The sequence below is a fragment of the Polistes fuscatus genome, unplaced genomic scaffold (assembly GCF_010416935.1).
Source record: "Polistes fuscatus isolate 324 unplaced genomic scaffold, CU_Pfus_HIC Scaffold2, whole genome shotgun sequence".
NCBI classification, from domain to species: domain Eukaryota; kingdom Metazoa; phylum Arthropoda; class Insecta; order Hymenoptera; family Vespidae; genus Polistes; species Polistes fuscatus.
Window position 1 is genome coordinate 7167254 of NW_025113096.1, and position 288358 is coordinate 7455611.

General features: G+C 31.7%; 18 protein-coding genes and 1 long non-coding RNA gene across 41 annotated transcripts; 13 read left to right on the top strand and 6 right to left on the bottom strand.

The window, feature by feature from the left end:
- Positions 1 to 535: 535 nt before the first annotated feature.
- On the bottom strand, positions 536 to 3576 carry LOC122516752 (nuclear receptor-binding factor 2-like). Its single transcript, XM_043634835.1, has 3 exons — positions 3471 to 3576; positions 1545 to 1801; positions 536 to 1413 (listed from the first exon to the last, which is right to left on the bottom strand). The coding sequence occupies exons 1-3, from the start codon at positions 3492 to 3494 to the stop codon at positions 936 to 938; spliced, it is 759 nt and encodes a 252-aa protein (XP_043490770.1). The 5' UTR covers positions 3495 to 3576; the 3' UTR covers positions 536 to 935.
- Positions 3577 to 55944: 52368 nt separating this feature from the next.
- LOC122516724 (E3 SUMO-protein ligase EGR2-like) lies at positions 55945 to 83449 on the top strand. Of its 2 annotated transcripts, XM_043634775.1 has the most exons (3): positions 55946 to 57509; positions 78465 to 79250; positions 80684 to 83449. In XM_043634775.1, the coding sequence occupies exons 1-3, from the start codon at positions 57008 to 57010 to the stop codon at positions 82027 to 82029; spliced, it is 2634 nt and encodes an 877-aa protein (XP_043490710.1). In that variant the 5' UTR covers positions 55946 to 57007; the 3' UTR covers positions 82030 to 83449. The 2 variants fall into 2 exon arrangements, with proteins under 2 accessions (XP_043490711.1, XP_043490710.1); XM_043634776.1 differs by lacking the exon at positions 78465 to 79250 and having other exon boundaries at positions 55945 to 57509.
- A 16465-nt stretch (positions 83450 to 99914) lies between these two features.
- LOC122516725 (xaa-Pro aminopeptidase ApepP) lies at positions 99915 to 103574 on the bottom strand. The gene is made up of 6 exons (XM_043634777.1): positions 102544 to 103574; positions 101197 to 102315; positions 100780 to 101106; positions 100572 to 100702; positions 100313 to 100488; positions 99915 to 100210 (listed from the first exon to the last, which is right to left on the bottom strand). The coding sequence occupies exons 2-6, from the start codon at positions 102303 to 102305 to the stop codon at positions 100088 to 100090; spliced, it is 1866 nt and encodes a 621-aa protein (XP_043490712.1). The 5' UTR covers positions 102306 to 102315; positions 102544 to 103574; the 3' UTR covers positions 99915 to 100087.
- A 66-nt stretch (positions 103575 to 103640) lies between these two features.
- LOC122516726 (cytochrome c oxidase assembly protein COX15 homolog) lies at positions 103641 to 105713 on the top strand. Its single transcript, XM_043634778.1, has 5 exons — positions 103641 to 103938; positions 104021 to 104147; positions 104400 to 104532; positions 104610 to 105237; positions 105322 to 105713. The coding sequence occupies exons 1-5, from the start codon at positions 103777 to 103779 to the stop codon at positions 105583 to 105585; spliced, it is 1314 nt and encodes a 437-aa protein (XP_043490713.1). The 5' UTR covers positions 103641 to 103776; the 3' UTR covers positions 105586 to 105713.
- A 1077-nt stretch (positions 105714 to 106790) lies between these two features.
- On the top strand, positions 106791 to 114330 carry LOC122516727 (rab GTPase-activating protein 1-like). Of its 2 annotated transcripts, none has more exons than XM_043634779.1 (17): positions 106791 to 107190; positions 107683 to 107861; positions 107936 to 108098; positions 108176 to 108389; positions 108538 to 108721; positions 108789 to 109154; positions 109262 to 109534; positions 109626 to 109794; positions 109892 to 110133; positions 110256 to 110444; positions 110559 to 110684; positions 110768 to 110953; positions 111040 to 111214; positions 112890 to 113080; positions 113139 to 113198; positions 113273 to 113464; positions 113594 to 114330. In XM_043634779.1, the coding sequence occupies exons 2-17, from the start codon at positions 107691 to 107693 to the stop codon at positions 113828 to 113830; spliced, it is 3138 nt and encodes a 1045-aa protein (XP_043490714.1). In that variant the 5' UTR covers positions 106791 to 107190; positions 107683 to 107690; the 3' UTR covers positions 113831 to 114330. The 2 variants fall into 2 exon arrangements, with proteins under 2 accessions (XP_043490714.1, XP_043490715.1); XM_043634780.1 differs by having other exon boundaries at positions 108191 to 108389.
- A 4544-nt stretch (positions 114331 to 118874) lies between these two features.
- LOC122516730 lies at positions 118875 to 122843 on the bottom strand. The gene is made up of 5 exons (XM_043634787.1): positions 122490 to 122843; positions 122094 to 122341; positions 121840 to 122022; positions 119260 to 121733; positions 118875 to 119178 (listed from the first exon to the last, which is right to left on the bottom strand). The coding sequence occupies exons 1-5, from the start codon at positions 122736 to 122738 to the stop codon at positions 118934 to 118936; spliced, it is 3399 nt and encodes a 1132-aa protein (XP_043490722.1). The 5' UTR covers positions 122739 to 122843; the 3' UTR covers positions 118875 to 118933.
- Positions 122844 to 122949: 106 nt separating this feature from the next.
- LOC122516728 (DENN domain-containing protein Crag) lies at positions 122950 to 132850 on the top strand. 6 transcript variants are annotated; one of them, XM_043634784.1, is made up of 21 exons: positions 122950 to 123252; positions 124321 to 124485; positions 124571 to 124935; positions 125021 to 125620; positions 125810 to 126396; positions 126482 to 126722; positions 126815 to 127085; positions 127191 to 127282; positions 127410 to 127660; positions 127742 to 127912; positions 127981 to 128109; positions 128194 to 128443; positions 128542 to 128692; positions 128860 to 129063; positions 129257 to 129478; positions 129794 to 129889; positions 130060 to 130307; positions 130487 to 130742; positions 130816 to 131220; positions 132395 to 132567; positions 132714 to 132850. In XM_043634784.1, the coding sequence occupies exons 3-21, from the start codon at positions 124608 to 124610 to the stop codon at positions 132848 to 132850; spliced, it is 4812 nt and encodes a 1603-aa protein (XP_043490719.1). In that variant the 5' UTR covers positions 122950 to 123252; positions 124321 to 124485; positions 124571 to 124607. The 6 variants fall into 6 exon arrangements, 5 of the variants coding, with proteins under 5 accessions (XP_043490719.1, XP_043490718.1, XP_043490716.1 ...); XR_006303654.1 differs by lacking the exon at positions 132714 to 132850 and adding an exon at positions 132135 to 132319 and having other exon boundaries at positions 122962 to 124203; positions 132395 to 132467; XM_043634783.1 differs by having other exon boundaries at positions 122962 to 124203; positions 124321 to 124493.
- A 3109-nt stretch (positions 132851 to 135959) lies between these two features.
- On the bottom strand, positions 135960 to 139108 carry LOC122516731 (glutamate receptor ionotropic, delta-2). Of its 2 annotated transcripts, none has more exons than XM_043634789.1 (9): positions 138735 to 139108; positions 138450 to 138517; positions 138164 to 138340; positions 137854 to 138080; positions 137524 to 137633; positions 137167 to 137360; positions 136953 to 137058; positions 136668 to 136857; positions 135960 to 136546 (listed from the first exon to the last, which is right to left on the bottom strand). In XM_043634789.1, exons 1-9 carry the CDS (start codon positions 138817 to 138819, stop codon positions 136012 to 136014), a joined length of 1692 nt encoding a protein of 563 aa, XP_043490724.1. In that variant the 5' UTR covers positions 138820 to 139108; the 3' UTR covers positions 135960 to 136011. The 2 variants fall into 2 exon arrangements, with proteins under 2 accessions (XP_043490724.1, XP_043490723.1); XM_043634788.1 differs by having other exon boundaries at positions 138450 to 138526.
- A 770-nt stretch (positions 139109 to 139878) lies between these two features.
- LOC122516177 (microtubule-associated protein RP/EB family member 1) lies at positions 139879 to 147360 on the top strand. Of its 8 annotated transcripts, none has more exons than XM_043633783.1 (8): positions 139879 to 140016; positions 140086 to 140225; positions 140711 to 140987; positions 142736 to 142967; positions 143367 to 143420; positions 143982 to 144070; positions 144161 to 144316; positions 144535 to 145158. In XM_043633783.1, exons 3-8 carry the CDS (start codon positions 140721 to 140723, stop codon positions 144571 to 144573), a joined length of 837 nt encoding a protein of 278 aa, XP_043489718.1. In that variant the 5' UTR covers positions 139879 to 140016; positions 140086 to 140225; positions 140711 to 140720; the 3' UTR covers positions 144574 to 145158. The 8 variants fall into 8 exon arrangements, with proteins under 8 accessions (XP_043489718.1, XP_043489713.1, XP_043489714.1 ...); XM_043633778.1 differs by having other exon boundaries at positions 139880 to 139989; positions 145074 to 147360; XM_043633779.1 differs by having other exon boundaries at positions 139882 to 140029; positions 145074 to 147360.
- A 99-nt stretch (positions 147361 to 147459) lies between these two features.
- LOC122516176 lies at positions 147460 to 150279 on the top strand. Its single transcript, XM_043633776.1, has 2 exons — positions 147460 to 148970; positions 149041 to 150279. The coding sequence occupies exons 1-2, from the start codon at positions 148627 to 148629 to the stop codon at positions 150131 to 150133; spliced, it is 1437 nt and encodes a 478-aa protein (XP_043489711.1). The 5' UTR covers positions 147460 to 148626; the 3' UTR covers positions 150134 to 150279.
- Positions 150280 to 150414: 135 nt separating this feature from the next.
- On the top strand, positions 150415 to 151289 carry LOC122516179 (39S ribosomal protein L14, mitochondrial). Of its 2 annotated transcripts, none has more exons than XM_043633786.1 (3): positions 150415 to 150553; positions 150638 to 150882; positions 150960 to 151289. In XM_043633786.1, the coding sequence occupies exons 2-3, from the start codon at positions 150693 to 150695 to the stop codon at positions 151211 to 151213; spliced, it is 444 nt and encodes a 147-aa protein (XP_043489721.1). In that variant the 5' UTR covers positions 150415 to 150553; positions 150638 to 150692; the 3' UTR covers positions 151214 to 151289. The 2 variants fall into 2 exon arrangements, with proteins under 2 accessions (XP_043489721.1, XP_043489720.1); XM_043633785.1 differs by having other exon boundaries at positions 150419 to 150553; positions 150674 to 150882.
- Positions 151290 to 151398: 109 nt separating this feature from the next.
- LOC122516180 (mitochondrial import receptor subunit TOM40 homolog 1) lies at positions 151399 to 153953 on the top strand. 2 transcript variants are annotated; one of them, XM_043633789.1, is made up of 7 exons: positions 151399 to 151857; positions 151925 to 152154; positions 152437 to 152551; positions 152633 to 152886; positions 152976 to 153137; positions 153363 to 153512; positions 153583 to 153953. In XM_043633789.1, the coding sequence occupies exons 2-7, from the start codon at positions 151977 to 151979 to the stop codon at positions 153720 to 153722; spliced, it is 999 nt and encodes a 332-aa protein (XP_043489724.1). In that variant the 5' UTR covers positions 151399 to 151857; positions 151925 to 151976; the 3' UTR covers positions 153723 to 153953. The 2 variants fall into 2 exon arrangements, with proteins under 2 accessions (XP_043489724.1, XP_043489723.1); XM_043633788.1 differs by having other exon boundaries at positions 151400 to 151857; positions 151918 to 152154.
- Positions 153954 to 155492: 1539 nt separating this feature from the next.
- On the top strand, positions 155493 to 158049 carry LOC122516501. Its single transcript, XR_006303582.1, has 2 exons — positions 155493 to 156054; positions 157817 to 158049. It is a non-coding gene; the product is annotated as an uncharacterized LOC122516501 (long non-coding RNA).
- A 410-nt stretch (positions 158050 to 158459) lies between these two features.
- Positions 158460 to 209749, top strand: LOC122516502 (box A-binding factor-like). Of its 2 annotated transcripts, none has more exons than XM_043634364.1 (8): positions 158460 to 158932; positions 185212 to 185575; positions 186149 to 187324; positions 196163 to 196296; positions 196516 to 196857; positions 204671 to 204846; positions 207108 to 207375; positions 207738 to 209749. In XM_043634364.1, the coding sequence occupies exons 2-8, from the start codon at positions 185232 to 185234 to the stop codon at positions 208139 to 208141; spliced, it is 2844 nt and encodes a 947-aa protein (XP_043490299.1). In that variant the 5' UTR covers positions 158460 to 158932; positions 185212 to 185231; the 3' UTR covers positions 208142 to 209749. The 2 variants fall into 2 exon arrangements, with proteins under 2 accessions (XP_043490299.1, XP_043490300.1); XM_043634365.1 differs by lacking the exon at positions 158460 to 158932 and adding an exon at positions 167528 to 167605.
- Positions 209750 to 221392: 11643 nt separating this feature from the next.
- Positions 221393 to 228562, top strand: LOC122516566 (mediator of RNA polymerase II transcription subunit 15-like). The gene is made up of 7 exons (XM_043634477.1): positions 221393 to 221883; positions 221979 to 222612; positions 222698 to 223252; positions 224188 to 224313; positions 226873 to 227005; positions 228031 to 228193; positions 228469 to 228562. The coding sequence occupies exons 1-7, from the start codon at positions 221393 to 221395 to the stop codon at positions 228560 to 228562; spliced, it is 2196 nt and encodes a 731-aa protein (XP_043490412.1).
- A 2916-nt stretch (positions 228563 to 231478) lies between these two features.
- LOC122517192 (fatty acid synthase-like) lies at positions 231479 to 234842 on the bottom strand. Its single transcript, XM_043635619.1, has 5 exons — positions 234836 to 234842; positions 234368 to 234757; positions 232465 to 234296; positions 231674 to 232387; positions 231479 to 231574 (listed from the first exon to the last, which is right to left on the bottom strand). Exons 1-5 carry the CDS (start codon positions 234840 to 234842, stop codon positions 231479 to 231481), a joined length of 3039 nt encoding a protein of 1012 aa, XP_043491554.1.
- A 339-nt stretch (positions 234843 to 235181) lies between these two features.
- Positions 235182 to 238681, bottom strand: LOC122517202 (fatty acid synthase-like). Its single transcript, XM_043635639.1, has 10 exons — positions 238534 to 238681; positions 238199 to 238449; positions 237891 to 238122; positions 237420 to 237790; positions 236990 to 237280; positions 236498 to 236714; positions 236261 to 236421; positions 235858 to 236175; positions 235479 to 235784; positions 235182 to 235406 (listed from the first exon to the last, which is right to left on the bottom strand). The coding sequence occupies exons 1-10, from the start codon at positions 238679 to 238681 to the stop codon at positions 235182 to 235184; spliced, it is 2520 nt and encodes an 839-aa protein (XP_043491574.1).
- A 7331-nt stretch (positions 238682 to 246012) lies between these two features.
- Positions 246013 to 248901, top strand: LOC122516582 (leucine-rich repeat protein SHOC-2-like). 3 transcript variants are annotated; one of them, XM_043634519.1, is made up of 6 exons: positions 246022 to 246225; positions 246451 to 247048; positions 247610 to 248026; positions 248126 to 248271; positions 248350 to 248435; positions 248518 to 248901. In XM_043634519.1, the coding sequence occupies exons 2-6, from the start codon at positions 246686 to 246688 to the stop codon at positions 248703 to 248705; spliced, it is 1200 nt and encodes a 399-aa protein (XP_043490454.1). In that variant the 5' UTR covers positions 246022 to 246225; positions 246451 to 246685; the 3' UTR covers positions 248706 to 248901. The 3 variants fall into 3 exon arrangements, with proteins under 3 accessions (XP_043490453.1, XP_043490452.1, XP_043490454.1); XM_043634518.1 differs by having other exon boundaries at positions 246013 to 246225; positions 246451 to 248026; positions 248126 to 248267; positions 248518 to 248568; XM_043634517.1 differs by having other exon boundaries at positions 246017 to 246225; positions 246451 to 248026.
- A 6385-nt stretch (positions 248902 to 255286) lies between these two features.
- LOC122516424 (ankyrin repeat domain-containing protein 13C) lies at positions 255287 to 260392 on the top strand. 3 transcript variants are annotated; one of them, XM_043634212.1, is made up of 11 exons: positions 255287 to 255712; positions 255785 to 255996; positions 256080 to 256209; positions 256358 to 256399; positions 256501 to 256605; positions 256682 to 256813; positions 256922 to 257133; positions 257211 to 257342; positions 257434 to 257595; positions 257671 to 258071; positions 259325 to 260392. In XM_043634212.1, exons 2-11 carry the CDS (start codon positions 255982 to 255984, stop codon positions 259338 to 259340), a joined length of 1347 nt encoding a protein of 448 aa, XP_043490147.1. In that variant the 5' UTR covers positions 255287 to 255712; positions 255785 to 255981; the 3' UTR covers positions 259341 to 260392. The 3 variants fall into 3 exon arrangements, with proteins under 3 accessions (XP_043490147.1, XP_043490146.1, XP_043490149.1); XM_043634211.1 differs by lacking the exon at positions 259325 to 260392 and adding an exon at positions 258141 to 258489; XM_043634214.1 differs by lacking the exons at positions 255785 to 255996; positions 259325 to 260392 and adding an exon at positions 258141 to 258489 and having other exon boundaries at positions 255288 to 255712.
- Positions 260393 to 288358: the final 27966 nt, after the last annotated feature.

Consider the following 288358-nt stretch of genomic DNA (forward strand, 5'->3'; position numbering starts at 1 on the left):
TTGTTCAAGTTCATGTAACATTTATTTATATGATATTATATTACACAACATCCTTAAAGACACTTTCATTACTTAAAATAATATAGCATTATCTATTGTACAAACAAAACTGCGCATAAGTATTGCTACATGGCAGTTTGTTTTTTATTTATTATTGTTGTCCTATCACATTAAGAAGAAGACAAAACTGAACATTTTGTAATCGTATTTATATGTGTTCTAGCTTGTATTAGGGAAGAAATCATTCGTCTAAGTTGATATGTATTTTATTCCCTGCGAATACCATTAATTACTGATAAATTAGAATACAATTCTTTCGATATTATTAATAATATTAAAAATGTCTTTGTTCGCACATTTCTTCATTTTAATGTGTTTTTGTAAATAAGATTCATATAAAATAGAAGAATTTTTTTTTTTCTTAATAGATATGACCTTTCTTGTTAATTATGTTAAATATTAATATTATTATTAAATGGAATAATGTTAAATAAATCTACAAGTGACATATATATACGTATATATAAATAGTTAGTTATCAAATAATATTAGTAAAATATAAGACTGATATAAGATAGTGACGTAATAAATTTCTTACTATGAAAAGCTTGTACGATAAAACTTAATCAAAGTTAATATAACTCTACTTTTATATAATAAATAAATGAAAAGTAATAAGAATAACATAATAAATATACAATTGTTTTTAAATATTTAAATTTGTTTCATTATTCTGATGATGATGATATCGATGATGTTATTGTGCAAATCATTTGTTGCTGTATTATCTCTTTCTTAAGTCTATATGAATTTTTAAGATGAACTATTTTCATACTATTGTCACGATAAAATTGTAAGTACGATGAACACCACATTATTTTCAAGAAAAAGAGAAAGAGAGAGAGCAGTTAATACTTAATGAGGTAGAAAATTAGTTAAGATGCTGTAAAATCAAAAAGTGGCATTTCAAGTGGCGTTAATGGTGGCAAGGGTGGTAGATTTAGCGAATGCGTATCTCCTGACCTGATTTCATCATTAGGACTTACAGATACAGTGCGCAAACGTTCTTTTAATTGTGTTACTTCTTTTTCTTTAATTTCTAGTTGAGCTACCAAGCTTTCAACGAGGCTACGTAAATGAGAATTAACAGTTTTTAATTCTTCTATTACCGTGGTGGTATCTTTAGGGTATTTCGATGAATTACTATTTTCTGTTTCTGGTACTAAAATTAAGCTTATCAAACTATCCTGTTCTTGGATAGTTTTAAATATAGCTTGTCGCAATGAACTATCATTTTTATCCGATGTAGATTCTGCGGAATTTCCTCTTTCGTTTTGTTTAGATATTTGTTTAGAATTTCTTTTTCGAATTTCTAAATCAATCTTATATTCTTCGTATTGTGCATGCTTCATCCTGAGACATAAGAAGAAAAGAAATGAAAAATTGAAATCGCAATTTCATTTTCCTCTTCGCAAATTCTTTTTCCTCTTTTTCTCAGCATTTATAAATATCGACAAAGATTATAATAGAAATAATTTATTTACCTAACAATAGCTGCTTGTCTTTTGTGATAATCTCGTTGAAGTGCAAGAGATTCCAAAGTTACAGCTGTATGCATAGATCCGGAGAAAGGTATATAACTTTGACTATTTACAATTGAAGGTTCAGATTTATTAAGGCTGGTTTGAAGTTTTATAAATGCCTTTGTTAGAAGATTAGCAACAGCTTCGTGACACTCCGCTGCTTCCTCAAAACGTCCTTCTCTTAGATATGCATCGGCCCTCCTTTGCCGTACGTGTGCCTTTAAAATTAAATTAATAAAAGTTTATAGGAATGTCAAGCAAAACAAGAGAGAAAAAAAAAGAAAAAAAACTTAATATATTAAAAACTTTATCTACAAGTTTATCACTTTAAAAATTTACTTCTAAGATGGAAGTATTTAGTTGTGTAATATTTGTATAATTTTTACTTATTAAGAGCAGTATTAAAATCATTATACAATCAAAGAGTATAAAGAAGTTTTACAAATTTAATTCTACATAAAACATTTTTAAAAATAATCTACTTTTATTTACTTGTATCACACACACACACACACACAAAATTTAAAAATTCAAATGGATGGTAATATATGAACTTAATAATTAACACTGAAAATCACTTATGTATTTATAGGTTTAAATTGTTCAATTTGATTGAATTCCTTCATATGTTATAAGTAAAAACATGGTAAAATATTGAACTGATAGTCATGGTTATTCTGATTGATACTGTTCTATCTTATTGTTGGTAAAAAATATATATTAAAGAGTATGAATAGACCTTCAGATAATTTTCAGTTAGATATGAATATATATATATATATATATATATATATATATATGATATTATTTCTAAGGTTGTCTCCTCAACTTACATTGCTTTATTTCAAAACATTACAGTTCTTATCGTCTTTAATGAATTTTTATCTACGCGTATACATATATATATATATATATTTTAACGATAATAATATAGAAAGTAATATGAGAAGAATATAGGAATTTTATTTCTTGTTGATATTTCTATTGTTTTAAATTGTAATTTAAATTATTTTTCCAAGTTCATGTTATATAATTAAACAAAATTATAATTAATAAAAATAAATAATTGCAAACAAAGTAAAGGTATTGGTGACGATAGAAAATATTTGATTACAAAATTTCTTTTATTAAAATGAATCCGTATAAGATCTTCCAGTCATTAACTTTCAAAATGTTTGGATAAACAAAAATAATATAGATTTTTTCATCGGAATAATTATTTTGAAGAAAAATATATTTGTCGGTCACTGTTATCTCTTAAGTAACAATCCTCCAAATTTCTTTCTAATTATAAACAAAATATCAATGCACTATATTCATTTGACAGTAATTGTTCTTAATTAACATTTGTCGCTTATATCATATCTTTTGTTTCACTTTGCCATCGTCAACTGGGAAATTGATTAGAGTTTTTAACGATAGATAATAAGAATTATGCTAGCGATGTAAATATCTCCTCTTAATTTTAAATGCATCATATTGAAAAAAGTTAAGAAAAGAAAAGAAAAGAAAAGAAATGAAATGAAAAGGAAATAATTTCAAAAGAAAATAAGAGGAAGTCAAAATTTAATAAAATAAAAAAAGTATTATTTATGAACTTAGAAACATTTAAATAATACATTCAACTAGCCCTACTAAATAAAACACAAGTAATAAACAAATGTGGTAATTAAAAAAAAATAAAAATCAAAAATAAGAAAAAATAGAAGGGAAGAAAAAATGTCATTAAAAATTATTTACAAATAAGTATAAAAACGTAATGATGAAAAGAGAGATTAAGGGAAAAAAGCAATATATGAATGATTTCTCCGTGTGCAATAGGAGAAGACGTAAATCAAAAACGAAGAAAACATAAACTCCAATAATAAAGCGTCTGTTGGTACTCACCAGGTTCAAGGCAGAACCCTCCATGACTGATCAGCTGATCGAACGATAGGAAGAAAACAGAACAAAACACGTGCCTAGTTATCAACCGCAGGAGGTTTTCGTAAAAGCTTATTCTAGTTATATCAATTGAGCATTGCTCTAGTAAAGTATGTTTTGATATAGTTACTCGGATTCGTCGCAAGATGGTGGTAGTTGTACACCTTAAATGAATAGGGTTAACTGACGCGTATCATATTCTTGTTATTGTCTATAATTTTTACCTAATATCTTTGTTAATTACGCAGTGCATTTTAATTCTTTTACATCTAAATCATTTTGAATCGTCGAGATTAATTATGATACGTTTTATATTTAAATATAATCTTAAATAGTTTTATATATTATATATATATAATACTAACCTAATCGCATTTATATAAATTCGATTTGAAAAAATTATTAACCACGTTGTAACCTAATACATAATTTTATATTAATCTAATACGAAGAAACTATTTGCATAAACGATTATTTATATTCTTTTTCCTTTTTTTTCATTTTTTATTGGATTTATTTCCTCGTATTAGGCTAATTACTTCGATCGCGTGTCATCCGCTCGTTAAGGGATATACATACATGTGCGGTATGTATGTATATGTGGTAAGTATGTTTTTATGAAATTCTTGTTTTTTTTTTATTTTTTTATTTTTAATAAAAATTTTGTATGAACTTGGATTTTTTTAAATAAATTTGTAATTAGAATAATAATATAGGTTTACACAAGCGCACACACAAACACACATACATATACGCAACAAATATTTTGATTACAATAATATTATACTGATAGCACAGTATAATGATAATGCATTATATATTACAATACTATTTTTACTTTACAATACTATTAGGATAAGATTATAATATTATATTATTATATATTATTAGTATAGTATATATATAATATAATATATTTCATACATATATACTAATACTAAAATATATATAATAAAAATAAATATCAGTATAATAAGAAAATATATAATATTAATTAATATATAGAAACTGTATATATATAATGTATGTGTTGTGTAAAGTATGAGTAAATAAATATAAGTAAAGTATAGATTCAATCAAGTTATTACAGAGCCGATTACAGTCACATACATTATCATGATTCACACTTCGATGTTACTACGTTGTAAGGCAACTTTACGGTCGTTGGGACTTCTGCCTTGCACATAAAAGGCGAGAAGAAATTAAGCGCGGACGATCATAATGACTAAGTCCAATGGAAATATTATAATGAAGAAGAATTATTAGAAGTATTGTAATATTTATATATATTTCTATATGCTAAACTTATTTCAACTTTATTATTATACATATATGAATAATTTATACTTGTAATTATTATATTTATATATTTTTTTAATTTCAGAGAGAGAGAGAGAGAGAGAGAGATGTATAAATAAGTTTATATTTCAATATAGATTTATGAATTTTATTATTATTATTATTTATTAATAGCCATTTCTGCCCAAAGGCTTAAAAATTAATTTCAAAAGAATAACATATATAGCTAAAATTAGGCGCTCCATATATTATACAGAAAAAATAATTTCTTGGAATCCTTCATATTGTACTAATTAAATTTCATTATTATATTATAAATTATTCATAAGAATTTTTCATATTGTATATGATATCATGTATTATGTTACACGAGGGTGGGGTTGACAAGTTTCGAGTCTTAATAAAAAAAAACTAAACAGAAAGTGAGCTCGACCAATAAAAAATATTGTCCCTATGATAGGCTCATAACTTTTCAACACATTCACGTATATTACATTGTTAATAAGAATAATTTTTAAAGTAGTTAATTAATATACAATATATAATAAATAATTAACCGAAATTTTTTTATTATTTTTTATTGATAAAATTAAATTATAACGAAAATTTATAAATAAATGAATGATTTTATTATATTATTAAAATATAATATTGCATAGTAGATTAAATAATAATAATAATAATAATCATTATCATTGTACGTTATGGATAACTTTACCGAAATTTTTCAGGTTCCTGGTAAAATTTGAGAAAAAGTAAAAGACAAAAGGAAAATAATGTAGATACGAAAATTAGAGAACAAATGAGTGAGTTGATTTTGTCTTCGGTATACCGTAAACGTGTTAGCGCACTCAATGAACGACCAAATCTTTTAGCCTGAGAAGACGAAAAGATTCTCACGGTTCAACACTTATGTATATCGTTCGCATGAACATTCTTGGAAAAAGGTGGGGGCGAAGAACGCCGGAGGGTTCAGTTACTCACTGGAAACGCAACCTTTCATACGTGTGAAAAACTTTTTCCTTACGCTATCTATAATAGTAATCGTCGTTACATGATTTAGGGTATTAATTCATCATTTTTTTTTTTTCGTGTGAGAGAGAGTTTCTTTGAAGTATTTAGGTATTTATAAGACAATGATTTATCATTGAAAGAAAATGTTTATCGAACAAACTTAACTTATTTATTTTTATTTCTTAATATTTTTATTTATTTATGTTTCAAAAAATAATTTTTTTATAATAGAGAAGTTGCACTGATTTATATTATACAGGGTGTCTGTCCTGCAACTGGTGGTATAAACGAGCAGGAGATGATTCTACATGATAAACTAAGTCGATAATGTATAAAATAATTTATTCATACGAGGCTTTGTTTTTTTGAACAATAAATTTGAAAATTTGTATGTAGAATCATCCCCTTTTTGTTTAAACCATCAATTATAGGATACCCTGTATACTTCTAATTACATATTAGAATTGTTACAAAATAATTCAGCATTTTGAATTAAGAAGTAAAAAAAAAACCATTTAAAACAACCGTAAGAAAAATTGAAATCCAACAATTCGATCGGATTAAAGTCGAAATGAAATTCATTGAAATAGAATGAAAAAGTAATGGTGTAATGGTGTATACGTAAGATGTAAGACTTGTAAGAAAGTAAATAAGTGGGAGAAGGACAAGTTGGTGTGTGTGCGGTCGCACGCGCTTGCACTCTCGTGAATGGGCACGGCTCGTGGACCAAGCACGGCGGCAACAGCAACAGCAACAGTAACAGCGCTGGTGGTGGTGGTGGTGGTGGTGGTGGCGGCGGCGGCCGTATGAATGAAATAGTAAATATAATTGACAGAAGGGCAGGCGTGGGCAGGCCAGTCGGGCGTTCAGTCAGAACGCTCGAGCAGAAACAGGCGGAACGAGCTGGAAGACGGAGGGGAATGGCGTTATGTATGAGTCGGACGTAGGATCGAGGTCATCACCTTTCTATCATCCAAAACCAGACATTTTCCTCATTTTATTTTATTAACCTTTTCAGCTTTCTTCCTGCCCTTCCTAATTTTAATCTTCCTAGTGCTATCTTTCGAATTTCATTTATTAGGCTTGTTTGTTTGAGTTTTTTCATATTTTGATAAATATTTTTGGTTTACCTCGTCTAACTTTCTAATTTTCTTATGTCGTAATGGAAATTTCAATGGTTTATGCGATACGAAAGCAGACACTTATATCGTATCATTTTTTTATCCCTTTTAGGTTTCTGTCCTTGAAGTTTTAATCTTGCTAATGTTATAATATCTTTTGAATCATTTATCAGATTCGTTTATTATGTTTTTCCTTGGCTTTGAATTTCATTTATCAAAATAATTTATGTAGATAGTTGTTTTCCGATAAGTAAAATTATTTACCTACATAAAATTCTATTTTTTTTCTGTTTTCATGAACGACATTTGAAAAATTCAATAATTATTATCATTTAAAAGTAAATATTTTTATAATTTCTTTGCTCTTTTTTTTCAGTCACAGCTCTTAGTATCATTCTAATTAAATGTTAACTTATTAAATGTAAAAATAATTAATACAAATATCTGCTAATATTGAAGTAGAATCTATAACCAAAAAGTAAAGTTCATTTATCTATCATTATCTTCATATATTTTCATAATATTCGATAAATTCTTGTATAATTTTGAAATTCTTTTGTATCGTTAGAGAAAGTGAGATGATTTTAAGCGATAAGAGCAACCCTTGAAGTGGATCGTATCTTCGATTCTTTTCAAAGGAAATATCCGTCTATAAGTGGGACATGAAATTTAGGTCATCTTCTTTCTATTATTCAAAAGTATACATTTTTTAATCATTACCTTTAAATCGAATTTATTATAATATACGATCCTTATCCGATCAATTTAGTATAAATGAAAATATATTTTCATTAATTTCAATGAAATAGTTCAATAAATTATAGAACTTTCTTATACAATTTCGCGCAATAAAAATAATCTGCGACGAAGACAACCCCGATTGAAGTTAATCATTTCTAAAGATGGATAGATCGGCATCTTTTGGATACACCAAAATGATGGTGTTTCGATCTTCATCGATCGAACTACTACCTACGCGTTTACGTCATGGTTTCTGTCTCTTGAAAGAAAGAGAAAGAGAGAGAGGAGCAAGAAGATGATTGGCCAGGAAAGTTCGCGTCGGAGACCGGTGAAGGAGAGCACAGAGAGCCAGCTTCTTGGCCACTCTCGGTCTTACCAAGTATCCCCTCTTCTTTTACAGAACCACCAAGTGACAACCAAAGACGGTAGGAAGGTACGGCTTCCGGTCGCCCACGCGACTATCTAGCCGGCCCTCGAATCGACTCGAATCGCTGCTGTTGCCGCTTGTGAAAATCCACTCAGGTGCCTAGTCAGACACCTTCTTTCCTTCCTTCCTTCCTTCCTTCCTTCCTTACTTACTTACTTACTTACTTACTTACTTACTCACTCACTTACTTACTTTCATAATCTTTAGGCTCGTGTCATATGCTCTCTTCAAAGATAACTAATTTCAGAATTAGCTTCAAGAATTTTGTCTTACCTATTTTTATTATCGTCGTAGAGAAAGCTTTTCCGGTTTCGTTCATGATTTTCATAATCAAAAATAATGGTTTAGCGTATTATATTTGAAGGTAGCCTAAATGAGAGCTTAGTCTGTTGTTGTCGTAAATCATTTTTCTGGTTTTATTCGTAATTTGTTGATTGGAGTCAGGTGTAATATGTTTGAAGTTGGCCTAATTGAGAGCTTAGTTTGTCGCTGTATAGAAAACTTTTTAGATGTCGTTCATTATATTCGTAATTTGTTGATTGCGGTTAGGTGTAATATGTTTGGAGTTATTCTAATCGAGAGTTTAGTCTGTTGTTGTTGCAGAGAAAGTTATTCTGCTTTCTTTGATGATTTTCTTAATCTGTTATTTGAGGTCAGGTAAAATTGAAGTAAACCTAATTGAATACATTGATAGATAATACGATCCTTTCCTATTTATCTCAATTTTCTTCTTACCTTTCTTTCCAAATTTTTTCTTCCAACGTCACAGATGGTTAGTCTAATCAAATTCCCCGATAATGCTTTTTAGCTACTTCAAATAAACATTAAATATCAATTCGAAGAATTTTGATAACCATCCTGTACGAAATAGCAAATTAAAACGAAGAGTCGAAAAAATAAAAACAAACAAAATGAGAGAAGGAAAAAAGTAAGCGATGGGAATTGATCAATGAAATTACGATTGGAAGGTAGCCGTAATTCAGGAGCAATCAATTCACGAAGAATTTTGATAAACCCTGTACGAAATAGCAAATTAAAACGAAGAGTCGAAAATAAAACAACAAAATGAGAGAAGGAAAAAAGTAAGCCGATGGGAATTGATCAATGAAATTACGATTGGAAGGTAGCCGTAATTCAGGAGCAAGCGATAAAAGAGTCACGAAAGGTCCTCTTCTACCGTTTCCTCCGTGACTCCTGCGTGGTGGAGAACGCAAAGGTTCTTGCTTGCGTCTACTCTCTCGAAGTTTTGCCCCCTCCTTTCAAAGTCTTCCCCCTCCTCACACATCAACATCAGCATCCTCAACCCGTCCTCTCTCTTTTCTCCCTGAGAAAGAGAGAGGTAGTGCATCTGAATGCGGGAGGGATAGTTTCCGGTCGCCCACGCGCTTCCACAACGACAACCACGACGACCACTATGACGACGACGACAACCACGACGACGACGACGACGACGACGACGACGACGACGACGACGACGACGACGACGACAAGCACTTCGCTCGAGGCGTCCTGGACGAAACACACTCGCACGCGGATACCTCATCTGCGAAAGTGAAAAAGTCAGCGCTCGGCCGTTGCGCAAGTACGTTCGAACCCCCTTTTACGGTTCGGACTGTTCCTTCATTGCGGACTTGCGTTAGCTTATTTATGATTTTACTCGACGTAGACGTTATGCTTGATGTGTGACTAGTATATATTGTTTTATACTTTCATATTGATGTTATACTTTCAATATTCAAATATTTCGACATTGTTTATATTCCTTCGGTTTCCATCTTTGAATCCTTTCGATTTTTATGTTCAATATCTTTTCTTTTCTTTCTTTTTTAAATCAAATTAGCTACAAATTTGTAAGAACTGTTTTATGAGGTTGGAATTACGAACTTTTTTTTCCTTTTTTTTTTATCAATTTTTGGATTACTATAAGCGCATTTACATGAGTATGTTGGAAAGTTTTCAGCCTAACAGAAACGATTTTTTTTGGCGTAAATTGTTTTTTTTTGCAAAATAGTTTCAAGACTTACGTTAGAAAAAAACAAGTACGAAAATTTTTAATTCAACTTTACTTTCTTCATTAAAATTAATCAAACGCATTTTTCTCTAATTACGGTTATTATTAAAAATATTTTGTAAGGAGAGAAAAAATTTGTTTGATGTTGTTATACTTAAAGAAAATATTTGGAAGATAATAAGGATTTTCTTGTTAGTCCCACGCCACTGGGAGGCCAACTAGTCTCGCGTTCCTACTCGCTCGCCAGCTCATTGCGACAAATAATCAGCATCACGTGCGCTTTTGTAACGAGCAGCATGGCTACGTGGGTAAAGCATAGTACCGGTATGAAGTACTAAGTATCTAGTACCTTAGATGCTAAGGTATGAAGTTTAAAACTCTATGCCAAGTCTATGTGCTTCGATGTTACCACAAATGTTTTACGAATATCCCTTACATTTACGTTTTCTTTCTTTCTTTCTCTCTTTTTCTCTTTCTCTCTTTTCTATGCTCAATGCTAACGAAGACATTTCAATTTCTTATTTTTCTCTTCGTTAACTTTGCATTTAATCCTCGATCTCGTTTATTCGCGTTTCTCTATTCGATAGAAAATCGACATACGATATGTCGCGTTTTTTTATTTACGATTACTGAATTTTAATAAATTTGAGATGCACGTAAGAATTGCGAAAGAGGAGAGAGAGAGAAAGCCCCTGAAATTTTAATATTATTTAGAAATTTAATTAATTCTTTTATTTTATTATCATAATGTAGGTGTTAACCTGTATTAAATATTTATGTCACCTATATCCACTATTTAAAAAAATAATTTTTGTATTTAATGTCGCTTATATGTGTCATAAACATTTAACAGGCTAATCAATTTCAAATTTTTTAATTATATCGTCACAAAAAATTATATATGACTATCACTCATTCAAACTCTGTTAAATAATTAATAAAGTAAAAATATGAATTTAGTAGGTGAAAAAAATGCACGGGGAATTCAAATTTTATCCACAGAAACTTAATATTAGTTTATACTTTGCTTAAGTTACATAAAAAAATGAATAAAAATAAGCTCATACTTGAGAATTATTTATTAAAAATTTATTTATAATTATTAAACTGAAGATATGTATCTACGAATTTTAAAATGATAATAGAAAAAAATATGGAAAATTGAAGTTGTTGATATTCCCATAGCTAATTATATTTTTCACGTTTTAAGACTATTGTTATGCTTTCCTAACAATAAAATAAATCGATTTTATCGCGGAGCGGATTAAGCTCTCGACAACTTGTTAGAATTTTGCACTAGGTATTGTAGAAAGGTGGTCCCGATCGTAAGGATTAAAAATAGCGATGACGACTTATTCGTCTACGCATAAACGCCGATAAACTTAGCGAGACTCGTTCGAGAAGTCGTAACTTTCATTGATTTCAACTAGAGGTAGGTCACGGAAGGTTGGTCGCCATTAAACTCACCCTTTAGAGAATTCTTCTCCTAAGTATACTCGAGATTAGATTTAAGATCGTTTTAACTTTACTACTTGCCGTTTAAAAAATGATAGAAATTTTGAAATTTATTATTTTGATATTTATAAATTTTATTCGCGTGGAATTTTTGTACCTTTTTCTTTTAATACAAATTAAACTAAACGATAAACTTGAAAACAGTTTATTTGGTAAAATGTATTTTATTAATATTAATATCTTTTTTACGTACGTGTTTTTACTACTTGCTATTTATAAAACGAAAGATAATACGCGATAACCGATTAATTACTGACAAATATAATTATTATAAATAAAATGTATTTTATTTATATAGACGTATCGATCTAAAATGCATAATCAAAATCATAAACATAGTTTGTTGCGTGTACATAAGTATTATAAGGTAAATTAGAAGATAGGTCAGTGTTTCGGGCGAGGTCGTAGAAGCCGGACGTATTCCAAAATTGTTCCAACACATTTCAAAGTAATTATTTTAATATATTATTTTCTGATATAAACAAAAATACATATTTTTAAAAATATGATTTAGACAGATAAGTAAAAAATAAATTAATAATATTTATAATTGTTTGAAAATGTTTTCAATGTTCTCGTTAGAACATGAGCGAGCTAAGCTCGAGAAGAGGTTAAACTTGGGATAATCATCGATGACACATTTTGAGGATCAAATAACAGATCTCTCCTTCTAAGATAGCGCCTTGGTTACCTCTCATTATACCAAGTCACAGAGATATCACGGTTACACGTTCTCTCTCAGAATTATCTTAATAGCGACGACAATACTTAATTTCGTGTATAGTGCCGGTTTATGATAGCCTGAGTGTATCGTATACTCTTTCCAACTTACAAATATGCTTGTATACGTTTAAGAGGGAACACGAGATTCACGTATTCTTTCTACCACATACACATACGAGTATACACGCACACATTGATACGTGCGTGCATACACTACCGACCAAAAGTTTGGAATCCCTGCGTAAATTCAGAGAAACAGGATGTTTGTAAAGAAAAAATGAATGCTTTTCAAGTAACTCGGGTATTATTTTTCAAAAACTTACGAGTAACGCGTTTAACATTTTCTATTATTTTTTTTTTTCATCAACGAAAGAGTAGTTTTCTTCAAATTATTCTTTCGTCAAAAAAACTGCATTTATTTTTAACGACATCCCGACATATTTTGGTCATCTTAGTAATTACGTTTTCGAGTTTTTTTAATATACCAACCGCTAGCCGATTAATCGGCTTTCCGTATTTCATTTTACTTTCTTTTTTCGGAAATACATATTTATTTTACAATATAGGTATAACATATTTGATTTGAGTTTAGACTTTTACATAATCAGGCCGGTATTTGATGAAAATCAAATTCTATCATGAACTGTGGATGAAGCGTTTGCGTTTTCATCAATTCCATGTTTCTTGTAGAAATTGACAAAGTTCATTCTGAAGATTGCCTTAAATTGAACGAAGAAACTGTACAAATGGATTAAAAACATAAGAAAGTGCTGAAATCTCTTATAAAATTATTCAATTCGTTAAATGTTTGAAAATTTACCGGTATATTCGATTTTTATGAAAATCGGCAAATGATTTCAAACTTTTGGCGCGTAGTTCATGCATAATTTTTGTATTTTTCTTTTTCCGAACGTGGCGCTGAGTAATAAAATCTTTGTTTGGAATGTTACTGATTCTAGCAGTGTATTGGAACCACTTTAATAAAAAGAAGAAAGAAAGAATAAGAAAGAGAATGAGAGACAGAGAGAGAGAGAGAGAGAGCTCTCACCTTGTGTATACAAACCACCCACCACGAGAAGCACGAGACACAGATTGTTCATATTTCATAGAGAATTCGTTGTTAGTGCGACGATATAACTCTCTCTTTTTCTTTATTTCTTTTTCACTTACTTTTTTCTTCACGACTTTCATCATTCGTTGACGAGAAGATCATTGAATAATAGAGAATACATCTTACTCTCTCACTTTTCCGGATATTAGAAAACTCGTAATAACTTTGTATCGATTACACATTTTTCGAAATTCTAATCATTTATTTGATATTTCTTTATGTTCAAAAATTGAAATCAATCGATTAGAGAATTTGATGAAATTGAAGATTGAATTTATTATAATTGTCACGATTAAGAAGAAGATAAAGTATTGAAAATATTGGATAAATAATTAAACGGTAACAATAATCACAATACGTTAAATAATTTACCACCACCACCACCACCCGAGTAATATACTATTCAATTTTATTTTAAAACTGATACAATAACGATCGATAAATAATAATAAAAAAAGATTACAATTTTATCATAAATCTCGAAAATTAAGAATAACAGTGACAAGATAGTAAGTATGAGGTAAAATAAGGATAATAAAGAAAAGAAAAAGGTCAAAAAGAGGTAAAAATTTAATGTTCTATCGCGCGTGGACCAGCCAAAGAGAGAAAGAGAGAGAAAGAGAGAGAGAGAGAGAGAGAAAAGAGAAAAGTAAAAAACAAGGTAAAAAAAAGAAGAAGAGGAATAATAATAATAATAAAAAAAAAGGAAGAAGAAGAAGAAGAAGAAGAAGGAAAAAGAAAGAAGCGGGTAAATAAAGATCGAGCCGTCTCCCACGCCCGTGACCATTGTTATTATATATCCCGTGGGGTATTGTTCCCATGGGAAAAGTGGACAAGGCTGGTCCAGCGGCTAGGCGGTCATATGAACAAGTAAGAGAAAGAAAGAAAATAAGAGAGAACATATAAGAGAAAGAGAGAGAGAAAGAGAGAGAGAAAGAGAGAGAAAAAGGGAAAATAAGAGAAAGAAAGAGAGAGAGAGGGGGGAGAGAGAGATAGGCATAGAGAAAGATTAGGAGGGACGGAGAGAGACTAGGAATGAAAGAAAGAGAGAGAGAGAGAGACAGATAAAAGGGTCCAGGTAAGAAGAGACGCGTGCGTACACGCGCGTTCGCGCTCGTGCGGGCACTCACACGGGCTTAGGCATTTAAGATATCGCGAGGGCCGTTCACCTCGCGTCGAGAGTTACTCTCCGTCCTCGTCCATGGACGAGCTTGCGTTCGCGCGCGCGCGCGCGCGCGTCAGCGAACGAGCGAACGAGCGAGTGAGTACGGACACCTACGTATACTCTCTTCTCACTCCCACTCTTTTTATTCGTCTCTTTCTATCCATCTATCTTTCCTGCTCTCTCTCTCTCTCTCTATTCCTCCCTCTCTCTCTCACTCTCTCTCTCCCTTTCTCTTGTTTCTGCAGGCTGGTGGATGCTCGAGGAACAGGGTGCGGCCCAACCCACCTCGCTTGAGTTACCTACCCATATTACCGTCTAGCTGGGTATATATTCAGGCGCGAGCCACGCACGGCCCAGGATACTATGCCATATTTGCATCCATGATCCAGGACACGTGTGTACCACCAGAGAGCGATAAAGAGAGAAAGAGAGAGAGAGAGGGAAAGAGGGAGAAGGAAAGAGAACGCGTGTGCGTCCTTTTTTTTGTTTCTTCTCGGTCTTCGTTTTATTTTTCTCTTCACTTCCCCCACCCCTTTTTTAGCTTAACCACCAATACCAACACCTTCCTCACCTTTTACTCCACCTTTCGTGTCTCTCTCTTTCTCTTTAGCATCATCGTCATCATCACCGTTTCTTCGACACTCGATCGTATAGAGAAAATCGGAAAGAGATAAAGAGGGAGAGGTGAAAGAGAAATGGAATATGATTCTTAGGGATGCGCGAGATCTTTTTATTTTTCTTCTTTATTTTTTTCTTTTATTTTTGTTTTGTCTTTTTTTTTTCTTTTCTTTTCGTTGTTTTCTCGAAGCACAGAGAGACGGTCTACGAGGGATTATAAATCGTACGAAGGATCGAGGATATCGATGCCAAGCTGCTCCTATCCTGAAAGCCAGTATTGCGAATCAGCAAGCCAGCAAGCAAACCAGCAAGTAAGAAAGCAAGAAAGCCAGTCAGCCAGCAAACCAGCGATCGTGACCGAGCCCGAGAGATGGTAATGCAGTTGAGATAGCGCGCGAGCGCGCGTAACACGGCAGCCAAAACTTTCCCCGGCGCCAAAGAACGCCAAGCAAAGTCGTCGACGAGAGGAGCAGCCGGGTATATCTCATCGCTACGGCATGCTGCTGTTTTCCTGTCTACTTCGTCCTTCGAAGGTATCTCAACCTCCCCTGTAGGGTTCGCTTATTTTCTTTTCTTTTATTTTTTCGCTTCTAGGGTTTTACATTTTTCTTTTTGCTTTTGATTTACCTAGATCTATTACAAATTTATGCTATTGTTCTATCGATTTGTTCTAAATTAATCTGAAAGATTTTTATTAAATTTTTTTTTATTGATTTGTTTTACATTTATTTGCAATATTTATGCTATTTTATTATTGGTTTGTTCTATATCGATCTGAAACATTTTTACTATCGTTTTACCTCGATTTGCAGAATTTTTATTATTTTTTATTATTAATTGTTTCATGATTTTTTTTTTCAATGGTAATACTCATTTTCTAAATAAAATTTCCGAGTTGTGTTCTTCGTCGATAAACTGGATTATTGCTGTTGAATATTTTTCATTGTTAAAAGCTATTTTCAAATTTGTTGCTTGAATTTTCTTTTTGCATTCTTTAGCTTTAGAAAATCACGGGAAATTTGTTGTTTTTATTTTTACCGATTTATTGGTTTACTTACTTAAGGTAAGTGAGTATATTTCTTGCTTTTGGATTTGTCGTTTTCATTTTTTTATTCACTGAATAATTACTTAATAAAATTAGTGTAAAATGGTATATCTTAAATTAGATTTACGTAGATACATATGAGAGGGTTTTATTCCGAGTATAATGAAAATATTAAGAAAAATTAAAATAATTTGAATACCTTGCATTAGGTTTATTAATTATATCGAATATACGAAGCTATACAATAATAAATGTAATTTATATTATAATATATTAATAAAAAAATAATAAATTTGTCTTTTTTTAAATCAATTTAGTTATTTAATTTTCTTTCTCTCCGTTTCTCTCTTTTTTTTCTCTCTCATTCTTTACACTACAGATTCTCGTCCCATTTTAAAAACGATAAGAAGGCACGTTTTGGAGATTCGAAGGAACGTCGTGAATCACAAGATTAGCGCGAGATTATGGTCGTGTGTTCACGGTGGACACTCGATACGTACGTTCACGTAACCGGGAAATAAACCTCGGGAATGGTCAAATTTATCACAGCTCTAAAAGCTAAGAATGTGTGCGTGTTTCTACTATAAACGATCGGCGTTCCTTCGATCGACACGCGCGCGCGCACACACACAACAACATACATACATACTTTAACATACTCGAACGTATATCCGATATTCACCCGTCAAAATATCTGTCAAAGCGGTCCTACGAATATCATCAAAGATTATTATAGCTCGTGCATTTGTGCGTACCAGCAAGTTGAGCTGTAAATTTTGAAGCGACGTAAACTTTCTCTATAGTGATTTCCGATCTTCTGAAAATCCTAAGGTAAAGTCTCTCTTCTTTCTTCCGGTTTCGATAATCATCTTCTGTAAATAATCGTAAAAAAAGAGAGACGGAGAAACAGAGATAGATGAATCATTCATAGACGAAAACGATTCATTCAATTTTTGGAATTCTCCAAATTTTAATATCAAAGTATTTAATAATTTAAATTGATACAATTAAATGTACCAAAATTTATATAACCAATAATACACTCGATAATAATTAACCAAATTTTATTTTCTATTATAATTATTAAATTAATTAAAAATTATAAATAAATTAAATAACAAATAAAGCTAATATTTATTAGTATTAAAATTATTTATATTATGAAGTAAATCGTAATATGAATTTTTTGTAATTTTTAAAACTTAGGCTATTGTCACAATTATTTTGGCATATTAGTTTAATGAATTTAATCCTGTAATTTGACAAACGAGTAGTACAGATAGAGACAAAGCGAAGAAATCATGTCTATTAGTGCTAACAGAAAAGCAATAATAGTCAAACCAACAAAAATAATAACAGAACTAACGGAAAAGAAGAGAGGTTGCTTGTGGATCCGGATCGACGAAGATCGATGAGCAAGAAAGTGGTCGTTTGGTGTGTATCACAGTAGCACGCTCGTTATACGAATTCCTAAGATAGCTGAGTCGTCCCATTCGGAGGATGTTGGCTCGAGTTTGACTCGAGTTCTCCGATCGTAGTTATTACTGCTGTTTCCACGAGTGTTTCTCTCGATGGAGAAGACTAGATGCAAATTTTGATCAAACGAATAAGAAAACTATTACCTTGGGGACAAAGTTTCTTCGTATTTTCATGTTAAATTTCAACTAAATTGTTTTTTTTTTATTGAAACTTTTTTTGGGACGGTACAGATAATTTTCTAGCGAATGGAAGGAAGGTTTTTAGGGGAACGATTTATTTGAACGGAGCCAGAAAAATGGGGAAATATCGATCGGACAAGACTTGCTGAAGACGGCAGGGGAGATACGAGATAGCAACGTATCAAGCACAAACAATCTAAAGGGCGACACGAATAATGCAACAATTTCATTGATAAAAAAGATTGAAATAATAGTTTATTAGCACTAGAAGAGAGAGTAAGATAATCAAATTAACAGAAAGTATCACCTAACTGAGCATCTAGATTTATCAGGTGGTTCTTATGATAGAATTTTACTAATCAAATCATGTGAATGTGTCTCTATTAAATCAATAATTCCCAATAAAATAATTATTTGCCTTGGCGTATTATTTATAAATATACTATCTCATGTAAAAAATAATTTATTTATGTAACAGGAATGAATTTAAAACATTTTCTATATGCTCGACGTATTCTAGACTCTTAGGAGTAGTAGGATTATTTTTAAAATTATTTCAATAGAAAAACTAATATGAACATACAAACATACAGATACTTATAAATCAGTTAAAATATTAATAAATAAATGAGAATCTATCTTTAGAAATACAAAAGATACATTAATAAAATAGTAGCTTTCAATTTCAATTGATGTTTTTTATTTCTAAGATCTTATTTTATAACACGTGTAAAAATAATTCATAAAGTTGAATGTATATATATAGAAAAAGAGAGAGAAAGTGAGAGAGAGAGAGAGATTGGCAAAGGTAAAGGCCAAAGTCCAATGAGATAAGCATCGACTACGTTCATATCTCTCGACAAATACCGGGAAATTCGAACTTTATCAAGTACACGTAGAAAAATATTCATGAGCGACCGGCTAAGGTTTTTGGGAGGGAAGATGTGACTCGTTTATATATATATATATGTGTGTGTGTGTACACATATACATCTTATTTTGATTTTGAACGACGATGTAGAGAAAAGCCGAACGTGTTCACTCTCCATGTAAGAATTTATTCTTAAATAATTGAATAATAATTTATTACAAAATTTGATATCTAATTAAATCTCATACGATTTACAGGCTTATGCAGTAATTATCGATGGTTTGAATGTCTGAAATTAGATAGGAAGGTCTGTATCCAGAATTACAGAATCTTATATTTTTTGATGGTTTCAGAAAGACGTTGAAGATCATCCCGTTCTCTCTATGGTTTCAAAAAAAACATTGAAAATCCATCATTCTATTGAAGTCATAATAATCAATAGTATTCTTTAATTTTAGACATTTGTTCATTAATTTCTTAATGGATCTTGGAAAAGTGAAATGATTTATTTAATTAATTATTTAATAATTTGTTATGTGTTTGTTAAAATCGTTGTTTATTAATGCGATTGTGTCATTAAAATTCTATTGATTTTTTCTATTTTTTTCTCCAACTGCGCGTGTATTTCTCTTTTTGTTGGAATGGATCGTGCGATTAATCGGTGGAACGATCACGAGTCGTCGCTCTTAATTTCCTCGCGAGAGAACCGTGCAATCGTAAATGCGCTACCGACGAACCTACTCCGATTTCTCTCCTCCGAGTAGTTCGCGTGCCAAGCCTAACCAAAAAAGATTCTAACTTTTATTTCTCTTTATTTCTTTTTTATACCAATGTCAAATAAAAAAAGTAAAAAGGTATTAAAGATCTAACAGTAAGTATCTTCGTACACATAGATTGATTGATGATCTTATGTTAATTAAGAAATTGGAGATCAAGGGAATACATTTTTATGAACACATTGTTGATAAATTATTGCGTACAAAAATTGATTGCGTTTCATAGCGATTATTTTAATACTTTAGTGAAAAATAAATAATATTTGAATATACGTAATTAAAAAAATTCTAAGAGTAATGATAAAAATGAAATGAAATCAACCGTGCAAAGATGCAAGAAATGTAATAGCGAAACAGCAAGGTAAAACCAGAAGTTATATCTAGGATATTATCTAGATCTAAGCAAACATGATTACAACATAATAAATAATTCTATAACAAATTATGTACATAATTTTATATCCTAATAATTACATCAATTTCTCGCATTTGCGACAAACGAATGTAACACCTTTGGTTTTCTTTTTTAATTAAATTCACATTATGTGAAATTGAATTTTTGTAATTTAACGTTATCGAGCGTTGATAGATGTGACATAACTTGATCTAAATTATAATTGGAGTATCTAGGAGATATTACGAGTTGACGGAAATGTGGTAGAAAATGTGTTAGTATCATCGGTTACGTTTCGTCAAGGTTATCACCATTCGACTACCATAATCCGCCTCGTAGATTATTATCAAACGAGAGAGGAAACTTGCGACATCGGCCGGTCGTGGCCTCTCTCTACCTACTTCTCTCTCTTTCTCTCTCTCTCTCTCTCTCCCTCTCTGTCTTTCCGTCTCTCTTTCCCTATCTGCCTAAGACTTTCACCTCGGCGGTCTGGCGTTCATTCATAAATTGATTATTAAAGGCTCTCTCAGCTCGGTTTGGCCACGACCACTGGTGTCCGTGATATATATGCGTTTGCCGTGGCACGAGCTCGTACCTTCACATGTACACGCTTATACCCATGTACACACATATACCGGGTGAATCATTTTAAACAGGCCATCCGAATAACTCGATTGCTATTAACGATAGAAATAAATGCGTCGAACGAAATTTGCCTGCTTTCGAGCCTGCTGTAGTCTTTGTTACATTACCTATAATTTATTATATCACCTGTTACGTTCTTATTTTGTATGTAACAAAAAAAAAATAAAAAAAACCTACGCGAAATTCATCGCACGTATCTTGAAACGTTCTATTGGATAGTCCATAGAAAAATGTATCTACTTAAAAAAAGGAACTTGACCAAAGCGTATACTCTACGGACTTATCTAAAAAGAAATTATTAATGTAGAATTGTGCTATTTTTAATACTGAGAAAGTTTTGTTGGACACATTTTTTGGGATCAATTATAGCAATCGAGTTATTCGGAAGACCTATTTTAAATGCTTCACCTGGTACACACAATGGTACACGTACACATATATACATATATGTAGGTAGCAAGTACACATATACATATTCACAAATACATTGTTTGCGGTGTCTGTTGAATGGACGTACGGGTCCGTGCAATCGTACTCGTTTCACTTTGAAATCCAAGCTTGCACGGATTCAACTCTCTCGGAAAGTTACGAGGAATGCGTGCTTTTACTTGTTGTAAGCTTTCCCTCTCGAAATTGCTACGATATTTTTTTGCTCTTATTATTATTATTATTATTATTATTATGAGAAATTATATAATGTGAAATTTAAATGATACGATTTGTACTTGGAACAAACTTATTTTTTTAATCCGATTGTGAAATAAACAATTATTTTTTAATGAAGAAAATGAAATCATATTTATGAGAGAGTTTGTTACTTTAAAGTTACGCGACTTCATAGAGAGTTAATTTACTCCAATTACGATATCTCTTACTTTCATTCACAAATTATTTCTCATACTTTTATCCGTAATTATATAAAATATATAATTTCAATATAAATGAGATAAAAAATGTTTAAATCTATTTTTTCTCGAATAAGTAAACATAATTTTATACATACATTTAAATAAAAAAAATATTTACACATATACACACACACAAGTATGTATAATGTATATCATTGAAACACATATATACAAACCATTTCATTAAGAACACCTGAATATCTCGATTGCTCACACGTAGGTGTCTAATAATACCTTTCCAACTAAAATGATAGTTTTTCTCTCTTCTCTCTCTATCTCTCTCTCTCTCTCTTTCTGTATGAAAAGATAACTAGTACGATAAATAAAATTTTCTTCTAGAGGTTATTTCTAACATGGAACCGGTATCATTCTTTTTACAAATACAATAAAACGTTTGGGTGTAACCGTGTTTCAATGCTCCACCCTGTATAAAAATAAACAGACACATACAACCCCCCTCCCCACTCCCCTCCGAACACACATCCACATTTAGCACACGTATCTTTCGATATCCACGCGAATACATAGGAACACAAACTTACTCGTATGGGCATAACACAGGACAACAAATATATTTTATAAACATATACATTTAAACTCGTCATCCTATTTACATCCATCTATCCCTCCTCCCCCCAGCCCACAAACACACTCTCTTAAACACGGATGCATGCATCCATGCACGCGTACAAGCCAACAAGCATCTCTCGTATTGTATCGAATTTCGATCTATCTGTGCGATATCACCGATCGATATTTATATCCACCGAGAAGAGGATCCTTCTCGCGTTCCGCAGGGGCGTCCTTCCCTCACTCGGAACGAACAAGAAGAAGAAGAAGAAGAAGAAGAAAAAAAAGAGGAGAAGGAGGAGGAGGAAGATCTTAGGTAGAAACGGTGCGAGCTATAGGTACGAAGTAAATCCTATGGGGCGCATAAAGACGCGACGAAATACGAGCGAAGGCATCAGGCCGATAGCTCGTCGTGAAGGCAACCGCTACGAGCTGCAAGCGAGAGAGAGAGAGAGAGAGAACGAAAGAAAAAAGAAAGAAAAGAAAGAAAGAAAGAAAGAAAGAGAGAAAGAGGAAAGCGCGGGAGGATAGGCCGTCGGAGGAGAGACGGTCTCTTGGAGTGTCGAGGATGAAGAAGTGGCGTGAGGAAGGGGGTGTAAGAGGAGGAGGTGGAGGATGAAGGGGGATATGGAGGAGGGAGGCCGCAAGGGCGCGCCGAGGGCCCGAGATGGAAAAGAAGAAGGAAGAAAAGAGGTGTGGCACGAACCTCTCTCCTGCATTGTCTGGCTCGTACCTCTCTTTCTCTCTCTCTCTCTCTCTCACACACTTATTCTCTTTCTCTGTTACTCTTAGGAGAGCGTAGCCAGACTGGTCCACGCAGCATCCGAATCTATCTACATACGGCATACCATAGGCCGCATGAGTCTGCTGTTGGATTTAAGTGTGAGTGGTTAGCGCGACGAAGACGACTAAGACGCAAAAGAGGACTTAGACGATGTCGACGACGAGGATACATACGACTACTACTACTAATACTAATACTAATACTAATACTAACTAATACTATGATACATACATAACATACACACACACACAAAAGCGTAAACGCAACGCAACGCAACGCAACAGGCGCGCGACAGACCCGACCGGTATTCAAAGTTGCTGAACTGACAATGAGAGAAAGAAAGAGAGAAAGAGAAAGATAGAGAAGGATAGGAGAGGGAGATGGAGCGAGTGAAGAAGAGGGGGAGTAGGCACGAGCCTAACTGCAAGCAGCATCCCACGCGCCTCTGAACCAACGTTTAGAATACCTCAACCTCCTCCCTTCCCCTTCTTCTTCTTCTTCTTCTTTTTCTTCTTCTTCTTCTATAACTCTTTTTCTCTCTCTTTCTCTCTCTCTCTCTTTCTAACTTTATCTTCCTCTTCCTCTATCTATCTATCTTCACATATCTTTCTCTCTTTCTCTCTCTCTCTCTCGTACTTTCTTTCTAATTTTGTTGTTCTCTCAAATTGTCTCGTTCTCTCCTTCTCTTTCATACTTTATTTCTAATTTCTTTTTCCTTCTAATTGTTTAATCCTCTCTATCTCTCTCCCTTTCTTTTTAATTTCTTTTTTTATTCCTTGGTTATCTAATTGTATCTCTCTCTCTCTCTCTCTCTCGCTTTCTCTCTTCTTTAAAATTCGTCCGGTCTTCCTCGAGATGCGCTTGCAAGAAAATTCAAGCGAGTTATACGCGTTATATACCATTAGACGTGCGTACTTCTAAATGTCCGCTTCTCTTCCTCCCCTTTCCTTCTTCTTCTCTTCTCGATTTCCTTTTGTATTATTTGATTTTATTTTCGTTGCGTTTTCTTGATCCTCGTCCTCGTCCTCTTCGGTACCCTCGAATTAATTTCTTCCGAGTCGTTAGCCGAATTATGTCCACAAACGGAGCCAATGTCTCGTTCGAAAAATATTTCGATGTCCCTTGATCGAATCCTTAGGATTGAGAGAGAGATTCGGAAAAGGAGGGAGGAGGATAGGGAACGAGTTTCGAAGGTTGTTTTTCGAAACACACGATATCATCTCTTACGAGCAATTCGTTATTTTCATCTCACGCAAGACACGATCGAGTTTAAAGATCCGAGGATTTTACACGAGCGTGTTAGAGAATCTCATTTTTGAGAGAGAGAGAGAGAGAGAGAGAGAGAGTTTTTGGGAAATGGATAAATTGAGTCGTAGTTGTAAGTGTGTTACGAGAGTTCAGGAATTAGTTTATTATCTTTTATTTTTTCTTTTAATCGTGTATATAAGAAATAAAAGAATTTAATTAATTCGAAATATTTTTGGAGAACGTTTGGAACGTTATATTTTTATTATTTTGAAAAAAGATATAGAATATTAGAATATCTCTTTTAATATACAATAAAATAGTATCTATATTATTTATCGAAATATAAAATATTATAATAAATTCAATACACAAACTACCGAAAGAAATTCTAAAATAATATTATATTTATTAGCCTATCCAATATAATATTTTCATATTCTATTCCAATAGTATTAATTATCTCCAAAAAAAAATCTTCAAACTCGTTACTATTCGTTAATAACTTAAATATAAAAAAAATCACGGTACTTTAATATAATTAAATATAAATAAATAAATGAAATAATCGCTATTCCATTATAAATTTGTATTAAAACAACACAGGAAATTCCGACATTGTGGGAAGTATTGACGCAACCCAATATAATTACTTCATCTCCCATTCCAATCTCGTACTTAAAATTCTGAAAAACATCCGTAAAGAACGTTAGGAAATCTGATCACCGTAATAGCTTCTTCCGCTCTTTTCGTAGTAGCCGTTTCTTTCTCTCTCTTTCTCTCTGTTTACTCCCACTCCTTTATACACCAAGAAAGCCGAAAATCTTCGGCCGTGGCCGTATAGGTACACGGAACCGTTCGCCATTCATAAAGCGGCCGCGAACCTAACGTACGAAGATGTCCGCTATATAACGTCAAGAAAATTAATGGACGTCGTTATTCGGCCCGTTCTCGGGTTCATCCAAAGACAACAACGAAGAATACAAGCATACTGACGGTGGGTGGGGTGAAGGAAGGGGGAGTATGAAAAGGGAATATGAACGAGGAGTCAGAGGGGGTCAAAGAAGCTTTAAGGGGACTTCGGGGGACTTTGAGGAGGTTCGGATGGGAAGGAAAGACTATGGCGAGGGTGGCAAAGTATCTTTACAACGACACGCTATACACACTCCTATATACACTGCTATATAAATTCTACCTAATATATCTACCCAAGGTTGTTGAAAAAAGCGAGCACGCGCGTCGAATTCCAGTTCGTTCGGAACGATGATGTATCGATCTTCTATTTATTCGATTATTTTGTAGATTTATTTTATCTAATTTGCTTTTTCTTCCTTCTTTCGTTTTAAGTTTATATTATCGGTGGGATGGAATTTTGGAAAAGTTTTCGAACATTTTGTACGTTCGTGTGCGAGAGAAAAAAATTGAAATGTTTGAATAGTTAAAAATATCGACAGGATTATGGAGGAGGATATTAGATGACGTTTGTCAGGCATGTAACAGAATTTAATTTAATATCCTCTGTTGAAATTAGTTTGAATATTGTTATATAAATAAATATCCCGATTAATGACGTATTTAAACCCTGCCTTGGTTTGCCTTGGACGATTTTTATATTTAACAAATTTTAAGAGACACACACGAAAGAAAGTTCGTAATAAATTATTTTTATATATAATATAATGCAATTATTTTGAAGCATCTATAATTAATTAACTTGTTTAAAAATACAAAATAATATAAAAATTATTTATGGTAGATTCGAATCGAATCGAAAATCTTACGAAAATACTTGCCACATAGCAGCGGGTATTTCGACCAGGAGGAATAAAATAAGAATAAAAATAAAAATAAAAAAAAAAGAAGAACAGGAAGGAAAGATCCGAGTATCCGATCCGATATCGGAAATTAAATGTGGAACCGGATCTTTACGAGCCATCGATAGTTAAGGGTTGATTCGCGAGGTCCGATTAAACTGAAAGAAGGTAAATTTAGCGATAAAAGAAAGAAGAGCTTCGCGTGTCGAATTGTCCATTCTTATCGTTGATACTTCGATCCACGTATAAAAGTTTTCACAGATGAAGCTTGATATAATTGATTATTTCAATAAAAAAAAAGAAGAAAAATTGACGTTAAATGATCTTAAAATATATATAATAGTAAATAATAATAAGTTACATATAATTAAATAACTATAATTAGACAAGTATATACGTTTAGTGGAAATATACTAATCAACGATATAGTTGTATCGATAAGATTAAACCCTTGCAAAAGTTGTTATAATTATGAAACAAAATCAAATAGGATACTTTGCTCATTGTTTTTGTGTTCTGTGTCCACTCTTGAAATTGATACCACGCGTATTGGTAGGCACTTTGTAAATAAAACTTTAACAACGCAAAAATGATATAATATAAATCTCACACACACACACACACGCGCGCGCTCGCGTGTGTGTATATACGTAACACGAATACTTTCCCCTGAAAAATACAAAAAATACGAACTTACCGTTCTAATGTCAGAAAAGTGTATCGGAAGAGGTGAGGATTATGCCACACACGTACAAACACAAATACAGAGATCACTGGTATATACATATAAAGTATTGCCCCCTCTTCTCTTTTGGTTTTCTTAGCTCTCCGTGTAAGGGGAGAGACAGAAACGAGGTGTATCCGGTTCGATAAAAAGCCGAGTGGACGTTCCCTCGTGCCCAAATACGATTTCGTTCTGGCCATTATACCCTCCCTCGCGTCCTCTCGTACTCTCTTTTACTCTCTTTCTCTTTCTCTTTCTTTTTTCTCTTTCTTTCTCTTGATAGCTCTCCTGAGATGCCTCCCGATACCTCCTGAGATCCTTTGGTTCGGTTCTTTGCTCGCTCGCTTGCTCGCTGAGTTCCACCAGGTTGCTTATCGCGTCACGCCGCCGTACGACAAGCTCTCGTTTCTCGTTTGTCCAGGACAAGAAGACAACGTGTGCCTTCTTCCACCGAGATTGAGAATCGAACCATTTTCGAGTTTCGATCGGATCTTTAACGTACGACTCCAAATTATCTTTATTACGTATGCGTATACTTGAGTCAATACGTTCTACAAAGGAGTCATTTAAATTCTACTTCTTTTTTTTTTCCCCTTTTTTGTTTTATTTTAGTATTATAATTTCATTATTAGAATAAATTTTCATCTTATTACAATCTCGTATATAATTTATATCAAATTTTATTCTACTCCAAATTATTTGTATTACTTATGCATATACTTAGGTCAATACGCTGTACAAAATAAATTTTACTTGATTTTCCCTTTTTTTTTAGTATTATATAATTTTATTATTAGAATGAATTTAAATCTTATAATAATCTCATATAATTTATGCAAGATCTTATTAATTAATTCCTTCCATTTACTCGTACACACTATAAGACATAAACAATGTTTTGTTTGGCACGTTAGTCGCTATCGGGTCATAGGAAAGTGAACATCGTACGAATTTTCCTCAAACTTTTAAATATTTTCTAACAATAAGTTATATCATTAATAATTTAAATTTGTTATCATCGACAAGAGCTAATTAGTAGAATATGAGGTATCGTTGTTTTCGTTTATGTTAGAGCTTCGTTTGTTGTTATTAATGAAAACATTTCATTTGGTAGAAGAAACTTGATTCGATGAAAATAGTTTCAGTTTGCTTAGTCATCTTTCTTTTAACGGCTGCCAATCGAACGACATTCACGCATACATCCATGCACACATATGCGTGCATAATACATACGCTTTCCTATTATTATCTATGCGCGTATATTTTATTTAAATCTTTAATTTATGTGAAACAACTTCGTGTCGATACCCATATACGATTAAGAAATAATAATAAAATAAATAATAATCTAGAGGAAAATGAAGAAAAAAGGTTCGATCGAGTAGTCGAAAATGTTAACTGGTTCATTTGAAGATAATTGCAATAAATGCAAACCGAGAGTAGAAATTTCTAGAGTACAACTTTCAAGCACTTTCTATGATGATAAACTGTCGTGGATTATTCAAACACAAAAGTGGCCTTAGCTTCGAAACGTATTCAAATAGAACATATGTTTGTACGAATGTTTTTCGTTATTTTTGTTTCCCCTTGTTCACTTTTAGTGTTCCACGTATTACAAAACACGTTGTATATTATAAATAAAATAAATCAAAATGGAAAGGAAAAAAAAAGGTTCGATCGAGTAGTCGAAAATGTTAGCTGTTTCGATTACATATATATATATATATTTTAATTTGAGATTTGTGCGTGCTACCGTCGAAAATAATTTATTAGAACGTTTAATCTAGAATCTTCGTTGGTTCTTCTTTTCAATGACTAAGCATGCAATTATGAAATCGAGACGGTAAATGATAGGGCTCGGTTGAGAGTCCCAATAAGGCAGGACGAGATCGAATCGAGGAATAGTAATAACGGGTTTCATTACGCCGTCCTCGTAGTTTTTATCTTAATGTTTAACGCATCGATTATACATTGATGTGAGTTGTCTATCGTTGTTGAAATCGACAAATAATTAAACGGAAAATTGATCGCTCGGTGGAAACCTTGAATCTTTACGAGAACAGTTTCTACTAACTCGCAGTTTATCTATTCTCTTAATTTATTTTTTAATCTTTTGTTTTTATTCATTAATTTATTTTATTTCTATTAAAATGTATCGTCCTATTAGAATACTTTTATTTATATATATATATATGAATATAATTATGAAATATTTATTTCATTTATAAAAACTTATGGTATAAATTATAAAAAATTGATATAAAAATCTAGGAATTATATAGATACACAAAATATTATTTATTTTATTTATTATTTGAATTATTTATTAATATCTAATTATTATAATATTATTTTATTATTAATATTAAATTATTTCTTATCTAATATATATCAAAAATAATATAAAAAATACGTATAATAATTTAATACATATTATATATAAAAAAAAAAAAGAATACAAATGTTTGAGTAAACATTGATAAAGAAAATGATAATGATAAATAAATAAAACTTGATAAAAGAAAATGATTATAATAAATTAGAAGATCACTTAACGATAACGTAAACGATATCATACAAACTCGTAATTTCGATTAAGCGTGTGAACGTCAGTTAAAGATATTATAATCGGAACTAAAAGCTGACTTGTAGATTGTTGTGGGAGTAGTTACACCCTAACTTATATTCGGCCAACGAACCGTGAAACGTAGTCATCGTTGTCGTCACGAAACCTTTCGAGAGCCTACGAGGTGGTTCTGCTACGGTCGTTAGAGCTCTGTCCGTTCTTCTTCTTCTTATTTCTCAGGACGATTGGAGGATTCGAAAGGAGCGTGGAATATCAATTAAAATCGCGGCTCGCACGCGAACCTACGTGGCTGAGAAGAAGAAAAAGAGAAAAGGAAGGAGGTTTTCGATCGAACGATTCCCAGGAAAACGGGAGTCACGATAAAAAACGCATCTCAAGGTTAAATATCGAACGATCTTTAGATCCTTATCGGTTTGAAACATTTTTTATATTTTACTGAAAAAAGGATTCTCCGTAAATAAATGGAAGATTATTTGTGCCGGTAATATTTATGATAGTGGCCTAAGCACAAAAATTGAAATAATTCATTTTATATTAAAATTATATTTCTATTATCGAATAAATCATTCAATAAATTTGTATACGTTGTTGACATAGTCCACTGTCGTAATTATCGCCACATTTGTTAATTATTACTTTTGTTTTTTCATTCTTTTGTAACTGTGTCTCAATTGGAAGGGGGTGGTTTCGCATGGAACATGATTTATTATTTATAAAAAATTATTTTAAGATATTCTGGGATAATAATTTCGTAATAATTATTTATATTTACATATTTTTGCCTGGATGAATGAGATATTTAATTTTTTTAAATATGTTTTGTAATTGGAAAATTAATTTTTCTTTATTGCATACAATCTTAAAAATAATCTTATAGTTGGAATAATATAATTAATTATTAGCATTGACTTGATTAATTTTTAAAATAATATTACTCATATTTATTGAAAGAATGAAATAAAAAACATTTATTTTTTTTTCTCTCTCTTTCTCTCGTTCTTTACAGTAATAAATATTTGTTTTTCTTGTCGCTTTTTTGCTATAAAAAGAATGAAGTAACATGAGTGATCTTGTACGAAGAACGAAAATACAGATTTTATGATTGTAAAGTGTGTTAGGAAAGTGTCGCGATGATATTTCTGAGAAACGTAGTATAACGCACTCTCTCTGTCTCTCTCTCTCTCTCTCTCTCTCTCTGCGTTTCTGTGGACGTTAATAATAATGATCCAGATGTAACGTCTGGCGTTTAGTTCAGGAATGAAGAGGAGATCGAGTAAGAACGATGACTCTTAAAATCTAACTTTAAGGTCGTTTCGAACTGTTTCTTCATCGTAGTGTAAGTATTCTCGGTGAGAAAATCGCTCGAATTAAATTCTACGTCGTCGTTTAATCGGTACATGGAAAATAGACGAAATAAACGGAATCGTTCTTGCTTACGTAATATTTTCAAAGCTCATTATTATACTCAACTATGATTCTACACACATTTCCAATTAATCTTATATATTATTTTTTATTTTTTTATTATTATCCTCGTTATTGTTAGATTTAAATAAAAATTTATTCATTCAATTTTAGGTATAACAATTGTCACATCTTATTTGATTATCTTTAATATTTTTATTTTTGTATTTTTTATACAGAAATATGTTTCATAAAAATACCAAATAAAAAAGATATATTTTCAGTTAGAAATTACTTCAAATTCATTTATTATACCATACTGCGTTGCAACGCTGAAAATATATCTTACATATTGTTTCTATTCTATTATCATCGTCATAAGTATTATTATTATTACTATTACTTAATTTATATGTCATAGATAAATAAGAACAAAAATAATGTTAAATTTATTTAGTTGATTAAATTAAATGTAACTACCAGATAAAATCACAGTCTCTTTCTCTTTCTCTCACTCTCCGTTTCTCTTTATCGTTCTTCATTGATAAAAAAATAAGAAAAAAAAGAATCTCCATAGATAAGAAAAACAAAGATACTTTGCTGGTTTCCTCTTATGTTATACTTATATGGACCAATCGGAAAATCTTGGAAGACACTTCGTTTATCTTTCTCTCAGTCTTCGCTTTCTCGTTTATGTCGATAGCTTTTCGATAAGGAACGTCCCGACGAGGTTTATAATTAACTTACTCGTGCAATAATCTTTCCCGCTTATAATTTCTACTTTACTACGATGGCTATCCAGCATTCATCGTTTCGTCCTCTTCCGATAAGTAGAAAATTTCCAACGTTTAACGCTTTGCTTATCTTTAAAACGTTCTTTCGCGTCGTTAAGCGATTTATTTTATAATTTATGAAGCATTAAATAATTTCGTTGACAGTGTAACTTCAAATTTAACACCTACGACTAACCCTTTCTCATATTACGTTTATCTTGAAATCAAAAGTTTCTTTCCTGTCGATATTAAATAATCAATATCAAGTAATTCGATTGAAATTCTTGATCAACTTTATGTGGAAAATTTACTATCGAATGGAAAGTATAAATTAAATCTATGTTGCATATTATTTTTATTTGTTTTCGTTCGTTTTCATAGTTTTTGTTTTCTGTTTAATCGTAAAAATCCTTTTTTTTTAATTATAATTATATGAATTTACAATAAATTCTCAGCGAGAATTATGAGTAATATAAGATGACGCGATACATTGACATGAATTGTAAATATAGAAAACATTACAATGATTAGCTTAAATATATGTAGCTATTACTAATTAACGTCGTCAGATGTTAACCGAATCTTATTGTAAGATCCGAAGGGTAGAATCTTTTCAACCTACGAGTTAGATTCGAGATTTCCAGCAAATTATTTGCTAGCGGATTCGGGTGTTTAGATAAACGAATGTTGTAGCGTTCGATGAAGTTTGCAATTTCTGATTGAATTTGCTCAATTGTTGCATGGTGTTTTCGAAATCCGAACCGATGATCGGAGAGTACTTTAAAGTCTAGCGAATAATCAGCATTTTTTCGAATAGCTTAGACAGAGCAAATAAAAGACTAATTGGTCGGTATGACGTAACTTCGCTTGCTGCTTTCCCTGGTTTATGGATGAGCGTTATCACAGCTATTTTCCAGGTGGAAGGAACGTATCCTAGTCGTAGAATGCCATTAAATATGGAAGCTATTGATGCGATTCCTTTGTTCGGCAAATTTTTAATCATCTTCCCGCTGATTAGATCAAGGCCTTTCTTGGATTCATGTAATCTGCGATTGCTTCTTTGACCTCTGCCGAGGTAAAGGGTCTGATTTGTGGTGACAGTTGGAAAGGTGAGCAGAGAAAGCTCTAATTAACAAGTAGATATTTTAATCCTTTGCACTATGAAGTCATATACCTCGACAAAACTACTTATACTTGTAAACAGATGCAAACAATAATAAACGAAATATTTGAATTTTCATAGTATGAACTTTTTGTAAACAATCCATTTGTTAATAAAAAGCTAATCTTTGAAATAAGACACCTAAACCAAAAAAAATGAAATCAAAATTGGCAGAGAAGAAACTAGAAAACACATTAAAGTGCAAAATTGTTAATTATGATAAAAATATACATATATCTTTATCGCAAAGAGAAATTTGATTTTTATAAGAAGCTGTTAGAAAAGAGAAAGAGAGATAAAGGAGAACAATACGTAGGAAAAAAAAAAAAGAAAAATAACATTTGCAATGTAAGATATCTAAAGTGTATCTTAAAGCTTGTTCGAAACTCGTGTCGCGTTCGAAAGAAGCAAGGAAGAATAAGAAGAATAAAAATCAAAATAAAAATAAGAATAAGAATAAGAAGAGTGTGTTATTCAGCTAAGAAGGACGACGTAACCGATAAAGGAAGTTGGTGGACCATTAGCAAGGCATGATTAAACGGAACATGTAATGGTGTAATACGCACTGCATTAAGTCCTCGGCGGTGTCCCGCAAGAGGTGGTTCTGTTGGATTCCACTGCGGTCGGTTAATGTTGTTGAAACGCCTCGAGGATCCCCTGAATGGATTAAAACGTTCGCTTCATTCGCGGTCCCATAAAATCTTACAGCCGATGGAATTTGTCGTTTGGACAGCTTCCTACGATCGACACTTACTTTTTCCTTATTCTATCTCCATTAATGTATATTTATATTTATAAATCCATACACTACCGGCTGAAAGTTTCAAATCTTTGCGTAAATTCTGAGAAATTCGATATTTGTAAGGAAAAAATGAACGCCTTAGAAATAATCGAGGTAGATTTATTCGTCAACGAAATCTATGAGTAATATGTATTTTTTGTATGATCATCTTGTATTATTTTTTTACCAAGCAATGAGTATTTCTGTTCAATTTTCCCTTACGACAAAAATCACGTTCTTTATTTTTTATTACAGTTTAACATATTTCAACCATCCTATCAATTAGATTTTCGAATTTTTCATAATTCGACCATTAAATGCGCGTGATTCCTCGTTCATTTGTATTAATTGTTTTACATTACTACCAACATTTTTCTATTTTTTTCCTGTTCATATACTAGGTGTTTCAGCAATAATGAAATAAAATAAATTTAAAGTGTAGAGTAAAGTTTTCACGTCGGTGGCACCGTTTTCTAGAAAAACAATTTTGAAAATGACCAAATTTACGAATCCTCTTGAAATTTTTTTTACAGGAATTGCTCAAATCTAATGTAAAACATTTTATGAAGAAAATAGGACTGTTGATGAATTAAAAGCTAACATTATTTGAATATTTTAAGAAGTACAAAATTATTATATTATAAATTTAACAAAGTGTATAATATTAATAATTATAATTGAAAGAGTACAATTATCTATACACCGTATCACGTTGGATATTATAAATTATTTCAGCATTACTCTATTTATCTCTAGGACAAATATAATATTAAGGAGACTCGGACGACCTAATAAAAATGAAGAATAATATCCAACGAATGAAAAAAAAAATATGCAAAATAGAAAATAGTCGTGACGAAAAAAAAAGAAAAATAATATAAAGATTATCCCGTTAGAGTTGTTAGTCACGTGAAGCTGAAGAAGATGAGAATTTCATTGGCGGATCTTCGAAAACGATTAGCACGAAAGATCGGAATGAAAGAGTAAGAGGGAGGGAGAGAGAGAGGGCAATGCTCGGTAAGAGCAAGAAGACGATTAGGATTAAACGCGTAATCCCTGACGGATTCGTTCGCCGAATAAGGTAGGAGGCGAATGAGACGAGAGTATATACACACATTCGTCACTCAGCAAGCCTCCCGCGATACACGCCGGCATGTTCCTCACCTCTTCCCTTCTCTTCACCTCCTACTCCTCTTCTCTTTCATGTCTACCCCACCAGACCCTTTGCCACCCCCCACCTACGAAACTCTCCCTACGAATCGAGCACGGAAGCCCAAATATGGGGAAATGCACGGCGAATTATATCCCCCTTTTCCCCCTTCTTCTCCTCCTCATCCTCCTCTTTCCCTTCCCCTCCCCCTTCCATCTCCCTCTACCCCCTCTCACTCTCTCTCTCTCTCTTTTTCTCTCTGCCTTTTTCTTTCATTCCGTTTTTCTCTTTTTTACTCGCATCAGCGTCCGTCTTTCTTATTCTTTCTCGCTTTGGTTGAGTTTATGGCGCCAACATATTCGAGTGTTAGGCGCCAATGCGGAATTACGAATAATTTCCCAACAAATAACGACCAATGTGTCTTCTCGGTGTCTTTCTCTTGAGAATGTATTTTTTTTCTTTTTTTTTTTTTCTTTCTTTCTTACCTTTGCGATCGGTTAATAGGTAGGAGTTCGTTTCCTATCGGAGTGATTTAATTTATGTGTAAGCATATATATTTAGATATGTTCCGACTGTAATATATTTTGTTTATTTTTAGAAATAATTTTAATTCTAATTAGGTTTCCGCGCCCACGTACATAAATTTATTTTTATATTTTATTTTACGTTGTTATTTATGTGATTCTTTACTGCATTTATATTATTTCTATAATTAATATCTGTATTGTTTTATATTTTGTATTTATTCAAATTAATCGTTTATTCGTATATTTTTCATATGCTTCGTTAAATTTCTTTTGACGGGTTCTTATATTTTTATATTATCTTTATTATTAATAGTTTTCCTCTTTTTATTCGTATTCTAATTATTATATTTTTTATACGAAATTGTAGTTTATATCGAAGGCGGTAGAAATGATTAATAAGAAACCAGAAATGATAATATTTGATTACCTTAATACATTTATGTTCATATAATATATTTTTCTTATTTAACGACCCACGTGATTTATATAAAAAAAAAAAAAATAGATAAAAATGAAAACGATCCGTTAAAAGAAATCAATATGTTATTATATACTAACGTTAATCTAACCGATGAAATAATTTATTATCCTGTCGGATTAAAGCGTTTTTAGTTTATTCTTTTTGGATGTCTAATCGTGAAATCGAAATGGCAAACGATCAGAAACGTTAATGAAATCCTAATTAGGTAATGGCAGATGGAGAACTGACTAATAACTATAAGCACTCACGTTCGGACTACTGTTTCTTCTTTTTTCCTTTTTATCTTATTTTTATTTTATTTATTTCCCCCTCTCTCCAATCCAATAGGCAATTTCATCCAATCGTCATTTCTAAAATCATTCGCGTCTCTCATTATCATAAAAAGATATACAGATCTTTCTATATCAATTAGGAACATGTTAGAAATCTGATTTGATTTAATACGATCAAAAATAATTCGGTAAAAAGAAAAGATAATTCATAATAAAAAAAAAAAATAAAAATTAATCGAAAGATCTAACACGATTTTGAAATAGTTTTCTCTTCCAAAATAATTGAAGAAAAAAAAATTAATTGAAAAATCTAATTCCATTCCTAACATTGTTTTTATCTTCCAAAAAAAGAAAAAATAATTCAATAAAAGAAAATCATAGATAATTTATAATAAAATAAATCAATCGAAAAATTTGTTACGATCGTAATTATCGTTTCTTCTTCCAAAATAATTAAAAAAAAAATAATTTATCGAAAAATCTAATACGATCTTCAAAATATTTTTTCTTTTTCCAAAATAATTCGATTTAAAGGAAGAAACATACAAAAGATTTTCGCAGCGAGAAGAAAAAATAAAGGAAAAGGAAAGAGAAAAATGGCGATAACCAAGAAATATATTGAAAGAGAGAGAGAGAGAGAGAGAAAGAGAGATGAATTCGGAAGAGGAGTATCGTCGAAGGCGGCAATATGGCGTCGAAGGAAGGTGTCGAAGAGTGTGTCCAAGTAGCCAGCCGGACATATTTACATCCATACATAGGAACATGTAGCGTGAGTGAGTATATAAATGAGAAAAAGAAAAAACTTTAAGAAAAAATAAAAATAAATTTAAAACAATATATAACCAGAAAGAGAGAGAGAGAGAGAGAGAGAGAGACAGAGATAAGAAAATAGATGAATGGAAGGATTAATAGAAAAGGATAGAAATAGCATAATGCATAACCCATATGTTTCGATCCTTCTTACGGAAAGTCAGGAAAGAGGTGTACTCAACATCTCTCTGTCTCTCTCTTTCTTTCTTAAGATGGGAGGAGCTCAACGGAGTTGGATTTTAATGGCGGATTTTTGCGACTCGCCAATCGCACTCAGCAAAGATACATCTCCTCTTCCGTCCAACCTCTCTCTTTATCTTTATCTTTCTCTCTCTGTCTCTCTCTCTCTCTCTCTCTAAATCCCATTCTCTCTGTTCTTCTTTCTTTGTTGGATTCACCGATTTCACTCGCAGCTAAGAGACGCGCTGAGATATACATCGCCGGCATGCTTACGTGAGATTTGATTTGAGGAGGAGTGCTCCTCGAAGCGAGCACGCGTGGGACACACGCTACCTTGTCGCGTGCCTAACATCAGCCAAGCGCGAGCAAACTCGAACAGTGACTCTCAACTTTTTATATTTTAACTTGCATTCTCTGTAGCTATGCAATGTGTTTTTTTTTTTTCAATGACATTGGTACGATTCGATATAGGGAATGGTTCTTTGCGAAAAAGTATTTTGGAAATGTAGAATAAAACTTGTACCTATGAAACACTGTTTTTAAGGAAAATACAAAATTGTTGGTACCAACGCTCGAGTATTTAAATTTTCAACAATTTCTGGCTGATTAATTTAAAGATTTAAGTTCGATAGTATTAAAGAGTAGAAACAAGAATATAGGCACCAAACAATAGTATGAATTTTAATATTTAAAATGGCATATTATTATAAATGACCTTAACTAACTAAAATGATATCAAATTTAAAATAATATATTATTTCTAATAATTATATATTCCTCTAATCTAATATTTCGAAATTCTAAATAATAATAATTCTCAATTATAAAGCTCAACGCATTTTTCTCTTTGAAAATTTCTTCTAAAATGGTTTAAATTCTCTACAAACAAATCCTGATACAATCCTTGTTCCGATCAATTCAGTACGTTTTCTTACTTACTCTTCTATACTTTTCTCTACTCTCTCTCTCTCTCTCTCTCTCTCTGTCTTGTCAGTTCCAAATAATAAGAGATAAAGAGATAAATAGAGAAAGAGAAAGAAAGATAGAATGAAAGAGCGGTTTAACGGCGTTATTAAAGACAAGACGATGATCTCCTTGCGTTTAATAAGAGGCCGACACGAGCAACTCCTTGTTCCTCCTTACTTCGAAACGTTTTAACGCGGAATTATACCTTCGGATCTTCTTTCTCTTTCTTTCTTACTTTCTATCTTTATTTTTCTTTTTTAGTCTTTACTCTAACATCTCATTAAACCGTCATTTCGGATCTACTATTCTTTATTACCCATATACCTCTACCTCTTCATTTATTTTTACCAACATCTTTTTATCCATCAATTCAACGTGCCAATACTTGAATCAATACGCTTTTCTTTCATTTCTTTTATTCTTTTGTTATTATTATTATTATTATTATTATTATTATTATTCTGAGTATGTTTCGCAGAAATAAGAACTTGAAAAACAACATTTTCCGTAGTTTATTTTATTTTTCTTCTTATATTGGTGTAATTTGGTTAATATTCTGAATATGTTCTCGTAAAAATAAAAACTCGACAAACAGGATTTTCTTTTATATATTTCTTTTCTCTCTTTTAAATTATTTTTCTATTATTTTTTTTTTTATAGAAATAAGAACTTGATATGTTTTTTCTTTATTTATACATAGAATTCAATCAAATTTATATCTTTCGAATCACCATATACAAAAATCTTTTCTTTATTTTTCTTATTTTTTATTTATTCTATTTTTTGTATTATTCTACGTTTCAGAACTTGAGGGATATCCTTATTAGTTCATAAATTTATCCTTGTTCACATTTGAAAAATGTGATGTTTATTAAATATTAAAATACGCGAGACAAAGTAGAGGATTATGCGAAGTGGAAGAGAAAACGACATTTTCTAGATCACTTAATCTTTTGATTAAGTAACATACTGATCTTGTTTATAAATTTATTCTGGTTCACTTTGTAGAAATGATTTTTATTAAATATTGAAATAAACGAGACAAGGGGGCGGGGTTGAGAATTGTATTAGGTAGAAGGGGAAAAGTCTGTCGTAACGTTTTCGTAAACAAATTTTCTAGATCACTCGATCTTCTAATTAACTAAGATACATACTTACTAATCTTTTCTATGACCATTCAGTCATGAAAGTCCGTTTGAACGTTTCGACACTCTCTGAGTGATATCATCGCTAGCAGGAGCGGATTCAGTCATTCGCTGGACGTATATTATACACCCAACACTTCTCTCGATGTTGTCATTTCCATATACTTGAGTATGTATGCAAGTATATATATGCGATTCTGCGCGTGTATGAGTTTAGTTCAGACATATAGTGGTCAGCGGTCATCTTCTTCTTCTTCTTCTTCTTCTTCTTCTTTACAAACTCTTCTCTCGATAGAAGTGAAAAAAATATGCGCGTAGGTATATTTATGAAATAAATATAATACGAACGCTGACGAAAGATGTTGCTAACTTCTTCAAAATGGTCTCTATCGGCCTAATCTTACGAAATTTTATTTATCTAATCTATTCAGATGATTCTTGATTTTTCAACTTCCATATTTTTGTTTCTAATTATCACGTGTATAAGTGTATTTGTTTTCCCATAGTAATTATAATTGATTAAAGTATAGTTTATGGTAGTTAGATATTATCAGTAATCAATCATAGTAATCATTTGATTTCTATAATCGGCTTAACTCAAACATTGTCTTCTTTAATTATCACCTATATATATATACATGTGTGTGTGTGTGTGTGCATTCATATTTATTTCTATATGTTTATCAGTTTTTTCGATTTTTAAGCTTATATATAATTTTGTATAATTATTATATGCGTACGAGTGTATTTCTTTGTCCATAATTATTATAATTGAAAAAAGGATTAATTAGCGCTTATTTTATCGATACTATTATGTAATCAATCAATCATCGCGATCATTTTATTCATATACATATATTTATAAGCTGATAAATTATTCAAACGACATGGATATAAATGTTGTAATAAAAGAAAAAAAAAAAAATGGAAAGATGCAAAAAATGTTCTTCGTATTTCTTCGAGAGATCAAATAATTTAATTGAAAGAGAAAATAAGATACAATGTAAAATAAGAAATGGAATAAAGAACAAACGAAAATCATTTATTCTAATAGGAAGAAACTGTTAGGTGTGTTATCAGGTAGAGTGTAATTCGCGACTAATCGAGTCATAAAACGATATTAGCGAGCACGTCGAAGTTAAGATAAGGCGGTACAACAAAGAGAAAGGTGTACGTAGAAACTGCCCCTGCCGTTTATGTTAGAGTCAATCGAGAACAGCATAATTACCGTGTACTTACATATACGCACACTCATACAAACACATTAGATACGTGATACGTAACGAAACGGTATCGCTTTATCGTATTGGACAAATTGCACGAGTAAGAGATTACAAATGGTGGATAAGGTGATTTTTATCTTTTTAACATTTCTTCGTTAATTTATGTTCCACGTACCTACGTGTATGTACATTTGTCATTTTTTTATCTATATATATATTATATATATTTTTTGTTCGTTTACTCGTTTTATGCAACACTTAAATTTCTTCTTAATTTATCTTACGCATACGTGCGTGTATACTTGTAATTGTTGTTATCGTATAAATGTACGTATACGCATTTATGTTCTTTCTTTTTTGTTTTTATTATATCGTTTTATATAAATAATTAGTTACATGTTAATTGTGGTAACTATCTTAGATATTTCAGATAATTCAGAGATCTTAGAGGTGTATTTGAAAAAGTACAGCACCGTTTTCTCGCGGATTAATTTTAACGAGAAAGGGATGGATGGTCTTTAAAAGCATATGGACAAGCGATCGTTTGACCGTACGTGTAAAATAACGACGTTCTTCGGGCTACCGTCTTAAGCGAGCTCTTTAATTAAGGATAGAAATTTATGGCTTATTTACCATAACGAGCCCGATGATCCGTGGTAGGTACCTACATATATATATATACATATATATACATATATATATACAAAATTTTACGTGCAAAGTATTATGAAATGCACGCTAACGCACACGCGCGTGTGCGTGAGAAATAAATTTTTCATGTTTTATTTATATTTTCTATTATTATTTTTATTCATATATATATATATTATTACTGTTATTTATTTATTATTATTATATTTTTGTATTTATTATAATAATTGTTTTTCTTTTTGGAAGTTAGAACGATCGAGATATTATATTCGTGTCACGCGTAACTATGGTTACAAGTGGTGTAAACTCAAGCTAATTTGTACAAGCCATCATTAAAATTCATTCCCCTTTTAAAAGAGAAATATAAGATGCCAAAACGAGTGCTAACGAACGATCCGAACCGACGTTCGTTTCTGTGCGGCCGTAAAACATTTCGAAATTGGATTTTGATTTATTTACGGGATTTGTTTTTTCTTCTTTTTTTTCTTCTTCTTCTTCTTCTTATTATTATTATTATTAAAATAATTTTTTTTTTTCTCCAAGACCAGAATTGTGGATGAACGCTCGATCTGAGAAGTTTACGGGTGTATTGATCAAAAAATAATCTGAAAATTTTTATTCTCAAATCATCTCTCTTCTATTTATACTGTTTTTAAATTATAAAGAAGTTTTTATAATAAAATTATTAACGAAATAAAAATTATTTATAATTTGAGAAGTCACGTGTAATTTAAACTTTTCTCATATATTTATGAGCTTTGTTATAGATGATCTAACAATTGTAAAGTATTGAAGGGAAACATCAAAAGAAAATACAATGTAAAATAAAAATATAAAAAATTGAATAAATAAAAAGGAACGATAATTTGAAATATAAAATTTCGAAATCGAGCCCGAACTCGAAAACATCTGTACAGGTTTAAATGTACTATTACTAATACTACTACACTTACATTGGCTACTACCGTTCGACACTCCCAGTTTCTAATCTCGTCTAATCGTTAAGCGTTTACCTGCACTATCTTATGATACACTGACTAACTTAACATACATACATACATACATGGACGCATTCACGCACTTATATATACTTACGACGCTCATCCTGTCGAGTGATTTAAGAGTAAACGATGAATCGATCCGCTGCGAAACGAATCGATTCGCCTGGTACGATTAACTGTTCTTAAACTCGAAAGATATATCGCGGGAAGAACGGTTACACTTTCAAGGCACTCTTCTAACCCTTATATATATATATATGAGTGTGAGTGTGCGCGTGTGCACGTGTGTATCTACATCTGTATTGACGTATGTGCATGCGTTATGTGTGCTTTGTTTATGTATGCGTAATTATATTAGTGTTTGTATAAGATTTTGTTGTTCGTTTTATGTACATTTATTTGTGCGTTAATCTTTTTTTTTTTAAGCACAGGTGTTTGTGTTTTTGTTTTCATATTTGTGTTTGTGTTTACGTATGCGCATGTGCATCGTGTGTTTTGTTTTTGTTATGTTTGGGCTTACAATTAGATTTTTGTTTGGGTTTATGTTTGAGTTTGTGTTTCGGCCTTTATTTGTATTTGTATATATGATTGCCCCTTGAAAAGGCACGAGCTTCTTTCAAGCTTCCAGTCACGCGTCTGCTCGAAAACCGATCGCATACCGATTAACTCTCTTGGAGTCAATTATCATTCGTCGGTTCGTCACGTCTGTCACTTGCCCTTTAAAATATATTTCATAGAGAATACGAATATTCTTCTAGTTTTATATGTATACATATGCGTTAGTTTGTATTTTGATTTGTACGAATTTTTCAATATTCTTATAAATGTATCATTGTATGTACGAATGCATATATAAATATTATATAATAAAATAATAATAATAATATAATAATATATATATATATATATTGTATATTATATAATTATATAATTTTATTTATATTATAAAGTATATGCCCGTACATATGTACGCAAACTCAAAGATATTTTCTAAACATATTCCTTATAATTTATTTAAGCACGTATAATATTTTTGCACGTACATATTTTTATTTCAGTCTTCCTAAAATCAAATCTCCGATTAATCGCAAAATCGTATTTTAAAAAACAAAACGATCGAAGAAATAAACTAAATATGAAAATTCCTAAACCTAATCTTTTCCCATGAAATATTTTCTTGAATCTAAATTTTTACGAGAACCACCATATCTCCCACCCTCTCCCTCCCGCCCCTCTCTCACGCTTTCTTTCTCTCTCTCTCTCTTACTCTAAACACTGTAATTTCTACTCAGTGCAACTCAGAATTAATCGAGTGGATCGTTCTAAATCAATCGTCGGTGGACGTGCCTTATAATTCGTAGTCGTACTCAAACGCGGACATAGTCTTGAGTAAATGGGATGCGTACAGTATACCATACGTACTTACTTACCTACCTACCTACCTACAATATATACACAAGAATACACACACATATTAATGCACAGTAGAAAGATACACACACACACACACAAACAGACGCGCACGCATTGTATAGTTACAGTAAAGATATATATATATTATATATGTATATACACAAAATATACACAAAAACACACACACATACGCACACATTGTAGTATACAGTAGAGAGAAGAAGTTGTAGGTACTTTAGGAAAGAAAGGGAAGCGAGGGAAGAGGAAGAAGAAGAAGAAGAAGAAGAAGAAGAAGAAAATATCCGTACGTTCGATGCCTTGAGCCAGCGTCAAAGATGCTTTACGAGGAGAGATGCAGCTACAAAATTGAGTGTGGTGGGGGTGGAGGTGGGGGAGGGACGAAACGAATGAAAGAGAGAGAGAGAGAGAGAGAGAGTTAAAGAAGAGAAGAGTGAAGGTTTTTCCCATCTCATCTCATCTCAACTCATCTCGGCTCAACTTCGTCTCGTATCGTCCAGTACACTCAAATACAATTTGTACGCTTGGTTTTTCTTTCTATCACTCTTTCTTTCTAACTTGTACTGTGAATCACAGGAGTATTCTTCGTATACTTGATATTTGCTCGTAATGCACAGTTTCAAATTTCTTATACAAGGAGATCAAATTATACGCGAAAAGGATTATTTAACTTTCAAATTGATATGAATTTTATTGTATAAGAACATTTCGTTATTAGAAAAATAAGGATTTTTATCAAATAATGAAAAAATGTCAATTTATTTTGTTTTCTAAATTAATACTCGATTGATCCCTTCCTTTGCATCATATAATAAAATAATTTCAAATGTTAATAATCTTCCTAAAAAATGTTTCTTCGTATAAGAATTTAGAACTATTATATTACAAGAAAATATCGATTGTTTGAAATTGACAGTAGGCGTAGGAATACTCCTGCGTTTCACTCTATATGTAGAATATTTGCGGTTAATTATTATTTCTCTTGCGATGTATGGTAGATCCGGTCATTAAGATCTTACGACGCATGTAAAATGGAATAATAGAATTGTCGTGTGTGTTTAAATATACGCGTTATCGTTTCACGTTAACGACCACGATCCTCTCCTCTATTCGAATTATACAGCGAGTTGTATCGAGAATCGACTCGGTGCGTTACGCGTAACTGTGCGTTGTTCGATATAATACCAGATCCTGTTTTTAAAAGGATCTATATGCGATTTGTCGTGTTATCGGTTTCTCTTCTACCTTCTTCGATATTGTATACTCTTGCTTAAGAGAAGATATCGTGTAATTTATCGGTTTTTTTCTTTTTTCTTCTTTTTGCCTTATTCCTATCGTTCTTACAGTCGTTTTATTATTGATGTATGCATATGTATGCGTATGTATTGGATTTCTTTGGTATCATTCACATGTATCTTATTATTTTTATTTTCTAGGTATCTCGTGTGTTTATCTAGTTTTTATTTTTAGATTAAAATCTTTTTTGATTAGTATTATAATAGTAAATATATTTACCAGGGAATTATATTTGTTACAGTCAAATATGTACAAAATATTTAATTTAATTAAATGAATATTAGAAATAGTTTTGAATTAGGCCCGTCCCTTCTGTCACTCAAAACGGTTTTGAAATGATATTAGTAGTTAGAGGGGGGAGAACTTACACAAGAACCTACCGATCTAAAGACTGTTCTTTAACGGTACGTAGCTGAAGGGACAATTTTCATGCTTCAAATTTGTTCTTCGAGACACGTGGTCGAACTCTCGAAACTAATAATTTATTTCATTCTAGTAAAAACTTGTCACTCATTATACTTGATTAGTAAAAAATCAATTTTTTTTTTATTTTCTTTCTTAACCCAATTAGACTTCGAACTGATTCCGTTAGAATTTTACCAAATCTTTACTATAAATATTATTTTAAATATATAAAAATCAATAGAAACATTTTCAAAAAATATATTTTCACATGTATGTATATACTGAAAAAAATAATTTTGGATAGATGTGCATAAACAATATTTATTCGCTGACATGATTTGAAAATATTCAATTTTTTCTTGATAATTTAAGGTTAATCGTCTTATCAAAGATTAACAATTTAACTTATAAAAATAAATTACAAGAAATATATTCGTATCGATTAAAAAAAAATATATTCTTAAATCCAATATAGAAATTCATGGATAATAAATAAAAAATTATATTATCGAAGATCGCAATCATATTTCAAACAAATACAAGTACTGACAAACTCATCCTTGAACTATTCCGAATCTTCTTACATCCAAATTAGATTTCCGACAAACGGGTTAGAATTTGAAAATAAGAAAACAAAAGAAACATATAAAGGAAATACAATATAATAATATACAAATCGTAAGTAAAAATGTTGTTCTATGGAGTAACTCATTCTCTTCATATCGAAGTTAAAGCAGACGGGCTAATAAATTGGGGAATGGTCGGACGTTTTAACAAGTTTCCTTAATTAAGTCACGGGACGGTTAATGAAAATACAATGCGGAGGAACACGTTCAAGAACCGGAGTTATAAATAAGGACTGGCCTATCTCCGTGCATAAACGCGAAACGTCTCTCGTCCTATCTCTTTCTTTCTTTCTCTCTCTCTCTCTCTCTTTCTCTCTCTTTCTCTCATTCTGACGCGTCTTTACTTACTCGCGAGTTCGATGCATGCATACATTTTAAGAAGAGTATAACCTATTCGTATACAAACTTGAATATATATATATACATACGTGTACACACATATATACATATAAATAAATATGCGTGGGTACTTATACATGTGTATATAAACACATATACATGCTTAAATCGACTCTATCCGCATTATCCAAAGCCATTGTTCCGAGGAACGATCGAGCGATCGTGGGATCGTCGAATCATCGCCAAGATGATCATTTTTCTCCGCGGAAGTACATGATCGTTCTGTAAGCATTCATATCTATATTGTTAATCCCACTTTGTTCTCTTTCTCTCTCTTTCCTTCAACCCTTTCTCTCTCTTTCTCCGTACCTGTTTTCCTCTTTCTCTCTCTTTCTCTCTTTCTCTTTTTCTTTTTACGTATTTTTATTTTTTTATCTCTCTCTCTCTTTCTCTTTTTCTTTTTCTTTCCTTATCCCTGATTTTTTCCTCTACTTTCCTTTTCCCGATTTTTATTCTTCGATTTTTCTTCTGGTACTATTTTTCTATTTCTAAAAGCTCGAAATGCTTTTTATTATCCACAAACGGTGGTTGGCTCTTTAGTCCATGGCTTCCTTGCGAGTTTTCGAGCACGCGAGCTTTCTCCAGAACTAATGGGCGATTACGTTTTCTGAGGTAGGTACACATACGTAGAAGAGAGTGTAAATGGATTATAAGTAGGTAAGATTTTATGGACTCTTAGAACTCTCATCGCGAATGATTTTTTATTTCCTATTTTATATAATATACGATCCTATGGAAACATTGATTTATTTCGAAAGATTAAAGGTCGAATATTATTTGATTCTGACATAGATCTATGGACGTGTATAGATTCTTATATATTGTATATATATATGTAGATGATTAATATCAATTGAATTTAAACAATTATTATTTATTCATTTATTACTTGTTATTTATTTCATACGTAATTGTAGAAAACGTTAACCGTGTAGATTTGAATATATTATCATAAATAACTATTTTATTCCATTCGATCTAAAGTACGAGTGACATGTATTAAGGAATATCGAAAGACTTTCTATTCTAAATACAAAATATTTAAATACATTTGCGTAGCTATTTTTTATTTACGCAAAATTATCTACAAATATAGGCAGATCTTTTTTTTTCTTCTTTCTTTTTTTTCTCTTTTTTTCTCCGTTTTTCTATTTTACTCTATCTCTCTCTCCCTTTCTTTATGCTTTAATCCATTCTCTTTTTCTATATTTATTTTTCCCTGACTTAAACTAGGTGTAGACCCTGTACGAGAGTATTACGAACGTAAGAAAATGATGAAAATTTCTTAAAACGTCATTCAACTTGTTAATATTTGATATAATATCGATAGTTTGTTTGAAAATTAATCGGTAAATTCGATTACTTTAAGAAATCAGTAAACGATTTCAAACATTCAACCGATATCGTATATCGTTTATATTCAATCAAAAGTTACTAACATTTATTCTTATTTGAAATTCGAAACGATATAAGTTGCATGAGTAATTTAGGTGCTAAAAGCGTAATTATATATATATAAGTGTGAGTTTTGACCGAACATATATATGTACGATATATATAAAAATAATGATTAAAGAAGAAGGAACTATTCGGTTGTCGGTTGTGTTCTGTTAGCCGAATCGGGCGTATTGAAAAAAGGAAAATAAGAGGACCGTCGTCCCGCGAGGAACACAGCTTAAAGATTTCTCTCTTTCTTTCTTCCTCTCTCTCTCTGTCTGTCCAACGTTGCCGTAGCAAGAAGAGAAGACGCGTTCTCCGAGACTTCGTATACGAAAGGAACGAAAGACTTGCGACCCAGGTGTCTTCCTTCTTGGCCGGCGCTCTCTCGTCGTCGTACTGTAACTCGTTCTCTCCACCCGCAAAGCCGACCAACGGTTCTGGAACCTGTTCCGAACCGTTTGAGAGTCTCTGCCTTCCTCTCTCCTCTCTTTCTCTTTCTCTCTTTTACCTTCTTCGTCTCCTCCCTCACCTTCCATATTCCTCCTCCTCCTCCTCCTCCTCCTCCTCCTCCTCCTGCTCTTTCTTCTCTTCTTCTACTTCTTCTTCTTTACTGGCCTGTTCGTGGTTGTGCGCGCGAGTCAAGTCTCGCTGAGCGTAATATCGCGCACATCATCGTCGTCACGGAGAAAGAGAGAAAGAAAGAGAAAGAAAATGAGAGAGAGAGAGAGAGAGACGTGTATACGTTGCTTTTCTTCTCCCTTTCTCTCTATCTCTCTCTTTCTCTGTTTCCAAAGACAGAAATGGTGCTGCTGTTGTTGCAGTTGCGATGGTTGCTATTGTTGCTATTGTTGCTGAAAAACAAGAGAGAGAGAGAGAGAGAGACGTATATATGTCGATTATCTTCTCTTTTCCTCTTACCAAAAAAAGAAGTTAGAGTTGTCGAGAGAGACAATGAAAAAGAATTTGCGTAGCATTATCTATTTTTCTACTTAATTTTCTCTTTCTGTATTTTTTCGTTCTCTTTCTCTTTGGTTCATTTCCTCTATTTAGCCTTTTTTTGTTTCTTTCTTTAAGCGTTGAGACGAAGCAAGGAGTAAAAGAGAGGCGCCCGCAGCGAGCTACGAGCCAGCGCAAGACAAGCCAAGTCAGGGCGAATGGGGTACGGCACACGCCACACGCCATCATAATGGAATAATGAGGCTAAGACGATAGCAATCGCCGTACGGGTTCCTCTCTCTCTCTCTCTCTCTCTTTCTCTCTTTCTCTCTCTCGTTCTCGTAAGCGCGCGCTCGAGCAACTTCTACAGCAGCCGCGAACGTGGAACGTCGTGGACGAATTGAGCAAATCAGAGCCACATCCGATGAGGTCACTGCGAACAGCCGCGGGCCTTTAGGGACGCTTCCAATGTCTCTTCTTCTTATTCTCATTCTTCTTATTCTTCTTGAAATTATTCCTTCTTATTACCTCAGATTTGTACATTTTACTTACTATACTTGTGACCTTCCACCTGGTGTACAAGAACTTCTCGGGAATCCTTAAACCGACACTTACTTATTCCCTTCTTTTTTACTTTTCTTGTTTTTTTTCTCGTTGTTCGTTGAGTGTTTTTAAAAAATGAAGAAGAGGAAGATTAAGGATAAAGAAGAAACTACCGTGGTAGCAGCAACAGCAGCAGCAGCAACGGCGGCAGCTACAGCAGCAGCAGCAGCAGCAGCAGCCGTGGCACGTGACCCCAAAGAGCGGTAGAGTCAACTCGCTCAAGTAGCCGGGCCCTGCCCTTTGACCCAGCCGACAATTTCGAATTATGTCTCCCCGAGAGAACGGATATACTCCCGTCAGAGACGCCTCCTTCCACAAGGTGCTCTCTCCTTTACGTTATCCTACTTGTTCAGTTCATTTACTCTTTTCTTCCTTCCTTCATAATGTTGATAAATTTGATTATGCGTGCTGGTAATCTTCTACGAAGTATACCGGATGTTCACTTTCTTCAACGATTTTTAACAAATCATTTTTTCTTTTGCTCCAAAATTTTATTCTATTTCGTTTCTTGTATTCATTTTATTTGATCTTTTTAATTATTGTTGTTGTATTTTATTAATAATGTCTGGTTAATAAAGAATTGATATATTTTAGGATATAGAATCTGTTTATTGGTTATAAGATTTTGGAAGATGTTAAATATTTTATAAAATTATGAATGTAATTTTTATTAATATGAATGGAAAATATTCATAGACACACATTTATGTTTTTTATTTAAACTTTAAAATATAAATTTAAATAGCATAGCTGGGCTATATCACAAATTAAATTTAGTGGCTCGCAAAAATTAGCATCGATCGTATTTTCTACAAGTTTCTACAAATTTGTATAGCAAGCACAGAAGAGATATAACCTATAAATTTTTGGAGATCATATATATATTTATTAATAAAAATAAAAAATGCATACAATTTACATATATAAATTGTATCAATAATTATGGTGAATATGCGATGAATTTATAAGCAGTATAAAACAAACAAAGTCTAATATTTAAAAACAGAAAATATAACTTCTTTCTCATAATCGTAGCAAAATATCTGAGAGATCAAATAGCCGCCATTATTTGTTTAACTAATTAACGATACAAAATAAGTAAGCAAAATTTTTGTTTACTAATTTTTATAGTAAAAATCGGATAAATACCTTAATAAAGAAAAATAGCTGAATATCTTTGTCGAGATCATTTTATTTATTTACTCTTTGTATTTTCTCCTATTCATATGTCGACGAAGTCAGGCGTGGTATTGATGCACGAACGAGCATTCGATGATAAATATCGATTTATCTATGCCGGTGATCACCTTGTCGTCGCTTTCTGACGAATCCCACGTCAGACTTTTATTACTTTCTTCGACGACGACTTGCGACGGCTAAGTCTTCTTATCGAAACCATCGGCTTCTGTTCGACTTTACCTTTGTGTTCACCTTCCACTCATCCTTTGCTAACTTTACGGTAGACTCATGGATATTATTGAATGATGGAATATCTCTTTAACTTGTCTTTCTTTTATTTTTCAAGAAATATTATGAGAATTTGTAAGACGCGAATAATCGTTGTTTTGTTAATTAGTTGGACAGATAATGGCGGTTATTTTATTTCGCAGATGTTCTGCTGCGAGAAAGTGGCCAAAGTTATTATATTCTGTTTTCGAATATTACGTTTTGTTGTTATGATAGATTTCGTTTGATAATAAATTAATACTGTTCAATATTTTTATGAATTAATATACAAAATTTGACCATGAGATGTTACATGCGTGACTAATTTTTTTAAAAATGATTGAAAAAATTGAACGAAACTGCATCGACAGCTGTAATATCGGTAAGAAATTAAATATCAAGCCCGAAATATTTAGAAACTATTTGAAGAAGATTGGATTTAAAATGTAAAGAAAGAAACTTGTTTTAATATCATTAAAATACGAAGAAAGTTTTTCCCCAAGCCAATATATATCCACATAACCATCACCGTTGATGGTGGTCGTTGGTTTCTTATTGTTAGTGGTAATCACAGCGAGATACCTTCGTCAAGCTCATCAGGAACGCTTAGCTCGACTGGAAGGATATGTCGAAAGGAACGATCTCTCAAAGGTGGCTCGTGCCACGGCTATGAAGAATCTTCTTGGACACCGGTGATGTTCGCGTCATTGTTCTTCCCTGAAGAAGACAAATGATCCAGCTGGATACGAAACAGTTAGCGGGATCCTGGCTATGGGATTGGATGCTGTAGATGGATTCACCAAGGAGGAAAGAAGAAGCGCTTCTTGTGCCTTGTAAATCGCAAGATAACTTATTAGTCCTCCCGTGACTTCGAATCGTTTTCTTCTAGTCCAGTAAGGGTTTTAAACTTTTCCGCTATTAGAAAGAAACCATCTTATGACTTATAGTTCTTCTTGCTGAATCGTATTTTACGATCTACGTAGAGTTTGTATGGCATTTTTGCGTTTGTTTGTGAATGTATTTCATTTTTAAATACAATTTTTAACGATTAATTATTATACGTTAAAATGTTAATGAGAAAGTTATGTTATATTGAAATCTTAAGGGAGAGTTAAAATACTCGTGAGAAAGTTAAACGGCAACTGGTAATCTCATACGTGCACGTATATTTTACAATACATGTGAATGTTCGGAAATTAATTACGTTTTTTCGATACATTCGACTTGTCATCTATTTGCATCGAATTATTACCCTTACTATAATGAAAAAACCGAAATATAATGAAAACACTCATTTTGCTAACTTCTTCCATTTCTGATGCGATAGCAACAAAAATTACTTGACAAATCGAAACGCAACAAAGTTCTAAATCACATTTGAAGTATCTCTTGCTAGAATGTTACAATCATTTAGGGATTTAGAATAAAATTAGGTATCAGTAAATGCGACTAACGAAATCTTTGTAAAAAATAAAAAAATAAATAAACAAAATGACTTTCCGAACAACCTAATATATAAACATGCACATATATTTTATATATGAGTCTCAAAGGATTCGTTCTCTGTCTCTTCCTCTCTCTCTCTCTCTCTCTCTCTATTCCTTTTTCTTTTTGTTTCTTTTTCTCTCTCCCGATCCCATGTCATTACGATATTAATGTAATGCTGCTAAAAAGGTGTGTTTGCTTGGTTGAACAGCAGGCGGAGGGAGGGAGGTTCGGGAGGTAGGTTAGGGGGGTGGAGGGGGAGGAGGAGGGTAGGCAAGGTTTGAGCCCACGTAGGATAGTCTCTCCAGATATGGCGAGCGCCCGTGGCTGCGCCTCCACTTCCACGATCTCAGTTCTCTCGTCGTTTTTGTCGTTGTTGTTGTCGTTGTCGTTGTTGTATTCTTCACCCTTCTCCTTCTCCTTCAGCTCCTCCTGCTCCTTCTCCTCCTCTTTCTCCTCCTTCTCTTCCTTCCACCTCTTCTTCTTCCTTTTCCGTCACCATTTCGATCTCAAACCAAATCTCAATTATCATCTTCTCATCTAATTGATCTGCTTTCTTTCTTTCGAATGGATTTATTTTGCTCGTACCTTATTTTATTTGAACATTTAACATCAGTATTGTTTATTTCATTTGATTCTATCCTTTCACGCTTGCAATAACATAGTTACGACCTCGTAGCTTTATTCGGTCATGTTCAAGCAAGAGTGCGAAGAGAACGTCTGACAATATCACACTCGACAACACCACACCCCACACCCCTTCTTTCAATTACTATTCATTGATCACTTTTATTTACTTATAATGTTGAAGAGGAAAAAAAAATAGAGGAGGCGTACTCTTTCGAAAGGTGTTCTTACTTACTCGCTTAATTATTTATTATATATACTACTAACCTTTACATGCTTTATCTTTAGATATTATCAATGCGGTTTCTTCACTGGAAAATCTTACCTAGGGAAGACAACTGGCCCAGTTATCTGTGTGTATATGTGTGCGTGTGTTTGCGTTTGATATAATTGGGTTCAGTGGGACGATCGAGTATGGATAGATACGTAAAAATAAAAAACATGTTTATCGATTCATTTTTCCTATCTGGAACGTCAACTTAGGATATTATTGCGCTGTAGCTGGGTTGAAATCATTTTGAATCATAATACGTTCAGAGATTATATTCAGAGGATGCTAAAAAATAAAAATAAGAAACATTGTTTCCGTCATCCGGATTTTGGATTCTTACAAAACTGGGTCAGTAATGGCTACGAGTTCTCGATCAACTATAACGATAAACCGATACTTGACGAGGGTCAAATTTTATCACGAACGGTGGATAAAGTGTTCATATTTTTCCACGTTTCTTGTAGAATTTGGCAAAGAAGTCCCCGATGAATAATTTATTCCGAACATCGTCCTAAACCGAATGTGGATGAACTCAAGAAAATATCGAGAATCTCTTAAAACGTAATACGCAACGTTCATATATCATTTAAAGATTTTTAACAAAAATCAGCCAGTTGATTGGAAATATTTTTGGCCGATAATTTAGACATAGATTTTAGAATTATCATCTACTACTATATTTCTACTCGTTCTTACTCTTTTTCGTACTATATCTGGCGAATCTCACGGATGATCCGTTACACGATCGTTTAAACTGTAACAGACTCGTGGCATGTGCCGAACCCTGCAGTTAAGGAGCCAATTATACCCCTTATAATACGTACGGTGAAAGAAGAGGTATGTGTGTATATACTCGGCCACTTAAATATAGTGTTTACGCGATAAGGAGCACTTCTCGGGGCCATATAGACGCTCCACTTGCGATCGGAGGAAACGCCACTTTACTCGCCAGTCCGAAATGTTCTCTTATACGTCTGTATGCGTCTATCTATGTGTGTATGCGAGAGAAAGATGATAGAGAAAGAGAAATAGAACTCGATGCACACAGTTAAATATTTTTTTCTATTCGTATGACGACTGTATACTACGTACATATATATATATCGGTGTGTATGTGCGATAATAATAGAAAGAGAAATAAAATTCGACGCACACATTCGAACATTTTTCTTATTCGTAAGATGACCTACCGTACATTTTCATTTCTATGTTTCGAGAAAATTCGTCCACAGAGATAGATACATAAATATAATATAATATAAAGCGAGCCGAAAGTTATTCCTACTCTCTGGCAGTTGTTGCATTTAATGTCGCTAAACTCGTTTTGAATTTTTCTCTCACCGACACGTTCTTATCGTTATCGACGGTGACCAGCGTCCGAGTATCTATATTTAGATACGTACACTTCGATCATTTTCTCAAGAAAATCCTATATGTACATACAATGTTTCTCTTCTATGGAAAACTACATACAACTCTATATAACAAACGGTTCACCCTAATTGTAATTAAAAATCAATTAACCGAGTCTCATCCGCGATCCATTGATTTTCTTTTCGATAAAATGAAAAAGAAAAAAATACGGAGTGTAAAGGTGCGGATAAACACACACACACAGACACGCACACTGGGTGGGTCGTTGATCTCAAAGAGAATTTTCGGTACGGAACCAGCGCGTTCTTGTGTCGTTCTGGTTCAAGGTCAACCCGAGAAGTTGCTTCGAAGCGAGGGTGGAGCGGAAAAGAGAGATACTCTTGGAAAAAAAATACAAGAGAACAAGAGAGAGAGAGAGAGAGAGAAAGAGAAAAGAGAAAAACCAAAAGAAGAAGAGAAGAAGAAAAAGGAGGGAAAAAAAGATTTGACGAGTTTCAAGGAGTGGACTCTCTCTCTCTTTCCCTCTCTTCCGTAGTCGATTCGTCGATCCCTCTCTGCAGTGTATGCGTGCACACCAAGAAAGGAGATAACTCAAGATAGAGAGACAAAAAGAGTGGGATGAATGTAGACGCTTCTAAAGAGCAAGAAAGAGAGAGAGAGAAATGGTGGGAGGGAGGGAGGGAGAAAGTGGCAAAGGAAAGAGAGAGAGAGAGAGATGATGATGAGGAGAGAAGAAAAAGAGTAGAGAGGAGAGGAGAAGCGTGCTCTCTCGCGTGGAAGTGCGCCCACGCGGATGACGTCATCCGGCGAACGTTGGCTGCGCGTTGGACCGGCGATGGACGCGTTGGTGTTCGAACGAACGCGCGAGTCGTACAAACGTACGAGAAAGAAGAAAAGAAATAAATAAATAAATAAATAAAGGAAGAAAGAAAGAAAGAAAGAAAGAAATAAGGATAGAGAAGAAAAGAGAACGAAAGACAGATAGACTATTGGGAGGGAGCGGCTGGGCATCGTGCGTGAAAGAGGGGCCGTGCCATCGTAAGAAGAGACCCTCGCGGATAGAAAGAAAGAGAAATATATAGAAAGAAAGCTGAGAGAGAGAGAGAGAGTGAGAGAAGTTGAAAAGGAAGGGAGGAGTTTAAGGAGTAAAGAAGACGGAGAGTAGGTAAGAATGAATGGAGATTGCGAAGCGTGCTGTTCGGGTAGAAGAGACAAAGTGTGCGTCCATGGGAGGGAGAGAGAACGAGAGAAGGTAGAAGAGGAGGGGGAGAAAGGAAGAAAGATAAGGGAGGAAAGGCGGAGATAGGACAGGAAGGAAGGAAGGAAGGAAGAAGGAAGGAAGGAAGGAAGGAAGGAAGTTATTAAAGCGAGAAAGAGGAAGACATAGGCAGAGAGGAGGATCGGGAGGCACGCGACGAGCACGATGGTCGCTCGCGACACTCGCGCCGCGCGACAGCTTCGCGCGCGTTCTCGACGCTCTCTTTATTAGTCTAGCGCGGACCATCGCGAACCCCTTTGCCTCCGCGTGCGCGGATTCGCGCGCGCGCCAACGATCCGTACCGAACGCGCAACCTATATACCGCTCGCTCACGTACACATGTACTTGCATGCGCAACGAGAGACACAAAGCGAGCGAGCGAGCGAGAGCGAGAGCTTTAGTCCTCGTCGAGGAGCTGCCGGTGGAAGGGGGAGGGAGAGAGGAGGCGGAGCGCGTTCGCGCTCCCAACCGAAAGAGGAGGTGGAGGTGGAGGAGGAGGAGGTGAACGTGGCGGAGGAGGAGGAGGACGCGAAGAGAGCAGGATCCTCCAGTGATACGGGCTACGAGGAGCACGCGCGCCGATTCATCGGCCGATCTTGCCACGAAACTCGCTCGCTCGCTCGCTCGCTCGCTCGTTCGACCCTCGCGGCTCGGTTGCTCGTCGTCTCCTCCTTGGTCCGCGCGCGCAAGCCTGCCGGAAGCGGAGCCGTTTTGCCACCGCCGAGCACCGGCTTAAACAGAAAAAGAGAGAGACAGAGAGAGAGAGAGAGAGAAAGAGTCCCGCGATTTACCATTGCAAACCTTCTCTTCACTTGTCTTCTCTTCTCTTGTCTTGTCTTGTCTTGTCTTGCCTTGTCTTCTCTTGACTTGGCTTGGCTTGACTCGAGCTTGCCTTGACTTGACTTGGCTTCGCTTGTCCTGTCATGTCTTGAGTTATATTCGCGCGTAGTTTACCAGAAGTATTTTAGTCTCTTCGTACCGGCGAACCATTAGGTGTCCCTTTCTCTTTCCGCTTTTTTCTTTTACATTTTCTGCCATACTTTCCTCGAGATATTTTCATTTCTCTTTTACGACCAAGTTCGGTATTTGTCTTGCGAGATGAGACGAGACTAAACGCGCGTTATTTTGTATTTTTCTTCGCGAACAGTGCGTCGATTAGTGAATTTTTGGATAGTATCGGTAGAGGAGCAGAAATTGCCGGAGGAGAAGCTGGAAAAAGAAGAAAAAGATATAATATAAGAGTGTGATCGTTGGTTGTTTCATTGGTTGGTGCGTCGTAGGTAAGTGCCGACGCGACGTGGACACGAGGAATCCGACGGCGTGCGTGACATGTGCGATCGTTCCTCCCGAAAGTGGTCCTCCTCTTCTTCAACGTCGTCTTCGTCTTCCTCGTCGTCTTCCTTCTCGTCTTCGTCTTCGTTGCTACCGTCTTATCTGGGTCTTAGGAGAAGAGGCAAACGAAGAAGAAGAGGTGTAGAAGAGAGTCGCTTCGGGGAATCGAAGAAGCAGGAAGCGGGAGGAGAAGAAGAAGAAGAAGAAGAAGAAGAAGAAGGTGGTGTGTGGAGGAAGGGCACGATAAGGATAACATCCGGCGGCGCGACAGGTTGAAAAGATGCTGGCACTCGCGATGCGCCGCGAACATACGACCGGCCGCAGCAATTACGAGCCCGCGAATCCGCTGGCGGCATTTGAACACCTGCAGCACGCGGCACCGACCGGCAACCCCTTCGAGGGCCGGGTGCGCGAAGTCGTACCCCCACCTCCACCCCCAACCGACTCCGAGGGTGAACTGCAAGAGTTCGTCGACATCGCGCAGGTCCAACAACTTCTCCAACAACAACAGCAGCAGCAGCAGCAACAACAACATCATCAACATCATCAACATCAACAACACCAGCAACAACAACAGCAGCAGCAACAGCAGCAGCAGCAACAACATCAACAGCACAATCATCAGCAACAGGCTGCCGCGGCCGCGGCTGCCGCTGCCGCCGCCGCCGCTGCTGCCGCCAGTGCTACTTCCTGTATTTGGGGTGCCGTTTATCCGCCACCACCGCCATCCCTCAGCTACCATCATCATCACCATCATCATCATCATCCGCCACCGACTTCGGGTAAATATTCCAACTATCTACTCTTTTTCTTCTTATTATTTTTCTTCTTCTTCTTCTTCTGTTTCTTCTTTTTCCGTTTCTTGTTCTTCTTCTTGACTTTCCTCGTTAGCATTCTTCCTGTTCTTCTCGGCAAAGGCGAAAGACGCGTCTCGTAGCGATCCGTGAACCGTAACCGCCACGTCGGTGGTGCCAAGAGAAACGTGATTTGTCGTGGCAAGCTCGTGAAATATGTCGACTCGCCGATGTATCCCTGACTCTCTTAAAACGTTTGCTCTTACTATCCTTATCTCCTACGACGACGACGACGACGACAGCAACAACAACGGGAAAACGAAAAAAAGACTTTATGGATCGCGAGAACTCCAACGACAAAGTAGAGAGAAACATTTATTTGTATATGTACATATATATGTAAAAGATATTGGTATATGTATCATGGGCGGTACGCGCCCCAAGATTTGTCCGCTTTCGCTCAAGGGAAGCTGTTTGCTTGCCTGCTTGCTTGCTTGCTTGCTTGCTTGCTTGGTCTGCGATACACGCGCGGCGGCTACCGGTATTAGCGCCGATTTAAACACTCCTCGGCTAAGGTAATCGATCTTTACGACCGCTACGTTCAAACCTGTATTTCTAGACCGGCTATTAAGTTTCTTGTCACCACTCGAACGTGCCTCGCGAGTACGTGCCTCCGCCTTGCCACTTGGGAAGCCTGAAAATCCTCAAGGGTTCTTTGCCTTCGCTTTCCATATCTTTTCTTTAACTCTTTCCAATCGATATCTTAGCATCTTTTCTATCTCTTCATCTTCTTCCCGAAGATTCATTCCTGATCGGATTTCATGCGAATTCGATATTTGGCAAAAGTTTCCTATCGTATTGCGCATTTTCTTTCAAGAATTGTTCTTTCATTGTTGGTAGCGTAATTCGATGACACGGTGCCAAATCTTGCAAATCTGTTTTCTTTATCCTTTTCAAGACCGTCCACGATAAACGAGTTCCTATTTTTCAAAATTTTTACAAGTTTGACTAAAATTTCTAATCGGAAACTCAATCTCTCGGTCATAAGAGATGAAATAATACGTGGGTAGGTTGAAAGGTTTAGAGCCAAACATGGAAACCATTTTTTCGATCAAACTTGCTTTCAATTTTCGACTTACATTAGTCTTTTTTCAACTTTAAAGTAAAAAAATAGACTTGCAAATTTGCATTCTATCCTCGTATTTTCACCGCACGCGAACAGTACGAAATAAAGTTTCCTCGTTATCGCTGAAAATAAAAAATTTATCTTTGAAAAGATAAAGGGAAACTTATAGTTATTATCACAAAAACAGTGATGTATGTGGACAAATATTTCGAAATTTGTAGAGTGAAGTACGGTGAATGTTTTATTTTTAAATTATGAGGAATATAGTTTTATAATTTTCATAGTTTTTCGATGACTTTCACGAATGAAACTTCTAATTTCTTTCTTTCTCTCTTTCTCTCTGTCTTTCTCTCTTTCTGTTTCTTTTTTTAGCGAATATTATGTATGTATTATTTACGATCTCGCGTTAAGCGGCATTCCTCTTGAAACATGGCTCCATTGCAATTGATACGACACTATAAAAGTAATCATGCGCTTGATGCCGGGCTACTTCGCTTTTGGTACCTTTTATGAATGTTTCGCTTGGCTAAGCTTCCTTGACGTTTCTGATCACAAGCATGTTTTCTAATACTTCGTACATATGTATACACAGGGCCGTATTCATATTTTTTGATACCTCTAATCGTAAAATAATTGTGGCAAGGTTTTCATTTATTTAATAATTTATCGAGCTCATTAAACATATTTTTGTAGTAAATAAGTTAGTTTTTATATTTTTCATTGTGCCGATAACTAGGAAAATAAGCCAAGCCTTCAACAAATTGATTTTATAATTTCAATCAATTAAAATGTAAATCATTTTAATCAAAAAACAAATCGCAAAATGGTTTTTAATTTGTTTTTTAATTAATAAACAAATCGTAAATAGGTTGGCCTATAAGTCCATGCAGTTTTGGCCGTTTATTTACCTAAGAAAAATGCATGGATTTATTAACAAATCTAATGAATTCTTTTACTTAGATAGCTCTTATAAACAAAAAAATTACTTGATCTTATTGGTCAATATAATACATTTCTTTTCACTTTTCTTACTCAGTCAGCTTTTATAAAAGGTAAAAATACAAGGACTTATTGTTCAACTTAGTTAATAAATCTTTGCAATTTCGTCACTTTCATAATTACCGGTACAATTGTGATTAGATACAATTTTCAAATATGAACCCCCATGGAAAGATCCGGTTTGGGTTTGATTCGTGGTGTCGCGAATATACGACCCTGTATTTATATTTAATATTTACACATGATTTGTGTTAGGTTATGCGTATACTTAAGTTTTAACGCGTTCATACGTATAAGATATGCGTGTAATATACAGAGACCGATAGAAAATAAGACAGATGAAGGAATATATTATAAGATAAAAAGGGAAAGTAGATATACGATAATAACGACAGCAATGAAAATTCGATCTCAATCGTAAATAGGAAAGATCGTGAATCTTATAGATCGTAATCATTATTTTTCATTAAATCTACTTTGAAAGATCTTTTCTGCTTCGATCCTTTGCAATTATATACGTCTAATCCTATTAGATATTTCCTTTCAAGACTGTAAAATTTTTTTATGACTTACAACTAACAACTAAATTATGTTGGATATCAAGATCGTTGATATATCGATCGGGTTTGAAATTTGACTTTGAATATGATTGAAAATCATTTACAGATAAATATTACGATCGATGAAAGATCCATTGAATTATCTATTATATATATTATTAGGTATAGCAATTAATTCGGTGCCATTTTACTTAATTTATTATTTATTTATAAAGTAATTATACATCTGTTATTTTTCGAAATAATCTTTCTATTATTTTCAATTACTTTGGTCCATCTTTCTGGCAACTGCCGAATTCCTCGACGACAAAAATATGCCGATTTTTATGCGATTAATTTAATATCATGGCACCGAATTAATTGCTACACTTCATATATCTAAATTCAGTTTGTATAGAATCGTTTCAGGATTTTTATTTATACTCTTTAAATGCATTTTATTATGAAATAAATTTATATAAATATAATGAGACAATAATATAATTAAATAGATTAATATTTTTGACATAAAATATGCAAGAATTTGATAAAATTAAAAAACTGATATAATTTCTCTACTTTTGAATATTTATTAATAAATATTTCATATAAAACTTTCAATATGCATATATATAATTATGGAATAAATGAATTATTGTATACATGGCAACATTGTGTATGGAAAATTATGAATAAATTAATATTTTGTTGACGCGCATATGGAAACATATGTGCAATTACATTATAAATTTCAACAAAACAAACAATCATATAATATTTCCAATTATAACAGATTTCTCCTTTAAAAACTTTTATCATCAAAAATCGTATAACAAAGAATTAAATCTTAACGGAAGGATGATAATACGTTCATGGTGAAAACATATGCGAAAGAATTTTGCCGTCGGATCGCGATAGTCGCTGACGTTTCGCGCGAAACGTGGAATTATTCTATTTCAATCGTTGCAATCTCTCTTTTAATTATTCGTATTAATGATAGAACAAATTGTTTAGAAAAAGAATTTTTTCTTTTTTTTTTCTTCGATTTTATCGACCTTTAAATTAAAGAAAAAGAAAAAGAAGAAAGAAAAACTTTCGGAGATATTATGAATGAGCATGACGCGTATGACGAATGACGAGTTTGAGAATGAGAAAGATCGAGTGTCGTTGAGTGAATGAGAGAGAGAGAGAGAGAGAGAGAGAAGGAAGGAAAAAGAAGACGTCGAGTGGTCGACGAGCCACGCGTCATAGACGTGTCTCGGGTGCCAAAGGTTAAAGGACGCTTCTACTTAATTCCACGTGCGTCTCGTCTCTCTGATTGTCATGGTGCATGATTAGAAGTACAACTAAATGGCTCCGTTCTTCGTGAGAATTTATCCTCGATTTTGTTTCTTACGACTTTTACACAACATTTATTTGCAAATTACGATTTTATTTTTTTCTATTTTTTAACAAACATAATTTGACCGTCCGTCGCGAAGATGATGAAAATACATTTTTGAAATAAACGCATTATTATCGATGCTTTATTTACAATTTATGTATTTTCTTGATTCTTTTCAAAAATGAACTTACATATAAAGATAAAATCTATGTATTGTCTTTATTACTATCCCTTTTACAGGAAATAAAATCTGTATAATTCTTTTATTATTACCGTTATGGTTAATATAATTTTTAATTCTTAATTTTTAATATATATATAAAATATACTATTAATTTATTCAAAATTTATCTAGTAACTTTTAATAAAAAGGAATGAAAGTAAATATAAAATACTATGTGTGTGTGTGTGTGTATGTGTAAATTATTAAATTGAATAAATTTCATTCGATACATTTTGAATAAATATTTGATAATATTTTAATATTTACCACAATTTTGCATACACTATGACTAAATTATTTTTCATAAGAATGTAAAGTACATTATATAATCAGAAAGAAATCATATGAAGTTAGATTCGAACACGAATAAGGTTGATACACCTTCAGCATGCGTACATCGAAAGTTGAATGTATCTGTGTTCGCTTATCTCTTATTTTCTTTTCTCGTCTCGTATAATTATGCAAACGTGAGAGATTGAAAAAATTAGAATTGTCTTTTGCGATAGACAGGGACTCTCGGATCGTTCAATGGGCGAGTCGACGAGCTACGAGTTTTCCATACGTCATTGTTCAAAGTGTATCGCTTGTGTATATTAACGCGTGAAGAAAGTTATAAAAGAATTAAAGAGAGAGAAAGAGAGAGAGAGATAAAATGATATGTACACTTTTGACATTTCGTCGTTATTGTAATATACCAGTCGCAAAACAGGAAATCGTGAATCGTTCACGAGAACCAAGGTGGGCGAGTAAAAGGGAGCCAATCGCTTTCCTCTTCTATCCGTCTATCGTTTTATTTCCTTTTCTTTTGTACGAATACAAAAATATAATTGATTAGAAATTTTAACGTGATGCTAATTGCTGCAGAAATTCTATCGTTCTATTTTTATAGGATCGATACCTTTATAAATCTTATGAATTTTTATATTACAGGAAATTATCTTACGTATCATCGCACGTGGGAGTATATTAAAAATTGATAGGATTTTAAAATGTCGAGCTAAACTATTGAATTGTTTATTAAAAAATTAACAAAAATAATGTATTAGAGATATGAACAAAATTGTATACAAAATTCTATAGGAAAATGACCAAATTTCAATAACATTCATACTTTATGAAAGATTCGAATCCGAGCGTAACTCGAATACTATACAAAGAGTACTCAATCAATCTTTCTCTTTTTCTCTTTCTCTCTCCCACTCATCGAAGACTCGTACACCAAAGGGAGGAGTCATAGTCATTCGTCTAAGTTGTATTTTTCCGTTTCTAGGACGAAAGTATTTTGAATGGCCGTTCGTTTACTAAATCCTCTTAATGCTCGACGTGGTATACCAACATACGTTGTCGTGTCGAGACGTGCGACTTTCCCCTTTTGATTCTCCATGAAAGCGTGCACGGTTCTTTGGCCTCGTCTAACCGAGCTGCGTTCGAACGACCAGAGAAGAAAGAATCTTTCAATTACGCTCAAGCAAACGGTACTGTGCCTCTTCTCTTTTTCTCTTTCTCTTGCTCTCTCTCTCTCTCTCTTTCTCTCGTACCTACTCCGAAAGATCTTAAACCGTAAGGTAAGGGCGTTTAAAAGGTGCAAGAATAAGCGCGTGTGTGCAAGCGAGAGGATTTCCTTCCCGATCATAAACGCGATTCGTCACTCTTCTTCTTGGCTCGTGCGAACGCTTCAGTCGGTGCCAAAATCATCTCAACCACTTACATCACGTCATACTATACGTATATATGTGTAATACGTATACGTACGTGCTACTACTACTACTATTATAGCATGGTAAAGACGGCTGGCTAAAACACCGCCGTACGTACGTACCTACTGATTTTTCTCTAATCTTACACATTTCCAATCTTATATACATCACGTCATAGTATACGTATATATGTGTAATACGTACGTACGTACGTACGTACGTACTACTACTTTTAGTGTTATTACTACTATTATAGCAAGAATAAACACGTCTGACTAAAACACCGCCGAACGTACACACCTACTAATTTTTCTGTAACCTTCTTACACACTCTCAATCTTATGTACATCGCGTTATTCTATAGATACGTGTAATATATGTATATATACGTTTATAAAAACGACTAGCTGAAACATCGCCGAACGAACATACCTAATGATTTTTCAGTAATATTTTTACACTTTTCAAATTTTGTTTCGTGTTATATTATACATATATATATATGTATTTATTACTATTACAACTATTATAGCATGGATAAACTTAGATGGCTAAAATACCACCGAACATACCTAATGATTTTTTAGTAATATTTATACACATTTCCAATCTTACATATAAGTAATACATACTACTACAATTGCTATTACTGCTGATATAGTATGGATAAATGTGTCTGAGTAAACACCGCCGGACGTACATATCTACTGAATTTTCTGTAGTTTTCTACACATTTCCAATCTTATATATACATCACGTCGTACTATACATACATTTACTTACTACTACTATTACTACTACTATTACTACTGCTATTAATTTTACAAGTATTATAGCACGGATAAACGCGTCTGACTAAAACACCGTCAAACATATACATCTACCGTACGTACGCAATTTTACAAAAACTCTGACAAAATTTAGAAATAATTTGAAAGAAATAAATTTTCCGTTCCAAAAATTTGTAAAATACCAATTCGAATTAACAAACATCTGTAAACATATATACACACATACGTAAGATAAAATTCTAAAACCGGTAAGAGTGAGAAAGCGAAAACGCTAACATACGCGCACGTGATGATGCATTTCTAACTATCATAAATATGATTCGTCATTCTTGGCTCAATAAAACGAATGTGAGCCACTTGGCTTATATACGAGCTACCGCCAAAATCATCGTCCGTCGTCATCCTAACGAATTCACGTCACGCTAGTCGTCGTTGTAACGACATGCAAAATTGGAACGATGCGTTCGATACGAAACTCGTATGGTTCGTCATTTAGTCCACTGATTCATTCCTACCAAAATAGATTTTCACTTGTGTACGCGATAGTAAGAGTATTTTTTTCTCTATCACTGTTACACTCCCCGCCACCCCTTCGAACACCCTTCCTCTACCCCCTTTCCTAACTCTCTTTCTCTCGTTCTTTCTAATTCTGTCTGTTTTGAACAAAAAATGTTTAAATCGTGCAAAAAAATAAATCGTTGTTTTCGAAATTTATGCGATTTATCGTTTAAAAGCTTACTATTAATATGAGTTGAATATAGGATGTTTTATTTAGAGGATATTATTGAAAAATATTAAACCGATTGTTTCCGACAATCCGACATAGTTTGGCCATCCTGGTAATTGATGTTTCGAGTGATTTTAATTCTACACTTTATCGACCGTTAGCCGATTAATCGGCTTTGCGGTTTCCAACGGTTATCGTAAATCCAGCAAGGGACTCCAAACTTTTAGTCGGTAGCGTGCAAACGGTCGGAGACATTCAACAGGTCGTCGAGAGTATAAAGAGCCATAAACTCCTGAAGTTAGTTTCACTCGATCGTAAAGACGAGATTCATCAGAGCTATTCGAAGAAAGTTCTCGTTATTTGGGTCAACCCCTGTTTCAAATACGAACATAATTCTCTGTATTTCTCTTTCTCTTTCTTTTTTTACGTCTAGGGTTGAAAACCAAATTAAAGAGAAGTATCGCGGAAAAGTTGCTTAAATTATTTAACAAGATAGGTTGTCCTCGTGAACAATCCAAGAAGGAAGCTCGAATGCTCGTCGAGATGTTATCGAACGACCGGTAGCTAACTATCGCTTGCTCGAGTACATTTACATGCGATCAGGACTCCCTATCGTTGGATCGTGAACACCGAACGATGAACTCTGACGAACCTTAATGGTTCGTGATAATTTATAAGAGAGAGAGAGAGAGAGAGAGACAGACAGACAGACAGAATACTCTTTTTTCTTATCATATATTAAATTATCCAACGAGACATAAGATGTTTATATTTTTAAAAAAAGAAACAACAGTGTGTTTTTTGAATTATATGTGTACATATATAAGTATTGTCTTGATGGTGATTGATCTAGGATCAAAATAAATATGTTTTTTTTTAATTTTGGGTATTCTGTAATTTTTAAGATATGTAAAACAGAAATTTGTATATGATTTTCTATTGAATTGTTTATGTAAATATTGTCCAATAAAAGATTCATCTATGATTAATTTCATTATTTTTATTTGTTAAATTTATTATTATTTATTAACATTTGCTTGATGAAATCTATTATCTTTCTGATTAGAAAAATAAGATTAATTTAGATAAAATTATCTCACCTTTAAAAGATTTTCTTGACGAAAGTATTCCAAGAAGAAAAAAAAAACGCACACACATAGTTAAGTATTTGTAAATGATTTCTTAACGACCACACGAAGGGTTCATAAAAGCTAATCATTTAAGGACGTTAATTACATGAGATACTTTAAAGGTTTCCTTTATTATTATCATGATGCTTTAAAACACTCCTTAACACTTTAACACATGATTACTTTTTAAAATAAATTTATAAAATAAAAATAATCTACTAACTTTGAGAAATAAATATTAAAAATAGAAATAATGTGAAAAAAATGACATTATCGCGATCGATAAATATATAATCACTTTTCATCAATTTATAAACTAAAAATAATATATAAGCTATTAAAAAAAGAATTTTATTTATAAATATTTTCTATTAAAATCATTAATATTATGAAATAAATTTCTTCGATTTTTCGACAATTACCATAATTGATAAATACAATTAAGAATCAAAATTCAGCCGCGTATACGTTATACTAACATAAGTTACAAATATACACAAAATAGATCGCGAGAGAATAAACACGAATAAGTAAAGATCGTCTTTCAGCTGGAAAAGCGGACGTCGGACAACGAATCGATAGTCGTTGACGTCCGAGCTCAAAATAACAAAGTCCAATTTTCTTCTTCCGTCATTCAGGAATTTCATAGGATTTCCCAAATAGTTGCACGCTTAATCGATGATCGTTAACAGTCGATCTATACTTAATTATCAATTGCATTTATCTATACATACAATGAACATCGAAATATATTTAAAATAATTTACATCTAAAAATAATCGAAGAACAAATAATACAATTAAAAAAAAAAAAAAACAAATCGCGATTCTTAATCTCATTGTCAGTTAAAAATAACATAAATCATTTTGATTCCAAATCGGCAAATTTATATAAACAACAATAATAAAAATGAAAACTAGAATAATATTAAAAAAAAAAAAATTAACGACATCCAAATAATATAAATACAATCTCAACATTAATAATCCTCATAAATCATTATATTAAAATGCGATCATTATATTAAAATGTTTAAATGTAACATCTAATATAAAAACAAATGAAACTTTGTGTGTAATCTCGGTTAAAACATAAATCGTTTTAACTCCCCGAGTCGACAGATTTATATAAAATACAATAATAAAAATGAGAACTAGAATAGTATAAAAAAAGAAAAATTAAGATAAAAAAAAAAGAAAAGAAAAGGAAGTCGATAGTTATCAATCGAGTTGGTAGAGTGTAATATAGTATATAAGAAGGAAAAGACAAGAGCGATGTTTCGCTAAGATCGATACGCTTACGCGCGTAACGTAAATGACGCGTGCGAAATCGAGCGATGGTGGATCCTATGGATATTCTCGTCTATCCTCGTGAAAGTCTCTCACACGTATATAAACGCATACACAGATAGATGCATAAATATACATAGGAGGAGTATAGATATCCAAAGTATGTACACATAGGTACTTACGTATGTAGATAACAGAGCGGGTAAACCTGTCGTGTAAAAATAAGCGCACCTGGTTTGCACGGAACGCCCTTATCGTCTACGAATAACCCGTAGACGTAGGAACGATCTACGTCAGCATCGACCGATAAGAACTACGTCCACGATAAACACAGAAAAAAAGTCAGAGAGAGAGAGAGAGAGAAAGAGAAGCGGAAGAAATGAGAAAAAGAAAAGTGTAAATCTTCTCTCTCTCTTTCTCTCTCTTCGTTGACGACGTTCAAGTGCACGGGTTAAATACTATATCGATATATCCACGTGACTTCGAGTAAAAAATGTATCTGAACAAATCGATAGGTCTTGCATCAAAAATAATTCCGTAACCAATTGCCTACGAGTTAGGATTTAGTCAAATTAATACTTTCTTTGTACCTGTCAAATGTATTTATATACGTTTGCAAGTATATTTATTATTAATGTAGTTTTAAGATAGAATATTTATGATCTGGCATGAGTTAAACGTGATATGGATTATTAGATGCAATCGTTGCTCTCGATATAAATAGAAATTGTTGAAAGTAGTAGGATAGAAATATAAAGTCGATTGTTTCATAGAAATTGTTCGTGCATTCATTTTTTTAAATGGGTAGAACCGAGGAAATTAAATTACAATTATTTGGTATTTAAATCTTCCGGTTTTTTTTTTGTGGAAACTAAACTCATATTTTATAAAAGGCATTAATAATTTATGAAAAATTTGGCATTTAAAGTAAAGAGACAGTATCAAAAAACATGAGTAAGAAAAAGAAATTAAATATTTAATTAAATTCAGCACCAAATCGAGCGAAATAATTGAAACAAAAAATAAACCAAAGGTAGGTCACACCCCCGACAATTAACAATCCTTACAAGTCGTTGCACTAAAATATAATAAATTCTGTAGAGGTTAAGATAAAACGTGAAAAGAAAAAGGAAAAAGGAACGGAGAAAAAAAAATGTGTACATATAAGAGATCAGTGGGTCAAATTAGCGTGTGATGTCTTGGTATGCGAGGAATTATACGCCGGCGGCATGGCGTGGCGTGGCGTGGCGCGGTGCGGCGCGGCGCGGCGCGATACGATGGGGCGAGGCGGGGATGAGGTGGGGCGCGGCGGGATTTAAGAAAAGTTAAAGGGGGTTAAAATTAAGCACGGCGTAATCGAGCGTGGGAGGTCTTGCGCGCGTAAATCGAGTCGTCTTTTGCGCCCGTAAATTCGCCTCGGCGGAGCACTCGCGTTCGCGAGTGCGGCCACCGCCGCGCGATTTGACTTTGACATCTGCAAGTGCACGGACGCTCGCCGAGAGGGTTAACCGCGCTTTTCCCTCTCCCTTCCACCCTCTCCCTCCCTCTCTTTCTCTCTAATGCACTCATAGATAATATAAACATTGACATATAGAGGCCAGTCAAGAGAGCAATGATATTCGAATGTTGTTCGGTGCCTTGCCACGTGGGTTACGAGAGTAAGAGAATATAAATGAAGATAGAGAGAGAAAGAGAAAGATCGATAAGAAGGCACGCGAGTCAAAAATAGTTAGAAGACCGTTGGGGGGGGGGGCATATGCCGTTCGAATGCTCTTTCAACTCGCAGTTAGATTCGATCGGCGACCGGAGATCACCGCGTTCTCTTTCCTCGCTCGATCGAATTAGCGCAATATTTTATTCCCTCTTCCTCGCCCTTTTGTCTTTCATTCTATTCTCCTATTGCTCTTACTCTTTCTCTTAACTTTCTATCCCTGTCTCTCTCGCCGAGTCATGAATTAAAATCGAATTTACGGTGATTAAGCGTGCGAAGGATATCTCCTTCTCTCTCCTCCTACCTACCTATCTTCTATACACACACACACACACACATACGCACATTTATTCTCTCTATCTTTCTTTTTCTTTCTCTTTATTTCTTTCTCTTTCTCTTGTTCGAGTTAGCTCGTCAGTCTTCGTTCGGACTCGTTCCCCCGTTCTCGTGCATTATACGCGAACCGAGATCGTTCTTCTTCTTCTTCTTCTTCTTCTCCTTCTTCTCCTTCTTCTTCTTCTTCTTCTTCTCCTCGGATGTTGATCCGTTGATCTACGAAGCGAGAGGAGCCCTCGCGGTGATACTACTACTACTATTACTACTATTACTACCACTACTACTATTTCTACTTCTACACGAACGATGGACGACGCGAGATCGTGATCTTTCACGCCGATCCGTCACTTCGAAGCCAGGTAAATCAAAATCTCATCGTTATCGATGATAGGGGACGTCTATCGATCTATCTCAGTCTCTCTCCCTCTCTAATATTTTCTCTCTCTCTCTCTCTCTGTTATTGTTTTTCCTTTTTCATTTTCATGTTTTTATCTTCTTTTCTAGATACTTCATTACCCCGTTCCATCGTACGAGATATCTCACCTCTTCTCTCATATTCCCATACCTCTCCTCCTCTGCTCCTAATCATCATCCTCCTCCTCTACCTCTTTTTCTTCTTCTTCTTCTTCTTCTTCTTTTTCTTTCTCACTTTTCGCACATCTCGCTTATATATTCGTCTATTTTAAAGCATTTATTTCTGAAAGGCGTTTTACATAAGGGAGATATTTTTATCCGGTTAACGATAGGCCGATTGTATTTTTAGTGGAGCAACATCAGGTATCTCTCTCTCTCTCACTCTCTCTCTCTCGGTCTCTTCCCTTCCCCTCGCTCTTCTTCTTCATTCGTTTTTTCTTTTCTTTTCTTTCTTTTCTTTTTTCTTTCTTTCTTTATTTTTGTTTATTCCCTTGCTTTTCTGACTTCTCAACAATATCGTAGAATTTATTAATATCCACCTATCCACCCATCAACTTTATCCACCACCCCATTCAATTTCATCATCACCGCAAGAAGATTTTTTTCTTCCTTTTGCGATTTGTTCGCGCGTGTTGGGATTCACGTCGATCTCCGGTCGACGAAGCGCGAAACTCGAACGATCGTCAACGTGCACACGTTCTCGTCTAACCGACCAACCCTCTGCCTCTCCTCCCCAACTACTTCCTCTTTTAAAAAAGATACTTTTTATTTTATTTATATATAAATAGATATTTTTAATTTTTATTTAATTTTTTTTTTTATCCTTTTATCTCGCGACAAGAATAACTCGTCATTGATGGACATGTTATTTTTTATATATATGTATATAAAAAGAAATTTATTCATAAAGGATGTCCTGTCCGGCAAGGATTGAATTCAATTATGGAGAATCAAATTTATTCCTACACAATTCTTTGTTTTTGAGAAAAATAAGTTAAAATATTTTGTACTCAATTTCAGAAATTAATTCGGAGCTTTTTAAACAAAAATTTAATAATTATTTATAAAGTAATCGTACACCTGTTATTCTTCAAAATGTGGAATCACACTTAGTACTCGCTTGTATCACTAGTTATAGAACATTCTGTTTATGTGCGAGTAATTTTGAAAGTGGATTAAGTCGAAAAATTGAAAAAATGTCTCTTACGATTTTATCTCGCATTAAAATTATTTATATTATCAAATAAATCATAAAGTCCATTTGTATATTATAATTTGTTGATTTACAACTTTCAAAACTACCGATAAATAGATATAAACATTTTGTTTTTTTTTTTTTATTTATGTTTAACTGACGACAAGAATAACTCGTCATAGTAGATACGTAATGTGTATAAAAATAAAAATATAAATATATATATTTATAAATGAATGCACGTGTGTACATGCATATTAGTATGCAAATGAACTATACATTCATTAATCGAACGCGTTACGTCACCTTTGTCGTATAAGTTCACCTTGATCATACGTGAATTTGTTGTTTATTTTTGTAATTGTGTATGTTTGGCTTTATGTTTTCTATGCGTCTCTCGCAAAATGAAAATCTAACGAAAGAAGAAATCGAAAAATAATCACCGCGCAGAAGAGTACTTACGTTTTACATATTACTATCTCTTAGCTCGTCTCGTTCGAAGGAAATTATGCATTTTAAAGGGTCGACGGCAAACGAGGAAGTGCGATGTGAATTACGGCTGGAAAGCACGCCGAGACCGTACTTCTCTCGATAATAAATTTACCTCCACGCCTCCGCGAACGGCGAACTTACGTGCTCCTTACGCGAATGTATTTCTCTCAAACGCGCACACATGTACGCGTACACGCACGAGAATTCTTTCTTTTCTTCTTGTTTTCTTGTTATTTTGACAAAAATTCGAAAACAATGACTTCCAACCCGGATTTCCGATCTCGTACTTCAGTTTCTTCGGATCTCAACAAAATTATCTCGCGTAAATTGTGTCGCGAGATATTACATTTTCTTCTTATTTTAATTAATCGGTTTAATATTGAATTGAATTTTTTTTCCTAGATTTTTAAAGCTATATTTTAGTTTTTGGATTTTAACCAATTTGACATAAATCGTACGAGAGGAAAATTACATTTTGATTGTAGGAATAAATTATTTGACTGTACGATCGATTTGATTTTATTTCTAATTCTGATATCGATGATCTTTACAAAATTAACGTAAAACTTTTGGCAACAATTATATTTTTGTTTTTTTATAACACGAAGCATTAAATTTAATTTCATCGAGTTTCATTGTTACTTGACAAGCTTGAATAAACTTAGAAATAATAAGAAAACAAATAAAAAATGGATAAATAAGTCTTGAAATTCAAAGAAGAAACTGATTGACGAGACGTAGGAGACGATAAAGTTAGAAAGAAGAAGACGAAAGAGATTCCGCACGGGAATCGAGCGGAAATGATCGTTAATCGACGAGCTCCGCATCGCGTCGTAGCAAAAACGTGCGAAAGCCACGATGAATCGTGACTCACGGCAGATCGAAGAAATACCGGCACTCGTATAAGAAGACCTCGGTAACATAACAGAGTACAGGAGCGGATGTTTCATTCGCACGCGCATTACTTTTTTTCATCATCATCATCATTATCATCCATTTATACAAATGCACGCACATATTTTGTTCTATTGAAAAAAAAGTTTACTCCTTTTTTTTTTAAATTTAAATTTTCAAGTTACTCGTTCGCAAGGTTAAAATATTATTTCGGTTTTCGATGCGATGTTCGCCGCTTGATCGAAATAAAATATATTATAGAATAATATATGAGACCCATTTTAGGAATGGGACAAAGTTCTTACAAACGTGTATCTTATTTGACTTTGTTTCAAAGTTATAGCCAGTTTTGCGTTCAAATAACTCACGATAGTTTATCCAGTTTGTATCCAAGCTTGCAGTCAACGTATCATCAAATTTCGAGGTCTTTCCAAAATTCTAGGCACGTGTCAAATCCGTTGACAGCCTTCTCGTACAAGTGCTCGAAATTCTTCGATGCTGGCAAACGTGTTAAATATCCAATTGTTTTCAAATGAGCCCAAAAATCAAAATCCAATTACGCGCTTGTAACTTTAAACGCACGGTCAATAGAAAATAACGAATTACTTCTAGTAAGAGGACTGAGCATTGAAATTAAAATAATTTAATTGAAATGATTTAATTTAATTGAGAGAATGCGTGACAACCACGAGGACGAGAAATACTTACAAGACGAAGAGCATAATTTAGAAATCCAAACCAATAATAATCATTTTAAACACTTTCTATGAAGATCAGATATCGTGGATTATTGGATCATCAAAGTTATTACACTTTTAAAACTTGATCGAATAGGACACACGTTTGTATAAACCTTTTTCATTGTTTTTGTATTCCCTGTCCACTGCTGAAGTTGATTCCACATGTTAAATGTAAGAGATGGAATCTACTCTTTCTACTTTGTAATTATTTCATCATTCCACTTATATGCAAATGTTGAATATTTTAATTAATGTAATAAAAAATACTACTTATGTATTCAATATCATTACTCATTAGACTTCATATCGGTGGATGTGTAGAAGGATAAGTAGAAAGGCACTTGTCACAACAACAAAAAATGCGATTGCCCTTAATTACACTCGGATGTAAGTCAGACGACTTTGAAATCCGTGTTTCCCGCCGTTTAAATGGAAATGATGTCAACGTAAAGCTGGTTATCAATAACACATATTACTCATATACAAAACTACGTTTTATCATTTCAATCGATCTCAAAAAATCATCGATCGATTTCTATCAAAATAAAAATAAATTATTTATTAAGACGTAATCCCTTTTTTCAGTTAAATATTGACTCCTTAAAAACGGGAGATTAAGGAACATATTCTATATTAAATCAATCTACTTTAAAAAAAAATATATCCAATAGAAAAGATGCATAATCTAGGTAATCTTCAAAATCACCTATTAATTCATATAAAAATAAAAATAAAACAGACCGATATAATAATTGATAAAAATCTCTATACGAATATCGGCTGGTAAAAGGCGGGAAATTCAAAATGAAGCTTCGCAGATACTTCACAGGAACACTCGAGAAAATCATAATAACATTTACATTGGATAATACGCAAACAAACGAATCGGTCGTACATATTCTATCGATTTTCCTAAAAGATAAAACTGACAGAAAACTCGTAGAAGGAAGGAATGATTACCGAACGCGTGGCTGAAGTGAAAGAAAAAACTTTGATAGATCGTCTTCCGATGAGTCAGCGTGCTCTTCATACGTTAGAATTGGAAGTTGCGTCTTGATAGTTATCCCGGGTATTTGGGGATGCTGGGTGTCTCAGGTGGTTGCGTGGCGGCTCGAAATAGCGACACTCGCCCGCGCAAAATCGCATCGAGTCGCGCTTAGAATAGAACGCGCCCACCTCCTCCTCACCGAGTGGGCCCCGGTCATTTTAGAACATTTTGTTGTCGTGCCAGCCGTTCGTCTCAACAACGTCGGGTGATTCCTTCTTAAACGCGAACATTTACTTTGCCTTCTATTTTCCAATCCGCTAACTAGAATATTATCTTATCAAATATCTCGACATTTCTTTTTCCTTAATCAAAATTCATTCATTCATTTACATCCTAAGGAAGAATCAAAAATGATCAGGAATTCTTTTTCTCGTTTTATCTAATACGTTGCTTATTAAACTGCTATTGACTATGTATTTCAGTATTTTGTACATAATTCAATAATTTGTATTTATATTATTTGTCGACTGTATAAGAGTTCAGTGTAGTATAATAAAAAATAGAAAGAAAGATATAATAAAGATTAGGTAAGATTTTCTTGCGACAAGGGCCAAGAAAATTGAGCATATAAATGTGCTAATTATGTAAATGGGTTAATAGTGATTAATAATATTAGGTACGACGGACAAATTTGTGTTTGCATTTGTAAATAATTTTTATCGTTATTCTATGTGTTTTGCACGATTGACATGTTTAAAACTGCAAAGTAAAATTTGTCATTCAACCTAATATTATATATCTCTTATATAAAAACAGATCAACTTACCAAGTTTTTGAAAAACTATTGAAATAAATAGCAAAATAGAGAAAAATAGGAGAAAAATAAGAAGAAACATTGTTACATTAGTTGTTATTGTTATCGTATGGAGGTGTACGTTTGGATAATAGCCAAATGTCATTGATCTTTTCGGCCTAGTCGGACGTCCTCCACCTAACGAGAGTACTTGTTAGAGTCTCGGCAGGATTAGAAGTGGCGCGCGAGTTTTGTAAAGGATAGAATAGTGAGTGGCGAAAAGGAGAGGGGAAAAGAAAAAGAAAGAAAAAGAAAAAAAAGGAACAAGAAGATATATAGAGAAAGAGAGCGGGCGCGTGACTGTGCGTGGCCCCAAATAGGGCATCAGGTGGTTGCGAGAGAGCCGTCAGAGAAAAAGATCATAGGCGCACGCGCACGCGCACGAGTACGTGACTCGAAAGCGTGCGCGCGAGCGCAATTTCCGTGGCACGCGCCTCGTCCTCCTTGTCGTAGGTTTATCTCGTCGTTTTTGTCGTTGCTGTTGTAATTGTCGTCGATGCGTAGTAGCGTAGTTGTGTTGTTGCTGTTGTTGTTGTTAACCCTTCCGCGTAGATGCCGTCATGAAAAAGTTTCCATTTTCTTTTTCTTTTTCTTTTGCTTTTTCTTCTTCCTCTTCGTCCTTCTCATCCTGGTTTTCTTCCTCCTCCTTCTCTTCGTTCTCCTCCTTCTCCTGTTCTTTTTCTGCGTGCCGGGCACGCGCGCGCTCCCTTTCAACCGGAGTGAGACACGCGCGATCGATCAGCAGCTGTGCCGCCTTCTTGCGTCCGTGCTTTTCTCATACTTCTCCCCAATTTTTCATGTCCACTCTCCGTAACCCGTAATACGAGTTTAAACGATACTTACGTATCTTTCTTATTACGTATATGTATATATAATTTGTATCTATGTGTGGGTACAGGTATTTACATATGTATGTGGTGTTATTAACGATTAACGAAGCTGTGACTAACGTTAACATAAGGATGGAAAATACTAAATAAATTTATCATACCGTTTAATGGATAATATAATCAAAATATGAACAAGATTAACGCGAAGAATATCAATCTCCTTTTCTCTCTCTCTCTCTTACTTAAATAAATCGAGGAAAAAGAAAGATCATAAAAAATCGAAATATTCCTTACTTTCAGTTGCTACAATTTCGTAACGTCATTTCCATAAACAAAGAAGAAAAAACATTCCCTTTCTCTATTTTTCAGTCTTTCAAATAAATGATTTGATACTCCGCAAAAAATTTATGTTCATCTCGGCTCATATATATATAACATATAAATAGGTAAATACTCGAAGAACAAAAATTGTTTCTCTTTCTTTCTCTTTCTCTCTCTCTCTCTCTCTCTCTCGTCTTGCAAGCCGGCTGCTCGATGGTAAGCCGCGTGCTCGCGCCTTCTTCATCTTGCTCGATCAAGCGTGGGGGTAGAGCGGTCGCGCGCCTCGCTACTACGTCACAGGGCTACGTCACTGGTGAACCGAGAACGTGGTCTCGAGAGGAAAGGGGTAGGAGGGAGTGTATATATACGTCCATTTCTCTCTCTCTCTCTCTCCCTCTCTCCCTGCATATAATCTCGCATTCCCATTTCTACTCTTTCTCTCTCTCTCTCTCTCCCTTCCTCCCTCCCTCCCGCCTTCTTTTTCTTTTGGTCACTCTATCTCTATCTATCCAACTGTCGAGAAATATCGGCCGGGTTGCGTTCTCGGCGGCGCGCGCGCGAAGAGCAACTTGGTGGGGGTTGCAAGCGAGCGCGCGCACGAAGGAAAGAGAGAGAGAGAGAGAGAAGAGTGTAGAAGAGTGGTGGGGGTAAGGAGCGCGATACGGCGCACAGAGCGGTCGCGTCCGCACGGACGACACACAGAAAGTGTTGCGCTCGCGTGTGCGCGGAAGAGAGACAGGAGAGTCGAGAGCGGGGATTGGCTGGCGGACGGCTCGACGCTTCCAAATATGGGACAGTCTCCGTGGTCCATTCATAAAACTACGGGGCGCGCCGCGGCTCGGCTCAGTTCGTGCGCGACCCCCACGCATCGCGCGTTCTTTCACGATCCCTTTCGCGTTCTAACTCGTGCCTCCGCACGAACTTGACAATACACACATACACACGCGCGCGCGGGCGCGCGTGTTCACCAAGTGAGAAAGGAGAAAGAGAGAGAGAGAGGATACCGAAAGAGATACTGCGAGATAGAGACGCGTACTCGTGCGCCCACACATGATACGCAAAGACTCTCCTCTTCTCTCTGTGTTTGATACACGCGTGTCTCACCATCCATCCGCTGTGTGTGTGTTTGTATATTTTTCAAAGATAGCTTTGTGTATAAGTAATATATAAGTATATATATATATATATATATATCTATATGTATGTGTATGTGTGATCATTTCGTATATAATACACGAGTGTATTATACGAGATACATCTCGGAATATACGCGAACGAAGAGAAGTGACAAGACGAGAAAGAAAGAAAGAGAGAGAAACAATCGTGTGCTCGGTTACGTTTAAGCAAATTTCGGCACCTATCAACGACAACAATAATAATAATTTAACTTATTCTCTAATACCGTTATTATTAGTATTATACCCTCTCGTATAATATAAGCGAAGAATCACGTAAAAAAGAATTCCCTTTCGAGTTAGTGAACTTTATTCTTGATTACTCAGCAAAGAACCTATCGGTGATCAGTGTGATAATATTTTGATAGGCAGGAGGAGGGTCTCTCTCCTACCATTGAAAGGGAAATAGAGAGAGAGAGAGAGAGAGAGAGAGAGAAGTAGCTACCTGCCTACCTTCTTACCCACCCCCCGTAGTCCTCCCTCTTCTCGCGTCGAGAGGGAGGCGAACGCGTCGAGAAGTTCGTAGTATCGGCGCGACCGGTGCTGGAGGAGGATACGGGAGAGGCGAACCGGACACCGGATCGTGCCGAGAAAGAAACAAATAAAAATAAAGAGAGAAAGAGATAGAGAAGCTGTCTGGTGCTCTCAGTTTGTCGCGGTGTTGTTCCCCTGATACGTGCCACCGCGCGGTACTTGTCGTCTTCTTCATTTTCGTCGTAGTCGTCGTCGTCGTACAGCTAGTGCGCGAGCGGAGACAAGTTTTTCCGGGCGGCGTCGAGTTATCTCGCACTTTAAACAAGCTCATAAACGACGTGGTACGCGCGTGTCGAGACGAATGAAAAAGGGAAGCGCGCGCGTGTCCCGAGTGATCGAGACCGCTACTAATCCAGTGACGTAAACAAGAAGGTACGATAGAGAGAGAGAGAGAGAGAGAGAGAGAGAAATATTCGCGAATAGAGGGGGCTAGTTTAATTAAAAGGGTTGTCGCGGGACGCGACTCTAGGTTTTCTCGTCGTTACGTCTTTAAACCAACCGAGGAAGGATCAAGTGGTATAACCATAATAATTGCGTTGAACGATACGACCACAGGCGAGGACACGCAGTGCGCCAGTACCGGCGGCGGCGGCACCACCACCACCACTACCACCAACGCCGCTAGCAGTAACACTGAGGAATCCGTAGACGCTCAGCAAGGAAACCAGCTGCTCCAGAGGATGACGATGGACGGCATGGAGGTGGTGGGCTCGCAACCTCACGCGGCCACCAGCCCTTTTCTTCTGTCTTCGCCGCCTTTGGGACACCACCATCATCATCACCACCACGCGACCTTCAATCTGCAAACGGTACAGCTGAGTTTCGACGCCTGTTTACCGTACAACGCTTCTTCCTCGACGTCGGCATCGGTGGGCTGCGGTGTCGGCGCTACTTCGAGCCCCGCCAGCACAGGATCCTCTTGTACATCCTTGGCAACAGCCTCGACTAAGACCATCCCGACCCTCTCGTTAACCTCCTGCGTGCCCCTGCACTCGCATCATCAGAACAACTCGTCCGACTCGTCCGATCACTCCCACGTCCGGCATCATCATAACAATCATCACCACCACCACCACCATCATCATCGACTCGATGATCATCAACAACATCATTGTCACGTCGATACGCCTTGCTCGTCCCCGGGCGATATCAACGATGCTACCAAGAGACACCGGCAACCGGATGACAATGACAAAGAATATACCAGGAACTGCAACGACGATCTCCAAGATCCTAACGAGAAGGACAAACCTGGCGACCTGAACACGCCGGTTACCACCAGCAGCGATCTACCATCCTTCTTTGGCCCCTCCGCGCTGGTCGAACCGCCACCGATCTCAGGTACCTATAAACCCTCCCAACCTATACACCTCTATCCGATCTTCCTATATTCCTACTACCTTCTCCATTTCACTTTTCAAAGCAAACGATACACCTACCTATAACATTTCTTTATATATAATACCATCACTCCGATCGTCCTACGATCTCTGTTATAAATATGGATATTATCAAAAGTATGTATGAAAGTAAAAAACAAAAGAAAGAGAGAGAGAGAGAGAGAAAGAGAAAACATTGATGCAAGGTTCTCGGCTTCCAACTGGAAATCAATTGGCCTTGCACCCTCTCGTCTCGTCGGTGTATCGTGGAAAGCGAACTTTCGCTTTTCTTCCGAGCACGCGACCTCCGTACACTCCTGATACCCTTGTCGGCAAACCGGCTATCACATACGAACGTCGCTCCTTTTTCTGAGCATTTCGTACAAAGCTCGGCAGGATCTTTCTCAAGATCAACGAGACACAATCAACGCGAATGAAATAAGAAAATATCTTATTCACGTTCGAGAAAAAAATAAAAAGAACCTTATGATACGACACACCGGTGACGTATTCATATCACTCGGCTCGCGAGAACGGCTAATATCGAACGTGTTCGTCTGTCGCGGATCAATACTTGGCGACCCCGACATTCAGAAGCCCTCCTTTCTTCTCTTTCCCGTACCACCTTCCACCTCCTCTTCTTCCTCCAACTCCTCTCACCATCCCTTGGTAGATTCATTCATGCTTCCAACCGAACCCCACTCTCTCTCTCTCTCTTTCTCGCTACCCTCCCGACTTCTCTCCCTTTATCACCTTCACACCCACAACCAGCCCGTTTTTCCCATGAAGTTCTCTCTAACACTCTTACTTCCCTTATCTCTCTTTCTCTTTCTCTCTTTCTTTCTCTCTCTTTCTCTTGCTCTTTTTGTCTTCTCTTTTTTTTGTACATCATTATATTTAACTTCACCTATATCGGATCTAATGTTATTTTTATTTCTAATTTTTTTTTATAAAGTATAGACTTCTTTACCACATTTCCGAGTCGACAGTTTTCAAAGTTTTCGTATTCGCGTTTGTTGTCGATATATTTTCGTGAATAAAGAGAGACAGAAAGAAGAGTTCAAGAATGATTGTGTGCTAAGGAAGGAAGTTACGAACCGGCAGGATGCAGACGACAGATAGGACTCGTCGGTAGGCTCTCGACTCTAAGATAAACTCACCCCTGTATCGCGTGACTCTTCCTGCCAGTTCGCTCGCTTCTCGGCGTATACTGAATTTGCTGACAAAAATGATGAGCACGCTCAAAGGATTCAATTATTTGCACGATATAATAACTCTGTCCTTTATTATTCCGTGCATGTATATATGTCCAGAAGCATGAGATAAACTGATAGAGTAATAATAGATAAGCAGTAAGATTGAATAATACTAATTAAGGATTGCGACGATTTGCAGGTAGCCTGGCGGGCGAAGATCTCTCGTTGGAAGATGCAACAGCGGAGGAAGAAGAGAATGGCGGTCCAGCCAATAGGGATCATCGTTCCCATCATCATCATCATCACCATCATCAGGAAACGCAAGATAGCGGTACGACGGGTGCACCCTCCTCCGACAGTCCGTCGCGTCATCACCAAGCTCAAGAGGATGCGGATCGTTGCAACGTTCTTCAAGGTGGCGTTATACTCTACTCCTCGCCTCATTCCACGTCGTCCTCGACGACTGCCGCAACAAGCGTAAACATTTGCAACGTTCCGACCTTAACCTATCGCGGAGTATTTGCGACGACCTGCACGCAATCTCCTCCGCTAAACAGTCTACAAACTCAACAGCAACAGCAGCAACAGCCACAGACGAGCAGCCAAGAACTTTGGGGTCCTCTACCCTCGCCGACATTGACATTGACCGGGCAAACTTTCCTTCACCCGACCCTCCATTCAAGCCCCTACGGCAATGAAACGGTCGAGCTACTGCAGGTCGAATCGAAGCCACCCCCACCTCCCGGTTACCACGATACAGCGACTACCACCCCGCAGACGTGGTTGGGACACGAGGTTGACGGGACCTACGACCCTGGTCTTCTCTCCCACCATCACCCTCATCATCATCATCAGGAAACTGCGCTGAAACAGGAGCCAACGGGCACGAGCGGTTACCCCAGTACCGTCCAACAACCTCAACAGCAACAACAGCAGCAACAACAACCACCACCACCCCAAGGACCTCAACCACAGCAACAACAACAACAGCAACAACAACAACAACAACAACAGCAGCAGCAACAACAACAACAACAACAACAACCACCAGCGGGTACGACCGGCGTTCAACTCGCAGAATACAACCCAAGCACGTCGAAAGGCCACGAGATCCTCTCGCAGGTGTATCAACAGAGCGCTCTACCACTCAGGCTAGTACCAGTAAAGCCACGAAAGTATCCGAATCGACCGAGCAAAACGCCCGTTCACGAACGCCCCTACGCCTGCCCTGTCGACGGCTGTGACCGTAGATTCTCGCGAAGCGACGAACTAACGCGACACATTCGCATACACACGGGACAAAAACCCTTCCAATGTCGTATCTGCATGCGCTCCTTTTCGAGGAGCGACCATTTAACCACCCACGTTCGCACGCATACAGGCGAGAAACCGTTTTGCTGCGACCAGTGCGGAAGAAAGTTTGCGAGAAGTGACGAGAAGAAGAGGCACGCTAAGGTGCATCTCAAACAAAGACTCAAACGGGAAGCTACGGGTCATCCGAGAACACATTCGCAAGCACACTCTTCGCCAACGTGCAATCAGTAACGAGCTGATCAAAATTTCCTTTCTTTCTGTATTTGTCCATCGCCGATGTTGGCGCTGATGTTGGCGCCGATCAGCCTCCATCCTTCCGATCCGTCTGACTCTTCCCCTCTCCCAATCACCACCATCACCCACCTCTCCCTCTCTCTTTCTCTTTCTCTCTTTACTTTTCTTTTTCTTCTTGTCTGTTTCTCGCTTTCTCTTTTGGTTCAATCTTTCGTTCTTTGACTTCCTTTCTCTCTTTCTGATTTTGGGCGTATGTCGACGAAGAAAAGACGAAGACCTTCCGACGTTATAAAAAAAACCGTCACCGACTGATTCGTCGTTGATTTTCGTCGACGGAGCGGGCTGTGCTTTTACCTCTTCGAGTTACGCGTTACGAGCGCGATTCGCGATAAACAAGTTCTTCTACTATGTATGTATTTTATCTATTATACGTATTTACCCTCTCTGTATTAACCCTTCAAATTAAAAAAAAAAAAAGAAAAAGGAAAGAAAAAATATAAGAAAAGAAAGGAAAAGAAACTCGTCGCGCGAATGCGAATCGAATTCATTTTAAGAAAAGAGAAGCGCCTATAAGAAAATATAATATACAGTGAGTCTCCTTGGAATATTCGTACTCCCACTGTATTTTTAAACAAAATCTATATTTTCTTGTAATACAATATTTCCAAATTTTTATGCACAGAAATATATTTTAGGATTATTATACTTAAAAAGAGTATTTTTTTTATTCTTAAGAGATGTACAATTTGGCAGAACTGATAAGAAAATTGGTCTCACGAGATATGCCAAATAAGGGCTAACCAAGTACTACTTATAAAAATAATCATTGTATTTTTATTATATCTTGTGTAGATGTAAATACTCTTGTGAAACTAATTTTTGATTATTTAATTAAAATTATATTTCTCTAAAAACAAAATGTTCTTCAAATTTATATCAATTTGAAAGTTAAATAATCCTGTTTCCGTGTAGACAAATGTTGAAGCTTTGTATTACAAGCAAATATCAATTATTTTAACTTTACAATGGGAATAGGTACGAATACTCCAGTGACTCACAGTTTATGATATAAATGTATATTATATAATATAATATATATTATTAATTGCGGTTTCAAATCCAAAATTTCTATACAGGGTCTTTCGATGATATTACGATGATTATTGCCCTCTTGCCTTTTTTTAAAATCGGTCCTAGAGTTCTTTACATATAAATACATATACATACATATATATATATGTATTAATATGTATATTATTATAAATAAAATGTTGCTAAGAGGCTACCGAACCGTGTCCGAGGGATTTAAACGTATGTATTTACATCGCGTATTTACATATGTAAGATTTAATCTAATATGGCGACGAGAGTATGTTAAAATGTGTACATAGCTTTAATGTATTTGTCATTAAAGAAAGAGAGAGAAAAGGGGAGAAGAGGGGAAAGGTTCGATAAATATATGTAAAGAGAAAAAAGAGAGAAAGAGAATGTGATTAGAATGGAAAATATTTTTAAAAAGGCATCGACAAAAAAAAATGATATTTTAAATGGCTAGCAGAGCATCCAATCGCATAGGACTTACGAACCGAAAAGATTCTCTTATAACTAACGTCGAATCGATACCGTCCTTGGCTTCCAGGAATGGCGTTGGATGTTAAGAAGAAAGATAGAGAGAGAGAAGATAAAAGGGAGATGTGGAAAAAAAAATGAAAAAGAAGAAGAAAGGCAATCAGTTAAGAAAATACGCGTGAATGTAGTCGTATGCAAATTGTTTGTCCTGATAATAATATTAATAATAATATTAAAAAAGAAATCCAGATGAAATGACGAGAAAAAATAAATATATATATATATTTAAAAATGTAGCACAATCAAAATCGAACTCGATACTGCACTCTCAAGTTCGTTCGATGATGTAGGTAGGACGCCATTGATGGTCATTTAGCCAATACCCGTCTCATGTACATATAAACATATGTATAAAAATATATAAATTATATATAAATATGTATATATATATATGTATATGTAAATGGTGTCCCAAAAGTCACTAAGCCATTACGAGAGGTAATGGAGCAAACTTTAGAAAAACTCGTTACTGTCGAAGACAAAATGGTGGCTACTTGAATAATATAACCTATAAAATTAATTAAGTATCATTTCCAATAAATATATATTTATTGCTTATAAAAGAATATGTATGTATGTGAATTTTTAATATAAAAAAGAATTATACAAGTTTTATATGGTTTAATGACTTTTGAGCCAATCTGTATATATTTATATATATATATATATGCATATGTATATATATTTATGACAAAGTTCGCGAAATCTCACTGTGGGAACGGAAGCGTTCGTACAGATGTCCGACGGCTTTCGATAACATTTAAAAGCTTTTAGAAAGAACGAAAGATGGAAAGAGAGAAAACAAAATTGTAAAAGAAAGAGAGAAAAATAGAAAAAGAGAGAGAGGCTTATTTTTGATAGACAACGATGGCGCAGCGGTATGGATTTTTGGTGACTCCAGAAGAAAACCAGAAATATTTTTCCAAAATATTTTTGTACAATGGATATAAACGATATATATAAATGTATATATACACATGTTATCTATGTGTGTGCGTGTATGTGTGTGTATATATATATAAATATATATCGATGATCGATGATCGATATGATAAGTTCGATTAATGAAAAAGAATAGTGATAGAAATTAGAGGGTAGAAATAAACAAAAAATAAAGAAGAAGATATTAATAAAGAAAGAAAGTTAGGAATATAATAGCTAAGGGTCGAACTATAATGAGCCAAGGGCTAAGAAAAAAAAGAAGCTTGAGCTAGTCATATTATTAAAAAAAGAAAGAATTCAGAAAAAATAAAGAAAACAAAATAATGACGATGATAGAATAATAATGAAATAATCAAGAAAAAGAATTTTCAACTCCTTTCAAGTTACCAAAAATTCATCTACTGGTGCTAAAGCTACCAAGAAATCACACATGCACACTAAGCATACACATGAACAACACATAGGATGTATTAGAGTATCCTGTGTATTTCAATTTTCGATAATCACACGTATGTATATACATATTACATACACATACACATACACATGTTCACATACAGGATGTCACAAAAAGTTTTGTTATCATGAAAAGAAAACCAAACATTTCAATAGACTAAAAATATTTTGTTTTCCATTTCAAGTGTACGAATTTTCGATTATTGTTGTTGTTAAAAATATTGACGAGGTCCGCGAATATCTGCCGAAAACAAAAGAAAAAGAAACAAAATTTGAATTTTGAATTTATCGGTCGGTAAAACGAAAACTTTTTGGGACGTCTGGTAGATTAATCTAAAACAAAAAGAACAAAGATCGGGGTCTGTAAAATAATAAGGTAAACAAATACATACATAAAATCTAGTTTATCGAACTAACGCGCACCGCTGATCTCCTCGTAGACGACGTGGCATCTCGATACTCATCGAATGAGCGATTTACCTTCTTTGCATCCTTCGACATTATCTCAAAGTCTTTCAAATTTACTATTAAACGTTAATAGCTTTTTACTAAACTATATTCCATCATCCTCCTCTTTCCCCTTTCCTTTTTTAATTGTCATCCCTTAAGTTCCCTAATCAATCCTAACCTAATCACTTTTATGGTGTCCCCGAACGCGATACATTTCGGATAATTTTCCTCCTCTCTGTGTGTATAAGATATTTCAAAACACGTAGACATAATTTCACAGAGTGGTTTCAGTACGCTAAAAATAATCGTAAAATTTATATAATCGTACGTCCAATACGACTTCGATTTCCGAATTATACCTATTTTTGTATTACACGCATTGTTGCATGATTTTCATAAATATTCTCGTTAAAGTAACTACTTTCGTCTTCGATGTAAACATCCAAATTTCCAAATTCATGATAATAGATCTTCTCGCCCGTTCAAAAAATACCAGGTGTCGTTTAAAACATTTACGTAGAAACATTTTGTTTTTATTTTAGCGTACCGAAACCATTCCTGAAGTTATACCCGCGTACATTAAAACACTCTGTACTTTAGTAATTTTAATTACATACATATTTTCTATGTATTTTGTTTAAGTCGATGAATAATTAGTCAGAATTTTTAATACTTTATATATCGAAATGAATAATACGCAATAATATATTTTAATAAAAATTCTGACACTCATCACGCTTATTGACCAATCCGCGAAATCCTTTTTATTATATATTTCTTAGATTCTTCTTTTTTTTTATATTCTATCCTCCAACCCTTCTAACCTTTGCCTCCTCTTCCTAGACCCAGCGAGAACGAATTCCTAGTTCGTTATTTGTTTAATCTTTGCGTCCTCTCTCGTCGTACCGTTTCGTACACAATCATAAACGCGCCAAAAAAAAAAAAAAGAAAAGAAAGAAAAGGAATATTGTAAAAAAATAAGAAAGAAAAGAGAAAAAATAAAAAGTATAAATTAGATTATAAAGAAAACAAGGAGAAATATATTAAAACGTATTATTATACAAAGGTAGACGAAGAAAAAAAAAAAAACAAGAAAAAGAAGAAAAAATGCGAGTAAAAGGATATTTTATCACGATCATTGTTGTCAAATAGAATTTATCTTGTAAATATGTATATACCATGTTACATGTATATATATATATAAGGAAAATATTTGTGTGTGGTTAGTATCTGATTGCGCAGCACTTGTAAAATTTCCTCTCGCTTCCTAATTTTATGATACCCTTATGATTGCCTTTCCATTTATTCCTTTCTATTCTTCCTCAAATCACTATCCCATTCACCTTCTTTTTCTTTCCTCCTTCCTACCTTCCTTCTTTCCTCGAGAAAATGATCGTCTACGTGTATACATATTATTTAGTGACGATTAATATTATGTATATGTTGCTCTATTTATTAACAAGACGTATATATAATATATATATATATATATATATGTATATTGTTAAAATTATAAAAATATGTATTTTTATTAATATTATTATTATATTATTATTATTAATATTATTATTATATAATTATATTATATTATATTATATTATATTATATTATATTATATTATATGATTATTATTATATGATTATTATTATTATTATTATTATTATTATTATTATGATAGTATAATTACAATAAATGACGGCACAATGATGATGATGGTGGTGATGATGATGATGATCATGATGATGACATTATTATTATAATTATTATTATTTTTTTTTATTATTATTATTTTTAATACAGATAAATATTTAATTATACGACGCGCAATACTTCGCCACTAAAAGAAAGAGAATGGGAATGTACAATGATCGAGTAAAAAATGAAACAATTTTGCTGTTTGCTGAGAAAAGTTTCAAGAAAATAAATACATAAAATGCCATACTTATGCGTTATTATACATAGAGCGGCCGCGTGTGCGCATGTATGCAGCTTTTAAATGAAAATCTTCAACAAATACACAAAATATGTACCATGATGTAGTACATATATACACGCGTTACTGTTCAAAGGAAGTTGCATGTGTGGACTTGTGTATTATGTGTTGGAGTGCTGAGAAAAAAAAATACTTTTTTTACATATGATATTACTCTTATTGCTAGATGAATTATATGTAATTAATATTATTATTATTATTATTATTATTATTATTATTATTGTATTATTATATTATTTTAATATTATATATTATTATTATTATTTTTATTATTATATTATTATATTATTATTATGATTATTATCATTATCATAATGTGGTGCTCTAATGTGCAATGCACGAAAACATCTCCCGACTACCTGTATTATTCGTGTTACTTCGTCGTCGTTCGTTGCTTCCCGTCGGTGCGCGGGAAGAAGAAATATAAAGAAGAGAAAAATTGTTAAACCCGCGCAAAAGCTTGAGGCGTTGTTTTATGACGATAATTAACAACAAAAATACAAAGTTAACAATGACTGGCTGTTGTTGTATATTACATTCAATTTCGTATATTCTATAAAATATCTTTAGAAACTCATCTCCGTATGGTGGGCGAAAAATAAATGAATATATCAATCGAATTTTCATTAAAACAGAATAAGTATTTATGTTAATATATTTTAGAATACTGAATATATAGAATACTATATATATATATATAAATTGTAATTTCAATGGAACGAAACACGTGTCAACAAATTTAACATTCAAATTCGAACATCTTAACACCTAATTTTACATTAAACTTGAAATATTGGAAAATGTTTCTTTCCAAAATTAATAACTTTAATTTATAATCTTCTATCCACCCACCAGAGTTATATATGTATATATATACGTACATAAATACATATACACTTACACAAATATATGTATATGTATATATATATATATATACACACATCACCGAGTTGTCTTCTATCCTACCGATGTAGAAACGTTCAAATCTCTATTCGGATGTTCGATCGTCGTTACGTTAAATAATGAATTAGTATGTTGTGCGTTTTAATCGAATTTCCTTCTTCTTCTTCTCCTTCCTCTCTTCTTCTTCTTCTTCTACTTCTACTTCTACTTTATCCTTTCGTAATTTAACTAAAAAAAAATATAATCGATCTCAACACGATCGCTGGATAAAGATTTTATTAATATCTAATAATAATAAAAATAATAATAATAATAATAATAAAGAAGTTCATGATGTGACAAATTTATTCTCCTTTGATTTTTATTAAAAAAAAAAAAAAAAAAAAAAAAGGAAAAACAGTAAACTCGAACTTACATTCTTATTAAATTCTACATGAAATTCTTTCTTTACCGAATTTTTAAATCTTTTCCATTCGAAGTTACTTTGATATCGTAAGATTAAGCGATAGATAAGACAAAAAATATTTTTACTAAATGAAAAAGAATTATTTTTTTCTTTTCTTTTCTTTCTTTTTCCTTCTTTCTCGATACATTTACGTTTCAAATCTTTTCCATTGGAAATTATGCGTTAACATTATTATCCTATAAGTATCTATATATATACTTAAGTATTTACGTATACACGCATTTTCGCGATTTTCACGCTCTCACGAGACATCGATCCAAGGCTCTTAAAACGAAGAACGGCCATTAACAATAATAACCGAGCCGTCAAGAGCCGTTCGTTCCCGTAGGCCGTATATACAGGACGTTTCGTAATATGTGAGACCCACTTCAAGAAATGGACAACGAATACAAAAACAATAAAAAAAAGTTCATACAAACGTGCGTCCTATTCGACCAAGTTTCAAAACTAAAATCACTTTTGTGTTTGAATAATTTACGATAACTAATCTTTCTAGAAACTGTTCAAAATGATCATCCTTGGTTTGGATTTCTAAACGGTACTCTCTTTGTCTTATAAGTATTTCTCGTCCTCGTGGTTGTCACACATTCTGTCAATTAAATTAAGTCATTTCGGTTAAATCGTTTCAATTTCAATGCTCAGTTCTCTTACTAGAAGTACTTCGTTATTTTCTATTTTCACTGTGCATTTAAAGTTACAAACGCATAATTAGATTTTGATGTTTGATCTCATTTGAAAACAATTAGGTATTCGATACTTATTACCAGCATCGAAGAAATTCATACATGTGTACGAGAAAGCTGCCAACGGATTCGATTTGTAATTGGAATTTTAACAAAAAACTGGGAAACTCTATGATAGAGTTCCCATGAGTGCAAGATTGGATACAAACCGGGGGTGGTCATTTCGAGTACCTTCTATGGAAATAGACTTGTTGATTTTTGAAACAAAAAAGTAGTAATGCCTTGAAACAATGTCAAATAGGATACCTTTGTTATTATTTTTGTATTCCTTGGTCACTCTTAAAGAAAGTCCCATATATTACGAAACACCCTGTATATAGTTACTTACTTACACGCGGTTCTACGCATTTTCCACGCCACCTTTCACCGTAAACATGCGCGCCATCATTGAGTTTCAAACGCGCCTGAACGATTTCTTTTTTTTATTTATTTATTTTTTTTTTTTTTATTAATTTTTTGGTCGTTTTTGCTCGCACCCATGCGTGATTACGCTTCTTTTCATTTCGCATTTCTCCTATTGCATAATTGCATTACAAATTTCAATCTAAAATAGAGAAAAATTGTTCAAATGATCGAAAACATTTTTCATACGAAAATTCATTCTTGGCGGTAATTATTGCATAATAATATTTTTATATGTCGAAAATCACAGATGGAAAGAACAGAATGGACGGAAAGAATAAATTGAAAGAAACAAAATATCTAATCAAATGAAATAAAGAGAAAAATTGTACGAATTTTTCAATAAATCGTATTTCTTGCATTAAAATCTAAATTAGACCTCGTCAACGACGTTCAACATCAAAGTTGAAGACCTCTATTCTGGAGATTTCTTATCGCGAAAGCTTAAATCTTTTATTTCCTTCGTCAATTCTTCTTTCACTTCTTCTTCCACCTACATCCCGCGAAGAGGAGAATATCTTTCTCGGAATAAAAATCGTCCAGTGAAAAAAAGAACAAAAATTAAAAGTATGTAAAATGAGACAAAGTAAAAAAAGATAAGAAAAATATTTTACACGATCAATCGACAAATTTTATTAATCATAAATTGATGCGGGAACGATATCGTATAAGAAATTTTCAATTTCTAACGAACTCGATTGTTTTAAGAAGAAATCGAACGAATATGTCAATTAATGTTTACATGTGATAATAATTTTTAAAAATTATAAAAAATATACGTTCGATGATGTTTAAGAAACTGCACGATTGTTATGTAAAACTCGAGTATAGTATTTAACAGTTAGAAATAATATGAATTTGAAGAGAAGTATTCATCGTTTATTTCTGTTAGTGGCTACATTAAACAGATTTATTTAACGTTACAACGATCGTATCCTGTTTTAACGTAGTCTACATTTATTAGATTTGAAACGAGGGATTAAAGCCAAAACTATCTCGTAAAATTAGAACCGGAGAACAACGAATTACAGTCATCGCGCGAAATCACGTGTGAATCAAATCATCGTACAATCATCATTTTTGATTATCTTCATCAAATTAAGGAGTAAAAATAATACTCGATCAGCAGTATTCGATACTTTAATCGTTAATCAAACACAGAAAACCAAATGAAAAAAAATTGGTAAATAAGAGGGGCGGTTCGTATCGAATACGCAATCCTGATTATTAAATTAAATAACATTATTTATTAAGAAACACGATATACAATCAAATTCCAATTAGCAACTAATTGACCAACTTTTAACGATTACAATAATAATTAATAAAATATAAAAAAAGAAAGAAAAAAAATCAGTAAATAAAAATGCGCAGATGGTACGGAACAAGCAATCCTACATTGTTCATTAAAATACTAAATAAAAAAGAAAAAAAGAAGTATAACTTCAAAAATTCCAATTAGCAAGTAATTAATTAACATTCAACGATTGCGCTAATTACAAATAAAATATCAAAAATTGAAAGCAAAATCGATAAGACACGAAAAAAAAAAAAGAAAAAAGGTTTCAACTGATATCGAAAACACAATCCAATATTATTTATTAAAAAAAAACAAAATACAATAACAACATTCCAATGAGGTATTTAAACCGATTTTCAACGATTACAACGACGATTAATAAGATATAAGAAGAAAAAATGAATTGGACAAAAATGTGAGGAAAAAAATTGTATAAGTAAAAGGTGTGGTTGGTATCGAACGTCGATCGATTTTTCGTTGGACGAGTTTGTCTGGTGCGGCAAGCAAGAGCAAGCAAGCAAGCGAGCACCACAGTCCTCGTCACAGCAACGGATATCGTGCAATGGTCCAGCGTGCGCGGCGCACATATGCGCTTATATATATGGAAGAGAGACAGAAGAGAGCGCCAAGAAGCGAGCAGAAGCGAGCAGGCTGTGAGAGCACGTCTATAAATAGGAACGCCGAGAGACCGAGATCCGAGGAGCCCTCCCCTCACCTCTCGCCACCTTCCTGATATCTTTCTCTCTCCGTCTCTCTCTTTGCTCTGCGCGACCACCTCTCTTACCTCCTCCCACCTCCTCCCACCTCCACCCTCCCTATCTTCCATCCCACCCGCGACACGTACTCTCTCCTTGAGAGTCCACCTTCGTGTCTTGGACATCCCTTTAGACACCGCAACGACGACGTTTCTTTCTCTCTCTCTCTCTTTCTTCTACGATATAAAATAGAATTTGAAATAATTTTGCAATAAATATTTATATTAGAATTCATTTTGCACCCAATCGATATCGTTAATTACAATTTGGATGAGCTTTTAATTTGGCTTTGTTTTTTTTTTTTTTTGAGTAGAACATTTTATTTCTCGTCTGAATTTCTATTTCTCTCCCATCATGTTGGAATTTTTAAACAATTCAAGATATTTATTTCAATAAATTTGTTCACGTGCTATTGAATATTACAAATCGTAAACTCGATTACGTTTAAATCAATTCTTTTCTAGTGAGAAAATTCAATTATCGCGTACGAATGTTATAACTTATAATTTTATATATTAATTTAATTCGCGTAGTAATGTACCACTTGATCGTGAAAAAATATAAATCGCGGTAAGGGTTGAACATAAAAAAAAAGAAGATAAAAAAGAAAGACACAAAAGAAACGAATGGAAAAAATTTGACGCGTAAGATTATCGTTCTAAAGGAGAGTATTTTTGAACGGATAGATGAGAAAAGACGTAAGATTAAATGAGAGTGTCTATTACGTTTCCCTAGACGATTGATTCCTTTGACTTCAACTTCTTCCTTCTTTTCCTTCCATCCAACCCCTCTTTGTCTTTACACTCTCGTCCAGCCTTCAACCCCTCTTCATTAAACAATCATGAGAGAAGTAGATGAAGAGGAGTATGAAGAGGAGGAAAGGTACGATTTCCCAGCTTCATTCACACCGCAGGACGGTACTCGAACTGTCGCATCGATCTCTCGAAGCGGCATCAAAGGACAGGAACGAATGAAGCAGCCGGTAAAGGCAGCCTGCCTGCCTGCCGGCCGGCCGGCCGACGACCATCCGACCAACCAACCAACCAACCAACCAACCAACCAAGCAGCCACACCCCGACACGATTTTAAACCTGTTGCTGCTACGTCGATCGTGGGCCAACTTTGTGCACGAGCGTGCACACCTCGCGTGCTGTCGTGTACGCGTGTATACACACAAGTACAAACTACGTGTTGATAAAACATTGAGAAAGGAGAGACAAATAGATGAAAATACAAGGAAAATTTGATAAAATCATAGATAAAATATACAAAGGTAAAAAGAAAGAGACAGGCAAATAGATGAAAATTCAAAGAAAAATAAATGGATTACATATGTATAATTAAACATATACTATAATATACTGTAATATAATATAGTATTATACTAAACTATTTCTTACTATACTATACTATATAGTATTATATATATATATGTTAATATATATTTGGTCATTAAGTATGAAATGTCTGATTTTAAACTGAAAGTAATTGGAGTAATTAGACATTTCATACTTAACGATCTAATAATGTATTATAAATAAACATATATCGTATTAAAAACCCACCTGTTTTTCATACTATCCTTTTCTTTCTCTCTTTCTCTTGTTAGTAGTTGGCTCGGTTCAGTAACTGAGCGCCACACCCCCCACCCTATCCCAACATCACCCCTTTTGGGAGGCACCTTTTGCTCTTACCTTTGACATACCCTTACCATTTCAACCTTATCTGTCGCGATCGATACGCCAGCAGCAGACGCGAAATATAACCGTACGACGTATGCAGTGTGACGTACGTACAACCGCTTCTCCCGCCTGATGTTCTTCCGATTCTACATCGACCAGAAGTATGTTATAGGTATCCTATATTCTATCTAAATATATACTCATATAACTATATAGTGAAATAATAGAGATAGAAAGAAAGAAACCTCTGTTTTTAGTACTATTATTATTTATTTCTTTTTTTTCTATTGAAATTTACATTACTCCAACGCATATGTTGTGATAGGATTTTTCATTACAGAAATTTATGATTAAATTATTAATTGAATTGTGTTGAATGAAATTAAATTAAGTTTAGAGAGAAATAAATTTTATATATCAATTGTATAGTTTTGTATTAATTTTTTGATATGAAATGTATAATTTGGAATTAAAAAAATGAACAATGATTGGATTAGTAATCGCATAATCATTTGAAGTGGTTAACAACTTAATGGCTTCTTCTATTAATGTCAATCATTTTTATTATTAATATATCTTCGCGATTTTTGTATATACCAAAATTAATTTCTCGTAGACTAGAATCGTTAAAAAATAATATTTATGATTAAGAATCGTAATTATTTCTAAGGGTTACTTTTATATATTATAGATATAAATTAATTATTTTCGCAATGATAATATTTATACATGATTTTGCTGAATTAAATTCGTTTTATTTAAAGTTAACGTTACATAAGTTAATAAAATAAACTTCTATACACTGATATTAAATTCGTGTATAAATATTAACAGAAATTCATATTTAATCTTTCTCATTGATTGCTAAAACGAATGAATGATTTCCAGGTAATTTAATTCATAAAAAGAAGAAGAAAAAAATTATATATATAGTTTTTTTTGTAATTAAATATAAGAGCATTACTGTCCAAGATTAATACATTTTTCTCATAATTCGCTTACATCCACTATCATATCTGATATTTAATGATTTTCATTTTTCTCATTAAAAATTATTAGAACATATTTCAAATAAAAGGAAGAAAGGAAAGAAACCGGATATTTAATTTACATGGTGGGTGAGTTATATGAAATATAATATTTTATGTAAATAATTGTAGATGCATTCTATAAACACGTACATTTATGCGCATACGCGTAACGTCATTATGAATACAATTTTCTATATTATCAAGGAGATATACAAAGCCCACACATTTCATTTATTCCACATGTTATAAATAAATTAAATATAATTAATAAAAAAAATTAATACGTCGAATATAATAATATATTCAAAAGTCAGCTATATTTCATTAAAAATAGCAACAATCGATATATAAAATTGTGCCGGTAATTATGACAATAGATTAACGATAAATCAAAAAATTAAAAAAATGAATATTATGATTTATTTTATATTATCAAATAAATCATTAAATACAAATTTGTAATAATATAAAATAGATAATAGAAAAATATATAATATAATAATACAATAATAGAAAATATAATAATAGAAAGAAATATTAGATAGACAGAGGGGGAGAAAAAAAGAGAGAGAGAGAGAGAGAGATAGAAAAGTAGATAGAAAAATAAATAAAAAGAGAAAAAGTAATATATATCAATAGAGGGATTATAGTTTCGATTTATAAAAAAGAAAAAAGGTAAAAGAAATAATAAAAAAGGACGACGATCGGAACGATAACGTCGGCTAAGTCGTAACTCAACGTCAGGGAGTGAGCGAGACAGCATACCGAGAGTGAAATATTCATTCTCTCGACTGGTCCCTTGTATATACCTACATATAAATATATACATATGCACGCATACACTTATTCTCTGGACCTTTATCAATAATAGCCCGTATATTCTGACATACCGTCGTGAATACCGTTTCGCAAGGTCGCACTATCGACAAACGTCATTCACCGGTGATACGTTTATCGCAGTACGTTCGGATTACGAGCTTCTCGTTGGTAATTTCTATATATGTCTATCTATATATATATATATATATATCTATGTAGTATATAGGATATATGTGTATGTATATGTTAAGAAGTTAAGTCGTCGTCTACGAAGAAGTACGAAGGGCTGACGTTATCCTGTACACGGTTAAAGTACCTACATTTACATTCATCGTTATCGATCTTTCTACAAACTAAAAGATCAAGCCATACAAAACATCATATTTCTATTGTATAATACTTTATATATACTCCATTTGTGTTTATTTCATTCAATATTAATAAAAACTAATGATTGTTGTAAATGTAAAAGAGAGAGAGAGAGAGAGAACAACATTTTTAAAAAGATTATCTAGTAATTGTATTAAAAAAACAAGACTTCGATATAAATAATCTCTAGAAATGATTCTAGCTAGTTTTGTTGATCTGGATAAAAATGGAGGATCGATAAATACGTTAAAGGTATATAATACCTCTCGGTCGTACGTATTCCTTTATTTCTGAAATACAAGTAGAAGCTAATTCGATATAATCACAAAAGAGAGAAGGAAACGCGCGAATTAACAGAATAATTTTATTAAAAAAAGTAAAAGGAACGAAAGAGGAAAGACTCCAGGGTAAATAATCTCACGGAATATTCCAGCTCGTTCTCTCGATCAACAAGATTCGCTGTTACCCTCCTCCCTACTCCTTTATTCCACTCTCGTAAAAGAGTACGTCAATGAGAAAAAAGAAAGAGAGAGAGAGGGAGAGAGAAAAAAAGAGAAGGAAAAAACAGATGGGGTGTGGAACAGAGTTGAAGTATTGGTAGTGGTGGTGGTGAGGTAAAAGTCACACAGAAGCGATAGTAAAGTTGCGCTAGAGTGGGCATTCGGTACGGGGTGAGCGAGAGATCGTCGAGCCAGGCAACAGCAGCATCCTCCAAAGTCCCCGCAGGGGTTAGGGTTAGGGTCACGTCACCGACGCCAAGGCGCCGCGTTACCACTACCACTATACCACCGAGAGTATCATTTCTAGAATCACGAGCCCCACAACAGCACCACCACCACCACCACCACCACCGGTACACCATCACCAACATCAGGCCAGCTACGAGCATCGACGTCGAGAAAACGAGAAGGTGGATAAAAGGGGAAAGGGAGGAAGAACCGAGAGGGATTCATTGAGGAACGGCACGTGTACGTTCGCGGTCGAAGTGGGAGTCACGGTCGGTCAGGGGTAGGGACGTAGAAAAAGACGGAGAGAGAAAGAGAGAGAGACGCACACAACAAGGGTTGCCAGGCAGCACGCTCGAACGGGTTGCCCCTGACGACTAGTTGCGTCACTGCGGCGCTGCGTGACGTCACACGACGCCACTGCCCTTGACCGGCCGGATGACACTTACACATATACTCTTTCAAACGTACACATGCGCACACCTACGTAAACATAGTAGTGGAAGAGAAAAACCGGGGAGAGCGTCCTCTCGACCCCTACAGAATCCCACGCCACCCCGCCTCACCGCAAACGACGCGTTCACCTGTGACTTTAAATCGACTTAACTGACCCTCCCCTCTCTACAATCGTACCCCCTTAACTCTTATTAGTCCATCTCGGTCCAACTCGATCAGTCTCTGAGTGACGATGATGCGTCGATTACTCTCGAAAGGGAAAAAGACGGAGATAGGAATAGAGAATGTTAAAACGGGAAGCGTACGTTGGTGTTACTATTTCGAGAACTCGAGAGCCATTTACTGCTTGATATAACATTCCGCTCATTGTCTTCGTTCCGTATCGATTGTTGCGCTCTACCCTTCTCTCTCTCTCTCTTTCCTTTCTCCTCTCTTTCTCTCTCGTATCACTGGCACACCCCACCAATGGGAATCCATTCTTGATATATATATATACGCACACATACATACATATCATATAACATTCAAACTTTCCAGTTAAAAAGAGATTCGTTTATATTAGAAACATATTTGAACGATCAACTATTTTCCTTTTTCGATATTCTGTTAATGTCTTTGATCTATCAAAATATATTCTTTTTGATTAGTCATTTTATTCATAGCACATTTACGTAACCATTGAGAATCGACCGATCGATGTCAAGCTAAACTTAGTGTTACATATATGTGTATATACATGCACGTAAGTATTACATATACATGCATACGTCATTTCTGACTTGTCGACGGGTGAATTTTTTATACAAGAGATTTATTATTAGAGGTTTTTGTTTACTTTAATTAATGCTTGATTTTTATGAAGCAGAATTTTTGCAAAGCGGAGTATTTGTGATTGCGGAAATTTTATAGCGTGAACTTTTTTACTGATATAAAATTATTTTTAATAATAATTAATAATATATTTTTGTGGTGTGTTTACTTTAAGTGATATAATACTTCTATGATGTGAACTTGGTCATTGATTACTTTTATTAATAATTGTGCTGCATACTTTTTGTGATGTATAATATTTGTGGTTTAGAATTTCCGTAATGCGAATTTTATCACTGACATGAGATCACTTTAAATAATTAATAAAAGTGTATTACTATATTTTTGTTCATTGAAATAACTTGACATTATCTAGCACTCTTTCAACGTCATTCATTCTTTCTATCTCATGGTTTATCCTCGAGTCACGTCGTCTAAGCCAAAGGGATTCCCTTGCGTGCTTTATGTACGTACTCGCTTTTAATGCGTCAAATGTTCTCATATCTTCTACCCTGTATTTATCACACATACACACATGTGTGTTTTTGTGTTCGTGTATACTAGTATATGTATATATATATATATGTATACACACAAAGCACGTGCTACGTATATGTACATATAAATACATCTAACTTACCAGCTGACATTCGTTCGTTCATTCACTTCGTTCATCCATTCATAAAAGCTACGTAACGTAACGCGCATGCGCCTGCCTATTCGTTATCAGAATTCAATGATACGTTTGTCGATAATTTCGCGGAAATAATCAGGGGGTGTTACTCATTGAATTTTACGATCATTAGCAGGAAGAATTAAAATATTCATAAAATTGTATGATATCGAAATATTACACATTAATAATAATATAAAAAAATAATATATTATATTTAATGATTTTATTTATTTTAATAATCTTATATTTAATTAATCAGAAATTAATAAATAGAGAGAAATATTATATGGACCGTTTATTATGAAAATGATGAAAATTCTAGTATTTAAAGAATAATTGAAAATACACATATTTAATTTTAATGCTTTATTTAAAATTAATGAAAATTATGATTTTTTCAAATTTACTAAATTGTTTTTTAAACTAAACTTTACGCCATTTTCATAATAAGCGATCATAATATTCATAAATAATTCATATTATCATAATATTCATAAATAATTCATCATATTTCAATTTCATAAATAATATTATAATATTTTCATAATATTTCTACTGCACAACAATACTTTTGTCCCTCATTTTATATATAAATAAATATTTCTCTCTCTCTCTCACATAGAAAAATCATAGTATATTAAATTCGTGAAGATAAATCGTTAAAATGGAGTCATAGTTTCTACGTAAACGTATATAAACATAATATCGTGTAATCCATAAAACGATTATTCCAGTTACCTCTTCGTGTTTAAATATCATATACATAATACATATACATATTAAGTGTACGATAAATTTTGCCCTCACGTGTTACTAATGTCATAATCGATCCGTGTAAATTATATCAAAAAAGTCTACGATGTGCGCGATCATTCTAGCGTCAAACTCTAATTACTATACCGTACTAAATGCTTTAATTAAACTTAGTCGTTCTTAATTTAGTTTTTAAAAGTAAACAATCGACTATATACGATCTGAAAAACATGTTTCTCATCGAATATTTATTAAAATATAATATAATATCCGTTCTTTTTTATTTATATTTTTTTTAAAATAAAGGTACCATTTTTGTATCTTCTTCCTCGAAAATAATGGAAACATTTTTTCTTTTCTAAGTGTTTAATAATTCAATGACAAACAAAAGTGATTTATGCATAAGATAGGAGATCTTATGTAAAATTTTAAATTAACAAAGTAAAAGAATATATATATTTAAAAATAAAACAAAAAGGAGGAAACTATTTTTTAAGCTGAATAAAAAATATTCTCCTTTCGTTCTTATTTAAAACCATTTTTATAACATGAAATTACAAACGTATACAAAATATCCCTGTTAGAATTAATGTATACATTGTTTGAAAAAATATTATCCATATGAAGATTAAAAAATTTTAGCGTAAGTAATTAATATTTATTATTTTCAATTGTCACAGACCGATGATATATTATTATTTATATATCGGTTGCGTTTCCCTTTCAAGCCATTGACGCGCTTGAGCATTTTCAGGACCTTCGAGGAAGGGACATAATGTTTTTAAACATTTAGCGTGATAATCGTTTAAATACTTGATCTGTAATCAAAATCATTCATTTTAATAATTTAATACTTAATTAATTACAGATATATATACTTAGAATCGGTTTTTAATTAATAAAAACGAGAGTAAACGTACCTCTTCATCCGTTAATAAAGAAACATCGAGTAAACTGGTTTGAATTGGAACAAGCGTTACAGTTTCAAAAGTAAGAAATCCATTATCATCAAATTTATATTTAGTTTCCGCTTTAACGATTAGTTCTATATTCTCTAATCTAATACCAAATTCATCATTTTCGTAATATCCTGGTTCTAAAGAGAAATCGTCGGATATTATATATATAATTAATATCTACATACAAATGTCATTGTAATAAGTAATATAATCATTTTACCATTGGATAAAAACATTCCTGGGTGTAAACCTGGGTCATCGGGATATGGTTTCCAAGATATACCAATTGGTTGTTCGTGAACATTTAAATAAGATCCTATTCCATGTCCTGTACCGTGTAAATAATTAAGTCTGCAATTGTTTATTTAATAAAAATTTACTTCGAACATATTCCAAAATAAAAAAGATATTCCTATAAATTTATATACCCGACACTCCATAAACTTTCGCGTGCTAATGTATCCAAATAATTTCCTTTTGTTTTAAAAGGAAATATCGTAGATGACAAACGACATTGCCCTTTAAATACTCTGGTGAAGCATTCGCGCTGATAATTGGTAGGTTCACCGAAATGCAAAGTTCTTGTGACATCTGTGGTTCCATCTTTGTATTGAGCTCCTGAATCACACAGATACAATTCTTTATCTGTAATTGGAACGTCTGTTTCTGGAGATGGAGTGTAATGAATTATGGCACCGTGTGGACCCACAGATGAAATCGTAGAAAAACTTAAACCAACGTAGTGTTCTTGTTCTCTTGAAAAAGTAACATGAGATCGTAGTATAAGTATATAGCAAGATATGCAACATAAACAAAAATAAATATATGATATTAATAATACTCACGATCTAAATTTTTCAAGTTGTTCCGCACCAGAAATTTCTGTAACAAGTTCTTTTTTATTTTTTATTTTATCCTCCAACCAAGCAAAATATTTTACAAGTGCAACCGCGTCGCGTCTATGGGCAGCTTTCATTCCTTCTATTTCTATGGAGTTTTTAATTGCCTTAGCTACACACACGGGAGAAATAGCAATATGCTTTTTTAATTCTTCGCAATCAGAATGAATGGCATAGCTTGAGCCATTGCTTATCCATACTAATTTATTCTTATTAAAAGAAGCTTCGCATTTAATAAAGTCATGTATATCACTATATGGGTGGTAATTGGGTATAATTCCTTCATTAGTCATTTGTTGTATTGCTTCTTCTGTAAGGCTACGAATATCCACAAACAAATGTAATTCATCCTTAGTAAGAACAACAAATGCAAAGAATACAGGATTATAAGGAATGTCGGAACCTCTTAAATTTAAAAAGTACGCAACCTCATCTAGAGCAGTAATAATAAGCATTTTCACGCCGATAGATTCCATTATTCTACGACACAGTTTTACTTTCTCGCCTGCGCTCTCACCAGAAAATTCCAATTTTTGCGGAATGATCTTGTTTGATACAGGTAATGGTTTCTCTATACCCCATACTTTATCTATCAAATTTTCTTCTATTGGAAATAAAGTATGTCCTCCGGCAACAAGAGTGGTTTGCAATGTAATCCACTTATTATAACTTAATAAATTAGGGTCAGCGCCAATGATAGATTTAGGTGGTAAATTAGAAACCAACCAAGACTGTATCGGAGGTGTTTCTAATAAACCATCTTTCATAAGGGTCCATTCTTCTGGTGGATCCAATTGTGACAAAGCTTGGGTAAAATATCTTCCATCTGTCCAAAGTAATGCTTTGTTTTGAGTAATCACCGCTGTACCAAGAGAACCAGTAAACCCGCTTATAAATGTAAGCCTTTGGTCATATTTTCTTAAATATTCAGATTGATGAGCATCTTCCGAAGTTACAACGTAAGCTTGAATTTCCACTGTTTTGTTAGCATTTATTTGAAAAGCTTTCATTAATTCTCGAAGCTTTGTTAATTTTATGTGACCACTTTGTGCCATATTGCAGTATCTGTAGTAAAAAAGAAAATAGAAAAATCAAAATCGATAATTAAATATGTGTGTTACGTAAACGAAAACTCTAAAAAATAATTAACGTTCAAGTAGAATTTATAACCATCCAAATTTCCTATTATACCTATTTTAATATTTAAATTTCTGGACAAGATAAAAAAATCAATTAAATCTAAAAAACAATCTTGTATTTTATATAACTAATAAATCTTCCATACTACTTTACCTATGTTTTAATATTCTTCTGTATTATATTATTGCTTAAAATAAACAACTTTATCAACAATATCACAAATGATAAAATTAACTTGTACCGTGATCACAATCTCTTAAAATTGTCAAAAGATATCCAAGACAAGAAAGAATCTTTATCAGATAATGTATTTATCAACATTTAACTGATAACTCTAAATATAACTTCGAATATTATACTAATATATTGACTTGTACTTATTATTATATTGAACACTATAAAATGTGAAACATATTTGCGTAGAAAAATTTGCATTTAAGATTAATTACTCTAAATACTGTATCACGCGTATTTACATTTCACTTTACACATTTGAAGAAATTAAAAATATTAATATACTACATATTAATAGAAAACACCTCTTTGAAACTAATTTTTCGTGACTGACAAAAAATGTGAGTATGCTTTTTTATTTTATACTATTGGTACATTTATACAAAATTATTAAGGTTAGAAATCATAGGTACATAACTAACTCCGAAGTTGGCAACGTTTGTAATACGTGGGTGGGTTGAAAAGTTTTGAGCCTTACTAAAATATCACCTTTATTTTTTTTTTAGATAAATATTAGTTTGACCACAAAAATAAATTATGTTTAAAATTTTAGGTTAAAAACTTTTCAACTCATTCACGTATAACACACAAATTTGTTGATAACATTGGTGAAGCTAGAAAATATATGTGGCTACTAACTCTAAAGTTGGTAACGTTTATTATGTAGCAGATAATTTTTTTGATAACATTATTAAGGTTAATAATTATACGTGACTACTAACTTCAAAGTTGGCAACGTTTATATTATAGCAGACAACTCAATTTTTATCCGCAATCTCGTCATATATGTTAAATATATTTGACGTTTAAAGCCGGTTTGATTTTTATCAAATTTTATGAAGTATTATATAAACAATAACAGACAACAGCAGTCATATTGAAATAATATTAAATATTAGATTGTATTATTGCATCATTGCATCGCTACAATTCTATTTGTTATAAATTTTATTAAAATAAGTTATAATATTTATTAAAAAAAGATAATATAAATATTGTATTTATAAATTATATAACACTTTTAAGTTCTTTAAAAAAAATAACAATAGTGTATGAAATAAAAAACAATTTAAGTTATAATTATATTAAAACACATTGAAGATATAACATTGGGAACTAATATAAGATTATAATAATATTAAATCAAATAGCATGTTAAACGTAACACGATATTGCTCCAAGTCCTTAACAAACAATGGTTTAACAAAATGTTTATCACCTTGGAGAAATTTGTTAACGAACAACAAGCCAAGAATGAACGTATTCCAAAATGTTTTTGCACTAATGGAAAGAAATACATTTTTATTGCGAAAGGTATTTCATTTGTATTAATTAATAATATTGTACAAATATAAAATTCATATTATACAGACTAAACATTTTTAATCATTTCTAGGAATCACTTAGACGGTCTGGTACAATAGCAATAAACTATTCATCGAAAGCTAATAAAAATACAGATAAAATAGTTGGTTCTTGGTTACTTGTTTGCGGCGGAATGGTTTTTGTAGCTGTCGCTTTAGGTACATTAATTTATTTTGTATTCTATAATCAAGTCCATCGAATCATTCAAATCATTATCGATATAACATATGGAAAGTAAAATATCGACACAATAGCAAATAATAGTTCAATTGTAAATTAATATTATTTGTAATTCTAATATTATTTTTTGTATTAAATAAAATGTATTTATACAAGTATAAATAAAAATATCTGTTAAATAAATATTTTCTATGATTGATTTACTTGTTTGTTCTTTTTTATATTTACAGGTGGTATCACCAGGCTTACTGAATCAGGTTTATCAATGGTTACTTGGAAATTACTTGGAGAAAAAATGCCAACTAATGAAGATCAATGGCATATTGAATTTGAACGTTATAAACAATTTCCTGAATATAAAATGTAAGACGACAAAAAACTATTTTCTATTACACGTTAACATATATAAGCATTTCTCTAAGTATAATTATTTTATATAGAACTAATAAGGATATGACGTTGGACGAATTTAAGAGAATTTGGTGGATGGAATATTTCCATAGAACGTGGGGTCGATTAATCGGTGGTATATTTTTAATACCAGCAACTTACTTTTGGTTTTCTGGTATGCTTAAATCAGAAATGAAAATACGCGTTGCGGTATTAGGATCATTGATTGGTTTACAAGGATTAATGGGATGGTATATGGTAAAATCTGGTTTGGAAGATCGTTTTAATGAACCTTCGGATGTACCGAGAGTGTCACAGTATCGTCTTGCTGCTCATTTAGGATTAGCATTCTTAATATATTCAGGATTTTTATACAACGCTCTGAGCTATTTAATACCAGCAAAAAAAATAGGAAATGGCAGCCTTAGTATCGAAAATTTTAACACTGCTGTGAAAAAATTACAACCGTTCAGATATTTAGTTCATTCGACGAAAGGAATGATATTTTTGACTGCTATTTCTGGTGCGTTCGTAGCGGGTATGGACGCAGGACTTATTTACAATACTTTTCCCAAAATGGGTGGCAAATGGATACCTGATGATTTGTTTGCTATACCTGAGACATTAAAAAATTTTACCGAAAATCCAACCACTGCGCAATTTCAACATCGATATCTGGTAAGTTCGTAACATATAGTATAACGTATACGCGATATTATATTATATGATATTATATATATATTAATATTTTATTTTTTACAGGGTATATTATCTTTTGCATTAGTAAATATTATAGCTATATTATCTCGAAAACATAAACTTCCTGGTTATGGGAAAACAGCTGTAAATACTGTATTGGGTGCGGGCTATTTACAAGTATCTTTAGGCCTTTTAACTTTATTGTATTATGTGCCAGTGCCGCTTGCTGCGGCTCATCAGTGTGGTAGTCTTATTCTCTTAAGTAGTATACTCTGGCTCTGCCACGAGTTAAAATATGTCAAATATGTAAAAAAGTTGGTCAAGTAAAATTGTTTAAAATTTTGTTAAATCTATACTACGATATTTTAAATAAAATAAAAAAGTATATTGCTGTATATCTCGTACAGTTTATACTACTCTTCCTTGAAGATTTAAAAAAAAAATAAGTAAATTTCGTTAATTTAAATACTGTTTTATTTTTATTAAATTTATTTTTCAAATGAAGCAGGATCATTGCACTAGAGAATCTTCACAATATTATGTTTTAATTGACAATGAATTTGTTTAGTATTATACCAATACGATATAAAGGAAAATAAACGAAAAAAATTATAATAAAAATAATAATATTAAATGTCTATTCTTAAAAAAGTGTATTAGTGAATCAATTTGAAAGAATTTTATAATCAAAACATGGTGATGATGGATGATTACGTAATACAAACTTGTAATCAATTAAGCAATCAATGAGTTTAGACTGGTATGTTGTCAGTTGTTTCAGGATATCTGTTACTAAAAACGTGTAAAATTTATATTGGTTGTTTTTTCTGCTATTTTTGCAATTCACTACACAACAAATATTGTAACCTATTTAAAAAATATTAATAACTATATCCAAGATAAACATAAAATGTATGCAAAGTGTATAGCATTTGACACATGCGCCCGCGAAATGTTGCACATTTCTACCAGAGCATGCGCTTCGATCGTTCCTATATTGAGACGTCATAAATTATCAAAAATGCTGTGATCTAATTGGTTATCTAAATCGTTAAGTCACCCTAATGTTTTTCTAAGAAAGCTTTAATGTAAATATTGCTTTGTAAACAGTGCTGTATGAAATACTGCACATATTTTAACGCTGGTACACTTAAAATTCAATAAATTTCTTACACATCAGAAATTTTTCATCTATCATGCATCTGCCTTTATTATTATGTTAATTATACCGATATTTATTCCTAATGTTGCTTAATTTTATCTATTTAATATTTTATTCAGGAATATGAATGCATATCTCTTCCCCTATTTTATCCTATCACGAAATTATGAGACTTATTATCCTTCATAATTTCAAATATGGAAAATTCTGTAAAGACAACAAAATAAATTAAAATAATATTTTAACGATATTCATAAAATCTGTTTATTAATATTAATTAATAATTATTTCATTATTACGTACTTCTAATTTGTTATTTATAATTTGATGAAAGATTCAAAATTCTTTCGCGCTCGCAAACGAATCTTCGTGAGGTAGACTTCCGGAATCGTATTGCTCGAATGGCGGACACCGTGGTTGTCGTTTCTGTCAAGTACAATAGTTTTAATTCCGAAAACTCATGTAATATTAGCGTATTTGATGTATTGGAGTGGAAAAAAGCGGGGTTTCGTGAAAAATCGAAATATTTTACTTTTACTCGGTGACTATTTTAATGATCGGTAAAACGGTTGTGAGCACCGGTATACTTACAAGTTTTCGTTCTGTCATACAAACAAGATAATAATCACCATTTCTAGCGGGAGGCATAAAAAAGAAGTAGAATTTGAAATATTATTCGGAAAGTATTACGAACATCAAAAGAACCTATAAACTATGCGAATCAGATGATTCAAGGGACTTTACAGGAAAAGGAAATATCACAGATTTGAGTTAGTTCCTAATTTATGTCTTTATGACGCATCGAACTTCATACACGCGATTCTTCTTTTGTTTAATTTGCTCAATTTGCTCAATTTTTGGACTCACAGAGAGATATCATTAATGTATTTTTCATCTCATGAACATCTTCTATATGAATTTTCTATCTGACTGTGTATTATGTGATAGAATTACAGAGAGAATATTGTATACTACATTTTATTTATTTATATCTAATAAATATTGAGGCAGACTTCATAATATTTAAAGAGATATTTTAATGTATTCTGCCTTTCAAAATATTATATTTTCTGTCTCATTTATAAAATATTTATTAGTGCTATATGTGGATAATAAATACAATAAAACTTTTTTCTACTTTTTTTCTTTTTCGTTCTTTACTCTGTCACAACGGATTTCATTCCATTCTAGTAAATCAAATGTAATAAAATATCTATCTTTACAAGGTGAATAAGAAATATATTAAATGCAATGCATTCCAGATATAGTTATGGAGGATAGTATGAGTGTCAAGTCTATGGAATCAGTGGCAACCAGCGATGAATATGAATTTGTGAATGACAAAGGTACTACCAAGCAACAGCAAACGTTACTTGAAGCACCGATGTTAAAAATTGCTAATAACGGAAATTTAGAAGATCTACAAAATAATCTTCGTGAGGTATATAAACCGAATTAGAGTGGAGAAAATTGAGTTGTAATTGTTTACTTACTCATTGAATGAAATGGTTAAAGGTATTAACGGAAGATTCAAAAATGGAGGGTAGAGACTACAAATTAACAAATCCTCAACAAAAAGCTAAAAAAATAGGGCACAGCCAATTTTATGATGTTAGTTCTTGTATAAATGGCACAGAAAAACAAGATGTAATGAAACCTGATGATTTTATAGAAGAGGGTAGGTACTACTTGTCTTTATTTAAGAATATTCGACGGGTTTATTATAAAAGAAAATTTACAAATTGCAAAAGGAAGATTTGTATGTTTTAGAATTAAGTACATTGTCACATGTTCAACAAGAATGCACAATTTTCAATGGTGTTACATATTTGGGAGCTGCAGCAATAAATGCACCAAAATCAGAATGTGAAATACAGCGTAATATGAATATTTTAAATGCTGAACAATCTCTTAATCTGGGTATAAAAATTTCTGTCTCTGTACCAAGTAGTTCCCAAGGTTCTGTTGTGTAAGTAGTATAGTAATTCAATATATAAGATAAGGTATAAATTGAAGATTTATAAAATTATATAATAAAACGTTAGATTAAATTTTATGATTAATAAAATAACATCTAATGTTTAAAAATAGCATTTAATTTTTATTTTTTTTTATAGTTTATATGATGCTGCCACTCAGCAACCAATTGCCCATTATGAAGTACAACGAATTCTATTTTATGCACGTGGAGAAAGTACTGGATTGTGTGCTGCATGTTTTGCTTTTACATGGTCTCATGGAGATACTTTGGAATCTGCTATTTATCAATGTCATGTTTTTCGATGTAATATACCAGAAGCAGTAAGTGTTCTATTATTTTTTGTTTTTCTTTATATGCATTATTAATCAATTGTTCTCATACTTGTAGGTTGGACAAGTGTCAGCTTGTTTCTCTAAAGCCTTCCATAGAATACCAAGATCAATGACAAATTCTTTAACAGGAAGTGACTTTAGTAATTATAATTCAGGCGGTGAAAAAGTTAATTCTCGTGTATTTATTTTTGAAGTTACCATGGAAGTTAAGGAAGAAGATGGAAAAGGTGGGTTTAGTACTGTTCCTAAGGACAGAAATTGTTTCAAATTTCGGAGTAATATAGCAAAGCAAGTTTGTTTGAGTATTCAACAAGTTTCCAGTAAAGAAGGAGGTATTACTCTTGAAGTTGAAAGATGTTTTGGTGTTCTTGTTAGCCCAGGACGTAATGTGAAACATAGTGACATGCGATTACTTGAAATGGTATGCAATATTAATTTGACATGAAATCTCTCTCTTTCTCTCTATCTCTCTCTCCATATATATATATGACATGTATATCATATTTATAAAAATTATTGTTGTTACAGCAAGTAAGCACTGGACCAATCGTCCAGGATCGATGTTACAATATATGTGGCCAGTGGGATCCGGCTGATCCAGCTTTGGAAACTCTTAACATAGAGACACCTAGAGAGGGCAAAATATTCATGACAGTAGCGGTTGATTTAGTTATTAGAGGTATCAGGGAACCTGTCAGATTCGTAATCGAAACTCCTGTTAAAGTATTTCCACAAAACGAGAGATTTTGGTACTTTAATAAAAGAAATTTAGTACAACAATTTTATCTTAACTCTAAAGAGGTAAAAGACTTTTTAAATGCAAGAATAATCTTATTATTATATAAATGACTAACATTGTATAGTTTCATAAAGTTAACTTTTTTTACTACAGATAATATCTGGCGATGGAAGTGAAGTTCATTATGAGGTGCAAAGTATAGAAACATCAGGAGAATTAGATAGAAATAGATTAAATCTTGCTCTTAATTTAGCTTCTTTAATTAGATCGTCTTCTTTGACTAGCATAGACACTTTAACTCCTAAAGAGGAAATAGATTCAGGTTTTTAATAATATCTTTTAGTATATATTATAATACAATTTTTAAAAAGAGGGAGAGAGAGAAAATCAATAACATATTTTAATTTATTCATATACAGATGGAGATGAGCCAATGTTAAGTGGAACAGGAGAAGTATCGAAAGATTGTTCTGCTGGTGAATTGGCCAGCTGGGGAGAAGTTCTAGAAAGTTGGCAAATTAACGAGCAACGTCCGAAACTTTTAATAAAACTTACAAAACAAGGAATTCCTGAAGCATTACGTGGTGAAGTATGGCAACGCTTAAGTAATTGTGACAATTCCCAGGAAATGATGGATAAGTATAGAACACTGATTACTAAGGTTAATATATTCGATTATTTTCATACAATATCCCTGTTCCCTTATATCACCTGTTATAAGATACTCTGTATAATATAAAGTTATAATATTGCTATAGTAATATTTATGAAATATATTAATAGGAAAGTAGCTGTGAAAGTGTTATATTAAGGGATATCAACAGAACATTTCCAGCACATGATTTTTTCAAAGAAACTGGTGGTTTAGGCCAAGATTCTTTATACAGAATAAGTAAAGCGTATGCAGTATATGATGAAGAAGTTGGATATTGTCAGGGTTTAAGTTTTTTAGTTGCTAGTTTACTGTTACATGTAAGTTATTAATAGAAGTTTTCTAAACATCTTACACATTATTCATATATTATTGTATTGTTGATTCACACACATTTTAATTTTTAGTATTTAAATCTGATCTGTTTTTTGTAGATGCCAGAAGAACAAGCGTTTTGTGTTCTAGTGAAATTAATGTACGATTATGGTTTACGAGATTTATACAAAGACAGATTTGATAATCTTCACATGAGGTTTTATCAATTGAATCGCTTAATAGAGGTTAGTCAAATCATTTTTAGATTGAAGACTGTGATACAATTATATCTTCCATATTTATAATTTATAAATATTATTTTATTCAGGATCAACTTCCTGAACTTTACAAACATTTCTGCGATCGTGGTGTTGAAACACATATGTTCGCAGCACAATGGTTTTTGACTTTATTTACTGCTAGATTTCCATTATATCTTGTGTTTCACATCCTAGATGTTTTCCTTTTACAAGGACTTGACACTCTCTTCCAGGTGGCTCTTGCATTGTTAATGGTAAGTTTTATTTATACGAATATTTAAGTCGAATGATCTAATTATTATAAATAACAAATCAACGATTTTCCTTTTGTCATTTGCAGTTATGCAAAAAAGAGCTATTACAATTGGATTTTGAAAGCATTTTAAAGTACTTTAGAGTCCATTTGCCTAAGCGTTGCAGAAATGAAGAAATATCGCGTTATGTAATGAAACTGGCCTGTTCCGTTACATTGAAGAAATTGAAGAAATATGAAGCAGAATTCATGACATTAAAAGGTAATTTTATATTTTATGTTTGAACGAATCAAGTATGTATATAGAACATACAAAAATTTAAATAATCCTTTGGAGTAAACATATATATTTTATATGCTACTTCAAAGTTATTACTTGTCGAAGTGTATGTCCATTCTAGAAGGTATAACAATTTGTTTATTAAAGAGGTTTGACGTATACGATTTCTAAAATGTAGTACTTAAATTTTAAGACAATTTACCAAAAGACTAGTCAGATTTAATTTGTGACATGATAAATATTAATCAATGATCTTTAACAAAAAATATTCATAATATAAATTTAATGTTATACCTGTATTTTTTAAAGATAGCACGTAATATATAGCACATAAACATGTCATATTATAATCAATGTTATTGAAATTCTATTGTCGTGCGTGTGTGTGCGTTGTGTTTGTTTTGTGTTTGTACGCGCGAACGCGATTATGCGTGCGTGTAGGTGTGGTTGGTCGTGCATTATACATGTTGGTGTGCGCAAATGCACGTGGCACAAGCTTCATGTTATGTACCAAGGTAAAAATTGTGATTCTAGTCACGTAATAATGTATTTTTTGAATGGGATAAAAACCTTCAAAGAAAAGTTAAATTACTTTCTTTATTTAGATATTTTTAATTTATTCTTTATGTAGCTATTTGTGAAGTCAAAATTTCACAAATATAAAATTATAATAAGTATAAAAAGTATACTCTTCATATTATTTCTAGAAGAAAGGTGGTGGTAAAGCTTTTTTATAATTATTTTGCAAAATAAAATGATTTGCTATTATTATTGTATATCGTTATGCTCTTCAATAAATATTTTAGAATTGTTTGCCATATACCATATTTATCAATAAACATTTCTAATTAGAATGAGATCTACATAGTTTTATATTCAAAAATATTTTTCTCTTATGTGTTGAATATTTATTTATTTTATAATATATCATTTTGTTAATATTCACATTTTCCATGCTTTTCTTTGTTTTTTATTTGAATGCAGAATTTATATCGCTTTTAATTTATAAATTATTAATCATAGCTTACTGAAAAAATAAATTATCATTATAGAATATTGTTTACTTTTATCAATTACCTTTTTTTTATCCTAGTTATCCTATTATAACAAAGCTTTAACTTATTACACAAAGAGATGCATGAAAGATTATGATTATACAAAAACATAAACACTATACTAACAAATTGGCTATAAAATTTATTTTAAGTTCAATCCATAATATCATTTTTATTTTAAAATTTCAAAGGTAAAAGAAAAAAATAATTATTTTCATAATATTAATTTAAAGTATGGATATATAGATAGAAAGTGAAAAGGTACAGAAGATAAGGTGTTGTATTATTTTTTTTAATCATTGTTTGCATGAACTTTGATAGAATTAGAAATTACTAATGTGTTTATGATTTAGATAGATTTAAAGAAATGTATTTATTAAAATAAATATAATAAAATAAATATAATAAGTAATATACATATTTAATAAATAATGTTAAGAAAGTATTGATCTCTCTTTAAAAAAATGTTATAAAATATTATATATAAAGGCAAATTACAGATACTATATAGAAAGAAAATTAAAATTGCATCAAGTATTATAGTGTTTAAGCATAAATATAACCACACTCACGATGTATTTTTATATATTATTTTTATTCAGAGGCTCAAGAAAATGCTGATGAATACAGTAATGAGGTGGAACAATTAAGAGGTATAGTTGCAAGAAATGAGGAAGAAAAGCTAAGGTTGGAAGCAGAACTTGTTCAAGTAAAAGAAATGCTACAACGTGAGGTATCAAGAGCCGATGCAGAGAGCCGTCGAAGTAATATTATTATTGCTGAATATAAACAGGTATTTAACAATTTTCTAAATTATAAGTGCACTCGTGTAATAAACCTTTTGTTTATAGATTTGTCAACGTTTGGAAGATGATTATAATGCTGCAAAAGCGACTTTAAGTGAATTACGGGTAAATAATATATCAACTGTTATTGAGTTTGTTAAATGCAGAAATCACTATAATAGATAAAACACTTTTTACAGTCTAAGGTATCAAGATGTGACAAATGTAGAACATGCATAATGGATTCATCAAGTATATTAGCAGACATAGCACATCCTTTAGAAAATCGAGTTGATCCTATGTTACATAGAGTACAAGAAAGAGTAAGAGAATTAGAATTAGAATTGGCACAGACAAAATTAGCACACGTGGAAGCAGAATGTAGAAATCAGGTAAATTTAAAATATATATATATATATATATATATACACAATACATATATAAGATATATAATTAAATAATATTATAAAATTTATTATATATACAAGGATATAATCTGATATATGTTGAATATAATATAGGATTTGACACATCAATTACATGCAACTGCTTCTGAACTTCAAGTGACACGAAATAGTTGGCCATGGCTTAGTAAAACTTTGTCTAGTATAAAAGAAGTAGCCAACAAGCGAGAAGTTATAGGGCCTTCGTCATTAAGAGATTTAAGACGCGATAGTACTCCAGGAGATGACGTACATCATCATATAATACATTCGCGTAGCCGTGATAGTCGTGACAGTCTTAAAGAAATAGTGTAATATGGTAAGTGATCTCATGATGTGTACAATTATGTTTGAATATTACATTTGAAAATTATGATTCTCTCAATGAAAACATCACATAACATTATTTTTATTGAATAAGCCAAACATTAGTAGATGGTAACAGATATATAGATCTAGGTATATGTATATATACAAGATGTATCCTGACGGGTGGTACAACTAAGCGAGTAATGATTCTAAATGTAAAAATAAATCGAAAAAAGAAAAACATTTTTTCGTTTGAAACCCCGCTTTAAAGAAAATCGTGTTTGAAAATTCTAGATTTGAGGACCTCTTATTACCATTAGATTTGTAATAATCATAGAAGAAACAGCACTTAATTAAACTCTCTATCTATTCTCTGTATTACTCTTCTGCCTGGACTGCTACGACTTGAAAATTGTTGTCTATAATACTCAACTGTTGTTATTGCGTCATTGTTATAGTTCGTCTAATAGGAACAGACTAATGTAAGAGAAATAAGTCGTACAAGTGAAGAGAAAATATAAACATTACAGAGCCAAATATATACAAAAGTATAAACGAAAGAAAATGTTTATAGCTGATAAATAATTTGAAAGATAGTTAAGTGTACGCATACCCTAAAAAATATTCGTACACAATTTTTTTGGAAACAGGGTTTCAAACGAAAAATAGTTACTCCTTTTTCCGATTTATTTTTACATGTAGAATCACATCTAACCCGGATATTTCACTTTTTTTTGGATGCACCATGTATATGTTATGTTAGCCAAGTGAAACATTATGAAGTCTATGTATTCGTTACACTATGTAACGCATGCGTAATATACCTATGACTAATTCAGCTGTATTATTTCCTATACTAATAATATATATTATTAATTTTCTTATTTTTAAGAGACTATTTTTTAATATGCATATTTATTTTTATAAATCTTTAATATGTTAAATGTAAAATTTAATATGTTAATTATTAATTACTATTTTCTTTAATTTTTTTTTTTAATAAAATTACATAAAAGAGACCGTAATGCATATTTTAGAATAGTCCTTAATATGTGATTTTAAATGACAGAGTTAGTTTACTTGAAGTTAGTACTATTGTCCTTGTATCAATAGAAGTGACCAAGATGTAATGAGAAGAAACCTAAATAAGCAAATAAACTTCAGAGAGATTTCTATATGAGCATTAAAACAATTTCTTTATAAAAATATATTAAAAATGATGTTGCGTATGAAGATAAAAGAAATTGTTTACAATAATAAATTATAGAAACGAAAATATTGATCCCATGTTTTCTATGGCAATTATTTAAAATTTAAAAAATAGTGTTGCAAAGCACTCACGATATGCATGTGTATATTATATATCTAGACTAAAGTATACATACACACAATTATTTTTCTTGAGCTGTTAAGATTATTAAAAAAAAAGAACAGGATGAAAAAGTTGCATTTACTCAATCTTTTTATTTACATTTTATATAATTAATACCTAGAGCTTATGGAAGTACTTTAATTGTTAGATAAAAAGTATTGAGAATAATATTCAGTCATACATCAAAAGTTGATATTATATATCGCGTTTAATGTGTTTTGAATAATGAAAACGAGACAAAAGATAAAAAAGTGAAAAGAAGAAAACAAATAAATGTAGTAGTATGAGTAACCATCAATAATTGTAAGCGCATAGGTACACGTGTAGAAGGTACCTTTTAAAAATAATAAGGCGGCTTATAAAGTTTTTACTTATATTATTTACTTCATAAGAAATTTAAGTTCAATATTTTTTAAATAATTTAAAAAAAAATTGTGTATACGCGCGTCACATCGTCATATATGTATATATATATGTTGACGTTATTTTGTCAAATCCGTTAATTCGTGAAATGACTAGCTAAACCCAAAAATAACTACACCGACCTATTTAAATATAAAAGAAGGCAAAATTACGTACTTCAACTAAATAATATATAAATTTATAAGAGGCGAGTAATGTGTTAAAGTATGACATTTGATTCCAAATATAAGACAAATATTTTTCGAATTCGTTTCAATATCTGCTTAGATTGCACTGTAGTAAGTTCGAAGGCAGAAAATATGCGTTTCTTCGTTTTAAGGCCTTCCTCAAGATAGAGTTTCTCTATTGATTTATATTAGGTTCCCTTTGAAAACTATAAAAACGAAAATAAAATAAACGCGAACAATGAATGCTCGTTGATTCGTTCTTATCTGTTTCTGTTCTTTAAAAACAAATTTCTTGTTAGTTGTGCTTTTCTGTCGACTTTGAACGTGCTTATACTATAACTGTTCGCCTGTGTAAATTTATACATAATCTAATTTCCTCTAACTATTTGTTTTGGTATATAAAAAAATTTTTTTTATTATACATTATACTATTATACACGACTTAACTGAAGTATACAATTTAACGCTGACATATACATACTCTTTGATTGAATAGACGAACTTACACATTTATATAATTGATATTTACAATTTAAATACTATTGAAAAGAGATTAATCACTTAATTTACTTTTTTTACTGATTGATTCTGTACGCGTTAAATTCACATTCCAAAGCTTTATAAAAGCGATATTATATTTATTGAGTCAGTTATTTTCAAGTAAAAAGAGCCATATATATTTAATAAGTATTGTATATTTATATTTTTGTACAAATTATGACAATCGTTATTTCCTTTTATTTCAGAAAATTTTCTTAATATCTTATAAGCATTTTGCAGTATAAGTTCATACAATTTCTAATATCGTTTCATATAAGGAGAATTAGATATAATACAGACTACTTTGTGTGCATTAAGTTTTATAAATATATGTATACATGTAATCTGATCATAATATGAACTTTAATGGGGATAGATTTTTAATAAGATCAGAGCTTCACAGACATTTCACTGTAAATCATTCTCTCAATTTTGCAGATATTCATTTAATATAATTAAGTATAATACGGAAAAATCTAGATATATTATCTAGATCAGTGTTTCATCCAGATTTAGTTCATTTTAGAAAATTGTGAAATATTTAAAGGATCGAAGAATCTCATCACAACGCACTGATAATAATGACCCAGTATTCAATAGAAGAATCAGTAAAATAATATATTTAGTCTTCTAACGCTATATCTATATAAAATAATTGAACATATTTAAAGTGATTTCATAGAATTTTAAACTTGAGTTCGCATCGAGGGTTATATATTATTAGAATACTAACTATTCTGTAAATTTATGTAATTGAATTTTACCAATAATTAATTTCTTAAAGTTTCATCAAATAGTTAAATAATGTTGAGATGATGTTATAACAATTTTAATTCTTTTGCGTAATTAATTTCAAAGTATAAATTATATATATATGTATTTGATTTTCTTTTATTATTTGTATTCTAATTTTTTGTATCTATCTTTATCTTAGTTCGTTAAAACTTGCAGCTATCGATTTAGTTATCAATCTCGACTTTCATAAAATTGTGGATATTTATTCTGTAAATATAAAATATATTACATTAAAAAAAAGTAAAATATCATAAAATTGTAGGAATATAAAATTTCTTGAGGCTTTCATAACAAATTATGAAAATATATTATCACAGGTGAAGAAAAAAATTATTATATAAGGGTTATTTTAGTTTATTAAATGCTTTCACAGTTTGGATGGAAAATCCTACTTCCCTATGTATATATAAACAAATAAATAAATAAAGATATATATTAATATATATATTAATAATATATATAATTATATATATATATATTATAATTTATAATTATTTATTTATACTATATATACATATAGTTCCATTTAAAAATACAAGGGTCACTTTGAAATCTCGGAGATACGTCCAATTAGACAAGATTTATAACTGTCACAAGATTTCTCCTTGGAAATAAAATAAGTTCTATTTAGAACACTTTGTTCAGGTGATAATTGAGTGTAAAACTTCATATGGAACACCCTGTATATATACATGTGTGTATTTGTAGGTATATGTGTGTGTATGCATATACATACATATAATGTACATATGTACGTATGTACACTCGCGCATATACTTATTTATTTTATCACTGTAAACCCTGTAATATTATAATAAAATTACTGAAATAAACATCACATCTCTGTACTATTTGTAAAATGCTTTTTCTAAATAAAACATTCTTTTAACATATCAGAAGGACACATTGCAAATAAATTATATGATGTGTGGAAAACACGGAGAAGGATCTTACAGGAGACGGAACAAGTTACTTCCATAAATTCGGGGTGAAACTTGGTACATTAGGAGTATATCTTTAGGGCGTTCACTCATTAAAATATAAAGACGCAATATTTTAATGAATGAATACTCTAAAATACTCCTAATGTACCAAGTTTCGCCCCGAATTTATGGGAACAACTCGTTCCGTTTTCTTGTAAGTAAATACTATAATATAAATAAATATTTCTTTAATATTTATATATAGAATTTTTAAGTTGTTTATTAATAAAAGATATCCATATAATAGTAAAATGAAAAAGATATGCAGTTTCATTCTTACAGAATTTTTTCCATAAATACAAATGCCAGAATGATAAAAATTTTATATTATAAAAAAATATATTTTTGCAAATTTTATTATTTTTTAATGCATTTACAAAAAAAATAATTTTAATTTATATTTCAATAGTAATAACTAATTTCTTCACATAATTTGAATATTATTATAAGATATATGGCACAAAATGTATTAAATAATAATTGAATAGTATGAATATACACTTTATAGTAGAATTGCATTTATGTATTACATGATATTCCATATATATTGTTTAACTTTCATTTGAAAAATATAATCATATCACTCATAATTTCAATATATTTATATGGATCATCTTAAACGGATCTTTTCAATCATCTTAAATGTATATAAACTCAACAAATAAATTCAAATTAATTATATTAAAGAATAATATTTAAAAAAAAAAATGCATGGAACATAAATGTAAAATATTTGTTATTATCTTTCGTTTTATGAATTAAATTCTCGAAAAATTATATAATTAGAAATTAATGATGATGATATGTTAGGATTTTTTTCTCAACAGTATCACGTATTTTCTATTTCCCATTCATCATTATCAGCATTTCTATTTGTACAATGTGCATGAACGATGTTTTCTACATTGTTACTCTCGTCGCTGTCTGTGTCATACATTATTTCGTTATTATATTCAATATGATTCGCGTCCGAAATATTACTGGATATTTCGTCGTTATTTTGATCGCTGTCTCCTATCGAGGAATTTCTATCAAAACCTTCATCGTCATCTATACCCAAATATTCTGCGTCGCCTAAATATATATAACGTATGTAAACCGTAAAAACATCTTATGCGCTTTCGATTATCTAAAAACAAGTATTTTATTATTTACCTTCTATGAAATCAAGGGGAATTAATTCTCTATGATCTCTTAAAATATGCCCGTCAATATCTATTGGATTAGCCATTTCTAATATTCTTAATAGCCATACAGGAAAGCCATTTTCAACAACATAAATGTCATTTTCATTTTCAAGATCATTCTCCAAAACATTAATGAAAGGTTGTAGATTTTCGATGTCGTTATCAGCCACAGCCATCATATTATTACCTTCACCATCCCTATTATTATTGGCAAGATCACCATTTTCTATTATCACTGGTTCCGGATATGCAAATTGTGGTGCTTCCGCTACACTTGGAGATTCTGAATCAGGTATTTGATCATGTGCTATACTAGAAAGATCATATTCTGGTGTCATGTCTTGTGCTGATGCAGTGTTTGGATATCCAGAATCCATAATTTCTGGAGACCAACTATTCGGGGGTGTTTCTAAAGGGTCTGGAGAATTAGGCTTTATTTCTACAATGTTACCTGAACATTTTATACCCTTTGCAATAAAACTGTTTGGATAATCCTTACATTTAGCAACAGTACTTATTGAGCATGTTTCAGATTGAATACTATTTACATTTTCTGTTTTCTCAGATTGTAATATAAGATCACTATTTTCTTTGGGACATGGAAGGCTAATACATTTTTCTTTATCAGACTTATCAGTATTCGGAAGGGATGTAAATTGAAAAGATTTAAACGCATTCTCTTCATATAGTGAATCTGTGGTACTTGGGTATGCCGGAAGTGATGAGTATGTTTTCACTGAAAATAACTTTCTTTTATTTTCATTTATATTATCGATAGCCTTTATATTTGATTCCTGTGTTATAATCGCATGATCTCTTTCTGAAATTAATATTTTTCTATTCAAATTACTCATTTCGACGGAAATATCGTTATTTGAAGTAATTTTATCTGAAGACATATTTTCTAAGTCATCTTTTTTTGAGAAAATTATAAGTTCGTTTTCAGTCTTATCGCATTTTATTATAGTATTATAACTGTCGTTCATAGGTAGACTCGAAATAGTCGATACATTAGTATTATTAAAATCTTTTGGAGAAGTTTGACAAATACTTACTACGTCATTAGAAAGTACCCGTTGATTGACCAATTGTAGGGTTTTTGATATATTACTTTTACTTACATTGTCAAACTCTGACGATTTATGACTAAAACTTGTTTCTCTTGTTTTTGTAACAACTCGCGGTGAACTTGTGTATTGCGGCAGATTTGTACTTAATGCAGATGCACAATCTTCAAGAACAAAGTGATCTTCATAATCAACATTGTTTTTCTCCATATTTACTTGCTTAAGTTCTGTAACATTTTCTTCATAACATTCACCAATTTCATTCTGGAGATAATTTGTGCATTCTGATACTTTTTCATTTGAAGATGTATTAAAATGCATGCAATTGGAAGCAGTTGCTTTTTCCAAATCAACGGATTCATCTCTCAATATGTCTAATGAATAAAAAGTATTATTTAGCAATGACGTACATGACATATTTTTATCTGTAATTACATCATCGCTATAAGAACTGTTTAATTGATCCAAATGAACTAATAGTGGTTGAGGCGATATTGAAGTAGATAATACTGATGTAGAATGATGATAATCTAATGTCCTATGTACTTTTCCAGTAGGTTTTCTAAATGTATTATTTTCATTATGTGCATTTGAATAACTAGCTGTACCACTATCAGACAGCATATAAGAGTTTATTTTATGAGATGATGTATCATTATGTCGCAAAATTGAATTACTTGATAGATCAACAGAAAATTCATTAAAATTTGCTCTATCAGAAGGATTATTAATATTTGATAATTCACGTTCAGCATCATACAGATAAGTATTACTATCTTCTACGATAGAATTATTCTGAGGTATAACAAAACTTAATTCTTCATCCCAGTTTTCAGAAGGCCAATAATGATTAAAGTCCTCTAAATTTGTGTATTCATTATAATCTACGGATGTTTCCAATTCTTTAGATAATCTATTTTCATCTAAAAAATCATCTTCGATGGTATTTGGCTGGTCTGAGATAAATATAACAGGACCTTCTTCACGATCAATAATGGGCCATCCCCCTTCTTCTAAGATTGTTCTCAAGGATTCTATTGTAACATTAAATTTCTTTAATAATGAGACTAAAGTCTTAAGCGATAATTCTCCTTCTGAATTATCATAATTGGCAGATCGACTCATATGATAATTGACTTCATCTAAAATTTTTTGTTCTTCCGAACGGTTGTCAATTGTAAATGGATAATTTTCCAAAGTTACCAGTTTAAATAAATTATCAACGCTTAATAATTCTGAACTATTCTCTTCGCTATTACGATGAAAAATAGCCATTTGAGTAGAAGCACCTAAGTGCTCTGTACCTTTTGGCCCATTACCAATACCATGAAATGTCACTTGATAATCTGAATATCTTAAAGCAATATTATGCGCCCTACAAATAAATGTAATTTTTTGAAAGTTTAGTAAAGTTTGCTTATTAACGCGTTTATACATACTCTAACTACAGTATAGGTAATTAGAAAGTGTAAAAAGTTTACCAATCTTGAAATTGTTCTCTAGTCCATTCAAACTTATGATCATAATGTCTAAGTCCAGAGAAATTGTTAAATAATACATTAAAGTCTGCATTTGGCGTGGTTATAAAGACTACTTTAGGTTTGATGCAACCAAAGATGTTAAATTCAAAATCTATTATTGTATCAGGATACAAATGTTCGATCCTACAAAATTTTGGTTACTACATTTTAATACAAATAGGTTTAAAAAATAATTATTATTGATAATAACGCACAATTCTATACAGATGACAGCATCAGTTTTCTCTAGTATTTTGTCGTTGTCTGCAACACTTCCCTCATAAACATGAACTACAAGAGGTTTACTTCGACAATGTAAATGATCACAAAATAATGGCTTAACTTTGTCTTTGTTAGCTTCAAGAACAGATCTATCAACGTCTACACATAATATTTCTTCTAATTCGGGAATACTTTTGAGACGAACAAAAAAATTAAGCTCTGCACAGCCAAAATCTACAACCTATAATGTGATAAACTTCATAAAATTAACAAATATCTTTCCAAAGGGAACACTATTAAGAAATTTTAATAAAAGCTATATGATTCGCAATTAATACAAAATAAATAAGTTAAATAACTATGAAAAGCATATAATTGAGATATCGGACCTTTCGTATCTTGCCATTGTATTTATCACTGTTAAGTATTTCAATTACTTTATTATATCTTTGGATATAAGCTGGCGGATGAAATCTTATATTTGGAGGTGAGTAATCGTCGAGTGTATCAGGATCTGTTGTATAAGTTACTTTTGATGTAATGTGTGGCATTTTCACATCCTCTGTTTTTTTGTTAAAATAACTACCATATACATACTTTCCAAAAAAATAAAATACATGAAATAAAGCTAAAAACATAATTAATTATATGCAGTTAATATGTTTACGACTCTCAACAAATACATTTGAATTATTGAACTGTTGAACGAAAGATGACTACGATAATTTAATGTTTTTATTTAATTCACAAGCGACATCTACCTCATGCGTACAAAGCGCCATCTACCTCGCGAGTACGAAGCGCTGTCACGCATATGACTAAAACTTTCGATTCTAGTTGATTCTAGTGCAATTTCTCGAAACTTTCCTTTTAAAGACGGTTACTTTAGATTAAGAACTAATTTTATTGGGTAAAAGCTGTATATTCTTATTCGTACAAATCAAATAGTTTCGACGTGAAACGTTTAACCGATTTACTCTCTAAATACAGATGATTTCATTGACGATGCGAAATAAAATGATGCTAAATAATAAATTATTTAATGATATATACGAATGAGTAAATTTAACAATAACAATTGATGTATATTAACAAAGTTTCGATATAATCATTTTTCAACTGTATAACATTAACTGGATCTTTTTTGTCGCAGTAAGTTTGAAATTAATGCAAACGAACAAAAAAGATAAAAAAAGAAAAGAATAAAAAAGGAACAATAACCACACAGTATATGCAATCTCAAATGGCTTAATTACGTATTAAAGACGTCAAACGTGTTACAAATACGTGTCATCTTTTTATCTCGAAGAAATCTTGCCAGAGTAATAAAAGAAAAAAAAATTCGCTCCGTCGTAGTAATGTCAATTTAGATCAACATACACAGCCATTTTGCCGATCAGAATGTATAGCCATTCGAGAGACAAAGTTTTCTTTATTTTTAAAACCCACTTCTCTACTTTATGATTCTCTGAATTTTTTCAAGTGTATATTATCGTCTAAAAGAAAAAAAAAAAAACAAAAAAGAAAGGGAAAACTTGAAGGTGTACTTTGATGCGCGTATAAATTGTTTGATAGCAACAGTGTTTAACCACGACGATATTCTCTCTCGAGACTGTTGTATCTAACGTCTAACCTGACTTTTATTTTAAAAGCACGTTTCGAATCTAAGTCTTTTTTAATTGTGAATGTAAACACGAGGAAAGATAGATTGATTTTTAATTTCTAATTTATCTTTACGCTTTTCGATAATCTTATCACGATTAGTGGAAAAAGTTGTTGCAGCAGTGGTAAATTTTCTACATTTATAGTTTTCGTAAGTTTATTGATTAAAACGTAATGCGATTTCATCAAGGGAATTTTTATTACTTTCTTCTTTTAAAGAATAATATGAGCTCTTTGTTTCACTTATGATCATGATTAAATTATGATTTAAAAATAAAAAATAAAGATAAGTCAACAATTCAACACAAAATAGATAGTGCGTGTAATAGTGTTGCATTAACAAAAGGAATAACAAGAAAAAAGTTTTATTGAAACGTAGATATTATAAATGTAGTATTTTAAAGTTTAGTGATCAACTGCGATTTTAATAGTAAAAATGAAGTAAGTGATTAGATAAAAATGAATTTAAATGAAGTTTTATTTTTGTCACAAAAATAGGAATTTATGTAATGTAAATCGCATTATTGATACTTGGTTGTAATTATTACACTGTTACAGATAGTACTCAAACCGTTTTAATGAAAAATATATTGTATGAGATAAAAGTAATAAGAACAATAAGAAGTATCTAATAAAAATGATTTTGTCGCTTGAAAAGACATTGGAATGACTATGATTAAAAGGATATAAGATCAATGGTTGATCTTCAAAACTTGTATAAATGTATATTAGTAATTTTTTTTATTGATAATCTATTATACACAGATAAATATATAAATATAAATAATTGATATATGCTATCTTTTAGATATATAAAATATTAATTATTAAAGAAAAAGTTTGCAATGGATGAAAGGAGAGTAGCAGATTATTTTGTTGTCGCTGGCCTACCTGGTCATAACGACGACATTATAGGGGAGAATGAAGTTAATGATGAATTAGAAGATTGGTGTCAAGAAGGAACGCATTTGAAAGATATACATATGCAACCACCCATCACAGATCTCGCTGTCATTTTTCCAGCTTTGGGCGAACATTGTCCTGAAGGTTATACATTGTTAGAATATACCGTGTCCGGTATCCCAGCTGATTTAAATCATGGCAGCTTACGAACAAATGAATGTTATTTATGCTATAGGAGAGGTCGGGATAAACCACCTTTAGTTGATATTGGTAATTTTTTTATTTTAAATTATTAATGACCACAGAAATTATTAAAATTATATCAAGTATGATGTGAAATATGTGATTTTTAAAGGTGTAATATATGAAGGGAAAGAACGTATAATGCAGGATGCACAAATGGTATTAGAAACTCCCAAAGGACACATAGCGAACGTAAACAATTCAACTTCAAAAATTTTTGTAACATATAGACGAGCAAGTCAAAAAATGCCTTGCAATTCTCTTGTTGTTACTGATATATGTGTTATTTTGAAAAACAAAGGGGAAACTCCTCCACATGCATTCTGTGTTATTAATAAGAATTTAAATAAGGGAATGTTGGGCAGTGATGTATTCTTATGCTACAAGAAATCCATGAATCGTGCTAATCTTATATCGTTCAAACCAGCAATACTTTATAAGTATCCTACAACTGATTATAACAGCTTCGTTTTTCCAAATTCAGTTGCCATGTTTTGTTTACCTATGGGAGCAACCATAGAATGTTGGCCAAAAATGGCTTGCAAGCCTAAGTCATTATTTTCAACATTTGTTTTAACAGTCTCGGATGCTGCACAAAAAATATATGGCTCGGCTATAACGTTTTATGAAGAGTTTACATTACCACCAGATGCTCTAAGCTGTAAAGGAAATTTGGATATGGAAGATATAGAGGAAAATACAAAAAATAATAGTATGTGATTTTTGGTACTTATAAATTTTTTAAGTTTTTCTATTAATTAAGCATGGTTGCATGAAATATATTGTAGTATAATATATGCTGATAACAACTAATATATAAAATGCATTCTTTTATTTATTTTTTTTTATTAGAAAAACATTTTTAGTTATTTTAAATGTAACTGTTTAATGTGCATTTCAGCTGATAGTATTGAATTAACGGAGGAATTTCATCAATCAAAAGCAAAAATGTTCAGAAAATACGGAATACTTAAGAAGCTTAATATATCCCAATGGGCAAAATTACAATTTACAGATCCTAGCAGTCAGTCATTAAATATCAGCAAGTCAATATGTATATTATCGCATTGGCCATTTTTTGATACATTTGAAAAATTTCTAGTCTTTCTGCATAGTATGGTCAATGGAAAACCTCAAAATGTTTCTATAGAAAAGTATATTTCTTATTTTTTGTGTGATATACCTTTCCCAAGTCCACAAAGATCTAGAATTCTTGTGCAACTTAGCAGTAAAGATAGGCTAATCTTGACTCAACCAGAAGATTTAGTTTTGCCTAGATCTGGTGCCAGTTTTAGGCAATTATTAATAAATTTGGGCCCTGATAATTGCTTATTGATATTGCTCCTAATATTAACAGAGCAAAAAATATTGGTTCATTCATTACGGCCTGATGTGCTAACTTCAGTGAGTGAAGCTATTGCAATGATTTTGTTTCCATTCAAATGGCAATGCCCGTATATACCACTCTGTCCATTAGGTTTAGCCGAGGTATATTTTATTATCAATTAAACTCCCAAAAATGATTTACCATACATTACTAATTTAATTTAAAATTTTAATATGTAAATTACAGGTCTTGCACGCACCGCTACCATTTTTGATTGGTGTTGACTCCAGGTTTTTCGATTTATATGATCCACCATCTGATGTTAATTGTGTCAATCTTGATACAAATAATATAGCCATTTGCGATGACAAGAAATATTTGAATGTAAAATTACTCCCTAAGAAGGCAGCTAGACAGCTTAGAAATTGTTTAGAACATCTCTATTCAAAATTAACCTCTCTTGGAAAGATATATTCTTCTCAAAAAGGTAATCATAAATTATATACATTTCTTAATGGTTAACTTGTGAAATAATTTGTAAGTGATTATAACTATTTTTATATATATTTGACATTTCAGATCAAGAACATGGTGATTTTAGTGTAGATAAAGAATTTCAACAAAAACAAAAAGAACAAGCATTAGAACTTGAAATACAAGATGCTTTTTTAAAATTCACTGCTACTATTTTAAAAGGCTATCGATCTTTCTTATTACCAATTACAAAGGCTCCTACTGTAGGATCAACAGATCCAACAAGTTTATTTAATATGCAAGAATTTTTAAGAAGTCGTGATAAGGCTCATGCAAAATTTTATAATATGCTTGTTAGAACTCAAATGTTCATAAGGTAATTAATATGTAAAAGTTAATGTACTATTTTTACTAGATATCTTTGTTTTTGTATTTAATATATTTTTGTTTTTGATATTAATTTTTCAATAATTACTCTTAGATTCATAGAAGAAAGAAGTTTTGTATCTGATATGGATATGGCTGGCCTAGCTTTTTTTGATGAATGTACTGAACGTGTGGAGGAAGAGAATGGTAGAAAAATTTGTGTTACTTTATATTTTTTATATTCCTATAATATTTATATATTAATAGACATTTATTTTATCATTATCATAAATATATAAGATGAAAAACTTTATTTTATTTTTAAAATTTGTAGTTACACTCTTGGAATTGGATGAATCTCAACATAGCGAACGTACAGTATTCATACCTCCTCCTGAGGCAGGACCAAATCAAGGACCTTTTATATATAGAACGTTTAAATTAAATTCTGAATTAATGAGGCCTGAAAAAAATTTTAATTTAAGGAATCCAGCTTTAAATGCTTTTGGAATTGTACCTGGAAGTCCTATGGCACGTAGGACTAAACATGAAATAAAAGTAGCTCAGAAAATGGCGCGAAAACAGGTAAATGATAGTTAACAATTATATGCAAATTATTGATTAAATTCCTAAAATATTTTTTGATATTATTTATTTTATTTACAGGCAGCAATGCCTGATAGATGGGCTAGATGTTTACTTGGAACATGTTATAGTCTTTGGTTTCTACATTTACCAGCAATGTTACAGGCTTCCAGTCAACCAGCTGCAATTTTGCATCAAGCATATGAATTATTAGTTCGTATGCAAAAATTACATCTTGATCCTATGGAAGAGGTATTATATAATAGTATGAATGTATATATTTGATATAAAGGACGAATAAACATTGCATTTGTTTATAGGTTTGTTACAGAGCTATGATGCAACTTTGTGGAGTATATGGACAACCAGTATTAGCTGTTAAGTTATTATTTCACATGAAACGTAGCGGTGTACAGCCAAATGCCCTAACATATGGATTTTATAATAAAGTTCGTGATCTTTTCAATTATACATTATAATATACATTATATATATATATTATATTAATATACTATTTTTTTTTATTATTGCAGGCTGTCCTTGAAGCAACATGGCCTTCTGATATGACAAATTCAAGTCAGTTAATGTGGAATAAATTACGAAATGTTATTGTTGGGGCAGCTTTGTTTAAAAAGGCTGGTAGGAAAGGTGCTAGAAGAAGACATAATTCCAATGTTGATTTTTTAAATACTGACGGAATAACCGAGGAAATGGAACACGCTCTTTCCAGATCTAGCCTTGATAGTAGTCATTCTCAAGATACAGAAGCTGCTCATAGTGACTGTAAGTCATTTATTATTTATAAAAATATATATTTAAAAAAATGTAAGAAAATAAATATTATTTAATATTAAATTCTTTGTTTTTTTTTTGTTTTACAGCAACAAAAGGTAGTTCTGTGCCTGATTTACCAGGATTTGGATCATATGAATTGAAAACTAAGCTTCTTAGACAAAACAGTATCGTAAAAGATCAAGCGTTGCCGAATATGGTGCAATCAGAGAAATTAAATCGTTCTTTTAGTAATCCAAGGTATTATACAGAATAATAATTATCATTAGTTTTGGATGTATCCAACAGGATGATTATGTATCGTTTATGTTATGCACGAAATATGCATGTATAAAAATAACTGCTATCTGCGTATTATACTTCTAAAAAGCTTGCATTGATGATACTATGTTACGGTGCTGGTATAGAATAGTACGCAGTACCGAATCGCCATTGAAGAGTCCTGTACGAACACCTGTTACTGAAAATGATCCATTGGGGGCTCTAATTAATGATGAAACGCCAGTTGTATCGCCTTCTGAGGAAAATGACTCCAATTGCTCAACTAGTACTTTAACAGTTTTGAATAATACTGTTGAAGAAAGACCAGGTGGACCACTTTTATTTAGAAGGTATACCAAATGTCATATTATCTAGTTAAAACTAATGTGGCATGATCACTGCTATATAAAGAAAATATTCATTTTAAATATAAAATATAATTATAGTTCTCACACGATATACTTTATTAATTGCTTTATTTACATATTAGTGCTTTTATCGCATTTTTCTTTTTTATTTGTGAGACTTGCAAATTATTTTCAGTAATAATTTACCACGGAGTGCAACATTTCATCAAGCAGTAGATGAAAGTAGTACAACAGTAAGTGGTAATTTACAAAGGAGCGAAACGATGCCTCATTCAGTAGCACCACCAGGTGAGGAGAGAGAAAAAGAGAGACTGGAAATAAGCAGTCTTTGGTCGCAAAAGGACAGCGTGACATCTAGTTTATCTAGCCTAGGATCCAGTTTAAAACTTAGTTTTGGGTAAGGCAGACAATTATATTTAAGATACAAGTATTTTCTAATATACATTGAACATAGATTTGTAAAAAAAAAGATTAATATACACACAATGAAAATAAAAACAAAGTAAAATTTATAAATGAAAAATAAATATGAAACAAAGTATATAGGAGAATGCTTGTACTATCTTATAATTAATTAATATTTTTGTATATATTTAATTTATCAGGTAATGTAGTTTCTCATTCAGTCTTTTCATTCTAAATTTAATTTGATTTTCTTTTCATTATTATTTTGCATGTTTGTTTTGAGTTCTTGTATCATTTATTAATGTAGACGATACTCAGCCAGTGGGTTAGCATTTACTAAAAATAAGGAATTAATATCGTCAAATCAACTCATCGAATCTCTTAGTCTATCCAGTTATATCAGGTATGTGATATCAATGCTCATTTTAAAGAAACAGAAATTGCTTAAGTATAATTTTTTATTTAGTTATGCACTATTTCATTTTAATAAGAAAAGACTGTACATCCAGGCAGTGTTTGTAATAATAATTCTCACATCTCTTTTATTATCAATAATTCTATATATTTTTCTAGTCCATCAGGCTTGACTGGAAAAAGATCCAATGAAATAATATTGGGTGGCTTGAACAGTTTGAAATCAGCTGCAACCAGCGTTGCTAAAAAGTTTGACGAAATAAAAGAAGCTATATCTGCAACTAGTACTCCCGTTAAACTTAAAGAACGCGATCAAAAATTAGGATGTGGAATATCACACGAATCATTAGATTCTTGTACTGATGGATCCTTGCAAGATCGAAATGAAGTATCCGCCAGATTGTCTGGTGCGTTATATATAATCGACATCTGACATCTTCTTAGTTAGAAGAAATAACAGAGATAATTGCATATACAATAACAAATGTACATGTGTTCTATTGATGCAAATATTATGACTGACTAAGGAGATGTTGTAATACTTGTTTTTATTCTTGCAATGTGGATGATGTTTTGTTTTAAATAGGTGATGGGACTTTAGATGTATATCTGTATGAACTTGGGGAATGTTTATATCCCAAAGGCTCTAGAGAGTTAGAAGAACGTGCTGCTATTGAATTTGTCCTTTCAAGTGCTAGCAGATGCCATCATTGTGCTGCAATACTTTATGATGAAGAAATAATGGCAGGATGGCAACCAGAAGATTCTAACTTAAATACCGTTTGTCAGTATTGTGACAAGGCCACCGTCCCCCTTCTTACAGTTACTATATTAGATTACAGGTATACAAAAATAAATATATCATAACATAGTTATTATAAAATGTTAAGCATATGTGTATTTTTGTTTATTAAGATGTAAAACGAATGAAAAAAGCAGTGATCCTTTGATGGGAGCTTTAATTGAACTTTCGGATAAACCGAGGGAGCAACTGGAACCAATTACGATACCATATCTAAATCCATTGGTTTTAAGAAAAGAATTAGAGAGTGTATTAAGTCAGGAAGGTGATGTATGTTTAACCCGACATATATTCATAGAAGAACATCCAATAGTATATTGGAATCTAATATGGTATTTTGAAAGAATTAATTTAACAAGTCATCTCTCTGATCTTTGGTTGCATAATGATGCAAACAAACAATTACAAAGCAACTCTAATTATGTGAGTATAAGAACAATGTGGGATAACGAGAGAATTCATATGGGTCGATTACCGATGTATCTACAGTGGAAACTGAATACTACAGAAGATCGAACGTAAGAATTGCTATACTTTTTGTATACGATATTAGCATGGCTTCTAAAATTATATATTGAATGTAAACGTATTGAGTTGGCAGCTTTCGTTATATTATATGTGTAATATTTTTCAGTAGAAATAGGAGTTACACATTTTTTGAGATTAATATAATTTCCTTTTATTTGATTAAGTTTGTTTTAAAATACTATTTTATTATAGAATTTATTTTTAAATACAAATAATTATGTATAGAACAAAGACTATTAATGTTATTACAGCGATTAAGTGTTATTCAGATATTATTTATTGCTCATTTTTAGGGATTACATATTTCTAAGGGATTTTAAAATAATTATACATACAAAATTGATCATGCATAAAATATGCAACAATACTAAGTATTATACAATTTAATGTATATTAATAAGTTCTTTAACTGCCACTAGGTTGTATATAAGAAGCGTATCAAAGTTTTAATGAAAACTTGACTGTTTTTATACAAGAGCATTAAGTTGTATTGTTCCAAGTGTGATACATGACATACAGATCAAATATTTTTTTTGTATATTTTATTTTATATTATATATTTGTCACATTGTAGATATCTGTCAAGATGTTTTGTATGTTAGACTAATTCTACTTAAATGAGGAAAAATAATAATGCATGACAATAATTGTACTGCTTAGAAAAACATAATTTATGCTCTTGGTATATAATCCATATCACATTATGTAAAATTAATTATCAGATAGGCACGTGAACTTGTGCACATCATTTCTTGTTATTGTAGCAGCATGGGCGTCTGTAGGAATGTACCTTGAAAATCAATTAAAGTAAAAGTTATATTGTTATAAATCTAAATTATTTGCACAGTAAAGTGTGTTACATATAAAAATATTTAATGAAAGATTAGAATTTTTGCGATTACAGGAGAGGCTGTATCTGCTTGGTTTATGCATTCAACACCTGCAGACGTCCATGTATCCAAACTGGGATTCTATACTAACTCTTTGGCATCAATTTATTTGAAGGAATATAAAATTATGCTAGAATATTTTTCTTATGTTCGCAAAATTGAAATTTTCTGTCTAATAAGTCGTAACTCGTAGTTTAAGGTAATATTATTCAATGCTGTAAAATGGATTATCGAGAAAGATAGTTTATAGTTTTAATTAACTTGACACTTTCAGATTAATGCAAACGATAATATCATACGTACGTTGCAATGACTTGACAGAACCTATTAAAAAGGTGGCCTTGGAAAGGAGTAAAAATCAATCTGAAGAAGAAGCTCCATTTTCTATTTATAGAGATATTTTGTTTTTGGCATTTATTGCTGTGGGTGGAGGAAATATTCACCAAGGTAGAATTTTTTCAAGATAAAATTAAACTAGGCATATCTAAATAGCATGTGTTTTATATATATTCAATTGCTTAAATTCTTATATTAAATTTATACGTTCGTTTTACTACATTGATATAATCATTTAATTGAATTATATTTTTCAGGAGTTTTCGATAAACAGTACGGTTCTGCTTTAGAACGATTAACGGAAAATGAAGAACATCTACTTCATAAGCAGGATGCCCCTCCGTCCCTAATGTCACTATGTTGTAGACATTATTTTAAACAATTAATCGTTTAAAAAATAATCGAACGCAATGGGTATTATGTTAACCACAAAATACTCGTGACAAATTTTGGGATAAAGTTTAATAGATTATAGACTTTAGATCAAATCTATAAGATTGAATGCACAACGCACGCAAAAATTCCTAATATCGTGACAACAATTGTGACAAAGATCATAATGAACTAAATGTTGTTACATTATTTTAACGAAAGTGATGGTTTGTTTTATTTTAATGATTTTTATTATTCGTTGTGCGTGCGGGTCAAAAGTAACGTAATTATGTCAACACATTTAATGACTTAGGATTTTTTCAAAATGATACATATACATCTAATAATGTATGCTATTTCCGTTTTCACACGAAATTATTTTTTCAATCATATTCAATGAAAATCGAGCTATGCATATGCATCGTTAAATCTAAGAGTACCATGTAGAAAAATGCTAAGTATCAAAGAATTTATAAATAGCAAAGTAAAACGTAATTGTATTGTTTCAGATATTTGACGAAATTTATTATTTCAGTCCGTTTTATATAAATTATTGCGTTTCGACGTTCAAAGTGGAATTTTACTACCTAGACAACAAAAGTTTGCTATTCATCGTTTTCTTTTACATCGAAAAAGAAAAACACGATGTTTGTGAAATTGAATATTTAACTTATATGACCTGGTAATGTATTTTCCTATACTCTTAGATAGAACAAGCATATATTTGTACGATCAAAAACACAATGTAAGTATTGGTTTTATGTATCGTACACCTTTCTGGAGGTAATAATATTAACTAGCAATATGTAAATTTTGGCCAATATCTGGTTAATAGCATATATGATCTTAAATACGTAGTTTTCGAATCAAATATGTGGATTTAGAGCGATGGTATTACATAATGTGAGGGGATATTGAATCTATAAGCTCTATTTAAAATCGTGAAAGATCTAACGGAGCGATTAGAATTAACGAGCTAGAATTTTAGATTATTTTATATAAAATAGCAGGAAGAAGGATTGCCACACGATGAATGAATGAAGGTTGTCCTTATGACATGTATGTTTATCAAAGCACGTATGCATCGATGCATTTTGTGTTTCCTTATGGTAAAAAAAGAAACTCGCAACAATGAATACTATTATAGAATATCTCTTATAGAATATCTTCTCATGCCTATTTTCTCTTGTGCTTTCAATTTTTTATGCCATGTACATTTTACCTCGAATACTGAACAAACAAACAAACAAATAAATAAATAAAAAATTAAAATAAATAAATAAACATAAATGTAATATTGCACGCGCGCTCACACGTATAAACATACATACTTATAAACACAATGTCATATATAGTAGATCCATAATAAGTCGATATCTCGACATATTTTACAAAAACAATATCGTCCGTTTAGTAAATGAGGCATAGAAATCGCGTGTCTTAATTGTAAATACAATTGACGATTGATACAAATTAAATTTATTCGACAGTAATATTTAGTATTTTTATTAATTGCGCTATATCGCGCGCAGAATATTAAAGTTATTGCGCAGTCCGATTTTATAATGAAATGGAATGCTTGCCAATTGCATGTGCATATAAGTACTTGTATATAAAAGCGCATGTATACAGATCGATCTTGATCATCTACATGAAATCATTTGTTATGTAAAATTTGCATGTATACAAATAAGAATATGAACAGAAGAATGTGCATGTGTATAGCCTTGTATATGCACCATAATAGGTATACGTATTAACGATGGATTTCTTTGGCAATATTGTGCAATACAGGACTGGCTCGTTTTCAATTAAACTATTTAACAAAATATTGTGTATATACGAACAAATAATAAACATTCGATCGTAATCGTTCCGTGGAAAATTAATCACGATTAAAGCATAGTATATTTTGCGACGTGAAGAAAGTATGTAGTTATTAGTAATTTTCTCTCTCTCTATCTATCTTTCTATCTTTCTCTGTGTTTTTATTTTTTATTTTTATTGTGTATCTTATAGATATATATTTATATAAACTTTCTCACATCGATATATAATTTTAACTTCTCATATTATTTTAATAAAATAATTCTTCACATTTTATAAAAACGGTCCATCCTGTATCTATATGAATTATTATCAACCAAATGTTGATGAAGCCATATATAAAAAAAACAATATGTAACTATTTTCGATAATATACCGCCTTTAAACATAACAGGACGAGTATGCACTATGACCTTTCATTTTCCTTAATGTATGTACAAAGCAATAATGGTACTAAAATGCATTATTTACTTAGCAATGCAAAAAATATAGAGGAGAATATTGTTTGTAAAGAATATATGTACATGAATTTTTGGTAGAGAACCTTTGATACAGTATTTAATCTGAGCATCACGCGCGAGCGCGTAAGTTATAATAATAAATACTCGAGAACGATATAATCGTATACAGAATGAGTAGATTACAAATAAACTCCTATAAAAAAATATATATATATGTTAAGTTTCATCATAAGTTCGTTTGTTATTAACAATATTTATTATATTAAATATAAGCGTCTTAAATAATTTGAAAAACGATCTCTGATTAAAGTGAAAGTTTTATAAATTCTACGTTTCTTTTTCTTTTTTATGCGTAGTGAAAGAGAGAATAATTGTGATTAATATTATTTGCGTAAATATAGCAGTTTTAACTATTATTATATTAGTAGTATTACTATTATATTTAGTATGCGTAGTACCGGAGTTCCTAAACTATTTTCTTTTTAATATATAAAAATCATCTCTCGTACTTCAATCTTTTAAAAAAGAAGATAATTAAATATATATATATGTGCAATTTATTATATGCAATAAATCATGTTTATTTGATAATAAACAATACGTTCCACAGATAGAGACAACAGATATATAGACACATATACATTAACAGTTTCGAAAGCCGAAATAACGAAATAACACATGTGCCTTGTAATTATATACATACATATATGTGTATATATATATTGCGTAGAAAAGTTATATTGACGTCATTCCTTCGTATACTTTTTGTATAATACATTAGACGACATTAAAAAAGAAAAAGAAAAAAGAGGAAATGAAAAAAATAGAAATTATTTTACGTTTTTCTCATTAACTCTAGAAAATTAAAAAATTATATTATGTACATGTATATATATTATGCAGTATATTGAAACAAAAATGCTGATGGCGTCCTAATAGGTATTAGTCTCTGACTACCGCTTCTATCTACAACTACGTAATAATTACGTCCGTTAATGTTATGTCGTTTACCCAAGAAAGATGTATTCCCTTCATTATAATGATATAATAATGGTGGGCTTCTTTTAACTAAACTAAAGTTATTATCCCTCCAATAATTATTATTAGTAGTATCGTATAAAGGTAATCTCGATGCCCATAAAGATTGTTCCGAATTTTCTTGGTACTTAATAGTTTGTTTTTGAATCTTAGACGATTGCCTCGCGTCTTTCTTATTCTTGCAATAATTAATATACTTAATAATTAGTTCTATGATGAAAACTATCATCGCAATAATATATCCAGCTGCAATAACTTCGTAAGTCAAAGATAAATCGGTATTTCGAAGTTGTCTTTCCGTTGATTGAAGATCCACTGGACAAACATTAGCCAACGGAAGATCACTTCTTTTCTTATGTTTGATTAAACCGGATTCTATGAGAGAAGACAATCTGCAAGAGTATAATAAAGTTCTTTAAACATTTTGTGTATTTGGTATTATCATAAAGAGTTCACACGAAGTAAGGTTTACGAAAGAATTTTGCAATGTTAACAATAAATAGATGATCTTACACCATATTTATGTCATCCACGATAGTTGAATTTAAAGGGAAAGCAAATGCCCGATTTCTCGAAAGAATACTTCCAGGCATGATAACATAAGTACAACGTTTGTTGTGCTCCAATCCTTCACGAGTTTTATTTATATAATCCTCAAATAATAACTTTCGAAAATAGTGACGTTCTCCGAGATAAAGTTTTTCTATATAATAATTAACATTGACAGAGAAAATATTTGATCAATTTAGTGTTCATCTCTAATCCCACTCTATAATTAATTAGGAAAAATGTACATACTATTTTCGACGGTATCAAATATGTAACTTGCTGGCTCATTGTACATCGTGATATATTCTCCTTGAAATGTGGTTTGGTTTAACAATGTTAATTCATTTACATAAGGCTGGAAGTAATGAAACGATCGTTAGTGTACAACTATTATGAATAGTACTTTAGTAAGAAAATGATACAATTAAAAACTGAATATTAATAATATTGGAGAATATTAAACCTGAGATAAGAGATAATCTATCACGCGTCCTTTAAAAGTGACCCATTTGTATCCTTTGTTCACTATATCTTTTATATTGTTAATTGGTAATGTAAATTGTGGCTTTGTAAGGAATGCTGTCAAATTAGCGGTATAAAATGAAGTAAGAATTAATATAAAAATCCACCAGGTAGCGAAGAGCATCCTTGTTGAATCTGAAATAATAATTTCATTTAATTATATTACTGATATATTAACATATATGTATATATTGAAATATGACACGAGCGTATAAATAACGTACATGTAAACAAATTAAAGTTTAAGTTCTTTCAATATGAATCATACTAATAGTAAATATATATACATGCAATATACCTGTTTGAGCGATAATCGTTGATCCTTGTTTAAGTAACGCACTGTAGACAAACCACATGCAAGATGGTAAATTGTAATTTTCCCCTTCTGTACCTTTCCAAAGTTTCAACCTACATTGAAATTATTCTTATTGATTTCTCAATAAATCATTTTATCCTATATATATATATATTTCGATCGAAAGTTTTACTATTAGACAATAATCGAAAATGTTTTAGTACAAATAGACAACGCATGAGAACATTCATCAATATATATGCAAACTATGGCTCATATTCAATGAAATAATAGAATGTTAAAAAAATTTGATTTTTTCATTCCTTTACAAACCTAATCAAAGAAAACAAATAAATTGTCGGGCCTACAACTAATACAGCTGTAAGAACACAAAACCAAACGGTATTGTCAAATGGTGCTAAAAGACCAGAACCAGTTGCAGATTCCTCAGGTCTTTTCATCATAGCTGTTAATTCGAAAACGTCCAATGTCGTGCTGAATAAACAATATTTTCGTAGATCTTCTAATACGGGCACGAATGCAGCGATCATGTCTACTTCCTGTTAAAAGAAAACAGAAAAATTTGTAATTAGGAACAATCTTTATTATTTTTTTATTACGAAAAACGTATAAAGATTCTTACCTTTTTATATAACATACTTATAATTCCTCTATTCTTATTTCCGAATATTTGTCCCGTCGGTGGTATAACAGTGTAGGTAAAATTTAATTTATCACTCAAAAGATCGAGAATATAAAATGCGTATCCTGTTCCTATCCACTTGCCATTTTTTTGAATTATTCCGGAAAACGGCATATCCTGAATGCATAATTAGAATCTTGAATATATTTTAAGAGTATTATATCGATTTTAATACATAATAATTTGGTCAAAGAGAGAGTAAGAATATCTTGTTAATAAAACTTACGTTCCACGAAGAAACTTTCAAAACTGGAGGGATTGCCGCTTTTTTTTGATTTTCAAAATCCAGCATATCTATAAGAGCTAATTAATATTAATTGATTTATTTTCTTTTATTTTTAATAGTTCGTACAAATTTGAATCAAAAATGGAATTTTTTTATTCGTAGATAATAATATTAAAATTAAAAATATTTAAACGTTATGAAAATATTATTTAACGTTTTAATACTCGTACATCCTATACATTATACAAAGATATGTTTAATTTGTATTTATAGACAAAAAAATACCTTGTTCAGTTGTTTCCGAAGATTTTCCAATATGAAAAGAAATGTGTATAATTATGGCAAATAAAAAATAATAATTATTATTCATGTTGATACTCGATGAAACTACATTGTTCTGTATGCGTTCCGTCTAAACTTGATGCTCTAAATGAATTTTTGTTTAGACATAACGTGATATGATGTTACCAAGCACTCAAAAGAATCGATCTTTACGACTTTTCATACATTTAGACCTAAACGTGGGACATAGTAACACTTTGTTTAGAAGTGTGAGTGTATGTCCTACGTCACAAAACGGTAAATGTGTTAAAAATGACGATCCTCTTTATGTATCTGTCGAGAATTTTCAAGGACATTTCTACTAGATAACATCAACGTTTATTTCTACGAGAATTTACTTTTATAATAAAGATACTACATTATTCAGTAGAATTTATTTTTCTTATTAAATCATAATGTTTCTGTTTTTTTTTTTTTTTTTTAATATAAAATTGATCTAATCGTAATCGGCCTTTCAAAAGATTGTTAATAGAAGAAGAAAAGAACGATTAGTCAAACTGAATAATAGATTATTTTCTGTATAAAAAATTACATTTCTATTGCACAGTTTTTGTTTTTTAAATAAAAGACTCTTACCGCGTTTATTCAATTTGAATATTTCTATAAAATTGGTGAATCTTCAAAGTATCTACGAGAAAGCTATTTGTTTTAATAATACAATAAAGCTTTAATTCGTAGATAATTGAAAATATACTTTTTATATTTTGCTATGTATAAAAATGCAAATGATATTTTTATTGAAATAATATTATGATCGATTATAAAGAGAGGATGCATGTATATTGCATTACATTTATTTAGTAGTAGTTTAATAATCTGCCTACAGATGTCAGATTTTTAGACCAACATTATGCCGCATATATAATGAGCGATAATTTTTAATTATCCAAATTTAGATAAAAATTTTATTCACTCGTGAATGATAAAATATTTCTACAACACGTTTTTTAAACAATTCGAAAGAACGATTTGTATTTTTGTTACATAGTTAATATAAAAATAATTTTCATGAGAAGAGTTTTTGAGGGAGCGCCTCAAGATTTAGTTTTTGAACGTGCTTGACGACGGTTACGATTAAAAGGAAAGATCTGATTGGACGATAAGTACCGACATTCTCCTTTGTTCGTTCTTTTATTTTTTTGACATAAACTACAAATTGTTGTTAGCGTAGGTTTCATGAAGTTTTCCACAACTTCTGGTATAAGATTATTGAATATCCATCTGAGTATGATCAAAATGTACAAGCAAGAGCTTATCTTATTTAGATAATCCTTAACTCATTCATTTATTGCAGCAAAGATAATTCAGTGGATGATCCTTTCTAGAGAAACCGTTAGAAGAATCCGTTGTGTTTCCGTTTGAACGATCTAGTGCACATCAGTCATCTAAGTGCGCGGAACCACTCCCGGCTGGTCTTAACGTGTTACTACCGCGGTAAGTTATTCTATCGTGTTAATTAGATTTTACAAAGATTTTTTTATGCAAGTATGTATTCCGTCTCGAATAAGCGGCAAAGTGATCTGTTTCGAAAATAAAATTCATTATTTGACATCTGTGTGTAGCACGTTGATAAGAAATATGTCGACCGCAAGTGTTTTATAGAAAGACTGGAATGTCCTTATCCAGACTTTTTATTCCTTCCTTTTTTCTTCCTTTTGTAAATTTTCTTTTTTCTTTCTTTTTTAAATTTCCTTTTTTCTTTTTTCTTTTTTCTTTTTTTAGCATAAGTCTAACAAATTCTTCTTTTTTCGTTGAAAGGAAATAAATATAAGAACGATATACGTAAATTTTTCTTAATTTTGTATGCACATATGACCTACTTAGATATATTCAATATGATTAATGTTTTATTTAATGTATGCATATAAGTTTAGTATATCATAATGTTATTGTATTTTATTATTGGTACGTGTTTACAGAGATAACAAAATGGCTGTAAATGTGTATGCAACAAATGTGACCACCGATAATCTAAGTCGTCATGACATGTTGGCATGGGTTAACGATTGTCTGCAATCATCGTTTACCAAAATTGAAGAATTATGTACAGGAGCTGTTTATTGTCAATTCATGGATATGCTCTTTCCTGGAAGTGTGCCTTTGAAGAGGGTAAAGTTCAGGACTAATCTTGAACATGAATATATACAGAATTTCAAAATTCTTCAAGGTGGTTTCAAAAAGATGAGCGTTGATAAGGTGAGTTAACTTTTTCTTTTTTTTCTATGATTAAAATTAGACACCGATTGAGAAAAAGAAATAGGGAAGATTAGATTTAAATAATATTATAACTCAAAGAATATTATTCTTAGAATGAGAAGGTTTATACCAAAGGAATCATTATAAGAAATTATTTTTTAAGATTTTTGAAGGCATAATGTTAATCTTATTATCGACCAAAAACATGGTCGTTTAGCAGTATTCTGTTAATGGAATGTATATGAAAAGCTTAAAGCTATTTATAGAATGAAAAAAGAAAAAAAAAGAAAATATAAGTAATACTTGTATTTTGTAAAGTAAAAAATCAACCCCTAAATAAATATTTCTATCGTACAATGATTTAGCTTGCTTAGAAGTTCAATAAAATTGTGATGGGGATGGTTCAGGTTATACCAGTGGACAAGCTGATAAAGGGACGCTTTCAAGATAATTTTGAATTTCTTCAATGGTTCAAGAAATTTTTTGATGCAAATTATGACGGTCGTGAATACGATGCCTATGAAGCTCGTGGTTGTATACCGCTTGGTTCTGGTGTCGATGGAACTCATAATCTATCAAATCCTCAATTGGTACCTCTACCTCCTCAATCGAAGCAACCACAAATGCAACAAAAACATACACAACAGCGTAATATATCTTCAAGGCAACAGCAGGGTACTTTATTAGTTTCATCGTAATGTTGCCTTTTTATATAGATCATTGCACGACCACTAATTTATTGCAAATTGTCACTTCATTAGAATTATATACACATTTCCAATATTTAGATAGTATGCAAAGCATAAATATAAAAAATATATGAAAATATGCAACATTCATTTATCATGCTGCTTTTAAAATTAGTTCAAAATTGGCTATGTAAATCATGCCGCTATTATAGTATAGGGGTAGAATTTCTGCTTTGCTTATACATATTTGATCGTATATAATTCCATAAACAAATGCACAACAATGCCTGTTAAAAAATGTACTATTCACTGTGGCACCTGGTCCCATATTTTAATACTTCCAATTCATTGTATAAAAAATTGTTTATAAGAAACATGGTAAACTATGCATGCCTTGAACAAATTGTATGTTATCAAAATGAGCATTGTTAAATGTAAATTACATTAAATTGTAATTATATTGTGACGGTACCAGAAGAATCTCAAGACTGTTATTTTTAACAGTCTATAAATACTTCTAAGTAGGGGGCAACTGTTTGTATTAGGAGACATGAAAAGACCAAAATAATACACATCATTTACTCTATTAAGAATATAGTAGGTGGTACCAAGTATTAAATAATATGAAATATACATTTTTATTAGAAAATAAATATTTTATCTTCGATTATAATAAAAGAATTATAACAAAATCTGTGAGATTACAGCCGAGAAACGTAGAAATATTATTTTTCTCAGATAATGCATATTTATTTCACAATTTTAGTTATGTGTAAATAATAACAATTAAGTTGATGCATTTAAAATAATTAATATGCAAATTTGGAATGTACACATTTTATTTAAGAGTTCTATATATAAATTATTTTAAATATATTATTTTATAAAAATACAAGCAAAATCATTACAGAACTTAAATAAATAAAATTTTTTAAAGTTAATTAAAATAATAGGCAGAATAACATGATACTATGGTGGCACTTTTCATTTTATATAGGATACATTATTTTACGTTAATTTTTTATTTTGTTCCATATGTCTTCTACCAATTATTTGCAGATAGTACCAATTGACAAGCTGGTGAAAGGCAGGTTCCAAGACAACTTTGAATTTTTGCAATGGTTCAAGAAGTTTTTTGATGCTAATTACTCAGGAGCAGAACCCTATGATGCGCTTGCTATGCGAGGAGGTGAAGCCATGGGTAGTGGTGGAAATACTGCACCACGTGGCTCTAATGTGAAACGTCCTACACTTCGTGAAGTAAACCCAGCTAAACCTACCGCTCGTACTGGTATATTATACAAATTTTTCTTTATAAAGACTAATATTGAAATTTAACGATTTCTGCACATAATACAGACGATATTAAGTAATAGCAAACATGATTATTATAAACGAAGATTAAAAAATTATATTATTAATATTTATTTATTAACTTAGTATTAATTTCTAATACTTGTATTATATTTAGAAGTAACATTGTTTTTTAGAGAAATGTTCTAATTAAGACACATTATAGTTTACATGATTTATTTCATTGATTATTGGTATATTTATTTCAATAATTTTATCTACAAATAATTTTTATATTTATATAAATACAAATGACGTGTAAAATATTTCAGTTTTACTTACATGATGTGATACTGGTCTATTATGTCTTATAATGCAAATTTAAAATTCCCCGTAGGTGATGGAACTCAATCTGTACAGGCACCTATTATGAAGCCTTTGAACAAACCTAGTAATTATTTTTTTTATTATTTTTATTTCTTTTGGTAATGGTATTTTATTATTGTAAATAATAAAGAAATAGTTTAGAATCTTTCAAGTTCTTTAACAAAATCTGTTGTATAAGATAATAGACATCATTGTAGAATTAACAATTAATGGAACTTTTTTTAATTAACTACATTCTAACAAAATATTCTAACATAAAAAAGATGCATTTTTAAAAAATAATTTTTAGTGGACGTGAAGACTGGTTTTCGATAAAATGTTTCAACTTTTTTAATCAAACTAATTAATGAAAAATATTTATTGAAATTTTTGTATGTAACTCGTTGTGTTTATTATGTACATTAATGCATGTATTGAAATGTTTATTGTATGGCTATATTTCTTGCATGTGCATGCATATATATGATTAATATACCTGACATTAATAACTTTATTATCACTTGAAAATTAATTTGTTTGTTAACAATTAATTTTAGTACGTATACTATATTACAAAAGTAGTAGCATTGACTAGAAAACATTTGTTTTATAGGAAATTTTTAACTTTGACATTTTTTTAATTTAGTGAATAAAGCTCAACCATTCCGCCCTCAACAAAAGACCGGAACAGCAAATCGTGGAGATTCCGAAAAAGTAGAAGAGCTCAGTGCACAGGTTTGGAAATTGATCAATATTCTATTTGTTTATTCTTTATTCTATAAAATCTAAGGGTATAATTATTTTATAATGTGTTTGTATTCGCAGCTTGTGGAGCTCAAAATGTCGATCGATGGTTTAGAAAAAGAAAGAGATTTCTACTTTGGAAAATTACGTGACATAGAAGTAATATGTCAAGATTGTGAGAATGGTGATCCCCCTCCCATTATACAAAAAATATTAGACGTTCTATATGCAACAGAGGTAAACTGAAGTTTTAATTTTTTTGGACAATTTGTGTAATATAAAAAAATTAATTACGTGTAAAATATTAGAGTTCTCGTAATTTTAATAATCAAATTATTCATTTATTTATTTATGTTAAATCTAAAATAACGTTGGAATTTCAAGCATAACTGACGAATATTATTTTTAATAATTAATTTTAATATATAGTTTTGTTTGTATCACAATTATTTCAGGATTGTGAATATGCCGAAGGAGAAAGCAAACAGACATAGTAGCATTTTTTATTTATATTTTTAATAGAAGGTCATTCTCTTAATGAAGGCAAAATTATAAAATTATAGACTTTTATAATGCAGGTAATGTTGTAAATCAATAGGTCTTATTCAATCCGTGTTACATTGTTTTGTCAAGACTCTGTGATCATAATTAAAATGTATTGTGTATTGATCGTATTGGACTGACATTTTAATAGTTAATTAAAAAAGGGATACTAAATCAAGTGTTTTGTAAGAATTGTTTTACTAAAAGTTAGATACAATTGGATACTATTATAATCTTTATTTTTGAAAAATAGCATTACTTTGTAAATAAGTTAAATGATTTATGCTTTTAGTATTATGGATTCAAACAAAAAATTATGTCCTATTCTATTTTATAAAACTCCATATATTAATACTAATAGAATAGATAATTTTAATCGATCGTTTTATATGTTAATGAAAAACGATGAAACACTAATGTCGTATCTAAAAATTGTTTGATTATTGTTTAGGATGGATTTGCACCGCCAGAAGAATTAGAGGGAGATGGTTTGGCCCCTGACGATGAGGAAGAGTATTAACATTTTTTTACTATCATAAAAACAAGGACACAGTAAAATCATCCAAGTGCATTCTCCCTGTTTATTATATCTGCAAGCCAGTACCAGTACTCCTTGCATAATTAATAAGTCACTCTGTATAGTTGTTCAATCATTTGTGCGTAAGTTTTGTTGCTAATGTTTACGGAGTTTCATAAGGATTTGCACGAGAATTAGGGCCCGACTCTTCTATAGTGCATTAGAGTACTTGTACTTGTGTTTTTCTTTTTTTCCTTTATATACTTGCAGTATTTCTGTTCTCCTTAATAATTAGTAACACATACAAAAGACTTATTGATTGATATATAATTTACTTCTAATTATTATTTCCTTTTTAACAACGTTATTCGTGTTTATAAAAAATTAAGAGGAAGTGGTAATTAAGTAGGAAAAAACTAATTAGTAGTAAATTATATAATACACAATAAGTTCTTCATTATATAACGGCTGCCATTTTTGGAGATTTATCATAATAATCATATTTTATTGAGTCAAATGAAATTCACAAATATTTATATTTCACATTTATATTTACAAAAGTAGCCTGAATTGTGATGCAACGAGCATGTTAATTGTTTATTTGTATTCTCTGTAAAGTGCAAAGTGCGTTTCTGTTTATAATTGCACTCTTCATATGTGTCGATAAGCGTCGAAGCTTCTATATTTTGTTTTATCAAATGTCTATATTTTTAGAATATCATGCTGTTAATCCATAGTTAAATGTTAATAATCTCACTCGAGGCATCACTTCGTGTGCAATTCAAATGAAGATTAAAGTCCATTTTTTGATGTGAGATAATGCTCTACGCTAATTATACCGATGTTGATTTTAATTTTTGTAATATAACTGGAATATATGTAAGAAAGTTTTAGTATTTGTGGTGCAAGATTTAAAAAAAAAAAAGAAATATATCCTCGTGATTCTTTCGTCATTAACGATGCGATGGCACAATACGCATAATTAAGAGAAAAGTTAAATGTGAAAGAAAACTAATTACAAACGATAAAAACGAAAACGTAGAATTAGTCGCAAGTTTTTTAAGAAAAACCTTCTTTTATATCATATTCTCCATACTTAGGTTGAAAAATATCTATTTACATATTATTAAATTTAACCCTTACAACTTTATTATATGCTATACTTTTATTAATAACATTTGATGTATTATCGTACGTTCTGAAAATAATTGAACAGTCCTCTTAAGTAATTTTCTTGATTCACTAACATAAGTCAGATTAATAAGACGAACATGTTTTACACGATTTCACGTTGGACAATATACTATTCATCTTGATGATAATGATAATGATAATGATAATGATAATGATAATAATAATAATAATAATAATCATATTAATAATTAAAATAATAATAATATTAATAGAAAATTCGCTAAACGCTTCTGGTGTTAAATCTTCATTGATCGCAAGAGATGTGGGTTTGTCAACTCACACGTTTTATTTATTTCAATTAACGTATGTATGATAATAATTATTGTTAGAGCAATGCACGTGATTAAAAAAAAAAAAAAACAGGAAATTACTCATTATCAATGCTAAATCAAATCTTATGGAAAATTTTCAATTGCGCACAAACGGAAAAACGGAAACGAAAAAAACCCCCCAAAAAATTAACATGATACACAGTGTTTCTTAAGAATATAAATTTGCAAAATTGTGTGGTAAAAAAATACTAGGAGGTGAAAGATAACAAAAGTATGTATGAAAGGATGGAAAGCATGGAAGATTAATCAAACGCGTGTATGATGATGGTATGCATCGTGTAGTACGTATGCTCTTGCAAATTTTAAATTCAATCTTCAAAGAGGATTGAGAGAAAACGAAATTTTTGGAATTAGGTTTGCTAGAAATTCCACGTAAAAGATTAAAAGACACCAATGATTTTTAAACGATTATCTTAAAAAGAAGAAGAAAAAAGGAACTGAAGAAATGTCTCGCCTATATCGTCGAATTACAATTAAAGAAAATCAATTAACACTATACGTACGACTTGCTCTGAATAATCTTTTTGATAAAAGATATAGTTTTTTTGTTTTTTTTTTCAGCTTGCGCCTTATTCGTTCGTATATGTATATGTGTACAACAAAGTTATTAAATAACACGGTTGTGCTTCGAAACTGCATTCAACGATCATGTAATAAACGTTTAATAAAATTAATATGGGCGCTGTTACACGTAATTTGTTTGCAATTTTTCTATTGAAAAGAAAAAAAAATGAGAAAAAAAAATTGTGCTTTATCGTATTGCTATTGATAAAGAGTCGCTTTACAATATATGAAGCTCGATGGTGTATCGATACTCTCATGTCAAATATACGAAGTACATATCCATCTTTTTGCACATTTCAAATATTAACAAATAAATATTATTCATTAGGATTGCACTTCTCATTACGAATCTTTATAGTATCATTTGAAAACAAAGATAAGATAAAAAGAAGAATAAAAAAGCAAGTCAGATCTTGATTATATATTATAATGCGAATATGTGAAAAATATTTTTAATAGAACATTTAAAATAATCTTAAATTTACGTGATATATTAATTAATTAACACGATTATTTACGGCAAGGTATTTTATCCAAACAATTTTTTCATAATTTCATAAATTTTTGTAAGCTCTCTCTTTCTTTCTCTCTCTCTCTTTCTTTATCTCTCAAATTTAGGATATATATATTTTTTGTGAGGATTGTTCAAGTTCTTAGGTATCTAGTCCGTTTAACGAGATTATATATCCCTTACCTTCCTTGATTTAAGAAAATCATTTTCAATGACTGATATGTTATCTTTTACTTTTTATTACTATTAGATACTCATAACTTAGGAAGATTAAACAAATCAATCTTCATATTATATATGTAGATGATACAGTAAGAAATAAATAACTCGTAAGAAATGAACGAATAATTAACACAATTGTGTTGTGAACTTCATTTATAGAAATGTGAAAAAACGTAAGTAGTAGCCTAGTACATACAATATATTATTTAAATATTACCGCAGTAAAATGATAATCGATTGTTACCTGTGATTCGATAAATGTCGATAGATGACCGGAGTGCCATTGAACTTCAAACTAATCCGATAACATTGCTTTAAAAAGCAATACCGAATTTTTACAAAAGAAGAAATGGCTTTTTAAAAATTACTACCTTCCCAAAAAAATAAAATATTTTTTCGATAACATAATCAAATTGAATCAAGTGTAATGTAATCTTCAAATTGGCAAACGTATAAATTCAAGTACGATGTCTTCATTGATCGTAGCACACGATCAACGCATCATGATGTTAGAATTTGCAGTTGAGAATGTAAAGATCGAAAATACATTTCGATAGTTTCTCCCGCCAGAATTTAAATCGTTATTATTAACCTTTCGTTTGTGTAGTTGCACGTACCGCGGAATTCTATCTTTGACAAAGCTATTTTAAAAAAGGTAACGGTAATGTTTCGTTTCTTGGATGAGGATTGGACAGAACTTTTACCAAATCGACGCGATTATCGTTCTTATCGAGGTTCCAATTATGAAAACGAACGATTTTATGGTGGACGTTCGGTAGTCTTCGCTTTGCCTGAATCATCTTTAGAAAAACCCATGAGTGCTATCGATGTTCAAATTTACGTATTTAAAGAGATTTGTGATTATTTTGAGCTCGACTCCTGCGAGAACGTTGGATTCACATTATTAAGGGTTGATCATTTGATAAATGCAATTATTAAGGAATTACAGGAACGTAAAGAACTTGGTCCATATTTATGCAATTCTCATGAAAACGACCCTATTTCGAGGTACGATATTCGAAACGTATGATTCACTTATTTTAACTATGAATTAACTTAACAATGATTAAAATTGTAGATCATTGATAGGAACCTACACGTTGATGAATGATGATTTAAAGGAAACTGATGCTACGATAAAAATATATATACGTATCACTTATCTTGGTAATTGCATTATTACCGAATTTGAGAATAGTAGAGGTATCAAAACTGCGTTCCATTGTCGTAAGGATAATGTCGAAGGATATCCATATCAATTACGTGAATTAACATCAGAGAACCTTCAAACTGGTTGTTGGGGTAGTCAATCCTATCTACCACCGGCAATTTTAAAGAAGTTGAAGTGTTATTGTAAACAAGATAAGATCAAGAAACAAATATTAGCCCAATTAATAGAAGCTTTTAAAATTGCTCGCGAACCCGAAGCTGCTGAAAGTGCTCGCGAACCCGAAGCTACTAAAAGTGCTCGCGAAACCGGAGCTGTTAAAACTGCTCGCGAACCCGAAGCTACTAAAAGTGCTCGCGAAACCGGAGCTACTAAAAGTGCTCGCGAAACCGGAGCTGTTAAAACTGCTCGCGAACCCGAAGCTACTAAAAGTGCTCGCGAAACCGGAGCTGTTAAAACTGCTCGCGAACCCGAAGCTGCTAAAACTGCTCGCGAACCTGAAGCTGCTAAAACTGCTCGCGAACCTGAAGTTGTTAAAACTGCTCGCGAACCTGAAACTGCTAAAACTGCTCGCGAACCTGAAGCTGCTAAAATTTCTCGCGAAGCCGAAGCTTCGCGGCGAAGTATTGTCAAATTGAAAGGTCTTGAGAAAGAAAAATCTAAGAAGAAGAAGAAAAAGAAAAAGAAGAAGACAGGCGCTGATGCTCATATTCTTGCTAATATTGATAATCCTTATAACGAAAAAATTCGTTTTCCAATGCAATCAATAAAAGAAAAAAAAGCTCGTGGATTGGGTGGTGCAGGAGTAGCCTTTTCTAGAAGATATGGAAAAAAGATTTGTTCTCCATTACTTGCCACATCTCCTATTCAAATTTGTTCTCCATTGCTTGCCACATCTCCTATTCAAATTTGTTCTTCAATTGTTGGGCCTTGCTTTCCCTGTCCGAATTTCTTACCTTGTGTTGGTTCACAACCTCTACCATTTGCTACATGTTGTTTATAAAATTAAATACAGACACAAATTTATAAAATTTTAGTTGTTTATCTTTTTTTATTATTATTTTGCAAATTTTTTAAACTTTTCAACGGATATTAAATATTAATAGATTTCTGTCCTAACCGAGAGTTGATAAAAATAGACAATCATTATAATAATTTTATAAAATATTTAAATATTTTGTATTAAACATATTTTTATTTTTTGTAATTAGTGTATTTTTTCTTTGACATATCTTCCTTGTAAATATTATTTTGAATTCAAATTTTAATGTTAGATGGTAGCACTAGTTTTTAGCGTAACTGACTATATTCACTTTACTAAGAAAAATATAATGGGGTTATGTTAGTTCTTCTGAAATAATAACAGATATTGTAATCGTTCAGGTACAACAGTATTGCGAGAATAATTAATTCGTATAGAAAGGTATATGATTTTTATGAAGTTATAGATTATAAAGTTTAAATTATTGTAATATAGTTTTAGTATTTGTAATATAATTTTATGTAGGTAAGGTATTGCAATCATGCAAATTTTATTGTTAAGGTATCCTTGAATTGCCATCATGTTATCTCTCACAGCTACATTAAAAATTGCATCAAGAAATATTAGCACTTCTATCCCCTCCAATCAAATTATTAAATTAAGTCGTTTAAGAGTTGTTGATAACAGTGAAATTGGAAAAAAAGCTATGCTAGAAGGGAAACCACCACGTTGTATTCACGTTTATAATAAAGTAGGGGTTGGATATATTGGTAAGCAAATAGAACATTATTTTACTGATAATGTTATTTTGAAATATATTGTAAAATAATATTTTATTCTAACAAAGGTGACAGAGTATTAGTTGCTATAAAAGGTGAAAAGAAGAAAGGCATACTAGTTGGTTTAAAGCAAAAGCAAAATCCGAAAGTACCCAAATTTGATTCTAATAATTTAGTTCTCATAGACGACAATGGCACACCTTTAGGAACACGAATACATGTACCAATACCTCATATATTAAGAACATTGTTAAAAGAGAAAACTCATAGCAAAGGAGCAGATTATACTAAGTTACTTGCTATTGCATCAAGATTTGTATAAAATTTGTCGAATGCATAGATTTCTCTTTACAAAATTTACATAAAATAAGATGTATAATAAATATCATTTACGCGAACTATTAATATTTATTTCATATCTTATACTTATTTTCTATTGTTTTTGCTGTCATTGTTCTAGTAAATAATAATTAATAGTAAAATAAAATGAAATAAGTATAAATTATTCAAATTAACGCGCCTTTGTAATAATCAATTGTTAAATATGGCGACTAATTTTTGAGCCAATAGAAACGTTTCATTCTACTTCTATCGTTTTCCCTAGATTGTTAATATTCCTATTGGATAAAAATATGAAGCGTCATACTTTAAACAGATGTGAAAAATTAACTAATAATTTTTTGAACACAGGATTGCAAATAAAGAGATCACGTTCAATGATTATCACAAAAATACTGAATTTATCTCCTATATTATATGGAAAGAAATTTTAGAAAGAAAGAAAAAAAATTTAATACTATGAAGATAGGCATGAAATGATTCGTCTATGAACTAAGTGTAAAACGTTAAGGAGGAAAAGAGGAAACTCGTGGTCTAAGTGGCAGTGGTTGTCCTCCTTTACAAATGGCGACTTACGGTGAAACACGCCGAATTTTATAACCGCCAGAGTAGATAGATTACATTCGTGTAAGTAAATGGTTAGAGTGTTAACAAGAGTCAATAATAACGATAACATTGATTACATAGATTGTAGGTCGAAGAAAGTGTTTAAAACTTATTGGAAGAAAATAAGGAAACTAGAAAAAATGGGAAACGTGTCGGCTTCATCTGTACCTCCACCACCTCCGCCTCCAACATCAGTTCCTGCGGTTCCTCTTCAATTTGAAAAGACAGACCCTACGACCGGGGTTGCGCCGTCTACTCCTATCTCAGATCGTCTTGAAAATCCTGGCACGATCGAGGACCTACATAAGAAGTGTAAAGGTATTTTATTACATACATGTCATTAATGGAAACTTAATATCTTTCTTAAATATAGACTTTCACCGGTTTTCATATTTTTATGAATTAAAATTTAATTATTTATGTATTTTTTTATTATTAGGTATTGAAAACATAGCTGTTCTTTTAATTAACATTATTTTTACCTCTGTTGTTATTTTTATTTAGACTTTAATTAAGATGTAACAGAAAACATAAATCTATAGTCTGTTACATTAATTCCCTTTTTTTGTTTGGTTTTCAAACTGGTTGAAATTTTCACAGATGTACTCCCCGTTAATTTTGAAGGAGCAAAGTTGATGTTAAATAAGGGTCTTAGTAACCATTTTCAGATTTCTCATACAATCAATATGAGTTCTGTAACACCGTCTGGATACAGGTATGTTGAATTGAAGTATTTCTTTAAATGACAACGTGGTTATACAAGTGCGTTATACATGTGCGTGATATTTTCTTTCAGATTTGGTGCGACTTATGTGGGTACTAAGCAAATATGTCCCACCGAAGCTTACCCAGTTTTATTTGGTGATATTGACCCTACTGGAAATCTAAATGCTAATATAATTCATCAATTAGGGCAGAGACTAAGGGCTAAGGTAGCAGTTCAAGTACAAAGAAGCAAATTTACTGCTGTACAAATGACAAACGATTATCGTGGTGATGCATATACAGCTTCTCTTACGTTAGGAAATCCAGATATTCTTAATGGCTCTGGTAAGTATATCACATGTAAAATAGTACATTTTAATGCATTAATTGATTTTTATTTTACAAAAGAATAATATCAATGATATGTTCTTCAGGTGTTTTAGTAATGCATTATCTTCAGAGTCTTTCTCCCTCTCTTGCTTTGGGAGGTGAACTTGCATATCAACGAGGTCCAGGGTTACCTGGAGGACAAATATTTGTTGTATCAGCCGCTGGCAGATATACAAATGGAGAGTCTACGATTAGTTGTAGTTTAGGTTAATATATCATTTTGTTATTAGTAATATTAAGATTTGATCTCTGGGTGAGGCTAGCAACATATCCTCGGTAAAAACAATAAATCGCTCCTAGAAATAGCAATAAAAAAAGCTATTATAACAGGACAAAGTCCTAATAAAAAGAGGAAGAGGAAGAAGAAGAAGAAGAAGAAGAAGAAGATTTGATCAATTATTTTGTAATATAGTTTTTATCTTTTGTATCAGGTCTTGCAGGCTGTCACGTTTGTTTCCATCAGAAAGCTAGTCAGAATTTGCAAGTAGGCGTAGAGTTGGAAATTAATGCACGATTGCAGGAGTCCACGGGAACTATTGCCTATCAAGTCGATTTACCTAAAGCAGATTTATTGTTCAGAGGTATGACAGATTTGATATCATTTATTAAAAATATAATCCCACGTTTATATTCACTCCTAAAATATTCCAGGAAGTGTTGATACAAATTGGACAGTTGGTGCTGTATTAGAAAAGAAATTACAGCCATTGCCATTTTCTTTCGCACTTAGTGGCATGCTTAATCACACCAAACAACAATTTAGACTTGGTTGTGGCCTTATTATTGGCTAAGAGTTATGCTAGTTTACGTAATTGATTATTATCATACGGATGGAAAGGAGCAGTGCTTTACTGCCATGTTACTAAAGATAATAATGTAACTAGCATTAACGATGCATAGTTAGTATCTTTTCTCAGTCTCCCATCCATCATTTATTGAAACATCTTTTAGTCAAGTTATATTATTCGAGCACACAATTAAACATTCACTTTATTACACTGTAGGATAATTGATTTACAAAATATTCTGAAGTCACTAGATTATTTCACATTTAAATTACCATTTCTGTTATATCGTAAACAGCATTTTTGTTTCTATTTTAAGTCAGAAACAAATATTTACTGCATTTACGGATTTGTAAAAACAAAAATGTATATAAAAATATCCGTGTGCTAATAACGAAAGATTTTTAGAAAATCATTATCTATATCCCAAATTAAGTTTTTTTTATCAGCCAAGTAATTATTCATTTATATGAAAATATAGAGATTTCAAATATAACGTTGATAATCATACAAAGATTTCTTGGATACTTAGGTATTACCTAATGTGAATCTTTTTTTTTAAGGTTATAAAGATTTATTGGAAATATACTTCTTAAAAATGAATACTTTATTTTAAAGAAATATAACGGATACATAAATGCATATACATATATTATACATATATATAATATATATATATGTTTATGTATCTATGCATATTATTTATTTACTTTGTAATAATAAATATATCATATATATATATATATATATATATATATGACTTATTTTTATTACATATAATGCCAATGTATTAAATATAAACTACATATGAATATATATATATGAATCTTACATAAATGCAGTTGCAATATGGGACTATGTAATTTTTTGCATTTCTTACTACATACGATGTTAACGAAATTGTTGTTTTTCATATGTGCGTAAAGATACATTTTTGTCTTTTTAACTTTTATAATTTTTTGTCGATTATCTAAATCACAACTGATTGTCACCGCGAATAAGAAATTATTTAAAGGCTGACTGAAAAGGTAAATAAAATAACATGAAAAATAATAATGCTATAGTATATAATATTAGTATTTTTTGTGATTACGTTATTTTTTACGAAGATTTATTTGTCTCAGGAGTTTGCAGAGTTAAATAAATAGAACTTAATAAAAAGATTGTGTGTATATTGTTGAAGAAGTTTACATAAGAGAGTGAACTTTTGAATTATTGTTAAATAAAAGACAGTTAATTCTCTTCGTTTTACCTAATTTATGTTTTCTTTTCTCCTACTATTTTGTTATTAAGGTAATTGAAAATTGAATGAATATTAATAATCACAGATAAATTCATCATGTAATAAATAAGTAATATGTATAATTATTAATTAGTGGTGGTTATGAATGAAATTATAGGTACGATAACTCTTTTACACATATGATATATGTTAGTAGGTTGCCGAAGCACACTTATGTATATGGGTATGTTCCTTAGTGATAAAAAGAAATGATATTATATTACTTTATGCTTTCTTTGATATTCGATGCTGCGCTATGGGATATTTGTACTGAAAAGCCTAACATAATTTATATCTCTTAACTTGTACTCTGTTTTGTCATGTAGTAATCACAATATGTTTTCCTTAGTTTACAAACTAACATAAGAAACAGTTTACATAAATATCTGTGTCTATATATATATATATATATATATAGATATAATATAAATAATTATATTATAAAATAAATCATATAAAATCTATTTATATAATTATTTGAATTAGTCATTTGTCATAATTTTTTATCAATACATTTGTATTAATTTTATTCATAATTTCTATTCGCGTGTATAAATTATGTTCTGCAATACCGACTAAAGTATTTTATCAAGTTTTTTCGCTTAATCGATAAATTATCTACAGAGGGAGGGAGAAAAAATATAAATTGACAAAGAAAAATAATTCGTTTGGTTGAAGGCGCCATCAGTAGACAATTTTGGAATTATTATACATTCGTAAGAACCATTTGTAATATGTATCGCATATCTATATGCTTGTCGTAAACTTATAATTGCCAATATTCGAAATGAGTTTCATATTCGCGATCGAGTTGAGAGACGAGAAGGTAAACGAGATCGTTCTTGATAGGAATAAATGAAACAAATATAAAACGTTACGTTACGTTAGGTAGAAAAGCCGGAAGAGAAACAATGAACGATTAGTATGGAAATCGTTTAGAGGCTATAAAAATGAGCATGGAAGAATACACTGTGCGCGAACAGCCACTCAACGTCGAATACAAAGCCAAGTTCTTCGTTCCTTCTTAGACTTCTATAACGACGTTTCTTCGACAAGGTTCAAGCATTATTATCGTTTCTAGTTGATGTTACTACCACACTTAATGTTTTACTCCTTTATGTGCATACGCCTTTACCTATAATTTTATCTACTGGGTGTTCATTGAATTTTAAATATGTATGTCGGCCATCTTGGTATCTTCCTGGTACCTCCTTGGTATCATCTTGGTATCATAAATTGCAGAATTTGTACATTATAATATCACGATTAAAATATTATTTGAATAAAAAATATTACTTTTACAAAAAAGAGACATGATTTCGAAGATTTTAATGAATGAAATAAAATATAAGCTACTCCAAAAGTCGCTTTATCGAATTGAAACATTAGAAATTTGTATTTGGCAAATATTTAGTCGCGGGGTCATACTTTATTTAACAGCACTGCAATTAGAAATTCATATTTTAGGTAAACTAAATATTGTAATTTTAATAATTTAATTAATAAATCAATATTGAATTCTTTTTGTTTTTTCGGTAAAGCGACTTTTGGGACAGCCTCTATTTTATGGAATATGATTTTAAGGGAAATGAAAATGAATAAATAACTATTTTCGTTATAAATAAAGAGTATGTCAATGGACATTTAGAATTCAACTAGAACAACTTGTGATTTTCCCGCTTAAAAATTGATTGGTATAATATCCGTATATTCGAGATTACGGTAGTACAGGGTGATTTGAACGCTACAATGCCAGGAATCGATGTCGTAACTGTACACATATTTAAATCTTTCTAAGTTTATGTATGTATAAGTGCACGTAAATACGCAACGTATTCGAAAGTGCGACTTTGCAGGGTCACGTTACAGAATACATCTGCGACAATCAGAATGCATGTTATGTTAGACAGTTCGATAAGAAAATGACGATTCTCGCTGCTGTAATGTACACATCATAAATTTCAATATTTAGTGCAGCGAATTTGTTTAGTCAGTAGGCAACTTCGTTTATTGATACTCAACAAAATATGAATGTCAATGTTTTATATGACGGACAACATTTTTTATTCATTACTTCTATATTAGGTGTAGAAATGAATTCTGTGCCTTGATATTAAATACTTCATAATTCTGGTTTGAATGTAAATAATTGCTCGCGATCCTATAACGTTTACAACACTTACAGTTATGAAACATTTGACAACTAGTTAAAATGAAAACTATTAGTAAACGAAATGGTAGTATCGATCGTTTATACTTTCGAAGGTAGCAACAAGTTTTAGATTTTTCCTTTACACATTACAATTTTGTATTTATTTATATTTGAAAATGTCCAAATTTTTTTAGGATTGTCATTCGTTTTGAGAAAATACGTAGGAGATAATTTAAAATAGATTTAATCAAATGACTCATTTTAAATTTCTAAGGGTAAGTAATGCTTTTCTTTTTCCAGATAAACTTTCTTTTATTTGTTTCTAACATATCCTTATTTGAATTAGGAAAACAATAAATGTATACACATTGTAATGTAATACAATGTAATACATTGTATTGTATTTCTAGTTTGTAAAGTTCGAAGGTTAAGATGTTTGTAATAGTTCAAACTAAAAAGATTAATGGAAATCCAAGGTCCACAGTTTTAAAATCTTTGTTATATTTTGAAAGTATATTGTTAACAAACCTTTTAAAAGTCATTCTATAACCCATGGACATTTTCTAAATCTGATAAAATTTAGAGTTGTTAGAAAATATTTTGTTTAAAATCAAAAGAATGTAGTAAAGAATGAATATTTCCTAATATACGTTCATTTTATTACAGACAAGCTAACCAAAAGAGAAAGAGAGAGAAAATGGATACAAAAATAAATACAATTCAAGAAGAAGACGATAATGGCGACACGATTTCTTCAACTTCTTTCTTTTCTTTCGTTGGTTTCATAAAAAGAAAAAAAAAGAAAAAAATTAGAAGATCTTGAAAAAAACATGGAAGAATCATCCAAGTAATAACACGTTGCTTAGCTACGATTATTTCTAATACATATATGTTACGTCCAACGTTCGAATGTTGAAGAGGAAGAGGGTGTCTTAAGTTAGCCATACTCCTTCCCTCCGAACTCTCATACTGTCTCTTTTTAAACTTCTGATAAGAGGAATTATGCGCGCGCAGAAGCCAGAAGAACGAACGCGTTTCTCCCAGCCGATTTGCGCCATACCCACTACCTTACCAAGTAGGACGTAGTGGGCATTAATTCCTCTCCCCTCCCTGACTTCAGTTTGACCAAAGTATTTGCTTCGAGGAGTTCACCCCCTCTTCTCTCTCTCATTTGCTCCCTCTCCTTCTATCTCTCTTTCTACCATTAGTTAACCAATACTTCCTTTTTCTTCAATTCTCTTTCTTCGTTATTCATTCTATTCTTTCTCTCTCTCTCTCTCTCTCTCTCTCTTCTTCCCTTTCTTTTTCTCTGTAGTGCTCGCGCCACGTTCACCACAGCTCAGACTCTATGTAAGTACATAATATACACGAGCTTTCGATCATAGAGCAGTAGCCAAACGAGAGAGTCTTATATTAGAACGACCAAGTAAAGAACTTTTATTTTCAACGATACTGGTCGATTGGTACTCACTCGTGCTTTTTCACTTATTATTCTGTTTTTTATTTGAAACATTTAGAGAGTTTTCATTCGAAATAATTAACCGAGAGATTCTTAAATAAAGACAGATTCTTCTATCAAAAAAAAAAAGCAGAGAGCTAAGGAAGTATAATTCATTGACGAGTACACTGGTTCATAGAATTTTTATAGTGATTTAATATTCTACTTTTGAATTGTGTATTTCGTTGATTTTGACACTTTTGAAGAAGAAGCAGATGAAGTAGAAGAAGTGACGATTTTGGAGAACCAGAAGTAACCAAGTATCGATATCGTGATTTATTTTGGTAAGTAATTTTCATTGTTTGTTTATTTTTTTATTTACTTTTTCTTTTTGCCTTTGTTATTCCCATTTCAAAGAATCAATCCCGCGGTTATCAACGTCGATGACATCGTGTTACCGAAAGCGTATTACGTGAACTGGGCCGGTGGTCCGCGAGTTACTGGAGACCGGGGGCTGCTTACGGGGAATGTATATATGTTGGGTATCAGAATGATAACGTAGCCCCTGCGTGCGATAAAACAGTTATCGTTGTCGTTATGTTATAAGCCGCTGGTACAGCGATTGACGTGCGTAAACGATCGACTGCCGTTTATGAATTTTAATTTTGTCGTTTCTCGTTCTTCGTGTTCTATTGTTTATTTTATTTCAACCATCCAAGTATCAATATTATCATCTTTGATATCTAGAAAGATAGATGTATCACGGATTTGTGTTAGCATATTTTTCTTTACAATTTAATATACGATCAATCGCTATAGGTCGCAAAGAGGAGTACGAGAGTTTAAACTCTTTGACAAAAACACGACCTATCTTGTTTCTCTTATCAATAATTCACGTGACATCAAAAAAACTCGATCGTACTCATCTTCTTATCTTGCATCACTGTTGCTAACGAATAAACAATCTAAGTGGAGATGACCCTTAGCAAGTTCGTTTTATGTGAAACTAGTTATGAAACATATCTTCGTACATTTTTGTTCGTTTGCAAGAATGTTCTACATGCGTGGTTGAAAATTATTGTCAGTTATATTCTTTGCAGAGGAAAGAAATATATAGGAATGGTCGAGTTTTTACCTAATAAATTTCGCTCGTCTATTGGCCTACCTTGTCGTAGTCGTAGTCTCGAATATGTTTGAATTTTATCGGTTTGAACGATCGTCCAGGGTCGTCATTATTTCTATTTAAACACTTGTTCGCTGCGTCACATGTCCCTTGAGTCACTCAATCGCTCGTCACGATTGACGTTAAAAATGCGGCTGGTGTCTCTTTTCCTTGTTGAATTTTTCCAATATTTTTTCGGGTTTTTAGTTTTTATTTATTTTTTTCTTATTATTTTATTTGTCGTTTAGAACTTTTCGTTAGATTAGACTTTTGAGACGATCATTATAAATGACAATGAGAGGGAAATTTTATTATCTTTTTATATTCTATTTAAGATAATTATTTTAGAACAATAAACTGAGATCGAATAGTACGTAGTAAGTTTCGAAACATTTGTCAAATTCTTCAATCGTCTAATTTACGAGTTAGTGATTTGATTCGAATTTTCTTTCGAAAGTTATTTTTCGAAAATATCCAAATTTAACAACTTACATTAGAAATCGTTGGAAATTTTCTTTGATATTTGTGTATTTCATTTATTCAGTTAAATTTTCAGTTAGAATTATGTCAGAAAATTTGAACAAAATTAACGTTCTTGTTATTAGTGGAATTTTACGAATTTAGGTAACATTCGAAGAGTCTTTATCTTACTCACTGTCAGAAAATATTCTCTTATGAATGTCGTATCTTATAATTATTCTTACGTAAATAAGAGGTGAGAGTGCACGATGTCGGGTCGTCCGAGAGAAATTTCTTTTTTTTTTTAAATATATGATTTTCGTCAAGCGATAAGAGACGAGAGTAATGATCGTTTTCAGGTAACCTTTATACCTAAATATCCTCGCACAGCAAACTTTCTCCAGTCGATTAAGCAATTCTAATAACGTAAGCGTCGTTTTCTTATTGCACTGGAATAGTAAAGAATATATTTTTCGTTTTTAACGAATTATTATTTTTTTTATTTTTTTATGCCGTCGAGAAAGAAGTTCTAGATTCGATGAATGTTCTATATTTACACACATACACATACCGACACCCACATCCACATACACACGCGTACGCACACACACACACACACACACAAAGAATCCAGGTCAGGCAAGAGCAGAAGAGTCAAAGTTCACGTAAATAAACGTATGTACATTAAAATCATCGGCATCTTTCTATCTTTCTACATCTCTCTCTATTGATTTATTTAAACAAATTCGTTCGTTCTTTCAAAATTTGTATTATTTCGTCATTATTTAGAATTATATCTCAATTTTTATACGAGGATTTAGAAAACGAGGAAAGGAATGTAAAAGAATTCCTTTGAATTTCTATGAAAAAATGAATATTTGAGAAATATCGACGTGGTCATTCTCGATATTATAGTCATCGATTATTTTTCGCTCGTTTACGTTATCGAATATTTTTCTCTTGCATTGTATAATATTGCAAATCCTGAAGAATATTTTCTTTTTTTAAACATGGGAACCGTTATTTCCTCGAACGTAAACCACATCCGCGAGAAATAATTTAAATATTGTCCGCTCGTCGACATTTATCATTGAAAAGTTCATCGCATTAATATTTAGATGAAAATATTTCTTATTTTTTTTTTTTTTATATGAAAATAGAAACTTTGTTCGAGAGAGAGAGGGAGAGATCAAACAAATATAACGTTCAAAATTTATGTGTGTACTATTTATCTCGCAATTATTGATCTCGTAATTAGCCTTATGCAGATGACGTTGTTATTATTACAGTTTCTTTATATCACCATACAGCTTCCAAAGATATCATTGAGTGTCGTTAGCCTTTATCTATCTTTTTCGCGGTATTTTCCCTGTATAGTTAGATTAACCGCAAAAGTGATATAATCTAATAATACATATACCGACATATTTGACTCTAGTTAGACGTATCATGAATCATATTCATTGAGTATATTCTATTATCGACAATATGTCTGATACGTTTATTAAAGATATTCTTTTCGAAGATTTTTCTTTTCTCAGCTTATTACCGATGTCTTCTTTACATGTATTATATTGTAAAAATTTAGTCAAAGACAAGACGAGTCAAGAACATACGTCTGTTTGCGATTAGAATTTTTTTCGAATGTAGAATGTACGATAACATGAATGATAAAATTGCAATATAATCTTTTAATATGTTATAACCTATATCTTCTTCTTCTTCGTATTATTTTCTTCTTGTTTCTTTTTTTAACTCTTTTGTTATGCTTTTACTTTTTAATTACATTCATTTTATCTTGATTATGTTTCTTAGCGAAATCTATATACCCGAGTTTTATTTATCAAAGCGCGATACATATTACATAATATATTTATTTCTAAAAGATAGATTTATCTTCTACTTGCGAGATGATATATAGCTGCTCGTTCCTTTTATCTCTTCTTTTTCTATCTCTCTCTCTCTCTCTCTCCCTCTCTCCCTTTCCCTCTTCTCTACTTTTTCTTTATGAATCTTTTCATTTCGATTATTTTTTAAGATCAACATTTAGAGACAGAATACGTGATACAGCATTAGTGACGTTTATTTGCAATTTTCCAGAGATACGTAAATATCTAATTAAATATGTCACCACTTGATCCAAGTCCAATTGCGTTATGAATATTTTGAATTATTACTTTTTTTTTGTTATTTATTTTATTCATTTTTCTTTGTTGGTTCAACGAACGTCAGAACTTGTGTTAATGGAATTAATAAATCAAGAAGAAAACAATTCATTTTTATTTTTAAATAATATTTTGTAAGCGAATTAAACGACTTGTATAGTATACCGTCTATATTTAGCCAAACGTCATTAATTACATTTTCATCTTTTTTCAGGAGAAAATTACTTTTTAGAATTTATTATATATTATTTCATAAAAAATATTAATAATATTATGTGAAAGAGCATTAACATAAAGCATACTTTTTCCAAATTTGAATTTTCCCCCACTACATATTTATTTGATAAGTAATAATTTAATTTAACATAAATGTTAATGAATTTTGACTGAACATGGACGATATGTGATAGAGCATGAGATTCTTGAAAATGGCGGCAACATGGTGAAAGGCGAATGGTTCGTTAAGAAGAATCAAGCTCTTCCTACCGTGTACGCTCCGCCTTCCGTTTAAAATCTGATCCAAGATAGATCACTTTTCGATTTTATAAGATCATATAATAATATTCCTCACCCATCTTCTCCTCCCCTCCTTATCGCAGAATAAACTCTATAAAGTTTGCGAAGTCTAAAAACACGCGTCTGAACGAAAATTATTTCTTCTCATCAATTCACATATACAAACATGTTAAATCTTCAATGATCTTCATGCTCGCATTCAAGAACACATGTTAATCTCATAGACGTTTCTCTATATAAATCCAAGAATCTTAAGAATTTATATACATATATATATATCGATAACATAAACTATCGCAATGCTATCGGTTATAGAAAATAATTATTCTATATATCGAACTGGTTACTTGAATTTTTATTTTTTTCAAGATTTTCTATTTGTACCTTATATTCAGTTCGAATTCTTGGTATTCGTCTTTGATAAAATGTTTCACATCACGAATTCGTCGTTTGCGTCATCATCGTTGTTTTTTTTGTTCTTTTTTTCTCTTTTTCTCTCCAAGAAATTACTGTTTTCTTTATCTCGAAATCGTGAGTTATATGTTTGGATCCTGTAGTACCGAAGAAGAAAGGTAGATAATTATGTGTCCCTACCGCGAACATATTTTTTTTTTTCAAGAAAAAGCGTGCTATTTTTATTGTTTATTTTTTTTTTTTTTTTTAGTAAAATATAACATTTTTGAATTCAAATACAAGGAAAAAATAACGTTAACATGAAATTTAAAGTATGTATTATTTTTAAGTATACGCTTACAAGTAGCTATCGTTTTACGTAACCAGAAAGAAATTATGCATTAACCACGGTCGAAAAATTTATTTAGGTTACAATTTAGACTCGAAAATCTAAACACCATGTTTTTTTCCTTAATGATTGAAATGTTTTCTAATTATTCTTTTTTTTGTTTTTTCTTTTTCATAGCAGATGAGTATAATATAAATTCTCTATATCGAGGCTTATAACTCATACTTATCTTGAAAAGAAATAAAATAAAATGTAAGTGTGCGACTTCAAAGGTATACAAAATTATACCCAATTAATTATTTTGACGATATTAACCCTTATTACTCCTATATCGAGTATGGCTCGACATCACATTTCTTATACCAATTCTAATGTCGAGCTAAATTCAATATAATATTTGTTATACGCTCTGCACTGTTACGAAAGAACATTTTATTGAGACCTCCTTTTTTGGTATATTTTTTAAATTAATTATGGAGTTGTTGCTCGGTAAAAAAAAATTAAGAAGTGCAAAGGGTTAACTATACCTTTTACAGAAAAAAAAGTAAATTATTTTAATTGTTTCACTCTATAGTTTAAAAATTTTGGAAGCACGGTTTATTGATATCTTATAAAAGAACAATTTTTCTAGAACGATTGTCCGACTTCTGTTTATTATCGAACAACTTATAATTTTGTACAATTATTTTGTAAGATCTGGGACACTTGTTCGTGCTTGTTTGCTAGCATGAACGACGACGTTTCTTTCGAACATGTGTATTACATTACGTCATTTCGAGTTAGTGCACCGGTGGTCGCGATTGTTTTCGAGTTTTCTGAAACGGTTCTCTCTTGGTCGGTGCACAAAAAAAAAGGAAAAAAGAAACAGAAACATAAACAACACGTTGAGACATATTCCATCGGTGCAGTGTTGCTATTGCGTTCGGAGTTGAGTGTGCTTACTTCCTATATACCGGGTGTCCTTTAGCAAAAATATTCAATATTATTCATTAATAATGAAAATCAAACAAAAGGACAATGAAAGTATTATAAAATATTAATTAATCATTGCCATTAATTTTTTCGATTAATTTTTTACTTTATGCAAGTATAAGCTTTCCCCCCGTTGTTTCCTTTTATTTCCTCCTACACTGCACCGATATGAATTGTCAAACAGTAAAAAAAAAAAGTAAAAAAGAAAAAACGCGCACCAACGACGTCACGAAATACGCGATGCTTTTTCGTTCAAGGCTATCGAACGAGCGTATTTAACGACTCACATTTTCTTTCGCGTAACGTTCGAACAATTCGTAAACAATTCGTAACATCGTCCAACTTGACTTCTAAGGATTCGATCGTAAGTATAGCTACATAATTACAGACATAAATATATATACACATATGCAATAAACATATCTGCACATGTGTGTGTATATATAATATTTGGTATAATAAATGCAGATGTACACAAAATTTTGGCCATAAAAAATAATTAAATCGAAATTAAAAACGATAACATTAGGAAATAAAACGTAACGCACAATTTTTACTATTGTTCACAGACAATCATAGGAAGAACACTTGAGAAGTAATTGTAAATAAGCACAGCCTTTATTTTACAAAATTTTTTCTTTTACACACGCGAAATCATTTATTACTCCGTTTGACCGTAAACAATTTCGAGAGGATTGTAACGAATAGTCTCGTTGTTTCTCTCTCTCTCTCTCTCTTTTTTTTCCTTTTTTTTTGTACGATGTAGGTAAATGCCAAAACAGAAAAGGGTAGAGAGAATGTAATTATTAGAAGGAGAAAGGTAGTTCATGGAGCGGTCCGTTGATGTACTGAGCTGGAGGCAGCTCTCGCGGCGACTGATTTCACGAAATACCGAGTGATAATGCGCACCAATACCGTCGGCACGATATCTGGCACATGCACCGTCTTGTTCTATCTTGCTTGGTAGCCTGTTAAGCGAAATGGTATGTGCCTTTCTATCGACCGGTACACACCGATATGACTTATCTCGCGATATATAGGGTGTACCATTATAATATGTTTGTATATAATTTCGGAGATCGAATTGTCACGTGTAAGTTAAGAACATAATACACGTTTATCTTAACGATTGTCTCTTATTTGACTTTTTAATTAGAAGCTCAAATTATCATATTTCATTGTGTATCGAGTAATAGTATTGTCAGATTGATTTATTTATTTATTAATTTATCTTTTTTCTAATATTAATTATTTATAAATAGATTGAAAAGATATAAACGCGCGAAAAGACGTTTAAAATAGTGTGTTTTAGACGTTAGCGCGAGATTTTTGTTTGTTTTCCTATTTAACGTGTTTACAATATCTGAGTTAAAATTCTATATTATGGTACACCTCGAATAACGGAGGTCAGTAAGCCTTTGACTTTCTTTTCGTACACATCATGAAGAACTCGGTTAATAAGTTCGTCCTTTCATCTTACGATAGACGAATCGATTTCGTTGTCTTATTTCTTCTTCATTACGACAAAATGCAGTGATTGGAATCGTAATTGTTAAGTATCGTACTAATGAATATCTTTCGTGATAGTTTTTTTAACGAAAGATTCATTCGATATTATTTGAACGTATGTTGCTTATTTGAAATTTATTTAAATTTAACTTTACGATCATTAGACAAATTCAAAATCAAAGTGCACGTACGAAGTGTTGAGAATGTATTATGATCATCGTTCTGAGTTATAATTCATACAATAATAACATTACAGATTCAAATCGTTAAAATCAAATCTGATCATTGCAGTAATCTATCAGTCATTAAAAATCAATTACCTTGTAGTTTCATTTTGTCTTAATTACTTTATTCTATGTATTTAATTTGATGCTTAGAAAACGATGTTTTAATGTATATATGCATATATATGTACATGTTTGTTAATATATACATGCATATACATGTATATATATATGTGTGTGTGTGGTAAGTGTGTATGTGAAAAAGCGTCATTTTTCAAGGAAGGATTCGACGGCTAAGCCTAATGAAACTCATGAATGCTGCGTCTTATCATGTAGATAAGAATCTTCGAGTTCTGACATACGACGCGGCTCCCATACCGATTCTTAAACCGTGTTTACATACGGATCGTATATTCGATTACGATTGAAATTCATTTCACGCGAGCGTTGCTTTAAAATTCGAATGAAGAAAATTTTTTTTTTATAAATGCATTGCTTTTTTCTTCTTTTCAATTTAAAAATATCTTTTTATTTACCTGGATAATTATTTTTGTTTTTTTTTCTTTTTTAAATTAGTTGCATTCGTAGAGTTTAAAATATGATTAGATTTGAGATATTAAATTTTTGAAAGATCAAAAGATACCCCTTAATCCTTTTGCAAATTATACGTAACTTTAGCATAGGCAACAAAAGTATGTTTGTATATGAATATAAACATAAATATACTTAGACATATTTAAGTTGAGAGTCACTGTAAGCACACAACTAGTTCAGATAAGGTATCGCTCAGTGGTCGGTCCGCGATAGCGTTTCGCAGTGCGATCTAACGTAAAACGCATCGCATCGTGTTTACTGTTCTCTACTAACGTTCTGTCCCCGTATACTTTGAGCAGAGAAAAAGGAACACATACACACGCACACACATAAAAGTATAATGTATGTGCGTGGGCGGAATTCGAGGAGTTTCAAGCTACGGCGGTCTTAATAACTGTCAGAACCGTCTCTTAAACGTTCGAATGAATATCAATGCCTTTTTATTTATCTTCTTTTCAAATTTCTTTCAATCTTTCGATCAATAAACATACCAAAATTATGACGAATAATATAATACGATTGTAATCATATGTTTAATCAACCAATCATATACATCATCAATGACAATTATTTCATGTTATTTTTAAATAAGAAATGAAAAGAGAAAACAAAGTGTTTAGTGTTGGAAGACCATGATTATACAGAGGAAGAAGGATAGAAGAAGAATTAAAATGGTAATTAAAACGTTAAGTATTTAGTGTTTTTAATTGTATATGTGATCGTAATATAGACAATATGGACCTTTCATCACAGATAACTGACGCGGACGATGGTGAGTTGTAATAAAAATCACGTATATTCTACGTAGCACAAATCGTCGCGATAGAGTAATCTCTTGCGGGTAGAGAGATTAGCCAAGGACGTGGAGATAAACTTCAGTATTGTTACCACCTCCACCTTGCACCAGACTCACTCTCTCTCCCTCTCTCTCTCTCTCTCTCTTCTCCTCCTTCTTTTTCTTTCAATCGGGTATAGTTTCTTTTCTTTTTCTATTCACTTCCTTTTCCTCGGTTCCTCGTTTTGTCTTTTTTCCTCTCATTCACTGACAACAACAAAAATTAACGATTAGATAGTCACATATAAACATATATACCAATTAAATTCCTTAAGAATTTTCATTTAATTCAAATCGTAATCGATCTAATCTATATCGTGTTATCATACCGATAGTTCATTGACATTATAATTATCGCAATTATGATCATTTAGTACGATTATTATTGTATATACGTAACAACAAATGAATACTTGATAAGTAGCGATATCGTTAATTTGTACAAATCGCGTTAGAGATTAGAAACATTATTCTTTAAATGTAGATTTTCTTTTTTCTTTTTTTTAAATAAGAAAATCTTGTTAAAGTCACACCTGGTGTATACAGTTTTTTACCGGGGGGTTGCGTGACACGTAGGGGTTGACAGTGTAAGCTTTTTCCAAACTGTGCTAACATTTTCTTCGTTTTCTTTATCTCTTTCCGCCTGTCTTTTTCTTATTCTCCTTCTTTGGTGGATAGACAGCTGAACAGGCAGAGAACGCGTCCATCCGTTCGTCGTAGTCATCGTAGTTGTTGGCATGAGTTCGTGGGCAGTGATAAGAGAGGGTAAAAAGAGGCGGTTATTTTCCCAGGCGGAGGTAGAACGGAAACGACTGCGTAGTCCCTTTCTCTCTCTCTCTCTCTCTTTCTTTTTTTCTCTCTATTTCTCTCTTTATATCTTTCTCGCTCTTTTTTTCTTTTGTATTATATGTGGTTGGCAGCCCTAGCTAGCAACTCTATACACGCTTCCATTTTATGCGGGTTTTATCGTTTATAATAATACCATGTCTCCGTTGGCGGCCCACTTGGTTTGACGAAGACAGGGAAGGTAACGGTGAAGCTCGTGGTTTATGCTAATGAGTCTCAAACGGTGATTAGGCTCGCGTAACGTGGCACTTTTAACGCGTGTTTAGTATTGACGTGTATTTGAATATGTATATTTAAATATGAATGCATGCACAATTGTTAGATATGTTTAAATTAATGATTTATATTATTGTTCTTTTTTCGTTTAGTTTTAATAATTAAATTGGTTGATTAGATGAAATAAAATATTCAATTATTTCGTATCAATCGATAAATATGTATATTTAAAAAATATGTAATTATCATATTTTGAAATAGGTCCTTTGTAAAAAATTTTTTTTACAAATTTCTTTCTTTAGTCTATTGTTTTATGGTTGAAAGATAAAAGACAAGCATAAAACGAGCCACGCCTTCGAAAATAAGGGACAGTTTGTGGGAGGAGTCATATTCCGAGGAAGTGCCGCACGCCATGGGAAAGGTACGGCGCCATGATTGATTAGATGCGAACGATTAGGGAAAAACTATGTTGTTAGAAGTATGCTACTCGAGAAAGGCTCGAGTAGTATCTTTCAAGAGATAAGAAAAGGGTTGTAAGTTTGAAAACTAAAGTGTTGTTTTTATTCTCTTTAGGAATTTTCTTATTTTTCTTTTTCGATAATTTCCTTAATGATCTTTCCGGTAATCGTAATTAAGAGATCGTATTTTTTTTTATTTATTTTTTTTTTTAAGGACTTCTATTGTTTGTTGAGCATAGTTTTGTATTTTAGAATAATATGGATATGTGTAAGTTGTTAGTAAGTATTTGTGTGTGTTTATGTAAAAGGAAGAGAGAAAGAGAAAAAGGAAAAAAGAGTAGATCGTGTCCCTGAGGAATCAAAGCCGCCCCGGAAAACGCCCCCAATACTTGTACGGTTATCTACGTGTGTCAGACGTGTATGGCTTGTCAAAACACATTAGAAATCGTTCTGCGTGTTCTTTTCATTCACTCTAGCAAACTGTTCTTTTACTCTTTAAGGATGTCGATGCATTTCACGATAATATCGATACAACCATAAACGTCTACTTCTCGAGTGCACGCTCTTGTTAGTCGAATTTACGAGCTATGAAATTTCTAGATAATTTATTTACTTCTCTTTTACTTCCCTAGATTTGAGAACTTTTTTCATTTGAATAATGGAAGATCAATTTTATCCTTTTCAATTTTATTATATATCCAAAAATGTATTGCTAAATTTTGGTTATTTTTATTGAGTTCGAGTTATTAGAAATAAATGATACTAGTGATTTCAATTAATTTATATTAGTTTAGAAAGGAGAGAGGGAAGATCGAAGAAAGATGAGAATCACTGAGGGTAAATCGAGACAGGAGTAACTAACTGCCATGCGATATTTTATGGGTTCCATAAAGAAACATTCGTTTTGTTCCGCGTGTTAGAAAGAGGTGATCGATTTTGTGGAACGATTAATAATAAGGAGAACGTTGATCGTTTCGATATCGAACTCAAAGGAAAATCAAATTGTCTTTTCTTTCCTCTTCTTCTTTTCTTTTTGTAACGACAGTATCCTAATTACACTTTAGAGAAATAATATTTTTTATTTTTTTTTTTACTGTAGTTCTTTCATTATAATAATTAAATAGCCAGATTTTTTAAAAATGTAATTTGTGTACAATTAATTAGAGCCATATGTGTTCAATGAAACAAATATTGTGCTTGCAATTTGATGATTTTTTAATTGATTTTTAATTATTGAAAATATCACATTAATTTCAATTTCACCTGATGCAATTAATTGATGATTCGACATTTCATATATATGACGATAAATGAGAATTTATAACAAATGTTTATTATAATTGATTATATTTTTTGTCGAATGTGAAAACATTGTAATATTTTTTTGTTCTTTTGTCTCTACTGAATAAAGGAAAAAAAAACAAAAATATTTCTTCGCACGACGACGAACGAAAGATGTACGACCCACAATATAGCATTCATAATTCGACGTAAAAAAACATTGTCATAAAATAATAGGGCGACAAATATTTGTCGTTACCCTCTTGAGCTGTCTGACGACTGATTGTGAATGTGGTGGTGGTGGTTGGTCGGATGGTCGGTTAACTGGATGGTCGTGGTAAGCTCTTGGGTTTTGGACTTCTCTTACTTTTACCCAGATATACTTACAGATGGAAATGAAAAAAAAGAAACAGAAATGGAGAAAGAGAAAGCCAGATTCTATAGCTTAGGAAGATTAGCTTTGTTTCAACTAATTCCATTGGGATTCCCTAGAAAAATGCACAATTTGTGGCTAGGAAAGATGAACGACTAGTCCCTATGTGAAATTAACCACATTACCGGAAAAAGTATAAAATGTCGGTGACGTCTTCTCAGATATTACGATTTATTCATCTTCTTTCTGTCTTTATTCCGGGAAAATAAAAAAAAAACAAAAACTGAAAAAGTAAATGTATCACAGAACTTGTTAATTATTTTGATCAAAACTTACTGATCATTTTTTAATCGACCATCGTGACTTATACATATTAAGTTATTTTCTTTTTTTATTATTTTCCTACCTACACGTTCAGATCGTTATTATTGTTTATTTTATTTAATCGATCGCGAGAAAGCTCAGGGAAAATGAAATTGTCTTCTAGTAAAATTTCACCGAGCTTGTTTTTTTATCTTGCAGTCTTTTGATTGGGGAAGGCTCGTTTTGCTCGTCTGGAGGACAACGACACCGTGTTACGATAATGACCAGAGAGACTAATTGTTATGGTTTCGACGACTTGACCACCCCCTCCCTCCCTCTTTCCTTCTCTCACTCTCTTTTTTTTGCTTTCCTACCTTGCCGAGAAATAACGTTCCGTGAATACTGGACAAAACTTGTTTAACGAGAATCACGTATACTTAAACAAATTTAAAAAATGAGAACGATAAATGATTTCCGTTTGTGAATATGTGCTTCGTATTTTTTCTAATAACAGTTTTTTTTCGATGCAATAATTAAACAATTTTCGTTTTCTCAAAAGAACAAAAATGATTTCGAAATCGATTGATTTTTTAAAAAACAAGAGAAAGATTTATTATTATATTTATTAATTTTTATCTTTTCTTTTATTATATATATAGATTTATTATTTATGCTTTAGAAACAATTCATTTGTTTATTCGATCACGTTTCTTCCGATTCTTTCTTTTTCTCTTTCGTTTAAAAAATTTTGTTCTTAACAAACGTAGATTTTGTTATCGCCCTGGGCCAGGAGTCCGGCAGCAAAACCGGATGTCCGCCCGCGCAGGATGTGACGTCAGACGTGTTGCCAACAAGGCTAGCACGTAAAACCTACCCGTCGTCTTCCTGCACACTGCAAACATTTTTCCTCTATGTACGCCTCTCTTTATTCCATTTCGTTTCTTTCTTTTCTTTTTATTATTCCTGAAACATGACATTATTAATTTTCATTGTTTTTTTTTCTTCTTTATTTTAATTAGGATTAAACATATTATTCAAAATGAAACATTGCACACACGCATGCACAAAAAGCTCTAAAATGATTTGAAACATTGATTATTATTTTTTTTAATTTCGAAAGCTAATTATTTTTAAATTATAAGAAAGCTATTAGGCTTGTGTAATTTTAGAATATAAAAAAAAAAATACTTGAAAATATTCTTTACGAAAATGGGCAATGGATTTATTCTGAAAATCATTTAAGGAGTTTTTACCTACTTAAGAACTTTTGGCCCACCTGGGAACGTTTGATTCATCTTGTGTTTTTTTTTTAAATATATAAAATACATATTTACATAGATATATAGGTTTTATTTGTATTGTTGATTTGAAGAAAAATGGAAGTAACACTTTCAGTACTTGTTGGTTTCTTCTCAAGAAGATTTTTAAAGGACCTCATCTCATTTTAAAGGACCATCATCGTGGAAAAAGTGTTAAACCTTTCTTATATACAAACACGAGAAATTTTATTTAAAGGAGATCAGAAAGGTATATGGAGGGTGATTCTGGAAATTGAGATAGGTTACTGTTTTTTTTTAAGTAAAAGTAGAAAAAATGATAAAGCAAAAAATCATATGGCATAATACAATTTAACTTCTTATGATCTTATTTTTTGCGGACGCAACAATGTACCTACCAGGTGTAATTGCACTTTTTTTTTAATGCAATTCAATTTTGTTGCGTTTCAAATATCAAATATCTCGTTAAATATTTACTTTTCGATGACTTTGAGTTAATATTTTTATACACAAAATAATCAAAGGGATTGATCGGTTAAAAATGAAAAAATTAGATTGTTCCTAAAAGCACTCTCTATAGAATACTTACAAAGAAGGATCGGTCAAAAAAGTATACAAATAGGAAGAGGACTCGCTCTGATTTTTTCGTTCTCAGAATTTAAAGGGACTATTATTTGTTTGGAGTGTCCGTCGTGTAGTTTTTGGTGTCGTTTCGACACGAGGTCAACGTCAAAAAGCCACTGAAATAACAGGGACATTTTGATGAGATGAAAAGTCAAATTTCTTCTAAACGAAATCTCATGAACTGTGTTGACGGAACTGAACAATAACTGTTTGTGGTTTCTGTTTATTTATTTACATTTTTTTCGTTAGTATGATTATAAAGAAAATAACGATTCGTTTGGAATTAGTTGCTAAAAAGATTGATTTGTTCATTTTGTTCTCTTAAGTAAAAGTTAAACTCGATCACCAACGCATCCCACGATAATGTAACTATAAATCCACGTTAGATTAAACGTACGTGTCATTACGATGTTTCTTAAAAGATTATGTTAGTAATAGAATAATAATAACTGATTCATTAAACTTTATCGCTAGGAAATGCTTTCATTAGTTTATAAAAAAGAACACGTTTACACGAATAAATCAGAAGAGTGATTTTCATCACGGTCATGAACGTTTCTTATGATTTATGATCAATATTCCAAAGTGCAGGAAAAATCACATAGATCATTCCGGTATTACCCTTCTCCTTTCTTTTTTTTTCATCGCTTCTCTTTTTTTTCTTTGGATATAATTTTTGTGACATTTAATGGGAACGGAGAGGAAACGTAAATTTATGTGAAATATTGTAATAAGCAGGGATAGTGACTAATAAGGAGTTACGTTTCAACGATCCAGCTGTGCCGAATTGTTGAATTGTCGAAATCTCAAGAGTCTTCTACGAGTTAATATACCCACTATGCTGTACACGTGAATATTTATTAGCTTTACGTACCGTTCACGACCTTAGACCCACCGACGACTGATTTACTGCTCAACTTTTTCGAAATATAACCGAGCCTCTCTTCTCTCTCTCTTTTTTCTTTTATTTCTACTTATTTTTTTTTACTCTTTCATCTACGAGTCGAAATGAAGTTACGCACGACTAAGAAAATGGATCGATATATAGATGGAACTTCGTGGTTGCTTAGGAATAAGAGATCAAACTCTAATTTACTTTCTTTCTTTTTCTATATATTTCTTCGTTTCTGGAAAGGTTGAGTTCGGTGATTCTTCACGTCAAAATTCGAAATCGAGGAATTTACAATTATTGGTGTGGTCCCATAGAAAATTGGAACGAGAGAATCGTATTTCAAGATCGATTAACTTTATCGAGAACAAAATTAGAGAGAGGAAAATAGAGATAGGAATTATTTAATATTATTTATCAACGTATAATCGGAATATAAATTTGTTTCCTTTTATTATACTTAATTCACATAATTTTCACATTTATGAAACTCTCGAAAATATTGACTTCGATCGAGCTAAGAGGAAAAAAAAAATAAAAACCAAACTGTAAATAAATTTTTAGAGTTAGTAATAATGAACGGATAATGTGAAATAAGTGTTAAGTATGAAGATGGATTCTTCATTAAAGTGGTGTTATTAAGAGGCACCTAAAGGGCACCTAAGGGGCCTTTAACATTTCGTCACAGTCATTGACGAAGTGTCGGTAGATTAGGAGCGTGCAAAGAGCGAATCATTGTCGGCATTTTTCAAAGTTTACCGAAGGCACGCGCACAAACGATGCGCCACAGGGGTGAGATACCGGAGGGTTGGGGGTAAGACGGGACAAAAAATGGGACGATATAGGAGACGGACGATTTACCAGAGACACATAAGAAAACGCCTACTTTGGAGACGAAACTTTTAATCGTTGGTGATATGATTTGGTCTGGTTTGGAAAATTAATTAGTTTGGAAGATTATTGTAAAAGGGAGTGTTTAGGTTTAAAATAAAAAATACAAAAAAAGATAGAGAGAGAAATTTACCCGTATTCAGTCTGAATATTTTTTAATAGGATTTTTTAACAAAATATTAGATGCAATAATTGATAAAAAAAAGAAACTCTTGCGGCTAATTATTTTTCTTTCATTTCTTAGTTTATAGAAAATTTTTCGAACAAGCATCTGTCTTGCTCTTTCTCTCTCCCTCTCCCTCTTCCTCTTTTTCTGGTTTATTTTTCGTCAATAATTTTTGTTATTATTTAGTAAGTTTAGTGAAAAGTATCTGAACGTGTCTAGCCTGCTTCGGATAACGACAGCTCGTTAATAATTTTACGAGAGGATACAACGAGGTGGCGCTTAAATTGCAGAGAAAGAATTTGAGAGAAGACAAAAAAGAACCCATACATATATATGTATAGATATATGTTAGGGTATATTCCTTTCTAAAATGTCCTGCACACACTCACACACACACACACATAGAATGCGATTTATCCTCTTCTCGTCTAATGCCACGCTGTCTGTGTTTGGTAGTTTCGCGGCTTGAGACGGGTGAACTGTGTCAAAGAGAACTAGAAAAAGAAATTAAGAAAGAATGAAAGAGAGAAAAAGTCAAGGAGAACCAAAAGGAATCTTTCTACGTATCTATAAGCTTTCACAGCAGGGATTCTCGAAAAAAACGATTTGTCTTTTTGAGTGTATTTTTATTTTTTATATTTCTCGAAACACGAGTCAAGATGTTACTTCTCAGGAATGATTAGTGCAATTTACAATTTAATTTTAAAAGAAATAATATTATACAAATACCGAAAATATAGAGACAGGAACAAATATATATTTCGATATTTTCCAGATAAAAAGTAGGGGCGTAGTTTTCTTAGGAAATCTAAAAAGAAAAGGAATCCCCTTTGTCGATATTTTCTTGTAAAATTTGAGGTTTGTAAAGGAAGAAAAGTAAATAAAGGACGACAAGGTAGGATAGGACGAAAGGTAGGAAGCGAGAATATAATCGAGAAAAAAATATCCACAAAGAGGAAGAAATGGCAAATATCCTTGGCACGTTCGGGGTATTGGTGTGACGCTTCCGGTTTGGTTTATGACACTCTCCTTCTCACCTGGTCGGCATTGTTTCTTTCACCAAAGCGTCGTTAATGACCCAACCGCATATTCGCTCTCTCACTCTTCCCCGCTCTTTCTCTATTTCTTTCGCTTTTTTCTTTCTTCTTTTTTGTCGAGCCGCTTTTAATATTTACTTTCCTTCCTCGGAATATCCTCTACACGTAGGATCGTACCTATAAAGACCTGGACCACACTTTGTATGTATATATAGGTATGTATAAATTTTGGTCTTTTCTTTTCTTTCTCTATTATCTTCCTTTATTCTGTCACAAATCTCTACACTTTTTTATTAGTGTTGTGTCTATATATCTCGCAACACCCTAAAACTAGAGTGTCATATTAAATACAATGATATCTTTTATTCGTATTACACCCTAAATGAATCCTTTCTTTTCTTTTCTTTTCTTAATATCAGCACAAATTGCGATGGTAATGAGATAATAATTTAGAATTAACTACACGACAAAAATGGGAATAAAACTCTCTTTATAGTTCATTTATTATTTCTCATTTATTTATTAATTTGTTCTTTTTATTATATAATAATTTGATAATACCTATCGTTGGTACAATCAAACGATAAGTCAAAATGATCAAATTTGGTTGCCAATAATTAGCGTAGAAATTGAATAGAACGTTTTCTGTAAATCATAACATAGTAGTTGGTTTATAATAAAAGACGAGAAGATAAAAGAGAGTAGAGTCTTTATGAGATAAATAAGGGTTACTGACCCCCTTGCATTCTCTTATGTCTTTCTCTCTTTCTTTCTGTTTCTTTTACATGCATACATATACAGTACAGTTCAACATAAACGTTTCATCTCGCTTACTCTTTTCTGTTCTTTTCTCGCACGTTGCGAGTTTCTCTCTGTTTCTCTCTTTCTTTCACTCTCTCTGTTTCTCTCTCTCTCTTTCTCTTTTTCTTTCTCTTTCGTAAACTGTTAATTCCGTGAGGCGAGTATCTGCTGATCGATATATTATTTCTTCATTTAAAACTCTTTCTTTTTTTAACACTGAACTGTATATATATATATACATACAATACATCATGAAGAGTCACACTCGTTCAATGTCGACGTCGATTAATCATTTATACTTGTATGCATTCGGTGATTTCTCAGCAAGCAAATATTTTATTCCGATACTTTGAAAAGATCTATTTCTTTTATAGTATCGAGAACAGAAAGATCGATAGAGATAAACGATGATCTTCGATCTCTAACGTTTTTTATTTCCATTCTTCGTTCATAAAAAGAAAGGAAAGAAGCTACAGGTGGACGTTTGCTTACTGTTAAAAAAACACGACAAAATGAAGAAAAAAAAAAGTCAGAAAGAGAGATTAATAAAAAAACGAAAATGATATGCCTTTACGCAAGTATTTTCTTTTATTACCTATTAACTTCATAATTTACTGCCTTTTTAGTTTCACCCTAGATCAGGTTCAGATTTTCGAAGACTCTCAATAATCTCGAATTATCTTTCTATTTCAAAATGTCGTTTTATTTTATACTATTAAAATACTTTACTAGATGTTTTGTAAATAATTCGTTTGACGTTGCTTCCCTTTTTTTTTTATTTGTTAAATAATCGTTTGATTTGAAAATTGCTGTTTTTATAACACAATTTATATAATTCATTGATAAATATGTTAAATAAATACGAAAATATACTTTCAAGGAATAATTTATTCGAGGTTGCAGGTTTTTCTTTAAATCATTGTTTTGAATGAAAATTGTTGGATTTTTAAGTTAATTTGTATATATACTCTTGTGTCTCTTTTTCTCTCTTTCTTGTCTCTTTTTATATTTTATTATAAATTTCACGATAACATGTATCTGATCTATGTATCGAAATATGTTCGACTTATAGTCGATATATTTGTTAAAAGAGAGTGGAGAGGAAAGGAGAAAGAAAGTCGAACGAAGGGGAAAGAAACTGTACCGTTCAAAGGTCGAGATTAGATCAGCATGGTCGACAGCATATGTCTGTCCTTCGTCTTTCCTTCTTCTTTTCTTCTTCTTCTTCTCTTCTTCTTCTTCTTATTTTTCATTTTATTTGATATTTTCTTGGTTTTCTTCTGCATCGCTGTGTTGTCGTCTTCGTCTTCTTAACTCTCGGTGAAATTTCCACTGATCCTCTTATTTTCATCTTTTTTCATTTCTCCGTTCTCTTTGTTGTTCCTTCGAAACATCGCAAAGAGCTATATCATTATTCGATAAAAACATTTCCAATTGTTTAATTAGGATCGTTAATTAGATTATTTACAATCGACACTTAAATTCAACGAGTTTAATCAAGTTCAAGATGTACTCGTTAACACGATTATAGATTTGTATTTTAATAATAGTTTATATTTCGTTCGAATTAATTGCATAATCATTAATAATTATTTAATTAAGTATATTATTTTCTTATTAATATTGTTATCATACTTTTGTGTATTTGTTAAAAGCAATTTTTTGTTTCGATTTCTTATTATTTCTTTTCGTTCTTTGTTCCTTTCAAATTCTCATATCCTAACCATTTTCATTCTATAGTATTTCGCACGCGCGGATGTAAGAAACACGTTTCATAGTCGCGTGCCATTTCGTATCAGCTTATCACGGTTATCAAGATATTATTATCATACTGGAATAACTCCAGTATGAGCTCACAATGAGAGAAAATTCATCAGTTGGTTCATCTTTCACAGAAAAATGTATTTCTACGCATTACTATTTATTTTTTATATTTATAATATATTTTTTTAAATTTAATTTATATTTAAGTTCAAATTAAACGTTTATATATGTACATATAAAATAAAAATTTATTGAGCGTTCTTAATAAACACGTCTTCGATCGTTTGCTTGATTAGAAAAAAAACAATATTGTCTTAGGATAAGGGCGATAATATTTCGTGGCAAAAAATGGAAAGGAAAAAAAATAAGAAGAACCAGACAGTCCATGATCTTTTGCATTTTGGGATGCACGTGACCCACGAAGGTCGAGAAATAGTGACGTCGTATTCCTAAAAAGCAGAAATGTAAGCACCATGGTTTCGGATGTACACCCTCACTCTTTCTTTCTCTAAGGTGTGTTTGTACATTTTATGACGGTAACACAGGCTATCCCACATACACAAACATCTTTGAGCTCGTGCCCTTCTTTCTCTACATATCATCGAAGGAACCTTCCACATGGCAAACAAGAGTTCTCCCTTTCAAATTTCCTTTCTGTTTTTACTTTTTTTTCTTCTCTCATCGGTTGGTTTTCTTTTCTCTCTCCTTTTTCTCTTTTCTGTGCATTCTTTCTCATTTTTTTCTTTTTTCTTTTGTAAAAAAAAGTTTATAATTATGAAATATCTGTGCATCAATATAATTATTGGAATTTTAGAATCGATGATTAACTGATTAAAAATTTAAATAAAAAGTAATAATTCGATAAATCTAATAAATTTAACAAATTCTATTTTAAGAAAGATAGGAAAGATGAATGAGCATATCTCAAAGATCAGAAAATCGTGTCTGAGAAAATCAAAACTTATTAAACTGGCAACAATTGGAGAAGTAACAGATTAGGTGGTATCTTGCGCGTGGTATGAATGGGCCGACTCGTGATTATACTATCTTCTATTACTACTCGCTTGGTCGAGCTATCATAGTCATTCCTCTTGTAGTAGACCAGCAATCGTAACATTCGTACACACCGCGACAACGTTATTGCGTTTACACGCAAACTGATTGCGGTAGCATCTCCTGTTAAGAGTCAGTTAGCTAATCTTCACGCTAGCTTAATTTAAATACGTTAATGATTAGTTTAAAAGATAATTACAATCAAACGATGACAAGTAATTATGAGTTTACATTGCAATCACTTCCTCAACACTGTTAATGTAATTTTTGATTCCAATTTGATTCGAAATAGGCTAATGACGTATTTCAGGGACGTAATGAAATATTTTATGTAACTGTGTTGATGATGGTTTCTTTTTTTTTTGGTTGAAATATATTTTAGTGATTATTAAATTTTATTAGAAAAAAAAATAGAAATAAAATAAAAGTATCGAAAGATGTGTGCGCGTATTTGTCGGGTTTTTTCGTATCGTGTTACAGTTGTCTATTAACGTGGACGGATGAAAGTTACATCGTATCAAAATACGATACAAAGATACGCTAATGAACCAATCGGTCACTTGTCGGTTTTTAGTTGTCACACAATACTTTAAATATTTTCAAAAATATATAAAAAATTTATCAACTTTGCACTGGTGATCAATTTTTTTCTTTTTTACGCTTCCCCCGTCCTCCCAATTGTAGTCTTTGTTATTTGTACAGTGGGGCATTCGACAGGTTAAGTTAGCAGTTACGAAAAGCATATGGATGCTATTCCCAGTTAAGTAACATCATTTTAAAATATTTCGATTTGGGTAACTACAGCAAAGTATAAAATACTCCTGCTAATGATGTTTTTATTGTTACGTGGCAAGTGACATGACTTTCGAAACTTATTTCAGGTGAAGAATTCCTCATTAGCATTTTCGTTTTGAAGAATAGGTTTTAACTGTGACGAAATATAAGTAAACAAATAACTAATTGCCTTTCTATTTCTGGAATGCATTTATACCTAATGGTGACCGAAGCAAACAAAGGGTCATTTAAGTCTCAAGCAATAAATATTTTTAATGCTTTGCCTAAATAGCATTTTTCATTCTATACAATGCTATTATGTAAATGCTAATAACTTTTCATACATTTTTGAAAACTATATAATGCTCAGATATGTATGGGGGGGGGGAAGTATATATAATATTAAAGAAAAGTATTATAAGAAAAATATATACAATATTAGAAAGAAAGTGTGTATTTTAGTTAAAGAAAAGTATATATAATATTAAAATAATTCGAATATTTCTCTCTCATATTTCGCTCAAAAACACGAAACTATATAAATATTATTTGCTAGGAATTTGATACAATGCTTGCCTTTCATACATTAACGGTAACTTATCAACGAAAATGGATTTTGAAGAAATATATTGAAATTTCCAATTTACTACCCTACTCTTGCTTATTGAAACTTAATATTACTCATATTTTTCTTATGGACAGAAAGAATCTAATCTACTAATCCGATATATAAAAAGAAAACAGAAAACGGAACGCTTTGAAATAGAATAAGATTAATCGTTTGGCTACCACGGATCTCTTTCGCGCTCTTCAGATTTCGTTTTGAAAAATGCTAGCGCATTTCGTCGATACAGACAACTGATAGTGCGCTCCTAGATTGTCGATCCATAATTAACGAAGCGCAATCGCGATCAATGGCTTTTTTTGACATTTAATCGACAGAGTAGTCTAACGCTACTCAAATATTTTCGATTGTGTTTTTTGAAAACCCTCCGGTAGCCAAATAATTAAATAATAAAATATTGGTGTAAATAGTATAATGTTTTTTTATCTATTGTTGACCGTGAAACGTTAGCGTGTTTATCAAAATACTGAATTAGACTATGTCACAAAGTATTAGAAAGTTGAAATAAACGAAAATAAGCAAACAAACGTTGTTCTTAAGATATTATTTTCATCAGATTACTATACTTTTCTTTATCTTCGGTTCTTTCTTCCTTATTGTTACAACTGTTTTATAAGAACACCTGGTCCTCTTATCAGAATAGAAAAGGTAGAAAGGTAGGTAACTACAATGCTTTTCCCTGTTCACGTTAGTACAACTTTTGTGTCTTTTCTAGTTCTTTATTGTTTCACTCATAAACAAATTTTATTTCGCTTTTTATTTAATTAAGATTAACATTAGAGTGGAAAAGAAAACATGTTTGTATTAAAAATATAAATAATTAAAAAGAATGTTTATATTATTTGTGAATAACAAATTTTTCTTTATATAATTCAAAATTTGATGATAAGTCGTATATTGGATGATGATTATCGAGACATTTTCTAACGTGGATCGAGAATTAGGAGAGAGGACGAGAGGTCGAGATAAAGAAGCTATTCAATCTCTGAAAATCTCGTCGTAAACGGCATCGATCCATACCGCGCGTCTTGTTTGTGCTTCTATATATATATATATATATTGCGTATAACAGAGAGTGTTTTTGTGGGGGCCTTAAAGAGATAACGGCAACCTCTGCCCTCTATGTACAAAACTTCTTCCGCTCGTTCAGTAACTTTAAAACTCGTTCTTTGCTACCGTTTCGTGCCATCACCTTTTTTCTCCTATTTATTTTGACAAGAAAAAAAAAAAGAGAAAAAATTAATTTATATATTACAAATATTTAATTATTGTTTGTCAATCGTAACAATAATCATAAATTAATAATATGAAGGTATATATATGAAATAGATTAAAGTTGTTATAATAGAAATAATTAAATTAGAAAGAAAGATTGGTAAATAATAAAATTGAAAAAACCCATTTGAATATTCTATTTATTTAATGTTGGGTAAAATCATATTGCAACAATTTTTTAACAAAAATAATTATTATATTTTATGACGGTTTTAAAGTGAATTCCAAATAATTCTGGATTAGCTAGCAGGGTCTTATAAAAAGAAGTTTTATCGTTCTGGGGATTAGTAATGAAAAAAGATGAGCATTTTAGAAGTTGAATTATTTTCAAAAATTTTTTTATTATTTATTCAATATGTCTCTCTTTCTCTTCTTTTTTTAACTTATTATTAAATTTCGTTGCAGTCGTGTCACGGTTGCAATACACGTTTATCATATTAATTAATTGTTATTTATTTGGTTTTGCAAAAATCTTCAACTCATACGATGAGAAACGCCCTATACATATAATTGTATTGTAAGTACTTATTTACATCGGAATTCATAAATAGTATTTAAATAATATCATTTTTTTTCTACATTTGAAATTCATTTATATGATAGCAATTATGGTTCATGCAACTTTGATTCGAAATTAATTAGCATTGTTGATCGGTAAAATTATCGATGAATATTCGAAATTTCTCAAGATAGGTACTTATTATTTAGTAATTATTTCTCAAAAGATAATGCAAAAGAAGCAGTTTATTAAAAAACATTTATTTATAGACAATTGATTGTCAAAAATGAAAATTTCACAAAATTAGCCACTGTAATCGTGCTCTTTTGTAGAATAATCGCTGTTGCGTTTATTTCTCCTAATGCTTTCTTCACAATAATGAGAAAGAAAAAGTGAGAGAGAAAATATGATCATTCTCAGAGAATGAGAGGAAAAGATCATTTTCAGTGGATGCGCAAGTGTCCATAGCTGACGCGTATATTTTCTTCATCGAATGATTAATCGGGGTCGCGGCTCGGCATCTTCTTGTCGGTTTTAAACCAACAATGGACTCTCCAGTAAGATAAAGAACCGATGTAAATTTCACTGTTTGGGTTACGAACTTTTCTTAATACATATATATATATACCACATTTTGTATTCAATTTATTATTTCATATGTATATTTAGATATTTAATACGTGCAGGTATAGGTAATTTGTGATAGACAAATATAAACATTTTTATAAATAAATTTGTAATTTTTTCAAATATATGATCCTCGTAAATAAAGATAGGTATAGGTAAACGTAGGTATAGGTAATTTGTGATAGACAAGTATAAACATTTGTATAAATAAATTTGTAATTTTTTCAAATATATGATCCTCGTAAATAAATTAAATATGTAAAATGAACAATTATAGAATAATCTTGTATGCATGGGAAATCCATAACATTATTTATAAAAATAATATAAATAATATATACGTATAAATACGTAAATAAATAGATACTTAAATTAATGGCTCTGTAAAAAAAACACGCTCGCATTATCCAATGGTATGATTCGTACTTGGATCTTTTACTAAAAAATATGTTTTTTGATAGAATTCGTCTCAAACCACCGTATGGGTGGAGATAATCTCACCGAGCCTGACCTCTCCAATTCGATTAGGTAATGTCAATAAGGTCGACTCAATGTTAAACGATTGAAACATCGATACAACACGTAACTATCAATTTCATTTGAATAAAATAATTTATTAAAAAAATTAATAATAAGAAACAAAAAATCATTCTCGTTCCATCAATGTCAAATAATTATGAAAGAAAACAAAAATTAATTATATGACTTATTTTATTTCAAAAATTATCTCTTGTTATACGAGATTTTCAAGTCATTCGATTGAGAAAGAGTGCAATTCGACATTAGGATCATTGACGTGGCCTATGCTCGGTGGTCCTGCCATAACTTGACCCTTGATGATTAAAAATAATATTTTTATCAACGAGAAGAGAGAGAAAACAAAAAAAGAGAGAGAAGGAGAATCGTTTGCTAAACGTTCGTTCGTGTTCATATTACATTTTACTTCTTCTCTTTTCTCTCTTTCTATCTCTGTCTTTCTCTCTCTCTCTCTCTCTCTCTCTCTCTCTCTCTCTTTCACATACACACACACGCGCTTGCGCACACACAAATATGCACGTACATATTTGTTTTTATACGTGTGATTATGTCCACTTATTCGCAATGGTACAAGTGCGTGAGTGCGTGAGTGTCATCATTGGTAGAACACAGAGCAAAAGGGAGAAAGAAAGAGTGAGAGACAGAGAAAGAGATAAGGCAACCCGTGGTTATTTTTGTAACATACCGGATAGCAACAGTTTCTCTGTGTCAACCCTGATGTGTCCACTCGTTTGAACGAACTTTTTTTATTAATTTATTTCTATACCCCTTCTCAGTTATAATAAATATATACACCTACACATGACATTATTTCTACAGTTGACTTTGAAAAACGTTAACGTTTTTTTAATGTTTACCTATAATTCTTTTTCTTATTTTATCATATCTGAAGTGAATGTCGTCGAGTAAACATTGTTTTGATAATCGTTCTTTAAATTATTGGTATTTTTATATTTTATATGAATTATTTATTCCATTCTTTGATAACGATTAAAAATGCAGTATTTATATGAGTATGAATCTTATTCATTGTTAAACAATTTCTGATATATATATTTATATATAAAATTAGTTACGAAAATATATTATAATCAGATTTTATAAGATCGGTTATATTGGTCTGTATTAGTTGATTTCGTGCATGGAACGATGGAGCACAACTCTCAGACGGTGAGAGAAGCCGTCGTGGAGGATGTAAGTCTCGAAACTGAAGGAGGTAGTTTAACGATAAAAGACGAGATGGTTAATCAAGGAATTCTTCAACAACAACGAAAACAACAGCAAGAGATTGGGTTTATTGTCAAACAGGAAGGCGGGGATGATGTGGGCGTGCTAGAGGCGGGTCACTCAGAAATCGAAAATGGCGTCATGCTAGAACCAACCGGAACAGAAGTGATCGCCTTGAGTGTTTCTACCACTCATCAGGATGATCGGAATTCTAATTATACCCTTCATCAACTTAGTTATCAAGAAGATCATATTATTCATGAAAGGTAAATATGCTGATCAAATTTGTTTTATATTTTTAATCAACAAATAGATGATTTTATTTTATTTAGAATATTCTTATTGATTTATATTACACATGGATTTCCTTTTATTCGCGCTTTGATTTATTGAAAGAAATCTCGTAAAAATTGCAAGAAAGAAACACGAGTGGAATTACATCGATATCAGCATGAGTTACGTTTCATAAGTGTACTAAATAGATAAAGCTCGATGGTCATATCGATAAAGAATCCGTTTTATCGGAGAATCGATGAGTACGAAGAAACGATCGAGACTGATCATCGTTGTGATCTATGAAAATCATTTTCATATTATCGATATTTCGAGCTCGGAATAAATTCTATTTCGAATTTGCTGTTAGATTTCGTAACTTTGTATTCATTTCTTAATTATTAATTATCGATTTATAATGAAGAAAAAGAAATTAATAAATTTTATAGATATAAACATAAATGTATATTAGGAATTAATATAAATATTAATTGATTAATTTTTTACGCGAAGATTCTTTTAAAAAGTAATTTACTTATTTTCAACCCTTATATAATAAAATATAGAGGCTATTTAGAAGAGGGTTCGCCACGATTTGGGGGCGGTGACATTGAAGAGAAGGAGGAGCAGGAACAACAGCAACGAGTCGCTCACTCCCACCACCAACGTCACCACCACCACCACCACCATCATCACCTCCACCAACATCAACAGGCGCAAGAGCAGCAGCAACAGCAAACGCAGTACGTTCAGCTCGGGCAAAGCGAAGCCCCAATTCCCGAAGGAGGGGATAGCCGGCATTCAACGGAGGTCTCCGTCCCTAGTGAAGGAACTCGTACTGCCAGTCACATGCCTCACTCCACGATGCATCGTTACGGTGGAGAAACGCTTTCACCGAGTGCTACGGATCATCCCCATCATCATCATCATCATCATCATCATCATCAACAACAACAGCAACAACAACAGCAACAGCAGCAACAACAACAACAGCAACAGCAGCAGCAGCAGCAGCAACAGCAGCAACAACAACAACAGCACCATCATCAATTATCCGAAATTCATCAGCAACAACAACAACACGGTTCTCATCGTCATTTGGAAGATCAACAACAACACCATCAGGAAAACGAGGAAGAAGTTGATAGAGTCGGTGGTATTTCGAGAAGTGCGCGGGATTTTAGTCTGGGTGTGCTTTTTCCAAATCTCGGTTCTAACGGTACTGGTGCCAATAATGGAAATGGTAACGCTACGTCTCATCATCTTCATCAGCAACAACAGCAACATCATCATCACGCGAGTGCTCATCATATGGAGGATGTACTACCGAACGATCCCTATCTTCAACATCAAATTCGTGCAGGAGGCGCTGTAACGAATGCGAGTGGTGGGGTTACCGATGGTAATTCGCCGCCGATTAGGACGAGAGGCTCGCCAGGTTCCAGTCGTAGTCCACACGAGGATCATCTTTCTTCGCCACATCGACACTCCTCGTCTGATGGACCTAGTGCCTTCAGTCCGGCTGATCAAGGAAGATTACAATCTTTCACGCATCTTACTGCAATGCAGCCTCCCACCTCTGTACAAGCTAATCACGGTAACCTTCAGGATACCGATCGTGTTACTGATCAACTTTACATGGAATCTCTCTACAGTCATCACACAGCTCCTACTGGACATCATCATCAAGAACACGATCATGGATCATCAACGCCACATTCACCGGGTGGTAGCCTCTCGAGGTAAGTCTAGCCATTAAATATTTTAAACTTTCCAATTTCTTTAATTTTTTTTCTATGTATTTTTCTTCTCTTATGGTTAACCGTCGCTTCGGACGACTCGATATAATCGGCAATGTGAGTCATCGGGTTCGTTGACGCCAGTTCTTTTTTCCTCGATACGAAAGTGTCTGGATGATTTGAATCAAAAGAAATATTGCTTAAGAAGTCCGAGGGAATAATGACTAAGGACGATGCCTGATTTATGGCTCATTAATACTAATGTTACTTTCAAATTCTTTTATACATTTATAGATATTTTTTTCTTTCACATTGTTTGCATTATTTTCTAACAAAAAGGATCCCTCCTCGTCTCTTTCTTTCTCGATTTTTTGATTTTATCTTTCGTAAGATTTGATCGGACAAATAAACGGAGAAAAAATATACCACAGGGACAGTTTAATTTCTCTTTTGTCGCAACGTCGTGGGCGATCGTTTAAAAGTGTTCAGTATGATTAAAGCTCACGTTGGTTAGGGTATTGAGTAAGTATCATGTATACACATACGTGTATATACTATATATACGTGTGTGTATAAAGCTGTGCAAGTATTACGACGTTTACCGAACGCAAAAATATTTATATACCGACTGAAGGGCTTGCTGGAAATATAACCGATCGAAAAGGGTCTTATGTGATGTAGCCGATACGAAGCCGCAAACAAAGTAAAACCAAAGATGTAAAACTATATGGCTACTTCGTCCTAGGATAACAATTCTTATAAAAGCTTAGAAAGACCTCATCGTATTCTGTTTGTTGATTCACAATGGACACAAGCCTCTCTGTCTTTCTATTTATATTTTCGTACTTATCATTTGGTTATTTTCAAAATAAAATGCACAAAAATTCTTATAAAACATACTATCCATTTTTTGTCGTCAGTTTTTTTTTTTTCAAAATATGTTCTTCGGTGCTGGTTATCGGTAAATATATATAAATATTATTTCAATTTTGAGAAAATGTATTATTTAGATTGTATGGTAGATTGAGTTAGTATCAAAAAGGATCGTAGATGTTATAACTAATTAGAAATTTATTGAACCTTTTTGCACACCGGTGACTTTCATTTTCATTTGATTTTACCACTCTAACTTTGATATAAGAATCCGATAAGAAAGTTTATCGACTGATCTTAATGATTTGCCGATTGTATCGCATGTCTCCCCTTTTGATTCTTAGAAAAGAAATAGAGAGAAGAAAAGAGACCGGACGACCGTGATCATTTTCATCAGACTACCATACAGAAAGACGTATATGTATAATACTTATTTTATATACATTATATATATTTGTTCGTCTTCGTGCTATTTGATTCATTCATTCAACATACTTCGTTTATATGACTGACTGGTCCACCATTTTTGAATTTGACTATTACAACCAAGTAATCATTATGGTATTTCAAATGAATCACTTTATTTTAAAATGATTCTCTTTCTCAAGGATTTTATATATATATACGTATATCCAAGAGTATATTGAATATCTCGGTAACAAAAGCATCATATTAATATATGATTCAGTCTCCTGAAAGAACAAAGTCTTCGATAAACATCAAAGTCTAACTTGTTGAATATATGGGTCACAACAGAACGAGACGATCGGTTGTGCCTCTCTTCGAGAGATGTTTGCTGTGATTCATCGCAAAGTGTATAATCCGCCGCTGGCCAACAATGTCTTGCTTACTGGGAATTCTAATATATTTAATATATATATTAGATATATGTGGATATATTTTTTTACATAAATATATTCAAGCTGAATCATAAATTTAATATGCTTTTATTAACGAAAAATTGAACTTACTTAAATATATGTATCATTAAAAATTTGAATCCGTTCATTATTCATCGCTATCCAAAAACATTAGAGAAAAATATTGTATTTGACATTTATTTGAATAACAATAGAGAAAACGGGACAGATAAACTTTATTTTTGTACTATAACAGGAAAAAAGAGATGCGGGTTCTAGGTAGCCAGAAAATTGAAAATAATAATGACCAGTCATTTATGGCTTTGCATGTGGCCATTCTTAAGGGCACGTGCCAGTGGCGGAAATGGCACGAGTTGAAAGCGCGCGTGCGTGAAGTCGAACATCTTATTTCCCTTTATGTTGAATTTTATTTCTTTTCAAACGATACTTCCCTTTAAAGCTTATCTTTTCTTCTCTTGTTCTTTTTATGTAGTTTGAAGTTAGGTTTCGATCTGATTCAATTTATCTTGATACAATGAAAAAAAAAACAACAGAGAATACATTTGTACAGTTTATATTTATTTATGATTTTTTTTTTTCAATTTATTCACTAACTTTTACATATAAATACTTTTTTTATTTATTTTATTTATATATATATATATGTATATACTTACGTTTGAATTTACGCCCGCGAATGTACGTTTTTATTAATTTAAAAAAAAATAAGAACAAATATTTAAAAAAAATTATCTTTTACTATTATTTATAAATAAATATTCTATAGAAAGATAAATATATATATATATATATGTATACATAAGATATTCGACACGTTGAAATTATCGATAGGTTCGATTGTAACCTCCACCTCCACCTCCACCTCCACCTCCACCTCTACTACCACAATGTACGACATCCCTCTTTCCTCCTTTTCCTCTGGCCGACCTTGCATTCTCTGTATCGTGTCAGACGAAGAGGATGCGCACGGTAAAACGAAGAAAAAGAGGCGATGAGAGGATACGAGAGGAAAAGAGAATAGTGTTAATGATGTTTGTTTGGTGTATGGGAGTAGTGGGAGAAGCTTGGTTAACGATGATAGGGGCAGGAAGATGGTTGAGTAGGGTGTTGTAGCTTTGTGTTAGTGGCGTTTAGAGAGGGGGAGGCTCGAGTAGAGGGGAAAGAACGGCTGGTAGTCGGTGGTGATACTCAAAGGGAGAGCCGCCAGAGAGAGAAAGAGAGAGAAACTGAGAGAAGGAGAGAGAGATAGGTTGAGCGGGAGGAAAGAAAATGAGAAAAAGAGAGACAGGCAGAAGAACGGAAAAGAAAGAAAGAGAGAGAGAGAGAGAGAGAGAGAGGAAGAGAGAGCTAGTGAGTGAGTAAGAGTGAGTAAGAGTCAGAAGAGTATACCGCAGGAGGAGAAATCCTGACCACCTTCTTCTTCGAGGTCCTCCAACGTCATTGTAGCGACGTTTCGTGCTACACACCAGGTTAGATTCCGCTCAGTTCTTGTCCACTCGTCGAGTGATACAGGAGGAACGTTTATCCTATCATTTCTACGTTCGCATAAGCTATTTTCTTTGATTTTTTCTTTTCCTTTGTTTTTCTACTTCTTTCTTGGGTATATATTTATATATATATATATATATCGATTGTATTTATTTTGATCGGCTACCCCTTTGATCCAGAGAATTTCTTTCCTTCCTTCTATTTTGTGTTTATTTATTTTTTCTTTACGATCCCTTTTTCTTTTCTTCATTTTCCTTATTACTTCTCGTGATAGTGAAAGAGAAAAAAAAAGAGGGAAGAAGATAGAGAAGCAATACACGTCATTTATGTTCGTCGATGGAAAATGCAGTGAGTCCTATTTTTTTGCGCGAATTTTATTTATTTATTCAAGAATCATTAACTTTTTATTTATTTTATCATTATCTTTTCAGTCGTATATATATATATGTTTACACATATTTCGAATGGTATATATATAAGTTTGTTTTGTTTTATGTTGAGAGTTAAAAGTATAATTAAACGTTCGTTAATCTCGCGAAAGCTTTCTTTCGAGATCGTTTAAAATAGACGCGATAAATCAGTATCTGCATGGAATTGGCGCGAATTCGCGTTAAAACGATTACGATTAATTATAATTAATCGCGTGATACGTTCATGGTAAATAGATCGATAATTTCGTTCGGATCGTTTCGATTGTTTTCTTTTATTTTTTAAAATGTTTTTTCGTCTTCTTCATTGGATTCATCGATCAAGTGTCTTTCAAATATTTCTTGAAATTTTCTTTCCGAATCTCTTGGATATTCATGAAAACATCGTAACTATATTATAACGATAAAGGTTGCGACAATATCGCGATCGTAAACAAGCTCCTGGAGTAATCTATTACAGTTCTGAAAAATTTACCAAAATTAAAAACGAATGATAGGCTAATCAAAGTAAACATTTAATAATTCGTGGAAAAATAAGTACCTTTTAGACAGCTTTGTTTAATGAATTTTAATTAATTATCGTATCAATTCATGAATCTCTAATGTATCGACGATATGCTAATAACTTTTTTTTTAAAAAAAAAAAAAAAATAAAAAAGAATATGTCTACCAATTGAAATTTTTTATTTATACTTGTACATATTTATACATTTATGCATTCAAATTTATGTGCCCTTAATACCAATGTTTATCACATGTTTCAAATATTATCGATCCTATTTGATTTTCTATGTTTTCTTTCTTATATTTGTTACACGACCGGAAACGTTTAGTGAAGCAGGCAACCATCGATCGAATGCTTGCTTCTTTCTGAGCTTCCTAATCGTTATCGAAACTGAACAAACATTAGAAAGAACCTTTTACCTACAAAACAAATATCATATTTATATATACCACGTATAAACTTAAATGTGCATAGATCTTCTCTTTTTTTTATATTTATATATTTTTATTTTTTTTTTCCTTCTCCCCATAAAGAGTTTTTTTTTTTTATATATTTTTTCTTACCTTTCCATACTTACATTTGAAGGGTATCGTGAGAAGTTCCTTATCAGGTCGGTGAATTCAGATAATACGAGGAGTTGAGTAGGGCTCTAACCCTATCATCATCACAAGTATCGTATATTGGATTTCGCGAAATCTGCATTCCTTTGGAGTGAAAAGAGACCTACGTGTTCTCTCTCTCTCTCTCTCTTTCTTTCTCTGTTTCTCTTATTCTTTTATTTTCTTTTATTTTTTTTTTCTTTCTACTAACTGCTACGTGATCAAAGAGAAAAAATTTCGATCTCGACGATGTAACAATATAAACAGATGTGAAAAATTTTTTTAATAATAATTACGACACGTTTCACATCTTTCTTTTACTTGATAACATTTTAATTGTCCTTCGTTTTAAAAATAAAAATTATTTTTAAAAAGAGAAAAAAAAGGAAAGGAAAGATAATTTAGAATTGTTGTTCCCAACTCTTACTTCAAATGAAAACGAATGGAAAAGGAAATCATGATTATGTGTTTCGATATGAACGTATTATAGAAATACTTAGAAGTAACTTGATATATCATGCCATTGAGTCCACCCACGCGTAAACAAGTATGCAGATAATTAATGTAGTCATATACGCATTAGAAATTTATATGGTACCATTTCTCTTATTGCTTTAATTTTTTTATTATTTCTTTTCTTTTTTTTTCTATACATCGATATTAACATAAAATATTCTACATTCACGTGAAAAAACTAACAAAACTACTTCCCTCCGGGGGAGGCATCTTTTATTTTATTCTATTCATTTATATTTATATTATTTACATTTTTTATTCTATTTATTTATATTATTATTTCTATTCATTTTATATTATTATAGTGTTAATTAATTGAGAAAACAATTCGAAGAGTATCCAACCCTTTTTTGTTTTTAATTTGGAAGAATCGAAATTTACATGAAAATCGATGCGATTCATTGAGAAAAAAAGCGGGGGAAAATATGTGCTTTCTCGAGTGACTAACTATTTTCACCCCTTCTGTTTTTTTTTAATCAGTTGTAATTTTGTAAAGTAAAGCTTTGCAATAAAAATCGGTGCAAATTTATTGAGAGGTAGATAGATAGATAGAGAGAGATAGATAGACAGACAGGCAGGCAGGCAGGCAGACAGACAGACAGACAGACAGAAAGAATAAAAAGGGAAACTTAACTGTTCACGTCAAAAGAAGGGAACTCCTTTTTTCCGGCATTGGTTTGCATCGAGGAAACGCATTAGCCGTCGTAGTGTTTCGTTCGCATCGTTGCACTGGCAAGCGACGCTGTAAGTTAAAATAATCGCACCCGCGAACGTTTAGACAGAAGGCACGCGTGCTCGGTTCTTGCTAAAGACTTCTGCTTCCTCTTTTCGGTGCGGTACTTTACAAGCTGCTTGCAATCGCGTACTCTTCGAGTAGGTTTTCTTTTTATATATGTATTTCTTTTCTTACGCTCTCTCTCTCTTTCTCTTTTTTTTCTTTCTTTTTTTTCTTTTCCGTACAATTTCCGAGACAATTGGTACCGTTAATGACATCTTCCATTCATTCTATACCACTTTGCATCGGCATGCATTCATGTTTTATCAGCCAATAGTAGCACAAGCCTCATTCAATTGACAATCATTGAAAATCCTGTCTTTTGTGGGGTATCATTCCTATTTTTATTATATTTTATATATATAAGAGTAGTCATATAATTGATTCAATTACAATACTCAATCTTGATTTTGATTTGTTATTATCGCGAAGATTGAATTGCTTTTATTTTTTTATTCGTTTAATCGAATATTAATTTACATTTTACGTAAAAAGTTGTCGATTAAAAATCGAATAAAAATTGCGTCGTTGCTAATTGATTGAAATGAAATGCAGAAAGAAAAAAAAATATATATATAAGAAAAAAAGAAAGAAAAGAAAATCACATCGTTGGGATCGAAAAGTTGAAAAGACAGTTTAAGGCACGTATCGATGTACCGAAACGTGCTCGCGACGTTTTATGGCTCCTCAAGGTCGTGTCCGTATTGACATCTTCACGTGCGTACGCTTGCGCTTGTTTCGCGTTTGTTTGACGGTAAGACGTTACCTTGCTTGCTTTAAAAGAGTCTAAATAGCGAGATGAAGATAAAGTACTTAGAAACTTTCGAGGATGTGCAATGGGAAGGGAACGAGTCACGTTGGATTTGAGCAATTTTTGTCTTAACTCTTTATTGATATGGCACATTGTGATTTGCGTATCGATCATTTGATATTTGGTTTGTCTTATATCGTTTCTATATATATATATATTTTTATAATGTTATCATTTTAGAACTATAACATTTTTGTTTTATATATATATATATATATGGTGAATATTATATAATATATAAAATATATATATTTTTCTTTTTGTATTTTTCTTTATAAAATTATGTAAATCTTTTTTAAATTTGTTTTACTTTATTTTGTGTTTTTGACTACGTTAGAAGTTTCATTATGTATTTATGTAAATATTTTGTAGAAGAAATGTATGTTTAAATGAATACAGAATGTTTTTTCGAATATAAGTCACGTTATCGTTTTTCGTGTTTTTAGTACTTCGTCGAATTGTTTTGAAGGAAGAGCACAGGGAGTTCCTTTTTTTGAAAAAGTAGAAAATATTTAAAGGAGTCGATGTTGTTATCGAGTAGAAAGTGGTATATGGAAAATCGACACTTAGTCGAGGGGTAGGTGGTCACTTTGAGACGACTTTTAACGCGTTCGCGATAGTTTTGTAACAAATTCCTGAGAAGTAAGTAAAAAGTAAGCGGTGAGTCATAGATGCATTCCTAAGTTGAAACGTTGAAGGTAAAGACGTAGAAAGAACTGTAGTAGCAAGGGATAGAAAACCCTTCGGGAGGTCGTCTGAGGAATTACCCTGCTTTTTCGGGTTTTCTGAGCATTCAGATAAGTTTCAAAGATGCTTTAGGTGAGGTAGACAGAAAGGATCGATAGTGATCCACTTATTGGGATCCTCGTGAAAGTGTTTTAACAATTTTCTCAGGTATACATATATATATATATACAAACAGAACTAACCTTTATTTTAAAAAATTCAAAAGTTTAACCGAACTATTAGGTTTTCTGCATTTCTGCAGAAAATCAGGTAGCAAAGAAGACCCCCCACTCTGTTTTCTTTTCTCCCTCCCCTAATCTCTTTTTCTGTCTTTTTTATCCATAGTTGGCTAAGGAAAACTTATGTGCAAGTATGGGTACAAGAAAATAAGAGACAGAAAGAGAGAGAAAGAGAGTACATGGTTAAATGTTAATGGAGTAGTTGTGTCGTTCGACCTGCTGCCAACTAGTTCTGCTTATGGGGGTCATCAAGATAGAAGGAAAGAGGAGAGTTAGATGGAACGACAAAGAGGGGTTAGACGGATAGCGATAGGGATCGGTGGAGAAAAGGGAAGGGAAGAAAAAAAAAAGAGTAAAATCGCGTTCCGTATCGGGCACGTGCCCGCATCTAATGTAAGTCTCGAAAGAAAGTGCAGTAAGCTGTGTTTCCGGGCTCCCGCGAAGGAATACTTCCGGTAATGTTTACCTTTTACGCTAGAGAAGATCTTGAGTTTTTACTTTGAGTTGAGTTATTTTATAATTTTGTACATTTTTTTGTCGTTTTTTCTAATAGATGATTTTAATGATTATATTTCTATTTGTCAATTATGCGATAGTCTTGTTAGAAAAATGAATTTTTTGTTTTCTCTTCATTTAGGTAGGTATTTTTTAGATTGATTAATGTCTAAAAAATATGTTATTTTTTTTAAATTGAAATTTAACTCAGGACTTAATATTGTTTTACAATTAGATGATTAATTTGAAACGGCCTAATAATTAGTATGTAATACATATGATATAAAACACGCTCGTGAAATAGAGAGAACGATACGATCCAGATCTTGAATCAATCGATACGCAGGCGCATTCGACGAGTTTACAAATTCCCTTGGGTAGGGGCGTTCGATCATATATAGATACTTTTAGACAGATTAAACAAACGAAGAAAAAGAAAATAATACTACGATTTTAAGCGTTAGAGGATAGAGACTGATAGATATTCCAACTTCTCGTGTTACAGTTCGTCGTTGTATCGTACGATGGCTGGCGTAGGGACGATTGGTACTGGTACAGGAACCCCCAGTTATAATTTGTCATACATAACGAATAGTCCAACGGAACTTTCGACTTCTCCACAGTTGTGGAACACTCAAGGTAAGAAACATTTATTATTATTTCTTTTTTTAAATATTGTATAAATGAGAAAAAAATTTCAAGATAGATCATTTCTTTAAATTTGTATTTCCAATAGTATGAAGATAATTAAAACATTATAATTAAATCTATTTGTAAATATATGAAAGGTAGATATTTGTTATAGGGTACACTATAGGGGGGGGGGATAGTTCAAATAAATATTATTTTATTTTGTAGTAACAGGACTTAGTACAACTTTGCCATCGCTCGGAGAAGATTATGGTAGCAGCAAATCTTCTCCAACGGTGACTCATCAAGCTTTACCTGCTTTCTCGCAACCTTTTGGAGGAAGATCGAGTTTTCGTGGATATTCGCCGCCATACTCGTCTCAACAAACGACTACGGGAAATAATACGGGGAATGTTGGTGGTGGTGACGCGACAACCTGGACGTATGTCTCGCCATCGAACGATGTTTCTCTGACGTCTCAATACGGCGCACCCTCGAGAAGACAAACTGCCAATCCCCTATCGACGACCACGCATAATCAACTCAGTGCTGCGGCCAGCCTCTCTGCGAGTGAGTTATCCATTTTTTTATTACTATTTGTTTGTTTTTTTAACGGAATCTCGATCATTCGTAATTATCGTTCGATACGATTTGATTTTCATTTTTTTTTGTCGATAAAAAAGAAACATTTATTCAATAATTTTTTATATAAAAATAATATATTGTTTTATTATTTGATATATTTATATATTTTATTTATATAATATATCGTATGTATATACATATATATATATTATCGAGATTCCGTAGTATGCTTTTTTTCTCTCTTTCAATTTACAGGTTAACGGAATAATATTTAATCGATTTAAAATCATTTGAAACCTTTGAAATATGTTTAATCCCTTGACGTATTTTCCTAAGTTTTCGAGTTTTCGAAAGTACTTTCCTAAGTTTCTTAAGTTTCCACCTTTCCATGGCTCATTATTACCGCATGAATAAGGAATTAAATAATGAAAAAAGCTGGCAAATTGTTAGTATAGATAAATATCGTGGATTATAGTGTAATTATGAAAGGAAATTTATAGTTAGCCTTTTTCTAAACGAGCAAGAGCTTAAATTCAAATAACGTTTGATGAACATTGTTAAAAGGTTTTAAAACGAATTTTAATTGACGTAAAGTTTAGCTATTAGTATCTTTTGGAATGTTGCACATATTAAACGAAGAATTAAATTAAATTTCTTTTAGCTTAAATACTTTGCTGATATTGAAATATTTATTAATTAACGATTCTCGTAATTATTCATCAGATCAGGTTAGAATTTTTCGAATATTTTTAATCTCATTTAAAAAAAAAAAATAATATTTTTGTTGAATCAAATTAACTTATACGTTTCTTTTTTAATAACAAATTCTTGAAATTTATTATACGGGTACGAGAGAAACGTATGAAAAAACTGAATTATTAAATGCAACGAAATTCCGTTCGTAGAAAAATCGTGATTATGGTAACAATATATTTATCTTTGTTTCTTTCGTATTCCGTAACAAAATGAAATCGATGAACACGATTAATTTTGCATATTCTCACGAAAAAGATTAACGAATATTGCAATTTTTACATTTTTACCGTTTCGTCGATAAATTGTTGATAAACAATTTTTTGTTTCCATGTTTTTTTCTGTATTTAAAATAAAAAAAAAATAATAAAAAAAAAGAATACAGAAAGAAACGTAAATATAAATTAAAAGGAAATAAAGATATAAAATTGATGACATTTGTAAACGAATCGAATTTTGAGGAAAAAAATATAGGCGTTGTGTGTGGGCTTAGAGTGTTTGGCCAATTTTCACGCCGACATCAAAGATTTAACACTATTCGAAAACGTTAGGTCACAATGCAGACTGAAATGAGAACCGAGTTTGAGTTAAAAGGGCAGGTCATTTTTTAAGTTTCTCCTTCTATATATATACATAAATATATATATACCAGTATTGGTGACATCGGTAGGGTCGTTCTACCTACTCGCAGTTTTAGGTAACTTCGGCGAAAGAAAAGTTCGGGCGGCTTCGTTTGACAGGAAAAACTCTGCGGCCTTTCTTTCTCTTATTCTTTTTTTATTCCGATATTTCTGTCATCGTAAGCGCCTTCCTTTTACATTTTCGTACCGGCATCAAATAGAATCCTATCAACGTGTATTTCGGTAAAGAATTTTATTATTATATTAACTATTATTTTATATTATAACGAAACGAGTGTTAAATTGATATTAAAAAAATATTTGGGTTTAATAAATTCTGCAATTAGCGTCAATAATCATTAAGAAACATAGTACAGTTTTTATGTATGGGATCGTTAGCATGATTTGTGAGTTGTGATTTATCTTATTTCTTTTCATTTAACAAACAAAAAAATATTTTCCGTATTTCTTTACATTTAGAATGATACACGCGAAGAGAAGAAAAATGAACGTTAAATTATTTGAAAATCGTGAAAAGTGTCGTGTTTCAAAGCTCGTAAATTAGGTGAGTGGTAGAAGGAAAGGAAAGGATACGATGTTTTCCAATTTTTTCTGTCTTGGTGGGTTGAAATCGACCGTTACTAGGGTGGTTGTTCCAATATTCTCATCGTTACAACTAATTTTTCTGACTCACTAAATAAACTCTAAATGAGAGGATGAAAATTTTCAACTTTCTTTTACCTTTTCTTTATTTCTTATATCTTCTTCGATATATGATCACATGGTTGTATATTCTTCTTATAGAAACACTATTTTTTCATTCTATCTTTCTTTCTCCAAGTCGAACGAACGGATATATTGGTAAAGATTTACTCGGAGGTTTTTATCGAGACCTCTCCGAGATAAACCCGAAAAAAAAACACATTTATCTGTGTTTCGGTTCAGTTGTAGTTGGTCCGTCATCACGATACAAACACAAATTTTTATTTAGTTTTTTTTCATGCTTTTCGAAAAAAAAAAATTGAGAAATTCTGTGTCGATTTTGAAACGATTTTCAAAAAATTGTTTATTATTACCTCAAAATAATAATATATTGGATTATTGGATCGATTATTAAATGATTTTAATCCTTATCATTTTAATCCTTTATATTTGCATTCGTATTTAAAAAAATAAAGTCATTAGAAGTTGCATGAAAAATATACCGATCAGGATAAATGTCTAATCATCATTTTCACACGACACACACCTGATGAGTCAAACTCTTGTCGATGACGTCAGACTCTCTAAAGAATACCTAAGAACTTAAATACAATATATTGAGGCCAGTCATTGGTTCGACCCTGACCTAGGTAAAACGTTTCCTACCTAATCTAGTTGTGTCTACAGACGATATAAGAGGTAACGATAGGGCTGTATCTAGTCGCGGACACGCGACTGTTTGCGATAATTTTTGATATATTATATACGTTTCCAAAGCATCGTGTAACACCTAAAATATCTAATCGGCTGTGACTGGTACTTTTATGATGTCGCAAAACATAATGGTGTTATTGTTTTTTTTTTACTTTCTTTTTAATAAATTAATTTTTTTTCATCGCAGAATGTATAAAGATTTGATCCTATTGTATAAACTAATCAAACAAAACAAAAAAATTCAAACAAAATATATACGTTCGTTCCTGGTTTTGAATAAAAAAAAAACAAGATTATATTTTTTATTCTTTTTACGTTTAATTAAATGTTTAGGTATACGTTATTAATCGTTATTGATAATCGTTAAATCATTCGACGATGAAAGTTAAATGATGGGATATTTTTTTTCTTTTTTTTCTTTTAAAATTATGAAGATTAAAGTGCGAATCGTACGAGTAAATTACACGATCGTTGGAGAGAGAATTTTGATCATTTCAATTCGAGAGATAAAATTAAACGCGATAAATTGAGTTAATACCCTAATTTCCTTCATATATATTCTCAGCTATAATAATTACTTATTTTTATTCTGATATCACCGTATTAAAGAAAAAGAGAGAGAGAGAAAAACATAAGAATCGAACGAGTTCACAGAGGTCGATTTCTTTATTTCTGAACCGATGATGAAATCTTCGGTATTAAAAAGAAATAAAAAGAAAAGGGTAAAGACGTTGAAGTAAAATGTATTTTTTCGTTTCGTACATATTTTTCTCCACCCAGCTAGTCAATTTGTTCGCCAAGTGAAATTTTCCCGACATCGTTCCCATGCTTCTCTGTCAAGTGCTTTTGACTTCTTCATTTCTTCATTTTTTTTACTTTCCACTTTAAGAAGGAGTCACACTGAGGGGATAAACTTCAAAGTAACTACACCGCAAGATTCGTATCGTTCGGTTACGTTTATTTGATGAAATCGTTTAATTAGAAATCATCGATATATTGGGTTGGCAACTATAAGTAAGTGCGGTTATTTTAATAATAATCTATCAACAAAATCACTTAGTTGTCAACCCTATATTAATTTAGTTGGTTTAGCTTTGACAGTTTCAAGGTCAGCACGGTTCTGTCTCCATATATTTAATGCAAAGAACCATGGGGTGTTGTTTTTGGTTTCTTTCGCAGAACGCACGTAGAATCAAGTTTTCGAGGTGGAGGATAGTAAGAACGAAAGAAAAAGAGAGAGGGGAGAGAGAGAGAGGGTGAGGGAGACATTAGAAAGCTTTAAGTGATTTTTCTTTAGGGTGTTTCGAGTCTCTGTGGTTACACATGCCGCAATTGAAAGAAAGAAAGAGAAAGAAAGTGAGAGAGTATACGTTCAAAAAGCCAGAAGCGAGAGACTAGAGACACTTCTAACATACCGCTAGCAGCAGCCTACTTGAGTGTTCTGTACGTGGTCGAATCTTTCGATTTAAGTTTAACCGCAAGCAGACATCCACCTAGAGAAGAGAGAAGGAGAAGAAGAAGCTTCCAGTCATCCTCCTACTAATTTCTTTTTTCTCTCTTTTCTCCTTCGATCGAAATTTGTATAAGTTTGTGTGTACATTTGCGTTTAGATGTGTGCTTGTGTGTTAACGTACCATCGTGCATCATCCTGAAGGAGCCCTGCACGTGGCCAAGCTCAAATTAACAAACCACTTGCTTTTCTCCTAAAGCTTCAGCTGTTCAGCTAACTTATAAATATTCAAACGATATATTTATTTTCCACTTGGAGATCAAAAATTGTGATCGGTAGGAAAGATTATGAAAATTAATGAAATTTTTTTGACTTATTAATTATGAAGAAGTAGTAATTGTTAATACGTTGATTGTCAAGTCAGATTTGCATTATGTTCTCGAGAAAGCACAAGAAAATAATACACCGTATTTAATTTTTTTAATACAAGACATAATGTTTTCGTGAAGATTTTTCATTGTTGAATAGTGCATTTTTTATGTCTATAGTATTCTCTAATTAGCTATGACGTTCAACATTTGTTAATTGTCGTTATTCATTTTGTTTCAATTATTTAAACATTTGAAACGTTCTGATCACTGATGACCACTGTAATCCCTTATGGGTCAACGTGTTAAAATTTCTTTTTTATTAAACGCAAAAAGAGAATGTTTAGAATGAGAAAGAGAAAAAAAATCAAGGTTATCAATGGTGTCGCATAAACGTGGGTGTGCAACTTGACTATAAGTTTGTACGTTTTCCTTTGGAGTAAGAATAAAAAAATAAGAGAAAGAGAGAGAAAGGAGAGAGGAAGGAGAAAAGGAAAAGGAGAAGGGATCGTTTAATCCACTGTGTCAGCTAGTTCATGCTGCTTATATAATATCCAATGGCTTCCCAGTCCGATTTTGCCTCTATCTTCTTCAGGAGATTCTCGTGTCCTCTGACCTCTTCGTCGTTGTTTCGCCATGGCAATGGTAACTTGATACAAACCTTCTCATCCTTCTTATTCTTTTTCTTTTTCTTCTTCGTCTTAGTCTTCGTCTTCTTTTTCTTCTTCTTGTCATTTATTTCTTACAATTAGTTCTTCTCAACGTCGTCGTTTTTTCTTAAATGTAATAAAATATTAATTAAAACAATAAATTTTTGATAAAAAAAAAAAAAACAATGTTATATGCTTCATTGATTTTAATATTAATTTTTTATAATTCAATTTTTCTTTGTATGAAAATTAAGATATTACTTATACTAGCGTGAACAATTTTATAGATACCAAGTAACAATTATATTACTTATGATAAAATGAACAATAAAAAAATGCATAAATTTGTGATTTTAATGCTATAACAAATTAATGTATAGGTATAAAACGGATAAACAAATAAATAAAATTAGAAAATATCTAATTGAAATGAAACAATTTCGTATTACATTGTTTGATTTTAGAAAAATGTTGATTTTGCTTTCAGGGATGTGATGAGTTTATTGGCTCATTAGGTTTGTTATTTGTGGGTCAAGGTGGCGTCATAAAGGCGCGAGAACGCAATTCGATTCTATCAGAGCTCAGCACACCAGCTTCAAGTCTGTCAGAGTATGCAGACCGAGAGTTAGTAGAGTTCGTAGGACTCGTTCAGCGTCAGCAACTTCTTGCTTACCTACACACGATATCCGATTGCTTTCCAGTCAGATTTCTGTCGTCAGTGCGAGTACCGTCCACTGACCTCTTCGTCCTCTTCTTATTCTCTCTCTTTCTCTCTCTCTCTCTCTCTCTGTCTCTTTCATTCGTCGAATAATACGAGATGTGAGATCTTTCTCTTCTTTCTTTTTTTCTCTTTTTCCCTTGGAGTGTGTCGCTTTAATACCAAGAAAAATGATCTACGATGTTTAAACGTAAAATAGTTCATGCGATGCGATCAATTAAGAGGAAATTTATAGATCCATCGAATATACGAACAATTTATATCACTAGTGTAAATAATTTTTGTTGGTCATGCCTCTTGTTAAAGTGAAATTATTTATTTCATATTTTTGAGACGTAAGAATTATGTTTGATTTAATTTAAAAAAGTGTTTGGTTCAATTGAAAATTTATTATTTTTATGAATAATATAAAAATTCGAGTTTGCATTGTGTGTGTGTATGTGTGTGTGAGATTCGATCGAAGAAATTCAATCGAACTATTTCTACTATTAAATTTGTGTAAAAAAAATGCAGGTAGTCACGAACAAAGAGTTGGTTGGTTGAACGAACGAAGTATACACCGAGGTGATTCTTCAGTTGGTGCTGAACTATTATCGGCAAACACCGGAAATTCCGATAAAGCCATGTCCGTCATTCTACGCATATACTCCCCTTCCTCATATCCTACTTCCTGCGTCCTACATCCCTTTTTCCTTCTTTATTTCATATTTTCATAGTCGTCATTCTTGTTCCACAGTCATTCTTTGATATTTTTTATAATTTATATTCGATATCATATTGATCGAGAAAATATTATATTTTTCACCAACATTATTGATAAATTGGTATTGTAGATCAATTTGATCAAACTATTTTTTTTCCATAGGATCGTTAAGTTCTTTCATAAAAAAGTTGAATGTTTTATTAATACGTTAATCGAATCGCAGTTTCTAAAAACAACAAAAAATCATTGAATTTAAATGTGTCGAAAGAATGTAGAAATTTTGCCTCGAGGTTAAAGGAAAAGTACTGGGGAAACTTGGAAAAAACAAATTCATCGATAACTTCCTATACTTTTTTAATGTGAATTTGTTAAATGTAGCAATTGATCATTTAGCTCTTTTATTATAACGGAAGAAAAAGAAGGAGAGACAAAAATGATAATAGAACGAACTCGTGGAATATCACGTTTCTTTCTCTCATTTTCTCTCTCTTTTTCTCTTCTGCGTGTTATATACGTCATTGAGTATTAAAACGCCGTGGAAGTATGCATATTCATGCTCACGTATAAATGGGAAAAGAGAGAAGGAGAAACACTTTGGACGAACGCGGACAATTATTGTTTCCAAGTTAAAAGAGTGGAAGGAGGCCACACGATGGTGCACGTACGTTACATTGCATAACACACACTCTCTTTCTCTTTCTCTCTCTCTTGCGAAATTACAACAACATAAAGTTAAAACGAAATCAGGTAAAACTCATAATTCGGAAGTCCGTGTTAAACACACATACACATATACACATTTATTTATTTATCGATTCGCCTGCTTTTCGAAAAAGAAACAGTTAGTCTAGTAAAAAGAAAAAAAAATATTTACGTGGATATACGAGCCACTCCCGCAAAGTTCATTTACCTTCTCTGTTTTTTTGTTTGCAAATCCCTATCTCCTCTTTCCTGAAAACATGTTCCTCCTCTACAGGCACGAACGAAACGAATTCTACGAACAAGTAAATAACATTATAAATTAATAAAAAAAAAAAACGGAAAGATTGTGAAAAGATGAAAAAAAAATACAAGCAAACAAACAAACAAACAAACAAAATCCAAAATAATGCCAACACAGTGCACAACATCGAGGCGGAGTACTTTACGGAGGGTCGTGAGTGCGTGAACTGTGGGGCAATTTCCACACCTTTATGGCGAAGGGACGGTACCGGACACTACCTCTGCAACGCATGCGGTCTCTACCACAAGATGAACGGAATGAATCGACCTCTGGTGAAACAACCACGTCGTCTGGTAAGAATGAGGACCCGCTGAGATGGTACATATCCTTTAATCCATCTCGATACTCGGAAGGGTTGATAATTTTTGCAAGCCGATGATTTGGATAATACTAAACGATGTATTCTTTTTTTTTTTTTTTCATCTTTTTTACTTTCAATTTTCCGTTAACATATTTTTCTATGATTTCTATTTCCTTTTTATCTTTCATTGCATTTCTTTAACACAACTTTATTCCGTCATTTGGAATTTTGGAGCTTTTAAGTTTGAATTGTTTTCTTTTACCATTGTATTTATATTATTACTCGATAAAAATAATTAATAATATGAACGATTATGAGTATTACTTTGTGTCTTTCAAACCGTTGGCTGCAAAATATTGCGATAGCATAGCAGCTCTAGAAAAGAGAAAGTTAATTAAAAGAGAGGGTAAAGAGAGTGCGTGAGAATATCATAAAGAGGGGGATGCGAAAAAAAACGAGAAGAAGAAAAGCATTCGGTTCTTCCTTCTTCTCGTGGTGTCCAGGAGCCTATGTGGAAATTCGCCTGTGGTATATAGAAGACGGACAACATTTTTCGTTCATTATTATTCTCTTCCTCCTACCCTCCTACATTACCCAAAAAATAATAATAAGAAAGAAAAAGAAAAAAAATGAAAACAATAATAAAACAGAACAGTTAAAACAGGAAGAAAAATGTCGACGTGTCAACTTATCGTGAATTTTGTTTAAATCCTTTTTTCCTCCTTTTCCTTTCACATACAATTCGTTTCTCCTGACTAAGGGATAAAAGCAGACTAAAATAAAAAAAAAATAAAAAAGAGAGAAATAATAATCAAAACAAAAATAACGGAGAAGAATATAAAAAAGAATAAATAAAAGAAAGAAGAAAGTACGCTTTCCAACACGTACTCCCGGGACAAGAATAAAGGAAACACAACCTCTAACATTTGACCTCCTGTCTGTTTCAGTGGCGGATCAGGGCGAATTCTACAAAGGCTTCTGTGGGTATAGTGGCGCCCCTCGCGCCTTCGAGGAGAAATCGAGCCGTCGTTTGGTAGGTGTCATCCCCCAACTCAGCACTCTGTCGCTCTCTTTTTCTTTGTTTTCTCATTTTCCTTTAATCATTTCTTATTTATCACTAATTTTGTCTTATTTCATTCTATTATATATTTTTCACTTCTTTTCCTCGATCCTTTATTTTTTGATATGTAATCACAATTGTGCACCCTCTGTCTTCATTTCAGATTTTTTTCTTTCTTTTTCTTTATATTTTTATTTTTATTTAGTTTACTTATATTATATCTCTTGTTATTTCATCTCTCGACTTTATATTTATTTTTTATTTATTTCTTTCGACAAAAGATCACTACCTTATTCGTCTGTCAATCTTCTCTCTCTCTCTCTCTTTCTCTTTCTCTCTCTCTCTCTCTCTCCCTCTCTTTCTCTGTTTTTGTCTTTGTCTCTATCTTTACTTGTCCTTTTCCCTTTCTCTTTTTCACAATCACTATTTCTTTCTCGTAGAAAATCCGTCGTAACTTCGAGGTGCCACTATACCCATGGTACACAAGCACTCTCCTTCCTGAAATCACGCGCGGCCTGTTCAATTAGCCGTTTCAAATGTTTTGACGATCGATAGATCATTATGACATATTTTGTTAATTTTCTTAAAACATTGGATAAATAAAATATTAAAAAATAAAAAAAAACAAGAAAAAAACCAGAAATACCTTCGTTCTAACTTATTAGATAGTTGAGTTTTTAAAGGCACGCGTGCGTGATTTTACGAGGTGAGGGTGTGGTCCGTCTTCTTTCCTACTTTAAACGCGGAATGTCTGTCCCTTGCACAGAAATTGCTTAACTTGAGATTTTTATTACGATATATTAGAATTTTTAATGAAATTTCCATTTTGCAGGATACGTTAAAACTTTCAGTATTGTATCGCATATAATTTGTGGAATTGTGCAAGCGGTCTTTTTTCCCTCTTTTTTCGTTTGTTTTGTTTTACTTGATACTTTTTTTTTTTTAATTAAATTAACGAAGATCAATGGCAGAAAGCAGGATACAAATTTAATATAAGAATTAGTTGAGATAGAAAATAATCCTGCTCTCTCGAAATTTCAATTCTAATTTTTCTCTGCTTCTGGAATCGTGTCTCGTTATCGGATTATCGTATCCAACGATGAAACTCGACGAAACTCGATGAAACTCGATGAAGGAAAAATGAGAGAAAAATCAAATAATTCGATCGACTAATCAACTTTTTCTTTCCGCAGTCAGCTTCAAGGCGCGTAGGGCTCTCTTGTAGTAATTGTCAAACGACTATGACGTCATTGTGGCGACGAAATTCTCTGGGCGAGCCAGTTTGCAATGCTTGTGGTCTCTACTACAAACTGCATGGTATCAATAGGCCGATAACGATGAAGAAGAATTGCATTCAGACTCGTAAGCGTAAACCCAAAGGTGGTGGCATGAAGTCGTCCGATACTCCCATTACCGTCAAACGTGGGATATGTCCGAGCAACGACTTAAAGCAAGAACCAGGTAGGTTCTATCTTCAAACAAGTTTCATTTCCCACGATTAACTGACTCTTTCAAACGGTAAACATTATTCGCGATTGCACCTATTGTATTTGCATACATGCATAGTTACAACGATAACTGACCTGCTTTCATTCGTTTCACGGGTAAAAGAAAAAATAGTACAAACTGTTAAGGTGAATAAGTGTATACAAAATTTTCATGGATTTTTTCTTCTTTTTTTCTCCAGAAATAAATTGAGAAAGGAACGATTCGTTTAGCGGACAGTTATCGTTACGTAAAAATATGCTAAATTTGATGATTTTATATATATATTTATTTGTATATGTCTATAAACTAATGAAAAATTTTGTTTCAATTCACAGACAACTTTGATTTAAGGATGGTCCACTCAGTGATTCCTCAAGTGACATATGCCAATACTCTTTATAGTGGTAGTCCACAATCTGGCAATCGTTTGGTCTCCTATCGCTCAACAACACCTAGCGGTCTCTATTACGAAATGATTAATTCTCAACAGCAGCAACAACAGCAACAACAGCATCAGCAGCTCATAGAAACTCATTCGCCGAAAGTCGAGTGTCCCTCACCACCTTGTGCAACTCATTCACCAGGAATGATGTCAGCAGGACATTCACCCGATCATCATCAACTTACCTCACCTCATATTGTCACTCTTGGCAATTCCTCCCCCAGTTCAGCAGGTAGTAAGATTATGTTGGACAATGGGCACCTCGAGAGACCCACCGTTGTTTCGATATCCTCTTAAAAATCTCATATTATTGATGAGATTATTGAAAACAAAAATGAATAAAACAAATCTCAATGTATGGAGCTCATTATAAAAATGACAAGCTCGATTTCGTAGACATCCAAATGAGTTGTTATTTATCGTAAATAATTTTAAATTTGACTCTAGTAGTTCCGTTATTGATTTTACCGATTATTTAAGTTAAAAAAACAAAAACAGGACAGTTATATATAGACTTTAGACAGTTATAAATTTGATGAGAGTTGATGAAAAGGAATCAAATCGTTAGGTTCAGCAATAGTCAAATTTTAATGTGGGTTATTCTGTTATTTGTTTCATTTTTTTTTTTTTAAATCGGACAAAAAAATATATTTTATAAATACTGTTAAAGAAAAGTACGGCCAAAGAGCCGTACAATGTTTCGCAATTTTAAAATATTAGTTTAGATTTCAAGTTAAATGTTACAACGTATGTCTAATTATAAGTTAAACTTAAGCATCTCAGAAATGTGTGTATATAATGGTTTGGATGGTGTTAATTTAGGTTCTTGTAAATATCATTATAAGTCTGAATTTGATTTTGTTCCAAAATATATATTATAACTTTTACTATTATTCATTTTTTCGAAGCTGAGAAAATATTTTTTATGAACAACTTCAGAGTATCTACGCACATATTTTAAAGATTTTATTGGAACAAAAATAAATTCATGATAATATTTTGTTTTTAAAATTTCAAATTAAAATTACATTCTAAGAAATGTAAGTTTGGTGTCTTTTTCTATGTACATTTATTGAAAACTAGAAAAGCGTATATAAAAGAAAAAAAAAAAAACAAGAAAAGAAAAGTAAAGCGAAAACAGAAAAATGTTTAATTAGTTTTTTCTCAAATTTTTTAATGAAAGTGTCGATCTCGTTTCGATCAATCCGATGAGAGTTCAATAAACTTAAGCTTCGAGACGTACGATAACGTGAAGGCGTGCAAAAGTTATCGCTTCTTTCTTTTTTTTTCTTCTTTTCCTTGTAAACAGTGGCCAAATAGAAGCCGAGACATCCGTGTTATATGTATAGGAAATGTGTCAGAGTCAATGTCAGATTTTCTCTACTTTGTACTTTTAACTTTTAATTTTTTTTTTTAAATTTCCCTTTTATTACTTTCTTTTACCAAAAACAAATGAGTGTTTAAAAAGCAGCTTTCCGAGACAGATAATACAATCGACTCTGACGTCTTTGAACTTTGTAAATAATTATAAAAAATATGTTTAAGCATTCAAATTTTATCTCTTGACTTTATTTTTTATTCGTAAGATTTAAAAATAATTATCTTAAGATATTAGAAGTAATGTCATCGTTATATAAGAACGAAGCATAAAATTTCTCTCTTCGATCGATTGTTAGAGTACAAGAACCTATCAATAATCTTTATAAATAAAATAATAGTTTGTAACGAATATAGTAAATGATGTTTGTTAATGTAGTGACGGGCGCACAGAATCATTAAAAAATTCTATACATTTTACCTGACCAACAAACATGTTAATATATTTCACGTAATATATTTCTCAGAGTGTTGTATCAGGTAATTTCAATTATTTTTAAATAAAAGGGTATATTTAAAAGATATAACTAATAGCGTCCTTTTTTCTTAATTGTTCTTGCCAAAGTTCTAAGATGGGATGAGGGATATAAACATCAATGAAGAAAAGCTTAACGAGTATTAAATTTACTTTGAATTGATTTTTTAAACGATTGGTTATAACAATATATCGCAAATCATCGCTAAATAAATGATTATCGATAATTAAATTAACATTTAATAATATTATTAAACTTATCGATGCAAATCAAATTATACGATTAAAACGCGAGTTATCGATCGAGCAAGTTAAAATAACGATAAAGGCGGGAAAAATTTAAAAGGTTTTTTTAGTAGGAAAATATTAAGTAATTTTTGACGGTATATTTTACTGTTAGTTCGAATTATGGGAACTCTCGACCTAAATAGATAATCACTCGTGTTAGTTTCATTTCTGCTTCTTTAACAGCATGGCCGTCTCACCTGAACGTGTCGTACTCTTAACACGGAGGGATTCAGTGTTTGTGCTCCGTTACCATAACAACGCCTCCCCTTTCTTTGATAAGAGAGATTCCAAGCTCGATGCGTTCCACTCATCTACGGGCATGCGCCAGATTGTCTCTCTCGACCAAAAGAGAACAAAATCTTCAACCACTAATTCTAGCTGGCTATACATATAACGCTATCTCACACATACGTGAGAAACATATGTATACAAAAAAGAGGGAAAAAAATATTGCGTAGAGTTTGAGTACTACTTTGCTCTTGTTTACTTTCTTCAATCCTACGAATTAGTACAGGTGATTACAAGATGGCGTCACATTTTCGTCAATCAAACTACCGCGAATGAAAGACATCGAGAATATTTCAAAAAACAAGATGTGTTAATATATATCTCGATGATATATATATATATATGTATAGATCATCGAGATTTCACTACGAATCGAAAAGAAGACGTTCTCGAAATGATAAGAAAAAAAAAAGTATTTACTCTCCTTTCGTTCTTGGATGGATCACAGGATTTATGATCTGAGAACATATAACGACGATTCTGATTGTAAACAGGATGACGAAAGAATTCGGTGCATCGAAAGAGGATTACTAGAGAACCGATAGAAAAGTATCATTATGTATACTTTCGATAATAAATTCCAAGTTCTTCGAAGGTGGTATCCTGTCTGTGCAAACTTGAACGATACGTAAACAGAGATACAATATATCTTTTACACAATTTTTGTACAAATTAGATCGTTTATCGATGATCGATCTAACAATTAGTTATTTAAATCAACAAAGTTTCATTGCAAAAATTATGATACATCGATAATTCTTGTAAATTATTAAATGAATTTCTTACAAATATTCAAAAATCCCCAATATTATCATGTAGATAGAAAAACATTAAATTTACGTACAAAACTGTATCGTTAATAAATTAAAAAATAATGAATAAAAGAGAGAGAATCGAAATGGCGGAAGAAAAGGGAGGCATAAATCTACAAAATGGCGTGAGGTGTAAAAAAAAAAGAGTAAAGAGAGTAGTGGACAGAAGGTGGTTGTCGATCAATATTTGAAGGGGACTCGGACCGAATCGTAGCTTCGATACGACGCTACCAGGCGGCAGCCGTGGTGCGGTATCATCCAATTCTCCATCTATCTATCTCTTTTTCTCATTTTATATTGCTCACTCTCGTGCACCCACCTTGGGAAGAGTTAACGCGCACCTGTGTCAAGCGCAAACACTCGCGAGGCGTCGCGGACGCACGAGCGCATGGAAAGAGTGCTACGAAAAAGAGTTAGACAAAATTTCATCCTGTTGACGTGAATTTAAAAAAAAAGAGAGACAGACAGAGAGAGAGAGAGAGAGGGAGAGAGAGAGAGAGAGAAGGAGAGAAAAGTAAGGAAAAGAAAATTAAAAAAATATTTAAAATAGAAATTCAAAAATTCGAATACGAAAAAACAAAGAAAAATTCGAGAAGAAAAAGAGAGAAGATTTTCGAGAAGAAAATAAAAAGAAAATAAAAGAGCGAAATAGAAAGTGAAAGAGAGAGAGAGAGAGAGAGAGAGAGAAAGAGAGAAAGATAATTTCGAAAAAATCTCATTAAAAAGAAGAGCAAGTACGACGACTCTCACCGTTCATATTTTATTCTCTTCTAACGGAGCCGTCACAAACGTAAGTTACGTTTTACATAGTTAATTTGATTATTATTATTAATTAAGCAAATAAAATTGTTCTCGAACATCGAGATCACTTTCCATATTTGCAACGATTTTCACGTTTTAATTTTTATTTATTTATTTTTTTTTTTTTAAATACTTATATTACTATAAATACGGATATATTGGTAATATTTCGAAAGTAGGAAAAAGGGAGAATTCACAGAGGAAATATACCTACGCGACGAAGCTGCACGTGCTCTTCTGTTTGCTCTTGCTCCGGTTGACGTGTTCTCCATTCATTTCTTTTTTTTTTTTTCTGTAAATATATTTTCTTGTTTTATTATTTTGTCACGTTTCCCTTTACTCTTCCTCCTTTCTTCCTAATCGTTTGTTGTTTCGATATCGAAAATATCTAGAAAAAAAAGAAATAAGTAAAGCAATCGTTATAATGATCTAGATCGTAATGATTCTTACAGAATTTATTTTGAATTTTGTAATACTTGTTTTGTCATAAGATATTATTGTTATTGAAAAAAAAGAAAAAAGAGAAGAGAGAAAGAAATGTGGCGATTTTTTGACAAATTTTCGTCGTTTTCCTTTATCGATGTCCTTCATTTTTCTTCTTGAAAGAAGAACCGATCGAGGTCACGAATTAGAGAACGGGAACGACTCGAACGAGATCGACGGGAAGAGAATATCGAACGTTCAGCCGCGTGCACGAATACGGAACACTTGTGTTTTATGTACGATCAAACTTAAGCACACACTTGTGTTTTCGCGTACGAGGAAGCCTATGCGACTCAACCTAAACGCAGATTCTCTCTCTTTTTCTTTCTCTCTTTTTTTTTTCTTCATCGATTTACATCGTGATTTATGCCCATTCAATATATATATTTTTTTATTTCTTTAAAATCGACAAAACCCGTTTCGACACTATCGCGCTCTTAGGAATCATTTTATTAGGATCATTTACATATCATTATAATAATTTTAGATAACAAGGTTTCATAAAATTTCATCGTAAAATCAATTTTTCAGTTTCTTTTTGCTTACACGCTCTTGCCTGTTCTTTTATTATACATAAATACATATAATAAATTATATAAAAAATAAAAAATCGAAGAGTATCCTTGACGATGGAAAATCCCGAGTAGGGTACAACGTGATCGTATCGATCGATTGATTGGATCGATATCATCGAAAAAAAAATCGATATCGTCGAGTACATCGGGGACAATTAATTTCGTGCTCCGCCATTTTTCTTTTTCGCGCACACTCACTCGGATTTCACTCGTTCTTAATTAGTTTTCTTTTTTTTTCTTTCTTTTTTTCTTATATCATATTTATATATACATGTATCAACACTTCACAATGATCGAGATCTCATTTGACGATGAAACACGTCGAGTCTACGCGTGACGAGAGAACGATATTTTTGTTATTTTCTCGCGGTTTGGTGAGATGGGGGGCAGGATGGAGATGAGGGCAAAAACGAAATGGAGAAAAGAAAAGAATTGAGAAAGAGAAAAAGGAAAGGAAACGTCGTGTTCCTCGCGAAGTCCAAGACGAAACTATTCGACGTTAGGAGGAGATATAACCGAGAGAGCGCAGATAATATTTTATTAATCATTAAGCACATAGCCGTCGGTGCGTATAAGATAATGGGAATAATATCAGGCAATGACGATAATACTGTTTGTCGTGCACGTTAATTATTGGTCCGCGAGTTTAGTCGCGAGACGAACGCCCCGTCGGCGTTCGAGTCTACCGTTTTTCATTTTCATTCTATTTTCATTTTCATACATTCATTCACGTTACTTTACTGACCTGGTAATATCTGTTTTATCAAATGAATCAAATTATAATATCACATTATTCGTGATTATACTATCCGTAGTAATCTTAATATCAAGATCATCTTCTTCGAATTTCATATATCTACTTACCAGTCAAAGGAAAGGAAAACGAAAAAGAAAAAAAATTAAGATGGTACAGACTGAATAATTGTTCAAAGTTCATTATAATTAATCTATCTAATTCAAACATACGCTTACGTATTTTTAAATAAAAATACGACGGGATCATAAGATCTCACATACGTTTTCATTTATTACTCGTTATTCCGTAAATATTGTATACGTCGTCGTGTCGAAAGCCAATATGTATTTTACGTTTAATTACTTTTTCTCTCTTTATCTCGAAGGAATCCTACGGAGGGATCGTGAAATCGTAAAATCTTTCCTACAAATTCACTTGGCAAAATCGTCATGCAAACACGAGACGCGAATATTTCCTACAAAATTTTGTTATTCCCTCTTTTAAACAGAGTAACTGAGATTTTCTTTTCTTTCTTTTTCTTTTTTTCTTTCTCTTTCTTTCTATTCTGTCCATATGGAGAACATATCATCGTCTTTTTCCATTTCAGACGAAAACAATTAAAGAAGATACAATACGCGCTCTTTGTTTGCACTTAATCACGCGTCGAGCAAGCTTGAAAACGTTGTAAATTTAAACTCCTAATTGCGTCTATAAAATGAACGAACGAAGGCGTAGCCTTGTGGAGAATATTCAGTCATGTTAAAACAAGGAAGAAAGTAATAATACGTGTTACATATATGCGTTTCTTCGTTTAAAAAAATGATTTCTTCATGACTGACGTACATATATACTTAAATACGTGCTTCATAGCGATAAGAGATATAATTTTATCATTAGATCTATTCCATCGATCCAATTTTTATCATTATCGATTGGTAGGTATATATACTGCTTTGTAGCTGTTAGTAATTATGATTAGATATTATAAATGTCTCTGTACGTTGTATATTTTTTAGATTTTTTCTTTAAAAAGAATTTTAATAAGAAAAAGAAAAAGAAAGATTAGAAAATAATAACAAATACCCGTACCAATAGGATACTTTCTTCATCCTATGAAATTACCGACTCGAAGTGGAATATCACTTGAGTATTGACCCGTCTAATTACGCAAAATCACGCGTGTGTCACATCAAATCTTTGGACTTTCATCGAATCCTTCCCCGTCCCGTCGATTGAAAAAGCGTAAGGAAGGAAGGGAGTATGAAAAAATATAAGAAAAAAGAAAGAATTCTAGATTTTTGCAAAGACGATAACGAGGATGTGTGCTCACGTACGCACGGTATTGCGAACGCATCAGATTCTCATCGGGTTTGCGTTGTCCGCTGATAAGGGATTTCTACTAGAGTGATAAAAAATGGCCTCGTGTCGTGTTCATAACGAGCGATGACGCAAACCCTCTTCAAGATCTTTCCACGTTTCGTCCTTCTACCTCCCCTTTTATTCTCCCCCATTTTATTTTTATTTTCAATTTATTTATTTTTTCCTTCATCCCTTCTACTTCTTCTTCTTCCACTCATTTAAACTTGTTTTTCATTTTCCATCATCAGATATAAAAAACACAAAATGGTTGATTTATCGAGTAGCTATCAATCATTCTTTTTATTATTTTCCTCCTTTTTCATATTTTTATATTGTATATTTTTCTCATGAACAAATGAATTTTATTATCGAGTCTCTCGAGACAAAGCAAATGTTCTTCTTTGAATAACAACACCAAAGTTAATGAAAGATCGAAGATAAATTAGTTTCAAGTAACTTTCAAACGATCTATCGTTTTATTTTTCGTTTTTCTTGAAAAATATATCCAATGTGTCTATTCCAAAAACATATTTCCATCAGTTTGTTGATCACTCCAAAAGAAAAAAAAAAATATTCAAACTAATAAATAATCGAAGCCTTACGCGAAGAGAAGATTAACTCATCGAGATCTGTCATTGATGAGAAAGAGGACGGGGGTTCCGTGCCTTTGGAAAGAAACATTTCGAGAGATTCTCAGGCGAGTGCTCGCGACACCGTAACCATTCAACAAAATTTTGACTATCCGATCGTGGCTAATTATTTACATCACTTTCACCAGGCACTAATGTCGATAAAATGAAATCTTTCGATCGATCAGTACGTCCCTTCAGTTTCGACGAGTCAAACGTTTTTGGAGTCGATTCAAAACTCGGAAAAGTTAGAGGAACGCCACGGCCCTACACCTTCCTGGCGAATCCGACGACTGAAATTATCATTTTAGCTGATATAGTAGCTAATGTAAGGATGCAGTTTTATCTCTTATTATCATGGGAAACGAGATAAATCGCGATAGTGCCGTTTATTTTGACAGAGAGAGCGTGTGCGGTTGTTCGTGCCTGCTGTCTCGTCTGTTGAGAAGACCAACACTTATGTATATACCTGTATTATCCTGTTTTCTATTTCTTTTTTTCTTTTTTCTCTTTCTTCTTTCTTATCGTTTTTTTCATTTTTTCAGCAGTCCCTTTTGAAAGCTGTTAGATTTATCTTACGACTTCTACTTCAATGAACAATGAGAAAGAAAACGAAAGAGAGAGAGAGAGAGAGAGAGAGATGCAGGACTACCATAAGAATGATAAGAAAGAAACAGGATTGTTCAAATTTTCTCATTTTTGTTCGGTCTTTAAACTTGCTAGTTGTTGATTCTAATGATAAGATGAGATTTCGGTTGTTTGTATTCTCGTTAATTATAAGATAGTGATCCAGTTTGATTTTTGCTTGAATTTAGCATTATCTTTGATTTATTTTTTGATGAAGGTAGAATACTATAATTTAAGAGGATTTTGTTTTTTCAAGGGTAACACGTCCAATTTATTATTTGCTTATTGACATTTTTTTCTCTCGATCGATAAAAAATATTTTTTAGTTTTCTGTTTCTTTGAAAAACTCGAAGGATTAATATTGTACAAAGGTCTATAAAAAAAAGGCTGTGGAGTCTTTGCTTCGAGGAAAAATGCAATTCGTGTAAATGTCGATGTGTCGAACGTTTGTCATTAAATTTCTACTGAAAACTCGTCATCGGCAACGTTCGCACTTAATTTTGTTTTTTACGATAAGAACAAAACCCTTATCTGATCTTATACGTTGGTATATACATATATATATATAACGCAGAAACGTTCGTCTTTATTTGAAATTGTAAGTGGAAAGAAACTTCTCTTCGTATCAATGTTCTTAAATATTTTATTAATTAGCATTGTAATCATTAAGATACAAATACCTTTACCTGTCAAATGGTTATTATTTCTAAAATTATTGAATAAACTTCAATGATCATCCCTTTGCGTTTCGTCATGTGAAAGACAGATCGCGTGAAGTGGTGTGAATCATATTAGTATTTTGCAATAGATCGATTTGTTCATTTTTTATTATCCTTCTCGAAACGTTCATTTTTTACGATATAGGAAATACAAGTAAAACTTCGTAATAATGATCGAGAAGAACGTACAATATTTCAGTGAAAAGAATAATTCGCAAAATTCTCAAGTAGTCATTCGGGTCACCTTATCGTTTCTTGCGACAACATTTTTCAAATCTTTTTGATCATGTTTGTTCATCTTCTTTCTCTCTCTCTCTCTCTCTCTCTCTTCTTCTTTTTTTACTTTATTCGTGTAACCGTAGAAAAGGTATACGTGCCATAAACTCTTCCCTTAGCCACTTACTTATAAGTACTTACGTTTTCTTATCAGCAAGTCAAAATATTAGTTCGAGAACGAGCTTACGATGTTCATGATTTCTATCGCAACGAATTCATCGGTATCGCCGAATCAACGACGAACCAAATACGTGAGAACGATTCTTCCAGTCAATGTATCGATTCATCTTTTCATTTGATTTCATGTTTTTGAGCAAAGGTTACAAAATTTTCCAAAGAACATACGTATTTATGTAGATATATAAGTAATACTTATCTGTTTATTTTATTTTTGTTTTCTTTTTAAGTAAAGTTCATTTAACATTTTCTCCTCGAAATTTTATTGTTTGCTTGAGATCGATTAATTAAATTAATTTTTTACAAAATATAAATCTTATTTTGGAATATACATAACATACCCGTTGTTTCCATATTTTATTTTAATTTTTTAATTTTTTTTTATTTTTTCTTAATTAATATACTTATATTATTTTATTACAGAAAAGTTTCAAGATAAAAATTCTGTATTCTTACGTATCTAAACGTTATCTCATGTCAGCCTTAGGCATTTTTAACTTTTTATCTGCGGCTCGATCGAGTCCCTGGATGATTGATCGATCGATCGACCAAGAAGATCGATTCGTTACAAAACAATACAGGAACGAATTCGTGTTATGCAAGAAACGATTAATGAAAAGAAAATATCGCTACATTTAAGAATCTATCGTTGATTCTTCTATTAAATTACATAGGCCATGTGTTTCACCAATTAGAAAAGATACAAATAGAGAAAAAGATAGATAATTAATTTAAATTATAATATAAAACACGTGAGCGGATATATAGTATCGAAAACGTAAAATTATGAATGTAGAAAAACGATCATTTTAATGATTAAATATTAATCCTATGATTAATAGCATGGATTAAACGATAAATCACGTCTATAATATTAACAACAAAATATAATCATTTATTAAGCATAAAAATTAATTATTAATAATTTGAGACGATCATCCCCTAAATACAAAAATTGTATCGAAGGAAAATAAAAAATGGCAAATAGAGCTTAGTAATGATGGCTGGCATGATGTCAACGTTAACATCGTCGTCATCGCCGTCATCTTCGTTCTTCACTCCGATTTCATCGCCCTTCCCTTCCCTTATCTTGTTCGTTGCCAACTTCAACGTGGATATTCGATAAGAAAAATAAACAAGCGTGTATCCCTCTGCTTGCTTTTTTTCCTGTCCATCGATTTTTCTCCCCCTGTTCCTCCATTCCAATCTTCTATTTCTCTCTTTCTCATTTAAACTTATCCATTTTCTCTATACTTGTCTCTTTCCAATACACACACGCAACACACACACCTTCACGTATAAACGTTTTAATATATCTTCTATCTTTCTCTTCCATACACTCTACCTGAGGTACCTATCCTTTCCTACCTATCGATCTAGTCTCTCAGTAAACTCATTTTCGTCATCGAAGAAAATACAGGTACTTTCCCTAGTCGGACTATTTGAACAGAGACTTCCAAACACTTCCACAAATTCAATAAATGTTTATGTTTGAAAATTCCCTCAAATTTGAAAAAATTCCGTTCAATTGGATTCTCTGCTATCATTAATTATTTTTTTTCCTTTTCTTTTTACCTACTCAAGATCTTATTTCTAGATATCCTTAAGTTATCCCAAAAATGATCAAGCATAGAACAGTTGAAAAAAAGAAATTCATCAGAGATAAGTATAATAATATATTAAAAGAGATCAATCGATCAATTGAACGAATAAAGATCGCGAAGCGTTCGTTCGTTCGAAGCATTGTGGTGTTACGATGGTACATGGACAGAGACAACAGGCGCAGAAAGGATAATATCGGACGGAGAAGTGACCAATGAGGTGCGAGGGTCCGCCCAAACGACTGCTCGAGTTACTTCCTCCAGCGTTTCGCTGCCTGTTGCAACGCTTTTCTCCCCTCTTTCCCTCGAATCGAATGGTAGACTGCACAATAAACTCTCTTTCTCTCTCTCTCTTTCTCTTCCTCTCCTTTTCATACGGATACTTAACACCCGCCATTGCTGAATCAAACAAAAGGAAAAAGCGGGAGAGACAGTATTGCTGTAGTCGAATGTAGTCGAGCATAAAAAAAGTCATATTTCCACTGACATTCCCCAAAGCTCTTCAAACTCTTTCTCTCTTTCTCACTCTATCTCTTTCTTTCCTTCTTTTCGTATCTTTCTAACTCATTCGCACTTCGTATATCGCCTCGTGCAGCACCTCGAGTTCGCTCTCCTCATCAGTTCGACTTGGTGACTCGAACGTTTCACCCGTTTTCTTGTTCTTTCTTCTTCTTCTTCTTCTGCTTCTTCTGTCGCTTCTTCCTTCCTCACTTCCTTCCTCACTTCCTTTCCTTCCTCATTTTCTCTCTGTCGTTTTGACAACCATTTATTATTATTCTTTTAAATATTTTTCTACTTTTTTTTTACTTCGAGTTTGTACTCACGGAGAAAGTGGATGTACGTGTGGAATGTTTTTGTATACTTGTGAGATATATAATTAGACAGAAAGAGAAACTAAAGTAGTTTAGTGCATGAAGAAACAAATTTATTATAAAAGTACGAACTATTCTGTTGAACAAATGCGACACACAGCTGCTGAGGTAATTTTGTTTGCTTTTTATTTTGAAAAATGTCTACTTTCTCATTCTTTTATCTCAAGAAATGATTGTTTTTGTTAATTGCATTTTACAGTTAGCGATAAACTTGAAAGGATTTTTATAATTGTATCGAATGCTTGCGGATAACAATAGTGTAAATATTGTTAGTTTATTGTAGATAGAAAGGATTACTTTTTTCTTAAGAAAAGTATTATAGTTATTGAGATAGAATATGATAAAGATATACGATCATTTGTATTATGAATGACAACAATTTTATTCATCTAATATGGAAAGTGATATTTTTCCAAACTAATATTTGATATGACATATCATAATGATATCAAAATTTATTTCGTTGATATTTACTATATTTAAATTAGTTAAATCGATATACTTATATAACTTTCATTTCGAATAATAATTTATCGATTTTCTCACCATACTTACTCCAAAATACTATTAATTTTAATATAGAGAAGAGGTTGAAAAGAAAGAGAGAGATAGAGAAACATATTTCAGCCTGAATTCCGATTTGTTTGAACTTGGATACGCTACAAAAATTCATTCGCCTTTCACGAATTCAATCGGTGTAAGAAAAATAAAAATAAAAAAGAACAAAATAAACGAGAGGACATTTAAAGTCAGTTTAAAAATTCGGTCAACTTGAAAGCGATCGTAAAACGTTTTTTTCGCAAACGATCTCGGCAAACTTTTCCGTAAAAAGAATATCGTCGAAAGTTGTCTCGTAGAATTTTGTCCAACACGAGTGGATGATCCGGCGGAAATCGTGCGACGTCTTTGCCAAAGAAAGAGGAGTCGTGTCGCGTGCTCGTCGTAACCGGAAGTCAAACTAACATCTGACGGATCTCCGAACGGAAATGTGACGCGTACATTGTAAATAGAACGTCTCCTAACATTTTTCTGGAGACGGACGAGGTGTGTCTACGTTGCTCTACCTTCCTCTCCCCGGCCCGCCCTCGTCAACTTTCCCGCTCCACTCATCTTATTTTACCTGTCCTGTCATCGTTCAACAAACTCTCTAATTCTATCTCTGTCCTTTTCAAACTTAACTAAAGGTGTCGCGTGCCCAAACGAGATTTCTTACTCCCACCACTGTTTAAGGGGGATGACTAATATCTTTGCACGTATTAATTCATTTGATTTCCCGTTTTAACTTAGTTTCGAAATATTTCTCGAGATTTGTATTTTTGTGTGTGTATCATCGATCACCTATCGATATTTTTGATAATTTCAAAAGTAATAAGATGAATAAGAATTCATCGAAATTCGTGTATTTGTATTATATATGTGTGTGTGCGTGTGCCTGTGTTTGGTGTTATAGGATATGATGAAGGAGACATTGGTGAAACAGGACATAAAGATAGAGTGGGAAGGGCATCATTCGGGCGAAAGTTCCCCTCAATTACATGTCACGGAAGAACCCTCTGATAGTCCGCAAAGTGTTATCACTTCGAAGAGACACGTTAGAACGATCACTACTGCGGGACATATTACGGAAAGTATAGCAGAGATTGAAGCTGAATCCCCGGATTCGAATGCTGTTTCGAGTAATCTTCAACAAACTATGCATCAACATCAACACTCGGATCAAGATCAGCATGGATATCAAGACGAGCAGCAACAACAGCAAACGCAGCAGCAAGGACAACAACAGTATGTGCAGATTTCTCACGCGAATAATACAGAAGAACAGCAGAGAGATGGTAACGATCAACAACATGTTGTCTATGCGACTAGAAATGGACAGGATGGGAGCGTTGAAGTTTCCGATGGTGCTGATTCAACGATAACTCTCACTATTAAACAATCACCTAGGTATTTATAATCATAATGAATCTTAATCATTAAAAAGTGTCTTGTAAATTTCTTTTATTGAAATATCATCATTCTCGCGATTTTTCTTTATAAAGATATGAGAATACGGGAGGAACAACGGAAAGGAATGAAGTAGGCCGTATTTATGCTTACACTAATGAGAATCAGGAACTAAGGAGAGAGAATAATATGATCACGTTGCAAGTACAAGACAACAGTCGTCGTGGTCAACAAACAACGACGCATCATAGGTACAGTCCTCGTGAGAGTAATCATAGTGCCAGCAACACAGCCAATAGTACACCGAGGTATCAAACCTCACCAGCTCTTCCTACTACGGAGGATTATGAAACGTCAGGAATAGTTAGCCAGTCAGGAGGAAATGTACAGCTCAGTTCACCCACACCCACTTATTCCCCGCCAATCGATGGCATACGCACGAATCAACATCAACAGCAATTAGTTGCCTCTGGTTACTCCGACGCAGCTGTCGCTGCGACGATCAAATACGATACCGAAGTGGCCGTTGCCACGGAAAATATCAAAGTTTCGAGTACCTACACAACCCTCGAGACCGTCGCCATACCACCCTCGCAGACGGTTCAATATACTCAATATATATCAGGTAGTGAAACTTTTCAACAAGCTCCAACGTATACATATCCAAAGCCATCGGAACTTTTTATCACTTACCCACCTACTAGTCATCCTGGACCCCGATGCGCCGAAGTTAGTATTTAATGTTCCATTCTTATTAAATTTACTGTAATGATATAACTTGAAACGCCAACATGACATCTTTATTATTCAACAGGTCGAGTCTCCCAACAGCGCCTACATCAAAGGTGACCCAACATTAGCATCGTCTTTAGGCTCGACACGTACAGTCTCTCTTCATTACGAACAACCAGGCTCTCCGGGATCTCAAGTCACTCTCTATGGACCTAGCGCAGCTACGTCTTATCAGTACATTAAACCTAGCAACGACCCATATTGGCCTACCAGTGGCACACCTTCACCTCCAACGTCTCTTGAATACGTTCAAACTTATCCCAACGTGACAACAATAGTTAGCGACGCTGCAAATATGCAACTCTATTCGGGTGGTGGTTACAGTGTCGCAACAACTGCTGGAAATGGTCTATCTGGCCCCTGGCAAACCATTTCGGGTGCAGAAGAATCCTTCGATGGTGCCGTGATCGCTAGCGAACAAAAGGATTGCTTAAATTGTGCCAGCACCATGACACCCTTCTGGAAACGCGACGGTACCGGACATTATATTTGCAACGTATGTGGTGTTATCAGCAAGATGAACGGCACCAACAGACAACCGATCAGATGCGGCAAGCCAAAACAGTCGGTCGTGCCGGTAAACATTGTGCGAATCTTCATCTTATAGTTGTTACATTTTTAAATCTTTGTGTACAAACGTCTATGTCTCCTTTAGACAAAATTCTCCTAATCTCTAATCACGTACAAAGCTTAAACTTTTCTTTTAATATCGTTAAAATTGCTTCAATTAAATGCGATATGAGTATATTGTCTATGTTTAGTCAAAAGTCATTTATTAACATTTATGCTAATTATTGTTCGTCAAACAAATTTTTAATGGAAAGTATCAGGTTTGAGAAAAATATGTTTTTTGTTAATACTTTCACACACTACTGATTAACGCCTTTTATGAAGTAATGGCTAATTTAATAAAGTAATTTTCTCATAAATAAAGATAAAAACGTGGTTATTAACTTTTGACTGAACATAGATGATATGTACGTTTGTTTTAAGCTACAATCGTATAGTATTCATGCGAATCATTGTCTACTATTAGTCACGGAGATAATTTTAGGTATCGTAGAAACAAATGAGAAAAAATTAGGAGATCTAGTTCTTCTTCTTCTTTCTTGAATTTTTTTTTAAGTTTTTTTTTGTCTCTGTTCGATCAATGGACAGAAAGTTTGACCATCGACGAAACGAGGTCAGCAATGTTTGTGCTGATAAATGTTCTTGTCCGTGGTACATCTCACATGACTTCAATATTAAATAATGTTTGTAGCTTTCCTTTACGTGTGCGTCGTCCCTCGCGTTGATCCAAGACAGTGAGAAGACGTTCGTTATCTTTAACCGAGCAAATAACTACTCTCGGAGCTCACGGCGGCTGTTGTTTGCTCTAGTTTCCTTACCCGGAGCACACTCCTATTTTCGTGATCTCGAACGTCAAGCGACTCATTAAGATTTTCCTTTAAAATACATCGTTCAAATAATCGTCTTATTAACAATAAGAATATTTTCATTCTTATATTACAGGCTAATGTAAGAAGGACAGGGGTGCAATGTGCAAACTGTAGAACAAGTAACACGACTTTATGGCGACGAAACAACAACGGCGAACCCGTGTGCAATGCCTGCGGTCTTTACTTCAAACTACACAATGTAAGTATCAAATAATTCTATTTTAAAATTCATTCTTATTAACCGTTATCTTCAAATTTCATTTAAGAACTAAATCTTGAAAATAATAATCTCTATAAAAAAACGAAACGATTTATGTATTTCTCGAAACTTACGAAAAGAACGAGATGTTTACTCGAGGTGCACTTATTCGCGATTGATCGTATTGTTTGCACAATTGCTGACTAATTAAACACGAAAGTCTCTATAAAAATCTTCTTACAAAGAATTTTAGGCGAAACTTCGTTTAACATACCATTTTCAAGTAATGTCAAAGTAATAATCTTTCCGGTTTTTCTTTTTTTTTTTCACTTTTTCAATTAAATAAATGATCGATAGATATTTTATTTTTCAACAAATCATTTGGATTAATTAGATCTATTTATACTTAATTTTAAAGGAATAGCACACGCATACACGAACGCACCCACATAAGGTGGATAACTGAGATCGTCTCGTTGTGATCGTTTTTACGTAAGAATGTGAAGCAAATAGGCTGATATCGGGCGAAGTATAAAAAAAATATAGAAACGTTGACGCGGAACAATAAAAGACGCGGGTTAAAGCAAATGCAGTAAAGGCAGCAAATAAAGGAGGTCGAATCTCTTTCTCTCTCTCTCTCTCTCTCTCTTTCTCTCTTTCTTTCGCGGCAGTTATATGGTCCTGTGTACTTTAACAATGTGTCATCTCTTTTTCTTTTTATTTCCCTTCTTCTCTCTTTTCATTCTTTCCTCTCTCTCTCTCTCTCTCTCTCTTTCTCTTTGCACGCAAGACCCTTCTTCTTGCGTGGGTTGACAGCAGTATATAAGGAGGCGCAAAGCTAGCACACGCAAAATAAACAAGTCATCTCCGGTTTCTGCTCCTCTCGTTCTACTCCTGGAAGCGAGTACCCAAACGATATCGAAAAAGATTACTTTTACGTCCATTCTTTTTTTTATTTCTATATCTTTTTATCTGTCTACTCGCATGCGTTGTTTATAAAACTTGTAATTCAATTGTAGTTTAAAAACTAAAAAAAAAAGATATAAATTGTTCAGCAAGTATATAAATATGATATGTTGATGCATATATAATACTTATTGATAACGTGTTACAACAAAATCACTCGAAGAAGTTCAAACAATTCTATGTCGATTGATTTTTGATCTTATCGGTCTTGTTAAAATTACTTAACTTGGGAAATTGCATCGATGTATTATCTTACCTTGGAATTCATTTGAATGATAAATAGAAGAAAAAAAAGGGAGTTAAGAGTTGATTGATGAAAAATCGAATGAAATCGCGAAGAAAATAAAAAGGAAAAAAAAGAATTGTAAGTTCTTCATTCGAAGGTAATTAGAAAAAAAAAAAGGTGAAATAGTTTAAGTCGTTGCACAATCATTTTCTATTGATTCGCGATCGTCATCGCTTCGGCGAAGAAGTTTTTTTTTCTTTTTTGTAGTTTACCCTTTCGAGATAGATGCGACACTTTACGGCACTTGGACAGCACAGTGTAAATCATTTTTAATTAACATTAATCTCGTTGCGATTGGTCAGCTAGCTCTTATCACGAAATTTTTGTCGATCGTTCAGTTACGATAAGAGAACCGGCTGAATTGTTTTTGTAACGTTCTTTCCTTGAAAACGCGGAGAGTCATCAGATTATCATCGATAGATCTTTTTTCTTTTTTTTGTTGGCGTGAAAGGGGGGGGGGAGAGGGAGGGTTTAATTTTCGATTCTTAAAAAAATTACTTCAACAACGCAAATAATAATTTACCTGTATTTCTATTATTGTTATTATTATTATTTCTTTTTTAAAATTTTATTTTGTCATCATACTTATATACCACGAAAAAATCTTTGATATCGTTAAAGCAAATTGATCGAAGTTTACATTTGGAAAGATTTAAGACTTTTCCGAACAATAATGCAATAGCATAAGCGTTGTTTAATAACTGCACTTTGTAATATTGTTTACGAGTATGCTTAGAATTTCGATGCTATTAGCAATAGTTTTTGAATCATCGACATTATTTTTAAATTATAATAATGCGAGATTTAGTAGCCTCTATATCAAATAAAATAAACATTCGTGAGGAAATTGACCATGGGCCTTGAAAACGTCAGACCTATAGGTTTAAGTTCCGGTTCAATCGGTCCAGCGGCCCAATTTTTTCACGAATCCTACAATAATTATTTCAATTACTACAAAAATTAATTTAACGTTAATTATAAGAATTTTTAGAACATGATAATTCCAATAATTATTTATCTAATTCATTATTATCTTATTTTTTGTTGCCACGTCTTTTTTCATTTCTTCAGTTTACATTAGATTTACGTTAAATAATTTTCCTATTATTATATATTTCAATAAAAATAATATGCACGCGCCTTCCTTAAATAAATTATTATTATAAATATGTAATAAATATATTATAATAAATTAATATATATATATATCATTATATTTTTTTTCCTCTTCTTTTGTTTCATATTATTCTTATTTTCTTGTTTTTTATTCTATATTAAGTGATACGTAAAGTAAATAAAAATTACAGGTAAACAGGCCGTTGAGCATGAAAAAGGAAGGAATACAAACGCGAAAGAGGAAACCAAAGAATCATTCGGGTGTAAGTGGGAATCTTCCTGGACCGAGCGGTATCAAGACCGAGATTAAGTCCAGCTTACTCGGTGAGTCTCTGGTGAGCAAGTTACATTATTTCGTTACGATTTATTGGCAAGAACAAGAACAAGAAAAAAAAAGAAAAAAGAAGAACTACCCAAATAGAATTAAAATTTCTTTTGAAATTTTATTTTTTTTTCTTCTTCTTTATCGTCCTTTCTTCGTTTCTCTATTTCCTTACCTCCTTTTTTTACACGTCAACACGTTTATTGTTTAATATGTGTTTGAAAAATCGTTCGATTAGGTGTACCTACAGGCAATAAAAAGAAAGTATCTACCTTATACAAGAATGTAAACAAATGTTCGGTTTGCCTTTTATTTTTATTTTCTTCTTCTCGCGTTCGTTGGAAAACAAAAATCTTTTTCTATTTGTTTCTTTTATTTTTTCTTTTATTTTTCCTTTACTGTTCAATCGAAAAATAAATCGAGCTATCTTGCGCGACTACGATTTATTATCTTAAAGTACACAACATATTTCTATGTAGCAGTTAGAAAAATGCACGGATGTAATGCGAATTTCATTGCAGCGATCGCGTAAAATAAATCGCACTATTTCCCTTTCTCTCTCGGATTCATGATCGGCATATAAGATAACGATAAGTGATTTTTCTTGAAATGTCGATCGAGGGAAAGAAACATACGGAGGGAAAGAGAGAAAGAGTTATTACTATTTTTCTTTTTATTTCTCTTTTTGTCTCATTTCCACTTCGAATTGTAATCTATTGGCAATATGTTTTTTATAAAGATGAATATTTTTAAATGAATACAAAATACGTATATATGTATTTTTTTCGAAATAATGGTACAATTGTAATAGAAAATAAAATTACATCTTAGATTCGTCATTGATAATTTAATGATCATTATCATTATAAATATTATTATTATTATTATTAACAATGAAATAATAACTTTTAAGATGATAATCAATAATAAAAGAAAAAAGAGAAGAAAGAACAAAATAATGAGATAAATTACAAAAATGTTGAAAGTCTTATCGATCAATCTTTTGTTTTGTTTGTTAATATTGCAGTGGACTCGTTGCAGTTGAACATGTTTGCAAGCGGGGGTGGGGGTGAAGGGGTAGAAGAACATTGTCTTCCTGTAGGTACACCAACAACGGCACAATTAGGGCATGCACATTCGCCCCTCACATTACCTACTGTCGCCGTATTGAATCGTCAAACTACCCTTACGTAAGTGAGCAACCCTCATTACGCGTAATCTCTTCTTGAAATATATTAAGTTCGATTAAAGATTTATGAAGATCTAAAAAAAGAAAAATAGGCAATCGTTTGAATTAAACAAAGTGTTATTTTTTTTTCTACTTTGCATCGTCCGAGTGAATCCAATTGTTGAACGATTTTGGTTTTTTTTGCATTGTTTTCTTTTTAAGAATTTGATGTACGCATTTAAGTATGTATTTTTGTAGTATGCTATAACTAATGAATTTTTATTGGACGTGTTGCAGCGTGCCACCACTAGAACCAATCACTAGTCAGCCCAACGGTGACCTGGTCTCGGTCATAACTTCAACGACAACGGCCCATGCTGAGAGATCGTAGAATTGTTTTTTCATTTTGATCTTATGTAATAGATTTATTAGAGAAGAAACTAAACGTATATCATATACGTAGGAAATGTTTAACGTCGGAGCATTTTCGTTGGCTCCGTGACGGTGATAAAGAAAGGCTCAAAAATGAGAAGGAAAACTTTCTTACTTAAAGAAATGGACTTTTGTTAAAGAAAATTCATTAAATACAATTAAAATATAACGCAAATTGATTAATGAAGAAATATTTTCTATAGGGAAAACGGATAATCGCTTGCGATACGTTTTAATTTCAGTGCAGTGTAATAAATCGATGTATGCATTATTTAGCTTAATCACCTAGCTGTATCATAACAATTATAATAGATTAAAGATATTGACATCTATACTAAACTTGATCTAATGACGATATTGACAAGATGAAAATATATTAAATCGCAGAGTTTTATAATTTAATATAATAAATTTACAATGTTACTGATTGAGAACATAGTAAATTTATTTCTATCGATAACAGGTGTTAGAACCATATTTTTAAGTATCGACGTCAAAATTTCTTCGCGCGGTACGCTCGGTGATAAACATAGAATGTTAAGTAAAGTATGTACGTTAGTATTTACTTAGCTTTGCGTGTATGTATAATATATGTATGTACGATTTACTAGCAATTCTTATATTCTCGTGATTATTTTTAATGAAATCTAGTTGCATGAGATATGCAATTTTTAGACGCATGTCTTTATTGTTTTCTATTTTTTTCCTCTTTTTTTCAACCTAAAATCAAATACGGTTGATACGTTGTACAAAGCGTTTCCATTGGAATCTGCTTTTTTCATTATAATTATGTCTCAATAGCAAATTCATTATTAAGAAAAATCCAAAATTGGAAAGAAGAGAAAAAAGAAAAAAAACAAAATATCTATAGACGAAGAACGATTGAATTTTATGTTAAACTTTTAATTTACTTTATCATAATTCAACTTTATTAGTTCGTGTATTTTTGAACAAATAGGCGTCTCTTGTAAATAGAACTCTGCATGATGACGTAATAAAATACAAAATGTATTCTTTAAATTTTACCCAAAGAGTAATATATAATATATTTGTGTGCTAAGTGTGTAAGAACGTGAACGTAAAGAAGTACAAGAAATTATAAATAAATTTATTTTAAATCCCGAATATATAAAATACAAATCATTTCCATCGCGTATAAAATATTCGGTAACCTGATGTCCGCCGCGACATTATTGAAAAGCAAAATTACAAGAATTATGAAAGTTTATTACAAATTAGTCTTCTTTCTTTTTTTACATAAGAAGAAAATTAAAGTATACAAGTTGAACATCTTGAAAGAAAAAATAAATATCAAATGTAAGCGCAATAATTTAATAACTATGAGTAATGTTCCAATTATATAATACAAGGCATAATTATTAATATATCTTAAGAATTTCATATCAGTCGAATTTGCTGAAAATTGTAATGAATTAATATAAAAAAATTATTAAGGAATGTTACTTCAATTATAGTTTGTGTATAATAAAGATAGAAGGTGATATGAACAAATGTTATTTCGTTTTCAAAAGCAAGAAATTATGAGCACAAAAAAGTTGGTATAGAACTTCAAAAATTGAAAAAAATGAATATATACATTTAATTGCTAGCTATTTGCTAATTCGAAATCCATAATTGCTAACTCTTCTAATTAATTATTTAATTAGTTATTGATAATTGAAAATGTGACAATTTTTTTATTATCTCTTAGTAAAGCAACGTAGTTGGCCACAGCGGAAAAAAAAGAATAAGTGCGCTAAATTACTAACAAAATGTTTATTTAAAATCCATAACTTCTAACTTTATTAATTAATTAGTTAATTAGTTATTAATAATTACAAATGTGGAAACGTCATGAGGAGGTTACATGTTATACGCATGCGCAATCACAAATTCAAAGTGCAAGCGCACTTTGAAAAAGAAAAGTAAAGTTGGTATATATATATATATATATAAAAAAGGATTAGTCCTTTTTTGAAATTTCTCATGAAAATAAAGTAAATGTAATTGTACGATTTGTGAATTTCTTTCGGCTGCGATTGTTTACGAAATGTATCGTAAAATACGCTTAGAAAAAGCCTTACAGCAGCGTTTAGGGCATGAAGAAAGAAGAGGCAAATGTCGAAAAGGCCCCCACTTAATTGTGGCTGAAGAGGGCAACTACATAGACTATTGAGTTATTTTCAAAGGTTCAACAGCAAGTTAGAACTTTTCGAGAATAACTCTCTAATTATATTTTATATTTTATTATATTACATTCTTGCTCGTCATTAATTTGTAGTTTTAATTGGAGATGATTGACCATTCCATCTCCTTGGCACATCAAATCTGTGTGCCATATCGTCCAAAAGATGCATATGTGTTTAGTTAGAATCAGAAATATTACAATTTTTGTATTATTAAATTTTAAAGCTTAAATAACGTTCGGTAAATATTACAGTAATTTCTCTTTTCTTGTTTCGTCTTTAAAATTTTTTATTGTGATCGTATTTTATTAAATTTACAATTTTTCTTTTCTATAAGTTTTTCGTAATAATTATTAGATATTATTTTTTTTAGTAACTTGATATTTGTACTTTTCCCTATTTTTTTGTTGTTGTTGTATATACTTTATGTAAATGTAAAATCACGCGTTTAAATTTAATTTCGTTGCAACTGTAAATAGAGATTTGATCAAAATAAATAGAGAATTCAATTGAAAAGTGCATCTGCGAATTGAACGATTGAATTATTATTAGGAAATATGGAAAAATTAATTTTCCTGACTTTATTTTATCAGCCAATACTTATGTAATATAAAAATTGAATTTTAAATAAATATAACTCGTAATATAAAAAAGGCAAAGATTAATAATTACTCATTCAGAGTTTACAATTAGGTTAATAATGTTTTCGTTGACGATACAACATATAAATATTTCTCAAAAAGTTCACGTTCATTCACTTCTTGTTCATTATTCGTCTGCTGGCTCTACAAAATATAAAAATAGTAATTAGTAAACAATTTTTTATTAAAAATAATAATGGTAACAATTTTCTAAAATAATGTCGAAGAAAAATGATATCTCACCAGGTCTTCAATAGTAGTATGTTCCTTTAAAATCTTATGATACAAAAAAATTATAGAAGAGTTTTCTTTCAATAAAACTCTCATTCGTTGCAAGAGATGTGACATTTCCACAAAAAATTCTTTCTTCGGTTTAGGTTCGGATTGTGATGTAGATTGAAATAATGAAGGAAGAAGAACAAATAATCCATGTTGACCAAATACTTTTCTTTGTTCACAAATATTTTTCACAACAGAAAACCTCGAAAGGGGTTCGTTTTTATCATAAAACGAAAAAATGACAAAATGTTCGAGTAACGGGCAGAGTTTTCTAGATTCTTGGTCAAGTATTTGAGTGATCGAGGTTGTAATTAATGAAGACGACGCATATTCTTTACTTGTTCTTTGAAAATCAAAAATAGCACCGAGTTGACCTACAGAAGAGGCTTCCTTTAATAATTTATGCACTGTTGTCGCGTTCGTTAGGTCAACTCCAACTCGTATGGTAATCTTTTCTTCATGTTCACATAATTTCTTTAAATAAAAGATTTCTTTTTCCTTGGATGCTATTTTAGAAACTACAAATAGCTTGGTAACACCTTCATCGATCATCCATTTCATTAATTGCATGCCAAAGATATCTAAACCTTCGACGATGAAGTAACACTTGTTCTTATCAAAGCACAAATGAGGAACAACTTGGATAGATTTGATCTGTTTGAGCGGATGAATGAGTACCTAAAATAAACATGTTTCGTTTATACATTGATTGTATAACTACCTAAGATATTAAATTCTATACAAAAATCACTTACTTTTCCAAAACGTTCGTAAACTTCATTGTTTCTTTCCTCTACAGTTCCTTGAAGATAAAGTCTTCGCGATATAATCGGTTTTAAGTTACCCGCCTGTAGAGCTGTTCTCATCATGCTCGCTACTTCTCTTTTCATTTTCGGTGACAACTTAAAAAGGTCTTGTAAACAGAAACTATACAAACTTATGTGCTTTGAAAAATTAACTAAATGTATAAGATTGTAATTAGAATTTTTACAATCGCTGAACATTGACATATGTTTTAAATATTTAACAGTGTCCAAACAAGAATCTATATCATCTAAGATGGAATAATTGGCAACAACGAAGTCCAAGCCTTTTTTTTTCGTAATATTCAGAATATCAGTTTTATAGTATTTTACATTAATAATATGTGACTGTGGTAAACGTGGTCGTATCAACTCGATAATCTGTTTTTCAGCTTCCGTTTCATAAGTAGTATAAACATCAAAATTATACGACAAAGATAAATTTATGAGAGCTTGTCCTACGTCACTGGCACCAAAATGTATCAAAACAGTTTTTATTTGTTTAAACCTACAATTATTCGAATGTAAAATGCAGAAAGCTGCAAAATAAGCTTGAGGAATTGTTGCAGCATCTTCGAAGTTCAGATTGTCTGGAATAATCCAAGTGAATTCTGGGTCGGGAATAATTTCATTGCTTATAGTAAAATTGTCAACAAGTCCCATTACTCTACGACCATTTTCATCTGTTCCTGAATATTCTACAATAGATATTTGTGATTCTAAGCTAACCTCATTTTGTAACAAGTTCTCGTAAACATTTAAATCGAATGCAGCACACTCTACTTTTACAATGCTTTTATTTAACTCTTTATTAAATGGTAATTCTTCCATCCAGGTTATTGAACCTGATTGTTCAATTTTTCCTTGCCAGCGCGAAAAAGATGTAGACTTCTCTGTCAATGGCATCCATCTGTATGTGCCCCATACTCCGTTTGGCGATAACACGTTTTGATGAAAATTTAATTTTATTTGATTTTCATAGAATTTATTTTCAAGTGAAAATTTCGGTGCCTTTGCGTCTTGTAAATCGAAAATGCGAAGTTTCTTATACTCCGGCTCTTGTTTTAAATCTCGAAGTGTTTCGAATACATTATTTTCAACGGTAGTGTTGACCAAAAATATAACATTGTCATATTTCGGTTGTCGTAAACAAGTTTTTAACTGATCGATACAATTTTTTTGATTTTTAACGACAATTGCTTGTTTTAAATCTTCTTCCTTTTTTAGAAGTAAGGCAGTATAACGAAGAGTTACTTTTAACTTCAGAAGGACGAATAATCCTGTACTTTTCAACGTAGCAATCGCATTATCTTCATCTTCCATTTTTATAACAGTCAATAGAAATGATTCTCTACTGATATTAGTAATATGTCTTATATCTTTAAATAAATAATACTCGATAATCATCAAAGTAAAATTTTCATCGAGTATTTTCATAAGATCTGTCCTATTAATGCATTTTAATTCAAAGTTAAACTTCGTCATCTTCGAAAGGTTTCCGAGACACTCAAAAATATTACTATGATCGTAGCTTGACTCTTTTATTATAATCATTCTCTCTGTAGCATTTTCGCTAATATTTTCTGATATTATTCCTAGTACAACGTGTAAAACGTTATCCATATTCATCTCCGTTTCATTTACATTCGGAATAAATCGAGCTTCATCCGCTAATAACTCAATGCTTGTGTCTTTAGTTATTACTTCTTTAAGTTGAATACCGCTTACTTCGATACCTGTGCAAGTTATTAAGTTGGTCTGTTTTTCGTATTCCATCGGTAACACTAAAAAATAATTTCCTGTTATGTCTATATGAGATATCAATAAATCAAATATAGATTTCAACTCCTTTTACCATTTCTATCCCTCAACTCTTCTTCCAATTGTTTCATGTTAATTACGATCTTTTGTATCTTATTAGGCATTTGTATGCGTTTATTATTAGTACTAAAAATTAGTACTTGAAACAATCCTTCCATTGTAGATATCCAATTGTTTTTCCACTTTAGTTGTCCATTTAAAGAAGTTAAAGATAATCTCTTGACGGATTTATAAGATTCTCCATATTTATAACCACGAATAAGTAGACTCGTATAAAAATCTTCCTCCGTTAATATTTCACTTTCTTCTTTAAAAAAGCTTTTGTCTGACAATGAATATTGTTTTGTGTAATTATTTCTAAAGTATACAGTTCCAGTTGCTACAATAGTCTTAGTACTCATCAATACTTCAAATTGTCCTGACGCTAATAATGAGCGACATTTATAAATTTATTAATATTGCAGAGAAATGTATATGAAATATCCTTGCTATAATTACCTACCTTTCATAATAGTAATTGTCAAATTAAGTTTACCACTTTCTGGTACTTTTAATAATAAATTATGAATTATAATATCCTCGAATATAAGAAAATGAGATTCTTTCTTTCTTGTATGCAAATAAACATCTTGAATAAGCCATAAGTAAATAGTGGAAGGTATTATGATATCTTCACCAATTTTAAAATCGTGTAAAAATTTATATTCATTTAATTTCAAGTCCAAAATAAATGTTTGTTCTAAAGATTTAGTTTCTCCCGAATCCTCGTAGTAGTTCATCTTCCTATGGTAAATAAACGGAAAGCATTTATGTTTTATGCACACTGGAAGTAGAAGTAACTAGCATACTCACCAATCAATACTATGTTCCCACCGTATTAGCGAAGAAATCGACGGGGTACCTTTAGATACGGGGTATGAAACTCGCGGATAAAGATTCCCAATTGCTAGGGGAATTCCAAGATTATAAAGCTTTCCTAGTGTGGATAAAAGTAAAATTGCATTGTCCTTATGGCCTCGTTTTGTTAATGATAAATTAATGCAATTGCTGTTCAATGATTGTGCAAGAATAGCCTTAGGAATACAAAGTCATTAGTTATGCAATTCAATTAACTTTAGTTAAAATATTTTTTCTAATATATGAACCTGTAGAAGTCCATGTGGAGAAATTTCAACGGTTATAGCGTTTTTCGATATCATGTGTAATACTTCTTCGAATAATACGGGAGAAACGAGATTATTCGTATGATATTCCGGCGAAGAATAACGAGCTTTCGGTGAATGCCATTCGTTTTTCGGAAGAGATGTGCATATCCAACGTTTACTGCGTTCTTTTGGTTGAGATAGGATTTTCTTTAAGTAATTCAACATCTTTGGACCCACTGAGGAAATGTAACGACTATGAAACGCTTTATTACCGGTTGGTACGGTTTTAGCAAATATTCCTTTACTCTAAAAAAAATTAATGTTATATTAAAAACTTTATTATAACGATTTACTTATTGGATAATCATCTAAACTTTACCTGCAATTCCTTGACAAAAGTTTTTACAGATTCGGAAGGTCCACTTATAGTAGAACTTTGCGGCCCATTGTGACAAGCAACATCAATGTCTTTGGGAAGAATATTTCTAATTTCTTGGTAACCAAGAGCGACTGCAGCCATCGCTCCATCTATCAATTCAGTTTCTACTGAAGCCAAACCTCGAGAGAGAGCGCATAAAATCATTTCCTCCCGTGTGAAGCAACCATCGGCGTATGAACAACCCATCTCACCAACAGAATGTCCGATCATGTACTGCGGTTTTACTCCAACTGCGTATAAAATATCCACCAGACCAATCTACATACCAATTGTACAAAATCGTTTATTCGGGAAAGAGAAAGAATAAACACTGTTAGCAGGAAGATATCAGACATTTCATTACTTGTATAGCTGCTATTCCCAGAAAACAGTTTAAAATATTGTCGTATATAGTTGGATCATTGTCACATATAATATGCATAATATCATAACCTCGAGGTTTTAATACTTCGTCACATTTTTTTATTGCTTGGGCAAAGATTGGTATTTTCATTAGAGATTGACCTAAAAAACAATTGTATATCGAATTTTTTCCATAAAATATCCCTTTAATTATTTAATTTTAATATTTTGAGTATACCCATTCCAGTCCATTGTGAGCCTATCCCCGAAAAAACAAACCATAATTCTCTTGGTGTTTCGTCAATAGATGTAATTTCTTCCAAAACTTTTTCTGATCTCGTTAGATCTGTTGATGGCAATAATATGTATCCACGATATAGAGAGTTATTTAATGGTTTCATCATAATATCGTTAATTAACTGCATTAATTCCTTGTCGGCATTGTTTGTTTTTAACTAAACGTAAAGTATTCATGAATAATATTTAACTTTTAAATCGTATCGATTAATATGTATTTGTCAACATCAATCAATCAATGATATAGCCACGTTGGATTCCTAGTTCCCGTCAGATAAAAAATCGTATGGTATTGACTTCAGAGAGTTGATAATAAAATATGATCCCTTTGATATTATTGAATAGGTAGGAGAAATTGTTCGTAGGGAAATGACTCGAACTCGTAAAAAATAAAGTAAAATGACGTAATGTACATTTACACAACTATACTTACAGAATTAAAGATCAATGATAACATTTCTTTATTTCGAGCAGAGCATGTAAAAAGTCGAGGGAAATCTTGCATTGGCAGCTTTTCCTTCTTATTTTTCGAATGACGTTTTAGGATAATGTGAGAAAAAACACCGTTGAAAGAGGCAGTATTCACGGCTGCGTAACCTTCTGTCCAATGTGTTGGTTCTGTAACAACTTTTACGCGTCCATCTTGAAGACATTTAGCATCTTCCGGAGGTTCGTCGTAATGAAGATTCGGAGGTATAATGTCTCTCTCCATAGCTATGATTACCTAGAAATTCGACATTAACTTTATGCATAATTACTATTCGATGAAATATTAAATAATTGAAATATTTTGAAAAAATATTTACCTTTATAATTGAATTTATTGTATTAGTACAACTTGTATGACCAATGTTTGATTTGACCGATCCAATTAGGAGGGGATTAGAAGGACTTCGATCCTGTCCGTAAACAAGATCGATCGCTTTTAGTTCTTCGCGATCTATTTTCTTCACTGCCGTACCATCGGCCTCAATATAAGTAATGTCGCTCGGTTTTAAGTTACATTCTTTTAAAGTCTTTTTCATTATTTGCGCTTGGAACTCTGCAGAACTGAACATCATAGGGATGTCAAGTATATATTCGCCATATTCCACATTTATAGCACTAATCTCTGCGTAAATACGCTTTGCATTTTTGGCTTTTTGCAAAAAGAGCACACCTATTGATTCGCTGCGCGAGAATCCCGAAGCCTTTGCATCAAACGATCTGTTTATTCCGTCTGGAGATAATAATCCTAAAAATTGATTTATCTCAAATGCTTTTTAGTGTTCCCAATAGATATTATCTTATTTAGTATATTTTATTTGTTTATAAATATTTATTACGTTGTTTACCTAATTGTTTGAACTGATAAGAGATGTTCGGATGTAAAGCAAGAATTCCAGCATCAACGATTGCAGCTTCGCATTCACCACATTTTATAGATTCGAATGCTTTTTTCAAGGCTGATGCACTTCCGACGCATTCTGATTGGATGGTACAGCTTGGCCCTAACATATCCATAGTAAAGGATATTCGATTTGCTGCCATTGTACGAGCGGATCCCAGCATTCCAAAACCATGTGGCTACGTCGATTATAACGATGAACATTAATTTCCAATAATTACTATCTAATCGGGAATATGAGTTTAATTTACTAACCTCGTATTTTTCATAAAGAATACTTTTGTCTGATTCTTGGTAAGACAATGATGCAAACACTCCAACTTTGGTATTACGTAATTCGGAAGGATTAAATCCGGCATCAGTGATCGCTTCAAAAACTGACGTTGTTAACAATCTGGTTGCTGGATCCATCGAAGTTGCGAGTCTCGCGCTAATGCCAAAGAAAATGTGATCCAACTTTGCGATTTCTTTCATTGTTCCAATACGGTGAGTTACTTGTTTGTATTCTAGAAAAATTCATTCGACAATGCACAGTTTGTAACATTTTCTTAAGTACAATTAAATTCACGAATTATAATATATATTCTTACCTTTGGGCCATCTCGTGTGATTTTCCGATAAACAATCGACACCATTAATAAGATTTTCCATGAGTTCATCGACATTATTACTATTAGGAAATCTTCCAGAGATACCAGAAATCACAATTATATCGTCATGCAAATTTTCTACAACCATATCGATTAATGGAATTACTTGGAAACTAGAAAAATAAAACAGCAGAAGTACCAGTACGGTCTAATCTCAAGCCAATTGCACTATAAAATTTATTTGTCAAGTGCCGTTTTATACTTTCGCATCGATTCAAAAGAGGTGGGATATTTAGCTTATTTGCATTTATAATATTTTATAACTTAATAAATATTTCACAAAGTCATGACGTTACGAAACGATCGGGAGGAAAGACGCTTCTTCCGCAATGTTTTGAAATTCATGTTTTAATGTATGATAAATGACTTAGCGAGTTAAACGTAGTAAAAAAATACAGATATATGACGTCTGCATTTGAGAGTGACTAAATAATCAGTTTACTACCTAATAGTTTAGGAAAATTTTAAATTCTGTTTCCTGTTAACAATTTAAATTTTATTTTTACACCTAGAATACTTAAACGAATACTCGATACTTCGTAATTCTTGCGTAAAGATATAGACAAATTTAATATATTAAGCTCCTAGATGTATTTATATACAACGAAAAATTTGAGTTGAGAGTAAAATGATTAAAGTCCATGACTAAAAAAAAAATAATTTTAAATCATCCAGACTAGAAATATAACTTTGATTTATCGCGTTAAAAATCGTAAAACAATTTTGTTAATTTATGAATTTGAAATAAACTCTATTTTATAGTTCATCTTAATAAAATCATTTTTTTTTAATATTATTATTAGGAAATATGGAAAAATTAATTTTCCTGGCTTTATTTTATCAGCCAATACTTATGCAATATAAAAATTGAATTTTAAATAAATATAACTCGTAATATAAAAAAGGCAAAGATTAATAATTACTCATTCAGAGTTTACAATTAGGTTAATAATGTTTTCGTTGACGATACAACATATAAATATTTCTCAAAAAGTTCACGTTCATTCACTTCTTGTTCATTATTCGTCTGCTGACTCTACAAAATATAAAAATAGTAATTAGTAAACAATTTTTTATTAAAAATAATAATGGTAACAATTTTCTAAAATAATGTCGAAGAAAAATGATATCTCACCAGGTCTTCAATAGTAGTATGTTCTTTTAAAATCTTATGATACAAAAAAATTATAACAGAGTTTTCTTTCAATAAAACTCTCATTCGTTGCAAGAGATGTGACATTTCCACAAAAAATTCTTTCTTCGGTTTAGGTTCGGATTGTGATGTAGATTGAAATAATGAAGAAAGAAAAACAAATAATCCATGTTGACCAAATACTTTTCTTTGTTCGCAAATATTTTAGTATTTTTTCAAGATGTGTTCTATCAATGCATTTTAATTCAAAGTCAGTCTGGTGTGTTTAGAGTACGGGAGGATCTGTCTCAGATTTTAAATTTCAAACATTTTTAGTATATTCTATGAAACTAAATAAAAAAAATGTTATGTAAACATAAGTCACATAGAGTTTTATTAAAAAGTTATAACAAAAATACAGAATAAAAAAAATAGTAGCAATAATCGACTTGTTTATTATACGCATTTGCTCGAATAAATTTATGTATTTACTGAGTGACATCGACATTCCCAGGGTTAATTAATACTCATTATCAGTTTCATAATGTTTATTGTTCTTGACAATAAACAATTGATATTGCTATTCTGTTTTTGATTATTATTAAGTTAGGTCAAATGAACAGGGTCAAACTATTATTCTGCCTTGCCTAATACATCTTATGCTAGAGTGCAGAGTTCATTTAACTAATTGTAATTTTTCACTATTTTTGCGTAATGTCTTGGACAACCATCTACCTACAATCAACCATTTTGATAAAACACTAGTGTTCTTTTTGTAGTAATATTTGAAAATTATGTGATAGAAATTTTAAAAATGATTTTTAACGAATTAGAGATGCAGTTGTAGAAATGAATAAAAATCGACAAGAGTTTGGCCATTTCAAAAACAGATTACTACAGCGGTGTCATACTTGTATTTACGTAGGTGGGCAACTTTTTGAACAGCATATTTAGATAGTTTCACAATTTTTTTCTTACTTTTGAAGGTATAATATGTTACAACGTTTGTACAAAGAAACCTCTGACAGCCTATATATATATATATATTTTTTTTTAATTAAGTAATGAAATAAATATTTGTAAGAATAATATTATTATGTATATTGTTGCCGGTCCTAAGCCAGGGAAAAGGAGGAAGGTTGTTGGATCAGGCTAGCTCCCTACCCAACGTAAAAAATAAAAGATTGCTCACAGAAACGAAAGATTGCCTCGGAATAGGACGGATTCACAGATGACGACCCAAGCAAGAAAAAGGACAAAGAACTGGAAAAAAGAACACATAATGCGTCTGGCTACCTGGAACATCAAGTCATTTAATAATAAAGACCAAGAAACCCTAAAAGAATTGAAAGATAATAAAATTGATATATGCGCCTTACAAGAAACCAAAAAGAAAGGCAAAGGACAAATGCAATACGACGACTACTTAGTGATCTATAGTGGTGTAGAAAAACAAATCAGGGCAAAAGAAGGGGTAGCCATCGCAGTATCCAAGAAATATAAAAACAACATACAAGAATGTGATTACATATCTTCACGAATATTAGTGGTAAAAATGAAAACAGACGACCAAAAATTAAATATAGTGTCAATTTATGCACCCGAAGATAACAAACCAAAAGAAGAAAGAGAAGCCTTCTACGAACAGCTACACAAATACAGTCGGATCATTACCAAATAACCAACAAATAATAATCCTTGGAGATTTTAACGGAAATGAAATAATACCTGGAATTAAACAAAGGTTCTTCGAAAACGTGGTAAATGATAATGGAGAACTTATGACACAATTATGCACATTTAACGAGCTTAGGATTAACAATACATTCTATAACCACAAAGAGCAATACAAACTCACGTACAGGAACACCAGAGGCTTCAGGTCCACAATTGATTATATTGTTACCAATAGATACGTCCAACCACACCAAATACTAGATATCAGGACGTTAAATTCCGCGAATGTAGGAAGCGATCATAGCCTGCTACTAGCAAAAATAAGAATGAAGTTTAAACCCCAAAGCAACCTTGCCCGAGCAACCCAAGAACCAAAAATAAACATCGAGTCACTATGGAACTTACCAACTAAACAACTATATGAGAACAGGTTGAAGGATAAAATCGAAATAAACCCAATAAAAGAAGAAGATAATATAAACACAGCCTGGAAGAAACTAAAAACTAACATTTTAGAAGCTGCATATGAAGCCCTGGGAACACGAACTGTAAAAAAACGGGCTAGAATGATCAAAACTCCTTGGTTCCGCCCAGAGATTAAGGAAATATGCAAAAAAAAGAAAATAGCATACCTTAACTATAGGACATTACGAACACCTGAATCATACGAAATGTATAGACGAATCCGGAATCAAACAGCGACATTAGTAAGGCAAACAAAACAACATTATTGGGAGATTTTTTCGAAGAGAATGGAGAGTGACTTCTATGGACTCCAAAAAGAAAACTGGCGATTTATTAGAAATCAAAGAAAGGAGGTCAACGAAATGATCGAAACAAATCAGATCACAAGAGGAACTTGGATTAACTATCTAACAGAACTCTATAAACTAGAAGAACCTCAAGCGGAACTAAATACGCCAGAAATAATAACTAAAAGCGACATACAAATTGAGTCCAGTGATGTAGAAACAGCTATTCGAAAACTAAAGAATAGGAAGAGCTCAGGGCAAGATGGCATCCCAAACGAATTACTAAAATATGGTGGCCAACGTCTCACACAACAATTAACATTCCTAATCCAAAAAATACTATGCCAACACACAAATACCTGATGAATGGCGAACTAGCACAACTATAGTTATGTTTAAAAAAGGAGATAAAAAACTACCTACAAATTACAGGGGAATAAATCTTTTAAACACTTCATTGAAACTAACAACAAAGGTTATAACGAACAAAATTAACAGCTTAACGAATCTGGAAGACGAACAACAGGGATTCAGATCAGGCAGATCGTGCACAGACGCGGTTTTCATCATAAGACAGATAACAGAAAAATCAATTGAATACAACAGACCAGCATATGTGTGTTTCATTGATCTGGAAAAAGCATTCGACCGTGTGCAGTTAAAGGATGTTATACACCTCCTCTATAACCGACAAATTCCGAATAATCTTATCAAGACCATAGAGGACATCTATAGAAACAATAAGATCCAAGCAAAGATAAATGGTGCCTTGACTGAACCGATTAATGCAGGTCGTGGTATCCGACAAGGGGATTCCTTAAGTCCCCTGTTTTTAACATCATTATGGACGAAATAATAAGAAATGTAAGACTGCTAAAAGGATATAAAATGGGCAACGAAGAAATAACCATCCTATACTATGCTGATGACGCTGTATTAGTGGCCGAAAATGAGGATGATCTACAACGTCTACTACACCGATTTAACTGCATAGCCAAATCATTCAATATGAAAATATCGGCCCAGAAAACTAAATGCATGACAACATCAAAACACCGTTAAGATGCAAACTGAAAATTGAAGGGAAGGTTATTCAGCAGGAAATGAGATTTAAGTACCTAGGAATAGAAATCTTAGGATATGGTGATGTTGAAGCAGAGGTAAGAGAACAGACAATGAAGGCATCCAGAATAGCGGGTTGTTTGAATGACACAATATGGCGAAACAAAAACATGGACATAGAGACCAAAGCAAAATCTACAAGGCAACGGTAAGACCTATTATGTCATATACCGCAGAAACTCGACCAGACACAGCGAAAACGAAACAGTTACTAGAGACAACCGAAATGAGAGTTCTTCGCAGAATAGCTGGAAAAACACTACTGGATCGAGAGAGAAGTGAAGATATAAGAAGAACATGCAAAGTGGAAAACATTAACGAATGGATACTAAAAAGAAAAAAAGAATGGAACGAACATATCAACAGAATAGACAACGGAAGAATTGTCAGAATTGCACGGGATAAGTCACCGGTTGGCCGCAGAAGTACGGGGCGCCCACGAAAACGATGGTGCGACAATTTAACAGTGCAATAGGCAGAAAAACGTCGTTACGAAACAGGCAACTTGCCTAAACTAAAGAATGAAGAAGAAGAAGAAGATATTATTATAATTTATCCAATTTCATATATTTACTATCTCGATGAACGAATGCTGCTCGACAATGAGAGCCTGAGTATTTAATGAAGACGTAATATTACAACGCTAAATATGAATACAATTATAATCGATTAAAGAAAAGATTAGTTCTTAAGAAATGAAATTAATTAAATATTGCACTGAAAATTAGACAACGATGTATAAACTTTATCATATAAAGTATGATAAATATCTTCATTCATATTCATGTGTATATACAGGGTGTCCCATATAACTCTAGTCACGATTTTTCAAGTACTTACGATAACCTGACAAAAAATACTTTAAATAAAAGTTGATCTGTTTTTGATTGACTATACATTGCAATAAACAAAAAGTAGAAAAAAATTAATTTTTTTAATGTTTTTTAAGGCTACCTTTATTTTTTTAAATAGCACTTAGTATTTGTGACTTTACAGTATTTTAGCCCATATTAATACGAATTCAAAGATATAGTATACTATGATCTTACTACGTAAGACTCTACTACGTAAAGTGGAATTGTGCCTACAAGAACATGGATTTCAATTCGAACATTTAAGAGAAATAGGTGTAAAACGATATTTTCATTGTGATTTTCATGAATTTTTTTAATATATAAGTAATTTATATAATTTATTAATATTGTTAGGTTATTTTACACATATATTTGAGAATATATTCTAAAATTTTCTAAGATTTTCCTCGAAAAGTAACGAAGATATCAACTGCCGCGCATTGTAGTTTCCACTTGACTGAGCAGTTTGTCTACATTCTGGAAGCCGCAATTTTTATCAGAACTTAATCACACAGAGAATTTCCTTTTTTTATATGTGTCTCTTCTATGTGAACTGCACTTTCCTCAAAAAAATTGAATATTATAATTTTTAGATGGGTGTGAACATAAAACATGATTTTTTGCCATTTTTTTACAATAAAAAAATACTTTAAACAAAGATATTGTTTAGATTTTAGTTCAAACAGAGCGTGTTTATATGAAGAAGTTATATACCAAGTTTTAAAATAATCGGTAGAAAACTTTTTAAGCTAGAGTATAAACAAATCCGAAAAAAATCGTTTCGAGAAAAACGCGTTTGAAAAAAGCTCGACCGCTCCTATTACATGCCACGCGTACCAACACTTGAACGACGGACGCTCACGTAATCGCTTATAACTTTTGAATGATTTGGATTTTTGACTTGAAATTTTATGACTATATTTTTTAATAGTTTTACACACAAGCGATTTATAAAAAAAAATTAAATTTTTTGAAGCCTCTACACTTATTTCCCCCTTTAATGTGATTTTTAAACGAAATCGTTTGCATTATAGTCAAGGTTCCTGAATCGAATGGCTGACTAAAGGTCATAGTATACTATATCGTTGAATTCGTATTAATATGAGCTATAATACTGTAAAGTCCAAAATACTAAGTGTCATTTAAAAAAGTAAAGAGCAAGATCTGTGGCCATCATGACAAAGTTTGGGGCTTAAACACTTCTACTGTCACGCCTCTGGTGGTGGAACTGAATACCAAAAAAACCCTATGTACCTGAATAACTCACGCTACTCGCTCTCTTCCTTCTCGACCACCGAACGAGACACATGCGCTCTCTCAACGCAGCGGTAGTAACGCGAACACGTGTTCTTACTTTTGTTCAAAGATTTTTATTAAGTATTGTGTTAGATTTTTATAAGTCAATTTTTGTTACCTCATTCACTTAATTATTTGAACGTAATTGAACACGTTATAGATCGTTTAGCGCAAAAATTTTGATATTGAACATAATAAAAATTACAGTATTACAGCTAAGAGAACAAAGATGAGTTATATTAATAAATTATTATTATTATTATTATTATTATTATTATTATTATTATTATTATTATTATTATTATTATTTTATTTATTATCATAAATATTTATTTATATTTTTTAATATTTATTAATATGTAATTATGCAGTTCGATTATTCTTGTATTTGAGTTCACACATTCACCCATTTGAAAGCCCATTCGAAACATATGACATATTATGTAGCTTACTGTATCATATATTATTTTTTTTTAATTAACACTTCCAGATTCTACTTAATTTACTCTCAATAGGATTTTTTAACTCTGTATTTAATAATTTTTTATTTTATAAATAATTAATTGTAGAGAGAATTATTTAAATCAGTTGTATTTCAAATTTTCTATAAACACTATTTTAAATTTTGCGCTAAACGATCTTAGTAAAATGCTGCTATCAAGCGGTAGAGTTTGGCAGTTAGGATCCCCGTTATATGTATAATGTAACATATCATATCATATGTGCCTTAGTTTTGGATAAGCAAAAATCATGAAATATTTCTATGTATTAAGTTGCTTTCAATTCTTGTTGATATTATGTAAACATTTTTATATTCATTCAAATATATTTGTATATGATGTCAATTGTTCTTAATCTTTTTTTTTCATGTGTATTTTACATTTATTACATATTATATTTATGACATATTAATATCTTATACTTTTAACTATTAATATCTATATATATATATATATCTTAAATTAATAATAATTTGATGTATTAGTCTTTCAATTAGTACTTTTGGATTATTTCTTTGTTTCAGATAACTTCTAAAATTTGTTCAATTTGATTTGATCAATGTTTTTTGCATGGATGTTGAATGAAATATTCTCTGTACCTATTATAAGAAAAGAAGTAGATAGATCTTATGCAGGGCTATTGTAAAAGAAATTTAGAAATTAATATTTATATCAAATAACGTCTATAAAAATTATATAAAAAAGAATTAACAGGATTGGAGTCATCGTTCCTGATTGAATATATTTTTATAAAAAGAAATGGAAGAAAAAAATCCTAAAATACTAGTGTATAAAGAACAAGCGGAGAGCATAATAAATCACTGTCAGCGCAGTCTTATGGAATCATCTGGTATGAACTCTATATTGATGAATAATTATAACGAAGAATCATCAAATTCAAAAAGTGTGCTTCATATACAAGATTCATGTAATTTAAAAAAAGAGTTTCTGCCGAACAAATTGACTAATCTGATTAAATTAGATTTAACTAACTGTTATTTAACAGAACTTCCAAAATATTTATGTCTATTAAAAAATCTACAACATCTTATTCTTAATAATAATGAACTTTCATGCTTACCAAATGTAGTCGGAGATCTGAAAGAACTAATTTCTTTAAAGGTACATAATAACAACTTAAAAGAAGTGCCAGAAAATATCGGAAATTTATTAAATCTTGAAGATTTGGATTTAAGTTTCAATAAATTAACAGACATTCCATGCACATACAAAATACTGAATAGATTAAAATATCTTTCTATAGCAAATAACAATTTTACATGTATTCCTAATTGCATTAAAACGGGAATGTCCAGTTTGGAAATGTTAGTTTTATCACAAAATATTCATATCATGTTGGATATTCCATTGCATAGTACAAATATTAAAAGATTTTATGCAAGAAACAATGATATTTGTTCGTTGTTTCCTAATTGGATATTTAATAAGAAATATAATCAATTAGAAGAAGTATTGTTAGATCATACTGTATTTAAAAACTTTTATTTTTCAAGCAAAAAAATACCAATTTCAAATATTAAAAAATTGTCAATGATAGAATGTAAATTGTCTGAACAACTTTTGAGTCAAATTTTTAAAAGGCTAGCTTCACCTGAAAGCTTGAACATTGGAAATGATGTATTAACAGCAAAAATAAATCTTTTTTCTTTTTTACCAATTCAGGATATAAATACTAAATCTAGCCTGAAGGAAATAAATATTCGTCAAACAAATATTGCGAAAATACCTAAATGCATAAATGAATTTTTGGCTTTGGTAACAATTGATATTAGTTATAATTATATCACTTGGTTACCTAATGAAATATGTGAATTGCACAATTTACAAAATTTGATAATGAATGATAATTTATTAGTTAGTTTGCCTGATTCTATCGGTCAATTGGCTTCGCTTAAAACCTTAAAGGCTAATAATAATGCATTAACTAGTTTACCAAGTTCTATAATACATTTAAATAATTTACAATTTTTGGACCTTTATAATAATGAATTGTTTAAAGAAACAAATGTTAATATTAACATGACTACTTTACAAGGAATAGATCTCGAACAAAACTATTTTTTGACTAATGATTTACCGGTAAGATAATTGCAGAAGTATTTCTATTTAGAAAATTAAAAACGACAAATAATAATTTTAAAAAATCTAATTTTTTATATTAATAAATTAAATTTTAAGATAACATATAATTATGAACATTTAAGAGCTGCATTGTTAGAATATTGGAATGAAAAATTTAGAGTAGTTGGTTTAAAGAAAGAGACTGTGTATGATAGTGACAATAAATTTGACTCATTATGCATATATAATACTAATGATGATAAGTATATATCACTTTTATTTTCTATTGAACGTTATTTAATGGTTTTATTATGTAATGAAAATCTTTGGTTAATTTTTAGATTTTCAGAAGTACAGACTTCTTTTGAATGGTCTAAGGAAAATTGGGATGAATCAGATGATTCAGCAGAAGATTTCGATCCAAATGGTAAATTGATATATTTTCTAATATCTTTTTATCTCATTACTGTACTGTAAAAAATACGTTACATAATGTATTATTTTAACAGAATGTTGGAAACCAAAATTGATACGATGTTCTCCGCTCGTTGCTTACAAAAGAAAATTTTTAAGGGAATATTTTTGTCCAGCAGATTTACACGCAAAGCCTACTTTAAAGCATGTTCAACAGATGATAGATAATGGTATTTTATCTTTGAATACTGAATTTGAAACGGGTCAATTTGACGATGCTTGAGATTATACATAAATATTTAGATAAATATTTATAGATAATATTATAATATATAGTAGATAAAATATTAATTATTTATGTTCTGTTACTGTACACTTATTTAGATGCATATATTACTTTACATGAAAACTGTGATTAATTAAATATGAAAAGCATGAGAAGTAGTAAATAAAAAACATGTAAATTTTATTAAAATGTAAGGAAACATCAAAATCTTTGGTATATATTTTTTTATTCTTATCATTGTGTGCGAAAAAAATTGATACTGAAAGATATAATAAAGTCAACGAAAATTATGTTTTCAAATGATTTTCTTATTTGCATACATTTACGAGATATAATGTTATATGCTTATGAATGTATATATATATATAATTTATTTAAAAAACTAATAATATCTTTCCTTGGTGTGAAATTAATTCGATAGTTTGAATATATTAAATGCCACGTTTAGATATCTGTTTTATGCAACAATCCAACATTTGCAAATCGTTATCAACCTACTAAAAAGTGCCTTTTGATTTTTGCTTGCGTTCAACTTTTAAACATTATACTTTGAACATATTGTCATTTGTAATCAGCTGTGCATTTGCAACAATCGCAAATTGGATAATTCTTATAATCGCGCACCGTACTCAAACGAGTTCTTTTTCGGTCCAACTGCAAATATAAAATGAAAACATTAAAGAAATACAAAATTTAATATAACAAATGAACATACGGGAGCTATGTAATCATACTATCATACTAAAAATTTAATTTCGTTTACTTTTCCTTCGTCGAAATTTTTCATTTTTACGGATTTTCTTTTACTTTTATGCTTTTTCCTTTTTTCCTTAGCTTTCGAATTTGTCTTAATACATGAATCAAAATAATTCCTATCTTTCGTTTTTTCTTTCTTTTTTCTCTTTAAAAGTATTCGAGATTTGTCTTGATCATTTCTCCGACCTCTGTGATATTTCGGAGAATAATGATCAAACGATCCGCTTTCAATATCTACATCCGAGCAATTGCATGTGCAACCATTCGATTTTCCTTTTTCTTCTAGATGACTGAATTAAAAAAAAGATTTACAAATATATCATATCTTCACTTTCATTTCATATAGATGATACCACACATTGTTAAGAATTTAAATTATTTTAATAATTACATCGATCTTCCGTTCATCAATTTTGCACGTTTCCATTTACGAGTTATGCAAAGTAATATGATGCATGTAACAACGAAAAAAAAACCAAGAAGAAGGAAAAGATTCAACCATCGCATATTTGTTGAACTTCCGTTCGTATCAATTACTTGTTTATTTTCAGTCATTTCATTGGCCTGTTTTTCTTGACTATAAGATAGTATATGTATATAAAAATAATTAAATGATAAGTGTGTAACCATGAACGATGCAATTTAAATTAACATACGATGTCCTTTTTTCATCGATCGGAGACACGTTGTGTTGATTTTCATGAACTTCATTCGTGCAATTTTCGTCCATTCTTTCATTCTTTTCTTTCTCCTTACCAAAAAATGCTTTCTCCAAACTCTTATATGAATTTCGTTTTGAAATTAAATGAGGTTGTCTTTTGATGATAGCATTGAAAGATTTGATATTTCTACTTCTTGTTATATATTTTGCTAGATCAGGCCTTCCTAACATTCTCAAAGTCAGATCCATTGTCTCGCGAATATTAAAATTTTCTTCTCCTTTTGTTTTGTAACATACACATATTATTAATTGCTATTGTTTTTAACAATTATATGAATTTTCAAGAGATGATTTTTTAAGCACTGGTATATTTTAATAAATAAAATAATCGACATACGGTTACTGAAAGAAAAGACCTCAATGTTATATGAACTCTGTTTTACCGTATTAGCACCTAGGTAATTATGGTTCCAATTTTCAAGTCCGATTAAACAATCCCGATTAGTAATTCCATCGTTGTAAGAATATTCTCGTAGAATCCTTGTTGTATGTATATCAGGAATATATTTCATCGAGGCGTTCATTATTTTTATTAGTTGAAGACATTCCAAAGGATTTAATCTCAACGATAAATATTCGAGTTCCTTTTGATTGAAACTTTCCTCCTCCATCATTGCATTAAACAAGTCATATTTCTAATATAATATATATATATATAATTTTTAAGTAATAAATTAAAAAAATAATAAAGTAGTAATAAAACAGTAATAAAATATATATAATATATTATTTTTATATATATAATCTATATAAAAATAATAAAATATATATAATTTCTTTTTTTTTTTTATAAATTTACAGTAGAAGCGGGTACGAATACTCTTTAGGCTCACTATATATAAATGCATTTTAATTTATTCAATTTTTGCATTTAATAATGTAAAAAGTCATAACCTATATTATATTATAAAAATCAATTCACAAAAAGATGTGAAGACAAAAAATTATTTAATAGATGCGTAAGTAAAAATAGAAAATTAATATGTAACTCACTGTTATGAAAATAATTATTACAATATAAATGTTACGTACAAATCGCATTGTAGAAAAATATTTTAAAAAGTCCAAATTTTTTTACCATCAAGCATCCTTTTATTATTACGAAAAAAATAAACATTCGATAGGTAATATCTTCACGGTTAATGAATATTTTGACATCCAATAATTTAGGAATTGCGAATGGTATCGATACGTAATTTAAATTTTTTCATTGGTAAAATTATTAATTAATATATATATATATTCACTGTATGTATATCCTCAAACACATCTCTGAGAATAAATTGTGAGAATATTTATATTTAGTGCTGAAAAAAAAGGTTAAGTTAGTAAATTAAAAAAAATATTAAAAAAAAAAAGAATTGTTACAGTATTTGATTTATTCGAATAAAATAAATAGTTATTCACAAATTATTTTATTACGTAAGTACATATACATTTGTTTAAAATAAAATAATCATATAAATTATCAATAATCTCTTTTTAGATCCTTTAGATGGAGAAGAAGATCGGCAAGATTTTGTTTCTTTATTCAAAATGAATGAATTAAAAAAGTACCAAAATTTGCAAGCAAAATTAAATAATTTATTACAATTAAGCAGTACCGAAATCTTCTTTTCATTAACGTCCAGCGAGGCTGTTCAAAAGTCGTCGACTCGGTGTGTGTAAAATGAATTTATTTATAAAAGGAAAATATAGTATAACGTAAAATTATAAAAGTATACTTTATGATATACTCGGGTGGGTTGTAGATATTACTTATTTTTTTCTTAATGGTATCATGATTCTTGATATCATTCGATATAGTTATTTAGATGATTTCATTTTTATTTTCAATTAATAAGGATCTGGAATATATATAATATAACGAATCAAATGAGTACTTTGCTTTATCTACGATTGTCATAATATTACAATTTTACATTTAGAGATTATTACGGCGAAAATATTACCACTATTCCAAGGAACAAGAGTAATAAAGATTTTAAAAGAGAAAACAGGATGGATTTAGATAAATTTGTTCCGTTTTTAAATAAAACGCAATTGCAAGAAGGTAAGGGTACATAGATTTTTTTTATGTGGAAATTTGAAAAATGATAATGTGTATTTTTAGGAATTTCTTCCTATAAAATGTCACTTCAAACTGCTGGTATTGTCGTCATCGTAGTGATAATTCTAACTTGCTGTTGTACATTGTATTTAAGAAACAAGTTAATGGCCTTAGTACATAGGCTAGTAGGAAGAAAGACAAAAGATAGGTAAAAGTAATAGAACAAAAATTCTTATTTAAATTTATCTAACAAATATATTAAAATTTATGATATAAGAGAATATATATATATATAATAAGAAAATATTCGAACAGATTGAATTTTACAAATATACACATTTTATATTTAAATTTCATATTAATTAGAGAATTATTGCCGGTGGATCTTGAAAAAGGTAAAGGAGAATTGAAAAGGGGTGCAACGAGTCTAAGAAAGCTGCAGAAAATAGAAACCAAGCCAACAATTGAAGATGTAACTTATCCTGCACCGCAACATGTTATGACAACAACTTCCAGCGTTCAAGCCAAACCATCATCAACTACATGTTGCAAATGTTTTAAAAAAAAAAAAAAGAAAACTCGAAAGAAGCACAAACGATGATAAAAATTAACTGTTGATTTTACTATTGCAACAATTTATAAGGAAGAAAATTATTTAAAATCCTTATCAATTATTGTATAATTGTTAGATAAATGCTAATAGTTAATAAAATTTAGAAATTAATGATACAAGATAATAAAATAGTTAGAAGGTTAATCAAAGAAACTTGGAATGTATCTATGCTTTCGTAAAAGTATAAACAAATCTTTTATAAATTTTTAAATACACGATTGTAAATATTAATAATTAAAAATCAATTAAATATCAATAAGTTTTTTTTTTTTTAATTTTTTATAAAAGTTTTGAGAACATTGATCTAGACTTAACTTTTTATCACCTTATACACATTTTTATGTAAGAGACCAAACTGAGTGGCATTGATTTATAAACCTGACGATCTTTAAAAAAAGATTCGTTTTCGATCAACATTTACTTTCTGTTAGTAATCTAAGGCATACATAATTGTAATCAATCAATGAAAAACTCAACTTTTCATTTAATCGTGTACTTATTTGTGCATTTTGCATTACCGTATGTTACTTTCTGCACGATCGATGTTAATTTGAATCAATTGGAATATATCGCTGCACGTTTAGATCCATTCGAATGTCGGCGTCTTATTGCTGCTCTTCATTACACGTCTTATGAATTGCCGATGAATTTGGCGGCAGCGGGTAAAATAAATTAATTAAAAAAAAATATATATTGACATTTATATGAGAGCATAATGGTGACTTAAAAATTGCTATAAACAAACTCTTTGACAATTAAAAGTTTTTTTTACTAATACAATGTTTGAATTTCTTTAAAAAAAAATGTTGCACGTTTTATGCTAAATTAAATTTACACAATTAATAACGAACCAAGAATTGTTAATACAATAAAAAAATAATTTAGATAAAAATGTAAAGTTCAGAAATATAAGGATATCATAATGTTTTTATAAAACAATTGTATTATAGAAATACAAAATAATTAAATAAAAAAATAAAAACAAATTATATCGACAGAACGGACAGTAGATGAGGATATTCCGTGTATAAGACAACTTATTCATTGGAACAGTTCACCGGCTGAAGGTCTTGGTCAAAGTCACGAAGCTTTGGTTCATCGACTCCGGACATTGGGTCGTGATGATTTAGCTAATTGGCTTGGAAAATCTACATTTAAACAGCTTGGAATGGATATGGCCAGAATTATGGATCGACCATTTGATAAATTAGACGAACAAGAAACTGAGACGTCGTTAGTTATATTTGATATCAAAATAGACAATATTAAGTAATTCATGTGTCAGCTAATGATTAAAAAAGTGGTTTAAATTTACATACATTAAAAAATTTTTTTTTATGACATAATTTAAATTTATGAAGTATATAATATGTTTAAACATTCAAATTTGAAATGAGACAGAAACTTATTAGTAATCTTATTAACAGTTATTCGTTAACAATCGATCCAATTGAAAACCCCGAAGACGATGATTTTTGGTCTCAATTAAATATCGTCTTATTGGCAATCATGCTAGGTTTAATGGGAACTCTATTAATATTAATAGGATATATTATTTTTTATATAATTAAAGTGCGTTCTCGTAAAACAAAGTACAGGTAAATATGCAATATGATTAGTTTTATATACTATTTAAATTATTTCATTGTAATATATTATGTTATCATTTTAATATATATGTATTTTTCTATAGAAAAATGAAGCAAGAGGGAGACACCGAAAAATTATTTAAACCATTTGAAAAGGAAAAACAGAAAAGCAACAAGGCAAAACAGATGCCACATAATATTGATAATTTATCTGATTAACGAGAAATATATTAAAATAGCTTTAAACAGAAATAAGATTTTGTATAAATATAACACATACGTAGCAAATGTAATGGATGCGTGAAATATCAACCCATAATATCGCTATACTAGCGTTCTCTAACGAAATTATTTAGAACTTGATTCAAACTTTTCGTTTAACTATTTTTTTTCGATACGAAAGATAATGAAAAGTATACGATTAAAAATTAGGTATGTATATTTAAAAAAGTTTCTTTCGTGAAATGAAGAAAAAGAATATTTTTTCCAAAAAATATTTACTATAGATATTAACAAATTAAGAATAAAAAAAAGAACAATTATATTATTTTAGTTTTTATATTGATTTCTTGTTATAAAGGTTATATTTAATTAGAAGATGTAATATTTAGATAATTCTATAGAAGAGTATTTTCATGAATCCATAAGCACATAAGTTAAAAATTGCTTATTTACATAAATATATGTGTATGTATGCGTGTATCGGGTATTATTTAGGATAATATTTAATTATGTATTTAAAAATAAGTATGTATATACGTACTTATAAGGTGTTTTAACATATCGATACTCGAAGTATCGTATAATAAAAATAATCGACTAATCGAACAAGTAGAAGAATCGATATAAAAAGTAAATCGATGTAATTAGCGGCCGTTTCTATATCAATTTTACACCGACGTGTTTGGTTTATCATAATATTTTGTGATGTATTCGTACAAATATAAACAGAAGAATTAACTAAGAAAAATATATTGTTCGAAGGGTCGAAATATAGGCCTAGTCAAGATAAATTAGCCATTTCATGATGCTTTATACTTATCTTAGCAACTCTATTATTGACAATTCTTTTGCGTAATACATGATACCGAGAAAACGTGCATTTTATTATTGGTTATAATAGTAATAATAACACCATGATAACTAAATTAAATGTAAATTTAATAATTAGGAGTCATTATTAATCAATTGAATTTAAGTGATATTTCATGAAATATGTATATTGCGCATTATACTGATACATTAGTTTCTGTAATAGGCTGAGTCTTAATTAAGGTAAGCACTAATGTCAAGATTTTGATTAAACAATATGTTCTACCATTGGGGTTAAATCCGAGTAAATCACAGAAAAGGATGCGTCATTAAGAAAACCACAATATGTACATGTTATCTAAATAAGGACTAAAAATAATACATAATGTAAAAAAAGATTTGGCAAAGCAAAGAAGTATCTATGTATTCCAACTGTGTTTGCTTATAAGTCATGAAGACTACCTTTGTAAAACCTTGAAAATAATATCTACTAATCTACGGTTTTGGATAATATGATTTGCCTTAAAGTTACGTTTCAATCATCTTTTTAAAAAAACAAAACTTAATATAAGAAATCTTATCTCAACGCTAATTTATAATATCATCTTAGACACAAACTACGATGGCTGACAACACAGAAAGTGAACAGTATCCGCTTCACAAATGTATCTTTCAAGGGGACATTAAAACTTTGAGTTCATTAATCAGAACTCACAGTCTCAGTCAAAAAGATAAACAAGGTTCGTCTTAATAATTTCATGACTATTTTGACTCTGAAAGTTTATGCGTTCTGCATACATGCATATAGAATAGTAGGTAGTGATCTAAATTTGAATACATGTACATGTAACTAAGTATGTTTTAAATAAAGTATATTGTATCTTTTAGGAAATACACCTCTACACTTAGCTGTGATGTTAGGAAGAAAAGGTAATACGATGAGAAATTTGTCATTAATATCGGCTATATCAAATAGATGAATATAAGACTACTTTTCAAGTAGAATGCACAAAGAATAAATGATGTTACAGAATGTGTTCTGTTATTACTCGCCCATGGTGCACCTGTCAAGGTTAAAAATTTAGCCGGATGGAGTCCTTTGGCAGAAGCTATCAGTTACGGAGACAGGCAAACTAGTGAGTTTTTTAAATATAAACATTTTTTATATTCAATATTATTAATATCAAACTAAGTAATAGTACTTTCTTATAGTATCATCTTTAGTAAGAAAATTAAAACAACAAGCAAGAGAACAAATGGAGGAAAGAAGGCCAAGCTTAATCGCTGCTTTACATCAAATGGGTGATTTTTATATGGAGTTAAAGTGGGACTTTCAAAGTTGGGGTATAGCAACAACATATTCTTCACATATTATATTACTGCAAATAATTAAATATTTTCAATATTATTCAAGCTGTTATTTAATCTATAATAATAAATGAATTCTTTCAGTGCCTCTACTATCAAGAGTATTACCATCAGATATATGTAGAATATATAAAAGTGGAGCGTCAATTAGAATGGATACTACTCTTGTAGACTTTAATGATATGAGATGGGAAAGAGGTGACATATCGTTTATTTTTAATGGAGATAAAAAACCTGGCAAATCTTTGACTATCCTTGACAATAAGGCTAAACTTTATCAGCGTTTGAGATACGAGGTGTTTTAATTTTATTTTATATATATAGTACGTTTATATAATTTTTTAAAAATCTATATTAACATTATTATTTTTAGGAGACAGAGATTGAAATTGAAAATGAAGTTGACATCCTTATGTCTAGCGATATAATGGCTACTCAAATGTCGACCAAAGGTATAACTTTTACAAGAGCTCAAACCGGATGGATTTTTAGAGAAGATAAAAGGGTATTTAAGTGTAATAATAATAAATGATCGTTTTAGTTAAAAACATGGAAATATAAGTCGCATGTAAATTATAACAAAATATTTTTTCTAGGAAATGGTAGGACCTTTTACAGCTGATTTTTATCAAATTAATGGTATGGTATTAGAAAGTAGAAAGAGGCGAGAACATTTGAGCGAAGAAGACTTGCAAAAGAACAAAGCTATTATGGAGTCCCTTACGAAAGGAAATTCGCAAGGGTTTGCAAACGACGAAGTAAATAATTTCGATTTTCTTTTCTTTTCATGATATAGACTAAATAATATTCCTAATGTTCTAAACTTGTTTTAGCCTCCTATGAGAAGAGCATCGTTAAATCCACCTCCAGAGTCAAATATTACATGGGAAGAATACATACTTGAACCTCCAGGACAATGTCCTCTTTTAGGAAGGAATATGGTTTATAAAGAAAGTAGTAAGCCTTTCAAAGCAACTGTTGCTATGAGTCCAGATTTTCCACTGACTGTAGATATGCTACTGAATGTTCTGGAAGTTGTAGCACCATTTAAACATTTTAACAAATTAAGACAATTTGTTCTAATGAAATTGCCTCCTGGTTTTCCTGTGAAAATCGATATACCTATTTTACCTACTGTTACGGCTAAAATAACGTTTCAAGAGTTTTCCTTTCGTGACGACGTTGATCCAGAGTTGTTTCAAGTACCATCGGATTATTTCAAAGATCCTATGAGGTAAGAACTTATTATAAATACTATAGTCAAGATATATAAAAGCGATGACGATATAAACCGTCTTTAAAGCAATGAATCGGACTGAGGCTTCGACCTAAAGCGATTTTATACTGAAGCGGATGTCTCTAGGAGTAATATTACCAGAAATGGGTTTTCGATAATCTCCATTTCCAAAAGACATAAACGTGTACAAACCTTCGCACACAAGATCATCTATAAAAGAGTATTAAAATACAAACATAAGTTTGTCAATTGTTACCTATAATGTCCAACTGTTATAAATTGAATCTACATTTCTGTTTAAGAACATACAATTTTATTCTGTAGATTTATATGTTTGTCAGAAATGATTTTTAGAGATAGCAAGTGAGCGAGAGAGAAAGAAAGAAAGAAAGAAAGAAAGAACGAAAGAAAGAACGAAAGAAAGAAAGAAAAAAAGGAAGAAAGAAAGAGAGAGAGAGAAAGAGAAAGAGTGAGTGTATGAAAGATTGATTGATTAACTTATCTTCATTCATATTCATATATGTTACAATTGCATTCTTAAAAATTGCATATATAAAATGACACATTTATTATTTATATATAAGTTATTTTGGCTCATAAGCCGATCTTATGAAAATAGTTTAAAATGATGCCGAAGACAATGATAGAATATGTAATGTCACTGAAATCTTTTATCGTCTTGACTTAATATTTAAGATATGGTAAAAATTCAATATAGAGAGCACTGGATCTATTTGAAGTTTAAGTAAAACTTAAGGCTAACTTCTCATCAATAATTTGTATTCGAATACAAATTGAGAATTAAATATTTTCATAAATAAATATCTAATGTCTTATTCACATCCTTCTGTTCTAAACGACCGTAATATTAATTCCACGTAGATCGAAACCTTAAGTATAACTTAAATTTTAAGTAGACTACAGAAACGTATGTGCCTAAACTTTGGTCAATAAAAAAATTAAAAAAAAAAGAACTAAAAATAAAAAAAATAAAAAAATAACAAAATAAAAATAAAAAGAGAAAAACCGTCCATCGTATAAGCGGCTAAATATATTTATTAAATTTATTCGAGAGATAATCGTAAAACAAAACAAAAATATATATATATTAAATATAATATATATATAGAAATATACAATTGTTCGTTTGTATTTTTAATATTTTGTTTTCTTGGTGTCGTTTTTTTTTCCTTTTTTTTCCTCCATATTCAAAAGAAACATTTCGTACGAATTTTGTGTGTCGTTTCCAGGTTTGACGTAAGATAAACAAACTGAAATTTTTCACAAGGTCCTTTTCGAAGATATCCAAGAGTAACGTTGATATTTTGTTCAATGGGACCATATGCTTTTTTATGCATTCTAAACAAATACCGCAACCAGATGATATAACGTTTACTTTGAAGTCGGCCTTAACAAAAAATAATAAAAATTTCTGAGCAAATACTTCGTATAATTATGCCTACAGAGAAAAAAACTAATAAAAAATTAACCAAAATAAAACTATATAAAAACAATAAAGTAAAATAAGATAAAATATAAGACAAAATGAAAAAACGGAAAGAGGAAAACTTTTTCCATGATTTCTAACATTCCGAATTGTACAGTAATTTGGTTGTGATAAATAGATTTATAACTCGTTTATCTAACATAAGCTAAATTTACAAAAAAAAAAAAACAAACAAAAAATAGATCACATATTATTGCATTAATAAATTATGTCGATCGAAGTGTAAGGGATGATTGTTGGTGGAAGTCAACAAAAAAAAAAGAGAAAATAGAAAGAAAAAAAAAATAAAATGAAAGATCGAAAAAATGAGGGAAAAAAATAGACAGAAAACAAAGACTAAATTAAAAAAATGCCATGCGTGTTTCATCATCAAAATGCCAATAATAAATAATTTTTGGTATTTTGAGAATTGTGTGCGGAGAAAATATAATCTAAATAAAATAACGACATTGACGTGCACGTGGAAAGGTTTTGGAAATATCTACTATCATCAAATTTTTTTTCTATTAAATCCGAAAGGCATATGAGAATCGGGCAAAATGAATTCAAACGGAGTTGAGATTCCCACAAATGGGCTATTATATATACTCTCGAATTCGATCAGTCCTTTCAAATCAAATAATCGATATCATATCGATTTAGTCGCATTTCGAGTCACGACCAAACTCATTCATAACTTTTGATATATCAATATGCAATCATTAAGTGATAGGCCGTCTGTACTACTGCGTATGTACCTCGATATGCAATAATTATGAATTTAATATTTCCTTGTGAATGATCAATCAAATAAACATTCTTTTGAAATTGATGTCATAGTAGCTGATTCTTTTCTATTCCATTTGTGTTAATACGACGATTTTATTTTAAAATATTCTATTATATGTGATTTTTTGGAAGAGAATAATAATAAAAAAATAAAAAATAAAAGAAATACAAAGATTCGAAGTAGAAATTATTCGCTTGATCCGACTTGATATGAGTCGCTCAGAAGCCAATGCAAGTTCAGAAAACAAAAATTGAGAAAATTAATGTTTTGTAATAAATTTGTTTTAAAAATTTTTGGTTTCTTAATTTGATCAAAAAAGTATATATATATATATAAATACTTTTTTCAAAGGGTAGGCTATGCAACAAAGCAAGCTATGTACAGAATAAAAACGTAAGTATTTATTGGGACATTGGCAGCATCTTAACGAATGTATGACTTTCATCTTTTGGCGGCTCAAAAAAAAAGAAAAAAAGCAACGAGTAAATCTTTAAATAACTAAAAAGAATATTATTTATTCCATTAAAATTTACAAAAATCAGAAAATATCGAAAAATGAACTTAACCGCATTGGTTTCTGAGCGACTCATATATATTGTAATTTATATAAAATAAAATAAACACGTACAGAGTTTATCTTTAGCACATTGAATTTATGATTGTAAGAGTTCATAAAACGTGAGCGTTATCTTCTTACAAATATGAAAAAAAATTAGATACAACTAAATATGTACTCACCTATCATATTTTAAAACGTAGAAGTACCAATTTACAATTAAATACTTGATATAAGGAAATAGTAATAAATTTCAACTCGAATCGTTTATCATAGCGTACCATCGAATATACAGAAGCTATTTTCTTCGTTCGTCTATTTTCTTCTTTTTATTCTTTTTTCTTTTCTTTTTTTTTCTTTACGAGATTAATTTAGGAGATCTTAACGTTTGATGGAAGCCGTGCGGAAGCATAATATCGGCTACGGAATATTTGCCATTACTGAAGAAACGAGCGCAAGGGATCGGAAAAGGGAGATACTACATTTTCTGCAACCCTCCTTTAACCACCCTCTTGTAACCTTCGAAACACATCGCTATTGGTCCATTTTTAGTTTTATGTTCCCTCTACGATATACAGCTTCTCCGGTAGAAGCCTTCCCAACCAGAACTTTCTTCTTATTGGCTTACATGCCATTCCCTTATTCTCCTTGTGCGATTTAATAAGCTGTTTTACGAGTTACCATCTAGCCCCTATCTTTCTTTCGATGTCTTCTACGTCCATGTTACGATATAATATTAGACAAAAAATGTTTTTTATTCTTGGTTATTTACTGAAGTAATATATTAAATATTAGGATATAATATAAATAAATTTGGTTGGAAATATAAAAATGTTCCAATTCTTCAGAATTTCAATTCACATTTATATGAATTTAAAATAAACTTATTTATGCTATTATCTAATACATACTTTTATTCATATTTATTAGAACAAATATTTTTCTTGTATACTTAGTTATTTACTAAAGAAATATATTAAATATTAGACTGCAATACAAATCAGTTTGGTTGCAAATATAAAAATATTCTAATTCTAACTATTTAAAAAAAACTTATTTGTATTACGATCTGTCTAATACATATTTTTATTCTAATTTATTGGACAATATTTCTTTTTTACTTTTTGTTATTATTTAAAATAATGTATTAAATTTAAAATGAATAAGTTTGGAGAAAATCGGTCCTTGAAAATTCGAAATCTAAAGACCTTCTACTACCATCAGACTTATGATAATTATGAAAGAAACCATACTCAATTAAGCTCTGTATTACCTACCTTATCTATCTCCTGTTTTATCTTTCTGTCTGGTTGATGACGGTTTGGAAATCGTTGTTTATAATATTCAGTTACTACTTTTGCACGATCGTCACAGTTCGACTGATAGAAACAAACTAAACGAAGAAGAAATAAGTCGCCCGGTTGAAGAAAAAACTTGAACATTATGGAAGGCAATAAATACGAAAAAAATGTTATTTGTTGATAAATAACTGAAGAGATATTTTAGTATATAATATTTTCACGTGTACTTCACAGAATTTTCGATACACGATTTTTTTGGAAACAAGGTCTCAAACAAACTAATGTTATTTTTGTTTCTTTGAAATTATTTTAACGAATACAGTATAGATAACAGATCGTCAATTTCTTCTAATTGTTGAGATTTCTTTTCTATACATATTCTTAAAAATTCACGAATCATTCAAACGTGTTTAATGGCAGATTGCTACCAAATCGCAAAAAGTATCGTTATCGAACATAGATTCGTCAATAAATGAGAAGTTTATTGGTGATTTAGTGGTTTTATTATGGCGATGACAAGTCGGCAGTATTTAAATGTTCTTTCCTTCAAGATTACCTATACAGAACATCGACACTTTGTCGAAGGGTTCCTAAGTCTTAACGTTTCACATTTAGATCTTTATATGCGTCCTTAAATCTAAAAAAAGGCATGACGAATCGTTTATATTTATTTTACCAACGGTATTCTTAAATTATTGTCGCGTTACGACCTATGACGTCAAGTTAGACAAATTTATTGTTTATTTTCGTACATCTAACTTTATTAGTTTTTTACCTACTTTACTGAAATATTTTCAAGGGAAGAAAAAATATACGAATTCAAAAATTTAACAAAACGGTTAGAAGATATATATGAGAGTGGGTTGACAAATTTTGAATTCAATTTTATAAAAGTTTTGAGACTATGTCAACAAATAAAAATAAGTTGGACTATGAAACAAAATTATTCTGTGTTAGGCTAAAAATTTTTTAACCCACCCACGTTTAATGTAATCTTTTCATTTTATATTTTTTTCATATCAAAGGAAAGTATAAATGTGAGTAACGATTAGCAATATTATTTTAGAAATAGTAAGAAAAAACTATTATACATTTAAAGATTTTTATTGTCATATAATATTAAATGAATATAATAAGAAAATTAACTTCTAAAATGATTTAAAAACATATCTTTTATATTTCCTTACAATAAGATTTCATCTAAACATTTTCTTTTTTATGGGAATACTATTTAATTAAAGAAATATTAAAAATAAATCGTTATTGTATTCTTTATTTATTCTTATAATAAAAAGCACGAAATTTGGTAAAAACAAATTAAAAAATCTGAATAATAATAATAATAATAAAAAAATAAAGAACTATAAAAATATACTTCGTTACTCATCTTTTATCGCGTTAGCCATAGCTGAAGAATTTACGATACTCATGGCACGAAGAGAGAATGTATGGGGCGAGGCGTATCAACCCCTGTAACACGCGCCCCTTTCTCTCCCTCGAATACTTTAACAAAACGAATATTGTCGAGTACTATAGGGTGTTGCCATAGATACGTAAGGCAACCATGTTGTTTGTGCGCATAGGGGATGTTACTTGAAGAGTGGATCGAATAATTCGAGGGAAGTTTACGCGGTGAAAAGGGATGCTCCAAAATGGCGTTACTTCCATATTCTTCACTGACACATAAATATTTCATCGAAAAAGAAAAAGAAAACAAGTTTTGCAATCTGGTTCGTGTAATATTATTGAAAAATAACATATTATTTACGGTGTGCAATTGTGGAGTATTATAGTGAAAATCGAACTAACTATTGTAATTTTTATCTTCGATTAAGCAGATCATTATATTGTTATTTATTTATGTTGTTCATTAGTTACAGTTAGCAGTGAAATTGTGCAAAGTGAGTGCATCATGATAAACGAATAATAATAATATTAATGTAGAACAAATTGTATAATGATAATATTAGGATTGGTTGAAAAATGTTGAGCCTCAAGAAAAGATAAATTTTTATTTAATATTATTTTTTTTTTAAATAAGAGTGAATTTGACCGATAAAAAAATTTTTTTCTATATTAGATTCAAAACCTTTCAACCCATCTACGTGAGGACCTTTCGTACCTGTATAAGTCTTTTAATATTTTAAATATAAAATCACGTAGATGCCACACAATTACATCTTACGAACAATTTTCACGCACTTGTTATTCGCGATTTTTATTATACTTTTTGTTTTTCCCCGAAAATATAATATTTGTAACGAAAAATCTGTAGAATATCGAAGACTTGCGTCGGATAGCACGATTTGCTTTGGACTGTTCGTTTTTCCTTCGAAATCCGTATACATAGACGGGTTCTTTTTTCAAAGAAGTTAAAAAAGTAATAAAACTAGATCGGTTTTGACCAACCAGCTGAGCTCTTCGTACATAGATATACACACGTTTCCGTTTAAAAGCTATCGGTCAGGTAATATCTCACAAAACGTGAGTTTTCGCGAAACGTTTTCGTCGGACGGATTTATAGCTTTATTGCACTTGTATTTCACGTGCATTCAATGCTCCTGCGTTTCGATCTATTCTAACACGACGATTACAACAACGTATCTTTTAAACGACGAACAAGAATTTCGTTTTTTAGACTTCACGATTAATGTAACAAAATATTTTTTATATTTCAGACGTATTATATATTATGTAGTTTTTATTTGATCTTTATTTTTTGGAATAATATTTATTGCATGATTATATATAATTATATAATATTTATATAAAATATTTCATTTTTGCGTCTTCATACGAAACATTATTGTTTATGTAGAATAACGTCATATCTCGTTACAAATTACTGGACTAATCTAAAAAGAAAGACAATTATACATAGTATATATCTTTTTTCTTCTAAATCGTTTTTATTAGTTAAATATTTTCTTAACTTTTTTCAAATTATCTTGATAAACAAATAAAAGTTTCGAGAAAAGTGAGTAATAGAGATAGTTGATAAAAATATCAAATAAAATTCTTACCAGTTTCCATAGACATTTCAGTAGAAGTAATTACGTTCATATCGTTTTGTCCACTCGAAGAACCAAACAAAATATTTCGCACCCAATTAAACAAATATTGATTTCCACTAGATATAGCATGTGTAAAAAGCAACCATAAACTACTTGGATCGAGGCTAAGTCCGTTCGTGTTTTTAACTGTTCGATTAAAGTTAGAATTGAAATGTTAATTTTTTTTTTTTTTAGTAAGAATAATGTATATTATTATATTAATTAGATTGCTCCAAAAGATTTTACACGATTTTCTAACTTTTAAAAGAAATAAAAAATTGTAAAGTTGAAAATTACATTAAATTACTTACTTGTTAAAGAAAAAAGCGACGCTAGTAATAGAATTGAAACTGTGCTAAGCGAATTCATTTTTGTATTGTTTCTAGTAGCTGTACCCGCATGGTCGTTCTTTATATGCATGAACTATCGAAAGAATTGTGTAAAGCATGTAAATATGGTGGTATCTTAATAGTTTTACGTTGTACTCGTTTGTATTAATCGTTCTTGTTAGGTAATATAAAGTTATATGTATTATTATCTTTTCGTATTGCATGTTCTATTTAGATTAAAAGAATTATCAGTTCTTGTGAAATGTGAATATTGTAATTATTTGTTTTTTAACTTGAATCTATATGATCTATTGAATTTGTATTTTACTGTATTTATTTTTTTTTTAAATAAAATTTTGACAAAACTCTATGAATATCTAGATTTAGCTTTGATACTTATTTCTTTTTTTGTAGAATTTGTAAATATTTGAACTATATTTACAAATTTGGTTTATATTCAAAACGATTATTTTAATGCATATTTGTATTATTTTATGGTTTATTTTATATTGATATTATATGCGGTATTTATTACGTATATAACAAATGGATATTGTTGTTTTTATTTAATGTAGATACAAAGTTTTGTGCGGTGGTCGTACCTAAAAACCACAAAAAATCTTACCTTCTAGGATGATATTCAACCATACTCGATATTTTCAGTTCATAAAACTTTATGACAAGAGTAATAATCTGCAATATAGTACTCGCCAAAGTCTGCAGCTTTTTATGAGTTTCTACAACGTGCACCATTGAAGATACAAAATGAAGAAGCAATCATTTTGTTTCTCAAACTCTCTGTCGATGTAAATAACGTAATTAAAAATAAAAATAGAAAACTTTATAAACAAATTTTAATCGTTCTTGTAAATGGTAGGATATGAATTAATTGTAAATTATTTCTTTCTTATATTTCTATAAATATTATTAAATAAATAACAAATAAATATTCTGTAGACGTATATTTTTTTTTTAGAATAGAGTGATTAATGAATATTAATAATTCATAAATTAATTGAATAGTATTTTGGTGTCTGTAATATCAACGAATATTTATCGACTGTACATTCAATAGAGTACTATTTATCCGATCACGGACGAAGACAAAATAATTGAAATAAGAATTTATTTATTATTAATAAATCATAGAAAAATATTTCTTTTCTCTTGTGCAATTTAATATTAAGTAATTAATTACACTTGAATTTTATTTAATACGTTCGAAGTAAAAATATTTGCAAATAAGTGTTTTACCGATAAGGAAAATAACTGTCTTACCAATAAAACGATTAAAGTAGAAATCTTCGTTATCGATTATATTTTTTACTGAGGAAAATTAGTTCCAATCTGTAACACTAGAAAGACACAAAACAGTAACCCTTTTCCGAAATCGATTTTTGTCTCATGCAGACACGAATGCAGCTGTATACTTTCCGTGTTAATAAATACAAGAAACATGATACGATCTAACATGGAGTGCCTATCAAAATTTAACAAATCTCCATAGATTTTAGATAACATTTTGAATACGAGAATTGTGTTAGAAAAGAATAGGATAAGCTGATTTTTACTACGAAATATTTCTCTTATTTAAAGTTCAAATTTGCTAGATACTACATTTAATTTCAATTTTATTATCATAAATCTACATCTAGAAAAAGAAAAATTGATATAAAAAAATTTCTAATATCATCGTTCTTGAATTTTTAATTTTCAAATTAACAAAAAAGGTACAAATGTATAAGATTTTATTGAAGATAATTTTCGATGAGGCGAACCAAAGTCAATTTCTCGAGAGAATCCTCGAATCTCTACGAAAGGGAAATAAAATTGAAGAAAAATAGAACTGAGAAGAAAAAAACGAAAGTTTAAAGTAAAAAAAAAGGAAGGAAGGAAGGAATAAAAAGTATTTTGTAGCATCTTGGAAGGTTTCTCTAAAAGTCACGAAAAAGTCAAGAAAGTCGGTGGTTTGTTCTTTGAAAGGTGTACCGCTAATGTTTGCTCGAGCTTCCTGCTAATGAATCGAACAAACTGTCGGACGAGTTCGTAGCGACGGCCGTCGGAGCATTATGGCTAAAAAGACTACTTCTTCTTCTTTCTTTTCCTTCGAAGACACGATCGGAGATTAGTTCTTCGTAGGCAGGACGTGAAACTGCACTACGAAACGCGCCATGTGCTCTTATATTTTTTCCCCGTGATATTTTTCTATTGTTTATGCATATTGTCGACTAATTTTTTTTCTATCTTCTTCTTTGGTTCATTTGATTTTTCTTTTTTTATCTCGAGGTTTTCATTTAACCTCGTTTGTTGTTGTTATTGAGGATTCGTTTGGATTATTAAATTTTTTTCTATTAATTAATTAATAATTTATATAATTACATATGCAATATTTCATTTTACGATCTAATGTGTTCTTCGTGATTTTCTTTCGATGAATTATACAAATACGATGTGAACAATGGGCATGCATATTTCAATGCCAATGTTTTCGTTACGTTCATTTTATTTTTATTTATTTTTTTGTCTTCCATTTCCGCGGTATCGTTTGTTTAACAATAAGCTGGGAAAGCTAATTTCGAGGAATATCAATATTCTTTCACGGTTCGATTGTGTAAGACATCGCTCTACTCATTTCCGTAATTGCTATTGACGATGGAACTAAATTCAAAGCTTTTGATTGTTATGTTTGTTCCGTCATATTTTTTTTGTTCTTTTAATGAACTTATGTTAATTAATAAGGATGTTGTATTTTAAAAGTACGTATTATATATTTATGTATGATATATATTTAATCTATTCATATATTTCATTGCATTATATTTAGTTAAGGTTTAAGTAAAAATTATAATAGTTAAGTAAATTTAATTTATTTAAATCTGTAATTAAGATTATTTCTAATTATACATACATTTTTTATTATACATATAGTATTAATATAATAACAATTATATTTAAATATAATACAAACATTATATTAATTTTAACTAAATACTTACGTGTCATATGAGTAGTTTATTGCTATAAAATCTGAAATAAATTTTTATTCGAAATATAACAAAGCAAACAAAAGTAATCTGTAGAAAGATATGTGTTTTCTAAAAAAAGAAACGAAATGAAAAATGACTTAAGTGGATCAGAATCTTAGGCTTTGCATGGAGAAAGGAATTCCTCACGCGTGCGTTTGTGTACACGACTATTAAGTGCTTACATTTATGCCTGTCATAATTGGCTTTGTTAAATGAAGAGAGTGTCCGAGGAATTAGCTTGTGGGTAATAGCATGGCTATTTATTAACACGCGAAACGAGGTGCCACAAGCACCAAGACGAGAACCATGTGCTTTGTGTTTCCTCTTCAAAGGATTTATAGTTTTTCTTTCGGATATTCCGAGACTTTTCCAATAAATATGTGATGCTTGCTCAATGGTAAGTAAAAGTACAAATTTTTCTTTCATTATTTTCGTTTTCTTTCATTATTTCGTGAAATCAAGAGAGAGAATATGTTACGATAAAATTAAATAATAAAATTTAATTTTGTCATCAATCAAAATTGTATAACAAATGTGTAGGTGGGTTGAAAATTTTTGAGCTTGACGTAAGAACAATATTGTTCGGTCAAATTCGCATTTATTAAAAATAACAAATAAAATTAATTTTATTTTTTGTTCAACAAATTTTCAAAAAAGGTTTAAAACTTGCCAACCTATCCTCGTATATCGCAGTTGAAATAACTTAATTTAATTATAATAATAAGAAGCGAAAGATGTGTGAAAGAAAAAGAACGAAACCAAAAATTTCACTAGACACAATTGTTTTTATTACCCTTTCGACTATAAAAATGAATAAAAAAGGACGTTCAAAGATTTAAAGGAAAATACGAGAAACTCATATTATTCTTGATTTTTTACAGTTTCACTTCTTTAGCTTTTATGTTTTCCACGATTCGTTTCTTCCGTGTTTGAAAGAAACAGAAGTAAATAAAAAAAAAATCGAAAAATTGACCCGCTACCCTATATTCATCGCATCCCGATTTCTCCATAGATTTCACCAAAAGGGTTTTATGGTCCTGATATAAAAGACTTCTTGGAAGACGTAGTTCTTCTCTTCTTTTATTTCCTTTATTGTAGAAAAAGAAATATTTTTCTAGCCTATCAATTATTTGTCTATATCATATATGTACACATATATACAAATGTGTACGCAATGTGTGTGTGTGTGTGTATGTGTGTGAGTTAAGTTGTATAACAACTTAAAGAAGCTCGAGATAGGGAATTATCATAAGTTTAAGTATCTTCTACATTTTAGAGAGTTAATAAAGTAGATAAATAAATACATACATATGACTATAGAACCTACAAATGACTTTTTGCATTAGTTCGATCATGCCAAGGCAACCATCTTATTTTTTCTTAGCTTCGAGAAAAATTCGTCGTATAACTATAACTTTTATCTGTCATTTTAAAGAAATAATAAAAAAAAATAACATACATATACATACATTATATATATACCTAATCCATTCGGCACGCAGGAGGAGATGTCGAGGTTGAACTGGCATCAAGACTGGTCGGACCTTTTGTAGAGCCGAAATATAAAGCTAATCTCTCCGCAGTATTCCATTCCCGCGAGCATGGAATGCAGGACTAAAATGGTGAACCACCGACCGACCACCCGACGAAGTATTTCATCGCAGAGATGGAAGACGAAGAGAAAGAAGAAGGAGAAAGAGGGGTACGAGGAGGAAGAGGATGAGGATGAGGAGGAGGAGGAGGAGGAGGAGGATGTGGAAGATGAAGAGGATTGGTAGAGAGAAAGAGAGAGAAAGAAAAAAGAAAGAGATAGGACGAAGGTAGATTTACTATCAGAGGGATTTCATTCCTCCGGGGGTTTAGGCTTTCCAAGCAATCCCATTACCAGAGCCAAATGTGATTTAGGATCTTGGCCTTATAGCGTACACTGGCTTAACCATGCGGGGACTCCTCGCATCTTGGGCACCATGGGCGTTTCATATCTCTCCTTGGGAGAGCCCTCCGAGTAGCCAACACCATCATACCCGTTCAACTTAAGATCCTATCTCGATGGCGGAAAGAATGAACGATCGAATGCAAATGTCTGATGCTCGACCAAAAGATGGCCGCGTAGAGAGATCGAGAGACTCTACCTTCGGGTTAACCACCAATCGCCTTTCTTACTCATCTATCTTTATCCTTTATGGTTTCACTAGAATGATTTCACATTTTCATATATTGCTATAGGAATTTTTATAGTCAATATATATGGGACCGTTTATCTTGAAAGTAGTGTAAGTCCATTTTTTGTTTCTAAATGAGATATCACATAATTTGTGATTAATTTAGTGTAAATTTTTTATTTATAACAAGTTAATATTGAATATCTTCAAAAATACTAATGTTTTGTTTAAATAAAAATTGACCAATAAAGGAAATTGATTAGCGATTGACTATGAAAGTAGTGCAAGTCCAATTTTCATAGGCTTAGGTAATGGGGTCTTAACGGTGCTTAAAAATGTTTAATTGTTACTTACAAAAATTTAACGAAAATAACTTAAATTTAGTTAATGAATGAACATACAGAAAAATCTTTAAACGAGATTTCAAGTAATATTTCCATCTGTCAATATCTTATGTTAAGTTTAATAATATATTAATATAATTAACTTAAAAATGAAATATACTACTTCTATTTTATTTTTTGTCATTATTTTCAAACCAAATTGGATTAATACAAATTATATTTTAAATGTTATTTAAAAAATTTTTTACTATTGAAATTAAATGATTTTTACACTTAACTAATTATGAAAATGGTGTAAGTCCATTTACAGCCCGTAAATATACATTATTTTAGTTAAATTCGCCTAAAAGAAATTTATATTATCAATTTACATATTGATAAATTAATAGAAACATTGTCAGACTTGACATAATTAATTTATATTTTTGAATTGACTAATATGCTATAAGTTTTAATTTTCTCAAAACAACAACAAAAAAGAACATGCATCACATTTAAAATAAACGGTCTATATTTATATTATAGTTAGACTGTGTTCAGAATAATTATACTAATTGATCAATATTTATATCGATATTTTAAAAAAAATTCTTTTGTTTAACTATTAAAAAAAAACAATGAAGGTTGTATTGTTCTTTCATGTTGTTATAATTGATTAAGTATTATGACGTACCAAAGTTATAAAAAACAAAAAGTAGTATACCACTCTTGGATTATTTTTTGTTAATCTTTATGACAACGACTTAAGGATACATGAAGGTAAGAGTCGAAGAAAGGTTTTTGAACAATATAGATTGAGGAGCGTACAGAAACATGGTCGACCATGGTCGAAACGTTCCAATTGTCTTCTAGACTCTATACTTATCCCGTTTGTGGCCTTGAACAGCCGTCACTCGTGATTACGAGAGTCGTTCGAAGAACGTACGTACGTGTTGGCTTGCTTCTTCGTGTATTCCTCCGTGGTACCTACTATTATGTAGACGATAATGGTCTACGCATAAATATTCACGCTGACGATGCCCATAAATGCTACCGTCGCTGCGTGCAGTTCCGCACACTTTCACGATACCCTTACAATACTCATATATATACTTATATACGTATATGTATATTTCAAACGGTTTCTATCTTGACATAAAGCAACGTATCACCGGATCTCACGTCTTTTAATAACTAGCGAGATCATCAATCACGATGATCGAACCGAGAAACGAATGTCCATCAACCAACTAACTCGACTCTGATTTATTATTTTAATTTTCGTCTGATCTCTCCTCCTCGCTATTTTTTTTTTCTTCACTTTTTACGAAAAGTCAGAGAATCAAGATTTTTTTTTTAGAAAATCTAAGCGCGTAGGATGTTTCGAATCAAACAATTCGAATATCTTCGGCCAATGATTTGGTTTTAATATGCATTTTCGTCCTGTTGGAAAAATATACAAATATTTCGTTCACGAAATTAGAAAAAATACATTTATTTTGGGTTTTTTTTTTTCAAATGGAGAAATCAGTAAAAATATACAGTGAGTCACAGGAGTATTCGTACTGCTACTGTTAATTTTGAACAATTGATATCTGTTTATAATGCAATGTGTGTGTATTAACAAATTCTTATTCAAAGGAACATATTTTAGGATTATTGCTGCTAAAGAATATTTTATTGTAAGAGAAGTATAACTTGATATAAATGATAAGAAAATAGATCTCACAAGAGTATGCCCAATTATCTCAAAAATATTATCAAATGCAAAGAAGATCTAACTAAGTACTATTTACAAAACTCTTGTAAAATAAATTTTTTTATCATTTATGTAAAATGATATTTCTCTAAGAACAAAAAGTTTCATTGCAAATAACATTTATTTCAATTTGTAAGTTTAATAATCCTAAAATAAGTTTCTGTGGATAGGAATTTTAAAAGTTTCCATTACAAGTAATTTTATCAATTATTCCAAATTTACAGTAGGGGTCAATACGAATATTCTTATAATTCATTGTACGTTAAAACCCAATACATATCTCATATCATCCATGTTCAGTCAAAAGTCACTAACTAGATATTCATTTATTACGTTGACGTAACGTAAACGTTTACTACGTTTCACAAACTACATTCAATTTACTAGCAATCACTTCATAAAAAGCAACAATATTAGGATATGAAAGCATAAACAAAAAGCATAATTATTCCAAACCTGATATTTCTCATTCCAAATTATTTGGACGAGTAAAATAACACAGACAAATGTTAGTTAGTGAATTTTGGCTAAACGATATTACATACATTTTATTTCGCAATAAGTAATTATTATATTTGATTAAAAAGTTCGAAAAATAAAAACGTAATCCCGCCTTTAAGAGGATAAAAAGTTCGCCATTTTTTCACTTCCATTCTCCTTCCCGATTTGCCTTCGTCGATCGAGTAGTATCCTTGGAATGCTCGTCGATGTGTTTCTCTCGAGGAGAAAAGCAGCGTCGTTGTTGGTTCACCAAAGGAAGAAGAGAAAGACGAGCGCTCGGGTTCCACTTACACAATTATCTGCACGCGGGATCTTCTTGGCAGCCGGTTGCTCATCGTTTTACTGCTTCTTCGTTTCTCCCTTTCCCTCTCTCTTTCTCTCTCTTTCTTTCTTTAACCTCTTTTTCCTTTTTTCTTGTTGTCTTTTTTTTTGGATTCATTTCCAACCCGTTTCAGTTTGATTTTTTTTTTCATTTTCATTCCCTCCTTTAGGCTCTGCATCCGTTCTTCCCCGTTCGTTACTCCTTCTTTCTTTTTTCTTTCTTCTTCTTCTGCTTCTTCATCTGCTTCTTCATCTTGTTCTTTTACCAAAGTGCTGAGTGAGGTAGCCCGTCACCTTGAAAGCAGCCTTAAAATTGTCTACCTAATCCTTATGGGGCAAAAGGATGCATGAGAGAGAAAGAGGGAGAGAGAAAGATGATCTTAAAACGCTGCCAGGTTTCTATGGTACGCTGAATTTACGTTGCTCTCAGCTTCTCCGAAGTACCCTCGTAATACTCGATATTGCCGTCTCTGTAGTCCCGCATACGCAAAATCTCTGACGTCTATTTCTCTGCTCGAGATGTAATCGAAAGGGGCTAGGGATTTTCACAAAAATGTACGTAGTAAAAAAAAAAATAATTTTTTTTAATTGGATAAATCGAACACGTCAATAACTTCAATTTGATTTCATGTAATAATTTAATTGATACGTTGTTGTTTCTATTATCCTTAACATCAATCGAAAATATCAAATATTATTTAAATGCAATAAGAAAAATAATTGCTATTTGATCTTGATCGAATCAATGATCCTTGGATCATTATGATTGTCATAGATGTCATATTAGAAAAGATTATTGAGAAATGAATGTAAGTGAGATATCAAGATGAAAGGATAATAGAAACATGTAATAAGTAGTACATGACATAGCCCGGATACATATCGACAGAGCTTCGAGTGTCGCATTTAAAAGGATTTACGACGTCAACAAAAATAATCGTTTAACGCGAAGAAAGAAAGAGAGGTGCCGGGTTTGTTGGATCACCAAGTCGAATGGTCACGGTACCCATGTCTATTGCCCATCAAAATGACCGGTGGAATGAACGCATTACGTCGTTGTCGTAAGGCCGATAACTTTTCTTTATTCAAATGATACTTCTTCTATACCCTTATGAACTCTTCTTTCCAATTGATCTTTATTCGACAATTAATTTACAGCGGAAATCTTAATTGACAGTATTATCGTGCTCGTAACTGAACTCACTACTTTTTGTTTGATTATTTCATTCCAATTTCATTCAAAATTCGTAGATTTTTGTCGACGTAGGGGGGGGGGTGGAAATTAATTGATAAAGGAAAATATTTATTATTTTCTATCATTAGATCAGCCTGCAAAAGATTATATTTTTATCCTCAATAAATTTGGGCTATAAATTAATGTTCAACTATTTTATTAAATTCATTGATTTTCTCTCAATCATTTCAATATTCATTTATTGTATCTTATATATGGAGATAATCTAATTATACAAATAGAAGATTAGTTAATAAATGTATAATATCGTTTCGACTAATTATGTGTTATAAATTGCATTATTTATTTTACATAGAATATCATTAGTAATCCAAATCTACTGAAATTCGCAGACATAAAAATGTCTTCACGTCTAGTAGGATAGATGTGAATTTCCTAGAATGCGAACAAGCTGTTACTACAGTCATTCCTTGTTTTTGTCACCCCAGTTAGAGATCGATAATGAAGGGGTACGATGCAAAGGGACGGTAAATGAGGGTGAAGTGACAATTTAATGGAACAAATATCGTTCTAACGCTCTTCTCGTGCTATTATTTTTTATTCTAATTAACGAAAGAGATTCTAATTGCAAGATTTAAGAATAATGTTTGGTTTAAATCAAAATTAAGATTTTCACAATATAATCGTTATTTCTATTTAAATATAGTCACGTCAATACATTAATAATAAATCTAAATATACGTATTGTTTGTCTAAAAAAAATGCAGATATTATTAATATTATTTATAACTTTTATACGCTGCAATAATTTTGCGTTTCCAAAGAGGAAATCGCTTGCATTATTTTCCCCAAAGTTAGCTTTGAATAACGAAAGCGTTTTCTTGTGATAACCGAATGTCAAGGTAGTCCTTTATTGTGCATGAAAATTTTATGATTTCGCATTATCTTTGCCAAGTTGAAAACTAAACTTATCGGTGATTATGAAACTAATGAAGCATAATTCTTTTCCTTTTTTCCTTTTCTTTATTTTTTTTTATTTCCCTAGCAAATCATCGATTCGGTGACAAAGATTACAGGAAAGAAAAAATGGTTTGTTCAAATATAGAATGAAAGGTCTTAAAATTTAATTCGTGAAACGGTACATCGATCAATATCTTCTTGAAAACCGATCGACTTAAGCACATACACACGTACATATACAATAGTCATATAATTCGTTAAAACCTTGTAGATGTTCAACGGAAAAAGAAATAATTTACGAATGAACGAGCACGTAAAGTAAACGTTAAGATATATGAAGGGGAAAAGAGCGAAGTTAAAAGTCACCAAGTATTAGGCTTCATAGATTTCGTTGGTATAGCAAGCGTTGCTAATAAGGAGATCCCTCGAGACCACTTGTCATAGAAAGAGAGAGAGAGAGAAATAGAGAAAGATATTCTCACAATCATGATAGTATCCTATTTCCCTTACTTATTCCATCTTGTAACCTCCCCTATGAAAGAGGAAATCTTATACCCTCTGGTCTTACTGCCGCCAGATATAACCATGTGCCATTTCAAAATGGCGGATATTCTATCGCCAGAATCCCCTCTTAAATAATTGAATCAAACGGTAATGACGAAAAGATATTTATCGTATTTCAATAAACACGATAGAAAAAAGGGAACATTTGTTTTTCATCTATTTCTGTTTTAATTGATACAATATATTCCGAATTATGTGGTTATTTTTTTTTTCTAGCGGACGAGACGTTCTCCATAGAAATTTGTTTTTTTTTCATATTACTCCAGTATTCTTTGTAATTTATCCACGGTGGATATTCGGTAGATTGGTTTTAAAAGTGAGTGTGATTATAACAAGTAGACGTTTTCTCAGTAAAAAACATCTCTGTCCATACTAATAGATAATGTTATCGTGAAATTCGAAAGATAATGGTCGTGCGAATCGTTTCCAAATACGAGCACGTACAATGGAAAAAGGACATTTCCTTGTGTCGAAAGTCAGATATCGCGGGATACGTCTATGTCGTCGCTAATTGGATTCGGTCACCCTCCTTGTTGCAAGAGGAATACTTGAAAGCAGGAAGAAAGGGGGAGGAAGAGGAGGGAGCGAGGTGGATGATGGAATATAGAGGGAGGGAAGAATATACTTGAAGTTATATCTATAAAAGCATGCGTCAAGCATAATAAAGCAGAATCGTTGATGGTATCGCTAATAAAATCATTTCGTTAGCTCTCGCTGAACTAGACCCATGGAAACATGTCATTAGATTTACTTTACGACTAGCTCTTACGACTTTCTTGTTTGTTATGCTTTAACGTGGAAGTACAGGAAGTATACGCGAACATTAATCTTGCATCAGAGACGTTCTCTCTCTCCAGATATTACTTCGTTGGCTGGCTCTGAACTCCGAAAAGAAAACAAAAAAATGAATATATATATATAGTTAGATAGTATATGTATATTATTGATTGTGAGATTCTTTTTTAGTACGTCCAGATTATTTGAAACAATGTTTTGCATATAATATTCGAAGAATTGTCTTTGAGTTCGTAAAACTTTCTCATTTGCTTATTTTCCGACGACTAAATTACTGTATAATAAATGTATACATATCATATAAGTTACTGTATGAATAAATATTATATTATATAATATAATATAATATAATATAATATAATATAAATAATAAATTAGCTTACTCGGAAAATAATTTCATTTCTTTTTTTAAGAAAATTGCCACAGCATAAAAAGTGTTTCTATTAATTGTATAATATTATATAATAATTTATATGTATAATAATAATAATAATAATAATATATAAGTATACAATACTACAATGTGTACGTGGTTGGGTTGAGAAGTTTTGAGCTTAATATAGAAACAATTTATTTTTCGGTCCAACTCAATTTTACTTTTTGATATAATCTAAACACTTTTACAATAGAATAGGTTTACAAATTTCCAATCCATCTTTGTACATGTTTATGTGTATGCTTTGTTTAAGCTCTCATCAAAATGGAATATGGTTGATTATCTTATTTTATTTACTCATTCTCCCATACTTAACCAACACGATAATTTTTTATACATTTAATTACAACTTATCTATTAACTCCTTGTCGTACAATTTAGTTCGATGAAATCAGTGCCCAAGCACGTGATGTTTACGTTTAGTCCGTATCTGTTTTCACGAGTGTGACTCGTGATATTCATGTTTGGTCCAGAATTGTTAACACGAGTCAGACTCGTCAAAGTACGACAAGGGGTTAATTACACACCTTTGTCTTTCTTTCCATAATCTTTTTCTTAACTTATAATTAGTTTAACGTTGTGTAATTTTCTTATCCTATGTGTTGTGTTTCTATCGAATCCTGTAAACAATTAACGTATTATCTCGACCGTCATTTTAAAAATGATGACTAAATTATTATAAAAATATGTAAATATAATATTTGAAGATATATCAAGAGATTTGTATATTTATCTATAAAGTAACAAAGAAAAATAGAAAATAAATCGAAAGGAAACGCAAAGAGGAATCGAAAAGATGTAGAGGAAGAAACGAAGTTGCTATTCACGAGTGTTCACCGTCGGTGGTTTAAAAGCTACGTTATTATAAACGTTGTGATTCGTTCAAACGTAGTCATGGCTCTTTGAAAGGTAGACATGTATAAATATGTACACGTATACATATATGTATACCTTTACACATGGAAGACTCGTCTGCTCGTATACTTGGCAATGATTTCACGTTTACGCCTTAACTCTTCTCTTTTTCTCCCTGTATACGTGTAACATTTTGAAAATGTGGTAAAGGTAGGAGGAACCAGAGGAAGAATGAAAGAAAGAAAACAAAAATAAGGGAGAATCGTACGAGGTGCTAGACGGAAAGAAAAAGGATTCATTCGGTGAAGAAAATAAGAGAGGGAGAGAGAAAAAGAGAAGAGAATAAAAGAGAAGAAGCAAAAGGAGAGAAGAGAAATGAAGGAGGGTGGAAGGGAGGGAGGGAGGAAGGGATGAGCAGGACTTTATTTTATTTTAATGGCGCAGTAAGTACAACGACGCACACGCTAAAGTTACTGAAGCCTGCATCGTCGTTTGGTCTTCCGTCAGACACGACTACGCGGGATTTCGTCTCATGCTTTATTCATGAGATACGTTTCTCTCTTTCTTTCTTTCCTTTCTCGACTCACTATATTTTTCTTCTCCTTCTCGAAGCTCCCTTTTATTCGCGATTGAGTTTCGCTGGTAGAGGTAGCAGGATAGATGATAACGAGGTTCGTGAAATATTACTGATAGGACGATAATTATTTCTTTATTTTAATCTTTTCCTCTTGCATCGAATAGATCGATGTGTTTTTCTTTTTTATGTTTCTTTTTTTTAAAATCAGTCTTTATAAGAAATAACACTAACGGTGAAGAATAAATAAATTTAACCGAACTCTGGGTCAAGATCAGTTGTCAAGACGCGACAAACTTCTTAGAATGGAAAATAAATTTAGCTTCTCGCGTGATAAGCTTCGATAGAGAAAAAATGGAGAGAGAGACAGAGAGAGAAAGAGACAGAGGAGAAAAAGAAAGATAGATAAATGGATAGAAAAGGATACGTGCTAAAAGAAATTTAACACCGGCCGTTAAGTATCCTTTTTTCGTAGGATCGTTCGCACGAGAAAGGAGCAGCTAAAGATTTCCGCCATCTTTTTCTCGGACATTAAAAGGCACGCGAAGAATGAATATATATATACATATATACATCTATATACTTACATTCACGTATATATGTATTTATATCCATATGTGTATACACACACGAGGTTTTCAATTAATGTTATTTTATGGGACAGACTTGGCTTGGCCGAGAGAAGAATTAAATCGCGCGTTCTTCTTGTATGAACCGCGGGATGAGGATAAGGATAAGGGGGATGGTTGGGGGAGAGAGTAGGAAGATACTAACACTCGGTGGAGATAACTAAGATGGTCATGAATTAAGTTTGTCTGACATGTATCCATCCGGGACAGTAGACTGGATTCGCTTGAGCTTGAATCTTTACGAAGAAGAATGAAAATCCGTCTACATGGCTATAGAAACTGCAGATTTCTCTGAGTATCTACATTTATGTGTGTGTGTGTATGCACGAATGTATAAGAAGAATTACGATATACGAAGACGCGGACATTGAGACGCGTCGAGTGTAACGACAAACAGTGTATGCTAAAGTGCTCGTTTTCACGCGTAACTGGTCGTCGTAGCATTTATTCGCCGATCGTGCGAATAAACTATACATGTAGATATACATATACGCATATATATATACTAGACATTTTCTTAACTTAAACAAAGAAAACCTCATACTTATTCTATTCATACTATACGAACAAAATTACACGAGAATATGTACACATTATACATAGAGTAAGAACATACATCGAATATATATATATATATATATATATTTACATAGATACATATACATATATAGATGTATGTATTTACTTATACGTATCTAGTCTATAGTCATAGCCATAATATTTCCACCTCGAAACGCGTTTAAGCTCTCGTAAAGGTTGTACTTACGTACCTATACTAACGCTAAGGATGACATTGATATACGGTGATGAATTGTCATATAAATTATACTTCTCTTGCAACCCCCTCTCTTTTTTTCTCTCTCTCTCTTTCTATTCATTTTTCTCAACAACATATCAGATATGTTACATTTTTTTTATCGAAAAAGAAATTAGTATTGTTCGAATGAATGAATTGTATATACAGTGAATCACAGAAGTATTTGTATCTGTTTCTATTATAAATTTGATATACCTAATTGATATTTTCTTGTAATGTAAGGCTTCAAAATTTTTTATGCATATAAATCTACTTTAGAATTAATAAACTTCCTAATCTATATAAATTTTATACACGGAGAAATATTTTATTGTTAAAGCGTAATAGAATTTTGAAATATTATATTACAATAATATATTGATTGTTTTAAATTGACAGCGCGGGGGGGGGGTACGAATATTCTTATAACTTACTATACGTGTAAACGTGATCAACATCATAGAATGTCATTTATGTGTTCGATACAATAATTAAATTTTTATTGTTAATATTTATTTATTAACGATAGAAAAATGAAGAGATTGTATTAACGATGAAAATGACCAAAACAATTAAGCGATAAATACAAAAATTACGACCTATCCTAGATTTATCGTTTTCTCGCTTGTTCGCTCTCATTCGTATTAATTCAGGAGATTAAAATAGATCGTTAGATTCTCTATCTATTTTTTTCTTATGAAACGTTCGTTCACGTTGACACTGACAACGAACTCGAAAAAATGATCATGCACGTATCACCGAGGTATGCTATTACAACGATGGAGGGTTCTACCGTATCATTATTTACGCTTCGTGGCTCTCGAAGCACCCTTTGACGACAGAAAAACGCATAAATGTTCCATTCCTCGTCCACAACACTGGATCCAGATCTCCCTTTTCTCTGGTGTTGCTAGCTACCTCCTGCGTGCTTGCGCATTTTCTCTTACAAAAAAGAGAAAGAGAGATAGATAGAGAGAGAGAGAGAGAGAACATGTTTCACCCTAACATTTTTCCTTTTTCCAAGTTCTCTCTTCAGTTTCACCAACTAAAATGCTGGTAAAGTGAACGTAACATCGACCCGACGCTTGGAAAACAGCTTCAATATCCGCCTACGACTATAAGCTTGAGCTTGAAACGAGCAAACTAAGCTCCTCCTATCCATCGCTTACCAAGAATTCTCTCGCATGTGCGTACAAGTCTTCCGAGAAAATTTACGAGATACCTTTCACGGTCCTATCGATCCTTGCAATATTAATAAATTGGAGGACATGTTTATGTCGGATTAAATCGCATATTTGGATCAGTTTAGACGTTTTCAAGAGGTCCATTGGCTGTTTGGTTCATCCTTTCATGGATCATAAGACTCATATTCATACTGCATGTAAACGTTCTCGATACTGAATAAAGTTTTCTTCTTTTTCTTTTCTTTGTGCTCAAGAATGATGCTTTGAAATGAACGGGAATGATCGTTAGATTAATTTGGATACAACAAATTTAATAATATTAATGTTTTAATAATAATGAATAATTTTGATTACGAATTACGATCATTTCGTTTTTATTCGACCAGTTACGAATAAAAGGATCATTTCGTTACGAGGATTAATTAAACGAAAGGGTATCATGACTCTCAGATGATACAAATAAATAGGACAATGCGAGAAAATGATCAAGTTTCGTGAGCGAAAGAAAAAGAGATAGAAGAAAAAAGGGATAGAAGGAACCGAGAACTTGAATACGATAGAATTGCGAGTCCTGTGGGAAATTGTAAAGCGCAGATACGCCGGTAGTTGCGAAGGAGATAACTCTTTTATGTTTCTTCGAGCTCTCTAACCGCGTTAATGTTTTTACTTAAACATTATCCTACCTGTCGTACTTATCTTTCGAACTTTTAACATTTATTCTATAACAATTGCATCGTAAATGAATCACGAAGAAAAAAAAACGATTTATATTATACGTACCTAAAGTCCACAGTATTGTTTTTTATTATTATCAAAAAATACAAAAAATAAAAAGTATTTAGTTGTATCAATGGAGTTTTAAATTAAATCAGAAAATTATTTGTTCCTTTTAATGAGATAAATATTGTACAGGAAAAAACATTTTTTTATTATCTTTGAAAAGTATGAAAAAATTTGTGTTTCTTTTGAATGAATTATTTAGAAATCCTTTTGTTTTTGTTGTTGTTGATTTGTAATACACGAATAACGACGAGTAATCATAAGGTAAAGGGTTGAGTTGAGTTTTAGACAAGTAGAAACGGAGAAGAAAGCGATAGCCTTTGTAAAATTGAAAAAGTTTACAAAAGACCCTGGTAAAGAAGAGTAGGTAATGCACGAAGAGAAGAGTGTCGGCGTTGGCAGGAGGCGGCCATCGAGCTCTGTAATTTGCGTTCATAAAATCTTACGAAGGTTTGAGACGTGGTCCCAGCCACGAACAGGGATTACCATTGGCTGCTCGTGAATTTATTTTCATTTAGTTACAAGCAAAATTGCTCAGACCCTTTAGGCTTCGAGTGTTGCGTTCCGTATAGCTTTAAAATCGTAAGCAACACCATTGGCCGAACGTTTCTCTCCTCAATGTATTATCTTAACTATCGCGAAAAATGGCCGAGAGCACTTTATTTTACGCCTTGACTCTTTCTTACCGATGCCGCGCCCCATATTTGGACAAGTCTTCGAAATCTTGCGTACGAATCTCTTCTCGTTTTAATTTTACTTCGATAAAATGAACAGACGAATTTTTCTTTCTCTTCTTTCTTGTTTTTCTTGTATTTTTCTTTTTTTTTTTTAATTTAATTAAGACGAAATGCAATGTCGTACAATAAACTTCGACATTTATTAATCGAGCAATAAATTGATATAATTTCAAACGTGTTTAACGTTTGAGAATATTTTTCTTGAAATAACAATAATTCGTCTTTTAATTTTTACATAAAATCATTTTCACACGTGAAGAAGGGTCTTCTGAGCAAAACAAGGAATGTTGCCTAAAATGAAAAAAAAAATTGATTTAAGTATAACAACTTCTGCGTTTCATTATGCATTTATACATATATTAAACAAAAAAAATATACGAAAACAATCATAGTCATTCACAAATGTAATAAATTAAACGTTCCATGCAAATGATAACAAGTGAGACAATTCAACGTGTATCATAAACGAATAAATGAAGACTACAAAATTAAATTTATAATTATGCGATATTTTGTTATGTAGTGGCATTCCTTCTTTTTCTCCTGTAGCCTTTATTTGATTATTTTTTTTTCTATAAAGATAAAAAAATAAGTTGAATAGAGAATATGCATATGAAAAATACACGTGGATTATTCGTAAGAAAAGAAACACGTTGAGTCTGATCCATATAAGGAGGAAGAAGATAATCAAAGTGTCTGTTAAGTGAATAGAAGTAGGAATAGAACTAATGGGAGAGAGAAAGTTATTGGGAAGGGGGTGGGAGTGAGTGATACAAAAAAAGAACGAGAGAGACGATATTTGGAAAAGCTAGAGAGAGAGAGAGAGAGAAAGAGAGGAAATGTGGGAGAATAGAATAGAAAGAGAGAGAGATAGTTGGCAAAAGAGGGAAATTCGCAGAAGGGATGGCTGCAAAATTGCGCGAGGACGTTCGCGCAAGGGTGCAACGACGCCGACGCCAACGAGAAAGGACGCCGACGCCGACGCCGACGCCGACGCCGACGCGTGCGGTCCACTGAAAGCCGGAACAAGAGGAATCAGGATGCCCGAGCCCTATTTCGATTCGATTCGAGAAGAGAAGACACTTTTACTTATAGCTCCACTACGATACTTTCTTATTTGGATCAAAATCTAATATATTATTAACTTCATTTTCTTTCATTCTTCTTATCGTAATCGTAATTTAATATCGTGTAGTTCGTTTAAAAAACGTTGATAGAGAAGAATTTTGTGAGGAAGAAAGAAAGTTTTAAAAAATTCTTCAAGAAATTCGTCGATAACGACGAATAATCATCGCCGTTCGAGTTTGTCATTAGACTTAAAAAAACGTTCGAGTTATTTCGTCGAGAGATATGCGACGAGATTGTCCACATTTTTAAGGTAAGATCCTTTTAACATTTTTAAATGGGAAAATTTGAGTATTCTCGTTAGAATAGTTTCGTCGTATTTTTTTACGATGCAGCACTATAAAATGTAGTTAATGTTCTGTTAATTGCCCTTATTTACTGTGAAAACTTTTTAGTTTTTTTTTTTCTTTCTCAAGTAATTATACGACTAAATTCGAATGATCAAGTTTTCTTCTTCGACGCGTCAAATATCTTTTGAATTAATCTACATTATCTTATTCGAACTATTGTTGTTTAAATACGGAAATAACTAAGGAATATTTTCGTCTTTGTTGAAATAACAAATAGAATTAGTTAATCGATCTGTGGAAGCAATAAATAATGCAAAAGGGAATATCGGTATAAAGGGAACTGATCCGCGACGTGCGATTCCACGGTTAACGACCTCTTGAATCAATGCTTTTCCGCAATAAATCCCAGGCTTGTTCTACACATTGGAACGGACTATGATTGCTCCGCACTGTAGGTCCATCCATCTCAGCGAGAAAATCTTCTATGTGTAGAATGTATTTATGTTTGAGAGCTGTGTTTGTGCGCGCGCAATACCCGTCCGCGATTGACATATTTTATGTTTTATTTCTAAAAGTCGCCTCGGAAATGGGAGTGCAACTTCGAACCAAGCCAAGACTCTCCTCCGTTCGACATTCGGATCTCATCGTTTCCCTTCGCGTACGATGCTCCATAACCGAAGTTAATGGGTTGGCTATCGTAATTCGATTTAATTGCAAAACCCATAAGCGGCCTCTCTCTCTCTCTCTCTCTCTCTTGTGATTTTTCCAACTACCATCCGATTTCCCACGATTTTTCTTTATTCTTTTATTCTTTTTTGTTTTTTTTCTTCTTCATTTTGTAATTGATCTCAACGTCCAATCAATTTCTTTATTTTCGATCAAAGTGAAACCATTCTCATTGTAAGTGATATTAACCAGATAAAAATTTAATTACTTCTTAACGAGATACTCGAGTGAATTTTGTATTTATTTATTATTATTTTATTAATTGTCAATAATTTTTACTCGAACGATTGTTTCATTTTCTTATTTAATATTTTCTCTAATTTTTTTTGTAAAGAAAGATAAATATTACAATATATCTTAAGATCTAAGATTAGAACGTCGAATTTATTTTTGAAGGAGAAAAGAGGTGAAAAAAGGTAGAAAAATAATTAGAGAGAGAAAAAAAATAAGGAAAATAGAACGAGAAACATCTTCGATTGTTCGCCGACGGTTAAGTATCATATTTACTGCACGATATACAATCTTTCGATACTACTTATTAAAGTCAACGATGTGATTACAAAAAGTCACGGTTTGCGCGGCTTTTCCGATTAAAACATCGGCATTAACTATAGCCACGAGTGCACGCGCGATAACGCATATACATACATATTGTGTGTACATTTACAGATACATCAAAGAATCGAATGCTTCATCAATTGACCACGATCGCGTGTGTTCTCGAAATAATGCGATAATTCGTGATAAAAAAAATTATATTGTCGATTCAAATGACTATCGTAGAGACATTATCATTTGATCCACATACCAACGTGTGTAAGTATATCTATATATATAAAAATATATGTATACTCGAAGATAGTGTGGTAAATTGGAACGTATTACGAAAAAAAGAAAGAAATAAGAAGGTATACACCATGTATAAAACCTATATATGTATATGTAACACCATATTATAACGGATGTTGTCTTCTAACGTTAACCGTTACATTAATAACGATTATAGCAAATTGAAATCATAAGCTCGACTTGAAGTTGCATTTGTATAAGCGTATTTATTTGTATATTTATACCGTTTGAAGAATATATAAAAAGATTTTTTATTTTTATTTTTGCATCAGAGTTTCTCGGGACAATAAGAAATGGTAACGAACTGATTTCACTTTCTCGAGCTTATGTCACTCACGGTTTCTTTTTTCCTTTTCCTTCTGTTTTTTTTTCTTCCTTTATATTTTTTTCTTCTTTTTTATCATTTTTTCTTTTGTAATACGGTAGCATTCTCGCTTTTATTTCCAAAGCAATAAAACTAAAAATCGACTAAACCTATATCTCGTGGAGATCTATTATTCTCGCCAGGTTTCTCTAGAATGGAAAATCAGTTCGAGACGGAACAACTGTTTCCGGCAACATTCCGACCACAACCCTTTTGTGAATAGCCTGAAAAGTTCCGACCATGCGTTTTTTATAAGAAGAAGTGGTACCTGCGTAAGAGAGAAGGGACTGCCGCAAAAACTTCTCTGTAATGCGGAAGCAATTCGGGCTGTCCTTGAGTTAATACCATCATTACGTTTCCCCTTTACGTTAGTCCAGGGAATTCTTTTTCTTTCTCTCCTCTCTCTCTCTCTCTTTCTCTTATTTGTAGGAAATATTAAGTTTTATTGTCTTTTATGATCGTCGCTCGAGCATTTTGCTTTTAAATCAAAGAGACGATTTACTATAACAACAAAAAGTTGAACACATTTAGGAATATTTCGATGTTATCTTATACAATGATTCTTTTTTTTCGTTTCATATTTTTAACAATAAAGTTATTAATTGAAAAAAAATAATTTTAAGGTGTCATTTGAAATAAGATCGATACTAAATAATATAAAGATAAAAAAAAATAATTTAAAGATTATTGGAAGGTACGATAAAGGAAAAACAAAAAACAAAAAACAAAAAGCGAAAGTAATTAGGCTGATTTAATGCGTCATATTGTAACCGGGAGCAATTATCTCGCGAACGAATCAACATTAACACCACCGGATATCAACGTACCCCGCGGCAAACGTGTTTAATGCTCATATTTCTGTTTAACTTCTCAATTAACATAACCGCGCAGCTTCATTATTACCGCTACGGGCTGCCGCCGGTTGATGCTCGTGAACCACGGTGAATGGAAAATACCAGTCTCGTTCACGAAAGTCTCCTTTTGTTTTAAACAAGATTTCTGACTTCCATAAGCACGTAAGGCTTTAATAATTATTTTTTTCTCGCTATTTAATAAAATTAGAATTGATTTAATCGAAGATATTATAAACGATGCATTATAAGTTCATATTTGTTCTGCAACAAAATCATTTATTTTCGTTCATTATTTATCAATGATTTTTTTCTCGTTTTATTGTTTGAATTCAAAGTTCACCATAATATACCATAGATTTAAATGTATCAAATAAATTCTAAGATACGTTCGTTTCTTCTCGTTCGTCTTGTTTTCTTCTAGAACCTTTTAAAATTAAAAAAAAAACTTGTTTAAAAGAATACGTACTTTAATAATGTAAATACACGACAAGATTCGTCATGGTGGACGAAGACGATGCGTTTGACGTGGTACTTAATAGATCGTAAAGAGTGCTCGAATATCACGATAAACGTAACAACTCTTACCGACGCGGTGGATGCCCGAGTCTTAATGTTTCGAGCGTGACCACTTTCGGAAATGGTTAAGTGATCGAGCACTGTAACATGCCCGACGATCTGAAAGAAAAAAGACAAATTATTCTATTTTTTTTGTTAATATTTCACGTTACGTTGCTGTTTATTTCTAAATTATTAGCTTCTACCTATTTCTCTCTCATATCTTCTTTTTTTTTTATTATAAAAATAGAAAATATTTCTACAAAATAATAAAAGATAGACATTAGTACATTGATATTATTGCATTTAGAAATTAAAGATCACTCCTTTTACTCCGAATATTTTTCGGCTAACATTATTTATTTATTGGGACAGCTGTTATCTGGCTTGAGATGGATGTAATTTCTCA

What these genes read in the sequence shown, in the direction of transcription:
- LOC122516752 (XM_043634835.1), bottom strand. Translation starts at nt 3,494, where the DNA reads ATGGAGGGTTCTGCCTTGAACCTG. An exon ending in AGGGTTCTGCCTTGAACCTG is followed by an intron (nt 1,802 to 3,470) that starts GTGAGTACCAAC and finishes TTAATTTTAAAG; the next exon opens with GCACACGTACGGCAAAGGAG. An exon ending in AGACAAGCAGCTATTGTTAG is followed by an intron (nt 1,414 to 1,544) that starts GTAAATAAATTA and finishes CTTATGTCTCAG; the next exon opens with GATGAAGCATGCACAATACG.
- LOC122516724 (XM_043634775.1), top strand. Translation starts at nt 57,008, where the DNA reads ATGCTGGCACTCGCGATGCGCCGCGAACATACGACCGGCCGCAGCAAT. An exon ending in TCATCCGCCACCGACTTCGG is followed by an intron (nt 57,510 to 78,464) that starts GTAAATATTCCA and finishes ATACGACCACAG; the next exon opens with GCGAGGACACGCAGTGCGCC. An exon ending in CGAACCGCCACCGATCTCAG is followed by an intron (nt 79,251 to 80,683) that starts GTACCTATAAAC and finishes GACGATTTGCAG; the next exon opens with GTAGCCTGGCGGGCGAAGAT.
- LOC122516725 (XM_043634777.1), bottom strand. Translation starts at nt 102,305, where the DNA reads ATGGCACAAAGTGGTCACATAAAATTAACAAAGCTTCGAGAATTAATG. An exon ending in AGGAATGTTTTTATCCAATG is followed by an intron (nt 100,489 to 100,571) that starts GTAAAATGATTA and finishes ATTTCTCTTTAG; the next exon opens with AACCAGGATATTACGAAAAT. An exon ending in CTTTATTAACGGATGAAGAG is followed by an intron (nt 100,211 to 100,312) that starts GTACGTTTACTC and finishes TTTTGATTACAG; the next exon opens with ATCAAGTATTTAAACGATTA.
- LOC122516726 (XM_043634778.1), top strand. Translation starts at nt 103,777, where the DNA reads ATGTTAAACGTAACACGATATTGCTCCAAGTCCTTAACAAACAATGGT. An exon ending in TTTTGTAGCTGTCGCTTTAG is followed by an intron (nt 104,148 to 104,399) that starts GTACATTAATTT and finishes TTATATTTACAG; the next exon opens with GTGGTATCACCAGGCTTACT. An exon ending in AATTTCAACATCGATATCTG is followed by an intron (nt 105,238 to 105,321) that starts GTAAGTTCGTAA and finishes TATTTTTTACAG; the next exon opens with GGTATATTATCTTTTGCATT.
- LOC122516727 (XM_043634779.1), top strand. Translation starts at nt 107,691, where the DNA reads ATGGAGGATAGTATGAGTGTCAAGTCTATGGAATCAGTGGCAACCAGC. An exon ending in TACAAAATAATCTTCGTGAG is followed by an intron (nt 107,862 to 107,935) that starts GTATATAAACCG and finishes AAATGGTTAAAG; the next exon opens with GTATTAACGGAAGATTCAAA. An exon ending in AGTTCCCAAGGTTCTGTTGT is followed by an intron (nt 108,390 to 108,537) that starts GTAAGTAGTATA and finishes TTTTTTTTATAG; the next exon opens with TTTATATGATGCTGCCACTC.
- LOC122516730 (XM_043634787.1), bottom strand. Translation starts at nt 122,738, where the DNA reads ATGTTTTTAGCTTTATTTCATGTATTTTATTTTTTTGGAAAGTATGTA. An exon ending in GCTGTCATCTGTATAGAATT is followed by an intron (nt 122,023 to 122,093) that starts GTGCGTTATTAT and finishes AAAATTTTGTAG; the next exon opens with GATCGAACATTTGTATCCTG. An exon ending in TCCCCTTGATTTCATAGAAG is followed by an intron (nt 119,179 to 119,259) that starts GTAAATAATAAA and finishes ATATATATTTAG; the next exon opens with GCGACGCAGAATATTTGGGT.
- LOC122516728 (XM_043634784.1), top strand. Translation starts at nt 124,608, where the DNA reads ATGGATGAAAGGAGAGTAGCAGATTATTTTGTTGTCGCTGGCCTACCT. An exon ending in ATCTTGATCCTATGGAAGAG is followed by an intron (nt 127,913 to 127,980) that starts GTATTATATAAT and finishes ATTTGTTTATAG; the next exon opens with GTTTGTTACAGAGCTATGAT. An exon ending in CGTTCTTTTAGTAATCCAAG is followed by an intron (nt 128,693 to 128,859) that starts GTATTATACAGA and finishes GTGCTGGTATAG; the next exon opens with AATAGTACGCAGTACCGAAT.
- LOC122516731 (XM_043634788.1), bottom strand. Translation starts at nt 138,819, where the DNA reads ATGAATAATAATTATTATTTTTTATTTGCCATAATTATACACATTTCT. An exon ending in TATTTGTTTTCTTTGATTAG is followed by an intron (nt 137,634 to 137,853) that starts GTTTGTAAAGGA and finishes ATTTCAATGTAG; the next exon opens with GTTGAAACTTTGGAAAGGTA. An exon ending in AACGATTATCGCTCAAACAG is followed by an intron (nt 137,361 to 137,523) that starts GTATATTGCATG and finishes TTATTATTTCAG; the next exon opens with ATTCAACAAGGATGCTCTTC.
- LOC122516177 (XM_043633778.1), top strand. Translation starts at nt 140,721, where the DNA reads ATGGCTGTAAATGTGTATGCAACAAATGTGACCACCGATAATCTAAGT. An exon ending in AAAAGATGAGCGTTGATAAG is followed by an intron (nt 140,988 to 142,735) that starts GTGAGTTAACTT and finishes AATTATTTGCAG; the next exon opens with ATAGTACCAATTGACAAGCT. An exon ending in GAAGCCTTTGAACAAACCTA is followed by an intron (nt 143,421 to 143,981) that starts GTAATTATTTTT and finishes TTTTTAATTTAG; the next exon opens with TGAATAAAGCTCAACCATTC.
- LOC122516176 (XM_043633776.1), top strand. Translation starts at nt 148,627, where the DNA reads ATGTTTCGTTTCTTGGATGAGGATTGGACAGAACTTTTACCAAATCGA. An exon ending in GAAAACGACCCTATTTCGAG is followed by an intron (nt 148,971 to 149,040) that starts GTACGATATTCG and finishes TTAAAATTGTAG; the next exon opens with ATCATTGATAGGAACCTACA.
- LOC122516179 (XM_043633786.1), top strand. Translation starts at nt 150,693, where the DNA reads ATGTTATCTCTCACAGCTACATTAAAAATTGCATCAAGAAATATTAGC. An exon ending in AGTAGGGGTTGGATATATTG is followed by an intron (nt 150,883 to 150,959) that starts GTAAGCAAATAG and finishes ATTCTAACAAAG; the next exon opens with GTGACAGAGTATTAGTTGCT.
- LOC122516180 (XM_043633789.1), top strand. Translation starts at nt 151,977, where the DNA reads ATGGGAAACGTGTCGGCTTCATCTGTACCTCCACCACCTCCGCCTCCA. An exon ending in AGATATTCTTAATGGCTCTG is followed by an intron (nt 152,887 to 152,975) that starts GTAAGTATATCA and finishes TATGTTCTTCAG; the next exon opens with GTGTTTTAGTAATGCATTAT. An exon ending in TACGATTAGTTGTAGTTTAG is followed by an intron (nt 153,138 to 153,362) that starts GTTAATATATCA and finishes CTTTTGTATCAG; the next exon opens with GTCTTGCAGGCTGTCACGTT.
- LOC122516502 (XM_043634364.1), top strand. Translation starts at nt 185,232, where the DNA reads ATGGAGCACAACTCTCAGACGGTGAGAGAAGCCGTCGTGGAGGATGTA. An exon ending in GATCATATTATTCATGAAAG is followed by an intron (nt 185,576 to 186,148) that starts GTAAATATGCTG and finishes AATAAAATATAG; the next exon opens with AGGCTATTTAGAAGAGGGTT. An exon ending in CGACTTAAAGCAAGAACCAG is followed by an intron (nt 207,376 to 207,737) that starts GTAGGTTCTATC and finishes TTCAATTCACAG; the next exon opens with ACAACTTTGATTTAAGGATG.
- LOC122516566 (XM_043634477.1), top strand. Translation starts at nt 221,393, where the DNA reads ATGATGAAGGAGACATTGGTGAAACAGGACATAAAGATAGAGTGGGAA. An exon ending in ACTATTAAACAATCACCTAG is followed by an intron (nt 221,884 to 221,978) that starts GTATTTATAATC and finishes TTCTTTATAAAG; the next exon opens with ATATGAGAATACGGGAGGAA. An exon ending in AATCGTCAAACTACCCTTAC is followed by an intron (nt 228,194 to 228,468) that starts GTAAGTGAGCAA and finishes GACGTGTTGCAG; the next exon opens with CGTGCCACCACTAGAACCAA.
- LOC122517192 (XM_043635619.1), bottom strand. An exon ending in AGAGTTGAGGGATAGAAATG is followed by an intron (nt 234,297 to 234,367) that starts GTAAAAGGAGTT and finishes ATTATTTTTTAG; the next exon opens with TGTTACCGATGGAATACGAA. An exon ending in TTTACGAACGTTTTGGAAAA is followed by an intron (nt 232,388 to 232,464) that starts GTAAGTGATTTT and finishes TGTTTATTTTAG; the next exon opens with GTACTCATTCATCCGCTCAA.
- LOC122517202 (XM_043635639.1), bottom strand. Translation starts at nt 238,681, where the DNA reads ATGGTTGTAGAAAATTTGCATGACGATATAATTGTGATTTCTGGTATC. An exon ending in TTATCAGTTCAAACAATTAG is followed by an intron (nt 237,791 to 237,890) that starts GTAAACAACGTA and finishes ATCAATTTTTAG; the next exon opens with GATTATTATCTCCAGACGGA. An exon ending in TGGGAATAGCAGCTATACAA is followed by an intron (nt 236,176 to 236,260) that starts GTAATGAAATGT and finishes ATTGGTATGTAG; the next exon opens with ATTGGTCTGGTGGATATTTT.
- LOC122516582 (XM_043634517.1), top strand. Translation starts at nt 246,686, where the DNA reads ATGGAAGAAAAAAATCCTAAAATACTAGTGTATAAAGAACAAGCGGAG. An exon ending in TATAATACTAATGATGATAA is followed by an intron (nt 248,272 to 248,349) that starts GTATATATCACT and finishes GTTAATTTTTAG; the next exon opens with ATTTTCAGAAGTACAGACTT. An exon ending in AGAAGATTTCGATCCAAATG is followed by an intron (nt 248,436 to 248,517) that starts GTAAATTGATAT and finishes TTATTTTAACAG; the next exon opens with AATGTTGGAAACCAAAATTG.
- LOC122516424 (XM_043634212.1), top strand. An exon ending in TGTGATGTTAGGAAGAAAAG is followed by an intron (nt 256,400 to 256,500) that starts GTAATACGATGA and finishes ATGATGTTACAG; the next exon opens with AATGTGTTCTGTTATTACTC. An exon ending in AAGGGTTTGCAAACGACGAA is followed by an intron (nt 257,596 to 257,670) that starts GTAAATAATTTC and finishes AACTTGTTTTAG; the next exon opens with CCTCCTATGAGAAGAGCATC.